Source organism: Poecilia mexicana, unplaced genomic scaffold (assembly GCF_051168715.1).
Source record: "Poecilia mexicana isolate PSO_F unplaced genomic scaffold, ASM5116871v1 scaffold_16, whole genome shotgun sequence".
Classification (NCBI taxonomy): domain Eukaryota; kingdom Metazoa; phylum Chordata; class Actinopteri; order Cyprinodontiformes; family Poeciliidae; genus Poecilia; species Poecilia mexicana.
Genome location: NW_028263385.1, coordinates 4,309,320 through 4,597,677, shown reverse-complemented (window position 1 = coordinate 4,597,677; position 288,358 = coordinate 4,309,320). Strand labels below are relative to the sequence as shown.

The window sequence follows — 288,358 nt, the reverse complement described above, 5'->3', positions numbered from 1 at the left end:
ACACTTTAAATTAGCAGACTGGCATTGTGACAATAGACAAGCGTCTATGTGTGTGTAGACATCTGAATCTGCACTCACACACCTGCAGGGGGCTATAAATGATGTCTGTAATTATGTACACATACTCACACTGCAGAGTTCGACTCCCTGAAAGCGCACAGAGTGACAGAGCAGCCCCAGGCCTGTCTGGACAGTTTAGCGGTCTCATTAGTAGCGAGTGGATGCCAGCAGATAATTAACCAGGAGAGATGAAGAGCGAGAGGGAGGGTGAGTGTCAGCAGTAAAAGGCATGAGAGGGGGAGATGTGTCTTAAAAGATGAATAAAGCAAAAAGAGAAAGCAGGGGGAAAGTTTCTCTAAAATCATAAGAATTCATGTTTCACGAATCATAAAGCCTCAATGTTGCAGATATTTCTCTTCAAGACGTACCAGAACGTTTTTTTTTATGTAGATTAAAAAAAATACATCTCCAGAAACAAGATTAGAACCTGAAATATAAGTGTGCAACATTTTTAGAAAAGAATATTAAAAAAAAAACACTTAGAAAGAAGCTTGACATTTTCACATTGTTTATCAAATGAGTCAGCAGGTAATTGAACTTTTCTTTTTAAAGATGCAGATTGTTTCACAAAAATAACATTATGACATTATCAGAATAATAATTTTCCATGTTATCAGAGTGTTATCTAATTACTCTTATTTCAGAAAAGTTTGTCTACCTTCATAAAGAACAGAAAGCATTGCTTGCTGCAGCTCTCCAATTAATGCTCAATATGATTTTATTGGGCTTTTTTTATCATTTCTTATCCACTTCCAGGTTTTAAGTTAGCTTTTGTGTAGTTTTATGTCTCTCTAAGTGATGCTTAAACTTTACCACTATTCCTTTAGTGTATTTAATGTAATTTTCTTCACCTTTGTTTATTTCTCTGTAAAACACTTTCAATTACCTTGTGAAAGAATGGGACCAAGTAAAGGGTTTCAACGTTAACCAGACATGTTATTGATAACATTTTTTTTAAGCTATTTTAGTATGACGTTTTGGCTTAAGATAAAATATAGGATTAATGCATGTATAATAATATAGTTTGAAAGTGCTTATTGTGCACAACAATAATTATTTTTGACATTTTGTTTTTGGGACCATCTGCTTCATTAGTGTCCTCACTATTAGCTTAACAAATGTAGGATGAGTGTTGGGTGGCACTCCTCTTGTTTTCATCCCTCAGGCATAGATATTCTTTGCATCACTAAAATGCCCAAAAAGCCAAATTTGTCTTTCTTGTAATGAAGGAGAACATGCAGTGGCCTCCTTGTTTCAGACAATTTGGCAGCAGTGCAAAGCAGCAGGACCAGTGGACTAATGTATGCTTGAATTGTGACTTTTTTCTTCATTTTCTTGGATATAAATATTTTAGATATACAAGAAAAAAAATCTGCAAATTTCACAGATACAAAAACAAATACTGAACCGTAAATGAGATCCTCCAGAGCTATATGTGGCTGAAAAGACAGAAACAAAATCAAATTGCTTTCTGTCTGCAATATGTAAAGCTAAATGCTACATTTAATGCATAAAGGTATTCATGTTTGTGTCTCTATAAACGTCTAAGATTGAAAAGCTGTTCGGTAATCCAAGCCTGAAGTATTTAGGCAAAATTTGTACGACCAATCAAAAACAGTTTGATTTTCATCATATTTTTCTAGCATGCAAAGTGTTTGGTGGACTAATCCAATGGCTTGAGCGTCTTGTTTGATACCGATATAGTTGTGTGTCTACAACCTAAATATATTAAATAAAACATATGCATTAAATGGTCACAGAAAGTCGCCCACCTAAAGCAAACAGTCTCATCATCCACGCTCAGCTCTTTAAGTTTTAACAAAACCAGATGCCCATTTAAGCTTGGCCAAGTTTGGGCCAAGTCTCACGAAACAGACTATAAAACCAAGCTGAACGTTGTACTGATGGCAAGAAATCAACACCTGCAATTTAAGATGTGTGGATTGTTTTCCCAGAGACCTCCAAACATAATCATTGAAGCTCATTAACCACTTGACGACTCCGATCACACCATGTGAAAATGTTGCATCTCCTTCCGTCTTTGCAGAAATGGTGAAACACAAATCAGATTTAGCTTAACCTTTTGGTATAATAATGACAGGTTTATAAATTTCAAATTTGAAGCTGAACATGAAGAACAATTTAAATATATATTTTTAAAAGTTAAATTAACATCTTAATGTTAAGTTAGGAATAGCGCTATATCATAACAATTTAGATGTTTTTGGTTATTTTGTTGCATCTTCGGATAGCTCAGAATGAGATGTTGAACTCAGCAGTTGTAGGAAGAGTTTGGTCCAACCAAATTCGTGTGAATGCTGTAAAACCTCCAGAACCAATCACTGGTCAAGATTATATTTTTATTTTGGTGAAATATTACAGTTTTATTAGTATTCTTAAAAAGGTGAACAACTTTCTAGACTGTGATGTAAACTCATCAACACCATCTAAGTCATGATGCATGACGGTACATAACTAAGGCAACTTCAGCAGAACCTGACACCACATCCTCCCCCTCAATGCCCAAAAACAGCATCCCTGTCTCGAAGGCAGTCTTTTAAATGAGAAGGAAGATGGAAATTTAAAAAATGTTAACCTCCAGTGTATATATTTGGTTATTTGGAGAATATATGAAACAGAAAAACAGAAAAAAAAAGAAGCAATCTCTTCTCCTATATCAGGGCTGAAAAACTCCAGTCCTCAAGGGCCACTGCCCTGCAGTTTTTAGATGTGCCACAGGTACAAAAACACTGGAATGGAAAGGCTTAATTACCTCCTTCTTGTGTAGATAAGTTCTCCAGAGCCCTGCTAATGACCTAATTATTAAAAAGTTGCAGGGCAGTGGCCCTCCAGGACTGGAGTGTGACACATGTGTCTTAAAGAGATACTCCTCAAACAAGAAAAGTTCCTTTCGTCCTTTGTGAAATTTCTGAGAGAGGAGTAGTAGTAGCAGTGACCAGATGGAAACATAACCAAATAAAGGAGATCTTGTTCATATTCGTGATTAATATTATGATCCTCCTTTAATGTCTGTTAGCTCCAAGTTTCCACAGTGAAGTTCTACCATGTCTGAGGTTATCCAGCTGGCAGGTGATTGGCTGATGAGTCTTGGGATGACAAGGTGCAGAGGCGTGGCCTCAATCAGTGGGCACAGGGACCACACAGATGTGCAGGAAGTTGTCAGGATGGCTCAGGTGTTCGCTGAGCCACTGCAGAGGAGTTTCCAGTAGCGGTTCGATGCCGTGGATCAAGACTTGATAGCGCTTCTGCTCACCTGGAAGGAGAAAGGAAAGGTATTCACGTCGTAAATGCTCAGGCTCATTGATATCTCCAGTGAGAAGTTCACATATTTGCATCATCCACCAATGAACAACATATTAATTTCCAAAAGGAAATTAAATAAGTTTGAATCTGAATTTAATTAAGTGGTGTGGATTGACTGCAGGTGGTAGCTACTTTTTGTCAGCATAAAACATTTGTTTGACCAAGAGAGAAGAGGATATTCCTTTATTTGGACAGAAGAAAAAAATAAGATGGTAAATGGGTGTCCCATCCAACACTGACACAACTGTCAAGCATACTAAACTGCTAATAGGCGATGGTCTTCAACATAAACAGAAAGGAGAAAATGACTAAACTGAAAACACTACAAAACTGGAAGTAAGAAGAGGTAGAAAAATGTAAAAACAGGGAAAGAGCTGGAGAGAAAAACAAATTAAAGAGGGTGAAAATGAATAGTCATGGACGGAGGAGAAAATCAGTAAGTTAAGGAGATGCGAGGGGGAAAGAAGAGTGCAAATAATGGAAGAAGGAAGGATGTGTAAAGGGAAAAAATAAAAGATGGTCTGATTAAAAAAAGATAAAAAGACAAAACTTGAGGAAAGAACTGTGCAGAGAAAAGAAATAGTTACATGAGGTGAGACAGACCACATCAGACACGACAGTAATACCACTTCTGTGGTGGATGAGACAGAGGAAGAAGAGAGAAAGTACCAAAGTGACTATGACTGCGCTTTCAGTTATGAAGAACAGTGAAGTGACAGTTGATTTTTTTTAATGCACTGGCAGCAGGATTTGAATTTCTACCTTTCATTCTGACAATGTGTGGTAAACAAGCATAGGCTTGTGTCCGGATGTGCTGGCCTCCTGTAACTGATACCACCCGCTGCTGAAAGGCCGCGACCGAAAACGTTTGTTACGAGAAACGATTTTACTGAACCCACTGACAATGCGTAATTTGCAGCGACGATATTTGACCATGTAGGGACATTCAGATGTCTGAAAACCTTTATTCTCAAGCTTTTTTTCTTTTCCCCATAGGAAGTTGACCAAATGTAAGAATATAAATATAAACCAAATGCCTTATGCTTCACATATGCACTCTTACTGTGCAGGTAGTAAAAAAAAAAAAAAAAAAAAAACGTGCTGGGAGCAATGTTGTATGAACACTTTGAGCTTTTCCTGTGAAGCCCAGTAATCTCTCACAACCTTTCAACAAATGTTATTCTTCATCACAAGTAGTTGGTAATTAAAAAGCATGAAGACAATAAAAAGTAAAAGGCTTTCAGTCACTGGAGGAATTTGGTGTCAGACAAAAAAATACACAAATCTAGGAAACACGTTTTTTTAATGCGGTCATTTCTAACTTTGGACTTTGTAAGAATTTAAAGATTGTCATTCCATTATATTATTAGCTACTTTTCTGTACTTAAACACACTTCCTTAAAACTTAACTAACTGTACATGATGTAAAACAAATCTTTCACAGCTAAAGAGCTGGTATGATGTAAACAAATAGCAACATCTAAATACAATATAAGTATATGAATATTTTATACTAGAAGGGCTATTAGTGTTCCCAACTTCAGTATCAACATTTTAAAAAATATATTTGAAATAATCTAATGATATTTTTACATATCTTTAGTGAAAATATGCAGGTATGTGGCTCAAGTGATGTCATGCATTTCTTACATGTACTTTGGTTTAAAATTTAAGATGCAAAATTGTTACTTCCCAATAATAAGTAACTAGAAGTATTTGTGATTCAGACCAAATATTTTTGCAGCAAATTGGCTCACAAAAGCAAGTAAAAATTGTTTTACATAGCTGTCAAGCAAGAAAGTATCTCAAAAGGCAAAAATATTTTTTACCTTTATGTGAGATTTTAATTTGAAAGTAATACTTTAAAGTAAATAATTGGATGTGGAACGTGGTGTGGCAGCATCTGGTATAGGTGAAATGCTGCATGTGCGTGACAAGGATGAATAATAAAGGGCCCTTTCCCGTCAACGACTCCTGAACATGCACACACAAATGCACACACACAGACACCAATAAATATAATAACCTATATATACATAAGCACTAGCAGTCAAACCCACCGGTACATGACATTTCAGTTCCACGTAATATCAAGAGGACGGTTGAGGCTGTGTGTTAACTGACGGTCTGAGAAATAGCTCCACCCAACACCTGCTGGGAAACTGGCAAGATGAAATCTGCACAAACCTTGCATCAAATATCCAATACAACCTCTTAGTAGATTTTCCTCTCAGAAAATGAGCTATCAAGTACTCTTGGGTATCAGAAATGCATATTCTGAATGAAACTGCAATTTAAAAAAAAGCAAAAAATCATAATAGTGTTTGCACTATTTGGGATTTTCTTTTAATTTATTACCTCTCAGTATATACTGCATTACAAAGTAACACTGCATTTGTAAGTTTTTCATGCAATATTATGCAATCATACTGCACAGAAAATCTGGTAAATGTAGTAAGGTTACATATGCAATGGAAAGGGGGTAAATTAAAGAATGCCAAACTTAGGCTGGTGAAATGAAAAACTATGTTATGCAGAATTTACTATGTTAATAACGTAACATAATAAAGGTAGCTGATTTTCCCATCCTATATCAATTTTGATAAATCAGAGGCTGAGGAGTACAAAATGTAAAGAAACTGAGCATCTTTGTTGAAAAAAGGATATGCATGAAGAAAATAATTCAACTCTTTAAAGTAAAGAAATTATTTCTGCAGCATGCCTAAACAATAAAAAAAATCATGCAGACAAGAGCTGAGCTGTTGGTGGTAGTGGCAAGACGCTAACCACCAAGCTGCAACCATAAAGATGTTGCAAAACAAAATGGTGGTTCAGTGCGGATGGAGCATCGTGCCAACAGTAAAACTCATTAAGAACATCTTATTTGGAACAAATATTTTTAGCAAAAGTGTAAATTACAACTTGTATGTTAAAACAAAATTATGGATTTGACTTTGTGTCTGCATGATGATAATCCTACTGAAAACAATGGCAGCAGTATTTTCTTTCAATAACCGTCACATGTTAAGATTTTTCCCTTCACCAGAATTGCTTGCTTTTTGCTTTATGGAAACCTTTGTAGCAGTAACACATAAAACTTGGATACTTGAAAATATAAAGTATTTGTGAAATGAGAATATAAGCATAAATGTAAAATGATAAAGGATGTACTGAGTTAAATTAGCTCATTTTAGGCTGCAAGGTGCCACAGCTGGTAGTCATTTTGCCTTGCAGCAAAATGACTACAAGGGTTCCTGGGTTCAAATCCCAGCCAGAGGTCTTTCTGCATGAAGTTCTAATGTTCTCTCCATGCATGTGTACTCTGACTTCGTCCCACAGTAAATACAAACAGACAAAAAAATAATATGACTGTTACATTAACCGGTCTATTTAATCTACCATTGTGAGTGTGAGTATGGTTGTTTGTCCTGTGTGTTTCTGTGTTACTGTGTGATCTGACTAAAAGTGACTGGGATGAAAATATTGTTTAAATTTGATCTAAATTACAAGTATAATTTAGATCAATTGTGTTGATAAGTATTCTACTTATTCACATATAAGTAAAATACAGTGTTTAAGTGGGCTAATGTTACTGAAAAACTTTGTAGACTTGAAAAGAACAGCAAATAAATAAAAATGAGCTCATTAAGGTGAAGAAAAGCTTGTAAAATGAGCAAAACCCTGAGACACTGTGGAGTTAAGGTGGACAGAAAGCACAGAAAGTAAAAGGTGTGATCCGGCTTCACTGAAAAAAGGTGAGAAGACACTTTCTCTGGTTCACACACACACACACACACGCACGCGCGCACACACACACACACACACCGGCTTTCTGGCAGGTGTTTCATACTCTTCACTTGCATTCAGGCCTCGACTAGATGTAGGTGGAGTAGGTGTATTACAGTCTCATTATGAGAAACGGGGGAAATCTACAGTATGCAACACCCACAACATCTTGCACAACATTTTCAGTCAAATATATATTCCTATAGGTCATCCCAATAACCACCTACATATGAATTACTCAGTCTGACACTCACAGTAAAACCACTTTAGACTGTTGTTAAAACATGAATAAAATGTTGGGGGGGAAAAAAAAGATTCATCTAACTTCCAGATTGCAAAATGAACATCTGCACCATCAGGACAGTTGAGACGTGTTCAGTCGTGAATCTAAATATTGGGGAAGGTAAAGGTGACTTTGCTACTGAAGAGTGTTTTTAGTCAAGCAGCCAATAAAGTCACACCAAGAGTTTAAAGCCATTATCACTAGCAAATCAAATAAAATGTTATTTGTATAACACCTTCCAGCAACAATGCATTTCAAAGTGCTTTGTGTTATAGATCAAAGTCAACATTACATTTTGTCATCATTACACATCAGTTTATTGATTAATGTTTCATGATTATGTTCCAAAAGCAACTCTAAACAGGTGGGTTTTTAGTCTGGATTTAAAGGAAATCAGTGTTTTGGCTGATTTTCAGTTTTCTGGTAGTTTGTTACAGATTTGTGGTGCATAGAAGCTGAATGCTGCCTCTCCATGTTTGGTTCTGGTTCTGGGGATGCAGAGCAGACCAGAACCAGAAGACCCAAGAGGTTTGGAAGGTTGCTATGACGACAACAGACCTTTAATGTATTGTGGTGCTAAGCCGTTCAGTGATTTATAAGCCAACAACAGTATTTTATAGTTTATTCTCTGAGCTACAGGGAGCCAGTGCAGGGACTTTAAAACTGGTGTTATGTGCTTTAACTTCCTGGTTTTAGTGAAAACACGAGCAGCAGTGTTCTGGATCAGCTGCAGCTGTCTGACTGATTAGTCAGACCTGTGAAAACACTGTTGCAGTAATCAATGCGACTAAAGATAAACGCATGGACGAGTTTCTCTAGATCTCAATGAGACATAAGTCCCCTAAGCCTGGAGATGTTCTTCAGGTGATAGAAGGCCGACTTTATAACTGTCTTTATGTGGCTTTGAAGGTTCAGGTCAGAGTCCTTCACTACTTCCAGATTTTGGGCCTATGAGTTTAACTCAGCATAAAATATGAATATTTAAATAACTGATCAACTAAGTCTAAAGGAAATGTGCCAACAGCAACTTTCTCAACCTAAAAACATATTTAACCTTTGCAAAAATATTTGCATCAGTTGAGAAATTTTACCTCTTATCCAACTTGTCTAGCTTTCTAGTGTGACCCTGTAATTGTCCCAGAAGCCAGAAACTCTGAAAATTCCCACTAGATCAACCTTTCAACTATGTTTAAAACAAATTACCATCAAGAGTTTTGGTGTTGCAAATGTTTTCAAAAATGATTTTGTTGAAACATTCAGTGCAATGTCTGTCAGAAATGTACATTCCCCCCACCTCACCCAAAAAAAAAAAAAAAAAAAAAGAAATCTATGTCCTTCTGCATGCCTCTGGTCAATTTGTCTGAACAGGTGACTGAACAGGCTATTGTGAAGACAGATACATTTTTTTATTATTTTAGCAAGTACAAAAAATATCCTGAATACCATTTGCTACAATTTAGTTGTTTAAGAGACACTAAAAGCAGCTAAAATTAAATAAAAAAAATTAAATAAAATCACTCACAAAAATCACTGATAGTGCATTTCAAAATCTTTTATATATTGTCTGAGATAAATATTGAGGATATAAACTCAAAACCTAGTAAAAGGGTTGCATTGAATGTTGAGTATTTTTGACAAGCATGTCAAAAATACATGCTACTGTTGATGTGCAGTAAATTTCAGAGACTTCTGTTGCCACATTTACATAACAGTGACAAGTGACTGTATGGAGTAAGATGGTCAAGTAGCTTACAATATGTATATCTGAAACACTTCAGGAGCTACTAGTCGAGTATCTCCTCAGAATGTAAACATAACATGTTGGAAAAAAATTGAAATTCCTTCAGATTGACAGCTAATAACTCATGAGTAGAACTGAGATCATAGCGTAAACAGGAAAACAAGTCTTCTCTGTGTTACATTAAAGGGCAGAAAAAAAATTGCCTGTGATTACAGTAAATACAGAGGCTTTAATTTCCCCTCATGCTGCCGAAAAGTGCAGATGTAACCATGAGGTTAACATGACACAATACAACAGTGAGGAATGTTAAAAATCAGGTGTTTTCCCAGTTTGATAACCACCGTTTTCTCGGAATCTCTGAAGTGGCCATTAACAATAGGAAAAACTTTGCTTGAATCTATTTTAAAAAGTATTTCTAAACTAAATATACATTTAAGTCTATATTTAAGCCATTCTGCATAATTTTGGATTATAAACCTATTTACTTGTTTTGTTTAATACAAACATCCTTACTCTTTTGAGAACAACTTTTTTTAAAAAATAAGTTTTCGTTATGCTATAAATAATGTGAATCTTCTATTACAAATAAACCAAAACAGTTTATCAGGCTTATGAAACCTTGTTCAAGAAGTATAACACATAAGAGGAACCGATGATACACAAGGTTTCTTATTGTTTTGTGAACTACAATACACTCTTTCAAAGGTACCCCCAATTGGTTATTATGACTTGCCAGGAATAAGCTCTGAAAGAAAATCCTGAAAAACTTAAATTCTGATTCTGCATGTTCAGTATTTGGACAAACAAGAAGTTATACAAGTAAAGGTTGCTTTCAGTCAGTCAAGTCCACCAAAACTTCAGCAAGGCAAAAAGGAATAGGCCCTAAATTAGCACAAGGTTTTAATAAAACTGAAAATGAAGGCTACAGCAGTGGTAATGTAATTAGTGGGCTTCCTCCAAGCCATAACAACATTATTGATAACAGTATTTCAATGGAAGGATGCTTATGTATAAAAAAATGGCTTTTAGCTGACACATACACACACCCTGTGGTTAAGTGGTACTCTGCTGTTGGCCAAGACGACATGTTCTTTCAGCTAAGCACAGCCAAATGTCATTTACGAAGACCGCAAGTTTTCACCAAACTGTGTCTGACCGTATAACTGGCAGCAGTTCGGACTCACAGGCTGACATAAGAATCCACTAACTAATGGGTAAATAAACACACATTTATGATGCTGCAAGAAGAAAGTAAATGCTATTTTTTTTTTCATCAACGACCGAATAAGTAAACATACCATTGATGGAGAGCAATACATGAAAATGTATTTCCTCCCCATAAGACTTCTACCGTTCTTTGCTTTTTTTTGACAAACCTTTTCTATATACCACAGAGTGATAATCAGACTAATTGCAAAAGCAGTTTCAAATAGAAGATTGCATTTATTATGTCAAAAAAGCATAGACTTCTGACTAGGTTACTCCAAAATGTAATCTTGTGTGTGTTTTTTTTCTTTGTAGGGTGGGAAGGCAATTAACAGCAAACCCTCCAGTTCTTGAAGAGGCAAAGCAGCCCAAGACCATCAAAGCTCCACCACCATGTTCCAGTACAGCATGTCTTTTTCTGACATTACACATTCCAAAAAGCTCCACTTTTGTCTCATCGCTCCACAGAATATCTTGACAAAAGTCATGGGAATCATAGACATTTAATTGGAAGATATGAAATAGATCTTTGTGCGCTTTTTGGTCAGCAGTGGTTTTCTTTTTGGGACTCACAAATAGATGGCATTTTGCTCAGTGCCTTTTTTTGTTGAATCACAAACCAACATCAAATGAGGCAAAGAGGCATGCAATGCTTTAGATCCTTTTGTGACCTTATGTATAAGTCACTACTGCTCTTTCCAGGTACGTTTGGTAAGTAATTCCTGGTAAGGTTCACACTTTGGTCCCAAAGTCTCAGAAATGGTTGTGCAATCCTTTACAGACTGATATATGTCAGTGACTTTACTTCTTATCTGTTCTGGAATATTTTTAGCACTAGACCTAATGTTTTGCTTTACAAGATCTTTAACACCAGTGTTTTAGATGTTTCCCTGCTTTAAACACATCTGATTCAGATTATTGCAGTTCAGTATAAGCTTGTTAATCAGCCATCAATTGACATAAGGTGGCCTACAGCAGGAAATTACCTAAAACACACAGAGTAGTGTGCCTTAACAGCCAGGAATGGGAAACACTGGAAAACACTAGTTTAGACTACTTTACATAATTGGTTTTATTTAGGTGGTTTCTTCTTTCTGCAGTAATGGCAATAAACAGTAAGTTGTAAAACTGAACCTAAAAAAAGCAAGGAGAATTTAAAAAGGGGGGCAAATATATTTTCACATCCGGCTAAATAATTTCAAACAAATCTTTAAAGGGCAAAAAAATTCAAATTTGGCTGGCAGTGACAATTAAAAAAATCTATTAAGAGTGGAGAAAATAGAAGATTCTGATCCATAACATTTTCACACAAACATGCCACAAAAGAATCTTTCTAAAGATTCTGCAGAAAATTTCACTAAACTAATAAGTGTAGATTATGGTCTCTCTACAGAAGGGTTTCTCAGTCTTGACGGTATTTTGATATGTTTTTCCAATAGTCTAATTGTTTTATTTTTTTTTAGCCACTCTGTTGTGACTAGAGTTAGAAAGCAGAAAGATTAAAGCAGAGCTCATGTCAGTCAACAATAGATAGCGTCATTGAGCAGGCTTTCGAGCCATTCTGAATTCCCCTGTCGCACATCTCAAACGCCTCCACATACGAACCATAACCCACTATCATCTGAATCAAAACAGCCACTGAAACCTGCACTTCCCCCTGCAGCCTCTGAATTGAGACATAGTGTTTGATAAGCACAGCTGTATTGGCTGCCAAGACAGCCTCTGTGAAGGGGCATGAGATTCATGTGTGGGCGGCGCCATACATGGGAATGAGGTGGAGGAACGTGGGTGGGAAACGGTGTGGATTTGTCACCCAGCTGAAAAGGAGGGGCCAAGGTGGAGTTGTGGGGGGATTATGAAAATGTGGGGGTTTCCTTTGATTATTCACAGACAGATATCAATACAGGGTTTTTCAAGACTAGGCACAACTCCAAAAATAATTAAAAAAGACACCTTTAAAGAAAACAGACACCTTGCTTACGAGAATTATCTGTCAGTCATTGAACATGTGGGAAGTACTGCCCCCTAGACTGACTTTTGCAGTAAGCCCAAAGTGTTCTGCCAAAAATCTTGCTCAATAACACACCTGATTTCAGAAAAACAAAATACATGAGACAGTACGAACACACGTCAGAGCTGACCGCTGCTTACGGGAACGCAATGTTTTGAGTTTGGTTCACGCGGCGCGGGGGTAGCCTCATGGCAACACAGACTTTCGTCCATGGCTTTGAAAAGATTTGGGAATCCCCAGTCGTTCCAGCTCTTAATGCAAGCCACCCCTATTTGTTTGCTGCAACTGGTTTCTGGGTCCCAGAGGGGTCAATAGAAATCCTCTCTCAGACATAACAGGGAGGGAGTGTGTTTGAAAGAAAGGGTTGTTATTTTATGTTTGAAAGATCACAGAGATGTAGAGCACCCCAGACTGTTATATGTTAGGGTCTTGGAGATAAAATAATAATAAAAAAAAAAGTTCACTGAACTTATGAACAATACCTGCTAACCACTCCCTTAAAACGCCACCGCTCTACAAAGTCTCTGAACACACTTCCCCGGGTTCTCCAATCCAAACACGCCACCATAATCCTTGGCTATCATCCAACCTATCTACCACCCGAGGAAGAGGAGGAAACCAAACAAACGTCTTTAGACAAAAGGGCCACTTTCACCTTGATCAACCAGGCAGGCTGGCAGACTCCTCTGGAGGGAGGAGAGAAAAGAAAAGCCGAGATTTAAACTCAAAGACATAAAAGGCCTCCACAGCAGACAGAAGATGTTGAAGACTACACCTGAGACAGAGATATAGGATCAAAGAAGAAAAACAAGTTAGATCAAGGTAAAAAAAAAAAAAAAAAGTAGAAAAAAATAGTAAGATGCTCTTTTTCTTTCCAGGAAATATTCACGCTAGATAAAAATTTAGCAATTCAGTCCCAATTAAATATATAAAGAGTAACAGGACTGAAACAAATCAGGGGCTGTAAAACCATCCATCACATGGTTAAAAATATCCTTCAAGAAGATCATAGTGTTTAGCAGATGTTACTGTTTAGAGACCATCTCAAGCGTTGGCTGAATGGTTTGTTGCCTAAAGCCTAAACTAAACAGCTTTTACTACAGACTGGAATCCAAGTCTAAGCATTGTACAATAAAAACTCTTTAGCTGCAAAAAACCCCCCCAAAAAACACTTGTTTCTATGAAAACATTGAAATATGTTACGAGGACATGAATTCTAGTATTGTATCTGTTTCACAAAGGATCTTGAAGTAAATACATTGCTCAAAAATAATGATCTTTACATAACAACCTGTTTAATTTAGCCTTTTATCTAAAAATTCAAGGATCCACACTGTTCCCACAGAGCCAAACAATGACATCCATGGAAACAAATACACTAATATTGGTTGTATACTATTTAGTTTCGTCCTTAACTTACTTTTTGTGTTTATAAACACTGTTGCAAACAGCAATCCCCATTTGTAAATCCTTTTCGCAATGGAAACTGGGGGTTGTTAATCCGGCCTGAATTTATAAATGCCAGTGCAAGTACGGTCTATGAAACCGTCTATGAAATCAAGTTTACTCTCACATCTCCCCTTCAGCATGCCACTCTGTAGATGAGTTGATAGAAAACTTCCATTTTGAAATGCCAGATGTTATAGATTCCACTGCTCCCATTAAACACTCGACTCCAGGTTCCCTGCAAAATCTACAAGAAAAAAACTGAACAAATCACTTAAGACAAAAACCTGCAACTGATATATTCTTCTGTGACATCAATAGCAAAATCACCAATAATCCTGATTACCAAACCCTCCTGTGACTCTAAGATCTGAACTCCACTCTAGCAAGGCAAGGCAAACAACAGCATAATGTTTAATTACATGTCAGTTAAACTCCTCGTCCTGCTGTCTTGATATCCTATCCACAACTTTCCTTAAAGTTTTGTCTATCAATGCATTTGATCTGATTCAAATAATAAACTCATCAGCTGTTTTCACGCAATATTAAAAAAACAACAGTTACCAAGCCACTGATAAAAAAAATAAAAAAAAATCAAATGTGGGGTACTGGAGCCTTGCGGTACTCAAAGGCTCAAGGTACTTGGTGTCAAGCACTACAATCTTTGAACCTAAAGTATCTTTGAAGAATTTCGCAAATATACAAGAGGTTTTGTTTGTTTTTACCGTATTTTATATTTTTATGCAAGGTATTGTATGAATGTTTGTATCTTGTGTTTGTTTTTTGGGACTTTGAATGGAAATGAGCATTTTGTTAAATCTGGTGTATTTACAACATTGTACATTCATTAATATGTGCTGTCCCATTTAAATAAAAAAATAAATAAATAAATTAAAAAAATCTATCAAACTTAAGATATGTAGCAACACTGGGCACAATGTCTTTAGTGACACAAGCTCAAAACACATTTTCTTGCCGCTTTTAAGGAGCGCTTTTGGAACTGGTGCCCTTTTATTCAACAGTAATCTCACATGTAATCTGAGAACTGACAACAAGATGGCTTCATTGATGAGTCCAACTGCTCTACCGACTGAGCCACGCACCTCCTACTTCTAACAAAATCTATTCTGTAGGTATTATTGCTGTATTTTAACCAAATAAAATATTTTCTGGTGATGAGTAGCTGATATATCTGAGTAAAAATCTTACAATCCGGTCAGGGTTTTCAGTTCTGGATATGAAAGTGAGTGTGAGATATAAGCAAAGAGATGCTGGAGGGAGACACAAAGACAGTGGCTATTAGACAGACAGGTAGGCAGACAGACAAGAGAAGGCGGTTTTAATGGTTGTCGCCTCTGTGCAGGTGAGTCTCCTGCGGGTTTGTACTCCCAACATACTATTGTCTCTTTATCTACTTCCCCTCTCTTCTTTTGCAGACACTCTCTGTTTTGACTGCTGCTTGGCCTTTCTCTATCCCTTTCCTCTCATCTCTTCTTTCATCATCAGCTCTGCTCCCTTACAGCTGCAACTCCAAGGTACACCACAAACCCACAGAACTTAAAAGCTCCATCTGCTGTCCGAATATAATTAGAAACCAGGAAACAACAGGTACGGTTCAATTACTACCATTTGTGTGTTTTATGCAGATCAATAAAATTACAGTAAAAACAAATTTATTCAAATCACTCAGGGTAACTGTCTACTGTTTTAATAACTAGATTTAAAACCTTTTTTTTATTTTAAAAACCTGGATAGTTTGTTTGGGAAAAACAAGTTGAACCAAAAGTGAAAAAAAGAGGAATCACTGGATTCAGGTGCTCTAAACAGGTACAAGATGACCAAAGATCTACTAATACTACCAGGTAACGTTCAAGTAAATCTGTTGTATAATAAACACTTTAACATTAGTTTGATCATATCCATTCTGATTAATATATTTTGGTTCAGAGACAATCAATTTAATTTATGGTTGTGGTTGCCTGTAGTTTTTATTTCCATTTATCGTTTTTGGTTGTTGTGTTTTATTTTGGATATATTTGTAGTGTTCTTCACAGAATACAAGTTGGTTTTTGAGAGAAGGAACTTGCATTACTATTATCACAGTATTACATTTCAAAATAATTTGTGAAACAGTTCATCACTCAGCAAAACATATCATGACAAGCCTACGTGTTGGTACTTAATTTTTTATGCTACGTATTAAAGGGGTTTCATGAGATTACAAAGCATGTGATATTAATACATCATCATATTTCTCTTAAAGGTTGCGTCTCTCTCAAACCACTATCTACCTTCTGTTGTGTGACCTCATCTGGTAAAATAAAATTAAGATTGAGGTGGAAAGGAAAGTAGTTTAAGTATGACTCCCTATATTTAATGTGCTAATGTGCTACGCTAACTCTGGTTTCCAACAACGTGTTACAGCAGTTGGACGGTCTTCCTTATGTTTGCACCTGAAATAAATTGTATAAACCAGTGTGCTAAAGCTCAAGGAGAATGAGAGAAGGCTGAGGAAAATGTGATGCATTCAAATTTCCTCAGATTATTCAACAATGATACTTCTCTTGAACTCGGTATTGACATGTAAATTTAATATATTGCTGCACCCCAGCAGCATATCAGATAAAACAAAGCAGCCATTGTCTGGCATGTGAACTAACTGAAAAGATACACACAATTATAAAAAAAGAGGAATGTGTTGTATTTGACTCCACGTTGCTTTCATATTTTCAGTGAAGTTATTGTTAGATTTTCATCCACATCAACGCTCTTCAACTCTGAATGTTGAGCCATTTATTTATGGAATAGAAATTTTTCTTTTTACCAACTCAGTTTCATAGTTGGTTGTCTATAAAGTCGATTTGAGCTGCACTTTTAGTGGACGTCACCCGAAGTGTTTTGACACAAGCAGTTTGGTCTAGATCCCTAATATTTTGTAAACTTCACATCTAACTTAAATGTATTTTGGGCTGTCATCTGAGTGAGTGTAGGTGGAAGCTTTGTTGTAAAAATAAATGGCACACTTAGACATCCTTGATAGCTACGTGTGTTAGATGTCTGGTGGAAAACTCAAAATTCTTGTCATATCTAAGCTTTCCTCTCACTCCCTCCTTTCACTTTCATTGCGTTTGCCCACATCTTTATTCAATGCAAATGCTATTAACCCTCATCTTTGTCCTCCAGTAGTTTTATCAGAAAATGTGGATCTCAAAAATTCCTTCACAAGCAGAACAAATAAAATAACCTTGAGGACAGTCCTTTCCTTTTTCTTTATCAAGAGTAACACAGCTTATATTTAATTAAACAATCAGGCAAAAAATTGTCTGGACTTAGTGGTTAAGCTGGTAATGCTTGAAATCGCTGCTTGATTGCTTACCATCATTTGTCAAAGCATCTGGATACATCTCCTTCAGCAGGTCGCCAAGTGTGTGTGCATTGCAGTCGGGCGAAACAGGGCGAAACAGTTTCTGGATGAATGGCCTGTCGCTCAGCGTCTGCAATTAAAGCACAGCAAATTAAACTAGTACACATTAATAAAATGATTCTAACCTGTCAAATGCCAAGTATTTACTCTACAGACTCAATAGGACATTGTCAAACTTAAGAGTTTACATCTGTGCTGTTATTTACATTTTTTTCATTTTTGATGTTTTTTTTGACATGCAAAGTTATTCAGATTTTTTTAAATTACCCAACTAAGTTACATAGTTCTTTTGAATATAATATGTCATTTTTAATAACTGTGCAGCAGTATTTTTCTTATTTTGTAAATTTGCCATTTCTCAGTTTCTTATTCTTATTTTACATATATCTTCTTTGTCTTTGAATATGCATACTTTTATTAACCTGCAACTTGCTGCTGGCACACCTGAATTTCTTAGGTGTGGGATAATAAAGGATTATCTATTCCAACTTCATAGTTCTGTCTGTCTCAAGTTATGTGCAAAATTATTTCTTTATTTAATATTTGAAGAGAGAGAGCTGCTGACAAATTTCATTGAACACCACGTATACTTTCAATAAGTGATTTTCGATACTTATGTGTTCACCAGTGTTTTCTCTGGTCTCTGTTGTCATCAGTTCATTAATGTTCTCTAAAAGCATCTAGTCTTCAAAGAATACCGCTACAGCTATGTGTTAGCTTGTATTTGTGTACCACATAATTTCAAATAAAATACAAAAAGGTTTTAGTTTGTGATTCAAGGGGCATGATTATTATGATAATGTAATACTTAAATTCACATATTGATGCTGAAGGTCCATGTAGAAAAGACATCCAACTAAAGCATTTTCCCCTCAGTCAAAATATAAATTTGACTTAGATAACTTTGGGGCAAAAACAAAATGTCCAGTAAAAGGACTGGCTTTCTGTAAAACACTGTGGGAAATTTCTGATGTGATTAATAGAGGTTAGAAGAGCAGGGAGTGAAAGAATCCACAACAGGATGTACGCAAGATGTCGTGAATGAAAACCTGGCGAAGTGGTGGTTTGATGAGCTTCAATGTTTAGAATGTAATATTAAGCAATCTACATTGATTTCACAGATGTTACGAGATGTTTTATTGTTCAGAATCAGTCTGGATCTCATTATCTGGTACTTTAGTGCGTAGCTAGAAGAAAAATAGATTCCTACTGAGACTAAAAGCTCATCTGGCACTCCAAGCTTTTCAGAGGGAAAAAACAGTATAGTGAATGTGACAGTCTCAATCAGTCCATAAAAGACAAATCCACAAGTTCAATTAAGATTTAAACACATCTATTTAATGTCGTTCACACTGTGACCCACTGGTCTAAATTCCTTGTACTCATCCGTACAGTTTAGCTCCTCTTTGATGAGTGACATGAAGAACCATTAGAAATAATTTTCTAACTGAAATGGTCGGAATATTATAAGAAGCTTAATCTTGGATCACATCTGCTCTATCAGTGTAATCGTTCCTTTTCTGACATTGTATATACTTACAGAATGATACATGTTCTCACTATGATGAGTGTCTGAACTGTGGCCATAGCCTCCCTAAGTTATTTGTCAAGTGATCCAGGAAGTAAAGCTTTTCCTACTTCTGACAACAAAACACAATGCTCTGGGAAGGAGCAACGGCTGAATGTAAACGGAGTAAATCATGACAGAAAAGATAAACAACTTTGAAATATTCTCAGGAATACAGCGTTCCACTGTTTTTGACTCAACCGAGTCACCACAACATTCCATGACTTGGATGTGAAAGAAACCCTGTAAAATTACCAACAGACGCCAGATAAGAGTGTCCACAGTTGTGAGAGCTTTACTCAAGAACTCAAGCTTTGATAATTCTTCAAGTAGAAACTGGTATGGTCTTTGAACTACTTCCATAGAGTCGAGCCTAAAAGGTTTTGGTGGAAAACTAAAAAAAAAAAAAAACTAACTAAACTGGAAGTGGTTAATTTGATTAGTCAACCATTTCCAGAGAAGTTTAAGCTCTTAAGTGAATGTTTAATAGTAAAAGTCTTCGGAACATTGGTGGTCTGTGATACCTTTTTTATTGTTTACTAACCAGAACTTAAATCAAATTTATTAGGGTTCCAATATATCACAAAAAATATTTATTTGGAAATACTATTGTGTAAAATGATATTTAGGATAATTAACCCACATTTTCCAGACACATTTCTTTGCCATTATAGTGAGACTTCCCATCACTCTCAGGAAACTTTAGCATCTCAACTACTAAAGATGTAAAACAGATCTGGGCATTAAGGGAACTGGGGCCAAATATAGTATTGATAAACAAACCAAAAAAGCCTGACATCTAAAAAATAAAAGACTCCAAATAATGCATCCAAACAGTGCTGTGCAATTGTAATATTGCAATAAATATTGTGATTTGGTACATTGTGCATCTCTAAGAAATATTAGTAATCAAAGATCAAGAGTATTGTTCAATTTCTAGAGTGAACTACAACTTCTTACAAGTAATTATGCAATACATAGCCAAATAACTCCTGGTGAAATTACTTCAGAAATAATCACTGGTATTCAGTGATGCATCAGGGGTTTCTTCTGCCCCTTTCCTGAGTTTCTGCTCTTAGCTGCCCTCTCACTGCAACTCCTTGTGACCCTCCAAAGACCAGGATGGCTGGTTGGCCGGTTGACTGGGTGGACTTGGCTGGGAACAGGTTTTTGTGAGTTAATTATTCTTTTGGATTTCAAAATTTAGCCCTGAGATGTCCCTAAAACCTATAGTCTGTACTTTTAAACTGATTATTAAAGTCAAATTCAATAAATTAGAAAATCCATCCAGATAAATCTAGTTTGTCAAATTAAAAGTACTCTTTCAAAATAACTGTCAGGGCTAGACTTGCATCATAATTAAAAATTAGTATTTTAAAGAGAAAGTTCTCAACGCAATAAAAATAAAAAGCACTCAGAATAAAGTTAAGTGATTAGCTTTACGTTCAAAAATAAAGTCTGAGTTGATTTTATACAAAAATTAAAATTTAAACATTACTTTTGTGGTAGAAAAACTGTTTCACTTCTCACTTCTTCACTGCAAACAATCAGACCAAAAACAGCAGCTGGCTCTTCTTGTCAATAACACCAGGACTCAGACATGACTAGGAGGAGGAGGCCCTAAACCAAAAAAATAAAATAAAATAAAATAAATAAAAAATACTCAGAGACTCAGGGACTCAGGGATCAGGGACTCAGAGTAGAGCCGCTGCTCCTCCACGTCAAGAGGAGCCAGTTGAGGTGGCTCGGGCATCTGGTCAGGATGCCTCCTGGATGCCTCCCTGGTGAGGTGTTCCAGGTACGTCCCAACGGGAGGAGGCCTCAGGGAAGACCCAGGACATGCTGGAGGGACTATGTCTCTCGGCTGGCCTGGGAACGCCTTGGGGTTCCCTGGAGGAGCTGGAAGAAGTGGCTGGAGAAAGGGAAGTCTGGGCCTCCCTTCTGAATCTGCTGCCCCCGCGACCCGATCGAGGATAAACGGAAGAAAATGGATGGATGGATGGAAAATAAAAAATAGCTCTCCCATTTGTAATCATTAGCATAACTTTGGATCAATAACATCCGTCATTTAGCAAATCCTAATTTAATCTAATACTCAGTAGGCTCCAACAATAACTTTTAAGCTGATATGTTTTTCTTTAAGCTCACGCTTCTGTTTTAAAAAAAAAAGTTTTTTTATTGGTCTGATCTGATACTCATCTTAAAGGTCATGTTTTTATTATTATCAAATGGGTTTTTAAATATATTCTAATATATTGAATGGGTCTGTAAATTTACACTTGGTGAATTTAAATTTCTCACAAAATAATCTCAGATATGTGAAATTTTTGTAAACACACTAGAAGCAAACACCACAGCAAGACAATCCAGTGAAAAGTCTTCCAGGCATGTCATTTTTACGCATGCTTTGAAATGTATGTCTTTCTTTAAATCGGTTTCAGCAGCAGAGCACTTTGTCAATGTCAGTCACTTAAAGCGCAGGTGAATGATTTAGTGGTTGTTACCAAGTGACCCACGTTCTGACATCATTAAAAAAGTGCTCATGGGCTGAGACCATCCAAGAGTTTGTGACAGGTGGCAACAGAGTTGATGCAAGATCAATTACAAAGATTTTATCTCTAAACCAGATGTTACAAATTAATCAAAACTAACGTTCTGATTATTTAAAATAAAATGTTATGTTTGACCATGCCGTTTTTGGTATGGTGTAATACAGTAGAAGTTAAGAATTTCAACATAAATATTTTATCCTTATAAAAGGTTAATTTAATATACGAACCTAAAGAGATCTAGGTTTCATAAAATATTTTAAGTTAAATAAAATTTGATTGTTCAGGTTGACAATGTTTTAATATGATCATCATTTTAGAAACAATTTTGATTTAATCAAGGCCTTAGATTTGATTAATTCATACCTAAAGTAAGGAGCTACAGTCTTCATATAAATAAGAGGTAACAGTACATATAGATGTGCCTGAATGTTTTGTCAATTACAAAACATCCTCAATCTGAACTTTTGAATTTTACTGTTACAAGAAAGCGCTGCTGCCTCGCTTTACCTACAAAGAACTACAGCAGAATAAAAGGACTGTCTTCTCCGAAACAGAGTCATGATGCAGACCGATACCCAACCTGAGGTGTCAAACAGGGAGTTTGACACTCTATAGGGTCTAATCATGGAGCTGAGAAAAGGAAACCAGCAAAGCCTAAGATCAAGTATCCAAATGGTAACTACACACCCCAGAGCCAGGCGAGAACCAGCAAGAGGAAGGTGGCAGTGGAGGCGCGAAGTCGGGGCTCAGGTTACGCAGAAAGACTGAGTCACTGACAGGAAGCAAGGCCTTTCGTGCGGGATCACAATCCAGAGCCAGAGCAGAGAGAGTGTGCTAAGTGACAGCTACTTCATTGCATTTTTAAATAGGTGGTCATGAATTATTGAGCTGGCCAACGTACAAAGACGATCTACTGATCCCCAAGGAGAGAAGCCCGATACTGTTTGGATGAAGACACTTTCTTTTCAGCTGGCCTGACACCTTAGCTGGCACAGCAGCACATGGCAATACAAAGAGAGTGAGGTGTCATTAGGATTTAGGTGAAAAGATATCACCTGCTCTCGCTGATGGAAAAGACCAGCGGAACTCAAGATGTGCCCTAATTGATGCGGGAGACATCAATCTACCTAATTAAAGGTAAAATAATGGACAGAAATAAAGCACTGTCAACCCATGTGCCATTCCAGATGGACAGGGGTGAGTGAAAGCATATCCACTGGAGTCTGAGGTCAGCTGTTGATAAATTAAAATTCCAACTTTTTAATCTGCGAATAGGTGTATTCACAGATTCACCTATTTGTGGGTTTATCTGTGGAACACAAGTCACAACTATTTAAAGAAAATATGTCTGTTCATGGATGGTTTTGTAGATCATATCTAAAATATTCTAAAGAAAATGGAACTGGGAAGCTGAATGCTTAGAATCTGTATTTCAGGACTCTGAAATACCATTCATTACAGAAATAGTAAGCACTTCAGCTGCTTTGCAGCCAATCTAGTAGGACTATTTATTTTCCTCATCATTGATTGGCTGTATGCCCCCTGAAATGTTCTTCAGGTGATAAAAGGTCAACGTTGTACGTCTTTGGAAGTTCAGGACTGAGACAATCACAATACTCAGATATGTTGTGAACTTTCATAAATAAAGCTGAAGAATCAAAATAGACATGGAGAAGAACTCAGCAGGTTAGAAATGAAGCGTGACAAAGTCAGAAAGATAAACAAAGATATATAATTGCTCCCCAAACACTATTCCCTTACTGACACATCTAAATAGTCTACAAATTGTAATAACACATTTACTATATTTCCAAAGATCCAAAGAACTGTGTTTCTCAGCCTTTGTCCTCAGGTCCACAGTCCTGCATGCTGTAGGACAGGGGTGTCAAACTCCAGTCCTCAAGGGCCGCTGTCCTGCAGTGTTTAGATGTGCCACAGGTAAAAAACAGTGGAATGAAATGGCTTAATTACCTCCTCCCTGTGTAGATCGGTTCTCCTGAGCCTTGCTAATGACCTAATTATTCTTTTCAGGTGTGCTGCAGCAGAGGCACATCTAAAAGTTGCAGGACAGCGGCCCTTGAGGACTGGAGTTTGACACCCCTGCTGTAGGAGTTTCCTTCTGGCTTACAACACACTTCTATATTTGACTTCTGCAGAACTTGATGGCATTGATCAGAAGCCTGTGTGCTACATATCAACCACAATTCTGATATTTCCATATTTTAGTCATATTTAGAGTCACCCAGAACAGCTGTATGCATCAGCAGTTTCCTGACAACACAGCTTAGAGTATGCGTGGTCGTTCTTCAGCTGCTTGCCAGAGGAAACTAAATACAAAAATATTTTCCACTGACAGTCATGTTTCAACTAAAGCCATTACTGTAAACGCAGTGAACGCCACTTGCCCAACAAAAGAAGCATGTCACCTGTTGCCTTTAGCAAGTCTTCTCACAACTGTTTCCACCATTCCCATATTTTGTGCCGTCACCACAGCCCCCTCATCTGATTAAGTCATTACAAGATACCTGGAAGGCAATAGGCATGCATTTGTCGAAGCTGGCACCTTCCCGGAGAATGGGTGGCTGGAGGCTATTTGCAAGCTCTTACATTGGGGTTTGGTGAGTAACAATGAGTCATGAAGTGGCAACTGCTACAGTGCAAACACAATGCAAAGCTGTCTCTTTAAAAGACTATTTACTTTCCTCACAGTAAGGGGGTTTGGACCTGCTGCGTTTTTACTGTAAATTGCAGAGTGGCATCATTGTTGGAGCAGGAAGAGAGACTAAAAAAACAAAGTAAATGCATGCACGTAAACACGCAACGATAGAAATAAGAACAAAATAATACTACTAATAGAATGAAAGTGGCAATAAATTGTGGCAATGTGTAGACCTATAGAAATGTGTGAAAGTGTTTAGGCAAAAGTAATGGAAAGGGCTGGGCCATGTTTTATTGAATAATTGAATTTTCTGTTTCTGAAGATATAATTCCTGGAAAATCTGGATTTTTTTTAACTCCTTGGGTTTCCATATTTCAGAGTGACGTCTGCCTCCGCACTCCCTACCATCTTATTTTACAGTTTGTATTTATTTGAACTTTGAATTCAGGTCAAGTTCAAGAGTGGATGACTGAAATAAACGCAGGTTCTGTAAAATAATTTGACATTTTTCATTTTTAGTAAGTCTGAAAAAACAAAAAATGATTAAAATTGGATTTTGTATGAAAATAATCAGATTTTATTTTTAAGACAAAGTGAGAAAAAAATATATAACATGCTCATCATTGCAATTCAGAGACCTTACAATAATTATCACGGAAGAAACAATAGGTTTAAGAGCATCCATATACAGAATTTACTGCATGTTTTGCAATGTGAATTTTGTTCACGTTGCTCTTTTTTAAATTATTGCAACACATAAATAAATAATAAATAAAAAAAAAACACACACACACACATTTGCACACACGTTAATTGCCATCCCTGCCAGATGAGATGCCTTCCACCCCACAGACAACAGGCCAGACGGAAATGAGCCTCTCTGTTATTTAGACTGAATGTTGTCATTAATTCTGTGAGCATCAAACGTGTCACGTTATTTACACTAAATACAACACTTAGACTTTAAAGGAATCCAGGTGTGTGTGTGTGTGTGTGTGTGTGTGTGTGTGTGTGTGTGTGTGTGTGTGTGTGTGTTTGAGAGTAGACTTCATTTTGCTCAAGATATTTTGTCGTTCTATTAATTTTTCTGTCTTTCATTATATTTTATGAAGCTGTATTAAAAAGTATTTTGCTGAGAGAAACTGTGTGAAGCAGTTCTCAATACTAAAAATATTAACAAGAAATGTTAGTAATTATATTTAAAAAAAACCCTCAACCTTAAAATAAATTGAAAAAAATCTAATGAAATTTTATTTGATTGGACATTTCAGCAACAAGGCAGTTCAAAGTGCTTTACATCAGAAAAAATAAGAAATAAACAATTGAAACATAAAATATTTCCAAGTGTTGCCATTTACACATCAAAATGTTTCATTAATTACAATACAAGTATATGTTTTTGTGCATTTAGGTGACCAATTCCCCAAAAACGCAACTGAAAAAAAGTGATGTATATCATAAGCATAACACCATTTGAGGGTAAATTTGATTTCTGCTGGTCTAAGTCATAAAGCTGTTTAGGGAAAGTGGTTGTAGGCATCAAGGTATGAATATAATTGCGATAAATTAACTTTCGTAAATAACTTTTAATACACTAACTTTCAAGTGTCAAAAAGTTTTGTTCTCCTTACTTTTTTCTTCCAGACAGCTTATTTAAAGAGGCCTTGAACATAAAATTCAGTTTTAATTTGCCAGAAAATGCTCTGCAGAGTTGCATCACCATACATTTGACTAATAAAATATTTATTCATTTTGGCAATTGAACTGAAAAAGTAAAGTCATTGCTAAAGAAGCTGGTTTGTCACAGCACCTTGTCTTTCAAATGACACCTGATCCAAAAATGCAGAAGAGTTAAAGACCACTATTAGAGCACATGTGGCTTCCTTAACACCTCAGCAGAGCTACAGGATAATCAGCTCCATGTCACATTCAGTAGTTCATGCAAAAGGAGCCCCAACTCAGTATCGAGTGCTGTACCATGGACATACTCTTCAGGAGGACTTAATATCTATATTAAAAATCCTATTCTAATTTTCAGAGATAGCAAATACTTGATATTTATTAGCATAAGCAATGAAATCAATCAATATAAATGCTTGAAATATATCACTATGTATGCATAAATCTATTTAGACAAGCTTCACTCTGAAATGAATTGGTGAAATAAACTATTTGTTGATATTTTATTTTAATCAAGATCCCTCAATTATACCACCTCACTATGCTGCCTTTGTTGATTCATACTAACTGAAAACAACACTGATCTTTTGGTTGTTAATCAAGACCAAAACAAAAGCAAAGGATTGTTATGCTACACTTGATTCTTACATAACTTTTAAGCCTCCATTAAGAAATCATCTTCGTAAAGGCAAGAGCAGCATGTTTCAGCATGAAAGGTCCTTATTACACATGAATACACTAATTTGGTGCTGTCACGTCCTACACTTAGAACTTGCGCAAAGATGCATCAACGATGCATCACAATCTAAACTGCACCTTTGTACCTAAAAACAGGATGCAATTAAAGGCCCATCAGGCCCATCTTGAGTTACAAGGACTTTTTTGTGACTTTATGAGAGTGTGAATAAATGGTGGTGAGTAGAAACTGGCACATCAACAAAAGTCTGACAGCCAAAGCTAGCAAAGCAGGACAAACCACATTGGATGTAGAAATTGGTGGCAGCACCTCTCTGTAATGTTGCAATGTACAGATGGATGATATCCCACCAACTCAGTTTAGTTCAAATCAAAGTTTAATCAAAAATGTTACGTGTTCAATGACAGGTACGTTATTGTTAAGAGCTTTACAAAAATGTCCAAGTTAATCCCAATGAATTTAAATAGTTTTTTGATAGAATTGTTCAAATTAAATCATATTAACTATGTGGTCTGATACTTCTTGTTGGATAAGAAGGTGTGTTTACTTTGCATAAATCTGAAAAATAAAAGTGGAAAAAAATTAATGGTAAAATACATTAATAGTACTTTATCTAGAAATAAGATCTGAATCATTGAACCACATAGTTTCTACTGAGACTGATAATTAAACTAATAACATCAAGCTCTTATATAATCCTATAAAAGGCTACATGACTTTTTGATCTTTCAGCGGTCTTGATGTTTTTAATTCTATTACTTTCAAAAGGCAAATGGTTTGGTTTTTTATTTTAAATCTCTCTTTGAAATTTAAGTAAAGGTGGTCACGAACCAATTCAAACACCGAGCAGAAGCTTAGAACAAACCAATGCAAGGATGTGTCATAACTGAAGTTATGCATTAGGCTTGAAAACTGGGTGTAGAGATGAACTCAGGCTTGAACCTTCCGAGACATATAAAGGCAATTGCAAAATCAGAACATTTCCAGAATTAAATAACTAATGTCCCAGCAAGATCTTGAGAAACTCATCCATATCTTTAGTCTCACTGACTACTGCAATAGTGTCTTTACAGGTCTGCCTAAAAAAATTCAGACAGTTTCAGTTGAACCAGAATGCTGCCGCTCGTGTTCTCACAAAAATTAGGAAACTAGAGCACATCACCTCAAATCCTTAAACTGGCACCCTGTAGCTCAAACATTAGACCGTTTATAGATCCCTGAATGGCTTAGCACTGAGATACATTATAGACCTGGTGTTTTACCAACACCAGGTCTTCTGATTCTAGTCTACTTTGCATCCCCAGAACCAAAAATGGAGAAGCAGAATTCAGTTTTTATGCTCCACCCATCTGGAACAAACTTCCAGAAAAAAAGCAAAACTGTCAAAACATTGAGTTCATTTGAATTAAAGCTAAAAACCCACCTTTAACCTTTGATTAATTACTGGAACATTGATCAATACATTATATGTGTATCTTCTTGATTTTGATGGCATTTGACAAAATTTAATATTTATTGCCGTTTCATAATTGGCTACTGAATAATGTTTTTATGGTGTAAAGAACTTTCAGCTGCGTTGGATGCTGAAATGCGCTTTGCAAATAAACTTGACCTAAATTTTAACAGCTTAAGCAGAATGTAAATGTCTAAACTTCAAGATCCGCAATTTTAGAACAACAAGAAAAAGCTTCTGTATTTCAATTACAGGTGTAAAGTTATGGAACAAGTTACAAGAAGATTTAAAACAAAGCAATAGTTTAACACAATTCAAAAGAAAGTACAAAGAGGTAATTTTCAATAGATACACATACGGGTGATAGAAAGCAATAAGGTGTGTATTGCAGATAACTTGGTGTAAGGATTTAGAAAGACAAACCAGCATAAAATGGGAAAATGTATAGGTAAATATTAGTAACTGTTACTTCTGACTGCCACTTTGATTTTGATTTTTTTAATGACAGTAGGACTCTAAAGTTTCAAGTGTTTAGGGGGTAGGAGTTTATAAGTTCTCACTTCTTCCTACCCCATTTTGAGCATGATATGTTAACTGAAACAAAAAAATCTGTATTTTCTCTTCTTTCTTATGCACTTCTTGTTACTGTGCACTATTTTATTTTTATATTTGTATCATGTTCGAATAAAATTTCATTTCATTTCATTTCATTTCATAAACTGGGAGCATGTCTAAACAAAGTCAAATTCCTTGTTTGTGTGAATAGACCTGTCCAATAAAGCTGATTGGCCAGATCGGAAATAGTGAACTGTGGTTTCACAATTCACCATTTCAGTGAAGTGTTCACTATTCACTGATCAACCCAGTTCCTCGAACATTATGAGCATCAACATAGAATAAAACATATAATAATGTTTCTAATATAAAAATTATTAAATGTTATTTTATTATGTGATATTATAGTAGTTGTGTTTTTAAACGTTTTAAACAAACTGAAGAAGGAAATTTTTGTTTTAAAGTTTGTTTTAAACAATAAAATCATGGTATTATGGTATTATTGCTCTCCATGAGCATTTATACTTTATACTGGCCTATTCTGAGCAAAGTATCCTGAAAAAAAAAAAAATATATATATATATATCGCCAAGAGTATTTCTTCTGATCATAATTAACTGATTTTGTTTACATTTTACTCCAGACTTTCCAGACTCTTTGCAGTTGTAAATATTTATCAGTTTGTCGGATTCAAACCACACTCTTTTCTACAACAAGCCAGACTTTTCAGGAATTATGCTTATTTTCTCCAGCGTATTTGGAAATCGCATAGTGAGGCTATAAAAAGGCTTTGATGTTGCAATTGTCATGAAACCATGGCAGCTCATAAATGACCACAGAAACTTTCAATTAAGCCTGAAGCTGGGATGGTCTGGCCTCATTCTCCCCGCCAGCAGCTAGATGGCTTCACAGCAACAGCAAGTGCATGTCTAAGAGGGCGTGTTGCGTTGGTTTGACTGCATGTTTCAGTCGGCCACTTTAAAGAGCTGGTTTTATGACTGAAAGCAAGAATGCTTTTCTCGTAGTGTTAAACAGTTTATGGATATTTCAAAGATGTGAAAGTTAAAGAGAAAAGCGCTTAATTTTTTGCAAAAAAAAAAAAAAAAACATATGATTGTTGCCAGTGACCTAGAGCTGTGCATCCTTCACCCCTCAAATTGTTGTGAAAAATGTAAATGTAGCCATATGTGGAGGTTTTATTAAAACTTGTGCTTTAACTTAACACTGGGAAATTACCAGCTGTCAAAGTAGATATGGTGATGGAAAAACATGCTCGGTAGGAAAGTTAACACAAGTGTCTTATTACTTGGAAGTCCTGTTTTCTTCACACTGAAAACCCTTTTTCTGTTCCATTACATGACAACTTACAGTCATTTAAGGCCAGATTTATTTTTTGATTGGTTTATCCTCCCTCTTTATTTTAGTTTTATTTCAATGGACCCTTTCAAACAGATTGAAAAAGAGATTCCTTTGGTTTTGCTGTAAACCTTTAAACATTTTTTTCATATAAAAATTCCAGACTTTTTCAGATTCAGCTTATCAGAATTCTTAGACCTGATAAAAATTCTGGTACCAAAACCATCTAGAGATTTATGAGACATTTATGATTGGAAACAACAGAAGCAGGAAATAAGAAAAGTATAGACAGAATGAAGGACAAGAAAGAAACGGCACAAAGAAAAAAGAGGCAGGACAAAAGTAAGGAAGGAAGGAATGAGAGAAAGAACAAAGGAAAACAGACATAATAGAGGAAAAAAATGACACGAAGAAGGAAAAACAAAGATACAAAAAGAGGGGAAAGCAGAAAACAGTACAGAAAAGAAAAAAAATGAAATGACGAAAGGAAGGAAGGACACCAGGATGGAAAAAAGAAGGAAACATTTACACTATGGGACATGAAAAGCCTGAAAATATAAAGTTTCCTCCAATCTTCTTTTTCCAATTTTCTATGTAGAGACCTGGAAAATACTGAAAGCAAATTCCAGACTAACTAAGCCATTTTGGAACTGCATGGGGATCCCCTTTAATGTTACAAAAACCTGGAAGTTGCACCATAACTTTCCACACTTTTCTTACCATTCCTGCTCTGCTTCACACTTGACTCAAAGAGCTTTTCTCCCTGGTGTCTGGCCTGCAGCATGCTAATGTTTTCCATCCGAGAATCAGCCTCTTATTCATGCCGCTGTCTTTTTTCTTGTCCTCTAAGGGGACTTTTTACCTGAGTCAGGATAAAGCTAGTGCTCGGTGGAAACACCCGACCTTAGGCTGCCTGTCTGCTTCTGCTTTTTCTTCCCAGACTCAACCCCGAAGCTCGCCTACTGCCTCGACTCGGAGCAACAGAATTGCAGCCAACAATGGTTGTCACAGGTAACAAATGTACGGAAGCAAGCACATTCTTTCAAAAAAAAAAAAAAAAATAGATACCAGTAAATATGTCCGGCCAGCAGGCTTTCCCTATTTAGATGTTGAAAATATCAAAGGTCACAAGGATAAGTAAGGACATGTAAAATATGTTTGATTCCGTTTTCAGAAAGGCTAAAAATTAGCTTTTATAATAAGTAGAGTGTTGTGAATCATGTCATAATTTAAAAAGAAAATGTGAGTAAGTATTCAGAGTTACTCATAATTATGGATTAGAAAACTGACTAAACTAAACTATTCCAATTTACTGGAAGTAGGGATCCAAGAACAGATTTGCACCCGGTGGAAATCTTAAGACTGACAGATGATGAAACATTACATTTCACGATCACTATTCATAAGCTCCGTAGACTGCATAAGGATGGTAACTTTATTAAAAGAGGAAATCTATTTTGCTCCTTTTAACTTGCCGAACAAATTTATTACATGTAGACTGTCTCTGTGAAAATGTAGGTAGATGATGCAGAAAATAACCTTATGAGACAAATGGAGTCAGTTACCAAGTAATTTTGTTTTTGAAACAAAAACAGATTTTAGACAGCCCTCTGGCTCCACCTACAGGCATAAATGGGTACTCGTAATGTAAATCTACATTTCTCAAACTCGGTTGAAAGGTTGTTTTAGAATACATGAATAGTTCGCTTAGGAGTGTGTGTGTTACCTGGTATATCCTGAAGGGGATGTACCTAAAGCCTCCATCTTCTGTGGGATATTCCATCAGCTTCCTGTTCATCGCCCAAAACTGGTCAAACTTATCTGGAGTAACATAAATACACACAAACTGATAATCTATAAAATGACCATGTTATTCAGCAACGTAAAGCAACTAATGTCTGATGGAAACACCAAACCTAAAGCTGCCCAGAAGCTTACACACTGCCTCAACCTAAAAAATGTAGCAAAAAAGAAAAAATAAGGTATTGATTGGGTGGGGACTTCTCTAGTGCTAACTTAGTCGAGCAAAACCATGCTGACTCTACACATTTGTTTATTAGAGAAAGGTTAAGAACTGTCCAGTTGCAATGTTTACATCTATGCTGCAAATTACATCCTTACGTGAAATACTGATGGTGCATTCTGAGGGAACAAAACATCATGCGGATAAGATTTGTGAGTGATGATTTAAAACAAGAAGATACATTAAAACACACAAAAAAAGGATCGAGTCTTCACAAAGCATATGCTAGTTTCAAACCATCCACATAAACATAGCGGTTTTCGTTCTCTTGGATGAAAGTTAAAGATCTCTGTTTCAATTCTCTTATGGACATGAAAGTTTTAGCTTAGATGTAGTTTCATCTCTCACTTTCTTCTGCAAGCCAACTTTTTCTTTTAGGATGATTTAAAACCTTTTGCATATCTCAGTTCAAATAAGTAAAAAAAAACAAAAAAAAAACTGAACAGTACCCTGAACACCTCAGAACACAGTGGTATTAGTCAGCGTTTCCTCAATATGCCATTTTCTTGTACCTTCCTTGTTTTATTGAGATGTGCATGTCACTTCTTGCTCATGGTTTTAGTTTCAGAGAAAAGTGGAAGAGAGAAGAGCAGCTGAAGGGTTGTCGGTTTGAGGCCCTAGGGTTTTTCACAAACACTTTTCACAACGGTTACAGGCTAAAAACACAGCACTGAGAAACTTCAGAAGTTGTTTGCATAATGAAGAGCTGCTTCGGTGGTGATGCAACTCATCTTTGCTCTTGCTAAACCCCTTGAATTATTTATATGGAAAAGTAGTGTTGAGTTAATGTCCCTGTCAGTTTGTCAAGAAAACAAAATGTAAACAGAAAAACACAAACTGAAAAACACAGGTTCACCTGGATTTCCCCTCTGCGGGACATCAACAGGACATTTATAGTATATTCTTATTTGAGTATGTTGTGTACTTATTTTATTATAACTACTTGTCTGTAGTCTGTGCCTTCATTTGTTTGTCAATTTAATGTTAATAGAAATTCATTTTACAACAGAGGGACAAAAAATGGATCATTCTTGACTAAAATAAGTAAACATGAACCTGGTGCATAAAAAAAAAAAAAAAAAAAAAAAAAAAAAACATTTTTACGGTGTAAACAATCATCCATGTAAATATATTCAGCAGCACCCCTGTACAATTTTTGTCTTTCCAGTAACTTTTAGTAATTTTTTCCTGCGTTAACGTATTCTGCTCTAGAAATGAGTATTGTGGGACAGACATCTGTCCATGAAGCTAAAATTTAAATAGATGGCATTAGTTTACGTCATCACTTAGGTTTACTACTTCACTGCTGCCGATACAGGGCCTTTAAAACCATTTTAAAGTTACTCTCAAACATCAGTGTCATAGTGTTTGCTTGTAGCATTAGAGCAGCTAGCATGTGGCATCCATAACAGTTTTCTTTTTACCCATCTGTCTCCTATGAACAACTCTGTTGTGTTTGCCTTGTTAACTGGAGGGGGTGCATATGTTTGTTTCTGGATGTTCTTGCCAAATGTCAGAAGAGTTTAAAGCTTCCAGCAGCAGCTTACTGGGAAGAGGAGAGGTCAAGTGTCTGTTATAGCAGTTTCTAATAAATTCTATTAGTTGGTAACAAGTTAGACAAATCAGACCATTCTTGAATCTGCCTCTTATTAAATGTTGACTGTGTGAATGCAACTAGCAGGTGGAGGCAAATAACATGCATTGTTCTTTGTGTTTGTAGTCTAAACAGAAAAACATTCATGTCTTTGAATGGGAAGCAATGTGAAATGTCACCTGTACCAAAAAAAAAGTCTGTACAAACAATCTGAAGGATACAATGACTGAAAAATGACTGAATCTTTCTCTAACAAACTAGGTGCGTCTCCAAGATGATTTTACACAGATGTGGAAGTATGCATGTAGGTGGATGACTTGCAGAATTACAACATGTGTTGATCTGGGTGTTCATCAGTAAATGTGTGACTGCAGGATTGAATGTCACTTCCCTTGCAGCTGTTTGTGGTCTGGATGTACACACTCATCTTACCGTTCTGCAGGCCCATCCACAGCTGTTTGTGGTCTTTCTTCTGCATGTCATTGACTACTTGGCTCTTGTGCTTGAGGGCGTCCGCCTCCTTGATGCTGGACATGAAGTGAGCCTCAACTATGGAATTTGACGGGCAGTGCAGCAGGTCCTGGTCTGGAAAATTCTGCCAAACATTCACATACAGACTGAATTAGAAGAGTATAAAAAGAAGTAATCCACACAGAAGTGGAAAGTATATTACTCAATAACGGTTTCCACATACTATAAAAATAAAATATTCGATTATATCCAAGAACAGAGTCCGTCACTTATTTTTTTTTACAGATTTGCTTGTAATCTGTATTTATAAATATTTTCCATTACTGTGGTAATATTTTTGACCAATATGAGCTGTCTCAGTAGTCATAATGCTATGACTAATTGGTTAACAGTGCTGCAATGATGAACTTCCCATTTTCTAATAGGAGATGAAATATCAAGTATTTGCTGACAGTCTGATTGGCTCTTACCTTAAAGTGCACAGTGATGTTCCAGGGTAAGACTGTATTAGAGGCATGGAGGTCAAACAGAACTCCAATAGGATAGTGCCTGGAATGCAAAAAAATAAGTAAATAAAACCAGCAGATTTTGTTTAGTTATCTACAATCAGCTCAAAAATACAATATCTAGTTACATTCCAAAGCCAAATTTAGTTCCATTATCAAAACTAAACATATTTTAATGGTTTATACTCGTTTTCTCTGTAACTTGAAATGCTTTATCAAAAACTCATTTTGGGGGGGAAAAATGTAAAAAACATCTGTAGTTTAAAAACACTAGCTTAAAAAAACCCACTATTTTAATAACTATTAAAAAATAAGTATTTTAGTTTGGTTTGAGTTGTTGCCTAATGATTTTAGAGTTTAGAAAAATCCTTCACATTAAATCTAAGAAGTTATTTGTTTCTTCACGTTGGAGGCTTTGAATCAAATTCACTTTTTGTTGTAACGTGTCTTAATAAAATAGTTGTTATGAACTGGTGCTCCATAAATAAAGTGAATGGAATTGCATTTTTCAAATTTAAGAAAAACAAACAAACAAAGAAAAAAATCCAGAAGATTCCCATAATTAAGTTTTCAAAAACCAGAGATCTTGACATTTTAACAGTACAACTGTGGCAACAGTGCCACTTTGTGGCTAAAACTGTCCCTACAATCTGTTATTCTAAAGCAGGAGTGTCTTGGTCCATAACAAGATCATGAATGTCTTCAAAAGGTCAACTCTGGCAGAAAGTAATGATAAAACCCACTAAACTGACTGCATTCAGTGAGTCTAAAGAGCTACAAAAAAACTTATAACAAACTAAAAGCCCTTCTCTAACTCCATGTTTGGGAGAATAGGATCATCAAAATTGATTCAAGAAAGTCTTTCATTAGCAATTAAAGATACCACTAATAATGGAGCTTACTAATTAACACCAGCTAGAGCTACAGGTACTGATATACAGAACATTTAACCCATGAGAATCTGCGCCAAAACCATTTTTCAGGAACAGTTAGAATAAAAGTATATTATTTCCAGGCGCATAACACTAGAATCCATTCATACCATTTGAGCGGCGTTCCTTCATACTCGAACCACATCTCCTCCACATCCTCTGCCCTCATCACTTTGAGGAAGTGTTTCTTCACTTTGTCTGTGACAACAGGCAGGTAGCTCACCCTGGGTAGCAGCAGCTGACAAAGTTAACACGAAAGAGGCATAAAGACATTAACAGTCAGTATAACACTTTATTATCATTATTCTCCCAACTTACTTGCAGCAAGTTGAGAGGAAAAGAAACTAAACAAAAACAAGCACACAACAACATTGGTGAAACAGTAACAAGTCTATTTAGAAGTACCAACAAAAGAAGAAACAACAAAAATCAAACCCGATTACATTGAGAGTTTATCTGAATAACGGCCTAGCTAATACTGGTTCTTGGCTTAGGCTGCCTGAATCAGAGCTGAAGTAATACTTTGAATAACATCTAAAATGCACATCCAAGACTTGAGATCCAACAACTAAACATTTTGTGGCCAAAATCCGATTGCAGTTTTGTTTTTTTTTGTTTTTTTTTGAGGGCATGAACACACAAAAACACAGAATATATTGCAGGTTCCTTAATACAAGTAGAGTATAGAAAACTGAAGTAATCATGAGATTACTCACATTCAGACATCAAAGTACGTGTTAATGATTTAAATAAATATAAACAATAAAATAAAGCACTGTTTTATGAATTTATTTTCAAAATAAATCTTTGCATATATTCCATCCTGTGAAACAAAGTGTCAGCAATGATTTGCATTTCAAAGCATGAAATATATGATAAAGGTGCTACATCCATTATGACAAAGGTAAATAAATCGAAGCCCTTATTGTTTATGTATTTACAAATAAAAAGCTATGACATTGAGAATGACAAATATGTGGACTTCAATCATGAGTGCAACTCTAAAAGAAAAAGAATGCATTGCTAAAATGTAATGGAAAAAAGACTGTAATTTACAAATGACATACACAGGAACTGTATGCATAATTTAAGAGTCAAATTCAAATCCGATTCATTTAGATGTGATTTGTATTTTTATGATCTAAATTAGATTAAACATACGTTTAAGTGTAATTAATTTCATGACTTCAAAAAATCTGCATATTATCACACACAAGCACAGAATTGATCAGTCAAACATGCATCTGAATCTTTACACAAGTTTCCCAGATATCAAGTCTTTTATCATAGAGCATGTTAATACACATAAAACATGTAATGATGAGTTTATCGAGGCACACTGCCCTGCATGTTTTAGATGTTTCCCTGCTTTAACACACCCCCATTTAAATTATTGTAGTTCAGAAAAAAGCTTGTTAATCAGCCATCAATTGAAATCATGTGTGTTGAAGCAGGGAAATACCCAAAACATGTAGGACAGTGTGCCTTGAGGACCAGGGTTGAAAAACACTGTAGTAGAGGAGAGTAACAGTTGTGCTTACATAGTATGCTTCTGCCTCTCTCTCAGTCACCTCATCCGGGTTCAGAGTGAAGCAGGTGGGTATCCGGCCGAACCAAACATCTCTCAATACGTCCTTGTCATCTGCCATGGTGCTGCAGCTGGTCCTCCCAGTAGGACATAAAGTGTAAGCCAAAGCAGAGATGTAGCCCTAAAACTGAACAGCTTCCTGCTGGCATAAACAGAACAGAAAACATTCTACAGATGAAACTTTCAAAACCACATAGCCGTGTGATCATTGCTCGTAATCAAAGCTCTGCACTGTGTTCTAAGACATTGAAATCTTAGGAGTGTTTGCCAATTCATAGAAGATAAAACTTACCTGCTGGGCTTCCAAACTAACTCCACGCCTGTAAAACTACAACCGTGATCCGCCTTATTGACGTTAGCTTCAATGCTAGCTAAGCTAACTTAGCTTGAGTAAACTCAAAAAAGAACGGGTTAGTGAACTAGAGTGATTGCTGTCAAGTCATTATTTTTATTTCCCCGAAACGGGTAGTTAATGTGCTCAAGAAAATACAATGTTATGTGGAAAAAAAGTCTTACTTTTTTGTCGATGTTTGACAGACAATCTGAATGGAAAAACGGGCCCTACAGTGTTGTCTTCCCCCTGCTGTCACCCGGAAGACATCAGTTATAGCAAAACGGCGACACATAGCGGAAGCTCTAATATACATTTTATGTATTTTTATATATTTTAGTCAATTAAATTAATAATTTACTGGTTAAATTTACTTAATATTTAACAGTCAATTAATTTTCTTTAAAAAAAAAACTAAAAATAAATTAGAACTGTAGCGTTACATCATCAATATGTGACGCTACTTGTAACGTAGCTAAAGAGGTTCGGTTTTTGTTGTTATCATCTGTAGCTCAGAGATGGACAAGAAATTGGACACGGACAGCCTCGAAATGCGTCTTCAGGCGTTGGAGAACCGACTATACGGGGAGAGAAGAACCAAAAGTGGAAAACCTGTCAAGGTCTCCTCCATAATATATAGAAATATACAGTAGTTAGCTATTAGCTTAGCACACAAGCCTCGGACTCTTATTGCGAGTATACGCCCTCGTAGAAAATGTTAACTTTATGTTATTCGGTAACAGAAATTTCACACACATTAAGATATGTAACATAACAAAGATGACTTATGTGTGTTGTTTTTTTGTTTTGTTTTGTTTTGTTTTGGAATTCAAACCAAATGTTATTTTTAGTTTTTATTGATAGTTAATATTAAAGTCAAGCTAACCGTTGACCAATTATGAGAACGTCAGTAATAATAATAACATTTCATTTATTAATTGAATAAGAATTGCTCTTTTACATATTTGCACTAAATGCGATCATCATTAAACAAGTCTTGGCTATGTGACCAGCAGGAATGATTTTTGCCATAGGGGTTGTTTTGTAAGCGCATCTTGTGATGTGAAGGAAAAAAAAAACTTACAAAGACTCACTAAAGCTATCCTTGTTTTGCTGAAATGTGTAACAAAGAATGAAAGGCCAAATATGCACTGGCTGGGAAAAAAAAAAACAAAACACTGTATATTATGTTTTAGCCTTTAGTAGCTGAACTTTGGTGCTTATGTTTTCTTTTTATGCTGAGGATAACACAAAGACAACAAGAAGGTCTGTATTTTATTGTATTTCTATAGATTCTTTAAGGTGATATTTTTTGTTTTGTTTTTCCGCAGTGTGCAGAAGCTTTGGTCAGAATTCAAGGAGGTTTGATCAACACGGCCAACAAGAGAGAGAGAGTAAAGATCCTCCACAAGAAGAGTGAGTCTCGCTTTAGTTTGACTAATCAATTAATTCATTTCGCCTTTTTGAAACTCCTTGTACTGTTTCATATCGAAACAGGAGGGAAACAGTGTTATTAAATATTTATTAATTATTATTCATCAGCAAAGTTTTTGTTTCCATGTATTAGCTTGTCCATCATCCAGTCATTGTATTTAAGTTTAGGAATCCTGTAAATGTAAACAATGCTTCAGTGATGTCCATTAAGCACAATAGCAATATTTCAGTTCGAAGACGTTTAATTTTTGTGATGTTATTTCGGCAAATACATTTGCATTTTTAAATCTTACTTATGTTTGCATTGTGCAGTTGAGGACCTGATGAAGTATCTGGACCCCCAGTTCACTGACCACATCACTCTCCCTGATGCCATGAAACTAGAGTTCATCCTTGCAGGTAAGAGCAAAGAGCAGTTTGTAGAAATGTGATTTTTAATGTCTCTCGCCTTTTGCTTTTTGTGCCTAATGATTTACATGATTTGCAGTATACTGAGTATTTCCAAGAATACTTATATAAATTAGGATGTCACAAGGTTGTTTATGAATGTAAGGAGGAAAACACATGTATTTTTGGTATCTTAATCTCTGTAAAATTGTATGTTTTAATGTATTCTATTATGTGAATTTGGAGCATATGTATTCTCACTGTATTTTGAGTCATAAATTGTATGAATTTTAATGCACAGAAATGCCCAACCGGGGACTGGAGTCGCATTAGTTGTGGTTATATACTTTATTTACTCCCTGATGAATAAACTAATAAATGAAATGTATTCTGTGTTATTCCATAGAGGAGGACTCTTTGCTCTCTGAAGCTGCTTTGTTGGAGCAAGTTAAAAATTTACAGCCCCTGTTGGACAGCACCCACATTAGAGGTTTGAAACATGGGAATTATATGCAACTGTGTCAGCACTGTCATGGAATTTAATTAGGTTTTATTGTTGTTTATTATTTATGTTTTACTAACAGTTGAAGAAGACAGAAAAATGCTTGGTATATTGGCTTGATATGTGAATTTCTAATTCATTACCTCTGCAATATAGTGTGTGTTGTATTACTGCAGTACCGTGTCAACTGCTTGTTTTGCAATGTCCACAGATGTACCTGAGCATGCAACCAAGCTGCAGCGTCTTTCACAGATTCACATCAAGCAACAGGTAGCTATACTGCTCTGAATCGTACTACCATATGTGTTGTTAAAAACTCAGTCACAGATATGTTGCTTTCTAATGCGTACTTCATTTTAACCATAATTGTACATTAAACATCTGTTATTGTTATATATTTTAATGTGTTTTTTCTTTATTGCTTTATTTATCTGTCTTTCTTTTTTGCTTTCCTTTTTCTCTTTCTGTTGGTCATTTTTCGGTCTCTCCTTTGCCCTGTCTGTTGTGTATGATGACATTTTACATCTTTTACCATAATAAAGTTGAAAAAAAGCAACAAAAAACCCCCCAGAAAACAAATATGGTGATTTCTTTTTTCAGGACCAAACTGAAGCTCAGTCACAGGAAGTCAAGAAGCTTTTTGAGGAATACAACAAAATGGTACACAACATAGAATAAACTCTTAGTTTTATTACAATAAATCATGGTGCAAAAAAGCCACAAAAAATATATATTTTGACTCTTACAAGTTCATTTCCTACTGTGCCGTAAATGGAAGAATTACAGTTAAGAAACACACAAATACAGTAACTTGGATTTTAGTAATCATTCTGTGTTTTATAATTGATTCATAAAGGAGGTTGGTGTCTCTTTGCTAGATGTTCCTGCTCTCCAAGCAGTTCACCCAGTGGGATGAGACCTTGAGGAAGATGGAGGAGGCCAAAGGAATCCAACCTGTGGAGTAGTTGCTCTGAGAAAAGCTGGGAAGAGGACGACGATGAAGAACACTGCACTACGATTTGAGTTCCTGAATAGACGTGTTACATTATGTAGCTCATGCTACCCCAGTAAGTCAGAGGAAAACATAAAAACATTTCAACACAACTTCTTGTTTACTTTTCTTTTATCGCAATGAAATATTGCTGTTGCCTAAACACTGTCAGTGACTTTTAATGCAAAGTTACAGAGTGAAATAATAAAACAACTGAACTGAGGCTTGTGGATCTTTATGCATTGTGAAGAAGAGCATGCTCCTTTTATATTACCTGCAACAATAAATTTAAGAGACTACTCTTATTTATTGACAGTAGTGCTTTTTAGCTTTTTGTTTTAACTTCAACTTTGTTCCATCTTTCCAAATTATATTTTGCTTTTCTTCTATAGAAGCACATAAACACTCCCTCAGTCACATCTTTAGGCCTTTAATTTTTCCTTTTGATAGCTAAAAAAAATAAATGTTAAATATTGTTTTTAAAATGTTTTTTTCTGTCTATAACATGCGATAAAGCTTGAAAATAATAAAGTAGCTATAAATATTTTCCCATTTGTCTGTTTGAAACTGCAGACTTTGTGTTCTTCAATGCAGATAGTCGCCAAGCTGCTACAGATTACACTCCCTCAGTGTAACCATTATGAAGGTTTAAAAATAGGGTGAAAAACCTCTGTCGGCTGCTGTGCTGGGAGAACCCCAGTAATGGCTCCCTTCTATATGCTGCATTGACGTTTTGCTACAGATTATCATTCCACGTCAACAGTGTCCGTGTTGACGTCTCTGAAACTCTGTCTTCTAAACACAAGCGCATTCATAACAATCTTCTTAATTTTTCTGGTGCAAGGACCATTGTGACTTTTTCCTCAAGTGCGCCAGTAAATGCTTCTTGTCAAACTTGTCATTGCCAAATAAGAGACCCTCACCAGTCATGTTGAACTGTAAATAAAAAATATACACATCATGGTCAGGTCATTACAAAAAAAGGTTTACATTTATAGAGCAGAAATAATTGAATTGGTTTATATATATTTTTTCTATTGTTATGATGACTTTTGCATGTGCTAATATTTTACACTTTGGATGGAGTAGCTTGTCAACAAATAAGCAATTTCCCCTCAATTAAGTATATTCTGATCACAGGGAGAACCTCAGTTGAATTACGGTTTAACTCAAGCATATACAGCACATTATACAGTTACAAGGATTGTGTCTGTACATAGATTTTGAATTGATGCAATTTGAGACAAATGTCCACTGATGGTCATGATGATGATGTTCATTATCATCATTATGAAGGTTTAAAAATAGGGTGAAAAACCTCTGTCGGCTGCTGTGCTGGGAGAACCCCAGTAATGGCTCCCTTCAAGATGCTGCATTGACGTTTTGTTGTAAACTAATATACACAAAGAGCTCAGTCTCTCAATTGAACACCTCAAAAAGTCTTAAAGCCAATTGCTATAGAAAACCCAACAGTTGCTGGCAGTAAAATGGGCACCATCATGGGGAATTTAACTTTAAAATAAGATTTAAAATTATTTTTCTTTACTGCCAATTAAATAATAAAAACAAATGGCAACAAATTAATTAAAACCTCTAGTAATTAATCCAGATAAATGATCAATCTAAATCTGTAAGGTACAGATAAATATCAAATTGCTGAATTTAAGTTTGTTTCCTTGAGGGATTTTTATACAGTATATTGTGAAGACTTTATTCCATTTATCTAATCACTTAAATTCAATGTATATGAACATATTATAATTTTCACACATATAGATCTGTAAGATAACCAACAGATAGCATTAGAAATACATTTAATATTAATCCCTGTACTGTTGATAAGTGAGAAAAGAGGATACCTTTGCTGTTTGTTGGTATATTAAGCCTAAGTTTAGTAGGTAGGTAAAAATAACCGTCATTTTCTTAATCTGAGTCATTGTTCCTTCTTCCTTGTTTCCACTTCTAAGATGCTCGAAAAATGAGTGTAACCTGTTACGTACCTGTACTGCCACCCTGACTCCGTATCGAACGTAGGTAGCAATGTGTTCACAGTTGTTGTGAAGGAAGCCGTATATTGTGCTGCTCTGATACGTTTCAGTGATGCGTTTAATGATGTCCTTGTCGTCTCCTTTACCAAACGTCACTCCTGTTAAGGGGTCTGTATAGTCATCAAGGAAATTGTTCACCTCTGGCTCTTCATTCATTTTCAGTTTAGCAAATTTACATGATTTACCATGATATTTCTCTGTAAGCAAATAACAGATGAGAAATAAGCAGTTCATCAATCTTAATTTATTACTATTGGATTGTTGCTTTCTGATATTTACTTGCTAGTTCATAAATGTTGTGCTCTGCATTTTTCCCACAAATATTTACATCTCCCACATAGACAGCAAAATGTTTGTATGTAATTCCGGCTTTACACTTTGTTTTATAAGAAATTATGTCTCCAAATTGGAACTGTGGATGGAAGAAAATGCATAGTCACATTTAGAGTAAACAGAAAATGATTAAACTAACTGAAACCAAAACATTTGGATATATATATATATATATATATATATATATATATATATATATATATATATATATATATATATATATATATATATATATATATATATTTAAAATGTAGCAGTGATAAAGGAAATTAACTTACTCCACTCATTTCCAGAGTTGTGATCTTTAGCTGAAGGATCACATCCACCAGGGTAGCTTCCTCATTTTTTAAGCAGTCAAGATCTGAGATGGACATGTCAGACTTGTGAAACAATTTTTTAACTAAAGTCATACAACTTCAGAAAGCCATTATCTATCATTTTAAAAAGAAAAATGTATTTCAGACAGATTGTGTCTTATCTTTTAGGAGTTAAACCAGCAAAAGTTGTTTCAAAGGTCTTCACCTGAAACGCATGGAGTTTACTGAATCAAAGGAAACGGCCATTATGAACAACATTTCTGACTTGTCCTGCACCTGTGTCCAGTTCTATCCTTCAACAAACCATGAAAAGACATCTCTTATCAGCTTCTATGTTTGCAGAATGTTTGCATGGCTCTCATAGGACTTTCCCATGAGCAGCACAATTTCCCTCTTCAGCTGTTTTTATTTTGTTCACAACTGACATCTGTCGCCTCTTGGAAGATAACCAACATTTATAGCAGTAAATGTTGGGGATTCAAGTACTAACTTCAAATGTTTCTCTTTGTTATAAAATAGAACACAATGAACCTCAAAAGCTGATTAAAAGTTTTAATGTAGGGAATCTAATTATTTTTTTATGCTAAGAGCCAGTGATGCAGGTGAACACTTTATTATACTTCATGTATGCACACAGTGACTGTAAATGTAAATTATGTAAATTCTTACTTCCATCTGATGCAGTGTCTCTTATGCACTGCCTTGTCAAAGTATTAATATCCATCAAATACACATTTTGTTACATTGTAGCCACAAAGTCAATGTGTCTTATCAAAGTTTAATGAGACCAAAGTGCGAGTGGAAAGAAAGGGATACATGATTTGTAAATAAAACTAAATATTTATTTGGTTTGTCTTCAATGTGCTTTGTGTTGAGAAAAACTGACAATCTGAATATTTTTGGCTATATATTCAAGGTTTTGCTGCTGTTTTGTAGTGAAAGGTGGCTCTACAAAGTATTGACTCAGAGGCTTACAATGTAAATAATTTAGAAAGTTAAAGGCCCGTCAATGCTGCTGCAAGCCACTGTACACCATGCTGCTGATTTTCATAAAAATTAGCTGTTTGACGATTCAGCATTTCTGGTAAGTTTATACTCCTACCTCCAGACCTACCTAGCAACCAGTCATGTTCATTGCTTTTTAAATTATTTATTCTTTAGAAGCTAATGTCTTAAATGAAAGAAGTCCCAGAAAATAAACGAAAAAGCTTGAATTGACAAAGACATCAGTACATTTTAAATTAGACAAAGACATTATATTCTGATTCATTGTGTTGGCACCCTGTTCTCAGTTACTACTTAACACAATCATTTTTGATCCAATAAAGCTCTGAAGAATCTTACCTCCAGTAAAATAGTGGACATCTGCTGAGGAAGTGAAGGAGCTACAATCCACCTGAATAGCCCTGCCACTGTTTCCCAGACTCATTTGAATGAGCCAGCCCTCAGAATGAGATTAACACTCATCGGTTTTACACTTGAGAACATCGGTGCAAGATGGAGAGGGTTTATATATGAGTTCTGTCCTCAAGGTGAGTTATTTTTCAGGTACCACGTTTATTTACGACCGATTTAACTTCCAGTTTATTTTCTAGCTTTATGGAGGTGGTTCTCATTTGCTGCTGCTGTGAGAAGTTTGTCTTTTGAACTGATAGAAAAAAATAATACATTGGATATATATTAACTACTTTTCTATCATTTATTGGCAATATGTTCAAATTTCATGTATATATGATATTTGCATGTAGTTTGTCATACTAATCTGTCTGAGGAAAACCAGTGTGAGATAGCTAAGAGGGATGGATGTAATTCTCTTGCTATTATGCAAAAACTCACTTTATTACAGGTTAATTGAGGTATAGGGTGGCGTGCAAGTCCTTTTTATTATCATGAACGTTTATTCTTATTAAGATTTTGTGGCACTATTGACCGTTATTTGCAGTGTTCAGACAAGAAGTGGGCAGAAAGAAGGGGAGGGGAAGCATGTAGCAAATGTCAGAAGGTCGAGAATTAAACATCAGAATGCTGCATCAAGGAGAATTAACCTCTGTATATGAGGCTCTCCCTCTACACCACACGCTGGCTAAGCTTTCATTCTTCCACAGCAAGCATATCTCTCAAACAAAAATAACATTTTAAGTAATCATGCAAAAACATGAAAAGGTATGAACTTTATACATTCTAATAATAAGCTAAACTGCAATGGATGCAAGGCTTTATTAAAGTGATCCCATATGTTTAAATGAGTTTGAAGTACTTGCACATCAAGTCTGCTGTTTTACTTGCACTCTATAAATTAAACAATGTTTAAAATTTGTCATCTTTTTCTTGATACTAACAAGTTTTGCTTAGCCAGTGTTATCTTTGGTTTTGTGTTGGCATCCCTGGAAACCACCAGTTAGTAGACTGTAGGAGGGAAGTACTAAAAAGAGGACGTGTGTTGGTAAGGCTTATTGAAGGTATATTAAGCACATGCTCAGTGAACCACAGAGGGATTTTTATTGTCTTTATATTTATTTAGCTTCCTTCTATGTAAGACACCACAACATTTTGCAAGTCAATGTAAAATGCAGTGTGATACAGCTTTTTATTAGTAACTGCACACTCTCATAGACAATAAAACAAGGACAGAACTTGCTTGCTCACTTTAATTTTAAATATCTGATAACACCTTAGAGATGGATATTTACAAAACATTTAGCCATGTGGGTCAGAGCTACATGGTTCATTCAAGTGTTTCACCAGAGCTTTTTTATTGATTCTTGGGTTGTTGAAACAATAACCTTGACCAGTCAGGTTAAACTGTCAAAAAAAAAGAAACACAAAGACAAAGTGGTTAGACAAAATACATAAAAGCAAAATAATATTTAGTTTAATAACGACATATAATGCTAAGAGTAATCCTGGAGAAAAATAGTTAATTAAGTATGGAACATTAAAAACACAACATAAGTTTGATGGATCCAGATGTTTTTCATTGTCCTGCTTCAAACTTAGAAACAGCAGCTATTTGTGCAGGCAAAGAGATATATAAATGTGACATCATACATTCTTGCATTAGAAATACACACAAGCGCTAATGACTTCAAGGACTTTAAATATTTTGCAGCATTCCCAAAGCAATTTTATAAAATACTTTATTTTTATACAGCTTTTTTAAGGCGCTTACCTGCATAGCTATCTTATGTCCGTAACGCACATAGGTAGCCTGGTGCTCACAGTTGTTGGAAAATATTTCATAGAGGGAGCACTTATTGTGTGTCTCTATGATACGCGCCCGAATATCTGTATCATTTCCTTTTTCAAATGTTATATGTGTCTTGGGATCTGTATAGCCATCAAGGTAATTGTTTACTTCAGGTTGTTCAGTTAGATTCATCCTTGAAAATACACATCTTGGTGGTATAGAGTATCCCACTGTAACAAACAAAGAGGAATAGTGAGATGTATTAAGTTTTGTAGTTCAAAATAGATACGGTGTAATTTTGCACTGTAGCTAGTCCTCCTGATTACCTCATATAACTCTACATTAACTCTGACACTCTTTTTAGTGATTGCTGTGTCAGATGATTGTTTTTTCTTCTATTCTTTGTTAGTCTTGTTTCTTATTTTACTGCTAAGCATGTTACAGGGATGTTTAATCTATGCAGCTTGTTCCTATCTATAGAGAGCTGATTTATTTCTCTGCTTTTAGGCTTGCATTTGGGTCCTGATTTCAGAATATAGACACATACCTAAAGTGTTTTTGTTTCACATTTTAATTTTTTCTTCCTGGTGTTGCGTTATTTCTGAGTTTGTAGGGTACTTACGTCGCTCATAAATGTCCTCGCTATCGTTTTTGGGTAGGTTATGCTGATTTCCTTCCCCCACATAAACTGCAAAATGCTTGTACCTAAACTTCCCGTTGCACCTCGTTTTAAAAGAAATGATATCTCCAAACTGAAACTGTGAATGGAATGATAGAACACGTGAGAGATGTGTTAGATAAACACTTTTCAGCAGCAAGTTTTTTTAACCCATTGTAAAATAAACTCAAACTCAGTAGACTTAAATGAATTATCCAGCATCTTACTCCATTTGCTTCTAGTGTGGTGACCACCACCAAGAAGATCACTACCACCAAGATCTGACTCCTCATTTTTCCAGCAGTTAAAGGCTAAAAAAACACAAACACAAATTTCCATAAATGCAGTTAAATGAAAAAAAAAGAAAAAAACAATATAAACTTTAGATTTAGTTTTAAAGGGGAGTGAAGATTCATTGCACCTTTAAAAGAATATATCCCAAAAATTCCACATTTTCATTTGTTTAATTTGTTTACTGAAAGCATTATCTGGTCTCCTGCAATTTAGCAAACTGCCTTACTATTTTTCTGTTGATGGTGACAATCTAAAAATAAACTTCTCAGATAAAATTCTTTTTTTTTGGAAAATATGAATTGAAAACATGACCTTACGAAAAAATAATAGTTGACATTGAGTTATGAAACTGCTCATGGCTGCGAACTTTTTGGATTGTTAAAGTTACAACATGGATGTAAAAACCTGAAACATTTTCTTTTGAGTTTTTTTTTCCTTCCAGTATTTAATTGTTTTGCAATTTATTTCACATTATACTTTTATAATTAAATTAAAGAGTAATTAAAATTAAACACTGTGAAAATAAATGATCTAAAATTAGTGCACCGTTCTTACCTTCGTTGTTGAAGATGGACAAGCCTGCTGAAGAAGAGGGTGACATGGCTTTATGTACTCAAGCAAAACAATAGAGTTGAATATTCAAGTAAAAGTTTGCAAGACCATCTCATACTGACTCATTTGAATGAGCGAGGATTGGAACACCCCATTTTATACATTTGCATATCAAATGTTCTTTAGTAAGGCTCACCATTTGATATTTTATTCCTCTAGGATAATGTCTTGCTACATACTAACTTCTAAGGTATTATGAACCATTTTTATTGTCGTTTTTATGTGTGAGTTCATATGAAATCTGAAAGTGAGGAAACAATCATTCTATTTTGACAGCTGAAAACAGTACATGTGGACTCTGAAACACTGAGTGAACTGCATAAAAATCCAATGTAGCCAAGATATCAAACAAACACCTTGGTTCAATGCCTCCTTTCTTGTTCTCTGTTGCAGCAACAATGATGCTTACAATTAGGCCTGTCATGATAACACATTTTGCAGACAGATTGTCTAAAAAATTATTGCGATAAACAATAATATTGTTTCAAGAACTTTTGACACCGATTTAATGGAAATGACTAATAATGCATGTGATTTCCTGCCATAGATACACTTTATTTTCTAAAGAACACATAACACTGGAACTAATAAACTAAATAAACCAACCAAAAACAAAAATAAAATGGATTCCCAGACTCCATTAACAAAAAACGTACTTGAATAAAAGCTAAACAACACAAAGCCAAAGTGGAAATAAATACTGCATTCAACCAAAAGAGTGCAGATATGAAATCTGTATACTATATTGCCCTTCAGATTTAAATAGAGAAGATGGGCACATCCGACTACCTAATGCAGTAGTTCCTACTACACGATTTTTTTTAATTTTTTTTTTTTTGCTCCTATTTTCCCCTTATGACAATCTTAGATCGTTGGCTGCTGGTGATTTCGTAACCGATCATCCTGCAGTGTGTGGTGTGTTACGGTGTCGCTCCGATCTAAATCAGGGATTTCCCGGAAGCGTCAGTGCAGCCAGTTCAATGTGACAGGTCGCCAATCAGAAAGCGCGGATTCTCCTCAGTGCTTTCTGAGGGGGAATTACGGAGGGGAATCCCAAACAGCTGACACGGCGCAACACGAAGTCCAGCGGACATGATATGTGGAAACAACATTAATGTTTATTCAACATTTCGTGCAAAGAATGTAGAAATGACAAGGGGAAGAGTTGGTTTATCAATTGCTACCACAGTTGATAAACCCGGTAGGTTTTCAGCTGTTCTTCGTTAACGTGACATAAATGGGTTATAAATGATTTTCATTCAGTCAGGACTTTACGCTGACTCTAGCCACATGCATCACAGGTAGATTCTAGTAAAGCATTGATTAATGCCTGGTTTTAAAATTAGTTAACTGGACTTGTAGCCATTATTTTGTGCCCATGTGGCTGGACACCACACGGCACAACGAACCCGATCGAACCGTTATTTCTGTCAGGTTTTGAAAATGGGCCGACGGTCCGTCAGCAACTCGTGTAGTGTGCGCTGGACATTACACTGAGGAAGAGCACCGGAGTTGAGCCTTTTTTCATTCAGTGCCATCAACAGAAAGAAAAAAAGACAGGAAGAGACGATAAAGCCGATAATTAAAATGAAGTCGATAGGTTTAATTTATCGTTTATCGCGACAGGCCTACTTACAATACTTACATACTATTTTTCCACCAAGCACAAATGATTCCAATGCAGAAAAATATACTAAAAAACTATACCAAAAAGTATATCTTAGCTGCAAGTGTTGTTTAAAATTCCCAAAGGTTGATGTAGGACAAAAGAATTGGGCCCAACAAAATAAAAGTAATAAAAATAATTTTATACAGTCAAACTGTACATTTGATCTTGAATTTCCTAGCCAACCGTTTTAAGAGATAAGAACATTTGCCTAGTTCTATCTCCCATTTCTTTATTTCTAAGCTTGAAACTGCAGCTGCTTGTTAGTCATTTTCATATCAAAAGGAGATATTCCAGTTTCCCTTTGCATGTACAGTTTAAACTCCTTGTTAGTGTCATTTCTTTAAACAACTTGAAACTGGGTTTTATTAATTTATTTGAATCAAGGCTTGTTCTAAAAATAGAAAAATACTTATCATTAAAATATCCAGAGCTTAGGATTGATACTGAGTATACAATTAATTACCAGTCTTTTCACATTAAATTTTAATAAATATACCATAATTGTTCTTGTTTGGCATGCCAAATTAAAGTTAGTCTTTTTAATTACAGAAACACCATGACTTGAATTCAAACATGCTATTTACTAACTGCATTAAAATGGAAAATTTCCTCTCCACAAAACATGGTGGCTACCACATACAAGGTGTTATATTCATACGCATGTGTTGAGTTCATTTTTTTTTTTAAACCAGGCACATTAATGAATCTTTTATATGGGAGATTTCTTTTGCATTTCTTCACACACCTATTTGATAAAACAAATTTTAAGAATATTAGAGAGGAGGAAAGCTATTTGCCTGGCTGTTATGCAAAATATGTTGTAAAACGTTGCTCAGACGAGTATGCACTCAGCGGACTAATTCATTTTCACGAACATGAACTCTTTTTCACATTTGTCTTTGCTCATGTATGGCTGTTGTCTAGAATGCTGAAAGATATAAAATGATGAAAAGTATATTAAGACTAAGACAGTTACACTCTGATGCACTAGATAGAACATGTGCTTTGTTACTTTATTTCAACCAAGTAGAAATAATGATTACATCTCTCACAGCATGTTTTGCCATGGATTGCACTGGTAGGAAAATCCTAGCCTGTGGCTACATGTCATTTGCTTAGCCATTGTTTTCAGTCAGGTAAAAAAAGAATACGTTTTTCCCCCCAATAAAGCAAAAACATAATTAATATATTTATTGGATATACAAAATTAAATTAAGAACACATCTTCTACTTTGCTTGCAATGCTGCCATGTCATTGGCTGATTCACATTTTGTGTGAACAGGCAACTGAACAGGTCTACGTGAAGTTAATAATAATAATAAAAAAGCCTCAGGATTATTTTGTCGGAATAAAAGTAAATTTTGAAAACATTATTTTAGCAGGTATTACATATACTTTTTAGAAATGACCCTATGAAAAAAAATGTTTGAAGACCTCATCCTGTGTGTAATTAACCCACTGTGATTTACTTTAACTTTTTACTTACATTCCAATTTGTTAAATAAGACTGCATATATATTTTATTCATTTTTCAATGTTTTTCTTTAAGGTGTCACATACATTTTTATTTTACATATTATTTATTTGTTCATTGTGGCGTCTTTGACCCTCAATGGCTTTTAGGATGTACTAGTTAATGGGATGTTTAAATAATTACAGTTCATCATAAATGAGAGCAAATAGTCTCTTTCTGCATAGACGATCTTTGGTTCAGTGTGTGAGCAGCACCAGTAGGAAGGCGCCCGTTGTTAATCAGAGGAGGACGGGACTTTTCGTGCGGCGGGCTGGTGAGCGGCAGCGCAGCGGACCGTCATGGACAGGACGGCCGTGGTGAAGGTCGGAGCCGCAGCCAGCGCTAGTGTCTGTGTCGTGTTCGGCGGCGTGGCGCTGGCCCAATACATCGTAGCAAAGAAGAAGCGAGCTGGGAAGAAAACGAGGATCATAGAGATGGTGAGTTAAAGTACTCTCTAACTGCGCTGTTAAATAGCCAAACGTTGATAAGAAACAGGAAGTGGGAAGTGTGGGTTTCAAAATAAAGCTCTACCACATTTAGATTGGAATATTACCCAGGCTAGATGATTATGACCGGAAAGCAGACCACGAGCTTATTTTTATCTTCACGCATTTGAACTTGGTTGATTCACTGCGCCTGCGCAGCTAAAACGGAATCTGCTATTTAGAGGTCACCAGCCATTTTTTTACCGGGCAGAAGGACCTGCAGACGTTCTTACTTTTACCTCAAAGTCGTAGCACCTGATCTCTTGGTCAGTTCCGCTCTTTACCAACCTCTCATTGCCCTGAAAACAGCTTTGTGCCGCTGTGTTCGCTTGACCGGGCTTTCCTTCTGGTTATGCAAGCTTCTGCAACACAAATTTGCACTGCATTCACATGGAAACCGCATAAACAACCCTGCAATTATTTCAACTTCCGTTAAGCGCTATTTAACTGCGTACAAATATTATTCAACAGAGCCACATGTGAAATAATATTAAATTGAATAAGCTCAAATAGACGCATAATATAAAATAAGAGCAATAACATACACTTAGAAGTATAGCATTTTAACTTAAAAAGGCAGGAAAAAATTAGCAGCATCCTCCTGTCTTATTTTGCATAGAGTACCAACACAGCATAAGTTAAGGTGAAGTGAAAATAAACCATAACACAATACTTTTCCAGCTTTGTAAAATTTTCATTGATATGATCTAACTAGGTTTCTCACATAACACTCTTACTTCTTTTGTCCTAAAAAGTTTTACTTTTATTCAGAAAGCTGGAAGGTTAAAATGGACACAGAATAAAAACCAAATTACAGGTGAACAAGCTTTTCTCTGTTGGGTCTCCTCTCCTACTAATCCAGTCTTCTGGTAAGGAAATTAAACTGGGACGTAGTAGCGACTGGCTGCCTTACGGAGTCAGTTTCCCACTGTGATCCACAGCGTAGAAACTTGCAACCATCTGTTTTTAATGTTTACTGCTGCTGTCAGTAAACAGAAACATCCGGACTGAAACAAGTTTACATATTTAGCACAGCAAAACACACACAAAGACCTGTCAAAGAGGATATGTTTTATATCTGTGGGTATTTTCTTATGTTTGTCTGCTTACCCACAAATTCCACCTCCACAGCTCAAGTTTACTGAAACGAATGTGCTATGGAATTGTTTATAAAAGAAGGATGTAAAAGTTATGTTTAAAAATTAAATTTTAAACATAACCTTTATCAAAAAAGGATATAAACTAATGCATTTCACCAGGGACATGTATTTAAAGTATTTCAATGTATACTTTTCATCACTGATGTGTTGATTTCTCTCCATTCTGCGGAGTGGAGAGAAATCATTGATAATATTGGACCTTCAGACATTTTAATAGCACCTGTTCAATGAAAATTATTTGTAAATCTAACCTACAGGTAGACACGGAAACTGAGAGGTTTCTGCATAAACGTTTTCCTGATGGTTTTCTTGAGATAAGTTAGTCTCGGAAAATTTGGTTTCTGCATTTGGGCTTCTCATTATCTAGAGAAAAAGTAACTCTTTATCTTGAGAAAACCGTATGGAAAAAGTAAATGTGGAAAAAGTCTACTATCGGTTTCCATAGATAGATTATTAAACTTTTGAATATATACTGCTCAAAAAAATAAAGGGAACATTTCACTTTAATTTTGTGTGTGGCTCCAAATCCAGGCCTCCATTGGTTAATAAATTTGATTTCCATTGATGATTTTTTGTGATTTTGTTGTCAGCACATTCAACTTTGTACAGAACAAAGTATTCAATGAGAATATTTCATTCATTCAGATCTAGGATGTGTTATTTGAATGTTCCCTTTATTTTTTTGAGCAGTGTATTTACATTCATTGAGTTGGAACATTTGAACCAAGAGATTGATCTTTTTTTTATTTAATTGTTCATTAACCAAATTATTTATCTGAAGGAAAAAGGCATACTATAAACATTTTTAACTCAGTTATAATATTTTAAGATTTATTGTACTATTTCTCATTTTTCTGCAGTTATGATCTCTTCCAGATGAACAAAATAAATTGAAAAATTATTCATTTTGTTTAGCTGCGCTTACACTTACAGTGTGAGTCAGACCTTGAATTTTGGTCTGACTCACACTGTAAACTTTTATTATGATTAGATTATAGATGAATATAATATAGAATATGTAGAATAATATAATAGAACACCACATTCTGTATGTATCTCTGAATCAAGTTTCAAGATGATCTTTTTAACATTATGATCATGCTGCTGACTTCTCCCTTTTTTAAATACTTTTTTTAAGTCATGTGTTAAAATGCTTACAATAAGCCAGTTCATTCTCAGTCACATCCAGAAACAAACCATGTGAATTGAGTGTATTTGCAACTCAGAGGTTTTTTTTGGCACAAAGCTGAAAACGTAGTTTTTAAAATAAAAGTTCAGTGCATTTACTAAGTCCTCTAATGAATCTGGATTAAGATTCATTTAGGTTGTTTTAATGCTGCTTCCCAAGTGCGTTTTGCTCTGTTGACCTCTGGAGGGCAGAACACAGTAAAATTTCCTTCTTTACATGTTCAAGACCTTTCTGCTTGAAGAAAGATCTTATGTCCATCACTAAGAACTGCGGTTCTTAGTGATGGACACAAACCTTCCCCTGTGTTCTTGGGATTTAGTCTTACTGATTGCACTGTTGTTAATCATAGCATTATGTTTTTCACTCCTACAATGTAGAGGTTATGAGAAGAAACATGCTGTTCTGGTAATAAATACTGATAAAACAATAACTGTAAAACTCAATGTTCTGTAGTTGTCAAAAATAGGCAAGACTGATTTAAAGATTGGTTTGGAAAATGTTTAAAATCAGGAATATTTAAAAATTCAAAATCTCTTTGCTGTTTTTTTTTTCTCCTATTCATCAAAACCTTTCTAATGTCGACACGCGCACAAAAGTCAGATCTGACAGAGAGAATTTGAAAAGTACTTCTTGTTACTTTTGGCAAGCATGATTTAGTTTTCTATGACTTAATCAGGATTCAAGTAATCCTGCTTATTTTTTTTAAATTTTAAGCTTCAAAAGGGGTGGGTATAGTTTTCCTGCAGTTTGCAGTTTCGCCAAAATATTTTCTCCAGAATGCTTTATCATTAGAAACATATGGGTTTCATTATCACAAACGTTGCAGATGCCAATGTGGGCACAGCTAAGCATATTTCATCATAATTGTATATTTACCGGAATGCTGATGTCACACATGCTTGACTGATCAGTTCTGTGGAATATTTATTTAATGTTAATTTTATAACTTGGGCAAGAAAAAGAACGGGGCCAAACATTTAGTTTAGAGTGTTATGGGAACATAACTTGACTGGAAGATAGATGGAGACATAATTAACATTACTGATTAATATTTTTTGTGCTCAAGTAATAATTGAAAATGCAAGACAGTTTTATCAATATGTATTGTTGCAAAAGTTGTATCAGTAGTAGATATAATATAAGGCTGCACCATAACATAAGAAATTGTTATAAAGTGACATCAGTTTCAAGTAAATTGTTTTTTTTTTTCAACCCTTTTGTTTTGACAACTAACCTGTGAGTTATTGTGTTTTGGTCACTCAAATCTATATCAGGTGTATTGATAAAGAGCTGAATGAGTCCAACTGGCTAAAAACAAACCCAATCAATAAATATGAATATTACTGAAAATCCCATTTGCTATAGGAACTTCATAATTAAGTGAAACAGATTATGGAAGCCTTTGTTTCTGTTAATTATGAGGATTTTTCACTTGTAGGTAATGGAAACATGCCATTTAAAATTAGAATATTACATCAGCCCATTAAAAATAATACAGAATTGTGGGCTTAATAAAAAAGTATGCTTAATACCTACATAAAAGTTTTTTATTTTCAAAACTTATCTTTAATCTGACAAACCTTATCTCATCTGAACGCATATTCAAATTTTTTAAATATGACTGTATGTAACTGTTATGCAGTGTGTAAATGCAAGTCACTTAAAATATGTTGTCACAAGTGTTGCTGGCCAAAATCTCTGCAGACCCCACATATTCTGCTTACGAACTGTTTAGACTTTTACCTTTGCAAAAAAACCCGGCTGCCACAGAGTCAGTTTCTTCACTCAGGCTGTCTCCGAGCAAGAGACCTTGTCTTCCTATTTTGTAAAAACATTGCATATGTATGTTTAAAAGAAAGGACAAAAAATGCATCTCTAGACTCAGGGCAGCAATAGAATCCATTTTTAGAGTTTTAAGGTTTTTGTGAGATCACCGCTCTATACTGCGAACAGTAATAAAATGCAGATGCTGCTGCAGCATTATTTGATGATGAAGCGCTTTTAGTAGAAAAAGTGTGGACAGCAAAAATTTGCAGCCCTATCAGCAAACGCACAGTTGTATTTCAAAGGTGGATCTGATTAAAGCCACAGTCCTGAGATTAGTCATCCCTCAGGTTGTGTCCACAGCAGCCTGAGACTCTGTAACCTTTGGTCCAACAGCCATTTATCAGATTTTGTTCCACAACTGGGGTGGCAAGTTTCTTGTTTTTTACAAAAACGGATCAGTCACCTTCAGTGCTTTTGAAGTCATTTCGATTTATAAGCACCATTTTTTTTTTTTTGCTGTGACAGTCAGATTAGTTTTCAAACAAGTTTGGAAAATCCTTTGTTCAGTTAAGCATTGCTTAAACCAATAGACCCATCTCCCATGGTAAGTAATGTTTGAACCTCATTCTATAGGCGTCCTTGTCTTGTGAAGTCACAGGGTTATCGACACCTACAGTGTAACCTTTAGTAATGTTTGTGATGTTGTCTTTGCCAATATCTGAAGGTATGTTTTTGCTTTAAAAGCCAAGCTGATTGAGCAGAAATAATCATACAAAACTCAACTAAATGATTCTTATGAATTCACTAAATTATTTTTGCATAGAAGATCATTTGAATATTTTCTTATAGAAAACTCAACTGTTTTGTTAAACTCACTCTTGATTGTTGATAACTGTAAGACTCTCTAGGTATCATATCAAGAAATTTACAGTGTAAGATTATCATTTTACTTATGCTAGAAAATAAACACTTATGTTGTTGTACCAGTACTAAAGAAAGAACATTTGTTTACTGCTATGTGAATTAATAACAGCTCAATCTATCTGCTCATGTAGTTAGTCTGCAAATGGCTGCTTAGCAGTTGTTCTTCTCATGGGATATCAGTTTACAACAGTCTGAGCTTAATATAATAGATTTTGGTTTCTTTAGTTTTCACACTGACTTCTTTTTGTGGCCATGGTTAAATCTCAAACTATTTACATTTTTCATGCCTTAAAGAGAAGCAAAAGTGTTTTACCCTTGAGATGGCCAGTTAGCTGATTGAAAGACTTTCTTTAACCAGCTGACTGGCAATGTGCAGCAACACTTCATTATTCTGTTTTCTTAGACTCAGAAAGCAACTCTGGTCTCTTTATCTCAAGGACTTCAAACTACAGAGAAAACATTAGTGCTTCAAAAACGTACGTTCTTATACGGCATTTCTTGACACTTGTGACCCCATCCCCTCCACCCCCATGCTGATAGCTAACTGTTTTCTTTCCATAGTCCAGAGAGTCCAAATTGTTGCTGCTGACAGAATTTTGGTGCCAGACAATCGACTATTTTGCAGTCACCTTCATGTTGGCTCTGAGCAAACAGAGGTTGCCGTTTGCTGAGGTGTCACCTTTGCTTAGTTGAACACAAGGAAGAAACAGTGGTTTGTTTTTGGCTGTATTTGAGGTTTGACAGTTTAATTTGTCTGCCAGAGGTGTCAGGATTTCCCTGTAATTCCACATACTGAAAACACTTTTATGCACTTTAGTCACTATTTTGTCCTTCTTATAATTCCACTTTCTATAGTACAAGGTAAACTGTTTTTCAAGACACTGATAGTGGAAAGCGTTCAAGGTTCAAGTTGAAAACTAGCCACATGTTCACAGAAATCTGTAGGATACAATTTTTGGATGAGAAATCAGATAATCTATCATTCAAAAATGCAGAGCTAAACACTTATTTTGTACATTCCTTCAGTCAGGAGATTACAGACCTTTCAGTCTTCAATCAGACATCTGATGTTATTACTTAAAAAGTGACTGAAATATTGTTCGTTCTTTGAACTGAAGAAATGATTACATTTGATAAATGGATGATGAATGTAACTGAACATTATGATCTCATATAAATAAGTAGAACTATTTGTATGATGGACAGGTTTGTAGAAAGTCTTGCTTCATGTTTAATTAGGTTTCCCTCAGAGCCTTTATATACTCTTGTATTGTTGGCTGTTGTTCAACAAGTGTAACTCATTTAAACTTTTGACTTTACCCTTTTTTCCAGAGTTTCTCTCAGAATGTTGGTCACGGGAGCCCTAAAGTGCCATCACTGCCATCATCAGTGTGTGAAAGTGTTCTTAGAGATTTCAATTTGACATGTAAAGAGCATTTTAAATACAGCTGATTATTATTAGTAACATCAAGGGTGCTGAATTTGGCACATGGGCCTTGAGCTTTGTGTCATTATCATGTCAACTGTTCACCATAACCCTGACTGTATCCGAAGTCTTACCAACCAGAAACTACAACATCTCTTTGTTCTTCTACTGATCTGGCGTTTGCCTGTTCTCTCAGCTACTTGAGATAAAACACTTTAACATGTTCAGAGATCTGAGTCTCTCAGACATGTAGAGACTTAACCAGAAATGAACTGACACTGCATCTCTGCATATTAAAGCTGCAATGGAAATACAAAACTCTTTAAAGTATCACAAAAATTCTGTCATAATCTATTTTCACTTGTCAATTTTTTAAATTTGATTTTTATATGATTTAAGCTGAGCAGGGAAAAAAAAACAAAAAAAAAACACTTTGGTCCCTCACACACACAAAAAACTGAATGAAGCTCTAAAAATTACATATAAACAATGAAATGAAATGACTGTACATAAACTATGAACAATTCACTTGCTATGGCCTGAGCTCACAGTCTCACAATTTAGTCCTGGTCTGGATGAATTACACACCTGCTTGTGTTTAATCAAATATCTCAAGGTTTTAATGTTGATTTGGAGGATGGTCATTCTGCTGGGACACTGGAGACTGGAATTTGAAGCACCACTTCAGACAAAGTTTTGAAATCAGGGAACATTTCTTCAGTTGAAATAATCAGGAGTCGGCAATACTCCCTGAACGAGGGGTTTCCTGATCCTGTAGGCCCTTCCTTCAGTGGTAGGAAACCCCGCATGTGCTCCTTCTGGACCAGTGGTTCAAATCCATGCTGCGTGTGCAAAGTTGAAAATGTTGGCAGCAAGTGGTCAGAGAGTTACTTGTGACCTGTCAAAATGACTGATGGCCTTCAGATTTTTATTTCACTGTTTAGACATGGAACATATTTGGTTAATGTGAGCCCTGGTGTGTGTACATGTGTGTGAATGTATGTGAATGAGATTTATCCATGAGTTGACACACATCAGGTGTGACTGACTATTGTCAGAGCAAAAAGCCTGATGCTCATTCTGAAACTTAACCCTTATGGCCTCTAATGTGGCCTCAGGCTATTTATTACGTGTGTGTGTGTGTGTGTGTGTGTGTGTGTGTGTGTGTGTGTGTGTGTGTGTGTGGAGTAGATTGTGTGTTAGAAATATGAGTATTCAGCAGGCGTACTTCTGAAAGCAAGGTTTCTCCCTCTAATTGAATTTAAAGGTTAGAGGTCAAACTACTGGAACAAGTCTGGATTGCAAACAGCACTCTAACACTGCTGGCCCGTTACCACATCTGTTTGTCGTCCTCTGCATTTGTGGACTTTATGTGTCTGTGAACTAGAAGTGTCAGTATGTTTGTGTGTTTGAGCCTGTAGGGTGGGGAGGGGTTACATTGTCTAATCAGTTTTGGTCAACATTCCCCACCCCTATTTTCTCCCCGCCTGTTTCTGTGGGTATATAAACCCTGCGCAGACACACAATCCTTTCTTCACTCTTGTTCCTGTGACAACAGACCAGAGGTAAGCTTGTATCTGCCTGTATGCAGCTGGTTTGCATACTGAAATGCCTGTGCTTGTTTCTTGGAGTACTGATACTGGTATCAAGAAAATTCAAAGGGAGTCATTATTTTGGTAATCTACATAGCTAAAATCCGATGTTGCATAGAAGATAATATTTACAAAATGCAGAGAAATGTGTATAATATCAAACATTTTGCAAAATAATGGCAATTTGTCTGTAAGTACTGTTGTCATGTTTCCAGAAGCGATGCTTTGAACTCTATCCAACAGCAAAGCCTTTCCTCTAAAGAAGTTTTTAAACTATAATTTTTAGGAGGCTGTAAACAAACATAAAATTAGATGCGTTGTATTGCAAATGCACTTGACTCTCAGCAAAAAATAACTTTTTGTAGTTTTTTTGACTCTCCGCTTGTTTTGCTTCTCTACGTGACATCTTAGTTGGGGGGAAAAAAAAAACACTTAATGGTTATTTATAGCTTATGTTCTGAGTATCATGTGTCTGAAGGATCAGAGTGATATATGAGGTGTTAGAAAGTCTAGTTCTGATTGCATAAGTTGAAGCTTGTTGTTTTGGGTGTATCTGCAGTCTTAACTAAATAATTAAGAGTTACATTGCAACCAAATCTAAGTTTGCCAACAAGCACTTATTATTTTGAGAAATAAATTAGCTTGGAGTGGATATCTGGTCTCAAACTAAACTGAGACCAACAGGATTTCTTTTGCTCATTTCTGCATCCACAGTCACAAGGTTTCTGTTAGAAAGCCAAGAACCCCATTGTACTTATTCTGGTGTCGTGTCTAAAATGAGGAACATGATGTTCATTTCCTGCAGCCTGCATATAAAAATTCAAAAATTGGTATACAAAATGAAAACATGTAGTCTCTATGCCATCTGCCGCTCCTCTTAAAGCAAATGTAGGTCACAGTTAATGACCTACATTTGTCATTAATTACAATTATTTTAATCAATTTTTATTATGTTTTTTGATTTTATTTTTGGTGATTTTTTTTTTTCAACTGCTCTTTTATTTAACAAAGGTCTTTGCTCTGTTAAATTTTATTCCCATTTCTGCCTTTTTTTCTGTGTTTAACTCCAGATGCCTCAGTTTGAGAAACCCACGGTGCACATGAGAGACCCTGAGAGGGTGGAGCAGATCATCTGTGGCCTCATTAAAGGAGGAGCTTCCAAACTCCAGGTACATCATCAAATCCTGATATTTGCTCCAACTTACCTACCCCTTCTCCTTTAAAACATTGCTGAATTGTTCCTAGAGTCTTTGAATAGACACGGTTTTCTCATACCTGTTTTATCAAACTCCTCTCCGAACTTCTGACAAGTAAAATGATTTTTGGACATTTTAGGTCATCACAGACTTTGACATGACAATAAGCAAATTTTCTGTCAATGGGAAACGCTGTCCGACTTTGCACAGTAAGTATTACATTTTGAGATAATACATACACCTACATTGGAATCAGGCTGGAAACAGATATTATCGATTTTTATCTTTTCTCTGCATAGATGTTATTGATAACTGCAAACTAGTGACAGAGGAGTGCAAGCAGAAGCTGCTGCAGCTGAGGCATAAATATTATCCCATTGAGATTGATCCTCACCTGAGTATGGAAGAGAAGTACCCTTTTATGGTGGAATGGTAATTCAGGCGCCTGCAAATCATGTGACTTGTGGCCTTCATAGCTCCTACAGTTGTACTTACCTAACAATGTGTTTGTTTCCAGGTATTTTAAGTCCCACTCGCTGCTTGTTGAGCAGCGGTTAGAGAAGCACAAACTGCCGGAGGTAGTGAGGGAGTCTGACCTCGTCCTCAGGTAACTCCAGAGGATCAGATGGAGTGAATGTGTGAGACCTCTATGTGGATTTGTTTACTTAGTCAGACAGCAGGATAAACTAATTGCTTGTTTTGTTGCAGAGAAGGACATGAGCAGTTCTTTCATCGCCTGCATCAGCACAACGTGCCTGTCTTCATTTTCTCTGCGGGTCTGGGGGATGTGCTGGAGGAAGTCATCAGCCAGGCTGGGGTTTACCACCCCAATATCAAGGTCGTCTCTAACTTCATGGACTTTGATGACAATGTAAGTTATCTTTTTCTGCGTTACTGGCACATTAAACAGCTAAACATAAGAAGAAATACACCAGTCCCAGATTTATAAACTTAGACTTACTTTGTCATTCCACATTTGGTAATAAAAAGTTGTTGCTTGGCTACCAGAGTATACAGAAATATCTATATTTATATATACGTGTGTATATCCAAGAAAATATTGACTTTTGCAGTAATGCTGGGCTTTACAAAATGCTGCCAACGTTTCCAATTTCATCAATTTCCAAAGTGAGAGAAGTTGAAAGTTCAAAAGGGTGGAAAACAGAAACTCTGCTGTCATATATTCTTTCTGGTGGTACTGAAATTTACTCGGAATGAATTCATGCCCTATTATTTCAACAAAATGTCTCCAATATGGGTGTGAATTGATGTTTTGTGAAAGGCCTCTCCTCATTAAATACAAAACTGCTTTGAGAAAAAAGGTGAAATATGCGGCACCTGCCAAAATTTAGCTCTCTGTTGCAATCTGAATGAACAGCTGATGTACTGAAACAGCTTGATGCATTCACCATTCAGAAATCATCTGATTTCTGTCAACTCTGAATTCAAGTGATGTTTGTCCTGCAGGGGGTGCTAAAGGGATTCAAAGGTGAGCTGATCCATGTGTACAACAAACACGACGGTGCACTGCGGAACACTGACTACTTCAAGCAGCTTAGGGATTACAGTAACATCATCCTGCTGGGAGACTCAATGGGAGACCTCACCATGGCCGACGGTGTTCCCAATGTGGAGAACATGCTCAAGGTCGGCTTCCTCAATGACAAGGTAAAGCCATTAATCCTTCAAATATTCAGGTCTCCTAGTCTCCTATGTTTTTTTTTTTTTTAAGAAATTATTTTTCCCTATAATTCTGTACATGTTTTATGTGGCAAAAAACTTGTGCTGAGACAATATCTGTCTTTCCTAGACCAGTAAATAGTTAATGTGCACTCTTGGAAAGTCTGTGAAAGTACAATATTATACTTTTATCACTTTTACAAGTCTTGTGTTGTGTAGAAAAAACTGTTTGAAAAACATTTGATTTGCCAGGAATTTATTCTCTTCTCCATTTTGTCAGAAAAAAAGTTAAAATAAAGTAGATTTATTTCCTCCATTGCTTTATATTGTAATGACCTTATTTGTCTTTGATTGTTCACATTACACTTTTTAAACAATTTTAAAATTGACACTTTGTTTTTCACCTTTTATATAGTTTTAAATCAGGGTTTTTAGTCTTTGGTTCTTATTGTTATTTATTCATTTTTTAACCATTTTTATAGTGGAAGAAAGAAACCAAAGATGTAAAGTATCTGTATTTAATGTGGGATAATCCAATCCTGATCTGACAAGATTTGCTTTTGAAATAGAGCTGTCTCAAATTTGCCAGAAAAGCTTTGAAATGGTCGTTTGTGCTTTGTGTTGATCGAGCAATGTGCTTTATTTACAAGTTTTTTGCTATTTCTGCAGGTAGAAGAGCACCTTGACAAATACATGGACTGTTATGACATTGTCCTTGTGAAGGACGAGACACTGGAAGTGCCCAATGCTATTCTCCAGAAGGTTCTATAATTCCATTATGCAATTCGCCCCTGAATCCACAGCCCCATTCTCTGCTCTCTCATACCCACTGCAGCCAGACTCCTGACGTCTCTCTAATTCCTCCACTACTCTAATTTTCGGCCCGCTTCCTTCAAACAAATCTCCTACAGCATTTTAAAGAGACATTTCACATCATCTGGTATTTATAAAATCTTCACAGCTGCAACAATTTGCCTCTGGATTTTTTCTTTAGCTGAAATAACTTCTCATGTTGATTCCCCAATGTTGTTTTCTGATAAAAAGAGATATGAGGAAAAGTACAGTTACAACATCCTCATGACTTACACATTATGGCTGGTTTTTTTTTTTTTTTTGATGTTGTAAGATTTGCCCTTGATAAAGCAGGTTCAAGCAGGGAGGCATAATGTTACCAGGCTGTGTCATATTGACCTTTTTGTTTCCACTCATGTCTGCCAAAGTTAGTATTTTAAAAGTACAGGAAACTATTTAGCATCTAAACGACCTTGAAAACTATTTCCTGAAAAGCAAGTTGAATGTCTTGCTCTGTGGCAGTAGCAACATAATGACAACAGCATTTCTAAAGAAAAATGAAGAATTTAGGTCATACATATGAAACTGACAGGATCACAACAACAACTGGGAAATGCACTTTAAATTCTTTTATACAAAAAAAAATAGATGTGGCTATAGCTTTGATTTGTTGACATTGCAAACAGTCTTGTACAAAAACGAAGTATGCTTACATATTTATTTAATTCTAATGTACTAATTTGATATACTTTTAATCCACAAAGGAGGAATATAATAAAGATTTTCATTCTACAAATGAAATATTCATGATGTTCTCAGCATAGCTCATTCACCCAAATACACTGTTGCTGAATGTTAGAGATGATGTATAAACCTGAAACTGACCTCTTGTGGCTGCTACAATGAATTGCAACAGTATAAACAGGTTGACGCCTTTCAGATTTGCTTGTAAATAAATATTCTTATATGGATTATATCTAAGGTGTTTCAGGAAAAAGGGGTAAAAATAATGTTCCTTGTTCTGTAAAACCCAGTATAACACCTGTTCAAGTGTTGTTTTTTTTTTTTTGTTTTTTTATCACTTTTTTAAATTCAGTGGTTAAAGTTGAGCACTGCCTCTGACATTTTGTTTCTGGAGTTTCAAAGCTAAATGATCTCCGTTTGTTTCAGCATGGTGTTCCCTTTTGATTTGTTTCTGTTTTAAATGTGCTGCTATCGCCTGCATGTTGCCTTTTCTTACCATAGTGTTTATGTCTGAGAAATGGGAGAATAAAAACATATTTATCGTTTAAATGGGGAATACTGTCACACTGTGTATGTGGGAAATTATATGGAAATGTATATTGTTTTATTGCTTATAATATATTTTCTGACTGGTGTGTTTTATTTTTATAAGCTGATGGTTTTCTTTGATGCTGTGAATAAAACATGCAATAAATTTCATGAAGCCAAGACTGGATCACAGAACAGAATAGCAAAAGTTTGTGTCTTATTTCAATCTACATCTATTGAATAAAAGAAGCTGCTCTTTTTTTTTTTTATCTGATGTATTTGCGGGCAATCTGCCTTCATTTTCAAGATCTTAAAATTTAGCAATACAACATAAAACATAAAATTATATAAAATGCAGCATATTTGTCTGGAATTTTGGTATAACGATTTTATTACAAATAACTTAATGGTTATTTTTAATAAATTTCAAGCATGAGATTACTATGCAATTGGCAAGTTTAATTAAGGACTTTTTACATGTCTATAACAATAAGTAGCGTTGTGGTCGGGGGGTTTAACTTGTAAAATTTTCTTTTAAATCTATTAAAACTGTTTAGTTTTTTGATAGATTTTCTTTTTTTGTGTAAAAGCTTGTGTACATACAAGCCTATAACAATACTGTTTTACTGTTTACACAATGCAACAAGCTTTTATACCTAAATAAATGAGTTGAACACAGAATTGGGGGGAAAAATAAAATAAAAGCAAGGCTTTTGATTCAAACCAAGAACATGGATATGAAAATCTGTCTCAAGTCTTGAAATGTTAGATTTTTTTAAAATGAAACTACGTAAATTCTGTCTGTATTGCTTCCATTAAAATAATCTAAAATGAGTCACTAATAGTTACATGGATCTAGAGTGTTTATTATTATTATTATTTTATTTTAAAAGGACAAATGTGTTATTTATCTACAAGCCATGTAATATGACGTCTCAAGTGGCATTTACATTCGGACATTATGCTATGTTAAAGACATGGAATAAAATATTATACAAATATAATGTGTTGAATGTATAATTTATAAAAAAAAAAAAAAAAAGCCAGACATCTATGTAATCTTTATTCAAATGGTTATAGCCATAGACATAATATAAGCTTATATTATGTCTATGGTTATAGCAAAACTTCCTTTCCCATGGACCCCGTGGTTTCCGTTCTTGCGCACTAACTCAGCTTCTCCGTTTGGCGTCACTGTCATGACAACAAGGCGATGGCTCCAAGCGAGAAGATGAGAAATGTGATGTTTGCGTGAAGAAGGAATAACAAACGAGGAGTAACGCTTCTGTAAAGGTTAGAAAATTGTGAAACAACCCCGAATGCTTGTTTTCCATGACGGTAAATGCCGTTTATATTGGGATACTCCTCCTGACCTACTAGCTTATAGGCAGGGAACTTGGATAGAGAGCTAATTAGCCGCGGCTAAGCTAAAGTTAAATCAGTCGGCTTGACGATAGCTCCCGTTCAGTTGTACTGTCTCATGCTTAGTATTAAAGCGGACCCTGCATGTGTGTCATTAATTCTTTTTATTGTTACAAGACAAAAATTATGTTTCCCAAGCAAGAAACTGTGAATGAAACCAAATACCCTCAGGTGCGTTGGGCTTCCCCAGAGAGTATTCCAGAGTTGTTCTGAATTGTTTGAAGTTGACCTTTTAACAATATTGTGCTGTTAATTTTGGCCATTAACTACACATACAATAGTGTTGTCATGGTTCCTTACAGTTCATTGAGACCCATATAAACAAAAGCTGATTGTTTAGGGTTATAAATTTCACGACATAAGACATTAATGTTGCGCATATATTGTTTCCTTTGGATAACAATAACTTTTGTTTTTATATCTGAATTGCTAAATAAATAGTTACATAACTAGATTTTTGTTTTCAAATACACTTTAGAAAAACAAGCATTTTTATGCTCCATGTAAATGGTCCTAACTTCCAGTTATTATAAAACAAATGCTTCACTCATTTACTATTTGTCTTTATGAAGTCTGTGGTTGCAAGCAGTTGAAATTAAGTGTAGTTGTTAAAATTGTAATAAAAGAAAAAAAGGTATTTGTAGCTAATTTGCTTTAAAAGCCACTCAGGCTTTAAGGTCAGTGTGCTGAAGATAGGAGGGATTCTCTCTCTCTCTCTGGATTAACCGCCTGTTCCACCTGCTCAGCACTTATCAAGTAGAAAAGCTGCTTGCCCCCACCTAGTTGCTTCTTCATTCTCCTTCATGCTCAATGTTTGGGTCATGTGACTAGCCGCTGTTGTTCCCTTAGTTGTGAGCAAAGATCCAAAGCTAAATCCAAAAGGGCTGACTCTGCATTGCTGATTCAAAATATTCCATTTCATTTGCTTAATCCTAAATGTCATATGTCCTCGATAATTGTGTGAACTTTTTTTTCTTTTTTTTAAATTAGATACATTTTTCTCTGCAGTGTAAAGACAGATGCTTGTTTCTCATATGCATTGATCCAGATTGCCCCCTCTGCTTTTCCCTCTGTCCAGTTGGAGGCGCCATGTCTCTTTTCAAAGCCCGTGACTGGTGGTCAGCTGCTCTCGGTGAGGGAGAGGAATTTGACCAGGGATGCCTGTGTGTCGGAGATGTGGACAACAGTGGTACAGGACATGGTCAGTTTGTCATGATGATCTTATCTTTGCAACATGCTGACCTGAATGTATACTTCTGTTGAGGTCATGAACAGTAAAATGTCTCTGGATTTCCCCCATCAACAAATTTTCAAAGTTGCATCCGTGTACATTTTGGTATCTACAAAAGTATATTGCAAAAGTATTCACAGCCCCTGAACTTTTCCATATTTTATTACTTTACATCCATTGACTTCTATGAATTTCATTGGAGCTTTATATGATAGATGTACAGTATGTGCAGATTAATGCATAATAATAAAGTTAAAAAATGATACATGGTTTGCAAAATCTTTTAAAATAAAACTTTTATTCACCCTGAGTCAAGATTTGTAGAACCACTTGCAATAACATCTGCAAGTGGTCTGGGTTGTAGCTCTACCAGCTTCACATTGTCAGAGACTGAAATTCCTGAGACTGAAACTTTGAAAAAGGACAGAGACAGAGAGCATCTTTTGAAAAGCAAATGACAGAGAGCATCTTTAAAAAGCAAATGATCTCATTTGTTTTTCAACTGGATTTTGACCTGGACTCTGTCATTCTAACCCATGAATATAATTTGATGATAATCTTTCTAATGTTGCTATGGCTGTATCTGGAGGTCACTGTACCAAGTCTTTCGCATGTTTTCTTCCAGTATTGCTATCCAATAAGCTGTCGCTGTTAAAGAAAAGTGTATTCAAATCAGGGTTCTGCCATGTTTCAGAGTCAGAGTGGTGTGTTCAGGGGGATATTTCTGCAGTTCCTCCAGAATCACCTTATAAAAGCCTGCATAAATATAGTGAGTAGTAATTTCTGTTTCCCTTCTGTCTTATTAACTGTCTTACAGACAAGATTGTTGTGGGCAGTTACATGGGGATGCTGCGGATTTTCTCCCCAAATGCCAATAAGCTGAGCGATGGCGGCATGGCCGATGCACAGCTCCTTGAAGTTCAACTTCAAAATGCCATTATTCAGGTGGAAGTTGGGAAGTTCGTCTCGTAAGTATTTACCCTGAACCCACATCAAGTAGTAAAAAGGAACATGGGGTGATGCATTGTGTAGAATGTTTGCCTCATTTGGAGTATTTTCTGTGTCGTTTGAGGGCAAACTTGAGGTTTCAGGAGATTTATTTCGTAACTCGCATATCCAACTTCCAACATTGTTGTGTCTAATTTGGGTGAATCACAGTGATTAATGTATGCATTTGCTAACTGAATAAATGAGAGCGGTGCATCACTGGATGCTGGTCTTCTCACTCATTTCTCTCTGCAATGAAGTCACAGGCATGGTTGAAAAATTTTTAAACTGTCAGAAATGTTGTTTTTCACAAGCTTTACTGCTAGCAGTAAAACTTTGCTCTCTGGGGCTTTAAATATTACCATACCTGTATGTCATTGTTGTTTTAATATTAATATTTTAAATATTGTGATTATTGGTTTTCTCTCTGTGCTTACTTTGATCATCGTGTATTGCCTAATGGTTTTATGCATGTTAATGTCTGCAAAACACTTTGTTGTGTTACACTTAGCTGTATGTAAAGTGCTCAGATAAAGTTTGATTTACTGCTTGATACATATTAGTGGGCATGAGACGCTTTTCCATATTTTCATACTTTTTGTACAAAACACTCAATTGTATTTTCATCTGACTGTGGTCATTTCTATGTGAAATGTCTTTTACCTCCCTTGCAGCTTGCTCAATGTGCGTAGTTGGAATATAATCTTTAGTTTTCATCCACCCCTATTATCAGACTTCCAGAAGTTGTAAACTTTGAAGCTGTTGCTCTGACTATAGATAGGTGTAAGTTTAAGATAAAAGCTATTTTATTTTTGCGGTTATGAAAATCAACTTGCATATGCTTAATAGCTTGTTGTCATGTCTTGGTAAAAAATGGGCCTTTATGTCACATTTCTTGTTATTTGATTCAAATACTGTGCTGCTCCTGGAATGTAAGCATACACTTTCTAACAATATATCTTGGCTAAAAGTAAATACAGTTGCTGCTTGTTACACTTCAGAGTTGTATGGAGTTGTAAATACTTTGGATTTTTACAAGAAATTTATCAATATGTTGGCCTCAGACACAACTGTCAGATTTGCTTCCCTGTTTTGCCTTTATTTTTGGTACTACTACCTCACATGGCGTTTTTGTGGCTATGCAGGAACAGCCATTTCTTGGAAAAGCTGTGGTTTATATCGAAGCCTTCCCACATCATCACATTGGGGGCAAAATCCAACTAAATCAGTCTGTTTGGAACATGTTATGTTTTTTCAACATGTGGCTTTTTTTGAGACAACACTCTTCAGAGGCTGCAGGGCGTTTTGGAGGTTGTCGTTGAGGAATGCTGTGGAAGTCAGGCCGAGGTGGGCAGATGGTAAAATGTTTTGTTTCAGCACTGACAAGGTCAATTTTCAAGGGTTGGAATCCAATTTTTACTTCCTTGTTGCCCCCACATGCAAGACAAATAAAGAGAAATAAAGAGTTATTGAAAGTTAGAAAAGCTGCTTTTGCTTTGCTGAGTTCAAAAAGAGGACTTCTCTGTGGTTTTGTGGTGAACTATATAAAAAACTAGGATTAACTTCACTGGAATATCACCTACCACATAACTGTAAGCAGTGTTTAAAACAAAATGGACCAGCTGTTAAAGTAATTATTTTACAAGTGAATGTTAAAATAAGTCTGGATTCCATCCTGAGGCTGAAAACATGAGTTTTACCACAGAGGCAGGAAGCATCTGCCTTTCTGGAATATCTGAGGACAGAACTGCTGGGCCTGCATGTCTGTGCCTATTGTTAGAGACCTCTTATCCAACTCACAACTAACTGGATCTGTTTTGTTTGAATCTATCCCCCTAGACAAATGTCTTTTAAGATTTGAGCTTCTAAAGATCAAAACATTGATCAATAACCACATATTTCAGTTTTTATTTTTTATTCAAAAGTCAGTATTTATGTAACTGCAATGGTATTTTTCAATAAAATTTCTTTTAGGTGTTCAGACCTCCTTCATCTGGCTGTTCTTCACCCAAGAAAGCTGTCAGTTTACTCTGTGACAGGTAACAGACACCTTCACATAGCTACTAATCATATAATTTTCACCATCCATGCTTAGTAAGCACATATTGTTTTTGTGATCCTTGTTGCTCAGGTACTTCAGGTAATGTGGAACATGGAGATCAGTACCAGCTGAAGTTAGTGTATGAGCATAACCTGCAAAGAACAGCCTGCAACATGACGTATGGCACGTTTGGAGGAGTTACAGGTAGTCACATGATCTGCTTTGTATCCTTCTGGGTTGTAGTTGCCTGCTGAAGAAATGTCGGCACAACTTTTTGCTGTAGATTTTAACTCCAACGTTTTTCTGGTAGAGACTAAAAGGGCGTGTCTTTATATTTACTGAGTACTTTCTCTGAAAATTTCCACTTCTACTTTTATTAAAACAGGGCAAATATGGATGTGTGTCTGGGAGTGGAAACATTAAATTTTTACTGCAAAAACAATCTTTGAAAATACAATATGATTAATTTTGTAATTGACAGGGCCCCGATTTTTTTTAAAATTATTTCTATGAACAAAAAATAAATACATTATATAGGGTTAGGGTCAGAGCCCTGTTGGTCAGGGCCTCTACAATTGTCATCATTTTTCCCCCCTATACCGCGCCCCTGATCACGCCGTGGGAACGCTTTTCTTCAGCCAAAACGAGGAAGCTGTTCGGAGTTGATTGGGACATGGATGAAAATAAACACAGGGTGATACACAGAAAACAGAACGGGCTCAGTCGGGAAGGGCTCAGTCAAAGTCCAGAGTAAATGCATAAAAAAAAAATAAAAAAAAAAAAGTGGAAAAACTGAGGCTCTCAATTCAATTTGACTGAGTTTGAGATGTTTTGTGGAAAAAAAAGGGGTAAAACTTTTAACCTCTCGATGTGCAAAGTAAGTATACAGGTGCTGGTCATAAAATTAGAATATTGTGATAAAGTTATAACACTCTGCAAACAGCCGATTCGTTCAGAAATTTCTTTCTGTTTCTCACCCTCTTGCTTGAGGATGTCAGTGATGGCCTTCTGGACAGCAGTCAGGTCAGCAGTCTGACCCATGATTGCGGTTTTGAGTAATGAACCAGGCTGGGAGTTTTTAAAGGCCTCAGGAATCTTTTTCAGGTGTTTAGAGTTACTTTGTTGATTCAGATGATTATTTTTATTGCTCGTTCAGAGAACCTTTTCATAATATTCTAATTTTTTGAGACAGGGATTTTGGGTTTTCATGAGCTGTTTGCCAAAATCATCAAAATTAAAACAATAAAAGACCTGAAATATTTCAGTTGGTGTGCAATGAATCTAAAATATATGACAATTTAATTTTTATCATGACATTATGGAAAATAATGAACTTTATCACAATATTCTAATTTTATGACCAGCACCTGTACATGCTGAATGTCCCGTATACTTTCCTTTATTGGAATAAATGTGCATGAGTGTGTGATGTGTGTGTTTCTATAAAAGGGGTGGTGGCAGCACCTGACAAATACATGAAAGTTTTAAGCTGTGTGCAAGGAGCAAAGGAGAGTGAGAGGGCACATACAACTTCTACATCTTTAGTTCACCGGACTCTTGGAAAAACCAAGTAGGGGAAAGCCCTCAGTTAGTCAGTGCCCAAGGAAAACACACACACAGACACTCACGTGCACACAGACGCACAGGGAACCCCCTTTAAAGTACAGAAAATGACCTTTTGAAATAAAGGCTTTATTGTCGAGGTGTGTGTGTGTGTGTGTGTGTGTGTGTGTGTGTGTGTGTGTGTGTGTGTGTGTGTGTGTGTGTGTGTGTGTGTGTGTGTGTGTGTGTGTGTGTGTGTTCTGTGTGTGTGTGTGAGAGTGAAGAGAGCTGCTGCCAGACACTGTGGCCTGGCATGATGAGCCTGTCATTCACTTTGTGTTTAGAGAGCCTGGGTGTGTGCGTGTGCATGTGTGGAAGTGTGTATTTGATTGATAGAAAGAGCAGCCTGGGCTCATTAAAACCAATACCTCAGCATTTACTCAAATCACGTGCGGCGTGCATGCCACAAACCAATGAATGTGACTTTGTCTGTATGGACTTTCTGGTATTACAACACTGTGGAGCAGGTCTTGGATATGTCAACCGAGGTCTCGCACAAAATCAAGCTTTTATATGTATGAAGTGCATTTTCCTGTCCAGGCATGAAGCCCAGATTTCAAGCACTTTAAACCCAAGTAAATTAATCTAAATTGTATTTTCAAATAAACCCCATTAAAGTAATAATTTTGAGTCTGAAATTCAGGCATAAGCTCAGAAACTATACATTTATTTTGATAGTTATTTAAAGCAAAATCGATCAACAAAAAAATACACTGCCCCTTTCATAATTAAAACCCTCCTCTTCTTTCCTGTTGTGTGTTATTTCTCCACTAGATGGCACTGAAACTTCAGAGGTTCAGTCTCTAATGAATGTTGTATGACTTGAATGAATGGGATGTTGTATTGCTTCTTGAAGGGGGATTCCCTTTTTTCTCCCCCACCACTGCATAGAGCTCATAGTTAAGCTGGAGAATAATCTTACATTAGCAGAAGTTTAACTTCTGTAATTTAAAATTCAAAACTCCACAAACATAATTTTACATGTCTTCTTAGCGTTATTATTATATTTTTTTTCTTCTGTTGATCATAGTAGTTTGCAAAATTCTTAACAGAAATTCAGAAATGGAGCAAAGACATTGCATGTACAAGTATACAAGAACTGGTTGAATAACTATTTGTTGTTGCTAACATTGGTTAAATTAGGCTGCACAGTGGTACAGTTGGCAGCACTGTTGCCTTGGTTTATTTTCTACATTCATGAGTTCTCTCTGGGTACTGCGGATTCCTCATGCTGTCCAAATTAGGTTAATATCTCTCTAATTATAACTATAAATGGGCATAGGCAATGGATGTTAAAATTACAAACACATTCAGTGACTAACAGACACTGTTGGGTTTCCTTTGATAGGTTACTGAACAGGAAAAGGTGCACAGAGCAACCAGAAAAACCTGGTGCCTATAAATTTAATTTGTGTGACATTGTGTTCAAACTGTGTGCCTTAATACGCTGAAGTTGGTGTGCATGGGAATGTTTTTACAAGACGTGTCTGCTGCTACACGTGAGTGTGTCAGTGTGTGTGTGGTGGTCTATAGTAGCAGCCATTTAGCAGTGCTGTAGGCGCTGTAATAGCAGCTCTGCACTGATACAGCTCTAATGACTGAACTGCCTCTGGGTTTGGGTCATATTCAGGCCACACACACACACAAACCCCAAAGTACGGACCGGTCTTTTCAAGCTTAGGTGAATGCACACACACATATATTCACGTGCACAAACATTCATGCACAAAAATAAAAAAGCATGGGCACACACTCTGACATATACAGACAGTGTGTTTCTCTCACACTCTCATGTTCTCACACAGAGGTGAGGCGCTGCCCTCTGCAGCGTGCAGCCAGCCTCTGTTCTTTGTTGGCGGCTCATTTTAACATTTCTTTTCAATCATACTAATAATACAGGCCTGTTTCCTCTACTGTGTCTGAGTTCTGGTGCCCTCATGCTACGTACATGAGCACACTTGATATTATGGCAATAAGTTCTACCATTTCTCTTATTGAAAAATAGGGCTGTGTCAAGCGGAGTACATGTTGTTCTTTCGCTGTTTGCTGTTTTTTATCAGTAGACACCTTATAAATCAGTAAGGTTCTTGTCTTGAAGGAAGATCTAATTCTCTTCCAGCTCAGGTCCTTATGACCTTTTCTGGTTTGTTGCTCACATCTGGTGTTTTTTAAAAAGACCCTGAAGTAATGTAGATTTTTTTTAAAACCCTAGTAACATTTAATTTTAAGCTTTTGGTATTTCCTCTTTTGGATATCATATTCAGCATTATCCCATTATGTTCTTAGTTTATATTTAAACCAGATCAATTAAATAAAATGTATCAGAATTAAAGCATGTAGATTATCAGTTGCTAACTGTTGGGCGTACTATTTAGTAAGGTAATATATTTCAGGCAGCATGAATTCAAACTTTGTTTGCCAGTAAGATATCTAATTCGTTAAATAGTTAGTTTTCTATTGTGATTTATTGACAATAAAAGTAATATGTGTTCGCTACAAAGATGATAAAGCTTGGTTAATAAGCTTTGTGCTGATTGAAAAGTAAGAGCAAAGCGGAGAAAATGTGGGTTAAAGATACAATCAATATTGTTGAGCCCTAGTTTAAAGAGAATATTTGATGAGAATTTACAACATGTCACACATTATTCTGTATTTGAGTTTGAGTATTCATTTGCAGGTTTGTGTATATTATTTGTCCTCTGCAACTCAAAAAATCGATCTAAATACACATCAAACACCAAGTTTATTTTATGAAATGTTTTATTTAAATGCTTTTCTCTAGAGATAACAAAATATTAATAACTTTCAATACGCAATTAGTACATTTCCAAACAAATTGTACTGTATATTTTTTAATGTGTAAAGTTTCATAAGACATTAAGAAAGAAATAGTATGAACTGAATATTAGCAATGCCACATATTAGAGCTTAAATACTGTATGTAATTTAGAGGTTTTTATTTATGCTGTTTCTTGGTATTAAGTGTTTTTTTTTTGTTTTTTTTTACATTTTCAATCCCAAGAATAGAATGCGTCAAAACTCCAATGCCGTTAAAAAAATAGCTTTTACTGATTTAAGAGGTGGGTGGCTTTTGCTTTTATTCAAATAAATCTGATTTTATGTAAGAGGCTACAATTACAGTCGGAATATGATTAGAAATAACACACAAACCCAGTGATGACAGACACTGTCAGCGCTACAGTTAACTCAGGCCTGCGTGTTTCCAATATTTTTCCACATTTGGAGTAGTCACCCAGCAGTTATTTGAGACAGACATTTCATGCTCTTTTCTTCATGTATTTATTTTGTAAATGTTTCAAATATGCACACAATACACCCTCTAATACACCAATATTCAAGCATGCATGCCTTCCTCCTATATCTGCTGTTGTGGTCATGCGGTGCGGTTTCAAGGCCATGTCCTTGTGTGTGTTAACGGCCACCCTGAAAGACAACTCATCACTAACGCACTCTCACTTGTTTACATGGGTTAGGTGTGTAAGTGTGTGTGGAACTTTCTTCTGTCTAAATCCTTGGTGATGGATATTAAGTGTGTGTGTGTGTAGGTGTTGCGCTGTAGGAAGTTGTCTTCCTGACCTGTAGTTGATGGCAGTAAGACTTTTAATAGCGCATTGAGGCCTAATTATAGTTCTGTGGCTCACGTAGCTCCACTGCTTTATGGCCATGCACGTGTCGGTGTGTTTTGTGAGTTAGGGCTTTGTAAATTCAACATCCTGCCATTCCTATTGAACACACACATATGTGTGCACGTTTACACTTAAACTCAGGTGTGTTTGCGTGTGTGCGTGGATGTGGAGGTGTTAATCGAGATATCAGATTCAGCCAAGGGGGGGAGCACACCTTACAGAACAAAATGAGAACAGGACTGAAATAAAACAGAACAACTCCAGTCATCCAGGGTTTGTGTCAGCTGCTGCAATACAGAATATAAATCTAAACATTATTTTCTCTCATCTCACAATTGTTTTTTCTGCAAAGTTAACTCCTGAAGGCAGTTGTTAGCACTGGATTTTACTGTGGTATCATAATAAAGGAAGATAAATACTTGGGGTGCACCGATTGGAGTTTTCTGACCGGTCTCCAATTACCAATCTTTTAAAAGCTTAACTTGCTGATTCCAGTTTTGGCCGATGCAGTTTTTTTTTTTTTTTTTTTCTGAAATGTTGCTGAATATTGCAAAAAAGTCGCTGAGTTAGCAACAGTGAGGGGACTATTATTAACTGCAAATGTGTAGACCTTACACATGTGAGTATCAGCCAATTAGCGATCTCCCAAAAATAATCAGGTCCAATTTATCGGCTGTCCGATTTATCATGTAACCCTACTAAGTGCAGATGCACTCCATACTTTTCAGACTTTCATTTGTAAAAAAAATGAAAAATCAAGTATTGTTCCTTACAATTTATCATAATAAATACTTTGTGTTGGTCTATCACAGTACAGTGAAGTTTGTGTTTGTAATGTTACACAGTGTGAAAAGTTTAATGTATATGAATCCTGTTGCCATGTTTGGAAAATGCTCCTACATAGATACAGATATTTCAGAGGAATTTGACAAGTTAAACTTTTTAAATTCAAAATAGGAAGTAAAAAAAATCAATAAAAAAAAAATCCTAATTTTGTAAATCAATAAGAATCTGAATAATTCCTTTCAATGATAACGTTGGCAGTGAAAGCAAAATGTTCCTTTGAGTTTATGTACAGGATAGAGAAAAGTGTTGCTTTTGACCTGGTGATATATTCCGGGTAGAAGTTATTTACAGTAAAAGTTTGGACTAAACAGCCTTTTTGATACTTTTCAAAAGTTAGTCTTTGAATTTTATGTTGCTTTTTTTTCCTGTAGTAGGGGTTTAAGCTGTCTTCTGTGCGTTGTTCCCTCCTCTCTCCATCAGGTCACCATTCCTTGTGCATCCAGTCTATGGATGGGATGTTGATGTTCTTTGAGCAGGACAGCTACTCTTTTGGCAGGTTCCTTCCTGGCTTTCTGCTGCCCGGTCCGCTGGTCTACAATCCCAGAACTGACAGCTTCCTCACCGTGTCTTCTGCACGCCAGCTTGAAGGCTACAAGTAGGTTTATTCTAAAAAACAACTGTGATGCATCTGCTGGCAACAGTTTTTTTCTGGAAATCTAATTAGTGAATAAATCCACCTCTTTATATACAGAAATGACCTGTAACTGACAAATATTTGCCATCTTAAACATTGAGGTTAAACAATTTCATAACTACTCAAATATTCTTGTAATAGAGAACGTCATGGCTAATATTATAAGCTTTGCCTTCCGTGAAGTCATTTATTTTTACTGTAAAACATCACTGAGCAGATCAGAACAGAAACATACACAAACCTGTATTTGTAAGCACACAAGCTTAGTTTACTTGCTGGTTTAAGACATAAAATCCCAAATTAAACCTGATCCCACTGAATAAAAATACATACTGCTATAGATGAACACAGTTTTTTCTCTCCACTGCATTTCAAATGAGCTTTAAAAGACTTAAACCATAATAAGTGAAACACTGACCAACAGTTTGGCATATAATGATGGCACTTCATAAAATGTAAAGTTTACTGATTTTCTAAATTGTTGAATGGGTAGTGTCTAATATGACTTTGTATTTTTGTATTTTTATAATGTAAAGCACTTTGAATTGCCTTGTTGCAAATGTGCTATACAAATAAACTTGACTGATTGATTATGAAAAATAATGGCACTATAGTGGAATAAAGCTAATGGCTATTAGATTGCAAATAAATTGATTTTGAAGTCAAATTATCATTTAATAAAATCAAAGTGGACTAAGCTGAGGAAATTACCAGTCTCTATATGTATCAAACAAGTATTCATGTTTAGTGTTATGCGGAATATAATTCAGTCACTCATACAGTGGTATGCCTGTGAATTCACTAAGTCTTTCTGTAAACATCTAGAATGCCTGCCCTGACACATTTTATATATTTTAGATTTTTTTTTCTCCAAGTAGTGCTCACAGCATGTTGAAAATGTTTCTTTACTGGCAGTCATCCATAAAGCTCATTAGTTTCCTGCTGGTCGTTGCAGAGGCTAAGCAGAGGCCGCTACTGAATGGATGAGTAGAAACAATAAATCATGTGTTTTACTGCAAAAATCTAACTTTAGGATTTCTTTTTTTATTACATTTGACCCTTGTGAAAAAGGAATAAAGTTTTATACATGTTTCTCAATGTGTTTTTCTAAAATCCAGTTATAAAATTTGATTATCAAGGAACTTGTGGATACTGTTGAAACATTGATCCAGTTTGGTTCGAGAGAAATACAGGTTCCTCCTGACCACAAATACTGGTCATAAATTCAGAGTGAACTTTTGTATTTATGCTTTCACTTTGATGAGAAAAAACTGTCAGCATTGGAGGCAGCATTGGAATTTTGTTGTAATTTTTGTTGTATGGGAGAACTCTCAGTGTTATCTTGTAATATTGTCATAAAATCCTTATGATATTACGATATGCTCATAATATCACTAAAATAAAAAAATAAATAAAACATGCAGAGCCCATGAGGTGATGCACTGGATGCCTTTATAGAGCAAGACTGCTGTTATATAAGATGGGTTTTAAACCTGTCTCCTTCGATTAATACCAGTTTTATGGTCCAAAGATATTTTTCAGTATGATAACACAGAGTGGCTGGGTCAGCAGGTATTTAGTGTTTGGTCTGTGGTTCGGAGTCATACTGGGTTACGTTTAGAGCGCTGTTCATTCACGTGTCGGTGAAGAAAGATATATTCCCGCCAAGCTGCTTCGTCTGCCAGCCTCTTACTGGAAAACGGCTAACACTACAAATGCCAAAGTCAACTGACCACAGATCAGCTTGACCACTTAATTTTTTGCCAGGTGTATACTGTTCACTGACTAAAACTGATTGACTGCCATTTCCTGAAAAAGGTGGGTCATTACAGTGTTGACTGATTTAAGAGAGGCTGTGAAGAAGGGGGAAATATTTTTTAAACATGCTTTATGATATTTAACATTTGAATATTAACCAACAATGAAAGGAGAATGTTAGCTGGAATTAAAATCCAAGTTAAAAGTAGGAAAGCAAAGCTACAATAAAAGGTAAAACTGAAAATTTAAATGCAGTGCTGGATAACCTGTGTTGATTTTACGATATTATGATTAAAATGTTAGATTGATACAAAAGAGCAGCTGAGAAAAACAGAAAATCACTCTGACAGTACTTGAACAGGATTTTAGAAATAGTATCACCATTTCTGTCAGTAACTGTTTGTTTCATTTTGACTCTCAGGTATGAGACTCTGGCCGTTGCTACAGATGCAGAGAGTCGACAGGATTCTGATTTACTCCCTAAAACTGGGGGCAAGAGGCTGACGGTGAGTCTTAAATTCAGATACAGATAGACAGAAGTCCAGGGTGAGCTTGGTTGATTGTCAACACATATGAATAACAACATTTTTGAGTCTCTGCTAAAAAAAACCCAAAAAATTAACCTTAAATGCATTTTCTGCACATTTGATATGTAAATAGAAAGTTTTATACACTTTGCTTAACAGAATTGTTCATTGTAGCAGTCTGCATCTTAACAATGTAGAGTAAAAAGGTATCTATATCTTCTCATATGTCCACTGAACATGATATGTTTAGCATAAATATACCCAAGTGCAATTGATCTGCTATCCTGGTTTTTGTTGCTCTTTAAATTTGACCATTATATCCTCGATTTCTTTAATTGTTGAAGTTGATGACAGCTTTATCTGTTATTACCTCTTGATTGCTTAACTATTAACCACATGCATTTGATTAAAAGTATATGTAGTGCAGAAGTATGTGAAATTATGCTTCAGTCATATAGATCCTGTGTAAGTTATCTTGTTTGTGTCTCATAGTCGCAATATGTAACACAAATGATGCAAGTCGTTCAAGCTTTTTGAAGGCTTGTTCAAGTAGTGATTATTCATAATTTACAGTAATTTAAAGTTGAAGAATAGTACAATATTAATTCTAATGGTCTGCTTTAATTTTGTGTGTCTCTCTGCAGCCTGACTGGACATTTGTCCTGGGAGAACAGGCCCTGGACATATCAGTACCCTCATTCTCCCATTCCTCGTCCTCCATCCTTGTGCTGGGCGAGAGGAACCTCTTCTGTCTTCGTGATAACGGACAGATACGCTTCATGAAGAAACTAGAATTTAATCCCAGCTGTTTCCTACCCTATATCTCAGGTAAGCTGGAGAGAAATTGGCACAGAAACTACAGCTTTTCTCTTCCGAACAGAAGAGTTTCATTGCCAGACTCTTTGTTTGCTTTTACCTCACAAGATGCTTTGGGCTGTGATATTTATTGACTTTGTTGGGAAGATTTCCACATGGCTGGAGTTTGTATTGTCAACAATAACTCGATTAAATATTTTCAGCAGGTGGATATTAACAGTGTGACTACTTGAGCTGCCACCAAATATTCAGTAGCAAATCAAACAGTCACACTGTCTTAAACATTTGCTCATAGTTTTTGTGTTGTGTAAGGAGTGTAGACAACAGCGATCTGTTGCAGATTCTTTTTAATGCTTTCCTTCTGGCCTCTGGCCTCACATCTGCCTCAGCTGGATCAAATCTCTTACCCTTATCAACTGTCCCCCTCCATCCATCTTTCTTTCTGTCCGTCTGTTTCTGTCTTCCTTTCTTTCTTTTATTTTGTAATTGTTTTGGCCTCATTTCCAATATGAGATTTCTTCACCTCTATGATAAATAATGGTGACTTCTAACTGTAAGAATGCAATAAACAGATGACAGATCTATTCAAATACAAGCATTATTATTTGGTCATTTTATTGTTATGAAATGATGTAAGTCATCTGCAGCGGCCTTCAGTTTTCATTTAAGCTAAATCACTTTGGGGAAATTTGTAACTGATGTGTTTGACAAACCTTGACCGCATCAAAAATTATTTTGAATTAATGGGTGGAGTTCCAGAGGGAATAACTTTAATTTGTCACTAAACACTATGTGCATGCAAACCTGTAATCATGCCAAGGAAAGTAGTGAGATCATATTTCTATCATTCAGAAAAATATATGTATTAAACAAAGAATTTTTATAACCTTTTGCATTCCCCTTTCTATAGCTGAACATTGTGTTTTAATGGCTTGAGCATTCTACCCTTTTGCTCATCATTTCCTTATATCCTTATTCTTCATCAGGTTTATAAAATGTCAAGTAGGACTGCAACGATTAATCAGATTAATCATTATAAATCTATTATTCAAAAATTCCACTAATTTAGTAATTTATTAATTGTTAACTGCAGCATATAGACCATTTTCTAAAAGAAGGACAATTTTCGCATGTTGATGTTAGAAGTATTATTTGCAGATGCATCAAATAACCAGCATGTACACTACAGTAATGCTACATTTTTGCATTTTAGGCAATAAAATGTTTATTTTCTTATTCAAAAAGAAAGTGAATTGCTTATTTGCATCTTATAATGTATGCCTACTTGTATAAAAAAGACTTAAATGAAACATCTGCAAAATGTGCAATTTTTTTTTCATCTGACTAATCGTCAAATTAATCGAAAGAATAACCAAATACTAAAGTAACTGTTAGTTCCAGCCCTAATGTCAAGCAGTAAAGTAATTATATATACATAGATTGAGAAGAAAATTAGCTCAGAAACATGTTGCAACAATGAAAATCAAGCAGCAACAATGAAAATCTACTGGCTTTACTATGGAGACAATGGAGAAGACAGGATTGAACAAAAGGTTAAAAACACCATAATTCACACTCCTCCTTCTATAATTAAACTGTCATTTTTAGGAGTCTGCTGAGATATAAGGTGTGTTTGCTTTGATGTGGCATCAACATACACTCTATCATTTTGACCCCAGCACTGTAATACCCTGCTGACCGCTGTTACTATATTATAACTTCTGTGAGCTTTGTTTTGCGTGTGGCCGTCACCTCAGATCTCACTAGGTGGTAACTGCACCATCGGTGGGTTGACTGGATGGTGCCTGAGTTGATACACAGGCAGTATTTATATTTCATGTTTCTAGCCTTGGTTCACAAGAGAAAGTGCCTAAGCTTTATTTACAGTACACCTATAAGAACAGAGTTTGTGTCTGAATGAAAGATCTTGATGACAGCATCTCTTATTCAAACCATATGTGAAGTGTAAAGAGATGATTTTCCTGTTACGGAGAGTTCAAGCTGCACTCATCCTGAAGGGCAGTGCCACCCACCACAGGAATTTGTTATTTTTGTCCATGGTTGTTAGATTTGTGAATATGTGCCACTGTTTCATGTAACTAAGAATGAGAGACAAAAACCTCAAATTTGTGCTCCTATGAAACTGATGCTGACTTTTTAACCACAAGACACCAAAGTGAATAAATGCACCAAAGAGATAGTTTTTTTTTTTTAACTTACAGAAAAAATATCTACTTAATTGACTTAAGAATTTGTGTTATGCAGCAACTTTTTTGTTGCTGCAAAATGTTTGAAAGTGACAGATTTTCTGCCTAATCTCCTTTGTCTGTTATTATTATTTAGTGAAAGATGGCACCACAAACCTGCTGCTTGGTAACCACAACAACATGCTGCTGGTCTACCAGGACGTCACGCTGAAGTGGGCAGCCCAGCTTCCCCTTGTCCCCGTGGCTGTTCGTGTCGCCAATCTCCCGTGAGTTCCCCCTCCAGTAAAACAGCACATCTGGGACATCTCTGATGCACAGAGCAATACTCATCCATGTAGACCATATCTTGTATTCTACAATTGTGCGACTCATGTTACCTTAGTTGGAGTTGCTGTATGTTACCTTAGATTTGTTCTTTTAGTTGACTTTTGTTCGTAATATTTTGGCAACGTGTCGTTGATGCTGTGTAGGTGGAATAATTTTTGCTCAAATGTTTAAATTTTTTGGCAAGTCTTATGATGTGACTGTGGCAATAAGGTATTATTTTTACATCTTGGAGAAGCTGATTAGGATCTCAAGCGCTCAAATATTATGACCCCAAATCTCAGTAGTTTAAAAAGAAGCCAAAAAGAGGTTTAAAGAGTAGTAGCCAAAGTAAATTAGGTGAATTAGCAGTTTTGGCCAAAAACTGATGGAGTCATTCAGGACATGTTTATGGGGAATATCATTCCTACTAATTGGAAATTGAACTGTTGGCATGTATTCATGAGATTGCCATACATCAACAGTCTTTAGTCACAGTCAATTGACCCTTTGCGGTCAAAGGGAAATTGACCGCATTCAATGTCCCTTTGGGATAAATGAAGTATTTTTGAATTTTTATTTGATTTAAATCTTATTGTCATCTAGTAAATAGTACTGTCACACACAGGTAAAAATCCCTGAAGTAAATTGATCTTTTATCACAGTAGGATAATATTATACAGAAAAATTGGTAAAAGTTGAATGAAATCATATCATGATTTCATTCAAATCATAATTTGAATGAAAGTTTAGTTCTTAAGCTGAATGTTTAGGAATTTTGAATCATTGCACTACACGAATTCTACATTTTTGCATTTTAGGCAATAAAATGTTTATTTTATTGTCTGAATGACAAAGAGACCCATTCCTCTGAGCCACTATTCAAAATAGGAAAGACAAAACAACCTGTCATCCAATAGAGTTTTGGGTTTTAATTTTGTGAGTCTGAAAATTGTTAATGGAAACAACTCCTGGACTAAACATTTCCATACATTTCCATTTCTTCTGTCAGATAAATACAAATAAAAAGTTGTTCATATTTTCAGATAAACAAGACTAAATTTGTAAGTTTATCTTGCCACCATATGTAACAAAGAAGATCTCAAGGGAGGTAAAAATCAGTTTAGTTTTAAATAAATGAGCAAAAAATGGAATCTAAAGTCTACCAAATCTCCTTAAAATTGAAGGATTATTTCTATACAAAGTGTATGCATTTTTCTGGATGTAGCCGTAAATATTCACGAGCACTAATAAACATGCAACAGGTACGCTGATTCAGTTATCAGCTTGTAAAATCCAGTGTCAGACATTTGGCAGGAAATAACCCTGCAATGTGTTCCAGCTGGCCAATCATAGCATAGTGAGGAGGGACCAGTCAGAGCCAATCCTTTGTCTTTTTCCAAACAACTACAATCAAGCTGCAATTTGATACAATTACAACGTAAAGCGCAAACACAGTTGAAAAATGATGTGGTCTCTGATCCAGTGTTTGCGCATGTGTGGTTTAGATGTAGGAGATAGTGTGTGTCTGGGTAGCTGTTTGGTTTAGTTTGAGGCTGTGTTGTTTTTAAGCTTTTGATAGTCATCGGGTCGTTCGGTGTGTCTGTGGGACATGGAGGAGTGTGGGAGAGTTACACAAATACACAGCAAACCATGCAAAACAAACACACACCCCAGCAGCTCACCGTAGATTTACTGTAGGGTTCCAAAATTTCTTCTTGCTTTGCTTCAGGGACACACTGAAGCAAAGCAAGTCTCCCGATTGGTCTCGTTTTTTCCATTCTAAACTGTCCACAGACATTCACTTTAGCAAATCTAACAACATACCTAACAATTCATAAAATGTCCCTCAGAGAATAACAACTTATCATGATCATTAATTTCTTTGACACTACACTTCTAGGTTAGGGTTTTTTAGCTAGGAAAGGGCTACCAAACACACTATTAGACAGCTGGTCATAATATTATGCCTGACAGTTGTGTACCACTAAGTTATGTCTGATGATTTATTTTCCATAAATTCAAATTGCAATAGCATAAAACTTTTACATCTCCTTTCTGCAAAAACCTAAAACAAAAATAAAACGGGTTTGTTTAAAAATTAAAGAAAAAAAATTCTGAAGAAGAAATTGATCAGCGATTTCAGGTAGTCTTCTTTTTTGTGTGTGATTTTTTTAAGGTCATGTAACATTTGCAACTCTAAAGTTTTACTTAGTGGGACTGAACACAAACATGGCTCTTAGGATTATAAAGGTTTCAGACCCCTGCTGGCTTATGAGAACCTATGAGTATGAAACTTCTGCCAAATAAGTAAAATAGGTTCTCCTCATGATAACATTTTGATGTCCAGATTCAGGATCAGAGCAGTGACGGTGACCACAGAGCTGGATCAAACTAGAATATTAGTGAATAGTAATATTAGGTTGTACTAAATGCTGAGGCTGTTTAATTTGCAGATCATAGTGCTGAATCTGCAAGTCTGGCACACAGTGGCTTGACACCACTCCACCAGTCATTGTGAACCATCAACATAATGAGGGCGATTCTTTATGCCATAATCTGTAAAAATTAACTTAATCTTTTCAGTATGAAAAATGTTCTGTTGACAAATGGCCTGTATCCTGGCAGTTGTCTTGATTTCTTTTTCATGTGTCCATTTATGCAGGATCCACAGTTATTTTCATACAAATAGCAAAAACAATGTTTTAAAAAATTGTTGTGTCTACTGCATTTTTCTTATTTTAGTAAAAATGAAGGCTCTTGGAGATCTGTGTTTTTGCAAATCTTTGTCCTGCCTCTGTAAACATCAATTCCTTCCTGCGGCAGTTAAAGTGAAAGCTTAGTGCTCCCTCAGACACTGTGCAGGTGTGCAGCCGGCTGTCTTGTGTGTGTTTATGTGTATTTGTCTGCGGATGAATGTGTTACCTCCTCACTGAACTGCACCAGAAATCACATAAACACATCTGCAACAAGTTACTTCACCATTTAAGCATTATTGGATCACTCTGCATTTCTTCATACTCTCCATCCTATCATGTATTTCCACATTAAAAAGCCGGCACTGAGCTTCCCCTTCTGTTGTCCTTAAGGAATAGAGTTGAACTACAAAGAACATGTGAAGCACAGGTTCTCAGCAGATGGCAGCAGTTACAGAGTTAACCCTGTCCTCTTTTTTTTTCCTCAGGGAGCTTAAGGGTGTTGTGGTCAGTCTGAGTTCAGACGGACATCTTTTGTGCTCTTACATGGGTACAGACCCCTCCTTTTTCTCAACTCCAAAAGTAGATGCAAGGGAGGCTGATTATGAGCAGATTGATGCTGAGATGAAGAAACTGCAGAAGTTCATCCGAGAGGCTACAAGGACTCAAGGTGAGAGGATACTAGAAAAAGAGCTCTGAAATGCTGAAGCCACTTCCTGACGAAACTGGAGTCTCAATTTCATGGATTCTACTGTACAATAACTAGGATTAAACCACTTTAAAGTTTGGCCCACATAGCAGTTTCATTCATTTTCCTCTTCCTTCAACTGTCTTCAAATTCATTTCTTCAGAAGTTTATATATACTAACATTACTATGTCAGTGGTTTTTAATCTTTTTTATGCAAAGTACCACTGGAGTAAATATAAAGATTTCCAAGTACTGCCATTCTGAAAGACATTTTTAGATCCCTACTACCACAGGACTTGGACTTTATACGTTTCTTGTGTTATGTCATAAAAACAAAGAACCGAAAAAAATCTTTTGAACGGTGACAATAGAATGGTTAGGTTTATGTGTGGAAACAATTAACAGAAAGTGGGATTTTAATGTGGAAATTTTAGGTTTTTCACCAATCGCAAAAGCCAACCTGCACAGTCTGGAGGCTTCCATAATTTGTGAAACTACTAAATAAGTGTTGCTCAGCATTTCTCTTAAGACTGCAGGTAGTCGCTTCTGTACTGTTTTTCTTACATGTGTTTTCCTTTCACTCAGCATTTCTTTTGTATGCTTACGATACTCTGAACAACCGACTTTTACACTTTGTGTTTATTTTTAAACAGTGTATGTAAATATCTGGTTTCACCCGAAACTGCCAATGTTTTCTCACAAAAATATTTCTCTTTCTTAATTTAATACCTTGCATTTTTGCAAATGCAAGGTATTTAGTGTTTAAACAAACACTAAAACAAGTGTTTATTTAAGACACTTTTTCCAGCTTTTTAAATACATGCCTTTTTTCATAGATATACTCCCCAAATCTGATGCTGTGGATGATCTGTCTGTCAAGGCGACTGTGTCTTCATGCCTCGACACACCATCGGTAAACACACAAGCTCAGATGTTCTTCATGAACTGATTGGCAGATATTTAGATCATAAAGATTTACATGCAGAAGCTTAAATGTATTAATTCTTTCTTTTACAGCAAGCTCTAATCCAAGACATTGATGGTCTGCCTGTACCCTCAGTTACTGTACAGGTAAATTATTTTTTTGTTTCTTTGTCTACATACTGTCATAAAGACAAAGTGTCTAATTAGTCTCTGCACATATCTCTTACGGTCCCATCACAGTGCCTTAAATTGGGTTGAGATTTGGACTTTGACTATGCCATTGCAAAACTTTGATGCTTTTCTTTTTCAGCTGTTCCATGGTAGATTTGCTGCTGTGTTTTGGATCATTGTATTGTTGGTTGAATATCTGATTTTCAGCCAAGCTTTTAGTGTCTGACTGGTGATGTCAGAGGAGTATGTATACCTTAATTAAGAGTTTATGGTTGACTCATCAACTATTTAAGGTGCACAAACCCTAATAATTATCCCCTTATCCCTCTGCCAACAGGTAATCTGAAATATTTGTGCTGATTTGTCGTATTTGGTTTGTTGCAGCAAATAGCTGCAGAGTTATTTAAGACCAACCTTTAAAACATTCAAACACAGATGGAGAAAGAAAAAAGATTTAGCATAATGATTTCTTAATGATTGCTTTAAGACACCTCCAGCCTGCTGGCATCAGAAAAAATAAAACATGTCTTTCTAGGTTAAGCTTTTGATATTGTCTTTCTGCAGGTGAAGGTGAAGGCCAACTCTGTCCTACAGTCTGCTAAGCTGTCCATTTGTGTCCAGCCCCCCCTGGCTGTCACTCAGGACCAGTTTGTTTTGGAACCAATGGGTTAGTAAACTGCTTATTTTTGTTTGTGTGTGAATGCATGTGTGTGTTTGTGTGTGTTTGTGCAGGATTTATGGCTGTCTTTGCTAGGGTGACTTGCTCAAATATATGTGATGAATGGTTGATTTCTGATTAATTTTCATTAATTTCCTGTGTATTTGTTCTGCCTGTTTCTTATTTCCTCAGATTTAGCTGGAGTTTAAGGGTGTGATAAATAATACATGGATATTGCAGAAAAAAGTAAACTTTTAACAGATGAATGATTTTAAATAAAAGCAACACACATTTCAGCTGTTTGGATGTTTCTTGTTAATGCTGCTTGTGGAGTTCTTTGAACTGAGGAAACTTCAAATAATACTCTGTTTGGATTTAAGGAACTATACAATACAGTACTGTGCACTTTCTTCTTTTTTAGGGAAATAATCCACAGCTTTATGCATCTGGTTTTGTGCAAGATCTTTCTTCATCTGTCGTCAATCACTTATGCTCTTCCATGGGTCCTCTCAGGCTCTGCTTCATGTGTTTTATGTATTGAACATCTCGTCCTACTTCACATTTTGCTCCACACACACCCGCCTGTGTGAATGAGAGGAGTGTGCTAACTTTTATTTGTCTGGCTCTTATCAGTGTTTACACCATGTCTTCTACTGCTGGTCTCTTCCAGGCAGCACTAATGTTGAAGTGAATCTCCCAGACTATTTATGCACTCAACCTTTTAACCCTAAACACCAGTACTGTCAGCTCATTAAAACAACATTAGCGATGTCGTAACACAGTGATTGGAGTCTGCTTTAACTGCATCTCATTGCCATTTTTCTTTACATTTTTATATGTGTAATTGCGGAAGCTATTCTAGCTTTTTGTAATGTAGTCCTTATAAGAAAATCTAATTCTAAATCGTTTCTACCTTAGCAGCTATAAACATGTTCCACATCATGAAAGTCTAGGGGAGCATTTTCTGCTCCAAGGAGGTACTCAGCATACACTGGGAGCAGCTTCAGATGATGCACACATTTTACAATTGTTGGTTTCTTTGTTGTTGTTGGTGTTTCCACATGTTGAATGCTGATATGCAAAATATTCAACACTTTTCGGAGGTCTTAATTAGCAAATACAACATGTTCATGCGAACAGTTAATACTTACAGTGTTGACCTTTTTCTGAACCTTTATTCTCTGGTCTACCATTTTACTGTAGACTTAAATTTCTGGACAAATCATGACTGATAGTAACTCATTTATGATTTATTGTACCTTGGAGCTGATCAGTTTTCTTGGTTCTCAATGAACCCTATGGATTTAGCATAGGATTTGGGTCAAAAACGTGTTCTGATTTATTTATTTTTTATCCACTTATTACTTTTGCCTTAAAGCACACAGATCACCTACACATACTACCTGGAAGATGTTGCTCTTGGAGAATGTTTCAATCTTTATTCAGTGCACAGTCCTTGTCAGAACTGGTCGTAAGCCCACTCTCTTGGAAGAGACGCACACCCAACACATGGATTGCATCACAATGCTTCACTGTTTCCACAAACGTCTTTAATGCTCACCTTTCCTTCACCAAGTGATTTTCCAGATCTCCCAAACAATCAAAAGATTAATAGGACAATCTTCTGCAGTTAAAACTTGGACTTCCTGTAAAATTTCTGTCTGTTCCTGATATTTTTTTTATTTTTTGTGGTCAGAAGTGAACATTGTACAAAAGCATTTCCGTCAATGTCACCCACCTGCTGCAAACTCGGAGCTAGTCCTGGACTGATGACCGTACAATCCTGAAAAGTCCTGGTGGATTCTAGCCTGTATTTCCATTGATCATATAAATGAGCAAATTGGAATTACAAAAATCAATTAGCTTATTGAAAACACTGTAAATTTGAAAAACCTGTGGTTTTTTGGCCGTATCAAAATGAGTGAAGTTGGCAAAACTGCAATGGAAACATCTTTATTGCACCACACAAGTCATGTGGTCAACAACCAGACGTTACTGTTGGTGGAAAAGACAAAGATGACAGGAAGTGGTCAGAGGATTATGGATGTTTTTTAATGACTTTTTGCATGAACAAACGTATTCACCTGCAATTTTAGTTGCGATTCTTATTTAAAGGAAACTCTACAATTGCGAAGTTGGTTTTTTCTGACATTAGCAGAAGATTGACAAAGTTTTATGCACATTTCTAATGGAAACATAGTTCTAGACACTATTGGACACCCTGAACCATTATTTACTGCAATTAAACCATTCTGTAAAACCATGTGATAATTTGGAGTACTTGGTGCAAACAATTAACTTTGATGTCTTGCCGTCATTAAAATTAAATGTTACTTTATGTAACAACTAACAAAAGGCCATTTCTTCAACTATTGTTCTAATTTAATTCATAAAGTAATGTAATTTGACTCCTTCTCAGCTCATTTGTACATTTGACTATTCTGAAATGAACTTTGCACCTGATTTCATGGTTTCACAAAAATTGTATAGTTTCAGTAATTCTGATTGTCTTTGCAATAAATGATTATGAAGCTGGAGCTGCTTGCTTTTTAATGAGTCAGACCCAAGCCTCACTGCTACTAATAAACACCTCTATAAACTATAGAAAAACCCTGTAATTTGTCTTCAGTCATATTTTTAAATCTTGAATTAACTCAGTAGAACATTGTTTTTATGGCAGTGCATCAATAAAACCTATATAAGGAGAATCATCTTTCCATGGAGAGAAAGATATGTCATAAGTGATGACATACTGGTGCTCTGTGTGTCAGGAGGTTTTGTTGTCTGTTAAAACAAATTTACACCAGTGACTCCTCCTAAGAAATAATAAACCAAATGTAGCAACTCCCTAAAATAGGAAAAAGCCGCCAAGCATGAATAATCTGCTCCTTGCTTGGTTTGTACAAACACATCCCGGCCACAGTAGATTTATCTGGACTGAAGCTTTGAATAAAATGGTGTTACCTTATCGATCTTAGCTTGTTCTCTTTTAATCTGCACACTTGTCATAATGAAAGAGTAAATCTCACTCAAGATTATGAGGTCACATGTCAAGTGAAAGTCCACAGGTTATACTAACACAGTGAACCATGTTGGCAGCTATTTTGTGAAGTCCTGTACTCAGGCATAAAAGCTGGATTACTAACAGAAAATTCCCCTTTTATTGTAATTCCAAAACTGCTCCTGACGTGCGCTGAAACCCTCATCCATCACAGAGGAGTAGACACCAAGCTCTTTGAGAAGGACCAGAGTGGATTGTGAATTTATGATTTCAAGATGTGAGAAGCATTCGCAGCCGGTTGGAGGACCATCCATTTATTCTAAGTCCTGACTCAAAGTGACCACTGCTTACCTATGATTCATGATCCATGCATTCAGAAATGAAAAGCATCTTACCACAGTCGATTCTTATCTGTGCATATGCTGTACATGACCTCTCCAGCTGTTAATGCAAGCATGATGCTCCGGCTGCACAGCATGGTACATTCCCCATGAATTTTAGTTTTTTTTTTTTTTTTTTTTCCATTTACATGTATTCCTTTAACATACTTAATTTGTAATGTGATTTTTTTCCTTTTTTTATTTTATTCACATATTCTCTTTTTTTACAGTAGGCAGATGAGAAATTAAGAATTTTAAGAGCTTTGAGAAAACCTACATAAAACATAGAAACAGTAACAATGTGTAGAGCAAGTGGAAGAGATGTTTGCTGCCACAAAAATATAATCCGCAACCTAAAGTAAAACTTGGTTTCTTTGTTAGAGTAAACAATTAAAGATCTGCCAGCAAAACTCAAAGTAAGTCAAAAATAAATTCCCCCCAAAAAACATTCCATGAAGGGAAAACTGGTGGATGTTTCTGGTGGGTTTAGTTGCTCTAAGCTTTTCTGTTTTGGCACCAGCTCTTCAAGTTTCACTGTTTATATGGAAGATCAGAGGGTACGAGTCATTATCCCGTCACATTTACACCACCAAAGAGATGCTTTGTTTATATGAGTTTAGGTAGCATTCAAGCTGGTCAAACCCAGAAGCCTCTGAAAGGCATACATTCAAGGAAGAACAATTACACACACAAGCACTCACAGGGATATCGAATTTTTTGCAGATGCTTATCCATGGCTGCTTAAATGCATTCACATGACACGTGTCATTACAGCGAGCTAAGAAAATGTCGAATATCTACAGTAAAATAGTGTTGCTTGTTTTTGTCGTGCTTTTTTATTTTTACTAACAGAAATCAACCATTGAAATGCTTCTGGCCATAGAACATAATTCACAAACACATTCAGGTATAGCATTGCAGAAAGTTTTCCATCGACTTTTATCCACTTTGGAGACTTTGTTCATCCCTAAGCACTAATTCTGCTTGCCCAACATTAATACCATCAGACAAATGAAATACAGCCCTGTTTTAATCCAGTGGTAGTCTAAATCTATCAGTGCATTAAGAATTAGTGCACCCATTTATCACATGCCTATTTGCACAGAAGGAAACCACTTTAATTCATTTTCTGGTGGAAGATCAAAGCAGCAGCACTGTCTACCAGAACTGGTTGATGTTAGGACTGAAATGAAAATCCCAATTTATCTTAAGTATTAACAGTTTCCAATGTTTTGGACTGTTTGTTCTTTAAAGAAGAACATTGGGATTTGTAGATAATCTTTTTAGTTTAGATCTCCGACATAGAAATATTCTTTCCATTTCAGTTTTTTTTATTTTTTTTATTTTGTTCAGAACTAGATAGTCAAGCCCAACCTTATTCATACCCCTGGCAGATTTACTTTTAAAGTAAATTTTAATTTCACCAACTTTTGATTTCAAGTAGTCCAGTCAGAGTCCAGACATAAATCTAATTGAGGAAGGAGCTACATATTAGGGTGATTGCGTGGAGGTCTTCCAACCTCAAAGGTTTGATCCTTATTATGTAAGAAGCTGCTCAGTGATTAAAGGAAATGTTTAGTTGTTGTAATACCAGTGGAGATTATTGAGTAATGAGAACTCTGTTAAAAATGTAAGTGATAAAATATATATTTTTAAAATACACCGTTTACATTATTTTATATAGGTGACTACCTAATTTCTCATCAGATTAAAGTAAAAATAATTTTTAATCTAGGTGGGGAATGAATAATACTTGTTTTATTTATTTATTTTTGTCTTTGTTAGAACCTTAGTGTGTACTATAAAACATCAGTGTGCCAATAATTGTACAAAAGGGCAACATTAATAAAAATGTTTGTCAGGGTCTTTGTGGCTCATTACAAAACACACGTGATCATGACTAAAAACTATGCATAGGTTTTTTGAGTGTTTTATTAGCTTCTGGTTGCAGAAAGTGCAACGCCATATTGAGAACTGATTTTATTTTTTTTATGATGTTTTTCAAGCTATAATCTCCAAAAAATACCAATTTGTCTTTTCAAACAGAGACACTTTACCTTTGACCTCAGTAAATAAATCCTTAAGACTAGGGCTGCACCCATGGGCTGTTAAGTGCCCAGGTCTGCTATAAAAGAATCACATTTCTATTTACTGTTGAATCTAAAACTGCTAGTGAAATATTATACAACAATAACTTATTCATTTTTCTCGTAATCCTTTTACTTTTTTTTAATTCTGCCTTGGATACTGTCAAACTGAATCTGTTCCAGGAGGTAAAACTGTTTCTAAGTTTTAATGCACGTTCCTCATTGGATAGCTTTTGCTGGACACTAGTTATCGAAGTAGTTGTGACAAAGTAATGGATGTTGTGTGAAAATCTGTTGGCAATTTAGAGAAACACCAGCCAGCAACAAGCAATATTATAACAGTGCTGCTGTGACACCTTCTCAGTCTGGTTTTCATTAGTTTTTTTTTTTCTTTTACAGTCTCTCTTTCTCTCCGTTGATCATTTTCCTGTTTAAAGGAATGCAGTTTTTGATAAAGATTTCCTCCAAACATATAAACACACAAGCTACTTGAGTAAAATCAAGGGTCAGTGTAACTCTGTTCTCTTTTCGTAGAGCTGTTGGCTGTGTGAACATACTTTGTGTTTAATTCCTCTGGTTAGAATCTGTCCACATGTTTACAAACCTTCATAATAGGTGTGAATTTGAGTTACCAAAATGAATAAAACGTAACAAAAAAAAGGTAAAACGTCATTGATACATGTGTGAGCACAAACCTACATGTGGTGAACGATGTGTGTAAAGAGTAGGGGAAGTAGCGCCCTCTGACTTTTATTGTTATTCCAGTTTTTATTCGTCTCAGATGGCAGCTCAATCCCCTGTTCAACACACTACCTCCTTTGTTCTGCCTCCCGTTCCCACTCGTAAGTCCTGCTCCCTCCTTCTCTTCACTTATTTTCTCGCCATTTCATTTAATCTTTTCCTTTTGCAGATTATTTCTTTCATTCATTCCTTAAAATGTCTTTAATTTTTCCTGCTCTAATGACCCTTTTGTTATTTCTCTCATCGTCTTCCTGTATTTCCATTTACAACACTGGAATGACACATACTTTAATTGTCTGAAGAAATAAAAGGTTAATTGAAACAATGAAGATAGAAGAGCATAATAAAGTTTCATTAAATATATGTCTACAACAACCACAGCAGTTGTCAAATGTCTGAAACGCTTCAAACAAATAAATGTGTTATCACAGCAACGTCACTATACAATAACAATTTTCAAAAACCCAACCTTTAATTTAGCTTAATTTGTTCAGAAATAAGTGTTTTCAACAAAATCATAGATGCTAAAGGTATTTACGCCATTATATTAAACAAATATATATTGTGCTTTATTATTTTTAGGTTGATGGCAATATCTAGGTACTTTTAATTCGTAATCCATGACTTGAGTTATACATGTGAATTGACAAAAAGCTGTGTTTCTCCTGGCTATTGTTGACAATGGGAATAACTAAATAACATGCGTTACTTATTGATCTTTCTGAAGTTTCAGGAATATATAGCTACTCTCCTGTGACCAGTAAGTTAAATAGGACTTATGTATATATTGGTACAACACAAACCAAGAACGATCTGTGGCTTAACCATTTCTATAGCAACATGTTATTTTACGGACTTTGTCCACATCTTTCCTCAAGATGCAAATAATTTTGAAGGCAACCATATTTCTCCAGTCAGCCAGAACATTTTCTTGTAGTTTATTGTCACAAATTCTGCTCTGTTATCCAGTTTAGTTTGGTACCTACATGTCAGCATGCTAGCATGATAGCAATATTAATGCGTTTATGATTTTCAACAGGCACATTTTATGTGACCTGACATAATCCTCGCCTACAAAGACTATGTGGTCATTGTTTAACATCTCACACTTAGATCATACACACACTGTAATTCCACGGTAAGAGCCAAAATATTATTATTAATATTTGTTTTCCTGTCATTTGTTTTAGTTTTGATATTATCTGCATATGGGGAGAACTGGAAAGAGAAACACACTCATGGCTCTTGCTCCTTGTGTGGTATTGATCCCCATCTTCACCCCTCATTACCTCTAACCTTTTCATCAAAGTCCGTCATCAGTTTAACCTGAGCCGTCAAGTACTTTAACCTGAACCCTGACAGAGAGAGTGAGCTGCCCCTGGCATGAACACACAGTACGACTCTCTGAACAGTGTCAAGATCACTCTCAGCAGTAGTGAGGCACCTTCTGTGATTAGATTTTGGCCGGATTACAAACCGTAACAGTGAACACAAATTTAGCAGAAACGCCAGCAGGTGAAGTAGAAGTTTTCCGTTCCTTTATTTACTTTTATTACAGACAAACATGGTTAGAATGAATCACGTAATATTTATTTGATTAGAAAGGCTGTTGAAGGCTCTTTCGGCTTATCCTTAAGTATGACGTTTTGTATAAGATTTTAAAGGGCAATGCACAAAAAAGATGGATAAAAATGTTTTGACAATGGAGTTCTGTAAAGCTTATTTTTTCTTATCTCAGATAACTGTCTCTTGGTATGTATATTTATGTTAAGTTTTTAAATATATTAGCCTTCATTCCCTTAAGAATACACGAAGAGACAAGTATATCATCAAATAAGACAATATAAAGGGATGAGGTGGCATAAAGCTAAGATCCCCAAGCAAACTAGTGGATAAGTAAAACGTTAAAGCGGAAAAGAAATGGAAAAAGGTGAAAGTTAGGGATTGGAAAAGGAAGAGAAAGGTACAGTAGTAAAGCAGGGGATTTCAGTCTCCTTTAGGCAGTTTGTTTTTCTTGGATGGGGTGCTAATGGCTTAATGTGCCTGAGAACACTGGGGCCAGTCTGAACAGTCTCACCGGGTCAGACACAGAGGTCAGTCAGGCGCATAACCTGGTGCTCACAGATTTGATGCCCACGGCTCTTGTTCTGGCCTGTCTGAATGTGCTTCAATGTATGATGAAGAGCTAAAGGGAAATGAAAGAAAAGAGAGGAAGAGGGATTACTTTGTGTCTCCTTTGGTGGTGTTTGTTGGTCTTAACGGGACTGAAAACACTTAAAGCACTTAAGCCAGTCTGACCAGGGTGACCTTCAGGGCACGGAGGTTAAAAGCCTTCAGTTGACAGACTGACTGACAAGCATGGAGGGAACTAACCGTATGCTTAAACAAGACATAAAAATAAGCTACTGGAATAAAAAAAGCAGTGTTACTGGTTTGTGGTACAAGATTGTATTTTCCATTTAGGCTTATCTTCTCATTGGTTTTTCAGTTTTAGAAATGGTCTTGCATAATTATTTAAAAAGTGAAAAATCAGGCCTTTATATTTAAATTTAGTTCTTTATTGTCTATTTTTTTCCATCTGTTTAGCCTCAGGTTGATCTGTCTGTTCTCCCCAGGAAGGCCTTGCATCACTATCAGCGCGGCATGTTTGTGTGCATGCATGGTTAAACACATCAAGGTTTTTTTACCGTTCCATCTTAAACCTACTAACCTCAGTGATATACAGATTCAGAAACGTTCACACACTCTTTACTCTTAACTTTGAGAAATTACACAGACTTTTATGCTTTTCCATTTGGACACATGCACATACACTCGGGATTCAGTCACCTGTAACAGACTGGGCCCAAAAACATCACGCCCCATTTCACCAACATACCGCCCTGTATGCGTGTGTGTGTGTCTGACTGCATGGAGCCATTAGCTGTAATATATCCTTTCCTCTCCAGCCGTATTTGATCCCTGCTCTTTCTCCCCAGCTCTCTTTCCCCCTCTACTTTCTGTTGGTTTTCAGGCGTTTTAAAGGAAGCTACAAGTCATCACCCATCTCTCATGGTACATATAATTTCAGTCTTGGGTTCACCCCCACATATACTTACACGCACACACAGAGTAGAGTTCCAGTTGAAGCTTTTATTTTATGTCTTCACCTCGCATAGTGATGCTGAACGTAAGCAGTGCTTTAGCAGTTCTGTGTGTGTGTAGGTGTGTGTGTGCGTGTGTGCGTGTGTGTGTGTATACACATAAAAGGATCTGGTTAGTATTGAGCACACAGTGTCCAGTTATGTCACCAACTTCAAAAAACTGACTGCGTGTTTGTGTTTGCTTGTCTGGTTGACACACCAACTTCCATTTTTATCATTCAGTGTCCTTTTAGTTAAAAAGCTGAACTGATAGCAGTTAAGAATATCTATTATAACTTTATTTTCACATCCAAATTAATGTAGCATTGAGTTTTGCAAACTGACAGATTTTAAAATAATTCCAACATCAAGGCAATAAGTTACTCTCTCTTGATCTGGTTTCTGTAGGAGAGCTCTTATGTTAATGTACCTTCAGGGGATCATCTATTAAAATGCTTCTACTTACTGCTGGCCATTTTGTAAAACTTTCTGCTGCCATTTTTTTGCATTATGCTAAAGTCCAAGCCTAAACTCTAGTCCAGTCCAACGGAACTAGATCTGCTCCTTTACAAATATTGTGTGTTTGTTTTTGTCACATACGAGGGGGGCAAAAATTCATTCACAGCAATGAAAATGACTTAACCTATTTTTGATACAGGTGTTGCTGCCAAGGTTTGTAAAATCAGCTGTTTAGGGGAGATTGTTTTCCGCATACTGTGAGGCAAGTTGATTGGAATAGCTTTTTCTTTGCTTATTAAATGAAATAACTTCAAAATGCATTTTATCTTTACTCATGTCATATTTGTCTGAATCTGTTTTTTACTCTTTATTACTAGTCCTCTCATTTCTATTAACTTTAGGTATGAAATTCAAGATTATAGTGTTTGTTGAAAAACCCACTTTCACACTGCAGTGCCAACAATGTGCAAGAAGTGATGATATACTGTCATAGTTTGCCTTGTTTAAGTTGCAACTAATATAAACTTATTTTTTTAGAGATGTAATATTTTATAGTTGTTATTCTTCCCAATAACAATTCTTATTAGTATGTTAAGGTAACTGTTTGCTGAAAACAAATCATTTTGATACTTTTTGCTTAATTTTTAATATTTACACTGGTGGAGCTACACAAAATAAAGCTGTTCCTTATCTGGTTGTTAAAAAAAAATATGTTTTTTTTTTTTCCCCCAGGTGTTGGTTCAACCAAAGAAGTGGCTTTTTCAGCTTTCCTCAATGGCCAATACCCCCCTGCTGATCTGACCGGAGATATTGTCATGTCCTATAGTGCGCCAACAGGTAAAAGGACTCTTGTGACATGTGTTTGGTTTTTATTAGCATGTCAGATGTTTATCTTAGATGGAATAAAATGTAGACATTTTGTTGTTCATTCTTTGTTTGCAAATGAAGCTTCTTTGGCTAAAGCAAGGAATTTGACTTTGGTTTTACTAGCATAAAAAATATAATAAAAATAATAGGATAAAATAAACAGTGTGTATGTGCAGTCATTTTTGCATAAAAAACAAAAAAAGAAAAGCTGGTTTTACTGCAAATATGATTATTTTATATTACACTAGAGTAGCTGAGGCTGTACAATGTTTATTGTTTTCATCAGAGAGGCAGCCTGGGGGGAGAAACTGTCTCTGTGGCAGCTGGTTTTTGCAAATAGCGGTTGACCTGGAGGCAAAAGCTTAAACAGTTTGTGTCCAGGATGTGTGAGGTCTGCAGAGATGTTAGTGCCCTTTTCCTGACCCTTGACTTGTACAAGGGGGGAAGACAAGCCCTGATGATCCTCTCTGTGGACCTAATTGTTTCATGCAGTCTAGTCCTGTTTTATGGATGAGCCAAACCACACATAAAAGACTGACTAAAAACAGTGTAGTAGCAGTAGTAGTAGTTGTAGAAGATTTTACTTCATGAGTTGCCATTGAAATTACAGTTTCTGCTGGGCCTTCATGCAAACAGTGTCTATGTCTGAGGACCATCTTTGATCCTGAGAAAGGGTGACTCCTAGGAACCATAAATGTTGCACAGCAGGTACAGTGTTGTTGAGGATGGTTAGTGGAGGCATTTTTTTGTAATGACTTTTACATTGCATTAGTTTTTTTTTTTTTTTTTTTTTCAATTAAAAACTCATGTGCTGAAGCTCTGTCGTGATGTTTTTTTGTACAGTTGCAGTGACACATATTTTGTTTGAACCATCAGGCTCACCTCTGTAGCTTTTATAAAATTGTCAGATTAGCTATCAATATGCAGTGAATGGAAGCTCCTTTCTCAAAATTTCATTTCTAACTGTGCACATATTTATGAAATGTTTAATTTTGTTTATTTGTAAAGTTGTAAGGAGCTAATACCAGTTACAATAGTCATTGTGGTAAATGCACATTTGATTTTAGTTTAAGATAGTTTTTATATAGAAGATATGTATAAAACTTACCATTATAGTAGATGTAAAATGTTCTTCAATACCTGGAGCATTAGCACCAAAAACCTTATGAAGTTAGCAGGTGTCTGGTCTGTAACATCAAAACTAGGGTTGTGTGACAGGGCTGAACACCATCTGCTAACAGAGAACTGGAATGGTGTAATGACATTTGGGCTCTTTCCAGATGAGCGCAGTTTATCCCCTTGCTGCCTCCAGGCATCTGTTTCCAGGTTTTGCAATATTTCTGGAAGATATAACTTTCCAAAGCAACAGAACCACTCTTTATTTTTAAATGTCACAGACCTCCTTAAAAAAAAAAAAAAAAAAAAAGATCTGCATTTGTTCGGAAATCAGGTCATGAAAAAAGGCTTATGTTTTGTGCTATTGTTTCCCTTGGATTACATTTGCTTTGGCAGACCTCTGTTGGTGGAACAGTTTTTCCTCCCCAGAAGCACACTTAATGTGAAATGTCTGGAAATATTGGGAAGTGTTTCTTTCTTGTTAAGGGTTATTGTGATGCTATAAATAGTTGAAAATAAGAAGTCTGGAGTATTTCAATAGGCCTTAAAAGCAAAGCAGCTTGTTGGAAAGTGATTTTGAGTTTTGGAAGGCACTTGTTGGGCGTTAGGCATTAGAAAAGTCTGATTTAAGGTGGAAAGAAAAGAGACATAGGTTAATTTCCCAACACAGCAGGTACTAAGCTATACTCAGGTGAAAAGATGTCTGAATAAACAGAAAAGATAAGGGTAGAATAAGACACTGTACCAGTCAGAAGAAGAGTTGGGAAGCAGGATATCGCCCTAGCCCTGGGAATATAAAGAAACAACACAATGGCAGTATGTTATGAGTGGAGCAAGGAAAATTTGACAATGGGTTATAAGAGATTAAAGTTTCTTGCAGCTAATTTCTCAACTGCCTACTAAGCCTTAAAATTGTCTATAGAGCCTTTTATTACCTGAAGAAATCAATTCAGCTGGGGCGAATATGCCGCAATATTTGTTGTCGAAGTAAAAACTGTCCTAGCTGCATGCCTATTAGCATGACTTATGAATAATTAAAATAAATCTAAACAATTTTAAAAGCTCTGGAGAAGGTCCTGAGTGCTTTAAGCTTGGCACCCTGGACAATGGATAAACTAATTATTGAACACATCAGTGCTGCAAAGCAGAGATGGTCAGGAAGTGTAGATATTCAGCTTGTAGTTTAGCCACTCTAGCTTATGAATGGTGATACATTGAAAGGTGGCACTCTTTTAGTTTCTATGCCAGGATCATCATTTTCTTTAGCCACTGAAAATATTTCCACAAATCCAAAAGCGTGCAAAAAAAAAGCTGTAGCATAGATGCTAACAATTCCAGATAGGTAAAGAGGTATTGTATTACTCTTTTTTCTGACTTTATGTGCTGTGCTGTTTTTATCCTGACACTTCAACATAATTCATAATCTTTTTCCTAACCGACACATGTTTTACAACCTAAACCTAATTGAACCACATCATTGTCGCGTCATGCCAACTGCTTTTTTTTAACACTTGACACCAGAGTGTAGGTTAGCATGCCGATAGAATATTGTTGCCAGGCCCAACACTGTTTTAATAAAGGGTTGGTTTTGCTCTGAAACTCTGTGTCCACTGCAGTAAGCCATCTTGTGGTGAGATGCCAAGTGGTTCTCTCCAGGAGCATTTCTGTAGCGATGTGGTAGAGTTTGGTTGTAATTTTCTGTGTTTCTTCAGTGCTAATCTGCAGTAGTGCCTCATCACTTCTTATCCCCAAAATGCTGTTCTGGCTTGGAAGGAATGCAACACTTTGTATTCTCTGCCACCCAGGGCTGATGATTACGCCTCCACACCACCCTACTCCGCATAACACAATCCCACCCTTAGGCTACTGTGTCCATCTTTAAGCTGTACAAAGGCTTTGACATTTAAGAAGACTGTTGACTTCTTAAAACCTTCAAAGAAGGCCTGATGATGGCAAGAGCTGTTACAATCTAGAAAGAATTTCATTAGTGCCCCTCTGTGATTTTCCTAAAACCCTGAGAGTGGGATTTGCACAAACACACTTGAATGGGATCAAGTGGTCAGGCTGGCATTTACAGTGCATTGTTAGCTTGCATACATACTGATTATTTTCATGTGAGTGACGAATAGTTGCATGCGGATGATACTTTCCATAAAACATGGCCAGCCATGATTCATTGGTTACCACAGCAACTGAAAACCAAAGGTTCAAGCTAACTGTCTATGTTTTCTCCTGTTTTACTGAGTTTTGGAGCATGACCAACATCTCCACATACCCATGTCTCCAGGAGCTGCATCAGTTTGTTGGAACACCATGTTTGAAATCCATTTCCAGTGATTTTTTTGTTGGCATTTCTTATCCCTTGTGCCAAGTAGTTTATGTTTTTAGCTGTCTATATTAGTGAGTATCATACAAAAGCTTAGTAGCAGATTTTGGAGGTAGCATGTAACTCGGCATTGCTTCTTCATCCTTATCTTTCATTCTCTTACATTTTATATTAGAAACTTATTTGTAGCTTTTGATTTCTTTGAGAGGCTTAGTTTTCACCAAATGTAGCTTGGAAATGTTCATTGTCAAAAATGTAATTCTTTGTTGCACTGATAGACTCAAAAAGGTTGCTAAGTATGCTGGTCCTTGACATTATGAAGAGTAGTTGAAGTAATTCAGTCTGCTTGGATGCCTGAAGGGTTTCTTAACTTTCTAACTCCTCCCAGCTGATGTTTTAAGTGTATTTATTTTTGTGATGCCAAAACCTCCGTTTCCCTGCAATGACAAAACTGCAATCGATCCTTCATTGTCCAATAAAATCATCTGATAAAACAAATGGATTAAAAAGATAAAACTATACAAATTTATTTAGCTTGTATCCGAGTCACCTATCATTTCCAAAATGTTATATTGGTAGAAATTCTATATAAACGCTATGCTGTGTATCATTCTGTACAGCAACAGTTAAAATGTTGGGTAACACTTTATTTGAATGAGGGTGAATAAGACTGACATGACGCTGTCATAAACATGGCATAACACCTGTCATGAACATGAAAAAGCCTTCATGAATATTTGACTGTTGACATAAAGCATCATTTGGTAAATTATGACACTTTTAATACAAAGTTGACATTCAAAATGTCTTTGTTATGACAACTTGACATTAACCAATAACTCATTACTGTTATAAATTTGTTATAAAATATTACTGATTGCACTTTAAAAAATAGATAACTTTATGTTATTAAAGGTAAAGTTTAAACAGTAATGATTTCTTGGTTAATGTCAAGTTGTCATAACAAAGACATTTTGAATAATGTCAACTTTGTATTAAAAGTGTCATAATTTACCGAATGACGCTTTATGACAACAGTCATAAATATTCATGAAGGCTTATTCATGTTCTTGACAGGTGTTATGTCATGTTTATGACAGTGTCATGACAGTCTTATTCACCTCCCTTCAAATAAAGTGTTACCAAATGTTGCAACAGACAAAAATATTACAGGGACAATTTGACATGTTAGTTTTAAATTACAATAGTTAACAGCTAGGTTTCCTCCTTATAGGTGCTGATAGACTAAATATGCAACAATAACACTGCTTCCTGAATGAATTCAAAATTGAAGTTATAACCAGACCACTTGGATTTTGTGTTAGTGACGTGTCATTTTCTGCCCTGCAACAGCAGAAAACACAGGAAGTGTCCATGAGGAGTCTTGGATTTAGTCACACTTAATGATCTCCTTGGCTGTGTAAAGTATTAAATGTTTTTTTAGAGTACCACAAAGGAGGCATTTCACCGATTTTTGACTGCTAATAACTTGGCAAAAGCTGAAGATGTTTCTGAACCAGTTAAGAAAAAAAAAAAAATCCTATTAAGTTTAAATGAGGCTATGACACGAGAGACGGTGAGAAAGCCAGAGTTTTTACAGTAAACAGAGACACCCATATGAAAGCGTGACTTTCATCAATTTTGCCAGGGGAACTTTTTCACTCTGCACCTCCTTCCCATTTCTATTGGCTTGCAACTCATCCATCTGCTTCCCATTCACCTTCCAAGGAAATCCTCTTTAACCAATCAAATCAGATCTTAATCTTCCTGGCTTCTATTGCTGTGGCTTAAAGGTTAGAGAAGCAGCAGACAGACTTTTCAAATCCCAGAGCAGCTGGTAAAACATAGCCCTGAGGAGCAGGGATAGAGATGCTCAGTCTTGTGTGTTTTCTTTTTAAGCATCTCATATGTTGTTTGGCAGGTGTCCTCAGTGTGACATGGCATACAGCGGTTTATATTTACACTCCATAGTTTGTGCTGCATACATACTTACTTGTACGCATTTTATTTGGCTATTTCTCTCAGTCCAGCTTGTAATAAACTTTTTCTAATTTTTGAGGATGTCTCCTCATATTCAGTGTCAGCTTGGCTCACTTGCAACATCCTGCTTTAGCTGCACTGTTTGATTTTGACTTGGCAGGAGAAACCATTTCATAAGATGTCTTAAATTTCTCTACATTCACATATTGATGGGATAGGTTTGATTCAATATAGACAAATATAGACAGTAGACAGTTACCTGCGTTGTTGATTTTAGAGTGATTCCTCATACTGATCATGCATGGAGCGACAGTGCAGAGAAACACCCAGCAGAACCTGGCTGCCATGACTGACTGGGGTTTGAGGAGACAGATGAAATAAAAATAAAAAAAAATAAACTAATGCAGGAGTATTTTTATGTTAAAGAAAAACAAAAAGTAGACAACAGGAGAGGGAGATCGCTTCTAGCTGTTGGCAGCATTATCTGGTAACCATGATACACAGATGAGCCTTTTAATTTAAGAAACATAACTCCAATTTTAAATGTGAACTATTAACTGTAATCTATAATCAACAAAATCAATCATTTTAAGGCTAGATTAAAACTAGGAGCTGGTTCCACAAGCGTAGAGAGGGTCCTGAACACTAAAGGATCTGCTTCCCATTAAAGTCCTCTTACTCTTTTATGTATTACTGGATTGCAATTGTGCAGTTTCATTTTTCTGAGCTCTCAGAATTTATTTTTTATTTTTACTTCTTCTCTTTCTACTTTCTGCAGAGCTTAATCCAAAAGGTAAGTGTTTTGCTTGCAGCCCTAGATAGACTAGAACAAGTAGTCGTTAAAAAGACAGACAGACAGACAGACAGACAGACATGTCTGCCCGACGCATACTTAGCCTCTGTATGCTGAATTTGAAAATATATTTTTTCTGTTAAAAATGTACTAATCATTTCAAACATGCACACTACTATATGTGCAGGAAAAGACGGCTGTCGAGTGTTTATGTTCCTGTTATGTGATACTTAGAAAAAGTCTCTGACCCGTACACACATTTCCTCACTCAGAAAAATGTAAATATGCATTTTTATAAATTTTTCCTTTCATACGCTATGGAGTTTACACAGTAATATCATATTTCTTGCATGCATCATTTGACAGAGACTCACAAGCTTTTATTTTTAAGCACACACTTTGTCAGCATCATGACTGTCTTAGTACAGTAGTGTAAGAGAAATGATTTCCCTGATATGTTGTTCCAATTTTACCCTAAAAAGTAACTGACCCAAATCCATACCTACCCAGACTCCCTTCACTACAGTAGTTTTACCTGGACATTTCAGCTCTAGTTTCCCTAGATACACATTAGTGTTTGTTTTAGTCAGTTTTAGTTTGATGGAAACAAGTTATCTGTCATAACCTTTTGAGGTTTTGCATTATAACACTCCCACAAACGCTGACTGAACATTGTTTCTTTTATAGATTATTTATATAGCATCAATTTACAATGAATATCATCCTGAGGCACATCCCATTCTGTGTGACACGCTGTCCTAATTCAGTTTAATAAAATTCCATTCAAAAATACTGTATTTGTCCAAAAGACAAAGGTTATCATAGCTCATATCATCCATGTATCTTCAAAGAGTCGTTGTGGCGATGCTGTAGGGAGGAAGGAACTCTGATAGCAGTCGGTCTTACAGCAAATCTGAGGAGGCCTCTGACTGAATATTGTTGGTGTATGATGGTCTCATGAATGTCGTAAAAAGCTAACAGCTCAATATTGAGGCAACAGAGATAATATTCCACATTAACATGTCATGGTTGATACCATCAGTTGATGGCAAACATTGATAATCCATCTCATTTGCTTTTGCCACATTGACAATCCACCTCATTTGCTTTTGCCACTCCTCTTTAGATCTGAGATCTGAGCTGGGCTTTAATTCAGGTATTATTTGAGCTTTTGAGATGCAACTCAGCTGCTCCCAGTTGTAAAAACAAGTTCTTGTTGTCATAACAACTTTCTAAAATTAAAAACACAAGAGCAAAAATCATTCCAGTTGCACATCATCCAAAACCAGAGGGAATAATTGTCCAAAGATGCACAACTGGTGACAAACCAGGTCTAATGTATCTGAGCTACTCCAACATGCAGCCAATATGAGCAGCTCATGTTGGCGGCATGTTGCAATTTGTCATATTTTAGTTCAGTTTAAATTATAATCCAATGCAGTTTTTTATACTGATCGATTTTAATCACAGTAGAAAATGTCTGGGAGACAATTTCTATGGAAACAAAAACAGAGAACTAATGGCAGCATGACTTGCAAATTATACATATAAGGAGAATAGTTGAATAAAATCTGAATTAATATTTAACATTCTGTCTTATTACTATTACTTATGCGTTTGTTTTTACAGGCATTAGGTGGGGTATGGTATACATTGTCATTGATTAAATGACAACAGTAGTTTTACCTGGACATTCCAGTTCACAGATTAAAAGATGTGAGGCTTCACATTTTCTTATTTTAGGTCATTTAAAAAAATGACTGAATGTGGTTTTAATTGTGTCCACATCAAACTAAAGCATGCAGAACTTATGGAAGTGAAGTAGGTAATGCATAACAGCTGCATGTGAACAAAGCTTTTGAGGAGTGGAATGTGCAGGGTTTGTTTCTTTTTTATTGTTTTCCCTGTGGCCCACACAAAAACCCAAAGAGCATGTGCAGATTACATCCAGTTTCCACACGTATCTTTTATACCCACACAGACACATCAGAGGTGACATCACTGCAGCTGTGGATCGAACCTGATCCGGCACATGGGGTTGTCTTCTCAAATTTCTGTTCTTGCTTTTTTAGTCAGTTTACCTGATGCAGAGACATGCAAATATGAGCATATTTAAGCTAAATTCAATCCAATAATAATAAAAACCTTTATTTATTGAAAAGAGAAATGAAATGTTGTAACTCATACCATCCCAGTACCTTAAACGATGAAACACATCTGAAGACTTTTGCTGTTTGACAATCTCATGACTGCCATGACATGCTAATAGTGCAATTTCTTGTAAGTTTTTTAACTTCAGTGTGCAGAAGATGTATATTTTTTGAAAGCCAAAGCAAAAAAAAACACACACAAAAAAAACAACATTTTTGCATTAATTGGGTGGATTTTAATTAATGTCTGTCAGACATGCTAACAAATTTTGATTCATCATTTAGTCAGGCATAATTTAAAATAGGATTTGAAGCAACTTGTGCCTCAATTATTTTTTATTCCTTTGCCTAGCATGGATGAAAATCTGATTGTTTTATCTTTCTCCTAAAAGATATAAGGGTTAGAAGAAAAGTTTGACTTAGAGCTAGTCCTGAATGCAAAGTTCTACAGCAGTCTGTCTCCAAGTATCCACACTCCACATACAGAGAAGTGTGTAATTTGTCCCAATATCAACCACTTTCTCTAGCATGGAGCAGTTTATTTATACTATAAAACTGGTTTTTGGGTGTGTAGTGAAAGAAAACTGTAAACTGTTGAAAAGATGGTTCCTCTAAGACTTGTCAGTTCCCAGACAGTATGATTTATGAAGGATATATAGAAATAAATTTTAGCAAGACCTTGTAAGATGGTTGTGGCGCTCATGCTGAAATAAAGTCTCCATGCTGGTAAATTTCAGTGTTCAGAGTACATTCTGTAATGACAACTTGGGGAGTACTTTGGAGGTAGGATGGAAAAAGGACATTTTAGACTTTCCTCCAGTTACACACATGTGAAGAACAGTCTCTTCTTCTCTATCCAGGTGTGCACTAATTTAAAATATAAAAACATCTCTGTATAAATGTAAATTAGAAACTTGTAACAGTTGATTCATTTGTACAACCCTGTTACTAAAAGGTGCTTTGAAAGTGTTGCTCTTTCACCTCCCATCTAACAGAGTTTCTCCATAATCACAGTGACAACTTGTTTATATGACCCTTTTTGTGTTTGCCTAATGTAATTTGCTGCTTAACTATCCAGCCATCCAGAACGAAGGTTAACGACTAAATTAGGCATGAAAAAATTGAAGAAACTGGACCACAGTTTGACTTTCTATTTTTAAATATTTTTTTTTCAAGATCTGTTATTTTTGGCTTTACCACTTTCCTTTTTCTTGATGCCTTTCGGTCCTTGTATTTAAATCAAATTGAATTATTAAAATGATTACATAATAATTGCTTTTCTGGAATGAAAAGGTGCACAGTAGTTGTAGGTAATTGTTACTATTTGAAATAAGCAGGGACTTTCCATAGTTAAACCTCCGTCCAAACCCAGCTGTCAATTCCAGTTATTTCTGCTTCAGTCGCCCTGATGCTGTTTTATTTCCAGTTTCTTTCCTCGGTTCAGGTTTTCTCCTCTCGCCTGGTTACTTTACTTCATCTCTTCTTAACAACTCTTTTCCTCCACCTTTCTTGTACTTGCTCACTCTGTTATTTTTACTAAGTCTTGATTTCTGCCAAACTCAGCACTGCTTAAGATCACAACATAGTTGTCATTGGACATACTTATCCTTCTCTGTTTTTTTTGTTGTTGTTTTTTTTCTGCTGAAAACTTAGTTTTTACAAAACTTCTCTTTCGGATCTTCGACAGACACACCTTCACAGTTGGTGTTGATATTAAGTCTCTGGGCACTCAGGTAATCTGAACACCAGAAGTGCTTACTGTGCTAACAGATGTTGACCTCTTGGCTGTTTGGAGAGAAAGGCTCGGAGGTGATGTAGTGACCTTGTTTAGTTTCACAACAATCTACCTGAAGAGGAAGTCGGCTTCAAATTAGAGGATGTTTATCAAGAATAGACCGTCAAGGGACAAAGACTGCAGATTAACCCAACATTATTACAAGATAATATGTTTGTAGTAGCTGCAGTGGTAATTATAGTTTAATGGAAAATATATTTTAACTTCGAAGTATTTACTTTTCATTAGGGGTTCCCAGGGTTCTCCAGTCCAGGTTCAGTCTTCCTCTGGCTCTGGTGTGTGTACCTTCATCTCCAGCCAAAAACACCAAGTTTAAGATCACTGTGGACACCAACCAGCCACCAGTTGACCTCAGCTCTATCTTCAGAGGTAATTATTAATACTTTGCATGAAAATGGTATGGTAATTTCTGTTTAAAACTGAAAGCTTTATCAGTTTGTCTTAGAAATTTATAAACATTCAGAAGTAAATGTCTCTGTAGCGTTGATTGTTTGAAATTAGATTGAAACTAAGGTCCCTAAAATTAAAGTTTGCAGGTTCCTGTTGAAAAACAAAATACCTAAAACAACATAAACTGTATCCTTAAATTCATCTTATTTTGCTATTAGGTTATTTGACATTGGCAGATACAATATTTAATTTGAATTAGTGCTGGGAAATAAATCGATAATATCAGCAGGTAATACACAATAATTTCACTGAACTCCGATCCAGAACGCCCAGCATTTTTGGGAGACGTAGGGTTTAACTGCTCAACCTCGCCCGCACAGCTAAGCAAATTTGGTGGCATCAACTAACGCACAACCTATTGAGTAAATTGCGCAGCAGCAGTTTACCATTTCATAGTTGTTTAAAAATAAAAAAAAACAAAGTTGTGTAATTAAGGGAGAAAATGAGAAAACAGCTCTTGAGGAAATTGTCAATGAATCAAGTGAAGGTCATGTCATCAGTTTGGCACTATTTCAGTGATTTTAAAACAAAACAACAACAAAAAACCCGCATCAGTAATTATTGACATGGACTGATATAAAACCCCTGTGTTGTGATATGTTTTTTAATCATATCATTCAGCCTTAATTTAGGCTGATTTAATTTAATTAATTAGGAATTCCAAAAATTATGCTTTGCAAATAATTATTTATTTTCTCTACTTAATAAATATACTCACATTGAAGCCTAAGTTGCTAAAAGATTTTAATGTGACATCTTTTTGCACAACTGTTTGGGAAGAACACAAAATACAATAAATATGAAACAAAATGTTAATTTTAAAACACATGAAGGAACCTTTCTTCTTGAAAATCACACTCAGTGTTACAAACCATCTTACTGTCATCCATTCAGGGAGTTTGCTGTCTCCAGACTTCCCTCCAAGGGCAAAAACAACAACAACAATCCCTGCAATCACTGGAGAGAAATTAAAGACATTTGTAGATGTCAGATTGTCTTTACATTCATACATGTAGCCTAATGTTTGAGTGTAGTTGTGTGTTTACATGAATTTGTTATGCATGAGTATTTGCTATTTCACCACTGGGAACATCTAGTAGTTGGGTACATTCAGCGGTTTGCCATGTAAACACAAACTCAGTAGTGCTACTGATTGTGTTTTTCTTTCACGAGGGATTTGTGTAAGCTTTCATTGTGTTTGGGAAGAGTGTGACTGTATTTTGTTCACCTTTGTTGGCGTCTTGCATCATGATTAGACTGTCATATCTGTCTCATCATGCTGTTTTCTTTCTCTCTGTTTTCCTCTGCAGAGTTTTCAACAAAAACAGAAGATAAGGATGGGAACAGTTTGGCTTTTCAGTTTCTATCAGGAGCCAAAGTCACTGTGCTGGCCTCTAAGACCTCCCGTGAGTCTTAGTATGAAGCCACATACAGGAGGTGGTGCTGGTTAACCACCATTGACGCTAGTTACAACATGGGATTAAAAAAAGAGTTCCCTTTCCAAATTATATCCACAGCTACTGATGGTATTTTTGGTGCCTTTTGTAGCATTTTGCACCAAAATTAGCAAGAAGAAAATACTGATTGGCTCTTTTCTGTTATTACAACCAGAAGCATTTGCAGTTCACTTTCTTCCAGGATGTGATTCACTTTATTTGTGATGATTATAATGTTGAAAAAAATAAAAAATAAAAATTTGCACGTCTCCCTTCTTCACAGAGCGTTACCGCATTCAGAGTGACAGTTTTGAGGACATGTGGCTGGTGGTGAAGGAACTCGTTCAAAGGTTTGATCAACATTTCTCCAAATTGGGAATCAAAGACTTCAAGAAAAGCTTTAGTGGTCCTATGCCACTTCAAGAATACTTCCTGTCTGTAGACAATCACTTTCAGGTAGATATAACTCAGACATGTCATGTTTAGGAGTTATTAAAAAAAATTAAGAAGTGAAACGTTTGGTATTTCGTTTTGGTTTATCTTAGCTGCGTGTCAGTGCTCAGCAGTATCAGGATCTGCTGTCAGAGCGAGCTGTCCAGTTCAGAGCTATCCAGAGGCGACTGCTGACCCGATTCAAAGACAAGACCCCGGCACCTCTCCAGAACCTGGACAAACTGCTGGACGCCACTTACAACCAGGTCAGAGACAGGAACAGGATGCATGCCCACACTCTGTAATGTCATTTCATTTCTAATTCAGGAACTGAAAGTTATGACCACAATTAGATGGGCTGGCCACCAGCTACCAAACCTCAGATAAAAATTAATAAAAAAAAGAAAATCATCACATGACAGATTAAAATTCACATGGCAATGATGAGGATTGCACACTCCACATCATAATGAATGCCATATTACATTTTGGTTTATATTTATGCATATAAACTTTATCTTTGGTGGGGAGACATGAACAAACAATTTGAATGCATTTATAAAGTAAGAATTGTGGATTTTCTGTAATCACACAGGTTTAAATATATCCATAAAACCCCACTAATCTGTTGCTTAAGGCTCATAAGAAAATGCATCATGATCGGACATGATTCACTCTGGATATCTGACAACTCTTTTTACTTTGAGAAATTGTAGGCCTCATTTAAGTGGTTTATTTCTTGGCATGAACTCAATAGTATAATAATTTTGTATGGAGATTAAGGATAGGCCAAGACACAAGGAAAATACATCTGAATTATTCTTTCTAAGCCAGTTTTGATGTGTGCTTCAGCCTACAGTCCTGTTGAAATATCAAATTATGTCAGACATTTCAACCATCTAAAAGCTGAATTCAGATGAGTTATAGGAACTTGGGGGGAATTTATGTTTTCACATCCACCTGAATAATGTGTAGTTGCGCCACTGCCTTACAGTTGGTTGAATGCTTGACTCCTCCTATCAATGTTCCTGTGATTTTGCTCAACAATTCCCAATCTGTGTCTCCTTTGAGCATAGAATGTTTTCCAGAATGCAATCAACTTGTCAATCAACATGCGAGCAGCTGCAAATGTCAGTTGGCCTGGAGATTTTTTATTGGTTGGATCCATCTCGATCCAATTCCCAATGGTGAATTTTAAGATAACAAAGGTCCCAAACACAAATCAAAGTGGTTTGGAATAAATGGAGCTTAACGTTAGAGCTTACAGCGACCCTGTTGAAAACATATGTCTAAAAGCTGGATCCATACCATGAATGCAACTAAACTTGCTAAAAAAGAAAGCAAAGAAAAATGAGCTTTTTCTGCAGATTTATGTAGGTCAAGTTTTTGTGATTTATTTATTTATTTTTTACTAATTTTGTATTTGAATCGCCACAATTACACACAAACCACTAATAAACCATTAACGGCGTAGAGTGTGAAAGAGAGAGGTGTGGTAAAATTGTATCAGTAGTAAGCAGCACCTCTTTAAGCTTCTCTCTCTGCATTTGCATGCATGTGTGTGTGTGTGTGTGTGTGTGTGAAAGTGAGTGTGATCTCACAGCTAATCGCCTAAACAGAGGAAGTCCATAAACCACCAGACCACAAACTTCACGCTGTAAATTCACACTAACACATCATCACGTTGTGCCTGCATGTACATCTATGATTCAAAAGACCAATTTCAGTTTCTAGGTCTTCTGAGGCTGGACGTTAGTGGAGCCTGTGAGGATATCTTGGACAGTCCATACATTGTGACACCTAAAAGCCATGTCGGAGGGTCAGAAACTGAAGCACTGATGTAAATATGGGTTTGGAGTTTAATATGCTTTCTATTCTTTTCAGTTTATCTATATGGCACCAATTCACAACTTCTCATTAGTTGAAAAAACAATTTATTCAGGCCAATCACACATATTTCAGGTAAAGTATACATAGAGAATGGTTACCAAACAATGTATGGACAGGTTCAGTTTATTGTTTAGGTTGTTAAAAAGTTTTCCATCTAAAGAAACCCAGCAGATTGTTTTGAGTCACTGACTTGCAGCATTTCCTCCTCCTGCGTGATGAAGAGAAAAAAAATAACAAAGTTAAGAGCTGAAATAACAGAAGATGATGCAAAATTGGAGAGTAGTAGGAGAATTTAACAGTGTGAGGCAAGTCTTCATTATTTCTTTAGCAGCCTAAGCCTATAGCAGTATAACTACAGATATAGATATGGATAACCAAGGCCGCTCTGATTATAAGTACATTTGGGATCTGGCATCTAATGTGATGGTTAAAGTTAGCCCAATACGCTCACTGACTGTGAGCGGGCATATATCCATGTGTGTGGACAGTAAAGCTGAGGTCAATGTAAAAGAGATTTTAAATTAAAGCATCTGTCCAGCTTTTTTTGCTCTCCCGTTGCTGAGTCTTAGAGCAGGGCGGGACCACAAGTTTCTGAGTGAGATAAAGTGATGGTTGCTTGCCTGTGCTGTTTACTCTAGAGGCTGACTTGGCGGTCATCTTTTCCACTTTTCATTAGCTTCTTGTTAACTGAGCAGGGCAGGGTGACATCATCTCTTCATTTGCTGCTAAAGCTGTCAGCATTTTACTGTTTAGCAGAGCTGTGCTGCATCCAACCCTGTTCTTCGATACCTCAGTCATTTCAGGTAAAGTGATTCTCGGGATTCTTAGGCTTTAGTTGGAGCCTAATGAGAGAAAATAAATTAGGTTGTTGAATTACTAACGCCATTTAAGCTAAAATAAACAGAGTTCACCTTAAGCTGGCTACTAGCCCCCATCTAAATAAATCCACTTTTAAGTGTTTTTATACCAACTCTGTTTGATGTCTTCACCCTAAACACTTTAGTCAATTGTAATTGTATTTGTGGTGTTAAAATGAAGCAGGTATTTTATGTTAAAAGTCTCAATACTAGGAAACTGAGCTTCTGGGTGTTTTCCTTTTTTTGCTATGATCCACAGTTGTAACTTTGCTTTAGCTGTTTATATGGAGAATAAGCTGACTCAGCATTCCAAACACTAAATAATCCCTAGAATAAGGCTCCAAATCTACAGAGGTGTCAAAAACAGACAAGGGAAGTATGTCATTTTAAGCTAGTGATATTATGAGTTAAATATGTGGTTGCATATTCCAGACACCAGCTTCTCTTTACACAAAGCTCAGACAAGGAAAAGCTGAGCCAAAGGCTGGACAATATAGCTGAAAACGTATCACAATATAAACGTTTCATGTCAGTCACACGTCGGTAACCTAATATTTACTGATTAGGTTTTTGTTTCAAATATCCAAAATAGTGCCAAACTGGTGACTTAAACTTTCCTCTTTTGTCTACAATATTCTCCCAAGCTGTTGAGCTCATTTTCTCTTTTCACTCTTTGGTGTTTATTTATTTATTTATTTATTTATTTATTTATTTATTTATTTAAGCAGTTATGAGGCATGGTGGCAAAACATGCTGCGCAAGTTACTCAACAAGTTTGTGCTAAGTACCCTACATGCCCCAAAAAAATGTACAGTTGGGGATTGGAGTTCAGTGAAATGATCAATATTCTACATATTTTCTATTAATATTGATCATGTGTCTACTGCTGGACACGATTGTTGTTTTATTCTCCAGCCCTACTTCTGACAACTTTTTATTAAGTATGAATAGATAACACAGAAGCAGAGAAAAGGACATCCTGAGTTGCGAGAATAAATTATGCAACAAATTTAATAACAAATTATGCAACCACAGATATTTTGTTGTGAAGATGTAGATTTCTACACCGAAACTACTATAAAAAAGCTGTCATTGTGTCCATTATTTTATAGTAGGCCCCTGTAGTGAAATGCCCAGGTTCCTTACAAAATTTGCATCACTTGTAAAGTCTGAGCGACCTTGTAACTCACACTGCTGACCTTTTAAATCCATAAGTGTCTAACCTTTCAAAATGCCACTGTCTCATGTCGTTCAGGTTGATTTCTAGCTGCAAAATCGTGACTCTCATCCTCAAAGTAATGCTTTCTGCTGTCGCTCTTGTCCATCATTCTTACTTTCTCTCAGTCTTCCTCTCTCTGTTTCCTTCTCTTCCCGCCATCCAGCAGCTCGCATGCGGGAAGTTTCTGACACATTATACACTCTGTAATGTATACACATCGCCATAATGGAGGCTATTGATGGCTGGTCGGAAGAGTGATGAATGCGTCAAATTAATAATTCATGTCAGGATTAAGAGTCATGCTTCCGAGGACAAACTCAGCAGTTTGGCTCCAGATTTTTTATAGATATGTGAAACACGGCTTTCTGGTGTTTTATTGGGGTTTAATAAGTGGAAATTAAATATGTCCTCCTTCAAACTATTCTATTGAAAGTTTTTACATTTTGATAATTATCTTTGTAGTATTTCAGTTCAATATTATTTCTGTTTTTCTCTTGATCACATTTTTATTTCTTGTTGGATATTTTGACATGCAAGTTATAGCCAAATCATTTTACAATCATCAGGTAGTCCTTTTATTATTATTATTATTTTGAGTGTTAACAATTCAAACACCACCTCACACATTTGATCTAAAGTGAGAAGTTGATGTTTTTTTTTAATCTTTAGCAAAGGGTTAAAATCTGAGTTTTTGTAGTATAAATCCTTCACCAGGTGAAACCTGGTTTGAAAGTGGAACTTTTATGAAAGTTTACCTCACGAAGCCATGGCTCCATGCCTGCAATCACACCGTCGTCAGACTCGTAAAGGAATGTGTGGCCAATCAGGAATGTTGGTGAACCAGGCACCTCTTTCATTTGGATTCAGAGGAATGTCTGCCGGGTAAATTTTCTGCATCAATCTTGGATGATTGTGGGGGGAAGAATTTCCCCCACCTCGTTAGCAGTGTGTGTCTCCACATGCAGCGGCCAGTCATCGCTGACGACCCGTCAGAGATAAGAGGAACGGGCTCCCTGTGAGAATACTCTGTGGTCGAGTATACATTTATGCAGTGGAGGATAATATTTCCATTGTTCATGCTGCCTTTGTAGGTCTATATTTTATTCATGAACTCCTGAGATCTAGCAGGCCACATCTTACTTTAAATGTGTGTACGTTTGAATGCAAAAACTTTCATCTGCCGCCTAAAGTGGCTGAAATCCAAAATATACCCAATCTGTCAAACAGCCGCTTATGATTTATGAGTTTCAGGATAAAGAACGACTTATGAGTGATGGCTTGTGATGTGTTAGTGTAGCTAACTTTAAGAAGACAAACTAGCTATGAGTCTTAATCACCAGCTTGTTTGGAGGCAATTTCTGAAGATTTCTCAATGTTGGGGATAATCTCTCCTTTAACTTCTATGTCACTGCTTAAAATCCACCAGTCTCTATGGCCTTTATATTGTCCACTTCAGCTGTTTTGTAAGTACTCTTCAGATGGTGCATACCATTAGTGTTCTTCTTTCTAAATACCGTGCTAACCTTTTTAACTCCAAACTAACGCAGAGCTGTCACTCAATGGAATAAAAACTAAAAGCCCTGAATGAGTCTGTGCAAGATGAATGAAGAAAAGCCCAAAGGGGGATGAAGAGGGAGAGAGTCTTTTCAGTTTCCATAAATATTTTTCTCAGCGCCGTTTCCTCTTGAGGCGAAACGCTCGTTGTTTGTTAGTATTAGCATTAGCGCAGGGCTAGCAGGAGCTGCTCTCTGGGAGGTGGTGGGGGACCTCGGGAGCCATTCTGGGCCAAACCAAGCGGAGTCTCCCTGTAATTATGAGTTCAAACGCTGGAAGAGGGTGGCTCGCTGACTGACGGGGTGACTGACAGGCCATCCAGGGGCTTCGCTGGGCCCCTAATGGAGGCTTCTGGTAGACAGCCACTTGATTTATCTGGCCCCAAATGGTGCTCTAAACACGGTTAAACACAGATCCCACTGTGGAGAGCAGTCAGATCTCTCAACTCTGATATCTTTTTATAGAGAAAAAAATAAAATAAAATGCTTATTTGAAACTTCAATAGGCTATAATTTTATTTTTATCTGAGTAAGCCATTGATATTTTTTTTTGCATAATATGCACTGTTGTGTTTCATATTTTAATTGGGATTGTGCTATAATTTGTCAGATTCTGGGAAACTGACATCTTTAAGGGATTGCTTGGAGTTTTTGAAATTAGGTTCTGTGATTGTTTTATCAGTAGATCCTGTATGTTTAGTGAGTTTATCTAAAGGTTCACATGTTCAGCTTGATATAGTCTCTGTGCTTGGATCCTATGTGTGACAAGAGCACAGTTTCAGTGTCCATTTTCCAGCATATGGAAAATGGACACTGAAAGAATCAAGCAAGAAAAAATGGAAAAACCAGGAGAGTAAATACTGAGGCAGTGGTGGAAAAAGATAAAGAAAATGGGTGAGCTAATCAGAGGGGATGTGAAACAGCTGGAGGGAGGGAGATTAATTAATACTAAAGAAGCTGAGCTAAGACTCAAAGGAATCCATAAGCAAAAATGGAAACAGCCAGAAACTAACATATGAAAATAAACCAAAACATACAGATAAAGAAACACAAGCAAGAGCAGAAAAAAATCTCAACAAAGGGACGGTAACTGATATGCCAAGCTATATTAGCAGTAATAAATAACTGCATATGGCAAAACCTTTTCTGATAATAATAAATCCAGATATAATTAGAAAATGACACAAAACAAAACCATGTTGGGGACAAACTTAACCGTCTCTTACAAAAATGTGCTTCACAGTATCTTCCTTCAAAACATCTGAGTTATCTGATGTATCTGCAGGTACAATGCATTGTCATTGGCAACACTCATTTTATGTAGGAACAGTAAAGAGTCCGAACCAAAGTAGCACATTTACAAAGAGAAACACATGCACTGGTTGTTCACAATTAGTTGATATATGTGAACATGATAAGAAAGCTCGAAACAGTTCATACAGAGAAGGATAAATGTACAAGAACCTGGTCCACATCTGTAGATGTAATATGACTGTAAACCACCCAGCTCATGTTCTCATTTAACACAGAAGCCAGTGAATTACAATGTTGCATCAAATGTTTACTGTTTGAACATGAGTTTTAAAAGTTGTAAAGAACTAAATGGTACTTGTGGTTCAGACACTTTATTGTATGTCTTATAATTATGAAAGAGAATTTTGAACACACAGAGTTCTTAAGATGTATATTTATTTCATCTGTTCTCTTGAGTGTACTTTATTTTCTGTGGACCGTTGAATTGCTATCTCATTATCAAGTGTGTATTTATTAAAACAGGCAGAACATGAGGGTTTATCTGTGGTGAATGGCTCCCCCTCAGGAGCCACGTGTGTTTGATATTCGGATTAAAGGACTTATGGGAGCATAGAAACTTCCTCTCACAGTCTTTTCCCCTCAGGGGACATTTTACCCTGAGAACAAACACATTTGCATTCGGGTTTTCGCTGTCTCGCCATCACACACACTGAGACCCTTCTTGAGGTTGAATGAAGCACAGAAAAGCAGTGGTGGTCCAGTTTGTTTTCCTTTATGGTCTGTTTATTTGACTGTCTTATCAATGAATGGCTGTCTTCCATTCAAATGGCTGACGGTCAGCATTCTCTTCATGGGGCTGTATGGAGAGTGTCCACTGTGGTTGGCTGTCTCCATGATGATAGATTTTCTCTCTTTATCTTTTAATGAGGAACCCCTGTTAAATCAAATATACTCTACAGACTGAGTCTTTCTTTAGACACGCACGCACGCACACACGCACGCACCTGTGCAATGTCTTGCTTATGGATTCATAGAACCAGGTATCTAGATGCATGGAAATGCTTCTCTGATGATCATTTGAAACTAGATCATCTGTTTGTAACAACCACCTTTGGTTTGGTTTGGTTAAGTTTGCTTTGGAAGCAGTATTTAGTGAGCTGTTCCATTCCAAATGACATGCTTTCATGGTTTCCATACAAATAATGGATTTGGTTGTTTTGGGAGGACTTTCACTGCTTTAATAGCAACACCTGATACAGAATTTAGATGCTGAAACGCTTAAGCTGAGGGAGAACTTTGAGGACATATTATGATGCAACGCTGTTATCCATTGAATCACCATGCAATTAGCAGGGCAGTCTGAAAGCATGATGTGATTTCATGTGTTTTTTGATCCGCATCAGATTTTTTCTCTGTTCAGCCATGAACAAGCAAATTAGATCATGTCCGCCTTTTTAAATTGTTGTGGATTTTAATTGGTCTCCTATTTCCTTCCAAGTTGCATCAGGTCATTAATTTGCTAGAATTAAAATGTATCAAGTTTGACACTGTACTACTTTGTTATATCAGCAAGATCAGGTGCATTAGCTTTGCTTTTCAGCATGAATAAAATCTGTATTTTTTTTTTTTTTTCTTTGACCACCAGATAGATTTGAGCCAAGTATGGCTCCTTTTTCTTTTAATTTCCTCAGGCTTGATAATATCAAGTGCCATCTTTTTCATTTTTTTTCCTCAGATTATAATCAGGTTGAAGAATATTGAGTGCTGCTGCAGCTGTGGCTGGAATACTTCACAATCCATACCGGTCTCTTACTAGGGTCAAGCCGCATCTTCAGGGCTCAGAATGTACTTCAGTATGATCACCATGTTAAAAAACATAGAGGAATGAGGAGAGAAGTGAGGATGAAGCATCTGTGCTGCTCTTTATCAGACAGGCATAGATGACCTGCCAGAGGATTTCCTCATAGATGTGGTGGAGCTGGAGGAGGCTTTATTATTAACATGTGGTGTGGTCAGCAGTGGGAGGGGTTGGAAAATGTTAAGGAAGGGATCAGAGGGGAACATTCTGAGAAAGATAGAAGAGATGGAGGGATGAAAAGGCAGAGACTAGAAAGACAGACATACAAAGAGTGAACATTGTGTGTATACACCGAATGTGAGGACATGTGAAAGAAGAAAGATGAGGAGGTGGATTGAGGGAGTTTAAAGGAACTTGAAAGAGTGAGATTTGGAAAAAGAAAAGATTAAAGCAATTTTTGCACATGCACTGCAGGCCTTAAATTAAAAAAAAAAAAAAAAAAAATCTTCCAGAGGGTCTTCATACAGGAACGCAGATGTCCTCGGCATTCAGTCCAGACATTCAAAGCTTATTCACCCAGGTACCAAAACACTAGCTCTATTTCATCGGCTCCTTTCCAAAGCGGTTCAATTTAGAGGAGATGTCGCCTCGGAGTCCTTTCAGTTTTGTATTTTCATTTTTTTATTTATTTTTTTCATTTTCTTGTCACTTTTCTGCACACTGTACATGTGTTATAGATGCCAACATAAAAACAGTCCTCAGTGAACCTCATCAGACATTCTTGACATGCACAGAATAAAACAACATATTTTTCACTTTAGGCCCTTTGCTCTTTACCCAGATGCCACATTGTAGTATTTCCAGCTGGAATGTTTCAGTTTAAACACACATAGAGGGTTAAAATCGTATTATAAGCATATTCTCCAAAGTTTGAGAACAGCTAAACTGAACTGTTTGATGAAAAAACAAACAAAAAGGGACTCATTTGCAAAATGGGGAAAATGCAACACAGATTAGAGTATCACATGTTTACAGAAGTAGCAGAAAAAGAGCATAAAATGATACAGAAGAGTATTAATTCATGTCCATTTATCTAACTCTTCCTATTTCATCTGCTTTCATTTATTTGCCGTCTGCGCTGCATGTAACATATCTTCATCACAAAACAAAGGGACAGTAAAGGCATAAGAAAAATAACAGAAAACAGAGGAAGTTTATTTCTTGTGAAGAGAAGATGATATGCAAAGAACAAGACAGCTTAACTAAAGTCATTACAGAAAGCTTTTAAAGGAGATGATCTGTAGCAAATAGAAAATAATGAAGTACTTTTTTTCAAAAGTTTCAACAGTCCACCTAGCACAAAAAGGAACAAATTGTGTTATTTAAAGCAACAATCCTGTAGTCAAAACTTTCAGTAATACAATTAGTTACATTCTGTAGAGACTCGTTATTAGATTATTCAGTAAAATTATGAAATTTTTACCAATTTGGATTACAACAAGAACAAGTATCCCACCCTGCTAATGACATCATTGTTTGCTGTTGTTGAGCACCAAGCAGAAGATTTAAGAAGTCCTCTGTGTTGGAAAGCGATTACGCTGGAAGGAGATTAGAGAAGGAGAGATTTCAAATCCTTTTATTCTTCAGCTTTAATTAAACGTTCGTATAGATTAGTGCCAGCAGACCAGATTTGATTTTACACTTACTTTGACTTATTAGGACTGGCGGCGACAACTGAATGACGCTTGACTGTGTTCGGAGTCAGAGGTCAGTTTTGACTCTGTCACCGTTTCAAACCTTCCACCTCCCCGTTTTTCTGGCACACGAGTTTCAACTGAAGCACTGAAAACCACAGCAGGGTGCTGTTTACATCCTGCGCTGGTTGTGGGAAGCCTTTGTTTAGCCGTGGTGTAAATGAAACCAACTTTGCAACTTACAAGATGATATGTGTAGTTTCATGCTGTTGACCAAAAACTGTAAACATATATGATTTCTTTGACATTGTATGTCAGGAGACCACATTGAAGTGGTGACTGAAAAGCTCCATTTCTGGTCTGGGCTTTTCAATAAAGGCTGTGAATTTCCAATACAATGAGATTATACATGAGAGTTGGCTTATAAAAGTCAGACATACCACAATATTTGACAAATGAAAACTAATAATCGAAAAGTAGTATAATGTAACAAAAATAAAGAAAATGCAAGATGTGTCTTTATTTAGACAAATGTATCTTGAAGTCTGTGTTAAATGCACAGAGTCAAAAACAACAAACATATCCTGTGACAAAAATACACAAATACGCCATGAGAAGAAATTGAAATAAGGAATACAAGTTTGTGGCAAATAATGTTTCTAAGCAATATTATTAAAAATGATATAAATTCACAGCAATTTCCAAATGAATGGAAAAAAAAGTAAAATAATAAAACAGAAGATTTGTATTTAAAACATCATGCTTGATTTGGTCAATATTTTAGGATGGAGAAGCATGACTTTTTGTCTAGTTATGTTAACAATTTCAATACATGAAAAATAAATTTTAAAGAAAATTAAAATTCATTTTTTAAATCATTCAGCTAAATTCAAACAGTTTAAACCAAATAAACTGCTAGTATGAGCTAATAGTGTTGTGTTTAATGTTTGATTTTGCTTAAGCTCGTTTTATTCCAGTCAGGAAGTCTTTGTCTGCTGCTCTGTATATGACTCCCCCATTAAAGGAATTTAACCACTCCAGTGAATATGAGCCAACTTTAAAATACACACCATCCCCTCATAAAAGAAATCCCGCCATATGCCTGTGATTTTTGATTAAATGCATTCCTGTTTGTTAGAGAAGTACTGCTGCCACAATGATCCCTGTGTGTTGGGTTATTCCATTATTTAATTAGCTCTAAATATAACTTTACAAAGTATGTCATGTGGTTGGAGTGTATGGAAATCATACACATAATGATTTCCAGTCTGTTGAACTATATTACACTGAAATAATGTACACATCTGCATTCCAAAATGGAGCTAATGGATGCTGAAAAGTTTCTGGAAAACATTTGCGTTCATTGTAGGTAGCAAATGCTGTAACATCTATTACATAAAATCACATTTGACATGTTCGGTCTTAGTTTAGAAGTCTTGTGACATTAACAAATATTGGGAAAACAAACATAAATCAACACATTGCTATACAAAGTTTGGTTTGTTTAATGCAATTAGTTTGTACTTTTTTAGTTATTCTTATGAAACTTATCTTACAGTGGAAACTGGATTTAGATGAATGATTAGTTGGTCTAATCAACAGATGATTTACTGATTATCTGGGGTTTATCTGGGTTATTAACTTTTCCACTACAATTCCCATAAAAAAAAAAAGAAAAGAAAAATAATGTAATTTTTTTTCTTTCGGTTTATGTGAAATTTAAACTTGGAAATAGATATTTGTAAATCTGGCTTTGTTCCTTTGTTTTATGATCCTGCTTACCTTATTGTTCAGTTAGCTTGTGTGTTGTAAATGAGTTGCAATGTGCCCTGTATCTCCTTTTCTCAAGCAGACTGTTTTTTATCAAAGTTTGGATCAGTACATGTATTGTGCAGCCAGAGATCTTCATAAGGATTTCTTTGCAAGTCAAATCCCTGAGGATTGAAGGAAATATTCTAACTTTGGATGCTGTCTCGTCTGTCATTTGCCTAAACCTTCACCCTTTTTTATTAGAACATTTAACATGTTTTATCTCTTAACAGTTTTGTCTTCATTTTTATATTCCTCGAAGACCTGGACATAGAAAAATATTGAAAAACTGCAATCTTTTAGGTTTTTGTGGGAGAGCTTTGGAGATGTTTTTATTTTTGCAAGGTCTCATGAAAATGTTTTAGCATGCTCTATGTTGCATTGTCTATGCATGCAATTAAACCCAAAGCAGAGGGACATTCGCACAATTTTGATAATCAATTAATAAATTCTTAAGAATACTGTATTTCCAAACATATTTAAAATGAAAATATTTATATTTTTATTGTGAACACTTAACAACATGGGTATAGAACATCATTTTTAACTTATTGTATTTTAAACATGAAGAGGCTGTTATAAACCATTAATAGCCTGCATTCTGTGAATCTCACTGGTTTATGAATCAAGTTCACCCTTCAGAAGGAGAATATGCCCATTTTCTGATGGAGGTGTAGCTTTCGGACTAAGATGTCTGCTTAATGATGGTAATAAATAAAAATAGAGCAGTTTGGACTGCCATTAACCTCCTACTTCTGGCTTCTACTGTCAAGCCCATAAATGCTGTATGTACGGTTATACAACCAGGTGCCAATGTTAATATTTGGTTCAAAGAGCTACTCTTTAAGGGATTATGTTCACATCTTTGAATGTGAACATAATCACATTATGTTCACTTGACTTACGTCCAAGTCACGTTTTGAATCTTTAGAATGGAAATCAAGTTTGAAGTTTTCATTTTAACAGCTTTTATAATCTACTTATTAGGATAAAATACAGAATTTCTCTGAAACTCCAAATTCTGTTCCTACCCATATGCCGGAGAGTTTTGTAAGAACACTGTATAACCATAATTTCCAGGCTTTTAATTAGTCTGCAGTAAGCAAAAAATGTTCAGCTCTAAATTTTGGGCACATTTTCCACTTATGTAGTTTCGTTTAAAGTTTCCCCAAACTGCTTGTATAAGTGTAACAAATTGAAGTTTTTTTTTTTTTTTGTGGGGATTAAGGCTTTGTTAAACTATGAGCTTGTTGCTCCAGTACTCAGAATTTGAAACACAGATACTTGGTTGAAGATTTATGGTAATAAATTGTCAACAAAACATTTGCGTCTTTAATCTGTATTGACACTGAAACATGTGTGTATGAACCTGTGTGAATGATCACCTCCATCAGTTCACTTTCTGCAGAGTCACCATTTCTGTCTCTGGTTGATGTCTGGCTGTTTCTTCATCTCAAAAACAATGGCTGATTCATAAGATTACGCATATTTATTCTGTAATCAGCGTCTGTGTCCGCGTGTGCGTTTGTGTGTAACCGAGAGTGTGGCGGCCATGCGACGTCAAGCCAAGGATATTTATCTTGTTTTTGTGAATTCCCAGAGTTCTCCTCATTTTTTTCCTTCTCTCTCTTTTTTTCTCACTCACTAACTCACATCTCCCTCTTTTTTCCCTCTCCTGGCTCCTTCAAAAGAGACTATTGAGAGAAATGCAAACACATATGGTGGGGGCATACTTTCACACACTCCTCCACACACATACAGACACACATGTCCTGCCACAGGTATGTTTGTGGGGAAAATGTATTTAGTGTGGTTTTAAAGTTTGAGCAGTCTGTGTACTTGTGTGTGTGCGTGTGTGTGTGTGTGTGTTTGTGATTACTGATATTGTGTGTGCATGTATCTGTGTGTTCTTCACATATATGGAGGTCAGGTTACAAAGCTAACTGTGTGTTTGATCCCATTAGAAGTGTAAGTGAACATAGAAGGTGTTATCTGTGCTAGCATCACAGTAGCTTCCACAGTGACCTCTTGTTCTTAACATTATCATTGCTGGCATTTAGCGCTCTGTTGCAAGATGATGGAATTTCGCTTGCCAAAGCTCCTTAGCTCTAAATTAGTGTCGTTTTCACTGGGACCACAACCAAAACCATCACCTCAGACCTGGCGGAGTGTGTGCGTGTGGGTGTGTGTTGTTGGCTTCTCAGGTCTCTTTCGTCTGGACTGCATCAAGTGTGTGGTTCAGCTTGGACCGTGGAACTCTGTGTGTTTGTATAAAGAAGATCTGTGTGATTATGTGTCTCAGACTGTAAGTATAGAAGATTTTTGACTTTTTTTCTGTCAGAAGGAAACAGTTATCCTTATATCAAGCTGCCTTTTATGATCAAGATAAACAACTGCAAACAACAACCTGGCTGTTGAGGCAGCAGTAGTTACTCTAAAAGTTTTCATTAGGATCCTCAGAAAACTGTTTCAGTTGATTAATTTCATTGACAAAACACTTGTTGAAGAAGTGTGTTTTTAATAATATTCAAACTGCTATTTTGTTCCTGTTCCTGTAAATATGTATATATATATATATATATATATATATATATATATATATATATATATATATATATATATATATATATATATATATATATATATATATATATATATATGTATGTATATGTATGTATATACATATATACAGGGCTGCAGGGCTTCAGGTGTGGATGAGATTCAACCTGAGATGCTGATGAAGGCTCTGGACATTATGGGCCTGACATCCTTCACATGTCTCTTTATTGTTGCATGGAGGACTAGGACAACATTGTTGGAGTAGTAGACTGGGGAGGTTGTAGAGAAAGGTACCTTTCATTCTGGTTGTAGAATGGTGGACTAGGTATTTACCCTCATAAAATTGCTGACGCTCATAGGAATAAGTATCTTTGGTTTGCTACGTGTGTGCTTGTTTTCCCATGAGATATTTTGCGGAAAGTTCCAGGTGGCTATTAAGGAGTATCTGATCCTTCTCTGCCCAAAGCAACAGCTGTTTCCGCTTTCATGAATCCAGCTTGTTCATCTTGGACTTTGCTAGGCCTTCTCCTTGTAACCGATCTTGTTTGAGGAGTTCATGGACAGGATTTCTATGCACAGTCAGGATGATGACTGGTTTGGGAACCTCTAGATCTTTTTATTGTTGTAGACGATGTGGTTCTGTTGGCTTATTCAGGCCATGACTTCCAGTGTGCCCTGAAACTGTTTGTGGCTGAGCGTGAAGGAGGAGAGATGTGTGTGCTTCTCTGGTCTGTTGTAGTGACTAAAGAGCTAAACCAAAAAGCAAACCTCTTGAATTTCTCATGGTGTATCTACTGGCATGAGATATGGATCAATAGAACAGGATCTCAGATACAAGAAGCCAAAATTAGCTTCATCTGAAGGGTGGTTGTACTCAGATTTAAAGATTGGGAGAGGAGTTCATGATGTCTTCGGGCTCCTGACTTTGTACTGTTGAGAGAAGACTCTCAGGCTGACTCAGAACTTACTGAAGGGAAGATATATCTCATCTTCCCTGGGACTCCTTGGGATCACCTGGAAGAGGGATGTCTGGGTTTACCTTTTGGTATTGGTATCCTCACAACCCGATATCACATGTACAGAAGACAATGTATGGGTGGATAACCACAATGTAACAGGGTTTTACCACAATGAGGAAACAAAGAATTGATTGTGGACTAAAATTTAATAATTTGATGATAAAGTGAATTCCCAGAGTTTTTTGTAGTGATCTTACAGCAATGTCTGAGGATATTCAATCAAGTTTTTCTAAGTTTACATATTTATTATCTCCTCAACACTGACTGCAAGAAGATAGCAGGACAAAAGAAAACACAAACCAGAGACGACAGGCTAAAATTTAGTGGTTAGAAGAACAAGGGGGAAAGGAAATGACAAGTGAAAAGGAGAAAGCGACTGGGCATGTGTGTGGTGTCTCTGTGTGTGGTGGTAATTTGTAGTCTCTGTCTCTTTTGTCTGCTAAGATTAGACTGCCTTGTTTTGGTCTCTGACCACAAACAGACAAAGCATAATCTACAGTCACACAGAGTTCTGTTTCACTCTTTTTGAAGTATGTTAAGTCCAGTATCATATGATGAACTCAAACTCTAACCCCATCTCAAGTTGACACTAATTTACTTAAATCTTAGGAATTTGCTTGTCAAATGTCATTTTTAATCTTTGACTCTACAACATGCATGTTCCAGAAGTAAATACAAAAACACATTGTCCAAAACCAACATCAATAACACTGTTGATGTCCAGCCGCCAGTGGTCATAATCTGTTGCTTTAGAAAGGATGGCTGAACCTACATGTTTGAACAGAGCAGGTATTCCCCTGTGGTATGCTAACCAACTCGGGGAAATTATCTTTAATGTTCCATCATTTACAGTCCTGTAACTGAGCCTTTTCAGGGATTCTTAGTGGGAGTCTATAAATCACGACCTTAACAAGCAACCAAAACAACCATGTGGTTACTCCCTGTTGTGTCTCTGTTGGAGGCAGATGGTTTGGTATGTCGGCCTTAGAGTCATGGTTGCATAATACATTTGTCAATGAATCCTGTGTTCTGGAAAGAATGTTAAATGTATTAATGACTTTGGATTAGAGTCAGAAATCCTTCACACTATATGGACTGTGTGAGTTTATTTTACGACAATCTGATCTAGGATTGCTTGTGTCATTAGGCACCGCATCATAAACATCCAAAACTGAAAACTCGTGTTTTGTCTGGTGTATAACTACATCAACAACCAGCACATAGTCTTTCTGAGTTCAAGAAAATTAAATAAAAACTAAAGGCAAAATGTTTGGATTTATAGACTGGGGATAATCTTAATAGATTTTATATTTATAAGTAAAGATAAACATCAACTATAACTATTAGGTTTTAGTATGATTAGTAGGATTAGCATGCCAAATCAGTTTCTGTGTGTATTTCTCAAATAATTCAGAATGCAAACAAATATCTCAATCCGACATTTACCATAAGATACAGTGGATAAACTATGTGCTAAAAGTCTTGCTCTCTCTCCCTCTTTTGCAGGCTAAATGAAATGCAGATATTCCTCAACATGTAGATTATACACTTAACTTTTAAAATGTCCTCTTTCACCTCTGTGCCTTCTTTGACTGTGTTTTAAAATCATTCCTTCAGCAACAGTAACACACTGAAGAGTTCTGTTGTATCCTCAACCAAGTGCTTGCTACATTGTGTGTATCGATCAGAAAATAACCAAATGTGTGAGTTTCCAGTCTGGTTTGATCAAGATAACAAAAACCTGTTTCAATCACCAACTAATCTCTGTGATCAATGCTATCTTCTGTAAATATAACTTTCTTTATGAAGCTGCTTTTTTTTCCCAATATTTGTGTTGTTATTCAATGTTTAGACATGATTATTTATTATTTCTTCTTGTTTTATTCCATGTCTGACTTAATTTTAATGAGTCAAATAATATCAGAGGCATGATCAGACATGTTCACTTCACTGCTGGACAAACAAGCTGAGTCTCACTTTTTTCTATATGACTTTATGAATATTTTGCATCGTGTTTGCATGCACGCACTGCATTTTTGTTCATCCTAACAAATGTGTTTGTGCATTTTCATGCTTGCCTAATTATGTGTGTTTGCATCCAAACAACTCGCCATATTTGGTTTTCAGCTATAACATTTGTACATGCACAGCTTGGGAGGTTGGTGTGAACTGTTAATGACAGGCCATGAAGTGTGCGTGCGTATGCGTGTGTGTATGCGTGTGTGCGTGTGTGTGTGTGTGTGTAATGAGTAGAGAGAAAGGCCCTGTGTGATTATAGGCCTCTTCGTAGGACCAGAGAGACTAAATATGGCTTCAGACTAAACACTGTCCCCCCCACAAACACACATGCTCACACAGCACACCACAGACCGCATACACATTGGCAACATACAGCTCATATAAGAAGACTCTGAAAATAACTCGAAGATATTTTTATGAATAGACAAACTGAAGTTATCTTCTTGTGTGTGTATGTGTGAAAAATAAAACTAAGACAATTACACTTTAACTCATATAAAAGTTGTATATTTGAAGAAGGTTTTATCATTTAAAAGTACAGCCTCATATTTTTAATTTTTATCTTTTCCATTTAAAAATCTTCCAAACTTAAGAGGAAATGCCAGATATACTTGTTGGCAGCCCCTGACTCAGAATGAAGTCTTACAACTAAGCTGACATGAGAAATATTTTGGTTTATATGCATTTTTATTGGTCTTGACAATTTTTTTAGACCCAGGCCATACTTACAACTTGCATTTAACAGCCTGCTGATAACAACAAAAAATATAAATTGCAGTAAAGTGTTTTGACAGATAAAAAGTGTGATGAAATCAAGTTATTTAATATAGACTCATCATCTAATCTTTCATTTCTACATGTATAAAAATCTATAAAACTGCAGAGTCTAATAATAATAAAGTTAGAATTAAACCCTTACCTGTTGATGCACTATTTGACTATAAAATGTCTCATAGAAAGTGGACAGACCAGCCAGGTGTCTCATATGTGAAGACTGATTACAGTTTTAGTTGTAGGTGAGCTTTGAGTCACTCTGCATGTGATAAGAAGAAGAAATATAGGACTAATGGCAAAAATAAAACTCTGCCTTTCTTATGCAAACCAAACTACATGAATCTTAAATGTCATGCTTTCAAATTGTCAGAAAAAAATATTTTAAAGTTCCTTTGACATGAACAAATTTATGAACAAAGAGAACATTGAATAGAGATTAACCTTTTCAGGAGTGGCCAGCCTCACACATTTATTCCAAGAGTGGTTTGGCACAACTGAACCTTGCTTCACCAAAGGCCAGAACATAAAAAATGCATTTGTGTAAACTTTGCTTCAAGTAAACAAATAAATGAAACAAATAATGATAGTTTTCTGTTTGGGTAAATTTAATAAACTAGAAAAAATATTTTTCATAATTTGATTTGCACATCACTGCTTTAAGACGTTAAGAGGAAAATTGGCTCATTTAGTTTCCTCCAGAACCCCTGAGAACAATTACATAAGAAGATATATGTTGCAGGTGTGTCAGTGAGTTTTCTTACACCTATGAACTCTCAAGCAGGCCAAAAACGTTCATGTACATTTTGACCATTAATGAAGGCATAACCCAAAAACACACACATGGACACACAATGAACTTGCAGCTGTTGCTGTGAAAAAGGCCCTTGGGTTAAAACACATCACATGGTATTAATACTCACTTGCTAAGTGTGTGAGTCGCATGTGTTCGTGTAGAGTCTCTTTGGGAGGTTGTCCGAGGGTGTTTGTGTCAAGAGCATGTGTGTTTCAGCCTGATTTGATTTAAATGCCTTGCCTTGGGGCATAAGTGTGTCAGTGTATCTATTTGACCTTTGACCTGAACCACACTTCTAAACGTGTCTATCTCTTAATGATGTGTTTATGTGTGTATGTACTTGTGTTTGTGTATATGTTTAAGACTCATATCCCCCACCTCCTCCCTTTACGTTCCTTTCACCTGGTCAGACATCCAGATGTTTAACTTTCCCTACGTGAAATTTTCTGATGTAAATATGTCTAGACTTTATTACATCAGTCAGCATTTCTTACGTATTTTGTTCTATATCCGTTTTACTTAAACTCATAACACTGAGGAAAATGTGACAGGTTCCGTACAGTTTTTTAAAGTAGATAATTGATCAAGCTGTTTACTCCACTGTTTGTTACATGTAGATCCTTGGCACTGTAATCAGGAACATATTTGTGAATCCTTTGAGGAATATTTTATGAATACACCTGAACAAACTCCTGTCCTTTTAGTTCAACTGGAGTGCAAAACTTGCAAAGTCAAATAATTTCTATTTCACACATATGGTTTTCATTTCTAACCGTTTCTTAGACATGAGAACTGGTAAATTTGATATGTATTTTTGTAACGATACCCTTCTTATGTCTGCTAGGGATTTGCACGTTGTAGCACATAAAAACATTTCAACACATCCTTCTTTGTGTCTTTGTTTAATGAAAAGTCATTTTGACACCTGTGATAATTCAAGAGCTACAGGAGCAGAAGTCAGGATGTTGGATCTTACGAAATGCTGTTGCATTGCATAAGTAATTTTTAGGTAAAAAGGGAAATGCTCATGCTCTTGTAGTTCCAGTCTGCTGCCAGGTGTGAACAATAACCTGTCTCAGATTTATGTTTTGAGAAAATCTGGATATTTCAGGAAACCAGATAAGCAGTCTAATCATAGCTGAAATCTCCAGTTCAACCACAGTCCAGCTGGATCAGCAAAACCCCCTTATTATTTAAGTCCTGGGTGGGCCCTAACTAGCACATGTACTTAGTGTTCAAGGTCACCTCTGAACCTGCTGAGGTCAGCTCACACAGCTCGGGGCTACCGGCGGCCTAGGACTCAGCCCCAGTGTTAATCCCAGGTTTGGGTGACACTGCGGTGGGTCATGCTCTGTAATTTGGTCCCCTGGTCCTTCTAGGGCCTCTGGGCCCTCGGGACCACCCAGCACATTGATGGAACTGTGCATGAGTTTTTGATAGAAGATGAGCTAGTGTAGCAGTTCTGATGCATTTGTTTTCATATGTTGTGTTGAACTGTTGTGTTCATTCTTTTTAACCCAGGATTTCATTGAGTTTGTCTAAGGATACAAGACAATCAAGCTTTGAATAGAAAATATCTCTCAAAATGTCTTCTTGTAAGATTCTTCGAATTTGCCCTTAATACATAAACTGAACTGAATTAAATTGAAAATAAGATTATGGACTATGAACAAAAAATAATTTTAAAAAATCTTTATGATAATAAAGAGAGTTTAGCAATGTTTTGGCAAAAGTAAGAATTAACCTTTTTCTCAGTGATAGAAGTATCAATCGCAAACTGTTTTAAAGATTCTTTAATCTCTCCTGTCGTTTTAAGGTGAAAAAAGTATTTTCTCTTTGTCTGTTTGCAAATAGAAAAATAGTCCCAGAATTTCAACCTGTGTATTAAATAATATGCTCAGTATAAAATAGTCCAGATCAAGTTTCATCAAATAAGAATGACATTTTAACTAGTGAGGGACAAAAGCAGTCCAGACTTATTTAAAAATTAGGAAGTAGTTATCTGTATTCTCAAAGTATCCTAGTGATCTGAAAAACACATTTCAATCTGAGGAAATAAAGTGGATTTTGTTCAACATTAAGAATTTACAATATCATACTTTATTATGACTGATGACGTAACTTTTCCTGTGATGTCATTTTGTTGATTTTTTTATAAACGAAATCACAAATAATTGATGCTTTTCAATTAACTGTGACACCTTCCATCGTCTGGTTTATCGCTTTTGTAATTTACTGTTTGGGAGCCTTTCGCGACGACCGCTTGGTTTTCCTTAAACAGAAAGCTTTTTACCAATAGGCATAATAAACAAAATGTGGTTGCATTGTTTTGTACAAAAATTTTATATGTGCACTTGACTTTGAAAATAAATTAGCTAAACTGAACTGAGTAAATAAAATTGTGTATGGTTTTTATATGACGTCATGTCTTTCAGTGTCATTGCAATGAAACACTGATATGCAGACCTTTGAGCCATCCTTATTAGGCAGTCAAAGAATTAATTTTTAATATGAAAAAAAAAACGTTTATATCCAGACCTTACAATAAAGTTTCAGTCCCACTTCACCAGATGAAGTCAGTCAGTTTGTAGCACTTCCTGAGACAGACTTTGCTTTTCCAAGAACTATTGTGGCAATCATGTGAGATCCCACAACACTCTCTTGTTTTTTTTTCTCAATTAAATAATCTTTTCTTCAGTTACTTAAAATCCAGCTAATTGTTTCTCTACCTAAGGATCTTGGTTTCCTTAGACTCAAGTGTTGTACTGGTTTGTCTGTGTGTTTTGGGGGATTTCACCCAGGCAGTGAGCTAGTGTTTTCGTCTGCCTATATTTTAAACTGACTGATGAAAAAAACCCAGCCCTTTTCATAACTGACAGAGGAAGAGGAGGATGAAGAGTGATGGCAGGTTTGCACAGCCAATCTTTTACTTCAGAAAAGCTCTGTGTGACTTTGTGCTAAAGAAAAGCAGAGAGCCTCTGTCTCTCTTTTTCTCTCCACCTTGCTGTTCAAGAAAACACAAGAGGCCTGTCGACTCTTTGACGGAGAAGGACAGCCTCATAAATCAAACCCCAATGTTTCAGCAGCCAAAAGAAACTAATTTATTATTTCAGTTTCTTCACATTGAGATATCATTTCTGTTACAGCCATGTAGATCACCTTTAAATAACTGGAACACTTAAAACATAATGGTCACTTGATCTGCAGCACTTATTCTGCTCAGGAAGTCTTTGCAGTGTGATGTAATTTAATAGCTACGTTCAATAGGCAAAATCATATTTTCTCTCCTTCTCTCTTTTTTTTACTGCCTTTTGCTATAAATTATTTGAAGTGAACAGGTAGTTGCCTGATCTATGGTATTCTTTTTATAGCCTGTTCTTATTGAATAATCTCTGCTTACATGTGTATGTACCGTTCACCTGTTTGATGACAATATGTGGTCACATCTAAAGCCCTTTTTTTAAAATATTATCAACTGCCCTTAATAAGCTCAACGTTGCACGAAAAAAGCCACTCTTGAGGCAGTTTTAGTATATATTTATATATTAGAGTATATATTATAGCAGAGTTGCATCTAGGTATCTCAGCCCAAGCTGCATTTTCTTTTGATTATCTTAAATATGCTCTACAAAGAGATCTCCAAATGTATTAGTTGCTATCAAACTCTTTGTATCCACCGACGGATGTCCACTCACTTCAACATGCTGAATGCTTGAGTGGCTGACACAGCAGTGGATAGCCATGTCTTCTGATGAATTTGACTAATAATCACTTAACTATTTTGTACATAGATCAAACTTAGAGCGCAAGATGGTGAAATGGGTAGTACAGTAACTATGGGGGGAAAAAACAAACAAACAAACAAAAAAACGTTTATGTAAGCAACATAGGCGCCTTTTGTAACACACCTGAAATGTTCAACAGTCAGTGGTTGAGCTGCCAGATTTAATTGCACAAGCCCTTTTTTTTTTCTTTAACTCCAAAACAAGACAAAAATCTTTCGGACAGATTCTCTGTCTTCCACTCTTTTTCTACTCATCTTTATTTGCTTTTCTCTCTCACTCTGTCTATTTCTTTTTCTTATCTCATGACATGTTATCGTTGGGAGTGTAGACAGACAGTATTGTATGCCTGTGTTTGCTTTGACCTCAGACAATAGTGGTTACTGTCTGTCTGCTTATCAGGCATAGAGACAAAAGAGATGCTAATCAGTCCACTGACTACCTGTAAGATAGCTCTGTCTCCTGCGTGTGTCTTTCTTTTTTTGTTTTTCTTCTTTACTGTTTCCATTTACACTTTTACGTCATGTCACGGTTTAATTTTACAAGAAAAAAATTGTGTAATATTTTCTTGATTTTTGTTCAAATTAAAAAAAAACTACAAAGTTAGTTTAGGTAATGTTTCCATCCATTCATGTTTATTTTTAAGCAGTAACTAATAATAAAAGGAAAAGAGAATTCACTTTTCAGTTTGGACATAAACTGAACAAACATTTAAGACTTCCCGATATTCGCAGAAAACGTATAGCGAGACTATTGATGAACATTGTAATAAGATCAATGTTTTTGCAATGATGATGAACTCAGATTTTTGTGACCATTTTCCATCACACCTTGAGCACCATTTTCGGTGAACTGTAGCAACTCAGCCACTAAAATTATTGACATGCAAAGTCTAAAGAAATGACACGAGAAATATCAATGTTGCAGATTTTGATATTGTAACCTTTGTGATTCAGTGTATTGATTTTTGTTCAACTGTGGGAAAAGGTACAATTGGACTTTCTACCCTCAATAAACAATCCAATAGTTGCCCCAGACTGGATAGCTCTATTGAGTTTTATGCCCCCTGAACACGGGAACGATGAGGTTCGTTTAAATCTCTCCTTGTAGTTCTTCTCTTTGTACACTTTGTGTCTCCACAATGATTTCCTGCGTGTCTATACAGGTGCTTAGCAGCACACATTAGACTTTAAAATAATAAATAGGCTCATATTGAACAAATTCAGATATTTGGCCCTTGTAACTTCAACATTTGATTAAGTGCAACCATGAATCTGTAACTTGGCTTAAATTACACAGGGAATGTGGTCTTATGTATGTGAAAGCACTTCTGTCACTATGGGAGTTGAGCACATGTTAATGAGAGAGTGTTGGTAAGTGTCTTTAATTTCTCCAGATTCTGTGCTTATGCCTGCATATGTAACTGTATCCGTATGAGAGTGTGCATTACTCATGGTGCAAAAGGAAATGGATTGTGTGTTTCCAACTGTCGTTAAACCGAGATACTAATTGGCTCTTTAATTAAGAAAAGGAAACAGAGCCTCAATGCACAGATGTATACATCCAGCCACCTCTGGTACTGTCATTTGACCCTGGTGTGAATTTCTCCCAAGGTTTACGGTTCTTTTCTTTCTTTCTAGCAAATGAAATTAGAATTATCCTAGGTATCAGATAATATGTTTTAATAAATGTTTTAGTATAAATAAGTGATCAGTAGCGTCACCAGTCGTAACATGTAAAATAACAGAACACTAAACATTAAATTCATACATTTAAGGTATATGAAGAACCACTGAGAACTTATTATTGATGTAATCAAGAACACAGTGGACCCCTGAAATTCTTGGTGGTTAGGGACAGCAGTTGTCTTAGAGTAGCAAAAACCAGTGAATACTTGAAACTCCCTCTGAAAACACTTATAATTGCCTACTTTAATTGTTCAAACAGCAAATATATTTAAATATTGTCAGTCCTTGATGCTCTTTTTGTCACAGCATTCTCTGTAAATCAGAGCAAAGGTTCCAGTAGATCAGAGTGTGAATTACTCTGACCAGCCCATCTGGCATTCACAACCATTCCACAATAAAAGTTACTTTAATCCTCTTTCTTGCTTACTCTGATCCTCTGTTTGTGCTTCAGTAAGTCATCTTTACCACATCTACATAAATAAATGCATTGATTTGCCGTGTGATTGGCTGACTTGCTATCTATGTGGACAAGCAATCGAGCAACTCTCTCTAGTAAATTGGCCAACCAGTGTTAATCTGTATGTGTGTGGAGTTCATGCTGTTTGCTGCGGCTGACTGAGCAGGAAACATCTAATATCCCAGCTCAGTGGGGGATGCACTCAAACAGAATGGTGCACTGAAAAACACTCAGCGTTGTTTTCCCATTCATTCTGCATGTAGCTAAAACTCTAGCAACAACCTGATGTTTTATGTTCCTCCCCTTGCAGTCATTTTGACTTTTACTAACCGCTAATGATGTCTTACAGGAGCACATTTATGTTGCTGGCCTATTATTTAGAGTTGCTGATATCATGATATGCTCCATATGTGTTTTAGCCCCATTATTCTTTCTCACTAAAACTTCTTTATCATCATCCTTTTATGTTTATTGAACGAAACTAAGAAGAAAAGGATTCAGGATCCATTCTTCCAAACAATATAAGCAATACCTTAAAATAGAAAACAATTGGTTTAAGAATTTCTTTTATGATTTTTTTTTTCAATATAAGTTCTCTGAGGTATATGTTTATAAGTTTCCTAGGTTTTGATCTTGCAATTCGGTACGGCTCAGTAAAAAAATTATAATATCTATGAGAGAATGTTCTATAATGTTACTGAACTTTGATCCAGAACCACAACACATTCTGGTGGATGCAGGCAAAGGAAAGGCTTTTTCTGTTTAAACTCTCACAATCATCAATTAACTCATTCACTCTTTGGTTACCTGGCAACAACTTGCTGAGTAACTTGCACAGCAGCGGTTTCAGGTTTCACCACCGTTCCTCACATTCACTTAAAAATAAAAAAACAAGGTAGAAAATGAGTACAACAGTTTGAGAGGAAACTGTGGATAAAACAGGAAAAGTCACATCTCCAGTTTGGCAGTAACATAAAATAAACCTAATCAATAACTATTTATATAAATTGACGTGAATCCCTTAAATCGTGGCTCATTTTTTCCACCATATTGTCCAGCACTGTAAACCAGCACCGTTTGCTGTGAGGCAACAGCGCACCAACTGTGCCACTGTGCAGCCTTCATCTCACAGAGTCACCCTTTTTTGGTGTTTTTTTTTAACCCAGCCACATCGTTTGTATATGTTTACTTATGTTTGTGCTCTAAATCATGCATTCCCGTAGATAAGGGGTACCCATGATTTTCTGTTTGTGTTTTTCACTACATTTCTTGTGGCTACAGTTACATGCGTGTGCATATCTTAGTGCAATGATGTGTGAATATACAAACTTGGCTGCTTGTGTGACTTTCTGTATGTGGTTTGTTGCTCCTTAGAGCGGGAAGTAAAACAAAATGCAAGGATAGATCAAATCTGAAAGATTGAATTTTTCCATTCCCTCCTTTTTTCAGATTGCATTTAAAATTTCAGGGTTGTGTTGGTACTGGTCCTAAAGAAAACACTCCCACAAAGTTGCTCCATGTCACTGAGATTTTAACCAGGTTTAAGCACCTAAGATGAAGCAGAATGTCCCTTTTATGTGCGTTGAATAGACTCCAGACTTTTTCACAAACACATTAGAAGGTCTTGACCTCAGCAGCTTCAACTGCAGGTTGTTTAAGGTCACCAGTAGTTCAGCTGTTAACATACGGCTACTGTGTACCACTGTCTGTCTCTTTGCCTCAAAGAAAAGTGTTGAAAACATCTTGGGTGTCACTTTTTTGTTTATATCTATGCTGTGTGTATTTAAGCAAGTATATGTGTATTTGTGCCGATTCATATGTAGCTTTTAGGCTCACATGTGTATTCCTTAATCTCTAGTTGTGTGTGTCTGAGTGTGTCCAGGCTAAATGTACCTTTGTGTTCTCTCAGCTGGCATCAATCAGAGTGTGTGTGGAGCCCAGTAGCTGCCAACAATGAAGTCCTTCAGCGGACCAGGAGCCTTTTATCAATACACCCACACTTTCAGAAAGCCCCCCTGAGCAGGGTGGTTTGGGACATGTTTGTGTATGTCTTCAGAGTGATGAAGATGTGTTTTTGGCTGTTGAATAGAAGAAGGAATGCTACAAAATCAAAAAAAATATTGTTTAAATGGCTCTGGATAGTAGGATTTTATAACTCTAAGGCATATTGAATGGTTACAAAAACAAGAACATTGCCACAAAGTGATGTAAAAACAGCACATTTAAGAAAGGTGGGCATATGGATGTTTTTTTGTTTTGAAAAGTTGAGGTTTAGCCTCAGAAACTGTTTGAATTTAACTCCCTCACAATCTAACAAATGAAGGAATTTGTGGTGAAACCATGAAGCTGTGAAAGCATTCTGCTCCTGAGGCTGGCAGCTTTGCTAAGCTTAAACATGGCAGTCAAAATAGTCTTATTTTATCCACTAAAAGCTCCCTCATAATGGGAGAGCTATTTCACAAGATTTGGCTTGAGAATTTAATATTTCAAAAATCTGCTAAAAACCAACTGTTAATGACTCTTATGAAACCTACTGTACTTTGTTTGAAGATGCAGAAATATTATTTTTGAGCTGTTAAAGTACTGACCCTGCTTACCAGAGCTGGACTGGTTATTAAGTAAGAATTAGACTGTTGGTAACTTAACTTATTAAGATTGTTTTTCATAATGCATGTAAATTTTAAATGTACATAATATCCTAAATGCTCTTAGATTTCATAGCTTTAATTTTCTGAAACTTGCAGAAACTCGTTTTTGTAATGATCGTGCTACCAAGTTCAGAAGTTTAAAGCTTTGGCTCAGACCGTTCCCAGATAGTTTCCATTGCACTATAAATGGACACATTTTTAGTGAACATATGATTCCATCTTTTTCAGTTATGATTATATATTTTGACGTTTTTTTATGTATTTTGTTTTATGACTAATAGGAGGGCCTTGTTGGCCATGTCTTTGCTCTGTCTGCTGGTATTTTATTTTAAAAGGTTCTTTAAGGATAAAGGTAAAACCATGCATTTGAAAGCTCTTGAGGGTTTGGCGAGATAGCCTGTAAACATATACAAATTCCTGAAACATGTCAGCCTTCTTTAGGCTTTTATATTCTTTGTTGGGTGTATTTTTATGGGTTATGTGGAAGGTGTGAGTGACACAGCACCTATGGATGACCCCAGCCACAGGGACTTTCTGAGGTTACCACAGGAACCAAGGGGAAGTGAACTGGTGTTTTAACCTGTGTTTGTAGCTTAGTATTACGTAAATAGAAACGGCTTACTTTGGCAATTACTTCTCCATCCTGGTACACAGACACATGCACAGACACACACACACATTCACACACAAGCATTACCTCTTTAAGTCTTTGCTTTCTGTTTTCCTAGGATCAAATGCCAGGTTCTGAATCCATTTGTCAAACAAACGGCTGGTGTACGTTGGCACTTTGGCCTGCACATCACTAATTTCTCTGAACACACAGTCGTCCATTAGTCCCAGATCTGCTTTCACCTCTTCTTTTTCACTCTCTGTCTGTTCATCTCTCTCATCCTCCTCCCTCATCTCCCATTTCCCTCTTTCTCTTTGTCCAACCTGTCCTTTCTTGTTGCCTTGGTTTTCATACGTCTTGCTCTGTCATCACTTGTCCTTTCCACTCCACTCATCTCCACCTCTTTGTTGTTGCAGTGATGGAGGGAAAGAGGGATTGACCCCCCGCTATAGGTCAGATTCAGTTGCTCCCACAACGCCTAATTAATGCATTCATTTGTTATTTACCACAGTGTTCTGGAATTTAATCAAATTTAGAAGCTTTAGTTTTTTTCTCCCTGTATGTGTATCTTAACCTTGCTTCTCTCTTCACTACGCAGTAACTTCATAGAAATGTGACTGTTTTTGCATAGCCAACTTAATGCAAACACAAATCACCATGGTTGAAAAGGTGGAGACATATTTGTGCATCTGAAAAATGAATTCACCAACATTGGAATTGGATTCTCAGTTCTCAGAAAATTGAGGGTAAAAATTGGATAGTTACGTTTCTTTCCATAGATAAATCTTTTGTCATTAACCAGATGGCAACATATGCCATTATATCATTATAATGAAATTATGCATCTACTGATAGCTTTAATCACATCATTAGTATTATTTGAATTTCACAAATCACATTTTCAGTCAAAAAAGTTTCAGTAACCAGCATAAATATCTTTCAGCTAAGTACATTATCATAATTAAGTTTGCTGATTAAGTTTTTCAGATTTCCAAAATCCCCATGTTCTTCTTTCCATAAGCATACTTCAATATATTGGTTGAGGGAAAACATTCTTCTTTGTGTGATTTACATGTGTAATCAAGTGGAAACTACTAGCAGCTGTATCTAAGATTTCATATTAATCCCTACTTTCTGTTTTGATATATATTCCATCTTATGAACCTCCAGAACTCCCAATTTTATAGTTTTGGATTTTGAAGAGAAAAATAATTTATGAGGTTTGAAAGTTTTACCAATGAATATACTGTGTTTAATTTGGGGATGTGGTGAGTGGCTGTTAAGAAATGGAATGCTGTGATGAAGTCATTTAGGATGAATTTAAGCAAACATCAACAGGAGTAAATCAGCCACCTGAGGGAGCAACCGGTGACAGTAATGAAGGAGCTGCAGCCTTGATGCTCATAAATCTGTTTGCACAGACTGTGCAGTCAACATTTCGAGCTTTTGGGGATAAATGTAAATGTTGTACCGAAAGTCACATTGACTTTGATTTATAGTTGTTTAGGAGAAAAAGTTGGAATTTATTTATTTATGCGTTTCTCTTTTTTGTAACAACAAATCTTCGGTTGATGATTTGAAAAAAAAAGTTGATGTCCATTCATCCTCCTACTTGCTGAAGAAAATATGGAAATAAAAATGCTAAAAATTATGTTTTTTGGTATAAATAGTGCCCTACAATATATTTTCAACATGAACATCCCTCTGGAGAACAAGATTGTGTATTTTAGTATTACACGTCAAGAAATTAAAAAAAAAGAAACAAATATCTTATGACCATTATTTTTAACAGCAAGTAAAATGAGCGGTACAAGACAGGACAAACTGACCCTACATGACTGTAAATATATAACATTTGATGCATGTAAAATGGAGAAAAAAATAACAGCCTTTCTCAATCACAATCACAAGACCACATAATTTAGTTTCTGGTGGCAAAATTGGTAAGCATAAGTCAAACTCTGAAGACCCACTTTTATTTTTACAAGCTAAGATTGGTAAAACCATACTGTTATTATGCAGTTACCTAAAATATAAGTGATCGTTTTCTATCATAATCTTTACCGTTGTCACAATATTACCACAGAATTTCACTATAAAATTCTGTTTCTGTATTGGCCTCCCCTTCTTGTATGTGACTTATAAAATTGGCTTCCTTAAGAATCAATAAAGATAAAATAAAGCTAAAAAAAATAAATATTTCAGACAGGTCCTTACACCTCTCCGTCTCCTCCAGGTCATTGCTTTGGCCGAGGCTGCAGAGGAGAACCGGGCGCTACTGGAGCAGGCTTTCGTCCGACTGCGGAGCTCCACTCACCTGCTGGTGCTGCTGCTGTCCCTGTGGCAGGGCCTGACCCCCGACCAGACTGCCATTCTGGAGGCCACCTTGCTGCCGCTGCTGCAGGACACACCGCAGCTGGTACACACACACACACACACACACACACACCTACAGGAGGCAATTAACATGTCAGTGTCCTTCCATCCATCTGTATCCTGCTCGGTAAACACAACCCCCAGCTTAAACACACACTCAAAACTTTTAAAATGTATTAAGTACCTCTGGTCTCTGAGGATTTCACACACACTCAATCACACACTAACGTGACTTCTCTCAACACTCACCTGTCAGCTCCACGCTGTGAATGTTTTCTGTGCTACCTTTTTCTGAGTTCAGCATTAAATCTGTTTGAGTGTGGTTTCAAGACAAATATGATGGAGTTTAGCTTGTTAATAAGAGTCAGAGTCTGAGTTTTGCTGTGGCAGCTTCTAGCTGTGATGAGTGTGTATTATGCATGTTACAAGAGACTTGCCTCTATAAACAGCTTTGTTGACAGAGCTCCAGCATTTATTGCAACCACACTGCCAAGGACCTCTTTTCCAATAGAAGCTGTGTATGTTTTTATTTTTATTGGAATCATTTCCATTAGATTAACCACTTTTTTCAGTCCAGTAGCACTAATTGGAACAGGGATCATTGGGATCAAAGTTTTCATCCTAATGAACCATAATATCATGTTAAAGGTTTAATTGTGGTTGGTTTAGAAATTAAATTAAAGTGGTTAGGATTCTTTTTGTGATTCTCAGGCATGTAAGAGAACATACCTGAGAAAGTAGCTAGATGCCTGTAAAAGAAGCTATAAAACCTCTTTTACAATTACCAAACAATCTTAGTAAATTTTTGTGCAGTGTTCTAATTTTTATAACTGCCCATCTTTGGTTCGTGTCAGTGTGTTAAATTTTCCATGACTCTGATCAGTTCCCTGGAGCTTTCATTACCAGTAAGTCTATTTCCAGAACTGTCTGTCTGTCTGTCCCAGCATTACACAGTCACATCAAAACAGCTGCATGTAAAGCGTCTTACAAAACTAACAAAGGACGAGAGAGAATGATAAATTGTGGACAAAAATAAGTTAAGAAGGACAACTGATAAGCCTCGATGGACTTTGAAAGTGTGTCTGTTTTTTTAACTTGGATTATTGGCATTAAGTGAATTAGTAATAATTAGGGTCACGTCAAGAACATTACGGCAAACAGGTGGACTGACGAGCTATTTTCAGACAACACGGCACACTGTGATGTGACTGTGTGCATAAAAATGTGATGATGTAATGATCATCATATATTTTGGCTTAAAATAGCTCTGAACTTTTAGCACTTTGGTTTATAATAACACAGGAAGCACCAAAATAAAAATGCATCAAATTATACACTGGACTTAAAGTGGAGGTTTCAAAATAATGAACAATGAGTTTATAAATGAATGTGTTAAAGTGTATCAAATGCATGTACACAAGCTGTAAATGGCAGGAGTTTGTAGTGGAAATGTGTCTTATCTAACATGGAATGACTATATGTTTTATCTGTTATTAATACAGCTACAAAAAATGCAGTTAATCTTTTCTTGTTAGTCTTATTAGAAAATAAAGAATCTTCTGGATTTTTAGGGAATTATTTAGGTGCCAGTGCCCACTCTTGACTTTTGACCTTTTCTGTGACCCTGCAGGTGAGGTCAATGCAACTGAGTGCAAGTACGGGATTTCTTTAAGAGGGATAAATCCCTGGAATGTCACAAACATGAATAAAGTCAGAGAAGAGGATAGACGGCTAAAGTGCTGGATTAACAGAAAACAAAGAGGCGTGGAAGAGATAATGAGGAGGAGGAGAGAGACAAAAGAGAGGAGAGTTGAAGGAAAAGAAAAGACTTAGTTTGCTTCTAGACTTCCAACAAGTTTTACAAGAAATTATTCCAACTTAAACTGTTACTGCAGTTGCAAATGTTATCATTTTTGTCATAGATGAGGCCTGACATAGAGAAAATAATATTAGCTATCCGTCTTTTCTCTAGTCAGATTTGGTTCACAGCTCATGGGCTGTTACCCTGAAAACAAAGATCTTGTCTCCTTAAGGGGAAGAAGTAAAAAAAAAATAATAAAAAAACATAATCTGAGTCTGTTTTGCAGCTAACTAAACAGACAAGAAGAAAAGCTGCTCTTTTCATAATTTCTCTTGCTTCAGTTTTTCACATCTGTGCTTGTCCTGCTTGTCTCTCTCTGTTCTTCATCCTCTTCCATCACTTCAAGTACCTTTTTCCTTCTCCCCACATCTTATTTCAATTATACCTTTTGCTGACATTTTAGATTTGTACCACATTTCTGTTTCCCCTATATCATTTAATCTTTGATATTCTCCATCCATTTCCCATGCCTTAATTCAGATCCATCTGTTCTCACCCTCATTTCTGTTTTCTTAATGTCTTTGCTGTTATTTATGATGTTTCTTTTATGTTATTCTCTTCCTTCCTTATGCAGTTTACATTTTTCATGCAGTTAGTGTTTATATAAATATCTTTCTTGTTTTCCAGTCTTGCAAAAAACTATGATTGGAGTAGCAGATTTAAGTAGAAGGATATGAGCATCATTTCTTTAATCTTAGAGCTGCGTGCAGACTTTAGCAGATGCTGCCAGGTACTGGTTTTATAAAAATTAAGAATTGCATTTATTTACTTATTTTTATGATCAATGTCCTTTCATATTACCATATTGGACACTTTGGCATCTAAATCCATTCAGACTGACACTGGCAAACCTTGTGGTCAGCCTTTTGTTACGCACACGTTTCCGTTGTTTATTTTTCAATCTCTGTGATTTTAGACAAATATTTGCTGCTGTGATGACTTTCCAAAGTTGTAAAATTCTTTCTATGAGTGTTTAAAACCACTATACAATGTTTTGGCAACTGTAAAGCTTTTAAATCCCTTAATCTCTTGCACAGGGTTTCTATGAATGCTTAAATTCTTCCAGGCTGGATCAGAATGACTGTAAATTATAACAAGAATAAAGCACTAACACATATACTATAACAATAAAAACAATTTTTAGACATCCAATATATGATCCATAAGTGACACTTTCTCTAATTTTGTTCTTGGTAAATTGGACCTGTAATTCAGAACAAGGTTTATTTCTAAGCTTGTAATGTTACAATCACTTTTGCTCAAAGTCCCAATTTTCCTCACAGCTGAATTCAGTCCCTTGTCATTTTTTCCCTTGAGAGCTCCCATCCTGCAACTTTCTCTAATTTCTCCTAAATTTCTAGATTTATTTGTTCGGTGCGGGTTTCCCCGCCTAGTTGAAGCTATGCGCTCTTCTGCTACAATTCCTAAAGAGGTTTGGATCTAAAGATTTGACCATGCAATTATTGTTTTGCAGCATGACATCTTGCCAACTATGATGATGGTCTGACTGTAGATTGAGACCATCATAGTTGTCCTTGTAAGTAAAACCACAGGGCAATCAAACAATTCATTCTGCTGCCAATCAATTCGCTTGAAAAATACCTGGCTATGTCGGGCTTGTACCACCTCATCAGGTGGTTCCAAAAAACAGGAACCAGCTCCATACGCAGGATCTGCATATGAAGATGAATCTGACCGGGACTTACTGGAGACAAACCACAGCTGTGGAATTTCTATTCTGTTCTCCTCCGCCTGGAAACCTGAGATGTGCAGGATATGTTTCCTCTTTCTAATGTCTTAAATCATGTCATATTGTTGTTTGTTTGTATTATAATATTGTCTATGGTTTTATGCTTTTATGTGATGCATCTCGTCTTTTTTAAGTTTTTCTTTTATTCTCAGTTCATTAGATATTTTTTTCTGTAAAACACTTCTCATGAATACTGCTATATATAAATAATCTTGTCTCATCCTAAAATTTTATTTTATCAACAATCAGTGAACGAGCTACGTAATACCAAATCCTGTTTTGGTGTTACATAACCAAAACAAGCTATTTGATTGTCGATAAAATTTCCTCTTATCGACAATGAATGAAGCAATTATGTAATACCAAATCCTGTTTTTAAACATTCTTTCAGATAAAGGATTCCCCTCATTTAGTTAAAGTGAATGATGTTTCCCCTGGAAACAGACTGGATACATTGTTGTCATAGAAGCGTAACTCCGGTCTCCAGAATGACTTTCCCAGTCTTGATGGGGATGTCAGAACTGGGATATCACTTTCTGAACCTTTACCTGTCTATTTGGGAGCATTTCAGGGTTGTTGCTATCCATACCAGTTCAGCGACATTGCTGTCCCACCCAGGATTTTCCTCTGTGAGACGTGGTGTCCTGTATGTTTTTGGAATGCTTTTAGGTTTAGCAAATGTTTGAAAAGTAGAAAGTGGCATGATCAGGCCAGATGGGCAGTTGTTGTTTTTTTGGTGCATGAAACCAATATGTCAACATGTTTGACTTTTTTCCTTGGTAACACAATAAATGTCTCCAATGGGCACTGAATGGGCACTTCAGAGGAAAATCTGCACTGACTCCTAAAGGACAGTTTTGGTCATAGAGAGTTAATGAACCTAACATGCATATTCAAAGCTCCCAGTAAAGTGTGCTTGCTGTGATTCAATAACAGGCTAAATTAAATCACAATTTTCCAGCAGTAATGAAAAATTAAATAAAATATAATCAAGGATTAACCACCAAGTCCTACTATTTCAAATGAAATCTCAGAAGAAGTTGTTTTTATAGCTGCTTTTATTTATAGTTTGCTCATAAAATGGTGATTTCTTATAAACATTTCATCCAATACTTGTTAAAATGAATGTGCATTACCTTCTGTATAGTCTACAAGTTAAGACAATTTGTCTTCATTTCTCGTCCTACCCCTCAGTCCAAACCTGTTCTGCTTTGTTTGCTTCCTCTCCCTCTCAGCGACGAATCCCAGCACTTCAGGCTTAAATATATTAAATATTGTTCAACAGTATGTGAAATGTCTGTGTCAGTGGGTGTGTGCTTCAGCCTGCCAAGTTTCCACAGAAACCTGCAGTTATTTTGTTTTAAGTATTTGATAATCTGGTGAGGTATTGTGATACAAACAGGTCACCCAACTCCCATCTGTCCTCCTCCTCCCCTTTCATTTCTCTCTCAAGATTTTTCCCGTCTACTGTCCTCGTTATTATCTCTGATCGTTCTTCACCTCAGTCTCTAATATATCTTACCATCTCATCTCCTAGGCCTTTTACAACCATCTCTTTATGTCTGCTGCCCTTCATTTCTTTTTTTTCTTTCTTTCTCTCTGTCAGTATCACTCTGTCACCATTATTACGGAGCTGATTACCTGTCATTATGGCTCATTACAGGTCAATCATTGTGGCGGCAGGCAGGGGAAGGAAGGAATGGAGGGTTTAGAAGGGGGAAGGGTACCTGTCAACACACCCTTTCCCCTCTAATACCTACATGCAACAAACACACACATTTTGCCTCGTACTTAAGATGAAAATGAACTTTTGAAAGTTGTTTTCTGTTTGACTCATAATGAGTTTTTTCTAATGTCTCACAATTCAAGACTTTCCAGGAGGACAATGGGTGCAAATGCAGTAGTATATAGTCAAACTTGTCTAATTTTACTCATTCTTCTGTTGTTCTTTGCACATCTAAATTTGTGTTGTTAAGGTAACAGCCTCATAAACTTAAACTGAGCAATCTGTTTTCACAAAGACACTTATAAGCTTGTTGGAGGATCCCAAGGCATTTACAAGTGAAAAAGGAATATCTGGACCTTGGAGGGAATATTGAGTCTCCATGTGCAAGGAGATCTTTAAAGGAATGTGTCCAGAGTTGAGCCTCATCAAATATCCAAACCACCTCCACTGACTCCTTTTGCTTAGGAGGAGCAGCAGCTCCCTTCTGAACCCCAACCAGATGAACCTCCTCTGAACCTTCACCCTGTCAATAAGGCCTAACCCTACAGAGGAAGTTCGTTTCAGACTCTTGTATCCAGGATTTGTTTGTGATGTGATCCATCTCACTATCATACTGTATATGAAGGTCCAACCTGTCTATCATAGTAAAGGAAGAACACCTCAGTCCAGCAATCCTCTGAATAAAGCTCATTTTGGCCACTTGTATCTGGGAGTTAGTTAGTTTATTTATTTTTTTCTTTTTTGAGTCATAATCCATATCTCATGACTGTAAATGAGGGTTGGAATGTACAACAACCGATAAATTGAGAGTGTTTTTTTTTTTTGGCTCTCCTTTTTGTTCACCAAAACAAATTGGAGCAGCACTCACTTTACTGCAGACAAAACCCCAATCCTTCTGTCCATCTCCCCTTTCCATCCTACCAACACTCATGAAAGCAACATGGAGATCCTCACTGGTCTGACTTCCTTCATCACTGATGTTTGGAAACTTGTTTTACTTTATTGTACTTTTTTCTTTTATTATAATTTTTAAAACATAAACATCATAAAATCCAGGTAAAGGTTACATTAGTCGCAGATAGTCATTTAGACCATCATGTTACTCTTATATTTGTTGCAGTGCTAACACACACACATTATCTCTCTCTGTGATCCATGTTAAATTGTCCTCCTGTTTCATCAGGGCTGGGAGGAGAGCTGTGATGCGGCTGTCTCTCACCTTCTCCGGAGCTGCTTGTCGCGAAGCCCCAAGGACCAGGCCACTTCTCTGGCCCAGGCAGGCGGCCCCGTGCTGGGCCTTCCCCAAGACACCACCCGCCTCAAGAAACACATAGCCCTGCTCTGTGATCGCATCGGGAAGGGAGGCCGGCTCACCCTGGCCTCTGAAGCTAATGTCCAGATCCCTGCACAGATTCAGAATCTTGCTGCTCCAGGTGAGTAAGAAGGGGAAGATAAAGAGGAGGATGAAATGAAATTAGATGGGCAGCTAAAGCAGATACAGTGACTGTAAACTTTGATGTTGACGATAGTTAATCATTCCAGGTTTTCTGTTGTAAAAATGTGAATTTGTGGAATTTTTTTCTTGGTAGTGAAACATATTTTGCACATTTAGGTGTACCAGCAGCAAAGTGAAAGGCATGCATGTTTACACAACATTAATTATGACAACAAAGACAAAAGAGACTTTACAGTAACTGCAAATTTACAACATTGGAAAAACATTATTAGAATTGATATATACAAATTCAAGAAATGTGCAACTGGGTTGGACAATTTTCTAGATTTTCTAAGTTTGTAGTCTAAGTAATGACTTAAAAATGTTTACAAAATATGCTTAAATATGTTGTTGTTTTGTATGTGCAAAACAACCAAATGCAAAATTTTAAGAACCCTATAATTTATTACTTGGTGGGCTTATTTATAAGACATATCTCATAAATAATTAAAATTACGTGCCCTGCACTCTTATTACAACTCTAGCATAAATTCCTGTTGCTTTTTTCAAAAATACCGTTAAATAATAGATTAAAAATTACAGTATTTGCATGTATGAAAGGAGTGACTGAGTGTTTTTTTTGTTTTTTTTAATCATGGAGTCTTGGACTTCATTTTGGGCTTCTACCAAACTTCACACACACATACACACACGGAGCGCAGCAGTAAACAGGCTTCTCAGATCTTGCTTTCTCACCCGCCTGTAAACATACACACTTGTTTGCTTTTCCAACAACACTTACGGAAATCGTTTCCCCTCTCCAAGACCACAACCACACAAAAAGAGACATGTACACACTGGGGATACAACACATGAAGTTGCACTTCACTGGCAGGAAGTGTGTGTGTCGGTGTTAATGTGTTTCTGGTAGTTTCCTGGAAATAAAAACCGCCTGAACAGAACCGCCTCATGCAACAAAATCATCAGCAGTATGTTTAAAATGAGCCAGTATCAGCTGGAAGCTTTTGTTCTTAAGTGCTGTAATTAACACAGATGAACAGAATTAATTCATCCAAGAAACATTCCCATTATCGTAATTGTATGTTTTAAATCAACTATTTATCAATGGATTAGTACAAATCAACTTCCATAAGTTGGTTTAACTATTAATTTACTAATGTTAAAGGAATATTAATAAAAAAAACAACTTTTTTTATTAGTTTGACTGCGTAATTCTTTTCAGAAAACAAACTTAGTATATCATTTTAGCAGAACTTTAGATTAACTTTTTTTTTTTTCATTCTCCCTGAGGCACTAAAACTTATGCAATGGATCAGATGTCTTACACAGCTCTAGAGCAAAGTTCAAACATTTAATTTCCAGAAGAGGTAGTGAAGAATACATCCCTTCAAAACTGGTTGGAAATTACACCCCAAAAATGTCACTTTATGCCTATAATTACTTACTAAGAGGCTCAAATATTCAAAAAATAAAGAAGGAACACATAGAGCTATAATATATATCTATCTCCTTAAGTTGTTGTTTTCTGAGGTGATACAATAAAGTTAGACTGATTGCTCCTTGTTTGGATGTGACATTCAGTTTGTAGCTTATTTTCTTTGAGGCTCCAATTATTTGTGTGTGGACAAAAACCTGTTTTTCTATTTCACCAGGGTGTAACAAGATCTTGACTTCCAAGATCTCTCAATTTTAAAACATATTTTGTCTCATGACCACTAGCTGGTTGCAGTCAGCCTGGCTTCACCTGATGAAGTTTTGATAGAAGATATCCTAAATACTCTTAAATCCTTTGTTTGCCAGCTTATGTTTCCAACGGGAGTAACAGACAACATGCAAACAACATGTGAGGGCAGCCAAACTGTTTAGATGCTGAAGGAGGCAGAAGGAATCGCTATAACAACCAGTGGCTGTTCGTCTAGTGGTTTGTTGAGCTACATCACAATCGCAGCTCATGCTGAAAGATGTTCCACTGTAGACCATACATACCGTTCATAGTGAAACACTGTTCCTATGATGAAGAGATAAAAGGAAATGTTGAGTTTGTGGCAAAAATCAATAAAAATTGCAGAACGTAGGAAGGGCTTTTTGCAGCATAAACTTGATTTAGTAACATTAAAATCCCGTCTCATTCTTGTTAACTCGGTGTCGTGTTTCGACTTGTTTTGTGAGTTTTAGGTATCGTCACACCCCTTACCGCTGCATACTGCTAAACAAGGCACTTGTCTTTGAAATACTATAATTATTATTGGTTGGCGTTGTAGCAGCATACTGCACTGTGATTGGTTCTTTCCCACACAACTGTTGGTCCGTCTTCTGTTGGCAGCATCAAAAAAATAAGGTAGACTGGGACCACCTTCACTCGCCATTCGATTCTCACTTGGATTGTAATCTCGATTTTCAGAATCTATGCTCCAGAGTGTCTTTTGCTTGAGTATTAATAACTAATATTTTCTGAAAAACAGTAAAATATCTCATTTCTGGAGATAATCACAAAGCAACGAGCACGTAAAAAACATACTCCTTACTTCTGTGGTGTAGTAAATGCAGTTGGGAGGAGATAAAGATAGGGTGGCTTTTTATCTTTTTTTTCTACCCGAAGCCAGAGAAGTCACACACTTTCCCCTGTCAGTCTGAATCACTGACTGAATTAAGATATTTTCCATCTCTAGGGGGCCGGCAGCAAAATGACAGGGTTGTGTTTTTTTGTCTGAGTTTTTCAGTTATTTCAGGCGGTTCTCATTTTCCTTTTCTGTTACATTCGCGCCCAAACCAAAAGCATAAAGCTTACTAATGTAATTTTAAAATTATTAGTCAACTTATTGTCAGTATTAATTACAGTGAGCATTTTTATTCCACCTCGATGACACATTGCCCTCCTCTGATCTTTTAAGTGTATTTTCTCATGTCGTGCCTTTTGAATGTAATACTTTTTTAAACTTTATTTCAAGGGTTTTTCCCCCAGTTAATAAAGTCACAGTCCATTTGAAGCGAGCACGCACATTTTCTCCTATCCACACAGGCTATTTTCACTTTCTTCCACTGGTAGCTGTGGTTTGGGTCCAGCATCTATTTCAGAATTAAAGAGAGGGGAGAAGATGGGCAACGTTTATGCGTCCTTCAGTATTTGCATACACATACATGTATCTGTGCATGGATACGTGAGGGTCGGCACAGGAAACTACATGTAATGTGTTTAAGTGTAGGTCATGTTATGTGTGTAATTCTGAGCAGCTGTCTGTGTTCTGTCTGTGTGGGGTTTCCAAATTGTAGAGTTCTCCTCCACATCGCTATATATAAATCAGCAGGGTGCTATTTTAGGGGAGAATTTGCCACTACCTGAGGTTCATCATTCAACAAATCCAACCAATGTCACCATAAATGTCAGTAACCTGCTTAGAGAATATTAGACAATATTCAGCCCATGATATATCCATATCCTGTGTGTGAGATACGATTTACAGCTACACACTTCCTAAATTTTGATCTGTGCCTTCAAAAGCAGATTAGAGCGGGTACGGCACATGAGTCGACGTGTGGACACGTGGGTGTATGAACATGTGTGCCTTGAGGGGGGACTGAAAAAGCGTAAAGCCCACAGCCAAATTGCCGGTAACCACAGTAGCACAGTGTCACCCCCATCTTCAAACCACAGCCCAGAATAAAGCTGGAATGCTCTGGTGTGTCCGCATTTCAGACCAAAACAGACCCGTCTTTTGGAAGCAGCTTAACCCCTGAAACAGCCTGTCCAGAGTTGCTCTAAAACTGTCTCAAAGTTGTCACGCATTGGTTTATGCAACTTGTAATGTTCCGAACGATCAAACATGGATCACGGCTTTTGATGTGACCGTAACTGTGCTTCGTAGATATCATTTAAAGCAATTAAAATCTATTGGGATGGATATTGTGATGGAAATAGCTACTCATAAAACATCTAATGATTTATCATTTTCTTTTACTCCTTCTCTTGCAACTTATTCAAATATGGGAGACTTTGTGATTTAATCAACATTGTTCTTGTCACAAAGAATATTTGAATTAATTTTATACAGCAGAACCGAATAAAGACTTGAATATGTTTATAGGTTTTCTATGATCTATTGGTTAAGTAGGGTGGAAGTCTCCAGGGAAGACATTTGCATTTTGCAACCCACAGGCCACATCAAGCAAGTCTTTAGAAGTTATAACGTTCCATATGAAAATTGGATTTTAAATTTTGTTGTGTTAAAGTGTTAAATTTATATTCAAATATTCTACATATTCTACTTTTAATTAAAAAATTAACAGTTTTTCTTTTTCAGTCTTTAATTTCCTGGATTCCATATTTGAATGTGCACTCTTGTGTGCAGTGCAGTGTTGTAAGTTGGCTCCACACCAGTACACAAACAACGATGCTCATTTGTCTGAGAAAAGTAATGTTATGCTTAAAACATGAGCCTTGACCTAAAAAACTGCCTGGACAGGAATCAGGGTGGCAGCAACTTTTTTAACCTGTTAAACTTTGATACTTTTGTCATTTGATGTAATTTCTTACAAAAATTATTTTTATACCTGTACTAATATGAGAAATTAAAATCTATCTATATATATCTTGTTTGTGATGCTAGTATAACAACTACTTGTAGTTTTGTTTTAAATTCTAATAATAATTACTGTGATGGAAGCAATTACTGCCACTACATCTCCTAACAATAATTGTACTGTGTAAAGCTGCTAATAACCTGTCTACAGTGGAATATAGACATTAGACCTGCCAAAAGAAATATAGAAATGCACTAAACTGACCAGATGACAAAATACCTGCTATTTACAGGAAGCAAAAGAGTCGGAGGAATGTGTGTGAGGTTAGCCGTAGGATAAGGCTTATATGCGATGTGATTTTACAATTTTTTTTTCAGCATAAGCTGCTCCAGAGGTGACTAATTTCCTTACCTGATGTTGATGTTAAACCTTGGTTAAAACAGACACCCTCATATGTACCATTGAACTGTACGACAGTGTTAAAAAAAACAACTTGCCCTGGAAAAACACCTGCCCAATTAGGAGTGAGGCCTATCCCGTTTCAAACAACTGACGTTGAGTGTGTGGCTGTGTGTGTGTGAAGCCACAGGCTGTGGTCTCACCAAAGGGAACAAGATTGGCTTTAAAAAAGGCCAGGATAAATATTAGAGAGGGCTTACCATAATCTTAACACACACAAATGTAGACGCAGAGGGGGAGATGGAGACACACACACATTCTCAGACACCTTAAGGTAGACTTGATGGCAGACACACATGCACGCTCTGTCTCGTAAATGCACACATACACAATGGCACAGTGTGTGCTGTGCACGTTAACTGAAAATACCCTGAAACTGGACACAATCCTAAGGGATCAGAGGAAATCAGGGAAAGGGTGGGATAAGACGGGGAGAGAAGGAGGGACTGAAGAAATGTGAGAAAAAGCACAAGAGCCAGGTTAAAAGAATAAAAGAGGATAGATGACGAAGTAGAACGAGAGAGTTGAGATATAGATTGAGAAGCAGGTAGAGAAAAAGTCTCAAAGTGTTGAAAGACACAAGCAGAAGAAGTAAGGATGGGAGGCAGCAGGAGACAGAGAGATGAGGGGAGGAGGAGACTGTAAGATGGGGTAGAGAGGGCGAGACAAGGCGTCCAATTCATCGGCCTCAGGAGCTCCTTAAATCCAGACTGATCCAGGGGATTCTGCTGGGGATTTTTATCTCACACATACACAAAATCACACAATCACAACGTCACACATCCTAGTTCACACACACACGCACACACACACACACCACATGTCCATCCAAACACTTGTTCAGAGCTACGCTTATATTCTTCTGAAATTGGATCTAATCTTTACGTTATCTTTATGTATTCTTTTAGAAATATACAAACAGTGCAGAGAAAACATGTGAGTGTTTAAAATCAGTTTTAAGGAAAAAAATGATTCACAAAAAAGGCAGATGTCAAGTTCTGAATCAAGTCCTTGTAGGAACTTTATAAAAAACATGAAGCTTTTTTATGTGTCAATTGTTGGTATGTTTATTTATTTATTAAATAATTAAACTAATTTGTTATTATATGTTGTTTCCGTCATATAGACATTGCTGCTTATATGGCATTAAATAAACCCAAACTTTTACAACTACTGGTTAAGACACATTGTAAAACATTGAAACAAAAATAGACTGGATAAAAACAAAGGGTAAATAGCAACTTGAATCATCCCAATTAAAGTTTAGCTCTGAACCAAGGAGAAAAGAAATTTATCTCAGGACTTTTAACTTCTCCTTTGTCTGTGTAATCAGAAAGCAAACAGTCTGAATTTTAGAGTGTAATTGTTCATGTCTGGAAAATAAATTACTTATTTTGATAAATTACGCGTTTTGTCTAGAGAACAACTGATTAGGCTATGTGAATCTTAAAGCAGGCGTTGAAAAGTTTTAAAAGGCCTTTAAAAACCTTTGGGGTTTTTTTTCTTATGTACCCACAATTAAAATAACTGTTTTAAAATTGCTTCTTACTTTGAGGCACTTTTTTCTACCAACCTAATTATTTTAGCAGCTTAGGGGATAACATTTGCAGTCTAAGTGTAATTTTAGTTTTACAATATACCCACTTGAAAAGATTTTCTAAATGTTTTGGATTTTGCAACATCAGCTTGTTGGTAGAAGGTTGATGAGCTGCTGAAAACCTGGTAAAACAAGAAAACAAAGATCTTGTGGTGCCTGTCTTCTGTGAAGATGCTCCACTTCTTTCAGCTATGTCATTAAGACATGTACCTATTATATCATAGTATGTAAGTATTATTGTTTATGTTTTACTCACAGGAGGTGTTGAGCCAATAGCAGAGGTTTCTGGTGATGGGGAGGAGCTGGAACCTGCACAAGAAATGACCAAATTCATCAAGAAGAAACCATCGAAGAAAGTCAAGAAAGGTAGGAACATGTAGTCCTCTGTAAGTTGATTTTCTACTTTTCTTTGCAGTTAAATACTTACATTTTTCTCCATTTATAGGTCATCCTATCAAACCAAATAATATTAAAATTCATCAGAACTTCATACCTAACAGATGACAATAAATCCTGCCCAGAGCCTTGACGCTACCTGTTCAGTGTCTGTACAATGTTATATCATGTTCCTCATTGTACCAGACAGTGTTATACCTCTCACTGCTGTCAATCAAATTCGGCAAAAACCTTATATGACTGAACCTTATATGAATCAGCTGATCTAAAGTTTATGCTTAAAGAAATGTTTAAATGAATTAGCTTGTGTTGAGTCGCTGAGATTGATTACTAACATGTTCCTTTTCATTTTAGCCGTTTTTTTACCCTTGAGTTAAAATTTAATCATCGAGAGAAACACCTGTGTACTGTAAAACAAATGAAAAAAAGTTTCATATTTAAAATCATGTAAGTACAAAATCCATATAAAGAAGGATGGAGCATACATTTTAGACACTGTAAAATTTTAAATGGTTCAAAAGAAAGGAAGGCGCAAGTTTAATTTAAGTACCTCATGTGGATATAAAGCAGAGATAACTGCTTGGATTTTTATTATTGTCTTGTTTTTTGTTTTGTTTTTTTTTTCCAGTGGAACAATTGTGACTGCCAAAAACAACCTGCAAATGACCACATTAGGTCAACTGCGTTTCCATGACAATAAACATCACAAAGCTGGAGAGATGCATCTGGAACATTCATTATGAAATATTACAAGTGTTGTGCCTAACACAGAGCCTTGAGGGATGCTTTTTCAATAAGAGGGGTTTTCTTTTTCTCATATAAACACGTTACTTACCACCTGTAAGATTCTCTGCCATTCTTGATAATGAGCCTTTTTGTTGTTGTTGTTGTTTTTCATCATGGTCAAAGTCTGTAGTTACAGGGAGGTCTCTGAAAGTATTTGTTATGCTTTTATGGCAGAATTGTGATACATCTGGTTAAACATTATTAATTTACACCACTTTTTATTAGTTAGCATCTATTGTTTTGTTTGCAGTTGTACAAACCTTTTGAGTAAAATGTTTTTAAAAAACAGTTTTATGGACAGGATATTTCTGAAATCATTTGAAGAAAAGAAAAACTGTCTTCACTTTTACAGGCATATACTAAGCAGGTCTGTTCCCACTGGCGTTTGTTTAAATTGGATCACACTCACATCCTCAGTTGGATTTCTGTGGCCTGTGATTGCCACTTGTATATTTTCATCCATACTCTTCTTTCAGTCTGCTCTTCCATCTGTCAGTTTGATTGAATCACATTAGATCAGAAAGGCTGATATCTTGGTCTGTGTTCAATTCTTAAGTGAGTTTTCTTCTCATATTTATTTCCATTTCCGTCTCTGATTTTTGTCTTCTTTTGTAGGGCTTAATCTCTTTTAGTGTATTACTAGTTTATATAATCCTGAAAACAATAACCAGATGTCGTAGATATACACAGGATTCTAAAAGCATAAACATATGTAAAACAAAGTAGATCTTCTTTGCTGGCTCCTGCCTCTAAGACTCACACACACAGAAACACACTACTACCACAAAGGGGCTTCTAGTGTTTTATGATGGTTTGTCTTGCCTTAACACGAGCACAGATTCTCTTTGATGGGCTCTACTTTCATTAGTGCCTGGTTTGTCTGTGTGTGCTAGATGTGCACATGTGTGTGGTTAATCCACTCAGGCGTCACCGCTAATGAGAAGGGGAGGTGTGGGAGACACTGAGAAGGCGACAGGAGGATCATTAGATACACACAAATATACAAAGTGTACGTCGAGGCAGCACATCAGTGTGCGGAGTAAGTTCTCAGATTTCACATGTGTATCTTTCACTGTGCTTCCATTTGCTGTGCTGTTACCTTTTTGATATGTCACCAACCACACATATTGATTTAACTTTAATAATATTAATCAATTGACTGTTTTTAGGACACAATGTTTAAAAAAATTCTAAAAGCTGATTTGATGTCTGTCACCATTAGCAGGGATCACTTTTATGTATTAATGAATTTATTTCTTTATCACAACCAAAATACATCCACAAAAACAGCAAGACAAACATCACATGGTTAAGATGGAACCACAGAATAAAAGTCGTCTGGAATAAACTATTTTTGGTTCATCAAACAGAATCCCTCAAAATACTCAACCATCTCTAACCCTCTGGCCTTACAAGCATTTTTAATACTTTCACTCATTTATTCATGCCACAGTCAATTCTAGAACAACAGATTCTGACCAAATCAGAATCAGTTGAAACATGAAATTAAGATACAGTAAAAAGAGCAAAGAAAATGTGGTCTGCTTTGGAAAACAACACTGTGCTGCTTTATTTGTAGATTTCTCCAAGGCGTTTGTCTCAGTCAGCTGTCATCAGCCTCATTTTCCCCTTCATTTGAAGAAAACAACAATCAAATGTCGAACCACATACATTCTTATTAGATATTATGATCTAATAAAAGAAATGGTGTTAAGCAAAGTTTAAAATGTTGGTACTGTTTACATAGTGCGTCAATGAAAGATAGCCTATTCCACAGATTTGAGACAGCTGCTGAAGCACATTGTTTTTTATTCAAGTTGTGAAACAACCATGAAAAAACCGGCTGTTGGACTGCCGTTCTCCTGCAGAGTTTCACCTAAGTATTACAGAAGTACATCTCTTAGAGCCTTAAAAACCGCAGCATTTGAAATAAATTCAGGAGCTAAGAGGAAGCCGGTTGTTAGATTACAAGTCTGGAGTCATTTCTTCATGGTGTTTTGGTGCCAGTTAAAAGATGTACCGCTGCATTTTCAACAGAGTTTAAACAATGCAGAGAGAATTGATCTAGACAGACTTAAAGAGCATTAGAGAAGTCTTGACATTACATTAGGAAAGCATGGAGAAGTTTTTCCAGGCCTTTAAGGGGGAGGCATGGCTTCAACTTCGTAAAGGTTTCCTTCTGGTAAAAAACTGATTTCACAAAAGCATTTAACTGCTCTTCTAATTTATCAACTTCATGTTATGTGACAGTTACCTAGAAGTAAATGAATGTATTTATTTTTTTGGAAAATCTCATGATTACAGTTTATTACAATGCGAAGAAATCCTCATGAAGAACACTTTAAAGAATGTAGCTACATCTGGTGGCTCAGCCTCAATCAGTAGCTACAGTAACTCACTCTGGTATTAAAGAAGTTGTGGCTTGTTTCAAGTTGAGTCAGGAGCAATAGTTATGAAATGGAAATGTAGCAGGAGAAGATTCATCAAGATTACTTAAGCTGTCACTGGAATTGGTGGGCAGGTATTTGCAGGAGATGCAAGTTATACTAGGTTTGGATTCATACAAGATTTCTTCAACAAAAAAGACAATGGAGATCCAGTGTGTTTGTGTTTCCTGTGTGTTTGTGTTTTTGCAAAGTTTTGTAGAAAGTACTTTTTTTCTCATAGTGTAAATACTGATGGATATTTAGACTCTAGATTTACCTGGGTACAAGAAATACTTGACAGTATGCACAAGGATGGTTTTATTAATTAAGATGATGTTTCATAGAGATTGATGATGCTCTGATTAGCATCCCTGTTCCTTTAAGACCAGAACTGTCCTTGTAGAGTTATCATAGGTTGACAATATTAAAATCAATCATTTATGTTGTACATGTTTCATTTCCTGTCACAGTCTCATAAGAATATCTACAACAACAAAGAGAAAACGCCGATAAATCATTTTAACTTCATTATACAGTTTATTATCAGAATTGCATTGTACAAATTTGTTTTATTAGGCCAATGTAAACTTTAAAACCCTATTTTCATGCATTGATGCAATCTCCTCCATTACATGCTGTACCCATTGAACTTTGCTGTGTCCTCAGAACAGGAAAACATCAGGTAGCTCACATGGGGCATTGCATATTACAGCTGCTAGTCTACATCTGGCTTTGAAAACACCACAAGACTGGTGATATTACTTTTTCATCTGCTGTAAGCTCAGTACAAAGACACTGCATAAGAACAGTGCTTCAGACCTAAGTTTGTTCCCATTTGGGCTTTATGTCTGTGTTTGTGTATGGTGAACTAAGGCTTAATATCAAAACAGAGACTTAACACGTTTTTCCTTTTGTGACTATTTCTCTCATTTGCTTTCTCTCTCTCTCTCTCTCTCTCTCTCTCTCTCTCTCTCTCTCTCTCTCTCTCTCTCTCTCTCTCTCTCTCTCTCTCTCAACCCCCCCATCCCCCCCCCACACACACACACCAATAGACGCCATTATTACAGGGCAGAACTACAAATAAAAATCTGTAATTAGTATTGTTTGCCAGGGAAAGCTCCTGATCATGTCTGTGGTTTGTGCTTAAAAGAAAACCAGGAAGGAGTTTAAGGGGAAATGATTCGGGAAGTAGCAAAATGAATGAGCATAACATCATTTCCTGACGTGTTCTGATAGAAAGACAGAAAGAAATTGAGCATACTTGCACACACAGTTGGGACTTTTATTAAGCATATTTAAAAACAATAATTGCGGCTGACCAAAGTACTGTACAATAAAGCAGCATGCAAATAAAGCTTGAGTAAAGCAAAAAAAGAAAAAATAAATAACAGGATTGCGATAAAATCACAAGCAACTAAGACAGTGTAATAGTAAAAGAGGGTTAAATGGGAATTAAAAACAGTGAGACGTAGAGCCTGCCTAACACTCATCAGGAGCTTTTGCCACAACTTTGAACAACAACTGATAAGACTGTCCCCTCTGGTTTTGGAGGAGGTTTTGGGGAGAATCAAAAATATTTGGTCAGCTGGCTTAGAACATGATGGGACATGGCACGCGTCTGCAACTTCTGTCCTCAAGTGCCACGACCTTGCAATGTTTGGATGATTCCCAAACATTGCAAATTTAATCAAAGGAATGCTTAATGGCCTTTTTAAAACTAACTGACAAGCCAAGAAAGTAATTTAACCTTTGAATCAGGTGTTGTAGGACGGATGCATAAGTTTGAAGTCTGTACTTCCAGACAGACTTTGTTTTGGCCATTTGCCACAGGTAAAAAAAAAAAGCAGGATTTGATAGCTGAATTGACATAAATCAAGTTTGAGGCAATTTTGATCCTAGATAGGTGAAGAGAGATCAACAGTAGTAGAGCCAAGATCATGAGGATTAAAATATATCACATCAATCTTCCTTTCATTAACCTTTAAGCTAACTGCTATTTAAGGTCAATTCAGATGAATAATGAAGTCGACAAAGCCTGAACTCTGTTATTTACTAAATCTCATCACAGTTTAACAAAAATAACTACATATTATACAAACACTGTTGTGTTTTCTAAGCAGGGTTTAGACTCGACTCTTCTGTAGAGTATATGCTCTATCCTATCTGATGGTGGCAAAGTGCCAGAAAATCCTTCAGATCCACTGGCCTGCTTACAGCTCCCATAAAAACCAGGAACAAGGTAACAGAGAACAAATCAGTTCAAAGCTCATATTTTCTTACACAAAGAAATACTCACATACACCTTCCGCCTACCTGTCTAAGACTTAAAAGTAATTAGGCCTCATGCCAAATCCTGCACGCACAGATCTTTCTGTTAGGGTACCTGGCAACCGGAAAGCTCATCTGGTCGACTTGAAAGGCATCAAACGATGTCTGAGAATTGGACACAGGGAGAGAGAAGGGTAGAGCACACTCCTTGTTTTTCCTCTTGAAACAGAGGGCTAAGAGAAAGATGAAAGGGAGAAGGGAGAGTGTCTTCCTTCTATTTCCTGCCGCTGCATCTCTTTTTGTTGTTGTGCTCCTCCCCTGCAGCCCACCTGGGATCACAGACATGATCCAGACCACAGATTCACACATGCAACCATACGCAGTCATACATGCGAAAACAGGAAAGAACACGTTCATGTCTTGTTTTGTTCCTAGCACATTGGGATTAGACATCAATATAAATACATTTTAACAGTTTATTGTAAATTTTAAGATTATTTTTGCCTTATTTTCTTTGAAGTTAATTTGAACTTGGACCTAACTGGTGTCTTACTTGATCTTATATTTGAGTCTGTAGAGGTCTTATCAAAGGCAATGTCAGATCCCTGCCTGTGGTCTGCTTTGGTTGCTTAGAAATCCTCCCATAGCTACTATCCTTCAGGCCAGAGCCTGAAGGATAGTAGCTATGTGATGACATTATCCTAATGTCACAACTTCCTTCCATTTTAGACCTAAACGAACTGCAAGTACATTATTGAAAATTATAATAAATTGCAATGCTGGTAAAAAGTATCTTCAATAGTCATGCAGACGACTCATTTTATCACTGAAAAAAATTGGGTATAAACGACCAAATCACTAAAACAGCTAAGACTTCATATTATCGTCACACTCCACCTCGTACACACTCTACATCTAAATATTACTCTGACAGTTTCTGTTGCTAATTTGCAGCAGCCTTTCAAGCACATTAGTGTTGCCCCTCAACGTTTACCATTAGCTGCTGTGCTATTCTTCACCCATTAGCAATGTTCTTTATGCATTAGCATGTTGTTAAGATCTATCCATTAAGCAATGAATCCAGATAAAAGCTGTTGCTCATTATTGTCCTCTTGGAAAGCTTCTCAAAATACAGATAAGGACAAGGATATGAGTCAGACTCTGAAAAAATAGATTGACACAAAGCATTTTTTGAAATATTATTTCAGGAAAATGAAACATACTCATAATCTGTTTCCAAGCACTTATGATTTGATAGTGAATTTGGTAGATTTTCTTGATTATTCACCAAGTGTCTCCACAGCAAAAAGGGACATTCAATAGAAAGATTTGGAAATCTTCTGCCTTATCTGTAATTTAAGATTGGGTATTCTTGGTACAAATGTGCACCAATACTCGATGAATCTTTTTTAATGTGATGCATTTTCCTTCTGAACAGTAAATTAACAACATTAGATAACTTTTGATGTCCTGTAGACATCTAAAGTAATTGGTAATTAATTAATTGCTTTTTTAATCTCTGCAACAGGAATCTGGAAGAATATTATACTGTGCTGTGGACACTTTTGGAAATTTATGAACTGGTACTCAGTCAGCTGAGTAGATTGATACACATCAGATGAACCATCCATTCTTAGAGGGAATACAGCCACATCTACAAAATAAAAGACTGAGGAAAAAGTTGGAAATGCCTGCGCTTCATGATGATTTGAGAGGATGCTCTGCTACCCTGAAAACAATTGCACTGTAACCCTAACTCATAGTAATAATTACACAAATTTGACATCAAAATACTCATAAATTATGGGATAATAGATATCAACTAAATTACAGTGTGCCTACTGGTAGATTTGTGTCTTCAGTATCTGCTTTTAGGAAGTTTATTATAATAACTGTTTGCTAATCATGAGTTTTGAATTTGTCTAATATGAAGTCACATCCTCCAGCTTTTAATGTGCAGAAGGAAATCTGTGTAAATTATCACTATTTACTGCAGCCAAATCCTCTCATTTCCAGGTTAGTTATAAGGTCAGTAGCAGAGAGAAGCTTCACAGGTAAAGATACTTGTAATAACTCATTAAGGAGCCAGAGGAGACTTATATCAGCATAGATAAATCACACAGTCCTGAAACGGTACCACAGTGAACAGAGCTACTGATTTTACTGTGGCACACTGTGGCTGGTGGTTACATCCAGCTTCTGCACTCGTACATGAACATGTCGTGCCCAGCAGGCAGGTTTCCTCATCCCTAACAGCATCATCTGGGGCTAAGGCCTTGAGTTTCTGACCCATGAGTCTCTCTTCTATGTGTGTGTTTGTGGTTTTTGATGGGTGTGACAGATAGAGGTCTCTCTATTCAAGGCTCACCCCCCATGAATAAAAACACAGACAGAGAATGAGCTCTTGTTTGGCCATCCACAAACCCTCACCCACATTTACACAGACATTCTGAGGTTAAGTGTCCTTCCAGATGGGGAATAAAATGTGGCTTATTAAACTAAGCCTGAATGCTAGATGTGTGTGCACATAATAGCGAGTGTGTAAATGTTTAATGACGTTTTGAGTCTATAAAAGTGGGTGTGAACATTACACAATGTGTAGAGTGGTCTAGCATAATAAGGTGAAGGTGTCAGTATGTTTAATTTAATGTAAGATGCTTTCTTGTCATATGAAAATAAAAATAAATTAAAAATATAAAGATATTTTCAAAATCCTAAGTTTGAAAATTTAAAGAACAAATGCTCATATTTTGTTGGCAACTACTAGCCCAGCAGTTTCTTTTCATGTATTCTTTCCAGAATGTCTGTGCCTTAAGAGACCGACAGATTTCTATAACAGCTGTGAACATTTACAAATCCAGTATGCTCAATGATGGGGATTAAAAGCTCAAAAGGAGTTAAGGAGCAACTTTACTGTATTCTGTTAGCCTTCCTGTTATCTGCTGAATATTTTTTGCTCTCTCCAGCTTTCTTAAAGGCCAACTTATCTCCACATGTAGATAAACAGGCCTCCTTTTTAAAAGCATTTTCTTTGGCTTTATATTTTAAACACATTGTTGATATGGGATATGGTGCATGTCATCCCCCTTAAAATTGAATAAAGACCATGAGTTCCTCAAAAATTTAGAACATAAAAATGCAAGGACAGAGTTATAATGGTCGTTATTTGTTTAAATACTTGCTTACTTACTTGCTACCCCAGATAAAATACAGACAAATATTGCCCCTGAACCTAATGAGTCTATTCATGAAAGCAGAGTAAGATCTGACAAGAACTTGTGAGAAAAAAAAAAAAAAAAAAAACATAATGCCACAAGTTTTTATAGGACGCATGAACAATTTAATGTTCTTCCAAATAAACCTAACAAATTAGAAAATAAGAAATGTAAAACACAACCCTGCTGTGAAAGTTGAATGATTCTCAGTCAACAAGAAGAGAACAAGTTTAGAAATGAGAGGGATAAAACCTGATGGGTTATGTCAGAGTTGAGAGACTGAAGAAAAAGTGAATACTTACCTTTCTTTAAAAAGCAGACTTAGAAATAAATTTGAGAACGTCATCATTTTAATTACCTGTCAAATTTCAAACTCTGAGATCTCAGCTTATCAACATCAGTAGCAGTACTTTCCTTTGTTCTTGAACTCCAAAGCTTGTGAACACCAACTGAATCCCAAGTACACGGCTATCGCTTCATCTGGTGAACAGTCTTTTTTGGCTCTGGTTGTGTTGTCGGAGCAATGATAGGATGCTTGGCTGTTTAATGTGTGTGTAATGTTCCACTAATGTCTTTGCAGTAGTATTATCTGATCAGCTATTCTTAGTCGGAGGCTAATGCTCGCTGTGATTACAGATAGAGAAGAGAATGGCACTCCAAATATTTGTCGACCAGTCTGGTACCAAGGTAGACCACTGCATTATATAGACTTGTTGAACCACGCAATGGAAAATGTAAGATTTTTAACCTTTGCAACAGCTACTCAGACATGTCATATTAGTATTGCTCATTTATGTAGCATTTGTCTTTGATGGATCATTTATTTGAGAATGTGTTGGAGTCTATCAGAAAAGGATTTACATAAATGACCTTGTTGTTCTTATCTATTATAGAACTCATTAATCTGGATCAGTTTATCTTGTTCCAGGATCCATGGAGAACCACTAGATTTCACCATCACAAATCATGTCATCGCTTCCAATTTGTTTGACAAGCAGTCAGTTGAAATTTCGGCCATAAATAGAAGCAGAATAATACAGGTGGGGTGAGCCAAGATGGGAGTAATAAAACATCTATTTTTATAAAAGGTACAGTTGTGTTGACACAGAGAGATAAAAAAAATGACGATGTGTTGGAACATCAGGAGTGTTGTGGATTACATAGTGAACAATGTTCACATCTTCACTGAACCAGTGAGTATCCATTGTTAATCCCAGGGCTTCACAATATATATTGTGCAACATGTCCTCACTGACCTGGTCTATCCTTCTCTGGACCTCAGAAGCCACTGATGAGGTTTATCAGGCAAACACTGTGGTTGATTCAACTTTAAGAGTTGTTTAGTTTGGGACATATGGGTATTTTTAGGATGTACCCTCTCCTCAAAATATCATCTTTGTCTGTTATCTAAAAAACAGCTCCTGAAGTGACTTTCACTTTATTTGTTCAATGTTAAAAACCTACTAAGATCAAACCATCCTCTGCAGTGGTACACAGCCTAGTGGGAAAGGGAGAAAAATAAGAGCTGTTAATCCTCTGCATCAAAATTAGACATTTAAGGCGGTGCAGACTATGTAGTTCCTGGATACCCCCATCTTTAATTTTAAAGGGGACCTATTATACTTCATTGAACAGGTTAGGGTAGGTCTATCTGCTCTACAAAACATGTTCATTACATTTTTTGCACAAAATCATTCTAAGATAATAGGATTTTAGTCTGCTCAGTTTTGAACTCCTTTCATAATGAGCTGTTTTAGGGCCTCTTGTCACTTAAATCCAAATATGTTGCTGCTGTCATATGGTTACTCCCCACCAACTCAACTTTTACACTCATATGAAAGTGGCTGGAAACTGTTGTGCAATTATTCAAACGTATATCTTTGACCTCAAATCTGACACAAAAGCAGAAGAAGTAGAGCCTCCTCCACAACCAACAATGATGTGGCAAGTAATTCTGGGATGTTAAGTATACAATAAAACACTCTTTTCCAGCAGCCGTTGTTCAGTGGTAAAACCAGGTGACCATCACTTGGGTTACAATGTAATGGTGCAGTGCCTGTCAATTGTGACTTAACAATTGGGAGGTTATTGAAATGTCTTACTTTCGAGACACTGTAAAACATTATCATATTACCTGAAAAAATCTGAGTGGTTTTCTAAAGCGCTTGGGCTATTTTTAGAAACAGTTGAGACCTAATTGGAAGTACAAAAATGTGCAAAATATGATTTTGCATAATAGGTCCCCCTTAACATGCACACCACATTTCACTTGGAAAAACCCCTGATGAAGACTTAGATGTATTAGGAATGACTGTATGTCCCTTCTGGTCTGGGAACCACTTGGGTTCCTCCAGGTAGGGGATATGGAGTGGAGCACAACTCCTAGATTGAGAAGAACTGAATGTCTACTATGTAGGGCATGGTCTGTGCTATAGCATTAGCTTGAAGTAAGCAGAGCAAACTAAAAGAAAAATGTAAAAAGCTCAATTTAAAACACAAAAAAACACAGTGGCAAACTGAACATCCATCCCTACATCAGGAATAGGAAACAATAGATTTGCCTTGATTGGTTGACCTTAGTGACCTTAATAAAAGCATAAGATTTTTTTATTATTTTTTTAAAGTACCCATTTATTCTACAATGGTTTTTTTTACATTAAGTTTTAGTCAAGTTTGTTACAACATGTACCTTCTGGATGATGTTGTTTAAATCATAAAGCACTGAACTGTCTACAGTCGTGAAAACTGAAAGTAACATACAGAACAGATGTTGAGACAGGAAATCTGTACTGATGTATTTACACAAACTCACTCTGTGTTTCCCCCATCTTTTCACATATGCCTCAGTGTGTTCAAACTTCAAAGATATAATTTACACAATCTTTGCACAATCAAGAATGTTGAGTTTCTCTTATTTACCACAAGGGCTAAACAAAATATTTGAATTGAACAACAGCAACTACTTTGGGAAAAATGTATATGTTTATGTAGCCAGGATGATGCAACAGGGAGTTTCGTCCATGCAGTTTGATTTATCAAAGGCGTGTTGATAAGTTCTGTAAATTATGGATAAGAGGGAGTAGGAGACAGAAGAGGGATGGGAAAAGAAACAGATTTAGGGATAGTGAGGGGAGGTATAAAGAGGCAAAAAAGGGAGAGGCAGGAACCGTTCGCACTACGATAACCATCAACAAACCAGACAGTCTTTGAGAGCTGGAAACCCAGATGTGTATTTGTGTGTTCCCCTCAGGTCATGTAACATGTGGTAGGGAGCCGGTGTTTATGCAGTAGTGTCCATTCAGACCCTGGCTCCTGAGGGAACCTTACAGAAGGAATGAAAGCTCTTCCTCTGGGAGGCCCATGTAGGAAATGCAGCTTCCATCTTGGTGAAACCAGCCTTTACACCTCCTGCTGCTTTTCACATTAGGCCTACAGCAGCTATTTTCAGCTGAATAGCCATTAATCTAATACATTTTATGGGTGCTAATAGTTCACTTTGTACATTTCATGGGTCATTTAAACCATACATGGTATGACTCCTGTAAATTTCCATAATGGAGTTAACTTAATTTTTTAAATTTATAAATAAGCACATAGCAAAATGTGTTTTTATACTTTGATACACATTTTATGAAAATAAATTACTCACTAATTACTCCTAAACTCATGTCGATATGCAGTCTTTTTAACATGCCTTTGAGACTTGACTTGTACTTTCCTTACATGGTTATTTACTTATTATAAACAGTGCTTGTAATCAAAATAGTGTAAGCATTCTGCTAAAGAGACCATTTTACAAATTCAGTGATCTTGAAAAATTAGGTAAATTTATTTATTTATTTATTTATTTGTCCTGCATTTTTCTGCAGAATCTGCAGAAATCTAATTTGGAAATTATGCTAACATTGATGGATTTAGAATTGTTTTCTATTCAGCTAAGATCCTTTTTTTATAAATAGAGACCCATTATCCACACTAGCAAACATAAAGTGATATGATTATGTTAATGGATAACCTGACTCTGATGAAATGATGTACTAATAGTCAGTAAAATATGCAACACCACATTAGAAAACATACGTTTTTGTACATTTAAGATAGTTTACCTCAATAGATTTTATAGAAAATAGGTGAAGCACGCCACCATGTAAATTTGCACATTTTGTACTGCATTACTAAGCTTTTTAATGATATCAAAAATGTTTGCATAATGTACTTTATTCTTTCTGAATAAATTTATTCTGTCCCAGAAAAATGTGATTACACACTTAAAGATGTACCAAAGTCAATAAGCTAAAAATGCTGAAAACCTGTTTCACAATGTTAAAACTCTGCTCTGAGTATAAATTTGCTCCTATAGACAGAAGCATAGCAGTTTTTGTGGTGATCATAGAATGTTTTTCTTTGTAATAAAAGCTCTTTTTTGTTGCTCCCCCCTTGAATTCCCTCAACCTCACCCCTACCCCCATTTTTTTTTAAACAAGGGACCTTTAATTTGGCGTGAAGGAAGCAATGAATTGTAGAGTGTACTTTTCCACCGGCTGCCTGGGAAGTGTAGGCCTCTTTCCCTATCCTCTGCCCTGTGCAAAACCCAATAGGTAACATGTGTTTTATTAGAGCCCCTACTGAACTCCTCGCCCTGTCTCGTCCTCTGTATGCCTTTACCTGTTTGACTTTTCTACTTTTATTCACTTTTGTAAAATGTGCTGATTTGTAATTTAGGCACTACATAATTTACATAAAAAGCACTATTTTCTTTTAATATTGATCTTTCTTGAATGACAGATTGCAGTAATGCATTGTGTTATTTCAAGGGGAGCTTCTGTGTGTGTTTTTAGAGGATGTGCAGATAGTTTATCAGAGGAGACGTGTCAATTAGCTTGGGGGCTACAGACGGTAGAGCAAGAGTTTAAGGGTCAAAGCGGGGGGAGGATTCGTCAGCTGCCACTATTTATAAAAACGTACTGTGTCCTTGTGCATATGTGTATGTGCTACGCTCAGGGCTTCATTGTGGGTGAGTAGACACTGAGCAGACAGAGAGCAGACACATCTCTCTGTGTGTGGCGACACATACCACTTCAACAAGACTGACAGGACAAAATTCAAATTGTTGTCGCAGAAACATGTTGCCCTATGTTGTGTTTCTTCTAACGTGTATTTTCACTTGACTTAAATTCAAAGCAAATAGACTTGCAAACTTGCAAAAAGTTAACATATGTACCACACATATATTATTACTATACATCATAAAACATTCATATTGTAAATTATGTTAGGAATCTGTTAAAATTGTTTATGGACGGCTTTGCCTGTAGTCCTGTTAAAGTTAAACTGATGAAAAAGAAACACTGCTTGAAACAGACAGCATCAACGAGGAGCTCAATCACAGCTATGTCCTGAATTTGATCCTAAATTATAAACAGCTATTTGATATATCTGAGAAAGTGAGTGTAACCTTCTGGAAAAAACTGTTGGCTTGTTTGTATTTCCTCTAATTATAATTCTCTCGTCATCTTCCTGATGTTGATTGAACTCATTATTTTTGGGATATTTGGTGTAATCAGTGTAAATACCCAGATTTCATTAATCCTTCATGATCCTTAAAAAAAAAGAAGAATATATTACACTCTAAAAAGAAAAAAGTTGAACCAACTTAATTGAATTGCTTCTGTAGGTAACAAGCAATTCAATTAAGTTTATCCAACTAAATTTATTAAGTTTAACCAATTCAATATATTATAATCATCCAACTCAATTTGTTAAGTCAGTCTTACTCAAATCATTTAGTTTACTTCAAAAATGGTAAATAAACTTTTGACCACTGAAAGCACATATTCACACATTTATTTAATGCTCAGATGCTAGGCAACTTGGCATTAAGTACCCAGGGGACACATTAACATACGGCAGGAGGAAGCTGGAATCAAACTGACAACCTTCCAATTACAAGGCGACTACTCTATCCACAGAGCCACAGTCACTTACTGGGAATGTGTCCCTGTAAACTTGAGTCATTTTGTCAGACATGGGACACAAACTGAATTATTTCAAGTAAAGTCAAAGTGAAAAAAGGTTATTTAAGGAAAAGATTTGTGTATTTAGATGACACTGTAAAAAGATCATTTAAATTTAGTTTGGAACTTCTTAAAAGTTTGAGTTGACTTTCTGTAGAATTAAATCAAAGAGATTTAAAATGTTTATTAGAACAAAATAAATGATTTGAGTAAGAATGACTTAAATTTGTCATGTTAAACCCCCTTATGAATTAAGTTATAAAAACTTAGCAAATTGAGTTGGAAGAACTTAGTAAATTGAGTTGGATGATCATAATAAATTGAGTTGGTCAGACTTAGGATACAAAACTGGCGTTGAACTCAATTGTTTTAAGTAAAGTCAAAGTGAAAAGTTCCTTCAGGTTAAAGATTTGTAAGTTTTGAGTTGAATGAACACAAAAAAGTAAGTTGTCATAGCAAAAGCAAAAGAATTAAGTTAAATTAATGTAAATAAGTCCATAAGATGAACTACAGCCCAAAAACACTTTTTAGAGTGTAGAGGTGAATAAACAAATAAAGGGAACGTTCATTCTGACTGAGATGACTCTAAGGTAGTTATGTTGTTTTCCAATTTCCCCAGAACATCTTAAGAATCTTGAAATCACCTTTTCCTTTGAGAGCGTTAATGTTTTCCCTAGCAGAGTGAGAAGTGATCGGTGTCAGTAGAAAGAGTCGGTTTGGTCTTTCTTGTCTTGGCTTTGACTCAAAACAAAGTACAGGCTTCAGACCGCAGACAGAAGTATTACGGGTACATAATGGGTTCTTTCCTCTCCATCCCCTTTGGTGTAGCTCACACCCTTTTATTCTTGCCCCATCTTCGTCCCTTCCTTCACTCACACACCAGTCACACTGCTAGTGTGTGCTCAGTAATAAAAAGTGTGTGTGTGTGTGATTGCAGTGGACATGATTAGTTTCCTTCATTAGGCTAAATGCCGGGATTTTCTCCATGGCAAATATTGAGCCATGGAAATGAGACATATGCGCGCACACTCTGAAACGACATACCTCTAAAACCAATCTAATGCGTGCTCAGAGTCCCAGACAGGACATTCCTCATTTATTCAGCAAATAGTCATTTACCCACATGTTCCCACAAATACACATGCATACATTCTGCCTAAACTCTCATCTATCTCCATGAAAATGGACACAAAATCACACACATGTGCAAGCTGGTACAGATTTTGGCTCTGCCCTGTTTTGGGGCTCTTAATTAATCCCAATTATTAATGAGACATGATCAATCCCAGACTGCGCTGAGCCTACAGTCGCCACATGTGTGTGCTAGTCGTCTCTCAGCAACACAAAGTTTAGCTAACAGTTAGGAAATGGTACAAAAAGAATGAATTAAGCTGTCAAAAGCAGATTTTTGGCTAACCATGATCAACAATGTGTTGATGTTCTGAAACGCGTAGGTAGCTGCGCCAACTCACTGAAGAAAAAAGACGGGCGAGGCACTTTACCCCTAAAGATCTGTGCATCAGTGTATGAATGTGTGCACATTTGTGAGTGTGATTGGGTGAATTTGGTTCTAGTGTAAAGTGTTCTTAGTAGTTGGTACTACTCAAAAAGTACTGTACAAGGTTACGTGTCTTAGTTAATCTGGCAACAGATCCCTGGGATGAGGTTCAACATAAGCTTCACAAAGAAAATAGATCTTCACATGTGGAGATTAGGAAGACTGTATGGAAACCATTTCAAAGCAAAAATATGAAGATTTTTTATTCAGTGAACTGCCAACTTTCACAGTTCAGTATTCGCTTATTCCCCTATTCATGGATTTTCCTGTGGAATGTGACTTCAAATTATTCACGGAAAATGTGCCTATTTTCTGTTTTTCCAAAGCAAATGCAGCTTGGTAAGCTGAAATACCTAAGCCAATGCTGCTTGACATGCTATTGGCTGACGACAGCAAAGCACTCAATTCAGTAGCACCATTATTTGTCTGTGTCGCTGATTGTCTGTAACCCCAAATGCAAAAATAAGGAAACCTGTAGATATTAGCTTCTGCAGTTGTGTTAAGACAGTTTCCAATGTGTACATTGAATCATACTGAGGTGTATTTGTGTTTTGAACAATTAAAACAAGTATTTATATATTTTCCAAGAGGGTATCAGGCATCTGCAGATTTTAGCTCTTCGTGGGCAGCTGTGGTCCCCAACCTCTGTAATTATGGGGGGTCTTCTGTAATTTCATTTGTGCTCAAGTTCAAGCATTTAAGTCAAGTCAAAGACTCAAATGTAACACAACTCTATCCATTTATTTTATGCCATATTTCATATTTATAGATGAAAGCCCTTCTTTATATCTGATGTGACTTAAATGCATTGTTAGTTTATTTACTGCAGGTAAGCCACTAATAATGTTTTCAAGAGAAAACCCCAGCTATATAGCTATATAGAAGCCTGGATGTTGTGTGGTAATAATCCAGTTCACAGTTTGGAATATTGATTGCTTTGTGTTATTCTGCTAAATGCTGCGTGTTTGGTTTGGATGTTGCTGTGAACTTTCAGAGTGCGTGCCGCAGGTTGCTCTTTAAAGATCAGCACTAATACGTTCTAAATCAGGTACACATGGACATGTATATTTATCAGAACAGGAATGTCAAAATCCCAGCCTCTGTTCAAACACCTATATGATCGCATTTAAAAACATACATCCACTGACATGTGCGTAATCCGAAACCACTGATTGGCCATGGAGTCACTATCTGATTTCCCAGCACAAACAGAGGGGCAGCTATGTGCTGAGCTGGTGCTGCGCTAGCTGCTGGGTGAGGAAGAGGATTTAGCTCAAACAAAAGCAGCAGAGCCCCGACCAGAGCAAGAGGCTGTTGAGTTTGATGACCTTTCCACTACGTGTGTGTTCATATTTGTGTGTGTATGAAAAGAGAAGAAATCTACATGCAAACAGTGTCAAGGTGATATGTGTGCATGAGGTCATTTCAACACTTAACCGTCTCCCATCTCCCACACTCTGATGCATAGTGAGTGTGAAATTTTAGGGGAACTCCCTTAGATGGAGGTACTGATTAACTCTGGCTTTATACATGCTGAGAGCATTTTTTTTGTCTTTTGCGGTGTATGGAGTTATGGCCCAGTGTTTATGGCACAGTACATCTCTCTGCAAAGATACTGAGCGGTGTTTATGTGTATTTGTCAGATTATGTGTATGGGTGTGGAAGTGTGAGAGGAGGAATGAACAGTTTTCTTGGAAGCATGGGCTTTGACATTTGTCTGAGCTTGTGGTATATGTGTTTATATCTAGCTCAGTTTATGTGTTAGGCTGTTTATCGCTGTATCTTTTAGAGAAATGTTTATGCAGTCAAACTGGTCTTCTCTTCTAAAACACTGATTCAGATGTAGTTACTTAGAGGATCTTGCTCTGCTGCTCTGTTTGTCTTCTTGTTTTCCATCAGCCAACATCAATTCAAATCAGTGGGTATTTACATTAAAGCAGCGCTTGGCCCTTATTTTCCCTGGTTGTCTATTTTTGTCTTGGTCTTCAGTTCCGGGTTTTATTTTAGATGCTTAATCGGCTTCTGATTAGACTGGTACTCCTTCTAAAAACCATCCGTTACTCCCAAATTACCCCTTTACTCTGTCTTGTAATCATCCTAAAAATTTCTCGGAGTAAACTGAGAATTTAAGCGTAACAATCAGAATCGTTTTGCATTAGTTAAGAGTAGTACATTAAAAAGAACTCAAAAGTGAATCACAGGATTCGGCTTGATTTGGTTAGCAGTGTTTGTATTTGATATTTACAGAATGTCAGAACGTGGATAAAATTTTCACAAGAACATCTGTTTTATTTGACACCCAGTTTATGTCAAAATACAGTTAAATCTGCCTTGAACTTATATTTTAATAGTGAACATATTCAGTTTTTCCTCATGCTACCTGCTGTCCCTACCCCTCTTGTTGCTGTCCACTGATGATCAGCTGGCTACACTTTTACCTTCCTTACAAAAAAAAATTAATTCAAAACTTTTTTCTTAAAGCTACAGTGGACAAATTCAGAGGGAAGTGTTTTTAGAAGTCAACAGGCTGGCTATTTAAACAGATAGCCAAACTAACAACGGGCTTAAAATCTAACACTAAATATTAATTTAGACGGAATACAGTGTTTATTTGGTGATTAAAGTAACATAATGTTGTAGCTGCACTAAGAATAGTTGTAGCTGTTTTGTTTTCAGTTACAATCAAATGGAAAGTTATTTTTAACTGGCATAACTGGTTCTGTTATGCCAGAGAGTCAAGAGCAAAGTTTATGAATTGTTCTTGGAGGTTTAATGTGCATATGGGTTGCCAGTTTATTGAGTCAAATGAGTAAATTAGTCTGTTTTTATGCATAGTTTGTCATTCCCAGTCTTTAGTAATACTGTTACTCTCTGTCCTCCACACATTAAAGCTGCAGTCTGTTAGAGTGGTGTAGGTATTATGTGGTCTCGGGTGTGGTTTTTCTTCACAGATTCTTCAAAAGAAAAAAAAACGTAATTGTTTGTGGATTTCTATAATGGCTAGAAGGATTTATTTTGCAGCTGCTAAACCTCATACCAAACAACATTAGGGGAGTTTACAGAGTATCTGTTTGACTCAACTAAATGTGGAAGGATAGCCTCACTGGCCAGAAAACACAACAAAATGAAACCTAAGAAAGATGTTCAAACACCCAAACCAGAGTCGTTTTGCTCACGGGATGGTTCCGTTTCACAGTTTCCATGTCGGTTCATGCTGCTTTGGAAGTGGCTCAGACAAATTTTTGGAATCCCTGAGGTTAAGATAGCTGAGGTATAATTATATGTGGTTCTTTGTCAAATCACCAAACTGAGCATTCCTGCACAGTACTTTTTAAGGTCAGCCACTCACACAGATTTATATTCTTTAGAATATTCTGTCACTTTTTTAGCATAATTTATGTTGGTTTGTTTTCCGTCAAGAATGGACACCTCAAAGCACGTAGAGTCTCTGAGTAATATCACATTTTCTTTAAACCAGATTACTAATGCAGTTTACATTTAATGTGACCCTTAGGTATCCTGTGACTTAGATTTGCATAACAAATATTACATCTTATACCCACACTCTAACATGCATGCCTTGAAAGGCATACAAAGATCAGGAGTTTTAAATAAGTAAAACTCCTGATCTTTCTTTGAAATTTCCTTTCCATGTATCCGTTACTATTGAGTTTACAAATAAGTTTGTGAGCGAAGCCACAAATTAAATATGAACAATTCCATGAGCCTCTCAAAAAGAGATGCTATATAGTGATGCATATAGGCACCAAATATCACACCAATGCCCCAAAAATACCATGGCAGGAATTATGCTATGCTATGCAGATGCTCTATTTGCACAGATTTCTCAAATCACCTTACAAAATGCTTGAAGTGGCCCTATTTGAGGGCAGCCTTTCTTATAATCTGATTAATTCAGTGAATAACATTTAATAAATGTGTATGGAACAATGAGCAATCATCCTAGATGGTCAGGTGATCATTAAATATTTAAAACAAAGAAAAATGAATAAACAAATGGAGGAGACATTATATTATAGACCCTTTGTGCTTCTTTTTTTCAAATTTAGATTCCCATTTAGAAGATGTAGCCTTTTAAATTCACCAAAACACTTGACAAATTACAAAACAGTAGCTTGTAAGAGTATAGAGACAGACCACAAATAACTGGGCCCATCCCAGTGAGACCAGTATTGACGGAGTCCAGCAATGAAATGCTTTTTTCCCCAACCAAAGTTCCAGTTTTGGGGTTGTTTTATGATTTCCAATGTAACTTACTAAACTAAACGGCATACAAATCGAATTGTGAGAAACCAAGTCATTCAAACCGTTTTCCATTAAATTGCTCCTTTTTTCCTGTGTGTTCATGTAAAAATCTCTTCATGCACACACATGTTTGTGTGAGAGAAAGAAATGGGGACAGAGGATATGAAGGAGTTAAGCAGGGAAGTGCTGGAGCCAGAGAGATTGACCCAGACATGACCTGCATATGAGAACATGGTTTAACCCTGGTCTCCCATTTGCACTCACACATGCACACACTGAGCAGCTCATCCTGAAATGATGAAGAGATAAAAGTGTGATTGCTTGGCTTGTTTTTATTGCTGGATTTGTAATATAATGTGCAATAATCCCTTGTTATGTTATTTTACGACATGAACACCCCAACCTATTTTTGTACCCTGGAATGTTTTGGAGACAAGTGGGCAAAAACATGTAAAGAAAATAGCTTTAAAAAGCTTGTTCCATTTTAATAATATGTATTTTTAATACAGTTAAATTCTTTACATTTTCTTAGGAATATAACTATGAACTTTTTAACCTCTCTGAAGTAATAATTATAATTTTGGCCTTTGCAGCCTGTTTCTATTCCAGTGCTGCTTTTCTCTTGACCTCCGTCTCACTTCCTGGCAGTTAACCAATCAGATACAAACTCTCTGCTGGTTTAGGAGCACATTGGCTGTGAACAGGGCCTATTCATCATCATTATCCTCACCAACCATTACTTGTGATTGTGTTTAAGATTGTGAGCTAGTAGCAGGGTGGGTGGCTGAGTAAAAACATGCCAGTGATTATAGACATTTGTGTTGTTGTTACATCCATTTTAATAAATCATTTCAGTAATACAGCCTTTATTTTTTGTGAAAATCATAGCGATTTGTTGGGGTTAAATAATTTTCTGCTATTTGTCTTTTTAGGTTTATTTGTAGTTGTAACATTTTAACAATGCTGTGAAGCATATTTAATAGAAGGTTTTACACCCCTTGAACTTCTTAACATTAATCACATTATTCCCATGAATATTAATGTTTTTATGGATTTTATGTGAAGGGTCAACATAAAGCAGGGCATAATTATGAAGTGGAAGTAAAAGGATAGAAGTTAGACATTTTTGGACTAATAATCGGAAACGTATGTTGAAAGAAAGAAAGTCTTTGAAGTTTGGACTTCATAAATGAATGAAGGTGAGCTGTGGTCTAATTATAGAACAGTACTTGTGGTGAAAAACCAATCCTGCGCATCGCCGTAAACACATCATCCCCACAGTGAAACATATTAGTGGTGGCACCATTCTAGGGGATGCATTTCTTCAACAGAAACAGAATTCAGTTTGGAGTAGATGAGATGCCGCAGTAAGCCAGATTCTGGTTCTACTGCTGGTTAAATGGTGCTAATGGGGAGTTTTCCTTTCCGCTGTCACTACATGCATGCTCAGTATGAGGGATTGCTGTAAAGGCAATGGCGAAATGCAATTGATTGTCTACTTCTGATATATGCTAATCCAGGGAGAGAGAATGCTACAAATCAATGAGTTGATGCAATCGCCTAGGTTTCCTTAGATAGAAAACATTTTAAACAGTTTGAATAATAAGACATTTATTTTCTTGATAAGGCCAAAATGAAAATGAGTTTTACACCGCTTGTTTAGACCGAAGAAAATCTGTATTTGAAGACAAAAAGTAGTCCATATCATTTAGAAAAATAAAAAGTACAAGATAAAATATCAAGTAAAAAAGGACATATCCATCACAAAGCAGATAAACAACTATTCTAATATTTAAAAAAGCTACACCTATGTCTAATATTGCTATATGTTGCAGTTGTCAGAGCTCTTGTTATTAAGTTGTTTGATACATCCAAGTGGCACATAAATTTATAGATGAAATTCCTCAGCAAAGCATGAAAAGTTGGTATGTTACTCATTGCAAACATTTGACTCGCAGATGTCCATCGTGGAAGTCTGAGGAGGATCTAAATGAATCCTAATAAGCTACTGGCAGTTTCTTCCTTGTAGTTTTACTGTTGTTACTGCACAGATGAACAATATAAAAATAAGTGTAAAAAAGATAAAAGCATAATTTTATGTTATAATGGGACAATATTGTTGGTGACATGCTACAGCCGTCCAATTAGAGTCTGATCTAAATTATGCCAGTAAAAATCCCTGCATGGTGACGTTGAGTGCCTCAGTTAGTGGAGGTAGTGCTCTCCGAAAAAATCTATAAATAGGCAAATTTACTGTGAATAGTTTGGAGTCATGTTCCAAAGATCATCATTCATTTTTCTGATGTTTAGTAAAATACACTGTTGCTGAAAATCATGTGCTACTCACATAAACTATTGTTAACAACTTGCATCTCCTATCTCTTTATCTTTCTGTCCCCAGATTCTGTATTCTTGCTGATTTTCTCCACATTTTTCCTCTTCTGTTTTTCACTCTAATTGCCCTTTTCCATCAAACAGCTGACACTGAGCAGAGGACATTTTACTGCATGCAGAACGTAAACCTGTCATCATGCAGCGTCATTACTTTGTATTCCTGAGCAGCGACAGTCTCTCTCAAGCATGTTGTCTTTTTCTTGTCATCCATCTGTTTTCACTTCACTTCCTTCCTCTCCTTTTTTCCTCTCTTTCCCTCCATCCATTGATCTTTTTCTGGGATCTCCCTTGCCTCATTTTTTTCTGTCTTGTTTTATAACATCATTTATTTCTAAAGGTCGATGTTCTCTTTCTCTCACGCACGTACACTATCTTCTTTCTTTCACTCTCCTCCCGTTGATTCCTTGGCCAACATTCTCAAACTGCCTTGCACATGTTAAACTTGGCGCTGAGCTCAGGAAGCTGGAACAAACCTGCTCAGTGCATGCGTGCTTGTATGAGTCCAAGAATTGATTTACATAAATAAGCACTACCGTATTTAAGGAGTTGTTCCGGGCTGTGTAAGATGTAATACTTTTATTTGGTTTTATTGGCATAAATCTAAATAAACCCTCTCATTACTTCAGAGAGAAGTCATGTTTTATGTCTTTTTTTCCTTCTTCTCTGAATTTTAGTTGATTATTTTTCCCATTTTCTTTGACATGTTGATTCTCTTGCACCTTTTTCGCAGTGCCTTGCAAAAGGTATCAATACTCCTTTTACATTTTGCCACATTATAACAAACTTTGTTGTATCCATCAATTTGATGGAAATAATCAGTATTTTCATCCAGTTACAAGTGAAAACTCTTAATGCAGGAGTCTTCAAATCCAGGCCTCGAGGACTGGTGTCATGAAACACATTTAAATGTGTCCCTGCTTCAAAAAAACACTGATCAATTTTTTTCACTTCTAATTGCGATACAGATATCTGAGTTTTGGATCAGCCAATACAATCCAATACAGAAAAACGTTGCTGAATTGACTTCAAACCATTTTTTAGCACACTTAAATACACCAATAGATTTACACGTTTCGTCAAACGTAATACCAACAAAACTTTAATTTATTCAGTCAATGCAATTAGGATTATAATAGCAAATCCAAAATAAACAATAAAGAAACTAAAACTGACTAAATCAAGAGGCTGACTACCTTGGTCAAACATGTAAAAAATAAACTGCAACAAACTTTCCTTCATATGGTTCAGACAATGCAATTAGGAATTGTAAGTGTAACGGAAAATAAACAATAAAGCATAAAGTCGCTAAGGGCACAAAGCATTGAATTAGACTATATCGATGTGCCCATATGGATCGAGCACACTGTCACCGAGACTCAATCTAGAGTTCTGTAGTTCAACATTTGCCAACTTAACATTTTCACTACAACTTTCAGACAAAAAAATCAGCATTCAGCCAAAACTGGAATCAGTAGTTTGGCGTTCAGCCAGAAAAATGCAATCAGTGCACCACTAATGAATAACTTAGCAAGACACCATTTTTACTCCCTTCCTCTTATCTCTCCCTTTATCCAGCTCTTTGTCCCACAGTGTGTGATCTTTGTGAATGTGGTGTCCACAGTAACTTCCTCAACAATGTGTCCTCATGACACTCTTGCCTCCACAGACAGCTTTTAATTATCCAGTCAGCAGGTAGTTGTCCATCTCTCCATCCTTCTTACATCCCTCAATCTCTCCCACACAAATCAGAGTTCATCCCTGCTTTCTGATTTTCTGGAAAACACACAGAGCCCTGCTGATGTTCCCACTCCGACAGCCAAGTGTCCCGCCGTTAGAAATACTAAAACATTCACTGCACTCCAAGATTTTGAAGAGATCAGAATAACAAAGCCCTCATACAATGGTCACCCCTTTTTCATTGTTATTGGAGAAACACAGGTGACAGTTGATGTCTCTGAGAGTTTTAACCAGAAGATGAGGTCATCTAGCCCTTTGTTCCTCCTCTTTTTCTCCCCTCCCTTTCCACCATAAATAACCACAGACGTGAGTAAGTGTCCGCAGAGTTGAAACAGCTGAAATGATTATAGAGAGAATTGGAAGAATAGAGAGCTGATAAGAGAGGGGGCGTCACTCATCTCAGCCCACATTAAACGAGTGAGGACGAGGAGATGTGGAAAGTGGCTGAGGTCATTTTCTCGTAACTCATTTCAGGTCATCATCTGCTCTACCCTCATTTTACGGGAGCCCAGAACTCGTTCTGCTTCTATCATGTTCAAAGCCCGTGTTGTACTGCAACTTTCACATGAAGCCAAACTGATTATTCTTTATTTTCTGTGAAAAGTTTTTTCCATGACAGGTCAAGAGTCAGACTCACCCACAGAACAGCACCTCTGTTCAAAGCCACTTCAGCTGGGTACTAGGGTTAAGCCAAGGTCTCCTGAAAAACAGTCTTCATTGTCTGTCCCTACATGGCATTTCCTTTGTTGGAAGACAGAGAGCTTTTATATTCATTTACTATCCATTTAAGCCGTGCTTTTCTTCACCACATAGACATTTAATTTTGCTGCTGTGAATGACATTTCCAACAAATTCTTTCCTTTTCTGACCCTGAATAACATAAAAACACCAACCCTTAAAATGTAGCAATGAAGTCACTTTCCCGTTGGAATAAAAACACCAGCAGTAAATAGAGTGACACTGATTCAACAGATCCAGATTTTGTTTCAGCTAGTTTTCATATTTTTCCATAACAACCATGCAAAATGATGCCTGAACTAATATGACATATTTACAACAGAATGAAAAAAAACTAAATGTACAAATAGACACATGTATGTTAATGAAATGTCCTTGTAAGAATCTGAGAAACTTGTCAATAATTATCAAATGTGTATTTATTACTAATATTTGTTACAGATTAATAGATCGTCAATATTTATGCTTAACTACCTTCATTTTGTTTAGATTATTATTATTAATGAACAACTAAAGGTGACAGTCTCTTTAGGATTTGAACAATTCTAGGCTCGGGAAAAGGGCAGCTAACATTTCTGCAGACCCCACACATATTGGACACAAACTGTTGAAACTTTACTTTCGGGTCAGTGCTACAGAGTGCTGTTTAGAAAGAAAACAGAGAGTTTATTTCTCTAGTATGTCTTTGGGGAACACTATAAACCTGCTGTTTTTTCTTCCTTTGTAATTGATGGCTGCAAATACATGCACACATTGCTCCTTTATCCTTTTTTATCCCCTCTAAAGTTTGTGTATTTATATTTATGTCTCTATGCTGTAAGAGATTAAAAACTAAGTCAAATGCCTTGTTTGTGCACAAAATATTCACCAGTAATAATTCTGGTTTACCCGCTAATATCAAATTACAAATTTATTGACAACATGCTTCTAATTTTTAAGTATAATATACAGCTGTTTCATGTAAAGAAATCCACTTTTTTTTACGCAAATACAGTACTGCAGTGGCTCTACAAATTGGACTCCTTAGAAAAATCAATTAATGTCCCTGTTATTATTTCAGCAGTTTAAGGTGTTGTCTTTATTAATATGTTTTTTTTTTTCTTTTTTTTATTATTACACAACTAAAGTGTGATTAGTAAAACTGTTGATGTTTTTTTCTTGCCATCCTTTTGAGTTGGTTTGGATTGCTTTGGTACTGGATTTTCTTAATCTGGTTATCGTGTACTAACTGTTTTAAGAAAATAGAATATCCCAGTTGTGGTGAACTCAATACACACTGCAAGATGCACCTGTAGATGTGTGTGTGATTGTGTGGGTCAGGTCACTGGATGAATAGTGTTGGTATACTCTATCAAATATATGGGACATGAGATTAAAAAAATGCCTTTCCTTTTCTTGGGATATGTTTATTTTTTCTGTCTTTGCGGTTTTGTGCAAATACACTTTATTAGTCATCACCACAAAAGATAAAGCACAGTCAATAGCACACGCTCCTTTTCTTTCACATGTAAAAGATTCACCAGCATATACTGATATTCAAACAAAACATGTGTGAAGTTTGCACACACATAAACATACCAACATCCGTTCACACAAGCCTTTAACAAACAGCGTCACACCACAAGCACATAAATAACACGTTCTGCCTAGGTGTGTGTGGCTGTTCAGGTGTTACTCATGTTGTAGGGCTGCAGGGTTTTTAATCCAACTCATTTGCCTTTCAACTCATGTTTATTGAAACTTGATTTAGAAGAAGAGTTTTTACATCCTGGCCAGGGAAAGGTTAGTATGACTGAAGTTCCTTGTGTCTGACTTTATGGGTGTGTTTCTGCTGCATCAACATGATATGTAGTGGTAGTTGTGTTCTGGCTGGAAAACCAGTGGGTTTGTCCTATCAGGATTAGCCTGGAATGTACACATTTCCTCCCACAATCTGTCTCTCCTTCTTTCTGTCTCCCTCCTCTGCTCTGCAGATGCATTCAGTAAGATGTTCTCGAGGATTAGTTCACTTCTTGTTTCAATTCAATTAAGTTGATTTATGCAGCACCAATTGGCAGCAAACATCATCTCAAGGCTCTTTACATGAAAAACTTGTCTAATTTATATTGTGCAACCACAGATATATAACCAAAGCAATCCAGGCATATAAAGTTTTACATTTAATCATATACAGACCAGCTCAGTTTGTAATAATATTGCTGTCAGATTCACTCCACATTGCCACTTTGTATAAAGTGAATTGCCTAAGGAAGCCCCGCAACTTACATTGTGTCCCACTGAGCAACCATGTGACAACAGTGGAGTTACAAAATAACCCAAATAATTCTGAATCCCTGTTTTTTTGTTGATAAATACTCTCCAGGCCCAAATATTCTTTATCTTTTTGATCCAAACTTTTGAGTTGTTTTACTTTTATTTTCTCAGTTGCCTGAATAAACATAAGCCGTCTATAACCGTTTCTGCATACAGGTTTTTTTGGGGGGGTTTTCAGCAAAAATAAAACAAATCTCTGACTGACGATGTGACCACAGGGAACATAACCTCTTCCTCTCAGTGTGATTTGGTTTATGTAAAGGTATGTGTCTCATGGAGAGCTCCATAAAGACTGCAGGGATGATTTCCCTTCCTCTATAAGCACAGCTTCTCTCCCATGACCACCTATGGTAACTGAACAACTTTGCCTTTTTACTTGTTTGCAGCTCAGAATTTGTGTTTTTCCACTTTAAAAAAGAAAATCAAAATCTTTCCTGCCTTTTCCTCTCCATCTGCCATCTGGAAATTATCTTGTCAGCTACAGAGCCCATCTGGGACAAACCAGTCAGTTGTCATATCCTCTTATAATGCTTATGGGGGTCAGTAACAATGTCATCAGAAATTATGGAGAAGACTGTTGGTTACAAATTAAAACACGCCCTCTACACAATGTTTAGGCGTTTTAGTGTGTTTGGCTCTACCTCATGCACATGATCATGGCCATTCATCACATTCATGAATGGAGCATTTAGAAATGGCACTGAGAGACAGATGGACTGAGTGAGACGGGCAAAGTGAGTGTGTAACGAAACCTGCAAAAATCAAATTTGAAAAAATAGATTCAGAATATTTTGCTGCAATCACTGAGGTAATCATAACTTTGTGCTCTGTTGATGTGATGGTTATGCATCAGCACGTACTGTAAACCCCTGCAGCTGCATTGGTCATGTTTGAACAGTTGATAATGTACTTTTATACACACATTCCAGACGGTTATCCAGGGGAAACACATCGCTCTCGTTGTCTGTAAGGGCTGGGCAGTTTGATTCCTTCACAGCGGTTCTGTCCAAAAAAAACTTCTGAATGTGCACACATGACATCATCAGAAGAGAGTGAGGAAGTAAACAAAGTTTTTTTGATGTTTGAGTGTTTGGCATAGCAACGGCGGAACCTAAACCTTGAAGGAAATATTTAACCTGGACAAATGTTTATTTTGGGTTTTTTCCCCTCATTAAGAGGCTGAAAACTTTGGCTGGGCTTTCACTTTTGCAGATTAGCAAGTTAGATTTCACATTAACAGCCTGTCAATGGTTTGCATCAGCTGTCCTGAACAAATGAAAGAAACCAAACATGAAATACACAAGGAAAACATTGAAAAAATACTTCTAAACCTACTGTAAACGATAAACATTTGCTACAAATATAATTTAAGGTTTTTAAGAACAAATACTCCTGCTCTGTGTTGATACAGTTTAGATGTTGATTAGTTTTTAACTCCTTAAAATCTTCCTTTTTCAAGGTGCTTTAAGGCTGAGTTATAGTCATCCTTTCAGAGGCGCACATTGAGCAACTGGGATAAAGGTAATTTAGAGAGAACAGTTAAAGTAACAGTCGTGCTTTTGGACTGTGGGAGGAAGCCAGAGTAGATTAGCAATCACTTGGTGGATCTGTGCATCTGCTGAGCTCATCATACCAACTTTTTCTCAGTGCACCGCTCCTATGAACGCTGTTAAAGGCTTGATGGAGGAACATTGTTGTTATGAAGTGCTTAAGATGGAATGTCAGATAGAGGAGCAGCTTCTTAAAGAGAAACAGGCCCGACTTCAAGGCGTTAAATTGCCAATTCAAATGTCTTTGATATATACAGCAATTTTTTTTACAACTGAAGGTAACACAGTTACTTGGCTGTTCTATAAAATGTCACCGTGTGCCTTGAAAATACAAAAGTATTTGCATGTAAAATGTTGTTTAACTGGGCAGCAAAGAGGAAATAACATTTATATAAACTGACCCTTGTTCACATAAACCAAAGAGTAATATATGGGATTTATTAAACGGGGGATCAGCTTCCAAGCCAAGTCAGAGCGCAAAATATATTCATCTCAATCTCAGAATTAGATGTTTTTATAAATACTCTGGACACCACATTCATCTGCCTGCATTTGCTTTTATACATTTATCTGCAAATGTGATCAAACCAAACAGGAGCTTGGCCACAATCCTCTTTAAATTAAGGTGGATGATTTTTATTTGATTTTGTTTTTCAGTTTTCACACATTATTACAGGAGATAAGTAAATGTCAGAGTTTTTTATTTGCTATCGGTTTTGTTAATGTTACATAGTTTATAAAAACACTGCCAGTAAAGTATAAGAATTTGATGGAAGTGATGTTCTGTTTACATTTTGGAGTGGAGTTGCGCAAACAGTGGCTCATTGCAGCAACTCTAACCATAAAATGTTTATCTTTGAGAATTTTCCTTTCAGTTTTTTCCTTTGTTTTTTAAACATTTAGAGATTTTTTTTTTAAAGTAGGTTGGAAACTTTGCTTGACTGAGTTTTGCTGATAATACACTTTGTAAACATCTATTGTGATGAATAACCATGTCGCTGATATTGTGTCTAACCAGAGAGGTTGATTATGCTCATAGAAGCAAAATAAGAAACCAAATACAAACAGTTATTGTTAAGTTCTGGATTAAACACAAGCAAAAACAATTAGTATTTTAAACATTTTTTATATTGTCTTCTTTTACCCAGCAGTTAGATATTTATTTCCTAACTGCTGCACAAGCTACCACTTAGTGACATGTTGTGCACATCCATAGGGTTAATCGGCCAGACAGTTTGATTTTAGGTTCTTTTTTTCTCCTGCATTTAGAGACAAGTTGTGTCTCATCTTCTCTTCCTCTTTTGATGAGCTAATGTTGCAGCATTGTGTGACTTTGAGGGAGATAATGAGGGGAAAGAACATAAAAACAGCACCTGTCTTTATCACACACACATTTTATACGCTCTGTGATCACACAACTGGTCCCAGTGTTCCTTTGTTAATTGAAGAACAGAAAGTAACTGATGAAAAGGGCGACCTATAGATTTGTGTCCATGCAACACATGCATCAGCCATTAAGTTGCTAACACTATTATGCAGCATAATGTTTTGCAGGTGTGTTAAAATCAGTGTTATTTGCAAAAGTTACTTGTATGTTTTTTTTTCTGCCAAATAACAGAACTTTTTTTCCCACTGGAGTAAGATATCTCTGCTTATTGTTTCAGATGCCTGTTCACTTTTTATTTTCACTCCTTCACACAGAGGCAGTGGCAGGCCTCTAAATTGATAGAGCAAGAACAAACAGAGAGCTGTTTGCTTTAGAAAAGTGTCACAACCTTCATTCATCTTAACAACCCACAACACACACTCAGTTCATTTTTACCTCTGTTGAGGCACTGCTTGTTTTCTTAAAGTTCCCACACAGACAAACATTCACTGCAACGACCCATAAGTCTTATTCTGCACACACACTCACACACACACACACGCACGCACACGCATGCACACGCATGCATGCACTCACAAAGAGTAGCATTATCTCTCACATTCACACGCACCCATAACTTAAAATCTCCTCACACGTGTGGACATGACGGTGAACTTTTTGCTGGCGACACTCTCATGTTGGCACACATGCTCAACTTAGCACATGGTCAATAAGCCGAGTCTGTTTTATGCTTTATTACAATGTCTTTAACATCTCAGTATTCAGCAGTTTCCATTCTTTCTGATACCCCTAAAAAAGTCTAGTTAATAAAGTCCAAAGTTGTGTAATTTAATCTCAGTATAAATACAGCAGTTCTTTAAAGGCCTCAGAGCTTTCTTTGTGCGAGAAAATGAGTGAGCAAACAGCATTATGACAAGTAAAATCAGGAATAAAGTTGTTTAAAGCAGGGCCTCTCACAGAGCACTGCTCTGTCCATCTGAAAATCTGAACGAATAACTGCAAACCTACCAAGATGTGAGTTCCATCTAAAGGATTGGCAAAAAGAGAAATAATCATATAAGCAGCCAAAAGGCTAATGGGAGTTCTGGTGGAGTGATGCAGGTGACATAGCAACCGTGTGGAGAAATGTGCTCTGATCCAAACACACCATCTACGTAACAGTTAATGGGAGGATGGATGAAACTAAATGCAGCATAATCCCGAAAGATATAGCTAGATGGTGCAAAAGATTTGAAACTGTTGTGGATGTTTACCTTCCAGCAAGGCAATGACTCTAAATTATAGCCAGATCTGCAATGCAAGATCAAAGCATTTTCATGTATCATAATGGACCTAATCCCAGACCTCAACCCAACTGAGGATTTCTTTGCAGAATTGAGAATCACTGCTAAAAATACATTTTCCTTCCCATCTCACTGAGCTTGAAATATTTTGAAAAGAAAAATAGAGCAAAAATTCAGCCCCCAGATAAAGCAGCCAATTTAGGGGTCATTTTATGGTCTGTTACAAGACTAAACATTAGCTTTATTGATATTGCTAAGACAGTTTCCACTGTGCATATTAATTCATAGTAAGGTACATTTGTTTTTTTGAAATATTAAAACAGGCACTTGTGAGTGTTTTTAAAGGAGGCTCTCAAGTATTTGCAAATGTTAGTTATTCACAGGTGACTGTAGTTCTTATCCTCTGAGGATATCGGGAGCTAAATTCAGATGCACACCACACTTTTCAGATTAAAAAAATCCATGTGTCCTTTTCATTTAATTATTTTTGCTCCACTTTGCATTGGTGTATTGGTCTTAAAACTAAATACAGCTTGTTGTCAAAAAGGAGAATTTTTTTGGCTATACATGCTTCTATGAAGCACAATGCGAGTCTTTTTAACTATAAAGAAAAACTATTTGATAGCAAACAGTATGCAGTTGTACAATGTCCTATAGTCAGGTGACGTAATAAACCCTTTGCAATGCTACTATCCAAATAGGTGAAATGTGAAAGACACTGTTGTATTCTTTGCAATGAGGTAAATGATGGAGTGTTTCATCTCCAGCTTGTGTTATACGTTGGATATAGAAAATCTCCCAGTTTTGCAGTAATTGACATAGAGGCAAGCCTGATTAATTTGGATCGTGCGGCCACGTTTGAGCTTGTCATGGACTTTCTTTTCCTTTTTTCACTGCTGGTCTCAGAGCTGTTAGATGTAGACTGAGACAATACATTTACTGGTAAACAGAAGGGGTAGTTATGGTATGTTAGCAATTTTAATCCATTCAGAAATTACTCTGAGTTTGTAGTCAATGTGCTACCAAGATAAAAGACAAACATTAGCGCTGGATTTGCTGTACATGCTACCAAAGTGGCTTTGAAAATCAAAATACTCTTTTATCTGTGAAAGGTTGGGGTAAAACTGTATGTGTTAGTTCCCACAGGCCCACACATTTCCTGTTTACTGTTTAGCCCCTTGTCTTATCTCAAGCTATAAATTTAGGTTGTTTGATTGTGTGTATTTTTGGGTTTTCCTTGCCTGATTAGATAAGGTATGATGTAATAAATTGGACAGCCAAAACATCCCGAGCAATGAGGTCATTTTGGTTCTGGGTTGTTGTCTTGAAGACATTTCTTTCCTACTTATCTTAGGTTGTGTATGTTCATATACATCTAAGAAAATTTTCGGGTAAAATTATAAGATGCGCCACTCTTAATGATGATTATGAAGCGTACACTTCCCCCTGCAATTAGGCTATACTGACCACAACATGCGCATATACACACACTCTAAACACACACCCGACATATGGCATGTTACTATTTGGAAAAGATCACTCACAGTATAAAATTCATTGCAGTCAAAAGAATAGAAGCATATCTACAGTCAGATTATTCAGAAAATAAAAGGTATTTTTATTTACTGTCAGTTTCATCTTTTAAGGGAGAAAGTCGTGAAATGACTCTTGATTTGTAGTTGGCCGTAGTGTTAACCGTCTCTTACTTCCGTAATCAGAGCATTTATTAATATCAAAGGAAGAAAACAGGGTCAGGATTTTTAAACTTTCTGACGTGTCGCTTAAATAAAATAGGACTTCCTGACGTAAAACTGACAGGAGGAAATGGATGTCTGCAGTGAATGGCATGATCACATGTTGGGTAAGATTTAAGATGTGTAGGATTCCCATGAGAAAACAGGAAGGTTAGCTAACAGAAATGTTGCTGATGGTACTCATGACAGAGCTAGATAATAATATACTTGTAGTGTTTGCGTTTAAAAGGAGGTTTCAGCTCTAAACATGAGTGGAGTTTCATGTCCATGGAAAAAGTGGGCTTAATTAAAATGATGTATGATATTGTTTAAAGGTTATTTTCAAGATTGCAAATGAGCCTCATCGGAACGCATATTTTAATTTATTGAATATGAATGTATTTAGAAATGTTGGATTGCTGAAATAATTTGGGAACAATTTAGAAGATATGAAGAGCGCTTCTGTTATGGTTTACTGTTATGTTAGCAATGCTAACAATACTAGTTTCTAATAAAAGCTGCTAAAAAGAGAGATTACCTAGCTCTTTCAACAACTAAGGTTTTTGTCATTGTCATTTGTTGCATTAGTAAATTTACATAAAAACAAAACAATTGCAATAAAAACTCGTGAATACTTTTTTAAAAATTCTGTATTGTTCATTGGGTTTATTGACAGGCTTGAGCCAGATGGTGGCGCTCATCTCAGTACTCTGGTTTTGTTTTATCTATATTCTCCCCATTTTTCTGGCAGGACACCCAACATGTATGTCCTTATGCTCTGCATCAGAGCAGGAAGTAACTATGGAACTAACCCACTTCATTTATCTTATTTGAGATAACTAAGATCTGAATGTTAGAAAATTGCCTTTTCCAGCCTGGGACTGGCCCTTGCTTGAAACTGCACTCCCTGCTCTGATGTTCCTAATAAATGTCTGGAGAGGAATCAGCTGACGCACGTCTCCGTAGTCAGAAAGGAACACAAAGTTTTTAATACTTTAACACTATATACACTTACGTAGCTTTAGAAGTCCCCGCAATATCAGCAAAATGGCTAATGGAAGTGGAGAGACACTTTCTTCCAGAGCCATCAAAGAGGATATTTTTGAAGCGCAGGCAGAAACTGCAGCCTGGAGACAATGACATGAGTCCTGCTAGCGTATCTAAAGGCAGTAACGTGTCAGATGTCAGTTCTGTTAAAAATGTGTGTGTTTGTTGATCAGGTCCATGCAAAATAGGTGGATGTCTTACAGAAAGTGTTTTCTATACTTTCACCATTTCTTGTTATGGCACAATTTTACCATACAATGCCTCCAGCAATGGTATTATATTTAATTATTTCCTCTAATATTCTCAAAATATTTTCATGGAAAAAATGTTTTTCCCATAAAAATATCAGAGGTTGTACTTTATTGATTTTCAGTGTTACCTTAGCTCAGCTGTGATTAACAGGTAGATCCAGATAGATGTTTATACTTGTATTCACAGTTGCATACTTTTTGTGTGCATGCATTTTTCTGTAGCTGGATGCATGTGTGGGTCTGACTGTGTGAACTGTGTTAAAGATTGTCTGATTAGTGTGTACAAAGTGAGTGTATGTGTGTGTGGAATGCAGGCTGCCACCAGAGTCTGGATTTACTGGCGGAAACACACTGCCAAAGAACAGGAGTGGTCAGATTAATCACTTTTGTGTGAATGCGTGTATGTGTGTGTGTGTGTGTGTGTGTGTGTGTGTGTGTGTGTGTGTGTGTGTGTTTGTGTGTGTGTGTGTCTGCAGAGCACAGAGGGGAAATGTGTGTGTGCGTGGGTTTGTGTGTGTGTATTTAAAGTTGTAAAATATAGAGGGTGTGCACAGATTGATAACTTTAGTTTGATCTAAATAGTTTCAGCATATTAAAAATGTTTCTTATAAATGTCTAAAGGTCAACTTAGAATCAGCTTGACTTTATCAACATGTCAAAATATTATGTATAATGCTGACTAATGTAGAATTAGCACCTCTGTCTAAAATGAATCTTCTATCCAGATTGTTTGGTGGTAACTTGCATGTAACATGGCTGCATGTAGACAAATAAATTTTGTATTAGGCAAAACCTTTTTTAGTCTTGCCATATCATCAGTGAGATTTTTTATTTCCTTCCAATTGAAGGAAGAAAAACAGTTTTTATTTTCATGATGTTTAAATCTGCATAATAGACACAGTGCAGAACCCTGTTGTGAGAGAAATCGTTTCGGTCAAATAAAATTAATTTCTCCAGATGTTTCCAGATGTACAGTAGATGGAGAAAACACGGGACAGCAGCTCGAGAAGCCAGAGGTCCAAAACTCAAAGTGTATGTCTGTGGTATGTGGGTGTGGTTGACTGGCTCTGAACGTGTAAGTAAACTCAAAGTGAGCAGTTATCCATTCACCCCAGTCCTGCCTGTATGTGTGCTGTATGTGTGAGTGTGCATGTGCGCTGATGAGCGGTATAATTTGTCAGATCTCTTAAATTTCAAATGCGTGTTTATTCCGCCCACATTCACACCTGTGTTAACATGAAATGTGATGATTCTGCTAAAGATGACCCACCCTCTCACACATGTTCAGTATTTCTCATGTGTTTTCATCTGATGTCTGTTTCCTTTTGGATTTTTTCCCTCTTCACCTCTCTGCATGAAGCTCCTGTCCATACAAAGCCTGGTGTTTGAGAGCTGAGTTTCTTGAAATCTAAACTTTTAGCAGCTGTGAGCATTTTTTTTATGAAAAACAGACCTATGCTGGAGTTAATATCCAAGTACCAGGCACAGCATTCAGTAAAAACTTGATTTGTACTACATCTATTTTAAGTGCAAATCAAAGTAAATCTGATAATTATCTCACATATTTAAAGTGGGTGCAGGCAAATTAAGCTTAGCATTGTTTTAAAGGGATTTTCATATACACCAAAGTGATGTGCAACTCATTTAAAACAAAGCTGCTTGCTACTCCATCTTGACTCCTTGTGAGAAAAATAATCCTAACACTCCCAAGAAAGTATATAATTACCTTCAAAAGTTCTTCATTAAAATGTTAGGCTCATGCATGTGTTTACAGCCTGGCTTGGGCTCACAGCAGAAGGAATCTTCACGGCTTTTTGGAGCTGTGATTAAAGAACTGCAGCAATAATTCACATGCAATTGAGACTTTACTGGTGTGTGTGAGGGAATACTAGGGAAACAGAGACAGAAGAAGAAGACTGAAAATGAAGCATCTCAAGTGAAAGTATTTTTCTTGCAAATTATCAATTAGCACAGTTATCAGAGATAGCTGTGAAAGAAAATCAGAATATATATAGATCTTATATATTCCATGGCATTTGAAGGTTGAAAGCTTTATAACTAACTTATTCTTTGCAATGCAGATACTTTTCCTGTTGATTCTTAGCAGCAAAACTTGGTAAAAGGTGCAGAATTTAACTGCTCCTCAGTTCCATTTTCAAGTATCATTTCTGTGTCAAACAAAAATCAAACAAAGTTTCGTTTCATTTTCGTTTCGTTGTTTTGAAATATTTGCATCAAAAATAACGAACAGTTTTCCCCCTGACAGCACTAAAATATATCTGGTTGGAATGGTTGATGGATTGGTGGCCTTAACTTGATCTAATACCGATGTTGAATCAAATGGATCTTCTAAGTTGGTACAGGCACGGAAGTTAGTGACGCAGTAAATTGCCTTTCATACTTAATCTAATTGAGGTCAGTACAGCAATATTAAATTGTGAAGAACTTGTCGACAGTCTGCCAAATCAAAGAAATCTTGGAGTTGTTTATGAAGCAGATTCTGTCCAGAGTTGATATTTGCTCGCTAAATGCATCAGTTTCCTGCTTTTCTTTCCACTTTATTAAGTACCTATTATGTGGGGGGAATGAAACATTTTCAGATTTTTTGATTACCAGAGAAACCTGATACCATTTAGTTGGTAGAGCTGTTTTAAAATTAAATCACTTTTCAAGTACTATAATTGAAACATTTTTTTTTGTCTTCCATCAATTCCAACATCAGAGATGCCTTGCCACAGATGCAAGCAGGAGGCAATGAAAGTGAAATGTGAATATTTAAAACTGATGTTAGCAGCATTGCAGAAGCAGCAACTGATGTTACCAGGAGTTAAATTAATCTTGCTATGGACTCTGTAATGATAATATATATTTTTTCTTTTCTTTTCTCAATTGAAGCAGGAGGAAATAAGATGAGTACTTTAGTGTCTCCAGTAGCTAGTTGCTCCCTCATCATTCTGAAGACAGCATTAATCCAACTCTTAGCAGAATGAATGCTAACATCAGCATTAATTGCTTAAGTCAACTATTAGCAGAATTAATTCTGTCTTCAGAATGGTGGTATTTTGCCAATTAACTTATTATCAGCTTACTAGATTTATTTATCAAACTAATCAGATCAACATTCTGTCAAAAGCTCCACTTTCCTTTGTGACTAAAAGTAGAATATTCCAGTTTTTGCTTGAAGCAGTTAGAAGAGCAGTTAGAAATGAACTTCCAAAAGTCCACTTCCATCCTTCCATCAAGGCAGCATAACAAATGCAAACGTTCACAGTGAAAGACTTTAGAGTTATATGAACTTTGAACAATACATTTTCTAAAGCTAATCAAGATATCTTACAGTATCCTCAGCTTGTAAAACCACAGCAGTCTGAATTCTGTTTTCAGGCTGCAAATTAAAAGATCTAATGTAATATAGAAAACAGCTTTATAACTTGTTCTGAAGTTGAACATATTATACCTGGGATGAAGTTGCATTTGTCAATCGTGACAAATTTTTCAACAGTTATGTCCCTAAAATGTTAATGCACCAGCTGCAAGTTAGACAAATTGCACTGATTAAAATCTATTCAGAAAACTTCTCTTGGCTTCAATGCTTCAATTTTACTGTTAAAAAAATCATGAGAAGATGATTTTTCCATCCCTAGGACAGGAGTAGGTCTGCTGCTGCAGTCTGTAAAATATGAAAGTGCACATATTCAACAGCTGTGAGAGAAGCAACTCAATATGTCTGTTCGTTGTTATTAATTCCCCAAATGCCTGCCATTAAAAAAAGAGTTTACCGTGAAGCCACTGACAGAACTGTTCTGTGAAACCACAAATAGTACTTAAGGGATTATCTTGCTGCAGAGGAAGAAAGGAGGCTAAGGAAGTGTCAGTCAGTTCTAGGAAGGAAGGTGAGTTGTGTGACTGCAGCTTGGTGAAAATGTTTGATTAACGAGGAAGCTTTTCCCCCCAGGCGAACATGTGTGTGTGTGTGTGTCTTAGGTAAAATCTCATTAAAATAACTGAGTCATTCCAAAATCATATTAAGCGTTACTTGAAGGCTGTTTGTTGAATCAATTTGGTATGTTTGTGTTTGTCAAAAGGCTCCATGTGTTTCTAGTCACAGCAGTTCTGCCTGTTAATTTGGTGGAATAAAGTGTGTTTGCTGTAAATTTGCTGTGCATGTGTGTGTGTGTGTGCATGCGCGTGTGTGTGGCTTATTAATTGCAGGCACAGTTGATGGATTTGAATCTGGCAACCGTAGCACCACAAACAGGCGGTGTGAAGGATGGTCAGACAACCTGCACTAATATTATGTCACCATGCTGTCAGCTTGTCATTAATGGTGTTTTGATTTGTTTTAGAAACAGAAAAACGTAAAGTAAAAAGGGAAAAAAATATTTTTTTGAACTCATAGCTCTTTAATTGCCTTTTTATTATAGTTCTACAAACACAGTATCTTTTATTATGCTAGTTGTATAAAATACATTGTATGCCTTATCTTTTAAACACTTTGTGTTTATAGTTCCAATAAGCAATTGCAGAAGCTAAACCCCAATTCGCCTGTTTATCAATCAGTAACCTGATTTTGTGTCCTCATGTTGACATTTTGTCCATATCTGCTTTTGTCATATCTGTAAAACAAGTATCTTCTATCATTTTACTTAACTAATTGCACATTGTTTTATTTTTCTTTGTAAATACACTAATTAATAATTTAAACAGTGATGAAAACATCTAATTTAATTTAATTTAGTATGTACATTACAGCCTATTTCAGGTTGTATTTCTTTTGATCTCCTTCTGAGCCAGCTGACTGATTTAATGATATAATTCCTCAAAAAAGCAGAATATTTCAAAATGACCTCCTGCTTTGAGACATAATTCATTGCAGTAATCTAAGCATATTCTGTTACACTATGAGTAGATATGAAAAATAAGTTTGAACTGTCAGTCTTCAAAGCAGATGTGAAATATTACCCTGGTAGGTATGAACTTACAGTTATAGTTGGTATCAAACTTATATGGGTACAAAATAATCAAAGCTCCATGTATGAAAATGAGCAGTACCCATTTCCAACCCCTCGTTTGCGTTTTTTATTCTTGTCCAATTGTAACTTCTCATAATAATAAAACAGTTGAAAATAATTCCTTTATATTTTTCATAAATCTTTGTTTGTATAATTATACAGTTCTAGATTGATGAGTCTAAGTATGTATAAGTGAAGATGATCTAATGCTGTCTAAGCTCAATAAAAAGTATGAAAAACAAATTTTGCTGAGCACCAATAGGAAGCTACGTAGCAAAAACAAACTTCAGCTTTATTAGCAGCTAACAGTTAGCTAATAACAGATTTTTCTTCTCTGTCACTGTTTTTAGCTTGCTGCCATACAGGCACTTTAAAGTGGTGAAAGCTTCTTCAGTACTTTTGTAGCAAAGTTTTGTCTGCCACTCCAACAACAAGCCAACTTCATAAACATAAAGGGCATTTCATAATGTACCCTGTTTGTGGCTGTAAAATAAGACTCCTAAACAACAGGGCATCATTTTAAAACACATCATTTCATGGCATTTCCTTCACCTGTTGAAGTCCTGTTTTGATGGTTTCTGGATTATATTTGGAATTTCATTTTCACTTGAAATACAGTATTGTTGAACTTTTATATCACATAGATCTTGTTACACTGCTAGCTTTTTTTTTTTGTTTGTTTTTTTACACTGAATACAACTTAAACATTTCTTTTAATGGACCAGACAGATTTAAAGAGGAGCAACAAAAGCAAATGAGGTGAACCAGCACCTGATGGTGCCATCCAGGACAGGTTACTGTGAAACACCACCTTTACTTTCCAGATATTGAGCTGTTAACATGCCATGACAGTCTAATCATGATCAGTCTTCACTTTTATTGCTGACTGCTGCTACCAGAGGTCCATCCTGTCCACAGCATCATCATTCACAAAAACGTCTTGAATATATTTGGAAGATGAGTCTCAACATTTAATTTTCCTTTGGGATAAAGTATGTCCAGAATTGTGAAGTCAGGTTTCAGATTTATAACTGAAAGTTATTTTCTAAATTGAATGATTCATAAGTATTTATGAGAAAATGAAATACAAATAATAGATGAGAGATTTTATTCACAGATTATATGGAATTCATGGATGTGGGAAATGCAGAAAAATGAAATGACTCCTTCATGCAAGTACAATGTCTCCTCTGTTTTCACCCTGCAGGGGTCAGAAGGCTTAAATTCTGGTTCCTTCCCTCCTTTCGCCCCTTATTCCTTCCTGGCAATAGGAAGTGTATCTTTGGCAGAGGTAGTGGCGCGGAGGAGACGGAGGAAGAATGGTGGCTTACCACAGTACAATTAAAAAACACATGCAGAGCCACAGCTGCTGTTTCCTACAATGAACTTGAACAGGTGCCCATTTAGAAATATAAGAAGAGATAGAATAAATGTACATATAGAAAGGAAAAGTGTGAGAGTAGTGTAAAAGAGGTAAATTGTTATGAAGTCAAAGGTGGTAAACTTGGTTTATAAGAAGAGAGAAAAGAGAAAAAAAGCAAAGTGAATGGAAACTGGCACAGGGAACAAGTACATGAGTGAAAGAAAACAGATGAAAGGAGCAGGTGAAAAAGAACATTTGTTGATTTTTTGGGAGGAAAGGAATTGCATTTTTACCATTCAGATATCCTACTTTGGTGTTTCCTACATATTAACAGGGTTAAGGATTTCACAGTCTACCTCTTTAAACCTTTAGGGGTATTAACTCTCTGTTACTGTGTTATGATTTACTTCTCGAGGTGTGTGTGATTTGGTTCTCTTGTTGTCCATTTAGAAAACTGTATAAACCCCTTGGTGTCCATCAGGTCCTCTGGGGTCTTTCAGACGGGTTTTACGTTTGGGGAGAAGGGAGGTCTGTGTGCAGGGTATTTCCCCATCAGGGTGCTTCATTTGTGGCAGCCTGGGTGTTTCCCCTTCCTCTCTTTGCTCTGCATGAGCAACAAGAAAAACACATAGTACAGTGAAATATAATAAGATCTGAAAATATCTGGAAATATTTTTATAATTAGCTTCATGAAGAGTAAAAGCCACAAGCCTGCTGGTTCTGCCTTGTCCATTTATATTTCACATGGTGGGAGTTTTATTGACGCTGTCATTCAGGAAGCATTAGGCCGGTAGCAGGGCGGGTTGTAAATTCAAAATTCTGGAGCTTATATCTGATAAATGATTCAAACTGATCCAGATACGTAAATCCAGATAACTTACTATTTGACTAAATGTTTACGAGAGATGCTGATTACTCAATGTGTTGAAGTTTCTACAGGACACAGAGTGGGACCTCTGCTACCTCACATGGGAAAAAGTCAGTTGATGTGGTTTACATATCTGATCAGCAAGCCTCCCTTTGAAGGCATTTTGGGTTTCTGCCACTGGGAAAAGACTCTGGGGCAGATCGAATTCTTTGGGGGACAATATCTTCTTCCTCTTCAGGGGACACCAAAATATCCTGCCTTAAGGTTTGGCACTGAGGAGGGGGATATGTGAGACTTCTGTCAGGGCCAACTACTTCCACAAGTTTACAAGTGCCAAGACTGCAGTTTTACTGAAATCTTCATTCCTCAAACACACATCTGAAGTGATGGATAGAGCTATTTTTTTTAACTAGTCACACCTGGTGTAAATGTTTTCCTCTTCTGAGAGCAGAAGAGGAAAACGGTTATACAGATGTCATTGCATAGCAGTTTTGAAATTACAATTTAACATATTAATCTCAACAATCATAATCTCCAAACCATCAAATTACCAAAAGAGTCACACCTGCTGATGATCGTTATACAAGAGATGGATTAGAAATTTGGCTGGTGCCTGTACTATTATATTATATGGGGAACAACAGGATTTAAGCACTACATCAGGGACTACTTCTACTTTTTTAGCCAAGTTTTTATCTCAGTACTTAATCATTGTAATATATCAAGTGCACTCATACATGCATCTGGCCTGTATGAATGCAGGCCTGATTTAAAAAAAAATCTGTTTTGTAGCAAGTCCCTGTCCTTCATAACATAATAAAAAACTTACAGAGATATCCAACATCACATCGCATTAATAGATTGGAAGTTAATTGGGAACTTTAGAACTGTAGGAGGATGTACTTAATGTGCCATAAAAAAACAAATACTCTGTCCTAATATTGAAACATTTAAATCTAAATATGCCAAGGTATAAATAACTCTGGGCTTAATTAAATGTTTTGTCTGTCTTAGTTTATGATGTCAGATAGCACACACAATCAGGATGCAAAGATCTACTCTGATTTTCTTTTCCTTACGCTTAGAGACTTTGGGTGTCTGTTTAAAACTGTGTGTTGGTGTTGTCATGGCGGTGGATTGTTAAAACACTTTCCAGGGATGGACTGTTGTCTCAGACCAGAACAACAGGCCAACCACAACAGAAGCCAACTGAACAAACACACATACCCAAACTAGATTTAGCATCCTACATCTAAGGTACAGTATGTAAGTATCTGTTCACATGTGTAAATCATCATTCAGTTTTTATTGCATGGTGTGTGTTTTCATTTTAGAGTTATGTATATGCTATACGTATTGAGTAAAATTTACAGTTTATGTGTGTGTATGTATGCATGCGAGTGTGTAACTCACCCAGCGTTGTAAACGTTGACTCTGATGTGGTTGGCTGTATTTAGACAGAGAGCAGAGAGTGCGGAGGAAGTAGACAGAGGCATGTATGCGTGCATTTGTGCATGTTTTTGTGCATCGGTGTGTGATTGTGAGAGACAAATACAGAAGTTTTATGTCACTACCAGACCTGGAAAGCTTTGTGTTCTTTTGTATCGTTGGTTCTTTGGACTAGCCACCATATATTTTTCTGTACATTATGTGTGTGCCGGTATGTGTGTGTCTGCATGTTGGTTAGTTGCAGGGCGTAGCTGAGCAGAGAAAAAATATCTTGGCCGACCACGGGAATGAACCCACCCACTATACCACACCCATAGAGAGAGAGAGAGAGAGAGAACCTACGCAATGGTCTCAGCCTCTCTCTGTCTTTAGGTTTTTGCATTTCTCAACTTTGTTGCCTCATCTGAAAACATAAGTCAGTATTTTTCACTTTTTCTTTGTTCATTTATCCAAATTTAAATGTTGATTGCATTTTGTTTTTTTTCCAAAGTCCTTAAATCTTATCAGACCTATCTCTTTTGTATTTTCAAATGTCCAAAATAAAGGATGAGAAAGCCTGCTGCTGTATACAAGCAGAAGGCTTTACATTCTACTGCCACTATTTGTACAAACAAGTTGTTTTAGAGTGAGAGTTAAAGTTCAGGAATCAAGTTCCTACAGCAAGAGGGTTTAGATACTAAACAAACTTGCCAGTTTTGTTTTTTCAGTCTACTTGAAAAACATGTTTTAAGCCTTTAAAGTTATTTTCTAAAGACTAAAAGTTTTTTTTTAATGCTTGAATCACTAATATTGTGCAAAAAGCTGAATTAACAAAGGTTTTGCACCTTCATCTCAACTTCAGATACGCTCGTGCAACCATGCTTATCAGGTTCAGAAGACGTGAGCAGTTAGCACTCCGTTTGCCGAATTGATCCTCCCTTCACAATCTATTCATGATTTTCTGACAAAACACTTATTGATTTTAATGCCCAGCAAAAGATTGTAAATAATGATTAAATTATTCACTAGGTTGACCTAAAAATAAAAGGCATTGGAAGAAGTTATTCAGCCTGTCAGCTTTCTCCTTGTTTAAATAGTGTGTGTTGTAGTTCGCTCCCTTGTCGTTTCCCATCGACTACACAGATTCAGTTTTTTGACTCCACATAATTCTATCTAAGATTTGCAGCACAAAAGCACATGGGATCTCAACATAAACACTCACAAATTTCACAATCTCCAAACATGCACTTTGGTACAGACGCAATCAGATTCAGTTCTTAACAGATTCTGTCTTTCTGTCACACACATGAACATGGTGGATTCTGTAAATCAGCAAGTCTTCAGCTTCAGCGTCCGGCATGCTGACGGCACTGTGATGCGGGCGATCTGTGCGGCCTCCTCTATTTTGACTACGCCTCCCTGCAGATGAATGCAATGCTATGATCCACTGCTAACACATGAATCCAGGCAGAACATGTGGGCTTTGAACAGACCACAGATAGCGTCGTTCTCTTTATCTTTTGGACACGCTGACCTTTGTTGCTGTGGTTTTTGTTTCTGTGTCACTAGGAACAAACAAGTGTTTACAACTAGACTCTCTTACAGAATAAAGAAACCAGACACCTGTCATTTAAAGGATCGCACACGCTGCACCACTCATCTATTTGGTATATGCAAGGTTTTCCCATTCACCTTTTGTGGACACATGATGAGATACACATGTTTAGATGTATTTGAACATAAATAGTGAGTTCATTGAGATCCAATTGCCTCAAGAGCAGCTATGGGATCTGGTGAAATACAAGATTTACATCATTTACAAATTTGAAGCAAATGTGTGGCGCTGCCATGGCAATATGGACCAAAATCTCTGAGAAAGGATTCCGACACCTTGTTGAATCTGAGCCACAAATAATTAATGGAGTTATAAGGGGGAAAGTAGTCAATGAAATAAAAAAACTAACATTTGTGAAGCACTTTCAATCAATTTTATGGATAGAAAATGAAGACATTTTGTAAAGCTGCACAGAGAATTGAAAATAACAGAGGATCACTCAAATCTAATAAAAAAATTATATCAATGAAAATAACACAATACTGTTGTATTTATTCATCAATGCAAAGCAACCACCTCTTTTGAAACCACCTCCAGTAAGTTATGCCCACACTTTCTTTAGAAAATGGCCAGTGATGTCAAACTCATTCAGAAAAAAACTCTCAACTATTTGAATTAAAGTTATATGATGGATAATAAAACTAAAATACGTTCTTAAATATTTCATTGAGATGCTTTGTATTCATAACTACACTTAAATCCTAAAATCTGTAAGGAAATCATCCCATGAACCTTTTCTGTTGTCCTGAATTTCCGATTGTGATATTTTCTCGCCAGACGATTTCCTCCACAAAGTCTCCTTTAAATTGGTTCCTAAAATGACATCATTTATTTTTTCCATTCAAAGTTTGTACTGGGAGTATGATTGAAACCATAAAGTCAAAGGGAAGTAATATCTATAAATTTTAGACCCCTGATCAAGAACTAAGAAACTATTTTTGTTTAAACTTAAATCTTTTTTAGAAACCCAAACTAAGGCGGGAGAAGACGTGCAACAAAATCAGAAACACAGAATCTACGTGCAAGCCACTAAGTGCCCAAGGCCAGTAATGTCATTAGAGCCAGTCAGTACATAAATAATGTGACAGCCTTTTTTCCTTATCCGTTATGCCGACAAACATGCTTCTTAAAATGAAACACCTCCTCACTCATTCCAGAGAACAATATCATAATGGGTTTATTCTCCTAAGAAGCACTCACTATATCTAATAACATGCTGTTTGATGACATAAATTATCCATAGTTTAGTTTCCTGTTGAACAGATCTACATTGGACCCAGCTGGGTCAGTTTCATATTGAATTCAAAAACTCTAGGCTGTTTTAACTTTTCCAGCTAGCTGCTGTCCCACGTGAAAAGAGGTTAAAGTCACGTTGATCCCTTCATATCAGGATGGCGTGGCACACACAGCTCTGCACTGTTTGGTCTACACACTTCAACTTTGTTAGTTTGTTGAAGTAACAGACTGACATGACGTGACCTGACCCCTTTAGGCTTCCATACAAGAAGGAAGCTACCATCTTGTCTTACAACATCAATGTTTATCGACTCATTGCTACCACTCCCTGAAGGACCTGACCCTCGCACACAGTTTTATTTCATACTTTGGAAGTAAAAGCAAAACGTTTGACACTTTGGTCTCCCTGGGTGATTGTGAATGTTCCTGACCTACAAGCATGTGGAAAGTTTTCGCAGATCTGCTCATTTGACTTTTATAATGTTACGCTACAGGATATAAGGCCAAGCATGAGAGTGTCCTCTGTCCTTACTGTCAGACGTCAGATTAGCCGTGACTTCTTTTTCATCAACATTTTAGGAAGGGGTACCTCCTGGCGATTGCAAAAACACTGACAGATTTAATCACATACCTTTTACAAGAAAAGTCCTTCAGGTTCAACATGGAACATATTCAGCAGTGAAAGACAGAAACAGGCAAAAGCTAGTAAAAGATTGCAAACACTAACAATCGTTTGATCATAATTATTGCAACAAACTAGATGATTTACACACACATCTTTTAAGGAACTGTCCTTTCAGCACCACAAAATTAAGATGCATGCTAACAACTATTTTTTTATCATCAGAACACAGAGAGTTCATTGAGTTTTGTATTCATTGATGTTTTATATTGCTCAAACATCATGTAATAAATATAATTAGTGGAATTTGAAAAGTGAAAAGTGAGATTCAGTTTTGTGCACATAATTGTGCTTGACGGGGTTTATTAACAGTCTGGACAAGACTGGATATTTATGGAAAAAGAAAATATTTGCATTTCAGGACTTAATTTCCTGTCTCATTTTCTAAACATTCCCTCTATCCCTCAATTTATCCACTTCTCTTTCATTCTTCATCCTTCCATTCTTCTGTCCTTCTCTAACTTTCCCAGGTTTCAAAGTTAGCCTGTTCATTGTAGAAATATGTTCCATAACCTCATTATCAACTTCTGTTTTTATATCTCTAAAATGCACTAAAAGAACTAAAAAGTCTTAAAAACTGAGTGGTAAAAGTTTTGAATTGTGACATAAAAATGTTCCACAGCTCAACAAACAATTTCTATAAAATTGTTGCCCCCTGCCTCTGGATGTCATTAAGACAGATGGAGTTTGTTGTGTTTGTACTGAAAAAAAATATGGACAGAAAAAGTAAAACATTTATCTCAGAAAGGTATTGGTCATGTTTGTGAAGCAGACTGGCTGTCATTTGGCTGTTTGTTGTTCTTTAAAGAAAAAGAGAACATCTAACTTGAGTTTTGTTAGTTCACATTTATTTTTTATTTGTGCTGAAAAAACAAGCCAAGGAGGTGAGGGCCATTGACCTTTGACACCCAGCCGATGAGGGGTTGACCCCTGCCTACAATGATGATTACTGACCTCCATCAGTGCAGAGTTCCTCTAAAGCCACAGATTTATCATCAACATTAACCTGAAAGGATCGTTTTAATCCCACTTTCACTATCAGGATTATTTTAGATTACCTGGTCGTTTATATTGATAGTCAAATTTGATATTCAGATCATACTTTCATTTGTTTAATCCTTTATTAGACAATATAATACAAAAACAAAATGTTCTGCAATGTTTATTGTGTTTCTTTGCACTCAAACCTTCTGATGAACTTTTTACCTCAGATATTAAAAATTGTATTAAGTCAGTATTACACATATGACCTTTGTGAAACAAAGCCATCAAACAACAGAGCACAGTAAGCCATCATAATGATTAGATTAAACTGACATCTGTAAACCAATAAAACGCCAAAATACGATCAGATCAATCTCTCAGTATCTGTGGATACATAACCAGGCTGCTGTTAATCAGTTCATAACCCATTAAACGCATCAGTTAGGCTCAGGCTGAATGTTTGACTGTTAAATTAAGATATTAAATTAAACAGCTCTATTCCTCTAATCTGATGTGACAGTCACTTTTATCTTTCACGCCAACCAAAAAAACAAGCGCTGTAATACTTTAGAAAAGCATGCAGTGTTTTAATCTTTTACTGTTGTTTTTTTATGAGTGTGGATGTACAAAGCAATAAATAAAATAGTCTGAAGTTTAATGTCTTAAAGTTGCATCTTAGAAACGTTTTTGCTTGTTTGATTTGACCCGTGTGAAGCCAGAGAAGACAAAGTGTTGATGTTGACGTGTTACTGCGATTCCTCTGAGCCAACAAGGACGGTAGACACAGAACCGTTTTGGTGAGTATGTGTGAAGTGGAGTGCAACAGAAATAACACCTTGTTATAACCAGTGTGACTCCTGTTGATGGCTCATTTCAACATCACACAGACGTGCTCGCTCTTCAGCTTTAACCATTCATCCGTCTGGAACTTTTACTATAGGTCTGAAATGATTATTTCAATTTAACTAACATATTTCTTCAGTTTTGGGGATGCCAATCTAAATCTGTAGAGAATCAGTGAAGGGAGCTGTCCTAAAATTAGGGTTATAGTAAGGAGGCCTTCCAACCTATCTTACCACCAAATATAAATCTAAGTAAAAGTTAATCAAGCACCCATCTACTAATCATTTCACAGAACAAAACGAAGATAAAGCATGTAAAAATACATATTTTGGAAAAACATACACATTTTATTTAATCAACTGAATATTTAAAAAAAAAAGAAAAGTAAAAAAAAATCAATGCTACATCTTTCTCTTACTTTGCAGTTAAGGATAATTTCAGCACTAAATCTGTCTTTTCCAATGGGCCCAGTAGGTGACCTGGATATAAGGAGCCAGTCTGAGTTCAGATTAGTTCGATTAACATTTTATTTTGGTTTGACAGTTTTATATTTATATATATGTGTGTGTGTGTGTGTGTGTGTGTGTGTGTGTGCGTGTGTGTGTGTGTGTATATATATATATATATTTTTTTTTTTTTTTTTTTTTAAGGAGAGCTAGGAAAGCAGAGAACCAGCACTTAGTAACTTTGTATCAAAGCAGAAGGGACATTAAAACGTCTAACCTCTAGGAACCTATTTGGTTGCTTCACATGTTTCTTATTGGTATTGTGTTGAGTCAGTGTGGACTCGCTGATATGAACTCACACAGACTCATGGTGTTTGTTGGCTCAGCTGCTCAGGGGTGATGTGTCTTCTGTGTGAAGTTGTAACCAGACAGTAAGCATCAAGTCTGGATTAGCCTGTCGCTATGGGATTAACCCACCCAGAGCCACTGATGAAATGCTCTTGATTCACATAAAATACACATTTTCTTGAGGTTTTTTTGGCAGCACTTGTAAAAAAAAAAAAAAAAAAAAAACAGGAATGTGTTTGCAGACACTTTCACCATGACAATTTGTTTCTTTACAACTTCACTATCCTGACAGAGACACCCACGTCCCATGTGTCTTTTAGTCTGATCGTAAAAGTTCTGAGAACAAAGGGAGCGGTACAGTAATTTGCATGTTGCTATTATTGTATTCTTTAAAAGTTTTAATTATAGTTTAATTTGGTGGATTAGGTGTAAATTTGCATATAAACGTGTGTTTTCTTGTCTATACATATATGCCTCTCTTGTGTTTGTAGTTTTGTGGTTTTATGGTCGGGTGGGGAGACAAGTGGCTTTTGGCGGTGAAACATAGGCGGTTTAATGAGCCATCGCAATTAAGTTGTTACACTATGAGTCGGTACATTTTGTTGTTGCAGACTGATTTTATCATCTTTCATTTTTCTTCTTATGTGAAAGGAATTATAAAAAATTAGTCGTACAAGAAATCAGCTTTAGTTTCTTCAAATTCAAATTGTTTTGAATTGTTTTGAGGACAGAACGAACGTTCAGCAGCAGTGGGTAGAGTACTCAAAAAGTGTTGACAAGAAAGGGTTAAAAGTAGCCATTTAAGAAATTACTTAAGAATAAAAAGGTATTTGTAAAAAGGCTGCTCGAGTGCTGAGTAGCTGATCAAAACATCAGTCATTTAATATTTAACATCATAAGACAGAACAAAACATAAAGTTATGTGAACGTTTTTGTTTTTTAAAGACCAAAATGAAAATAATATGTAATGATACGTGTGTTTTTTTTTGTTTTGTTTTGTTTTTTAATGTATCTTCAAGAATCATTGACTTAAAACAAGCTTCCCCGTGTCTTGCTGAAAAGTTACTTTTAAATAAGTAAGTTTAGGCTTATTTCAAATGTACTAAGATATTTGCACTAGAAACTGGACAAAAATACTTGGTAAGATTTTGTGTTTTTGCAGTGTAGAGTATCCAGAGATGTTACTGAAGAATAGTGACACTTCATAGTAAAATCACTCAAGTAAAAGTACATAGTACAAAGTGTAGCGTGAGTAAAAGTAGTCCTAAAAGTAAATATGACTGAGTAAATATAACTCATTACTACCCAACTCTGCTGTGTTTACGGCACCCTGCTGCCACACGGCACTCGAGTCTGTCTGTAAAGCCGTAGACGATGGGCCGTCTGATTAGCTTCTTTCTGGAGTCTGCGAGCAGATTGAGAGGACAGCCGGTTGTCTCCATCACGTACATCCGAGGACACACAGACACATTCAGATACCTTTAGAGCCGGTTGTTGTAACGCAGTCTCCACTCAGAGCGAGATACCAGGCTGTCGTCTGCGGTCTCTAAACCCTCTCCGTTCTCATGGAGATAAGAAGTGCGTCTCATTGTTGGCAGACAACAGTCCTGTTATCATCTTATCAGAGTGCCAGTTCCAGCTGGAGGAGGCGGAGCTGAAGACTGTGTGTATTCATGTGTGTGTCTTTACAAGGGATGGGGGATGTTAGATTAGGAGGAGTTTCTTTGTCACTTAATTTGTTCTCACATTAAACGTGTGTTTACATCAGTCTGTTGCAAACATTAACTAATCTTCATTCTAGGGCAATTAAATAACAACAGAGCCAAATCTCTTCTTTGTTGCATCAATCAGTTCTCTGCCCAGAAATGCTCCTTGACACAAAATTTTTCACATCTCTCAAAAGCATTTGTCATGTTACAAGGGCTATTTCCCATGTTGTAGGTGAAATGATTTACCAATGGAACTAGTAGCTCTCCATTTACATTAACCAATTATTGATTTAAAACAAGCTCCTGCATCTTGCTGAAAAGTTACTTGTAAGTTTGATCTTATTTCAGAAGCTAGACTAAAAATACTCAGTAAGATTTAGCGCTTTTGCAGTTTAATTTCCCTCCTTCCTCTTCAAGCTAAACCTGTATTTTCCTCGTAATCAAAAAATAACTGCCTTTTTTGTATGTCTTGTTTTTCCTGATTTAGAAAAAGAGAAGAAAGAAGTTTCCAGAGAGCCATCTGAGGCAGATGTGAAAGAGGAAGCAGGGGTTCCAGAGGAGACCCTCAAGGAGGTGAAAAAGGAGAAAAAGGAGTCATCAAAAGACAAAAAAGAGTCAAAGAAGGATTCCAGCAAAGAGCCCAAGGATGACACGAAGAAGAAAGAGTCATCTTCTTCCAAGGAAAAAAAAGAGAAGAAGGAGAAGGACAAAGAGAAAGAAGGAAAGGAGTCTGGGGACAAAAAAGTGTCCAGGAAGTCCTCTTTAAAAGTAAAAGAGAAGAAGAAAGACCCGGAAGCCGCAGAGGGCTGATGGAAGCAATGCAATATGTTACCTTTATATGCATTTAAAAATATAAAGTTCATCTTCCACACATATACTGTTTACATGTCAACATAAACAGGGTAATCTAACAGGAATATGTCCATTTATACGGTTTACATATGCATTTAATTGTAAATATTCTCTGTTAGGGTTACATTTGTCAGTGGCAAAACCATTTCCTCCCAGATGTTTTTACACAACCGCGCTGATCCGCTGCTCTTCTGCTGAATCCGCAACATATAGCCGTTCAGCGAGTGTGTTTTCCAACTGTGGTGAGCTCTGAGCCGACGAGGGGTGAGGATGAACGCAACCTCCTCCTCCTTCTCGTCGTTGTCTTCGTCTTGCCTCAGCAGCATTTGAACCCGCAGCACTAATTTCAGCTAGGGCCCCAAACCAGCTCACACCCACACACACTTCGAGGGTTCACCGGAGCCCTCGCCGCCTTTCCACCAGGAATAAAAATCGCCTGGCTCGTCCAGCCACCCCACTGCTTCCGGGTAAATCAAGGCTACATCCCACAGCTGCCGCTGCTGCAGCCACCCCCGTCTGACCTTCACCGCTTTTTTAAGTTTGGTTCACTCAAGAAGGACGTGTGCTGGCGTATGGACACGCACTTATCCCCTGGGAGTTCCAACCTTTGCTCGTCTGTGGTTTAAACAGCTTCGTTAATGTCAGTTTAAAGAGAATAAAGAGAAGAAATAGGAGTGAAACGAGAAAACTAGACATTTTTTAGAAGCAAAAATTGCTGTGTTGTAAGTCCTGTGGAAAAAAAAAACTCAGATTAGTACAACAAAACATAAACACTTTTGCAGATTTTATTTCATTTCAGGGCCAATTAGACAGACAGTTTGAAAGTTTCCTTAAAGGATTCAAAGACTACATTTAAGAAACACCTTTCATAAAAGACAATTGTATCTTGTCTGTTTGGTGATGATTTTCACATTATTATGAAATTAAAACACATTCTAATTATGTCTGCATGTCCACACAACCTTGGATGCAAGTTTTCGAAAAACTACTTTTTTTCCCATTTTGATGCATGCTCACACACACATTTCTACATTTTTTGTCATCCAAGTGGATTTTAAGATTTTAAGAATTTTAGGTGTATTTCTGTTAGAATTAACATTTGTAGACTCCTGCCATTGTTGCTGTGCCAGCAGCTCTGCGTTACTCTCTAAGTCCACATTAAGCATGTCTGTGGGTCCAGTTTAAGCTGTTTTCTTGTCCGGGATACTTATTCTTATTTTTAGCTTGTATTGTGAAACAGATGGCTGTTTGAAATGTTGGTCTCAGCCTCTGTTGTCTGAGCAAAAACCTCATGCCCTCCTGTTTGAATATAGTTTCCCCTCCATTTTTTAAATTTTTTTTAAATGTAGATATTTGATTATTTCACACATGTTTAAGTGTAAAAGTTGAAATAGCGCCATCTTGTCTTTGCCAAGAAAGACTTAGAAATCTTGGTGATTTTGTAAAGTATCCACTGGATACCATGCACTATAAGTTCCAGTTTCACATCAGTCTGGACGTGTGAAATGTTTGAAATGTGGAGCAGGTTTTGGTTCACATCCATCAGGCTCCTCCTTTGAGTCTGCTTTTATAGCCATTGTTTATCCCAGAAGACATTTCTGTAAAAACTTTGCTAACTGTGAAGCCTGTAGTTAAAGTCCCCAAACATGAGAATAAAGTAAGCTTATTTATGATTATTTAGTAATAAAAGTGTCTTACTTTAGGCAGTTACTGCCTTCTAATTGTGGTTGTGATTGTGCAATATTCCTCCTTTTGTTCTGCTGGTGGGGAGTAAATTACCTTCATTGAATGTGATAAGTTTTCATCTTTTGCCAGTTAAAACGTCATCCACATTGAAGTACATCTTAAATATATATTAACTCTGAGCAGTCATTCCCCATGGCCTCCAGCTGCACTGGTTCAAGAGCTGTAAGTATATTTTTGTCTGAATTTATTTTGTATGCTGGCGAAACAAGACGGGGTTATTTTATTAACTTGATAGTTATCTTTTTAGCCTTCAACCTCATCTTGTGACATGTTTCATGATTCATTAAAGAAAAGTTTAGAATTTAAATTTACGTCAAAAGTTCATTTTGGATCTGACCTTTTAACTGAAGCACATGTTCGATTTCCCAGTTTTCCATCGTCTCTCATAGGTAGCGGGAACTTTTTATTCAAGCAACTCTCCTGAGAATTTTTTTAGCCATCTCAGCCATCATCAACCTGATGAACACGGCTGTCTGCAGACTTTTAATGTTACTTTTTTTTTTTCTTTTTGGCTATAAAAGCAGTATCAGCTACAGGTCGTAGGTGCTAAAAGGTGCTAAAACAAAGTCATTTCTGTTTAATTTGGAGGCCACCAACAGACGGTGCGCATTGAAGAGTCCTGCAGATGAAGTTACACTCCCCTGATTTTAGTTTTTCTTTCTCTTTTTTGGTAAATGTTTTTATTTCTGTCTCAGCCCATATTATCTCACTATCAAACAAAACCCTTTCTTCACTGTGTTTAACGCTGCTAAATTTCTTCCATTTATATATCCATTTCATCCATCTCATACCCTGAAGTTCTGTTGTTTTTTCTTGTCTTTTTGTTCCTTTTGGATTTTCTGCTTTCTTTTCATCTTTCATCCTCAGTCCACTTCTTGTTTTGACAGTTTTTTAAACTTTAGATTTTCATTTCCTCCCCGCGACCTTAAAAATTGCTTTCTGATGACTTCTGTTATCTTCTTTCATCGTCTTTGTTAGCTTTATACATTTGCTTCCTTTCTTTCTGCACCACTCCATCCATCAACCTTCACAAAACTGCCATCTTTGTTTTGGTTTTTTTATACATATTTCAACTCTCTTTAGATCTTTCTTCACTGACAGAAACTTATTCTTGGATGTTGAACTTTTTTAAAGGTCTGCCTAGTAAGACACAAATCTATACAAATCTGTCATCCTTCAAGCAGTTTTTTGGAAATCTTAGTTCATTAGCTGAACTGAAAGTTATTCAGTTCAGCTAAAAGTTGTTCAAGCTTAAAATGATTCAAAAACATCTGGTTTGCCTCAGAACTCTTGGCAAACCAGATTTCTTTAAGTCACTTAAAGAACTCAAATGCATCAGCTCCAATTTGTGTAAATAATTTAATCAATTAAATTTATCTTAAAATCCACACATTTCCCTCAGACTGTCTCTTGAATGTCTTTTGTAGTTTATGGGTTTTATGCAACAAAAACATATGATCAACCCTATAGTGTGAGTAAAGCATCCTAAAATAAAAATTTGAATAAAATGAGTCTGGCTCCCTCAACCCTGAATCAATTAGAGGCATTCAAGTGTCTTGGTGTTAAGTGTGATGATGGATAAATTATAAAGACGGATGCATGGATTGGGTCTTCAGTCATTTGTTACAGTTCTGGTCTGTTGAGGTACAGAGAGTACAGCAATAAAGCCAACTTTCTATTTTTTTGGTTCAGTTGCATTAAAAGCCAAAGAAGAAACTCTTGTACGTTCATGAAATATGGATGAAAACCAAAAACTGAGACACAAATGAGCTTCTGCTGAAGGGAGGCAGGACTTAGTCCTCAGGTGTTTTCACAACTGATAGTCTGGTAAACTTGGTTCAGTTGCTGGTGTGGTTCACTTTCACACTACACTGCGTCAAACAAACCAAACTCTTTCATCAACCTGGTCCCACCCTCGCCTGTGGGAGCACTGCCCTAAGAACTACTGAAGGAAACATCACAAAACCCCTGTGAAGATGTGCTGAGTGAAGAACACACTGAGCACATCTTCCTTCATCGTAAAGTGTACACAAAAATGGAGTTGAATCAGATTTTATTAGTTGTAGGATTTATTTTATGTCTTTGGAAAAAAAAAACACTAGCCATTTCTCCTGCTAGCGATAGACTCACATGTTTGTTTTGGTTGTATTTACCCAGAATGCCCTGTGCTGTTGTCCACTTCCTCCTTTTGGAGCAGTCTCCAGTTCTCTTGGCATTCACATGCATTCGAACCGCACCAGTTCACTTCAACCAAACAGAGTCCGGGGTTTATAGGAGGACCAGAGTTCGCTTTTTGGTTTGCATCAGAGTTCAATTATGTATTCACACCTCATCAAAAGAACTGGACTTTCTAGTCAAACAAACAAAAGTTCAATTGAAGTGGGCTAAACAGGGCTGGAGTGTGTCTCTGGGTAGGAGGACATCATTGTTCCTTCCTTGGAAATGCTACAAAATATTTTTTCTAAAACCAACTTTTTCTGCTCTGCCCAGTGACTGAGGATATTCTCAGTGAAGTCTTGTTTGCTGCAAAAATATTGAAGTAGCTTAAGAGATTAAACATTCAGTGTTTTGTTTTTTTACTCAATTTACTTCTTTATGTTTTTTGGTTGCTTCAATTTCTTCCTCTTGTTTTGTCTTTGATGTCTGTTTTGAATGTTTGTCTTTTAGATTCATCAACTTCTCCCAGGTTTCACACTTGTGTCCATTAAATCACCTCAACCTCAGGACCAGGCTGCACACACCCAGCTGTTACGAGAACATCAAACAAGATGTCAACAATCAGAAAGCTGCAGATCCTCAGCAGCAGCCTGGATAAGCAGCGGCTGGATTTAGAGGCGTACATGTCATTCTCTGGGTTTTATTTCGCAGCTTATACTCGCCTCACCGGGTTTAAGGTGTAAACATGATGGATTAGATAATTGTGGCACTGTGCTTCTCTTGCTTCAGATTTGATGCAGGTTCAGGAGTTTTTAATTTTAAAAGATGAATAGATTCTCCTTCCTTTTTCGTTTGTGTGAATGATGCTGATCCCATGTTTCGAGAAAATTACCTAGTTTTCTCAGTAGCATTACAAAGTTATGCTTTTATTCCAGTAAACAGCATCAACATTTTTATCTTTCTGCAATATATATTTTTTTTTGCCTATGATGTCATCATCCCTATCTAATGGTTCATTTGATTAGGATGATTTGTTAAATATTGGTTTAGGTATTTACCATAGAAACCCTTATATCTAAGTATTTATCAAGTTAGATTTACCAATTTAGGACATTTAGAAGGCAGCTTCTGAGACACATTTTGTCCAGGATCTAATTTAATCTATGCTCAAGGATAAATTCATATTTACATAATTACACTTTTTGCTTTCCTTTTAAGGTTATTTCTTCTTATTGAAAAGACTTGTATGACATCATCTGCTGTTCATTGCCCTTCTTATTGATGGATTTTATTGAAATATGTACGTCGTTCCGATGCACCTTGGGAAGATTTGGAACTGCAACTTATTTTTCAAAAATATCATCAAAATGGAATATTTTCATTTTCAGTCTTTATTCCCTACCACATTCTTTAAAAATGAATTCTGTCCTCCGTCCATCCATCCGTTCTTCCATCTGTCCATCCATGCAACCATCAGTCTTCTCTTCCTTCCTTTCTCTCTCTTTTTACAGTGTTTTGCTCCACATTTCCGTAAGTTTTGTTGCAACATCTTATTGCTCTCTGTGTCTCTCCTTATCACTTTCAAAGCTGTAAAAACTGAAGGCTCATACTTTAACAGTGGGAAGTATGAATGGAGATTATCTCTGGATGTAAATTTCAAATACAGATCGGGTCAATAAAAGATTAAAAGATTACCGGATGAAGCAGTCTTCAGATCAGACTGGTTCAAACCGGCTGGGTGGATGTCTGGGCTACTGCTTCACAGACATTTATCCTGACTTCCTGTTCCTTGTAGGACAAACTGTCCATAATGTTTTATCATATGTGAAGATAAATTTTCTCCTCCATTACTTTCTGACCTTCCAACTGTTGTGAATCACAGCTTGGCTCCGTCAGAGACAGTATAAATGTTTGGGTGGTTCTTCGACTGCAGCATGTTAATTGCCTGATTGGATGCAGCTGTGAAGGCGTTAAAGGAAGCTGAAGTTCACAGTTCAATCTGTTGTTGCCTTAAATACAGCCTGAGGTAGGGGTGTGCCTTTCCAGGTCGATTTATTCTTTATTTTACATGTTGTCGACTCAGTTCTTTATTAGTGCTTTGCGGTTACACTCCTGAGAGATTTGCAAAAGTGAGGTTATCATCTGAAGAAGTTTTTCGGCTTATCAAATCACTAGTTATCAAATTATTGTTATGGCCCTGAATGGATCAATAGTCTGAATGTGTTTTCCGTGTTCATTCAATGTAAGGAGGACATGGCTTGTGAGACACTTTGCCCACTTTCCAGTCTCGGTCCAGAGCTGGAGGTAACGATCTGAAAACTGAGCTTTCTCAAAATCACAGAGGGAAACCCCCTCTCTCTTCCCCTCTGCAGCAATTTAACTGTTTTTCTTTTTCTTACTTGAGCTGAGGTTTTAAAAAGTCAGTTATGTGCTGTATGACTTTCATGACCTCTGGGTCCATGAAACCTGAAAGAAAAGCATTCCTGGCTTCCTTCCTGTGAACCGTCCTTTCCTGCAAATACGTGGCTTCTGTCCGACTGCAGGGAGACGGGCCAAAAGATTAAGTCTGGGGCCGTGCTCCTGCAAAAAGCTTGTAAAGCCCGCAGCATGATAGATCCCAAAGGTTCTACATTAATTTGAAAACATTTTGACGTGCCCTCTGATAGAAGCAGAAAAATCAGCACGGTTACACGCTCAAAGCGTCTGAGCTTCTGCGAAGCTCATTTACACTTTATATCCAGTTTCCAGGGTGGTGGTGTGTGTTGTGAAAACAAGAGGTCATTCATAAAAAGCTCCATAAACATCTTGAATATCTACAATTTTCTCACTTACAGCGATGTAAACTGTGAACAGTTAAATGATGCAATTTGTTTTTATTGCGTAGCTCCACCCAACTCTGTCTGTCTGAGGATGTTCACCCAGTCAGACATATTACTCAACTAATTGAGATAACTAACATTTGTCCTGAAGTGGAATTAGTTTACAATGTGGAAACTGGCCAAAAGCACTAATATAACACATGAGAAAGCTACAAATACATTGTTGACGTGTTTGCAGAATTTCCATAGAAATAGCAACATGCAATCAGCTGATCAAATGCAAAACGGCATTTCTTTGTGTGTTAATAGATTTATGCAGTTACATATTTAATAGACAGGCAGGTGGATGTCTATTAAATATGAATGTAGAGCACAGAGAGAGTTGCTGCTTTATAGCCAATTTTTATGTATTTTTGTGCATTTTTATTGTTCTCTGGCAAATATTTGTTTCTAAATGCATCTTCCTTTCACAGTCATACTTTCCATCTCCACCTAAAGAAATTCATTTTAAAGCTACATTTAGTGTTTTTATTTTTTTAAATCTTATTTAAGAGCCTTCTATTTATTCTTTACTCTAATATAAAATGACAAATGATGCCCTAGTGGCAACTGTCTGCATACTGTGAGTTCACATGAAGCTTTTATTTAAAGTGTAGCAGCCAAGTTTGTGTTGGATGAGTCAACTCTGAGCTTTATGTTCACTCTTTGTGGGAAAGTGCTTCACTTACACTGTGGACTTTTCTGATGCCAGAAGCCATGACTAGAAATTCAATTTAAACTCGCGTTCGAACGTTTAAAGAGCCAGTCCAACTTCTCCCCCCTACAGCGTCCCACCGGCTGCAGGGGGCTTTAACCTCAGAGCCGTTGGGAGCTCCAGCTCCCGTCTGTAGACAGTAGAAACATTACAAAGTGTCATGACCTCAGGTAATTCCCACATGATTAAGACAACCCAAAAAGGAACATTCCCAACAAATCTATAGTCTTAAAATCTCCACTTCTCAAATGTAATTTCCTTTAAATGTGCTTCCTTGAACAGGTTAGGAAAGGTCTGTGGCCTACAGAACACGTTTCAGACTTTTTGCACAAAATCATTCTTAGATCATGAGATTTGAGTCGACTCACTTCTGCCTATTTTGAGCTCTTTTCCAAATGAGCTGTTTTAGGGTCTCTTGTCACTTTTACTCTAAATAAGCTACTAATGACTCAACTCAGCATTTACACTCGTGTGTGAAAATGGTTGCAAACAGGAGCACAATTATACAACTGTACATCTTTGAAAAGCACAAGAATGCAGCAAGTGGTTGCTGAATGATAGGTCAACAACAAAACACGTGTCTTTCCCGTTGTACAGCAGCCATTGTACAGCGCCTGCAGTAGTAAAACCAGCTGACCAGCTGAGCTCAGCTGGGGATGCTAGGTGATCTCACAGTTCTCATCGAATGTGGCTTAACAATCTAAAGGTTTTTGAAATGGCTCGTTTTCCCGACACAAAAAACAGTAATGTATTTTTAAAAAAATGGCTGGGTGTGTCTTTTAAGAACTTGGGTTGTTTTAGAAACAGTTGGCACCAAATAGAAGTAATCTTTTTGGATGGCTTATCTCAGAAAGTTTAGTCATATTTTAAATAACTGTGAAATCTCCATTTCAAGAGACAAGTGTTTTTCTGCCACACATATTTACACATTTATGTCACTGACCCCAGAATCCACAGGCATGGATTTAGTGTCACTCTTCTTTCATCCTTCCACGTTTATGTGACCATGTGTGAAAGTTTTCTTGCTGCATAGCATGTGGGAAGCTTGTGGTCAGATCAGGTCAAATCCCCCAACCTTTCTCTGTTGCCATCTAGTGGTTAATATTCCTATAACCAAACCTTACCCATTTGCCATAAGGCATGGCGCTTTTCTTATGTTTTCTTTCTTAACATTGTCTCTTTCTTCTTAAAACGTAAGCTTTCATTTTCTTCTCTCTACATCACAGAGCCAGTTTCCTTTGAGCCTCCCTGTAGCCGTCTCTTCTTCACACACTCACACCTCAGCCAGCCCTGTGGTGCTTCCAGCGTGCAGCAACTGACACTCAGTTAAAAGCTGCTGGGTGGGTCCTAATTATTTCTTTGAAGACTCGCTTTTCCTCCCCGTCTGAGCTTCTGATGGGCTTCACTTTAAAGAGGCCAGACGCACACAAACACGGCAGCAGAGTCAGGCAGCCTGCCTTGTGTGTCAGAAACAACTTAAATGTTGTCTCCAGCCTGCTGATTTATAAAAACACGGTGCTTAAATTTGCATTGTGAAACAGCAGGTTGAGTTTGGAGAAGCCTCTTGCTTTGTCAGCCAATCAGTGTCGCTCTATCTCCTCTCCATGCCATGTTTTTGCCTTTGTAACATTGCCTTTCTCATATTTTGCTGCGACATGACCATTGAGGCAGATCAATTTCATAACATTAATATAGTGAACTTTGCCAAAAATAGTATTAGTAACAGGAGCTTCTCATTCCTTAAACAACCACAGCAGAATAATATGCATTTTTATTGCATAGCAAAGACACAACTCAGTTTCAGAAACACTGAGTTTATTTGTATCTAAGGAAGAAAAGCAACTAAGACTGAAACAGGCAGAAGTTTTGTTAAAAATTATTCAACCAATTGTTAAAATCAAAGAAAAATAATGAATCATTGGAATCAATTATTTCTTTGGGGGGGCGGTACAATGGTGTATGACCATACGGAGGAAAGGGGAGTAAATTTCCACCAAACAAGATTAAACAAAGACATTTTCTAAAAAAAAAATAAATAAATAAATCTGAACCTTGGAATTGGAGACTTGGAGAAACTTGGATTTTCAAAAGTCAAACATGTTTGACTTTTGAAACTCAGAAATGTTTAAGCATTTTCTTGAAAATTTCTGAGACTAATGTGAAACTTTCTGAGTTTCTGGCAAAAATGTACTCCTGTTCTATCTACCACGGCCCTAGTATGTGTTGTAGATTAGTACTACTGAAAACACTGTTTAGTTAGAATAGAAAGAGGAGCATGGTTTACAATCTGTGATCAAACAAAAAAGATTAAAAATGTCAATTGGGCTAAAAATGAGACTTTGGTTTCTTGGGAAATCTAGATTCTAAATTAATAAATGACTAAACTGATGGGTAGAGGTGGGTAAAATGAGCTTCCTCAGGATGGCTGGACTCAGCCTTGGAGGAAAGGTGAGGAGCTCCATCATCCGGAGCGAAACCAAAGTAAAGCCTGTGCTTCTCCACATCAAAAGGAGTCAGTTGACTAAACTAGCTAAATCAATTCCAGTGAAATTGAAACATGTCCATAGTTCAGATTTTATGATTCAGGATGATTGGTGCAACATCTGTCCATTCTTTCTTCCACTGTTCAATGACACAGAAACTCTGACTTCCCTTTCTGACACTGTAGCTCAAAAGAGAAAAATAGTCCAAACGACAGTTTCTCTGAGTGGGATCAGATTCTTGGACCACCTAGGCGGCTTGCTGTTGGTGCAGAGAAGCAGCAGCTCTACTTAAGCTCCTTCATCACACCAATAGACATCGATCATGAGCAACTAAACAGGATGTTGGATGCAAACTAAAAAATAAAATTGGTGCAACATGTTGAGAAGGCGATAAAGGACTGTCAGCCATCATTTCAGTGGCTACCCACAAGAAAGACGCATAAATCTGCTTTGGTTGATCAGGTCTTGATTTTCTGACATACATTTTCAAGAAACATATGACACCCATTATTAAGGTAATGTATATGTTTTTTCCATGTCAAATGCAGAAACAACACAAGAACATATAGAGCTTAGTGCATTTTATTCTATGAAATGTAAAAACTCTACAAAACAAATATTCTAAAAGCTGTTTTGTTTTCAAATTTCCACATATATTCTTTATTTCACATAAAATCTAGCCCCTCTCACCTCCCTCACTGTTATGAACAACATGCTTAATATCTTTACACTCTTAGGAACTTCAAACACAAATTAGATGATTTTAAACAAAGCTGAAATAAAATTTCAAAATAATAGGACCATAGAAGCATAAACACGACTTTGAAAACACGTGGAGGTCTAAGAACAGGTGGCCAACCCAAATGGGAATAAATCAAACTTTTTCAACTGGAACAGCAGCCAGTGTGTGGAGGATAAAACCATGAAATGAGACAGGAGAGTTGTTGGTAAGGTTAAAAGCATATCATTATCAAATCATATGATTATTTCTACCTTATCATTAAAATTCTTTGAACAAAGCAACAACCTGTTCATGAATATTTGAAATGAAGTCAGAAATACATGCTCTTAGTAAATAGCTTGTTGGAAGTGGGTTTGCACATTTCCTTTTTCAGGGGCCCCACAAAGTTTGGTAAAGGCTGGCCGGCTGGGGCCACAAAAAATTTGGGCTAGTATAACAAATCCAAAAATCGTATTGGAGTTTCAGGAGTTTTAATAAGTATGCTGCTATTAGAGCTGATAAAAAATAATTCTAATGATAAAAAAAAAGCTTTAAAAGAAAAAAAAAACCTTTAAGTTAATATTTTTACAAGAATATGGGTAAAGCACTTTTTTTTGTCCTTACTAACTTCAAACCACACTAAACTTTTGCTGTTCTAAGTCTGCTATAAAAATGATTTCTATTTTCTAAATGCCAGAATGAGTAAGAGCATTTTCAATTTTAGTGTCATTAGATCACATGACTTCCCCCCATCAATGAAGCTCTTCCTTCATGTCACATTTCCACACTGTATTCCAGACTTCGCTTTTGCAATACTGACTTCTTCTTCAGTGAGCGGCCTTTCAGCCCATGTAAGAGCAGGACTAGTTTTAATGTGGAATGACACGTCCAGCTCCAACCACAAGGTTCCTAAGGTCTTTTACATTTGTTTGTGGGACAGATTACCACTTTTCTTCCTGAAGATTATGATGGCTGGAAGAGATTTGCAGCAGAAAATTGCTTGAATAATTAACTGTAGCTCTTTCAGAAATCTGAAGGTACTTGAACATTTGACTTGTCTGCATTTTTCCCATGCCATCATGGGAAAAATGTCGTTATTTTTTCCCATGATGGCACACAAGGAAGTGGTGAATTGGTTCCTTTATTTAAATGAAATTTTGTAAACTAACCTTTCAGAAGCTTACAAAACCATGACGTCAGTATCAGGGCACATTAATCTAAGTGCCTCTAAGATTCTGACTTAGTAATACAAAAAAATCAAATTCTTATTCTGGCATAGCTGAGGAAATAATTAGGGTAATCATAATTTACATAAAAATTCTGAAATAAATATATCCCTATAATACTGAAATACTGTCCCTTTTTGCAAAATTGACCAACTTATCAAGTTTTACTTTGCTGTTGTATATAACTCATTAAATAAATATTGCAAGTCAAAATATGTAAATGTATATTAATCAAAACACTAAATATTTATAGGGGAGACTTTGTTTATTTCTGGAAGCCATAAGGTTTTTTTTTTTTTTGTTTCTCTTAGCGCAGAGGTTCAGTAGCTGGCAAACAGAAGCGGGTCCGCTGTCATTATTAAAAACTCGGCGGCAGTAACAAACTGAGGCGTGGAGCTGCAGATCTGAAGCAGCGGACCACAGACTGCGTCTGACGGAGGTTCGCAGAGGTCTGGAAGCCAGAGGGAGGGAGGGAGGTCCCGGGCTGCGGAGAGGAGGCAGGACTTTCTGGCTCCGTGGTGCGCTCCGACACCAGAGGTCCGCTTTAATGTCAGAGGAGGAGTGGAAGCAGGTCGGCTTTTAACACCGCGCAGACACGGAGGCTGCGTGCAGTCCTGAACAGACAAACATCGAGCATCAGTGCGTAAAACGGAATTTTTGATTGATGCCTCAGATTTAAGAATTTCCCCCCCCCACTATTACTATTTTTAAGGCTCAGTGCGCTCCACGGCTTCTCTGTGGACACTCATTAACTGGATTTGTGGCTGTTCTTTTCCTCATAAATGACTTTAAGCTCACAATGGACTCAGTTTCGCCTGCAGAACCTGTGCAGACGCGCTGTCTCCTGCCTGCAGGCGCGTCTTTGTCATTTTAATGTCGCTGTCATTACCGCGCGTCTGTCTGATTGTCGCTCCGCATTTCAGAGCAAGCGAACAAACTGGAGAGTCTCTCTGCTGGTTGCAAGACAGACTTTTGTTGCGGACTTCTGATCTTTAGTTTTTTTTTTTTTTTTTTTTTTTTTTTTTTTATAATTGGAATATTTTTGTGTATCCAAACTTTTTGGTCCTGTTTTCCTGGAGCAAACCGATGATGTCGCCCCGCTGCTTGAACCCTTCCTCCCGGTCCACCTGTAGGTTTTTCCTCTGCTTTTTGTGGCTTCTACAAACGCCCCGCTCTTCCTCTCCGCTAATTACAGGTAAGATTAAAGGGATCAAATGGCTTCATAATAACACATCACAACACCCACTGAGCGTAAGAAAATCTCCTGCAAACCGCTGGTTATTTAGTCTGCTGCCGCGGCTCTGCGCTCCTGCAGCCTTCAGCGCACCAACCCTGGAGCCGCGCTGCAGCCTCTGTGTTTTTCATCAGCGGTAATTTAGCGGCGAAGTTCTGGGTACGATCCCTCGGCATTCGCCTGCAGGTCGGCGCATGATCACCATGGGAATCAACAAATAAACAAGATCCTGGTTAAACACGTTTATTTATGACAGAGAGTCACATGCGTTTTGATTCGGTACAGCCAATTTGTTGCCTTAATCTTTAAGTATGAATCACAATTTTCCACTAAGGTAATTGAAGTCTTAGAACTTCACAGAGAATCAGGAACGATGACACCAAAATCATCCCCTCTGCGTCCTGGGGAAGGAATGAAGTTTGTGTTTTATTTCACTCTTCCATCGCGCGATAATTAATATTTCTGTACTACTTACTTACTTAATAACTTTTTTAAAAACACAAACAAAAAACGACTCAATAATTTCAATGTTCAGGATAAAAGGTCCCTGTTAACTTGTGATCTTTGCTGAAATTATAGTTTGTGCCACTTGGAGAGTTATAATTACATCGTTTTTTAGTTAAAAACAGGCTGTGAAGATTGAACCGCTTTTCTGTCCTTCCTCCTCAAGACTTTCCTGCGTCTCTGTGTCTGTTGAACGCTTGCTCTTCGTCTGACATTCACTTTTTTGCAGCACTGCAGAGGTTTTAGAGAGGGAGATGCAGAGTGGATGAAAAATTGATGAAGTGTTGCGGGATTCTTGACAGCTTCACTGATAGGACTTTCGCGTCTCTGCGGCTTTTAATGGTCTGAAAATCCTGCAGATTCATTTAGTTATTTTTCTTCTGGTTTCCAAAACTCAATTTGGCTTAATAGATGTGTTTTAATCCCAGGGATATAAAGACCAGAAGCTGTCGGGACCAACTTAGGGCTTCCGAGATCCAAACTCGATAATAGTTTTTATGTGTCCTCCACATTTTGGCAGTTATCCCTCTGTCTGACTCCAACACATGAAGATGAGAGTAAAATATGTATGAGATGGGCTTTCGTTGGCAAACCTAACAGTCTATCTGAATCAGATGAACAGATTCCTTCTTCTTCCATCTCAAATATGTCTGTATTATCAGCAGAAATCCTCATGGAAGGCAGGAGAGGAAGTTTTTGTTTAGCACCATTCATACAGAGACCATTAAAAGTCAAGTAATAAAAAAAGGGGAAAAAAGAATTATGAAACATATAAACAAAGCAAAACAATTAAAATTTGGGCAGATAAATAAAAATGTGATTTAAAGCAGCCAGCATTTTCTGCACACATCAGGTTTTCTGGTTCCAAGACTGAGGAGTTTTAGTTCTGGTCCTGGGAACCCTGAATGAATATCACTCAGATGACCTGAAGGGTCAAAATTAATCATACTTGACCAACATCTCTGAATTATATTTAGGCCCAAGTCATTTCAGCAACCTCAAGATCATTAAAATCATTTTAAAATCTATCATTTCATGAACAGGAAACCAGTTCTTTAGGATCCATTTTCCTAATGTTGGCCAGGGATTCATGAGCTGCACCTGCCTCATTAACTTCTTATACTATTTATACTATTTATTATTTTTACAATTAATTGTTAGAGACATCTTCATAAAAATATAACTTGCCAAACACAGAATTAAGCACAAGTTTTTTGCATCCTGTGCTGACAGAAAATCTTTGAGATTTTATGTGATTGTTAGAATTCAAGTTTGAGTCCGTAATGACACCAAGGTTTTTATATTTTGTGTTTTTTTTGTTTGTTTTTTTTTAGCATCACTGATACCTGTGTTTCTTATATTTTTGGGCAGAAAAACAATACCTTCTGTGTTTTCATAAAGCTGGAGGGATTCCTTGCCCATTCACCCCTTGATTATGTAGACAGACTGGTTCAGAGACTGTAAGGTACAGCGGTCATACGCAGTGTCAAAAATATCAATTTGTGTCTCATCAGCATAGAAATGCAGCAAGATAAACATAATCTGAGCAATGGATGTTAAGTAAAAGTAGTCTAAGAATAGAGCCCTGAGGAACCTCAGAGTTCTCTATTGTTTGCTGAGATTTACAGTTAACAAATGACAAAAAGTAGACCCGACCTCGGCCCAATGAGACCTGGAGCAGTTAATCATGGTACACTTAAACAGCGTGGCAGTGCAGCAGGTGGAAATGAAGGTCATTCTGTTCTCTGCAGGATTCTGTCAGTGATCAAAAGTACAACATTTCTGGTCTAAATGCACTTCACAACAAAGCACCTGAATGAATAATTTAAATCAAACTGTTTGCACAACTAAATAGGTGAAATTTACCCCAAAGCCTCGAATAAAGTTTAAAAGATTATGTATGCATTAATCTGTTAAAAATCAACAACTTTGAGTTATTTGGAGTTCAACACTATTGTATGAAAGCATCCTGAAACCAGAGATTGACCAGAAAATGTAATGTTTGACTTGTGCAATGAAACATCAAAATGCTGGAGATTCTAAATAGAACTGTACAAATTTTAATCCTTTATTTGTAAGTCTCAAAAGCAGCAAACCAAAGTTTAGTCACAAAACTGTTTTTCTTCATATGTGTTGAAAAAAGCAGTGCATATCTATATGTTAACTGAGGTGATGGCCTCTTGTTCTCATTATTCTTTCCTTACAACTGTCTGAATTCTTCCCCTTCAAAAATATGTTTTTATGTGGTTTTCTTTACCCTCCAGAACTTAACTGTAGGGTTAAATTCTTCCACCTGTAGTTCATTTAGTTGGCTCAGTGGATTCCTTTTTCAGATTCGCTTCTTTAACAAGTTCAAGCTCCTCAGTGGGATGTAGAAAAAAGGAGCAGTTGAAATAAGATCAACACCTCCTGTTAGAGCAACCACTGAAGAAAGGTTGTATTTTTAAATAATTAGCATTATCCCATTATTTTCTGCCATCTTTGGTTCTTTTTTCTGTTCTGCTCGAGGTAGTTTCAGTTTAATGTAAGAAGGAGATTTTAATCTTTATTGATGTCCTGGTTAAATAAAGGTCAGAGAATGTAAATAATTTGCTCAGCTTGATGAGTGTATAGGTCTGAGGTAAAATCAACATAACCTTTAAAGAAATCTGTGAGAAAAAGACAAACACAACAGCTGAATAACAAGACGTTAAGAGTTTTCGGGTCCCAGACGGATCCCCAGTGCCTCCCCGCCCTCGTTTACCTCCCCCTAACACTTACAACCCTGCAATTTTAATTACGCTCGAAGGTTGTAAATTTTACAGTGGTGGTGGAGTCGGCAGGGTTTGTCTGCTCTGCCCGAATCCACAGGCTGGATTTTACTGCCGAAGTCAGACAGCACGACTCGTTACTACAGGAATCCCTCCACTACGGATGATAGAAAACACGTACAGCTGTTACGTAAGGTCCAGTTTTTAATCAGTATTGTTAATGTGAACAGACCACATCGTCTGATTGGCATACAGATCAGTGAATGACCTGAAAATCTCCCCTTTAAATGCTGAATATTGGTCCGACTCAAACTATGTACACATTGCTTTAGTTTGGGATGTGGGTTCAAGAAATGGTTAACTCCTGATCTATCATAATTTCCTCAAACTGAAGAGATGTCAGGTCAGAGGTTACAGCACAAAGATAAAAAGAATTGACCCGGTGTTGCTCAAAATGTTTTAACCTTTACAGTGTCTATGTAGCAGCATGACTTCCTGGAGAATATTGTGATTTTCATCACTCTATAAGTAGATCTCAGATCAACTGTAAGTTTTCTTGATGGGGACGCTGTTAATCCCCTACGTAAGAAGCAGTGATGCAAACTGAAGTCATTCGTTTCGAGCTGGGAATGAAGGTTTTACTTCAGGGAGTCAAAGTGATGGAAGCCTCTTGAAAACGCGACAGTTTGATTGCATCGGCTGCGTGATTCAGAATCAGATGTTTACATGAGTCATAATGGGAATTATTGACTTTTATTCTACATAGATTCCCCAGAGAGGACAATTTGGTCAGAACTGCCACTAAAGTTAAACATCATTTACAGCAACTTCCACTCTTGTTGATCTCACGGGTAAAAGATGTATAAAAATCTTTAAAATACTAAATATTTTATTGAAGTAGCATGATTTCACACTGGAAAAGTAGGGAACATCAACTTTTATTTTGAGAGAATATGTTTAGTGGAGGGGGGGGGCTGAATTTAAGTAAATAATGGTTTTCACCAGAATTAGTGGTGCCACACTCAATGGCACCCCTGCTGTTAAAACTTTGTACAGCCCTCTCTTTCCTCATTTCGAGAGGACTTTGTGTTCTCCTATAACATTTCACAAGGCTTTGGCTACTTCTCTTGAGACAATCTGATCGTGGGTGTCCAACTCCAGTTTTCAAAAACTACTGTCCTGCCACTTTTGGACGTATTCCTTCTCCAACAAACTTTTATTGAGTGATTGAATTACCTCATCTGTCATTCACCTCTGCAGAGGACTGGTAGTGAGTCATTCTTTTGATTCAGGTGCTTTGGAGCAGGGATGCATCTAATAGTTGCAGGATGACAGCTGTTGGGGAATAGAGCTGGACATTCCTGTTTTAAAAAATTTTCAGTCGGGAACTGAGGTGACCATAGAAAATTGTACATTTTGTGTCTGGTGAACCATTTGTGTTTATTTGACCACAAGATTTTGATTATTTTCCTGCTTATAGATCCAGTGGTAACCCATTTTTTATTTAATTGTTATTACTGTAAATGCCTCCAGATTTTTGTTTTAAAATGTTCTGGTATTTAAAGAAAAAAAACTCTCTTTGTGGAAAACAAGGAAGGGTTAATAATTGAAAGCTACTAAGCAATCTGCTTTAGGTATATGCATTTTATGGGATGAATATGAGTATATTTAATAAGACACAGGCGATTTTTCATTTTACATAGATTATTGTCATGTCTGGGGAAAACATGAAAACACATTTTTTTCAACATTATTTTTACCAAGTGTGCCAATAAATCTGTCAAGTGTTTTAAGAAGTTATGTCATCCGTGCCAATGTCAAACATCAAATTGATCAATTCAAGTACTAAGATTTAAATATGAGCTTTGAACAAATGTGCTGCATTTTCTAGTTGCTGCACATTGTATGTATGTCAAACTGTTCAGAAAGTTTCAATCAGCACCAGGGACGACCTGAGTGACAGCATGACTACAAATGGATATGCAAGTGAATAGAAGCAGAAAAATAAATACATATGCAGTCTATGCATTTATTGCATGCAATCATCCAACTATATAAATCACCTCCATCCAGTTGCAGTTTTATTTAGTGGATGGCTTTTAATTATCAGTAAGTTGTGATTCAGCAGTCAACCAGATCTGTTCAGCTGATTTCTTTGAGTAGTCTCTGCAACAAATTGGCCTCTCATCGTTCGGTTCAGATGCTGTATAATCTTTCCCTGGAAACCTTGGCTTAACAAGAACAAAGTTGCAACCACATCTTTATATCACTTCCACATCTGTGGTTATGCATCATCTCATTTCCATCCAATAATATTTTTCCCCTCTCTGTCACCGTGGGGGTGTGGGGTGTTGGTCTGAATAAAGCAGATCAGACACATGAGTAAACATCAGAGCAGTCAGTCTGGAGCAGATTTCTTCCTGCATGAACCGCTGCGCTCTGAGACGTTGACATCTGTATGCTTCAACCCATAAACCCATGTGTTTGGAGTCGTTTCTCCTCGTTGGTTCAGGTTACATCTGCACTCGTAACAAAGTGACTGAGTTGTGCTTTTAAGACCTGGGTTCAAATGTCACTCCTTTTACCTGGACAGATGAACGAATACAATGGAGGAAAGTTGAACAAATTTACACAGAGTTTTTAAAACAGTTCTGGGATGATAATGTCACATTCTCTTGGCACTATGGATAGATTCTTATCTGGATAAGTGAAGAAATAGAAATTATAGAACAATCTCCATGTTGTTAGAAGTGAGGAGCATTTCTAACGCTTGAATTAGGAATGCTCCTCACTATTCTGTCCTTCACAGGCACTGAAGCCAGCTGTGACAATGAAGGAGAAGTCCTGCACATCCCCAACATCACAGACAACCCCTGCATCACCTGCGTCTGCCTGGTAGGAACCCGTTTTCTTCTCTGCTCTGCTCACATTAATGAATGCCAAGTTATCAATCCTCCTTTGTTTGTTCTGGTCTCTTTAATGTATAACTTGGTGTTTCCGTTCCGGCTGAGTGAATGACATGAACTCCTTTTGCACTGATAGGGATATTTGCAGAGTCGATCATTTTATCGGAAGGTTGCAACAGTAGCAGGACCGTTTCAGCTGGTCTTTCGTGACAGATCAGCGCTTGCTTTGAATGATTTGATTAGATGGTAAACTCTGGCATCAAATTGCATCAGTAAGCAGTTTGTAATTTAAAACAAAATCAAATGTCATGATGAAGCTTTTCCATGCAGTGAAACACAAAGTGGGTATTGTTTCTTTTTTCTAGGCGTGCCCATTATCCTGCCTTGGTGCAGTTGTTAAAACAGACCAACAAAATGTTGGGAGACAACTCTTTCCCGGAACATGTGCTCTTTGACCCCACATCCCCCATTACTGCTGTAGAGCTCTTTGTTTCCGAGGATGAGAATGGACCAGAGAGGCTTTTCTGGTCACTGCTTTATTTTTGGCTGAATGAAAAGTTTTGGCTTTTAAATGCCATTACCTGACCTGAGTTTATCCTGCAGGAAGTGAGGAGGTGTGATGCTGAGGGGTGTGTTTAATGAATCCCCAATCCATTTCCAGATCTGAGCTCTGACTTCCACAACAAGTTAAGATGTTTTCACACCTGATAATCCGATAGACTCAGTTCAATTGGGAACCAAAATTGCACCATTTGTTTCATTTTCAGCTGGTGCTGTTTGCTTTCTCACTGCACTCTGTCAAACAAACTAAACAATTTGAAAAAGCTGTTCACCCCCTCAAATGTGATGGTACTGCATCTATAATTACTGAAGGAAACAACATGAAGGAGACACTGAGTGCAACTCCCTTCTTCATAAACAAAAAATGGAGAGGAGTCAGATTTTAGCAGTTGTAGGATTTCTTTTTTGAAAAAGACCACAAGCCATTTCTCCCACTAACAGTAGACTCTTGCGTTTGTGTTGGTTGTATTTACCCAGAATGTCCTGCACTATGATCTGGTTCTTGGATCCATTGGAATTGGGTCATGACAGTGACAGTGAGATGATTGTAGCTTTGTGACATGATGTATTATCCTGGTGAAAGTAACCCTCAGAAGAAGAATGTACATATGATCAGAAACAACAACCAAGTAGCTGTGGAGTTTAAATAAAACTTACTTTATCTAAAAGATCCAAAAGATGCCAAGAAAATGCACCAGATTTGGTTTTCTGCTACTGTAGCTCATCTGCTTTCAGGTTCAGCATCTTATTCATTCAGAGATGGGATTTCTCATTGTAAGGAGTTGTGAAAAATTAGCATTTCAGCTATTATTGCCTTTATTACCTCTGACATTAACCAGAAGTATCTTCATCCAATGAACTGCAGCTCACCAGATATTTTGTCCTTTAACCAGAGAGATCTCAGTAGATCAAATCAATCCATCTGGCAACTAAATATCTGGTTTTTGTCTATTCTGATATCAGGTTGGATTCTCCACAGATAGAGACCTAAATAAATTGGGTTGCTGCCATGTGGTTGGCCAATTGAACAGGTGTATCTAGTTAATTGAGTGGGGAGGTTGTGTGGACATATGACTTTGTTTAGCTCATAGCTGCTGTCTGAATGCAGCCGAAATAAAGACGGTGACAGTCAGTTTTGGCTAGCTTGTTGAATTTGCTCAAAATGAACAAAGCCAACAATTTTTATCCAGATTCAGACACCAGTAAACATCTTTTCACTTTTTACTTTTCAGCAGTCTTCTTCTGACACACAGCAGCAGAAATATTCATCCACTGCTGTCTCTAGTCAAAATGTGCAGATATTTACTTATGTGCTAATAAACAAACTGAACAGAGACATAATGACATGACAAACAACCTCAGCGATCTTTAAGAAAACATGCCTCAGGCAACAATTTTTAATCTGTGATTATTTCTCCCATCATCTCTCGCACATTGTGTCTGACAAGCAACAGCTGGGTCCGGACCTAAATTTCGGGAACCGCTAAATTAACAGTTTGAGCCGCATTTTTCTCAGCTGACAGTGGAAATGTTACCACAGCTTTGTTTGACAGCTTCCATACAAATCAGGAGGAGAAAGTTGCTGTTTACTTTGAGAATCTGCATGTTTAGTTATCATCTAAGTGCATTCAGCTGACGGAGTCACACGCCGGCCAAGCCAACAGATTGTCCAGAAGACGTGTAAGAAACTGAGTTCTGCACAGATTGTGTCAGATGTAAAACAGTCCTGTGCAGACTTGGCATTTGAAGGCTATGCTACGGTTGTGACAGTCACACTGGAAACATGACACTTCTGTTGCGTTAATATTTTAAGTCACAGCATCATAAATTAATCCAGATTACCTGGTATCTTTTATAAAGTGCCATTGTAAATTTGTAGACCCCTGGAATTTCTTTCTTTTTTTTTTTTTTTTTTCTTACATTATGTCGCATCTCACCCAGAGACTTCAGCATGTTTAATTTCAGACCTTGTATACACTTGTCTTCAGTTCAACTGAGCGAATACTTGGGAAAACCACCTTTCCCTGCATTTACGCACTTTGAGGTATGTTTCTATTACCTTTACTCAGAATGAAATATTTGTCTATTCCTCTTTGTAAAATTGTTGAGGCTTTTAGATTTACCTCTTAACTTTGACTAGTCCTTTTTACCATTTGGATAAGATCCCCAGTGGAAGGTGAGTCTCTGTAACAGATTTAAGCATTCTGCAGCCTCAAACAGGTTTTCTTCTGGGATTACCCTGTTAATCTCCATTAACGTTTGTTCACCAGGTTCACTGACCCTGCTGAAGAAAAGCATCTCTGCAGCATGATGCTACCACCACCTTTCTAACCTCCTTCTAGGTTAGCAGTGCTAATTTTCTATCACACATGTGGTTTTGTTTTTGAAGGCTGGAATCATGGATTTTGGTATCATCATCATTTTGCTGGTTTCCCTACATATCTCATCTTACTTCTTATGGCTTTCATTCAGTTGTGGCTTTCTTTTTGACATATATCCATAAAGTCAATGATTAATAGTTTTCCTGTTAAAAGATTCTCCCACTTGATTTGTGGAGTTCTGCAGTTTTTTCAGTTACCATGGGCTACTTGGCTGCTTCTCTGATCAATACTCTTCTTGTCTGATCGTTGTTTTAAGTGGAGGTCCATATCTTTCTAAGTTTGCTGCTGTTGTTGGTTTGTTTTATAGCCTAGCCCTGCTTTAAACCTCTCTGCAGTTTTATCCCTGCTGTTGTTTGTCTTCCCTAGTAAATCTCCAAAGCCTTCAAAGAACAGCTGCATTTATGGTAAAATTAATCCATTCACAGATAAACTCTATATTAATTAATTTAGTGACTTCTTAAGGAAACTGGTTGCATAGGATTTTATTTAAAAGCTAGAAGTGTGCAATGCTGCATATTTTGGTATCGATCTGATCTCCAGGAGCCTTTAGGTGTTTTTGTATTTTTTTTCTTTTCATCATTTGTCCAGACGTATGACAGAATTTGGACAGAGTTTATATGTGTCTACAAAATACTTTAGTGAGATATTAACATGACATCCATGCATTTTTACTACACAGACAAAGCGCAATGAGATTATCATTTGAAAGCAAATCAAAACTATATCATTTTTGAGGAAGAGTTGAAAAACTACAATACAAAATTTAAACAACATTTCAAGCTGTAGAACTAAAGCATCAATCCAATACTGATGCTGACATGGTATCAATATTATTGATATTTTGGATCAATTGCCCATCTCTATTAAATGCAGCTGAATTATTTTGGAATACAAATGCACACCATTCTTCAGATTTTCTTTTTTTTTTTTTTTAATTGACATTAGGGCTGAAACGATTCCTCGAATGATTCGAGTACCTCGATTACTAAAATTCCTCGAGGAAAATTTACCTGCCTCGAAGCTTCGTTAATTTATGTTTTATTAGTTAGCGCACCGTGTTCTGGCCGGGACTTCATTTGCGTTGCGCGGAGCTCTCACTTCCGCCTCTGAGTTGTTGACAAAAGCTAAGTCTCAGCGGCATAAAGTCCAATCTTCAAGATTGGCCCGTGGGGATTTTATTGATTGATGATAATGCCCGACTTTTTATCGTTTTTTGGGGAACCAATAAGCATCCTTAAAATGACTGGGGAATGCCTGGAGTACGGCAGCATTTCTCCTCCGGGGCTGCTGGTTGAAAGCGAACGGCGGGAAGAGCGCTGAGGTGAGCGGATAGCCTGAACAGGGCGGGCGGCTGAGTAGCTGATGCTTACCGTGTAAATGTAGCTTTACCGACGAACCGCACAATACATTTCATATCCCGGTCTGAAGGAACGGGTGGCGGAGCGCATCGTACATGGCTGGTAGATGAGTTTCTGAGTGTGACCAGTGAAGGTGTCGTAAATATCCCGTATTGCTTCCCCCCGTGTTCGTCCCCCGGTCTAACGGTTCGTCAGTCCGCTGGTCTATTTCCTCCCCTCCACCCATCTTACGTTCGTTCATTCGCCCTCTCCTCCCACTCCAGGCGGCATTTCCCGTATTTTCAAACCCAAAGCGTGACAGGTTAGGTGGCAAGGTGAGTTTAATTAATCTATTAAACTCACTGAAGATGAATACATAAACTAAAAGCTGGATTGTAGACATTTTTTATAAGCATATTTGTGAGCCTGCCTCTTTGTTATTAAATTCAATATAATTTCAGATTTTTCTATAACTTTTCTTCTAGTTAACTTAGAAAGTGAGCTATTATTGTTACAGGTTAGTTTTCCAAACTACAAAAAAGCAACTGTTAGGGATGCTCAAATATGAAAAATTGGACTGATATTGATATCTGATAGTAACACCGGTATTATGCCAGATTTACCAATATTTCATTTTATTATTATTTTTTTTATCCGATTACTCGATTAATCGTAAGAATAATCGATAGATTACTCGATTACTAAAATATTCGTTTACAACAGCCCTAATTGACATGAATGTTCCACTTGATAATTCTGTTATCTGTACTTTTCAAGGCAACATCCGTCTTTACATTTAGAAAGCTCACAGAATAACAACCCAAATTCACCTTTTTACTCCAACCTCTGATACTTCATGTGTATCATAAACCTCGGCTACTGTTTGGCTCCTGGCTGGTTGCGGGAGGTTCTCCTGTCCTCTGTGTTATCAGGCAGACATCAGCAAAGTCCTGCTGAATGATATCAGTCATCAGCAGGCAATGGCTGCCCTTTCATCTCTACTTTAACCCCTCCGCTCCACACGCTTACATATCAGCCCCCCACTCTCTCCTTTTCCTCTACACACATAGAGACTATATTCCCTCATAACCTTACACACACCCTGGTCAGGCTTTTTTCTAAAGTTTAACCTATTTTCATCTGCTAGATTTTGGGTTTCTCCTTTTGTTCTGCTTTCTCAGGTAAAATGCTTCTGTTTTTATTTTGGCTTTTTTTTCAACACGACTGACTTGGACTTGCTGCTGTTTGTCGTCCCTCATCTTCACTTTCTGTTCACTATCCCAAACGTTTGGATCATTTTTGTTCCAATTTTTTATGAATAATTGCGACTTGATGGAAGATTAAGTTCAGTTTTCCAAACTGTGTGGAAAAAAAGTTAAATTCAGAGAGTTACATGACCGACACACTCATTTCTGCACTTCCAAAAAGGGTCCCATGTCACCATAAAGTCCCTTTGGGGGGTAACAAGCCACTGGGTCTCCAGTGTCACTTATACATGGGTCAGAGGAGGAGGAGATGGGGGGTCTGCTCACTGAGTCCAGAGTATGGACACACACGTATGGACACACAGAGGGTCCATTGTGTGTGTCCAGGCTGAGGCAGACCAGAGAGTGGATGTGGCTGACAGACTGATTGACAGACGGGTCGCCATGGCGATCTGTTATCTTGGAAGGAGTCAGTCCATCTCCGTCACACTCTTCATCATCCTCGTCTATCTGTCTGTCCATCTGCATGTCTTTTTCCACTCTCTCATCGGTTCTTCCTCTGCTCCTTCACCCCCAGATCGGCTCTTTGTTTCCCCTTCACATCCCATCATGTAGATGCAGTTCTTTCAGAACGTCTTGGACCTACACGGACGCCTGTTTGTGTCCCTCCATTGAGTCAGAACAGTTAGACCTAGCTTTTAGGTCAGGAAATGTTATTTCTGACTAACAATTTAGCAACAACAAATACAATTCAAAATGGTGGATGAGCATCAGTTTTAAAGTTTACAGAACCCCTTTCTGTAAAGCTGGACTTATACATCCCTGTCAGGAAAAGGAACAACTAAAGTTCAGGTTTATCTTGTGTAAAATAAATGTAAATAAAACTGTGAAACATAGTTTCTGCAGTTTCCACCATCTCAAATTTAATACATTTTAATCCCTTTTTAAGACCAGTATGAATGGAATTTAATATTTAACTTGTACATGAATGAATGTAGCATGATTTGGGTTGGCAACAGAAGTGAGCCAGTGACAAAGATGAACATTGTCCAGCAGACTGATGATAAATTTACGCTTACCAGTGATCAACTAGTTCGAGGTAGCCACAGCATGCAATGAAGATGCTCTCATGTAACTGAAACATAAACTACATAGAATATACAAGATGAGAAAGTCCTCCCGCCTCAAAACACAAGGCCTCTCATTAACAGATGAAAGGCCAACTGGCATTTTTTCTAATGGATTTAAGACATTTCAAGGCCTTCAGACTCTTTAAGGATGTGTGGAAACCCTGCGTAACAAGGAAGTTTAAATCTAATGTCACTCTTTATGTGCTTTAGTGAAGCAATGATGCACCCAACAGGAGGTGAAAGATTAACAGATGCAGATAACCATTATGACTTGACTCACCAGTTGATTTCATGCCTAAACAGCACAAGGCCAAAGTAAATTTCCTATTTGCAGGTGCAACATATTTGTTGCTGTTCCTGCTCATTTTTCATTAGGACATCCCTCTGTTCCCTTTGCCCACTTAGTTCCTGCAGGGTGGTTTGAGAGATGGGTGGTCAGGAGTCAACAAGTGAAAGGTGGGATTCATCCAGTTCATCACAGGACTCCATGGAGACAGACAAAACATCTCTGCAAACCCATACAATACAATAGAAAAAACAAAAAAAACGAACATTTTGGGACGGCAGGAGGAAGCTTTGTTATTTGTGTGTGACGAGATGGAAATAAAGCTGTGCCTAAGTGTAGCCTATCAGAACAACTACATATTTACGAACAGCATCATCTATTCTGTCCTCTTGACACTATGCAACACAGTTTATTAGCATCAACATATCAATGAAAAAGTCAGATTGAGGTTGTTTTATTTTATTCTAACTTATTCCAATTTTTATTTATTTATTTGATAATTAAGGGATATACAATCTAGGAACACTGGAACAGTTGGTAGCACCCTTACTTTGCAGTAAGAAAGTCTGGGTTCAAACCCAAAATGGAATCTTTCCTCATGGCATTTGGGTTTCATCTCTCCAGGTTCTCTGGCTTCCTCCTACAGACCAGAAACATGGGCGTTGGGTTTATTGATTACTCTAACTTCTCCTCTACACCGCCTGTTATCCACTGGAGATAGGCAGCAGCTCCCTGCCACCTTGTGAGGAACAACTGATAAAGACTATTGATGGACAGGATATGAAATAAAATCAAGTTAAAAGTGTTTTATATAATTTATTTGACAAATCAAAAGAAAAAAAAAGACTCAAGGTTTGACTGTGACTGAAAATCCAATTCTGTTTCTGTTGACACAAAAAAGGTTGAAAAACCTCAAACAAAGCAAAAAAGACATTCAAGGAGATGAGAAAAAGAGTAAAATAAATATATTTGTGCCGTTTACAGTTTAGTCTCTCAGATATATTGTCACGAAGAAAATGATGATATTCAGTACACTTGGTTAATTGCATTCCTGATGAAAAGCATTGACAGCTGAGCAAACAAGCTGCTGTGACAAGAACTACAATTAGAAACAAAATAGCTTCTAAAACTTTACCTCGCAGCAGTCTAGCACATTTTTTCCACTTGAATCCTTCAAATGGAAGGATAAATCAACCAAACAAACCTTTGGTTGATTTATTTTGTTTGCAGTTTGTTGGACTCGTTATTAAAATTTCAATTATCTTTGTTCTTTTTGTAATATGAAAAATGGTTTTATGTGTGCTGTTTTGCTGTCAAGAAATAAGGTTGAACTTTGAAACGTTGAAATAAAATGATCTTTCCAGGTTAAATAAAGTATTTAAAAAACAAAGTAAATGATTTGAGAATAACAAGAATCAGAATTTTTCAATGTTTAAAACATTTCTCAACTATAAAACAAACATTTTGTCATTCGTTAACTAATACCTCTGTTGTACAGTGTAATTAATATATACATTTCGCCAACATATTTTGCATGTTTGACATAAATATCAAAGTAAACAATGTTTCCGAATACTGTTCTACATTTCCAAAACAATTCGTTCTAGATTTGTTTGAGCAGGGTTTTTAAATCACTCCATGCCCCATCTCTTCACATGGCAGCATTCATGACTAAAATAAATATCCGTATGACCCAAATCAGAGCCGGAATATGAGACTCTGTATATTTGTGCTGTAGATGCTGATTAGAGGTTGTTTTGTGAGAAAGAGAAAAGAAATCTCAAATGAAACCTCTGTGTAAATACTGGATTATTTAATAGACGGATGTTGACGGGAAACACAATATAATGAAATGTGTAAAGCAGGGAGCTTTGATCAGTCGAGTTGTTTTTCACTTGGAAGTGACGCTGAATCAAACAAGCTTTTTCCCAGCTCATCTTGTTATGAGCATTTTCTATGTATAGCAGAACAAGTCTGCATTATTTCATCCTTGGAGACAACAAGAGCCGACGCTGAAGGGCTCAAAGCCCCTGCTGACCCCTGTTAATTGATCAAACAAACATTTCAGTCAAGCTCTGTGAGGAAGTTTTTACAGCCGGTAGCAGGGATCGATCTGTGAGGAAGGTCAAAGGTTGTTCAACCTAAAGAGTAGATGATCAATACAGGAAGGAGGTTTACCTGATAGACAGCTGATAAGAAAACAGCAGCTCTGTTATCTGTTGCCTTCTTTTACTATAATGTTAATGCTAATAAATGTGGATAAATGCCATGTTTAGCTTTTGCTACAAAATAGAAACACATTCTAACCTGTTGTCTTCTGCTCATAATGAGTGTGTGTTATTTGCTTTAATGAAATATCTTCTGGAAAAACTGTTGGAATTCAGTTATTTAAACGACCTTATAGCTTTAGTGTGGCATGAGAAACAAGGTTGACTCCCTGTGGATCAATAAAATTATTTTAAAAGTCTATCAACAGAAATTCATCAGCAGCAACATAACTTAATTCATCATGTTCCTACAAGGAATACTTTACGCCTTTTTGTTTTTGGTTTTGGATTGTACTTATCCAAAACCCAAAAAATGATGCCCAAAAATTGTTAATAACACAAATATTTATCAAAGCATATGATGCACTTTGCTACTTTCAAATACTGAGAGCATCCATTGGAAGAAACAAGGTGTTTGTGATGTGCTACCCTTTTTTAGATTTAGTTTTGTTGTCATAAAAGTTAAATATTGTAATAAAAATTATAAAATTCTGCAGAAATTCCAAATTCCAAAATGTAAAATTATTTTTTTAAGCTTTTGCACAATGCACCAATGGCTTGTGAAATACACAAAGCATTTCACTTTTCAAATCGCGTGGAAGAAAAAACGTGATTTCATTTTAATTGGAACCACCTGTTTAGAGTTGACCTTGATTAGCAGTAACTGGAACACTGATCAACATGTTTGATGTGTATTTGCTTGATGATTTTGATGACAGCATGTGACAAAATGTAATGTTTATTGCGTTTTTCATAATTGATGACTGTATGATGTTTTAATGACTTTGAAATGCCTTGTTGCTGACATGTGCTAAACAAATAAACCTGACTTGACATGTAGACAATGTCACAGTTAATGAGATTTTTCTGACATATTCCAGTGAAAAATTGAGTGAGAATTACGTGTCTGAACAATCAAGTTTTCTAACTTTTGCAGAACAGAAAATGCAGTGTGATTTGAAGTGAAATTTGCCTTCTTCATATGTCCCTGTTGATTGTGAAGTGATAATGGTTTGGAGATCTAAAGTTAGAACTTCTTAAACTATTTCATTGTTGATTTATGCTGAACAACCGACAACATGTATTTTTTTACCCTTATGTTACTACTTTAAAAAAGTTAATAGAAGATCTCTCTTCTCTCTGCCAGTGAAAAATGATAACATGTAAATACAATTTAGCTGAATGAGCCATTGATGTCTTGGAGTAAGCTTAGAAGTGAATCTTAGATTTGGCTTTGTAACTATTTCAAGACTGATAGAGAGTTTGTTTCGCATCTGTTCTTAACTTCCTTGTTAAATGTGCTTTCTTAAAACTGACAGGTCTTTTTTCATGTATTATGGCCTTTTTTAATCCAACCCATACTACTGATATTCATTTCAAGATAAATGAATTATCTTACTTGTTGAAAAACAAAACAAGAGATAGCTACATTTGTCTCCTTGGAGTGCTGCTTTTCCCTTTTATGTTTTGGGCGTGAGGTGAAAGGTCACATTTAGAAAAGGCCGTTAAGGTTTGAGAGGCTGGGAGGTGTTACGGTCCATGGACGTAAATGGGGTTTTAATTTAAGGGCTGATGGTGATGAGGTGACACCGCCTTATCTCTCCATCCCTTTACCAGACCTGAAAACATAAAAAGGAAAAGGATTCTTGCAAGATGAAAGCTTTAGATCTTTCTTTCTTCTGCACAGCAGCTTTCTTTGAAGCACATTTAAGTAGGAAAGGTGTGACTTGAATTAAACAGTAGTCTGTATGAAAAATCACTTGTTTTGATGAATCAATAATAGATAATGTTTCATTTAGTTTTAGGCCGGTTTAGGTAGAAAACTATAACCAGGAACTGATGTAAAAGGAAACCAGGATAAAGTGGATGGACAGTTTTAAAAAGGAAAGGTGAAAATAAAGATGGAAAAAAAAAATTAAGAAACACAATGAGGTGAAGCGATGAACACTGTCGCCTCCGAGTGGCAGAGCTACCCTAATTTTAACATTCAAGAAATGATGTTGATAAAATATTGTTTATTAACTCAGATGTACAGCATTTTATGTTTTAGTGATTTTATAAGAACTTTGGTCCCAAATTGCATTATGAAACATTTTGTTTTTCAATAGTAAACAACATTAAAACAGATTACAGGATTAGCTACATCATGTAAACCACAGATAGAATCACTTAATCATATCTTGTCGATTAAAGTTTTTGTAAATTTGACCCATTCCATCAAAAGGTCAGACTCAATGTTTTGCAGAAATGTGGTGTCTTAAAAAAATACCCAACTACCCGGCATAATCTAACCTTTAATCTAACCCCTGCTTCTTTTTTTAAATATAATTTTATAATATCCACCCTGAGTTTAATATTTTCATCATTCCCAATTAGAGACTTTTCCTCGAGCCAGTCTGAATATGTGGTGTTGTAGATGAGCAGCTAACAGCAAAAGGCTTTTGCTCAGTTAGGTTATAGACGTTGACCTTTTACATTCAATAAACACATTAGTAAATTATTCAATTTCACTGATTGAGTTAAAAGAATCTGATTACTTCTGCAGTTTCTTGTTCTTGGTTAAATCCGGTGTCTTAGCAGCTCAAATTGTTTGTGATTGATTGTTTTAACCAATTAACTAAAGTTCAGCTGTGAGTTTGGGTTACAGTTTAAGTAGATTACTGTGAAGAAAAGTAAAAGTTGTAAATTCAGGCAGTCGAACAAAACCACATCTGCATTTGTAGAACCACAGACCATTCCTCTTGCATCACTGTCCCTTTGACACAAACCCACTTATAAGCATACCAGTGCCTTATCCCTCTTAATGTCTGCGTGTATTGTGGGGGTGGGGTCTCAGTCTGCCACAGACAGTCAAGCAGCCTTGGTGCCGTGGTGGTATTTCAAGTGTTTATAAGGCGAGGTGACCCGGTGTGACCACTGACCCCGGCGCAACGAGGGTAGCAGGGGAGTTGTTCACATGTACCACCAATACTCTGCTAATGGATAATAGTGCAGAGACAAAGGAGGACATGACCTTCCTGATGCTGATTTTCAGAATTTAAAGGCACATTCACAAGATTTTACTATTTAAAAATTGTTTTAAATGCAACACAAACATTTATTATCCCTAAAGCTACTCTGCATTGCAAAACTAATCATGTTCTTTCCACTGTGGGACATCCACAAACTGAAATGACATTTTAACAAAAAACATGGAATGTGGTGTTGCTTCTTATTCAGAACTGCCACTAGTCTGGAGGAGCTTTCTGTCTAGACGCCTATACGAAAGGAACTAAAACATTTACATTACAGCTAAACACAAGGTAGGTGTTTGGTCGACTTCAAATTTAGATACATTTATTTAGAATATCAAAATGTAGGGTTGGTCGTGCTGTTTTACTGTCCTTATATTTGAGCATTCAACACCGTTTTGTGTGGAGGTTGCATGTTCCTGTGAACGATTAGGTTTTTTCCAGGTTTCTTCCCACAGTTATGAAAACATTCATATTAATTGATTAGCTAATTGGCTACCCAGTTTTCCTTAGGTTTCAGTGTGTCATTGTTTGCCAGGTTATGGACAAACATGTACCTAACTTTTACCCATAAAGCACCTCTAATAGATAAGCCCCTCATTGGTATACTGTATAATAAAGGATATTTAGAAAACAGATAAGTCAATTTAAAAAAAATACTGTAGATATATAAGAACAGATCTCAGGACTGGGCCTATCACAATAACAAATGTTGCTGAAATTGTCCCAGAAAATCTTGAGGTAAACAATAATGTTGTTTTGAGACCATTTTCAAGTAATATAATGGTAAAGGGATAATAATACAAGAACATAAACTTTAAATTTTAATAAACATTTAACACAGGAACTTGAAGACATTTTAAAAATCCAAAATAAATAAGCACAATAACAGAAATAACAAATAAAATGAATTATAAAGTCTCTGTAAACAAAAATATCCTTCAAAAACTGGGCTAGTTGAGACCTAAGCACCAGACTGAAGACCTCTGTCATCCAATCTTTGGTAGAAAGAGAGAGAGAAAAGAAAAGAGTTGTGCAAATGGGAATCATTGATCTTGTTTTAATTTATCATGCGATTAATTGATTTACTGCTTACTGCGACAGGCAGACTCAGGACCGAGACTCAGAAGCTTCCTGTTGCTTTACTTATAGCAGCAAATTCACCGCATGTCTACAGTCAGCTTCAACAGTCTATGGGAAAGTTTCACAAACTCAACTACAGCTGTCTTCCATGATAGATGATTACGGTTTAAATATATATAGAAATCTTTTGCCTTGCAGTTCCTTGTATTCTCACTGTGTAGCTTTCCTAATTTATCCACGGCTTCCCTTTAAAATTACAGGCTGAGCCCGGGGCTACGCTTATAAAACAGCAGTGGTCTGAGGAACCACCTCATCAGCAATTGATAATATGGTGTTCTAGTTGTTTTGCACTTTGACTTGTCACATTTCCACCATTTAGTTGGTCTACATCCACGGCCAATCTTTCTTTCCAGTAGTGCAGTTATTCCAAAATGCTGCAGTGAACAGAAATTTAGAAGAAAAAAGAAAATCTCTTGGCTTGAAGAAGATTACAGCATGTCTAAGATTAACAACATGTAAATGCCATGTTGCATTAGTAACACTTTGGCCTAAGGTGCATTAATATTTAACACATTTTGTCAGTTACATGGAAAAAGGTGCCTATGAAAAATGTGTGAGTGCAGCAGAAGATAGAAAGTGACGGAAGTCTTGTTCTTTTGTTAGACAAGTTTATAAATTAGCAGTAATTGACACTAAATTAGAATCCTGTTTGACTGTCTTCTAGGTTTTGCATAGTTACCTTCTCTTATTGAAAGACTGTATCGACAACTAAGCACTTTTTTTTGTTTAAATTTAGGTATTCATTATGATATTTTCCTTGTTTTCTTTATTTCACTATGTTTTGATTGTGTTCTGAAAGTGATGCCTGTTTCTGGACATAAAATGAGACCCTGATGAGTACTTTCACTTTTGGCATCAATTATAGTGAAACTGATTACCCAGATAAATAAATACATTAATACTACATCATTCTCCTAAAAAGAGGACATTAGATATAACCGGATGTAAAGCTCAGCTGTCCTTGTGGGATTTTCTTCTGGTTTGCATCCTGTAGCTAAAGCCAGAAAAACGTCATTTCTTCTGGCTTTTTATATTTACTAAATGTTCTGAAACCTTTTATTGGTAATATTTTATGCTATTATGCCATGGTTAATGTTAGCATCCTGTAAATTATAAGTATCTTTGCCAGTTTAAATTCTTCAATCCCTTTGCTTCAGGGTAAGAATTGACATTAATCAAGTCATTTAATTATTTCGCATGCATATTGCTACTCATTAACCTATAAGTGACTTGTATTTTGACATAATTTATCCCTGTTGTCTGGAATAAAATTAGATTTAGAGTTTGATGACCAGGTATTAAAAAATTTAAGATTTGCAGAGTAACCTTCAACAATCCAGAATCTCATCCTGAGTTTGTCACTTTCATTTAGTTGTCATCTTCCCTCTGACCTGTTGCACTTCATCATTTGCTCCTTTCCATCTTGGTTCCTCTCCTCCCTCCTCTTGTGTCATGACATCATCTGACCTCGGTGTGGTTGGGGTTTATTCGGAGAGCTGCAGCTATATAAAACTGGCCGGGTTTATTTTCGCACTCGTTTGATCCGTCTTTGTTGGAGCCTCCTGCCGCAGGGCCGCAGGACCTGCCAGCCTCCACTTTATAAACCCTCATAGTTTGTAAAGTAAAACACACTCAGAGTGGGCAAGAAAACGGCAGTAAAGACTGGGTGTGAAACTTGAGAGCATTAAGCGACGCCAGTTCTGACCGGTCCCACGGTGCGTGTAGCAGCGCTGACGGACACAGTGCGTAGTGTTTCTGGAGGCGACAGGAGGTTTGTTGTGCTGGTGTGAAAATTCACAGCTGAAGCGTCAAGGCTGAGCCATACTTTATTTCTCAGACTGCAAAATTCAAACCAAGTTGTGAATTTGCAAAAAAACATAGATTAGGTACAGTAATTCTGTTTAATTTGATCTTCGTCATTCATACCTGCACATTTGGTGGTGCTGCTCTGTCTGCTCAGACAGAGCTAAATGTTACACTGCAAAAACACAAATTCAAGTATTTTGATCCAGTTTCTAGTGCAAATATCCCAATATACTTGAAATAAGTCAAAATTAACGTACAGGTACATTTTCAGAAGCTTAATTTAAGTCGATAATCCCTTGACTAAAATATACTAGTTCCACTAGCAGATTATTTCACTTAAGACATAGGAAAATGTCTTGTTATAGGTTAAATAGTTTGCCAGTGGAACTAGTACTTTTTAATCAGTAGTAAGGAATTATTGACTTTAAACAATCATTGTTATATCTTGCTGAAGATGTAGATCTTCACCAAGAGTATTATATCTTGCTGAATTTTTAGAAGATGTGACAAAAATGATTTTCACCACATCAGGCTATAAATTTAGAAAAAGTGTCATCAGGTCACAAATATTGATTCTTAAAGGGCTTTTTGATAAATATGAAGGAAAAAAATATAAATAATTGAAATCTTATGTAGTGCTCGTGCTTCAAATCAAAACCCCAAGGTTGGTCATGTCAGAGTAATAAAACCTGAATATTAAATAATTACATTTGGGATGATTACCTTGAACAATGTGCCTCATGAGGCCTGAATGTTTGCTTTACCAGAAAATTTTAAAGCATCTTTATGAGGTGGTATCTTGGTCATGATAGCTGGTTTTAAACATTTAGAAGTAAAAAAAACAAAAAAAACACTAAAACTGGAGCTTTTATAGTCAATAGTGATAAAACATGATGGAAATAATGGACAAGATAAAATGAGAATGTGATATTAAAATAGTTAGACTAAAGTCAGAGTTTTGACAGTTGGACAAATATAAAAAATAACAGAGCAGTGCTCTCTTCCTGTCTCCCTCCTGCAGGACGGGAAAGCAGACTGTAAACAGGAGAAATGTCCGCCGGTCTCTGATGACTGTGCTCTGGTGGTGAAACAGACTGGCGCCTGCTGTGAACGGTGCAAAGGTAAGACAGATGAACAGATCCAGAGTAAGACGAGCACGGCTCTTCTGAGCCTGATATGACGGTGAATAAACAGCGATGATGATAATAATGAACTTGGGAGCTTTTATTGTCCTGCTGTGGTATCTGCAGCTGCAGGACTTTAATAGGGAGAACTGCTATAACGCAGAAACATAAAGCTCATACAGACTGACCAAACCTTCAGAGACCACTTTACTGCAGTGTATGCAAACAGCCAGGCCTCAATGCAACCTGTGGGAGTAAATCTGGATGCCTTTTCACCTCATATGAAGCCACATACACACAGCCATAGCATGTGGAGACAGTTTGGCTGCTGAATGGGTTCACTGTCAGGTTTACAAGCAACAGAAATATAGTTACTTTTATGAGTCTGAAATCATCCAAGAGGATTTATTTGTTTATTCATCCACATGGGCAACATCATTCTGATCCTTGTCTTAATGATCAGAGGATCAGATTATGAGGACAATCATCTGTGTATTTAAATCTTCTGCTGAATTGTCTTTTAATTTACAACATAAGAGCTTAACACAAAATTAATAAACAGTTGAATCTGTAAATGTTGGTATTGGATGCTAAATATACATAGCATGTGTGTGGAAATGTGTACCTCATTTAAAGTTTTCTTAAGAGCCCCTTAAAATATAACAGCTTCAACGGCAGCAATGTGATATACGGGCAAAAAGTAAAGAAATCCAACACAACATGACGAGCTAATAAAAAAGCACAAAATCTATCAATAGGTAAGGGAATTCCCAAATTATCAAATAAAAAATGGTATATAATACTCAACCAAACTCCTGTGTAAAGAGAAGATTTTTTAATAGGATATGGTTCTGGGGAGATCTAATTTGAGATGGGAGGCTATTCCAGAATGTATTTCCTCAACTTTTATGTAACTATTGAACCAGAGACTCCAGAGCAACAATATGCTAAAATTACTGTTTGGTGTTTTTTTCCACAACGTTTTACTTTTATGTATTTTCACATTTATGTCTAAGGTAACTTTTGTTTATCACTGAAATAAATCAGAATCAGTTGGATGGAAATTCAATTCAGACAAAGCAAAAATTAATAAAGTTACCTACAGTAAGATAAAGCAGCCATGTTTGTGATGCTTCAAAACAGTGCCAACAAAAATAACCAAATATTTCTTCTGATTTCTTCAGAAGAAATATGTTTTTCAGGAACTAAGCTGTAAAAGTTTTTATGTTTACTTGTGCATTACGTTTATTGCTGTAGAGCAGTGGTCCCCAAACTACCGCCGCCTCCACATTTGGTCCGGCCCCCTGAACAATACCAGAGATCATTTCGATTTTTTTTCATATACCGTATTTTCTGGACTATAAGCTACTACTTTTTTCCTAAGCTTTGAACCATGCGGCTTATATGTGGATTTTTCTTCAACCACCAGGGGGCTCTTTAGCAGGAAGTGAATCATTGGAAATTAAAATTGGAAATAAAAGAAGAAAGCGCCTATTAAAACGGAATTAGTTTTTAATAGGGAATTGAAATTTGAGAATGTTGTTGATCAGTTAAATAGCATTAAGGGGAAAAAGAAGATTTTTCGTTTTCATTATGAAAATTTGAGGTATAGATATGAGGATCCAATAGATGGCAGTAGTGCAACAATAATGGATGCAAGCTGCCTTTGAAATCTAAAGAAGCAGATGAAGAAGAAAGCGCCTATTTTCATTTAGCACATTCTAGTAGCAGACACGAAGGATCAGCACTTTTACTGTTACAGTTCAGTTAAATCCAAACTTGGCAACTTTTTCTTTTTCAACCGTAATAAATAGAATATTCAATTTTCCTGTTATGACTCAAATTTTGGGTGTCCGCCCCCCTCTGCTGCTACTGCTGCATCGTTGTGGAAAACCTGGAGCGGCAGAGATATCTGCGGCTTATATGTGCATGTTTACTGCTTTTTTACAAAAACTTTGGGGTTGCGGCTTGTAGTGCGGAAAATGTGGTATTTATTCCATAAATAGTGTTATTCCTGGATTTTTTCTGTGAAGAACCCAGAGAGGGTTATTTGATTGTGCTTTCTGGAAAACAATACATGTTTACATTTAGGCACTCATGCAATCATCACACTTTGTCTGTTACAAACTGACTCCGGCCCCCAACCAGAGAAGAGAAAAGTTATGTGGCCCTCACAGGAAAAAGTTTAGGGACCCCTGCTGTAGAGCTTCCAGAAGCTCTGTCCTTGTTAGCTACTGGCAACCAAACTTAACCTTTAAATAATAAACAAACTTCCAAAATGATCTTATTGCTTGAAAATATGTTTGATGAAGAAGCCATGTGACTCCATGGAAATATAAAAACACTCACACTTACCTCTCGCTCTCTGCGGGGCTGCAACCTTTTTGTTTGCAGCTTTCTGTTTTATGACTCAGCACTTCATTAATAGAAGTGGAGAAAATCGCTGCATCGTCTCTGCGGCCAGATTCCCTTCTTATTGGGACTGACTGATGAACTCTGTGTTGCTGTGTTTTCACGTCTTAATAAAATCATTCTCACAATTGATGAGAATCCCAGTCAGGCTACGTCACTTTATTACAAAGACTGTGGTCTAAACTTGCTTTTGAAAACAAGTTTATATATGCCGCAATGGAGAAATAATGAATAAAGCAATTACTAGAAATGTGTCAGTTCAACAAATCCTCTGAATGAGGGTACAGAATGTTATTGTTAGCTGTTTTAAGTACATTTAATGTTTAAGCCATCAACAAGATATTGCTTTTAGAGGCCAAAAAGTCTTGAAGAAGTTTATTTATTTATTTATTTTTACTTGATTAAAGAGAATAAGATTTATTGGAAATGTTATAGTGAATTTTCACAAATAAATCAGAAATAGTTTGAGTCAAAATTGTTACTTTAAATTACAGTAACTTGATTAAAAGTTGATTTCTCTTGATTCTGAGAAAACACCTGTGCAAGATTGAGAAAGGCATCATAATACACTGATTGATGCCCTGATGGTTGTGACTCTGCCTTTTTTACACTACAAGCCAAACTGTTTTAGTGTAGCACTACCTGTTGCAAAAGTGTTCTAGGTTATCACTTACAGTCTCAAAGAAGTGCAGAAAAGACACATTTTCTCTCAAATTGAGTGCACAGTACTTTAGTAGAAAGCTTATTTTTGCTATCGTGTTACTTATCTATCTTCAGACTGCTGGTTTTAACATGCGAGGTTCAGATTTTGTTACCTGAACTCAACCTTGATGTATTATATACTCTGCTTGAAAGTCCTAAGAAGCCGCAAATCTTTCTAACATATGCTGCTTTACACTGATAAAATATAAAAAGCAGCCAGGAAGATATTGTGACTGTGCCTTGCAAATGTAGTCACACCCCTTGAACACAAAGTGTACATTGTCAGCATTTAACTGACAGACCAATCTGTAGCAAGACTATCTCCGTCCAATCTGACTGAGCTGACGTTGTTCTGCAAAGAATAGGAAAACATTCCAGTCTCTGCAAAACTGGTAGAGACATTAGACTGACTTTTCATCTAAAATCACAAGAAAATACATAAAAGTTTGAGGTTGTATAAGGACAACATGTGGGGAAAGTTCATAATGCATGAATGTTTTTTCAAGGCACTGCGTTGTTCTTTAACAGTAGGATTTTGTTACCTGAACTCAACCTTTTTTCTAAATTACTGCAAATCTTCCTGCAGCAGTGATATTGCATCACCAGACTTATTTTACAAAGCAGAAAGTAGATCAATGGCTCTGATTAGGTTTCAGTGTATGAAAAGTTAAACATTGATCTGAGACCGCTTACTGTAAAAGGGATGAAATGAATAGGCCTGGGTGACAGTAGACCGGTCATAATGTAAAGAGTAGCTGTTGCATCTAAATGCTTTGCTCTGAGGCTGGATTTGTGCAGGAGTGGCAGAGGACAAGAGTTTCATATGTACATTTTTCTTTTTCCATATTTAGAGTTAATATAGAGTCTGGATAAGGCAGATTGTTTGGTAAACTAACTCTGAGTTAAACTTCTCCACAACCACATCCTTGATCCATCTGGTGTATTCCTTGGTCTTCAGGATGCTGTTTATAATAATAATAATAATAATAAATAAATAATAATTATTATTTACCATTGTTCTACAATAAACAAATCACACACACAGATTGTTTTACTAATACGTGGTCTTTTAAATAATTATCTGTTTAAAATTTGTGAGGTTAGATGGGACTGAATACAATAATTCTAAAGATATCAGATTTGTATTTAAATAAAAAAAAAAGTAGAAAAGAAAAAAGCTAAAATCCTAATAAAATGCATATACAATAAATGTGTGACTGCAACATGACAAAATGTGGGAAAATTGAAACGGTATGATTACTTTTTCCAAAGCCTGTATATTATCATCACAAAATATTTTTATTAGGTCCTCCAAAAATAAGGATTTATTACCAAGAGATGTGAGTTTATTACAGGAAAAGTTGAAGCGGCCTTGTAGCTAATATTTCAGAATTGTTAAAATCCAGATTTCATAGAGTTTGGGATTGGAACTTTTTATGTCCCTATAAAAAGTGGTGATAAACAGATTAACTTTTTTAGAACATATTGTTTGCAGCTTTAGTATTGTTTTACTTTGAGAAATATTTTTATTAACTTTGACATCAGAAAAAGTATTATTTTTTTTTCATGAAGGGATTTTAAATAGTTAAATTAGAAAAGAAAGTTGGGTGGGAAAAATATGTAGTTTGAAGAAATTATAAGAATCAAACATCAATTTGTGTTTTTGCAACACATGTTCTAGTGAGACAACATGCACTGATGCTGGCTGTCACTTTAAAGCCAGTAAGCCTACAGTTGCATATCATATGTAGCTCCTGACATAAGAGAAGTAAAACTATCTTGAGAAATAATGGGTTATCTGATCACACTACTTACAGTTTAGAAGCATCTTCCAGTTTCATTGCTGCCTTTTATGTTAATCATGAAGTTCATGAATCACAATTTTACCTTTGCAGATTTTCTTCTTGGTGAACCTGCAGTTTGTAAATGATCTGAGAAAAAAAGATTTTTCAGCATTTGCAGAAAACGAGGGGTAATATTTGAGATTTACATCTGGGAAGATGAAGTGGTTATGTTTTTGTCCTGTGATGAGTTCATGCACTAAATCACACTTTAATTCTCAGCTATAAAGCAGTTACTTTATGTGTGTTGTTCTAGGGATATTGTTCCATTGCTGCTTTCTCTCTCAGACCTGTTTAAGCATTCAGGTGTTCATGGTTCAACCTGAAACAAACAATGCCACTGTTTTGTCTAATAGAAGACATTTCCAGAACAGAAAAAAGTATTTTCCAACCAAAAGATATGCATCTTCTGAATATGCCGTATGTGCCACAGCTGGTTAATTTCTAAATGTTAAGAATGTAAAGAGAATTTAAAAGAATAAATCTAACCATTAACTCTCTGTCTCTGCTTCAGGCTGCTTGTTAGATGGACGGTCTTATAACAGCTCTGTATCCTGGATGACCTCCACCAAACCCTGCATAACAAGACGCTGTCAGGTGATTCTCTGAGATATACGGGACTGGTAGCAGATAGAAGTGGGAATTATGAAGTGGGAAGACTGGAGAAAGTCTAGAGGACAGATAAACTCATGGATGGATAAAAATAACATGATTGTCATGCAATAATCAATGAGGATTGAAATAAGAGAGAAGATCCAAACTGTGTCATAGCAGATAAAGGTTGGAAAATAAAAAAAAAGGTGTTATAAAAGGTGATATATTTTAGATGTGAAGCTGAAGGAATTATTTTCTTCTTGTTCAGGAAGGAGTGATCACAGAGGCGGAGGTTCAGTGTGTCATTCACTGCAAAAACCCAAAAATCCACCCAAAAAAGTGCTGTCCGACCTGCCCAGGTGAGTACTGGTTTTAATGTAAAAACAGATAAAACTTTTCATATGTACTTATTCTACTCATATTCATTTAGAGGGAACTCAAGAAGTTTATTTAAAAACATATCAACAGCAGCGTTTTTAATCATTTTAGTTGCTTTGTACTCAAAATAATTTGGCATTTGTTTTTATTTTATTTTATTACCCGATTTACAAATTTTTAGACTTTTAAGTATCTATTTATTGTAGTATTTCTGATTGTTATTCAGACATTGGTATTATTTTCACCGTAAAACACTAGATTCAAGATGTGTTTATGTTTTCAACTGGTGTTTCTGTGTTTTTCATCTGTTTTAATGCAGTGAATCATTTTCAAAACAAATATTGTTAATGAGTTTAACAAAACATGCTTTAATAAACTGAATAGACTTCTAAATAAAATATGCTTACATCTTTTGCTGCAGGTTGCATCTTTGAGGGTCTCCTTTATAAAGAGAAGGAAGAGTTCAGTCCTGAAGGCAAACCATGCATCAAGTGCATGTGCACTGTGAGTACACATTCAGCATAAATTCACCTTTCCAACAGGATCTCTGTCCTGCAAATGAGTTAGCTTTGGAGTCTCTCAGGAGTCACAAATTTCTGGTTGGAACAACATCTGCCTCTGCTTTCCCCATTTTAATTCCTCCCATGTTCCTGCTTCCCTCCAGCATCTCCCCTTAGACAAACAAACCCTTCAGGCAGGTCCATAAACACATGAAAGTATTAATGTGTTGACACCCAATAAGGACAACCTCGAGGATTTTTAAACAAATGCTCATGCAAGCTTGTTATCATACTTTCCCTTGTTTATTTACAAAGTTAACAGAGCTCCTTATGATGCTGAATGATTTTACTGTATCTGTCTGACATTTAAAATGCTGTGTCAAGATGTATCTATGAAAACTTGTTATGGAAAAATATTGTTCTTCATGTATTTATCTTTTGTTTTAAGCAGAGGTTGAGCAATAAAATAGGCCAGAGGTGCACAGAGTGTGGCTGGGGAGCCATTTTTTGGCCATACACATGATTGTGTATGGCCCCTATCCCCAGTTAAAAAATAATGCTAATTTAATCTGTCTGTTGATTTTGTTAAAGAAAGAAACTGCATGCATTACTTTAAAAAAGGCACAGGAGAAAAACCTTTTTTAATTCTTCTGGAACGACATGATTCAGGGATCTAATTTCTTCAACAATTGTGCTTTGTTGTGTATTTCATTAAAATATTGGAAAATTTAGGTAAAGAAAAAAATAATCAATGAATTTGCATTTGAACTTTTATTAAAAATAATCTGATGTTTGTGATGCTTGATTACTTTCAGCTTGACAATTTTGGCCTACATGGCAAAACATTTGGCTTATGTGCAAATCACATTTACACTGACATCTATGACAGAGTGTCATAGATGCTAATGTGATATACAAACATGAAACCACACTAATGCATGTTGGTAATTAGGATTTATGTTTTTTTTTATTTTAGGGAGGACGGACTCTATGCATGAAGGAAGTGTGCCCTGTGCTGTCGTGTCCTGCTCACCTGAGCCACACCCTTCCTGGACAGTGCTGTCCCAGGTGTATAGGTATGTCTGAGCTTCAGCTCTTTTGTAAAGCTCTCACTGTTTATGTGATTTTCTTCATACGTGATTTTCTTTCTCCTCCAGGTCAGCGGAAGGTGTTTGATCTCTCTTTAGGAAGTTGTCTTTTCCACAGCGATGTCTATGAGAATGGTACTTCCTTTATGCTCAACAACTGTACCACCTGCACATGCAAGGTACTTTCTCAGAGATTCATTTTTATTACAACATATTTAACTGTTTAACTTATTTTACTACTCTTTTCTTGACAATAATATGAAATGTGAATATTCTTTGTTTAGAACTTGGAACTTATTTTACAATTTTTTTTCCACTTTCTGACTTTAACTCAGACCAAAAAATGTCTTCCATTTCAGAAGTATACATCTATTTTCTAAGTGTTTGGGTACAATTACATTTTATGTTGTGTCCTTAACACATTTCTCAAAGTAATTTGAAGAAATAGAATAATTTCAGAAAGCCCAGATAATATTTTTTGGCTTTCTAAGCCTCTGATTGGTAAATAAATACTATTATGAAAACCACGAGGAAACACATGAATGACCGGACATGTTTTATCTGATTTACTGTCAGATAGTGCAGAAAAATTATTCTATATCTTTTTATGCAGTGTGCTAGGATCAAGAGTGATTAACTCTCTGTTTCTTGTCCCTTAAGGATTCAACAGTGGTGTGCAAAAAGCGGTGCTCACGTCCAGGCAGCTGCCAGGGCAGTCAGTGCTGTGATGAGTGTTTGTCTTATGTGAAGGTGGAGGAGGTGAAGTACTGCAGAGTGAGGAACAAAATCTACAGGGTGAGGACAAGAAGGAATGGATTATTGATGGACAGATTAGTCACTTTCTGATAAAGATTAAAAAACGGACGGATGGATGGGATGAATAGATTGATAAATAAATAGGATGATGAATGAGATAATGGACTGGAGAGCTCCCCTTGTGGTGAATGATCATTATAGCATCTAAGCTAAACTAGCTTAGACGCTTAGACAAACCAACAAACATTGTTTTAGTTGCATCGGATTTTTATGTATAGATTTGTTCCATCTAGTCAAATTGCAGTAGATTAAAGCAATTGTTACAGACCATTGCTTTAATATTGGTGCTTCAAACATTACCAAATTAGCAAGCAGAAAAGCAATGCAGATGTTGGGTTTACGACATGCTGTCTGAATGTAATGTGCAGGTTTATATATGATCTCTAATTCTGTGACCCTGTTGTGTCCGTAGGAAGGAGACATGTGGTCGTCAGTGAACTGCACTCTTTGTGCCTGTGTTAAAGGCAACGTCGAGTGTCGGCCCAAACAGTGTGTGCCGATCACTAGCTGCCCCTCGGTGAGTGATGGAGATTCACTTCTACTTGTAGACGTACATCTGGATTTTCCGTTTATTAGATTTGCAACTCGTACGTTATTTTGTCTTTTCCCAAACAACCTGTATATCTTACAGGTGCATGGTATGGTTCAAGACTTTCTGTCATTTCCAAAGTCATAAATGCCCCAAAATGTCGACACAATCTATTAGCCTGATCTAAAAATTATTTTCCCGTATCTTTTCACAAAAAAGAAAATATTCTTACATTGTTATTTCACTGTCTGTTGATTTATGTGTAGGAATTGCCACCCTTTAATGGTGAATAGAATAAAACAATATTTACTTGAACAAGATCTTAATATTTTAGATTTCCTAAGCTTGCGCAATTTCCTTCTGGTCAATACTTAGTATTAACCATAGATTAATAATAATAATAATAATAAAAAAACTGGTAATTGGTTTTAGGTATTTTTCTACAACAGTTAAATGGCAGCAGCATGCTGACTTTAAAAGAGGTTTGTGCTGCGTTCACCTGTCGCAGAAGTCGCTCCGAAGTCATCTGTCGGTCTGCGGGTGATGGAGTGGATTCCTGACATACCGCCGACCGGTACCGGTCATGCAGTCAGAGCTGGTGTCAGTGTTAGTCCAAGTTCACACGCTTCCAGTGGTTACAACAAGCCCTCACCTGTTGTTCGCGGTCAGAGCTGGAGACTGCAGAATGATGTTGGTGGTCTGTGTTGTCATTTCTCTCCAATGAACATGATTTGTCATGTCAGATTAAATTTCATCATTATTATTCTTTATGAGGTGGGAATTGTTTATAATTTTGTTTAAGACAACTGGATTTTTTAAATGTATCTATTTATTACTATTATTTATGGACATTCTTGTTGTTTGGAATGGGAGAAAACCATGTTAAGGGCTGTGTCATTTACATACAGAAATTATACTTTGGGAAATAAAACCATCAAATTATAACTCACCCACTCTCATGCCACCAGTGTTTGTGAAGATTCGGAGTGAAAAGGACTGCAAGAAGTGAAAAAAAGTGCTATAAATTGAACAAAACCTGTGATAATTTGCTTACTGCTTCACATTATGTTCTGAATCACTATTAAACTGTTTCAGACCTCTGAAGTGCTTCACAAGGCCCAAAATGGAAGCATTTTATTAAAGAAATCCACCAAATGATGTAGTTTATTTGTTAAAGATTTGCAATAATGAAGGAGCAACATGGCCGATATTGAAATGTGACCTTTTAGTGCTTATGCATGGTGCATTGTTCATTGATTAGAAAAGTTGTTTAACTTTCCAGTGGGTTGAGCAAGATGGAAAACATTCTGGTCTCTTGGTACATCACCAAAACAAACATGAAAACAGGAAGAAGAAAAAAACAGCTGCTATGAAGGTGACATCACTTATTGAACAACAATGAAGTAATAAAGATAATTTGGTTGTGTCCAGGATCAGCTGATGTCAAGAGATGCACTACCTCTCGCATCTACTATGAATCCAAACTTTGAAAACATGTTCAAAACACTTCTTTCTAAAACAGAGCTGGATGTAAGGAGAACTGAGAGAACCACATCTTGGCTCAGTTCTGGATTAATTTGTGACGGTAATCTGGTCGTTTACAGCACACAAACTGCTCCACCTGTCCTTAGTGGTCACAACTGTGACTCTTCACTGACACAACACACTCTCTAAGCTCACATGGACACACACAATCTCTCCCAGGCCGTCCTCCTGCGGTCAGCAGCAGGTCAGCCGAGTGTCTGGGTCCCCTTTGGAGACAGCGTGTCTCCGAACAGCCTTTTGTCTGTATTATGTTTGAGTGACAGCAGAGAAGAGGTTCCCTATATTTAGGCCCTTGAAAACTAATCTGTCACTGTGTGTGCATTTTGAAAGGGAGTGTGTATTCCTCTATGTGTGTGTGTGTGTGTGCGTGTGTGTGTGTGTGCGTGCACTCTTCAAAGACTGAGAGTGGCCTTTGTGTGGAGGATAGAACTGAAGCGTATGCTGGGAGTACAGAGAACGTCTACGAGCGATGACAGATGAGTGGCGTGCGCATGAAAAAGACAGGGGAGGAAAAGGACTTTAGAGCTGGTCTGTCCAGGCTTTCAAAGGAGAGTCAGAGTTAAAACGGGGGTTGCTGCTTGAGCTTCAGAATTAAGGCTTAAAGTTCAGAAAAACATTACATCAGTGAGGGTCGTCGTTTAGAAGGAGGTGCAAACGAAGAGCGACCCTCAGGCAACAGAAACTGCGTGTAAAAGAGTTCTCTGATCTGCTCTTCTGATGGAGGTTGAAACATACACACACATACTCACCCACACATAGACAGAGGTTCCTGTTACACAGACAAAGTCCATTACTCGCAGTTGGAGTGTTATATTTGTGGCATCCCTGATTTGACTATAAACTTGTTAAAACACAAACCATTTCTTTTGAGGATTGGTGGGTACCACCAACTAAAATGTTAGTTATTTTAATCCCAAAACAATAATCATAAACATTAGCTCTGCTAATACTAAAGCGCTACAAAACACAGTATTTTGTGGAAGCTATGCTGAAGCATTGACTTCAGTTCAAATTATATTTTTCGTTGCAAGACTACAAAGATTATATTTTGTAGTTAAGTTTAGATATTGTTCTCTAATATTTATATTTTATTGTGTTCCTGTATATATTTTGTTTGGGCAAAACAAAATATTGGGAAGAAAAAAGTGAATGTGAGGAGAGGAAACGGATCTGCTGCGTAAACAGTCTTCACCCCTTCAAAATTAGAAGAGACCAACACCAACGCTAACACTCTTAACAACCGATAACCAAAACTTCAATACAGATGTTTAACTTTGATCAACTGAAAATTTGCAAAGCAGCCAAGTAATTTACAACTTTAGAATTTACCTCAAAAAAATAATTTAGGGAAGTTAGCAAAGCGCAATACAAGCAATTAGCTCTGCTAATTAGCAGAAGTGTGTCCATTTTAGAAGTAATGAAAAACTACAAAAATTTAGAAAAACACAATCCATGTTTTTACTAAACATTCAGTCCAAAGTTTGATGATCTTGTGAATGTAAATTAGCTTTTCACATGCAACTTTGTCAGCTTTTCTGAAAGGAATCAAAGTTTAAAGAATCTAAAATAATAAATTAATTTTTAATTTCACTCAATATGTTGTGTACTGATAACAGTGACTCAAACATTGATTTTGATTCAATACTTTATGATTATGAAGGGATATGAACAAATTCACCCATTGGATAATTCGTCCTTGAATGGTTCTGACTGGTATTTTGCAGGCCAATAACTGGAAACTCTGTTTATTCCAGTCCTACCATTAATTAAGTGGATCTGTTATAAATGTTATCACTTTTAGCCAGATATTCTTCCGTCTTTTTTTTTCTTTTTGTTGATAAGAATGAATAATGCCTCCACCTCATTCCTTACAGAACAAGATCCTGAACAGAACCGGCTGCTGTCCAGTTTGCACTGAAAGTGAGTAAGTCCAACTAATTGGAGTATTAAATAAACTTTGGTCCAGACTGTGGTTTGTCCTCAGGTCATTTTTCCTCAGCAGAAATCCCCCAGCATGGTCTATTTCAGTAATACAAATACCCTCTAAACCTCATTTGCACATAAAATAAAATGTAGTTTTATTTGGGCAAGGCAGACTTTTTACCACACCACATGTACTGGTTTCACTTCTGAGCAAGGCAGATTAGAGCCACATATTTCTGTATTTCTCATAAATTCCGTTTCTGGAGTTGGATTTCAGGTTTTTCAGATTCATTCGTTTAAAGCTTGTGATGTTTCGTGGTCTGCTGCTCTTCCACTGCAGTTATTTATAGTTACTCAGATTTAAACAGCACGAGTATCTTTTCCATGTTTTTTTTTTCAATCATTCCCTTTTTATGTCTTTTTTTCTGTACAGAACCTGGGGTATGCACAGTCTTTGGTGACCCTCACTACAACACCTTTGATGGCAGGACCTTTAACTTTCAGGGAACTTGTCAATATGTGCTGACACGTGAATGTGGTGGGACCCAATCTGGAATGCCAGGAAACAGCATCAACAGCTTCACGGTAGGTAAATAGGTAAACAGAGGTTGTGGAAATTTGCTTATCCCAAGTTAGATGAAAAATAGAAGGAAAAAAAACTCACCTCAGCTCAATATGGAAACTTTTCCACTGTGGAAGGAAAATAAAACATACTTAAAAAAATATATATGATTAACAATCTGAAATGTGTGACTTGTGTTTGTAATTTGCCACTTTTACTCTTTACCCCTAAATCCAGTGCAGCCTTCAGACGTCACCTACATGATAAAATCCACTTCCTTTAATCTCAAATCGTTCTGACACCACCAAACTTACAGCCAGAGATACAATCGGATAGACTGGACCAAATCATCTTTATGTGTTAGAATGGACTGAACCTAAATTGGAGTCTGAGGCAATAATTGAAAAAGATTTCCACAGACACTTTCCATCCATTTCTACAGATGTTAAGCTATTCTGCAGAGAAGAATGAAATGGACAAAAATAAACCCAATCCACCTCAAATGATTTTGACTTATTTGCTGGGAATGAATACAAATGAGTGGTGCACATTTCTAAAATCAACCTTTTCCAAAACAGCTGCCTGTTAAAAAACTTGAAATGGTTGATAGACTTAAATTCACATCAAGATCTTAAGCTTAAATATTAGCGTAGTAAGTCAAATTTGTCTTAATTGTAGGTGTTGGTGAAGAACGATGCTCGGCGAACTCGTTCGTTCTCCTGGACTCAGTTTGTTGAAATTCGACTCGGCGCTTTGAGTCTCAGTCTGCATCAGCACCTCACAGTTCGAAGGAATGGGACTCGCATTGCACTGCCGTACCACGGCCCTGGGGTGCACATCGATTTGGATGGATACCTGCTTAAACTCACCACCATTGCAGGTTGGGACACATTAAGACTCACAGTATATTTGGATATTGTTGGGCAACTGAAAATTTAGCCCTTATTTACTTTTTTCAATAGTAAATCCACAGTCCCTAAGCTGTGTTTTTCACACTACAGGTCTAGAAATAACCTGGGATGGCGACAGTTTTGTAGAAGTGGTTGCTGCTCCGCACCTACGCGGTCGCCTTTGCGGCCTCTGTGGGAACTACAACGGTCAGAAGCGAGACGACACCATTGGGGGTGACGGCTTGTTGAAGTTCGACGTGGACGAGTTTGCTGAGTCATGGCGAGTCGATGGAAATGATGTTTGCTCCCAGCAGCATCCACCTCGCAGGTCGACGTCCCACCTGTGCCCCGGCACAGTCAAAGTCAAGCTCCGGGCCCACCGAGAATGTCAGAAGTTAAAGTCGTGGGATTTTCAGAAGTGCCACCGTGTGGTTGATTTTGGGCCGTTCTACAGGTAGAAACAAGATTGTTTTTTTTTGTGGAATTGACTGTTTAGTCCACAAGCCCTTTGTCACTGATTAAGCATGTGATAAGAGTCTTTGTCCTTTTGTGCTACTCTTTCATAAATCAATCAGTGTGTTTGAGGTGTGTCTTGATGTAACAAAAAGTGTAAACCAACCTGTTAGAAGCTTACAAAGCAATGACAGTCATCTGGTCATTCCCAAATTCTTTGAAGATATAGGAATCTTAATTGTATTTAAAAATCTTACTTTAAAGAATATCTGACAAAATTCAGACTTAATGTTGTGAAAGTGAAGCCGTTCTACACTAAATGATATTGTGCTCTTTGCAGGTCGTGTGTGACAGACATGTGTGAGTGTCCGGTCCATAAAAACTGCTACTGTGAGTCTTTCATTGCCTACAGCAGAGCCTGTGAGAGGGAAGGAGTGCCAGTACAGTGGAAGCCTGACAACGTCTGCATGGGTTAGTGTTTGTGACTCATCACCAGTCCCATAGACTAATACATAGCAGAGGAAACACAATAGAGATGCCTTGAGATCTAAATACTGGCCTTTCTGATTTACTTTCACCTTAAGGGTGTTGCATAGTTTATGTGTTTACAGTAGATGTATCCTCAAAGTGAGAGAAAAATAGCAAGTTTGGTCTATCCCAAATAATATTTATGCATCTTATCATAAAACTAGTATAAAGAATTTGGCATTTAACTGTATGGATTTGCTAACAAAACAACCTGGTTTATATTTTGCTTTTTACGTACCGAATGTGTTTGTGCTTAAAAATAAAGCATGAGGCTAAGAGACATTTGTTACATCTAGTTTTCATGCTTTAAGTCCTGATGTTCTCTTTTTTTTCAACTTCTTTCTCCCAGCCACCCAGTGTAAACATGATGCAGTCTATGACACCTGCGGTCCTGGATGTATTAAAACCTGCGACAACTGGAATGAGATCGGACCATGCCATAAACCCTGCGTGGCCGGCTGCCACTGCCCCGCCAATCTGGTGCTGTTCCAGGGACGCTGCATCAAACCCACGTCCTGCCCTGGACGGTGACCCTTGTTAACCTCTGACTGAGTGGGAGGGGCTAATTTAGGGAGACTCGTCTGTAGTGTCCAAACTAGAGGACCAAGCTAACAAAAACACGCTAAGGACGCTAATGGGTTCAGGCCTACCAATCTAAGGCACCATGGTACTCAGGGTCCATAATGTTGCAAAGAAACGTGCTGCAGTGACTTTCAACTCAAGAGAAACAAAAAACGGGGGACAGACTGACACATCTCAGATGTTCTTGTGCCTCTTCTGATGCCAAGTACTGTGACATTTTTAGAAGAAAAACTAAATATCAAGAAAAAACTCAGGGCACCATCTGAGGACCGTTCAGGTTTGGGCCTTTGAGAAGCTGCTTGGGCCAGAGGATTCGTCTCAGAGCCAATCAGGTGCCTCCTTGCAGAGACTTAAGTTGGAGACACTGGGTATACGGATTTGTGCATTACTGAGAAACTTTCTGATGCATCATATCAAACTGCCCGGCTGATCTCTATTCCATCAGTGCATACTGTAAGCTTACCAGATTCATATAAAAGACAAAACAGCTTTTATATTATTATTGCTCTAATTATTATGTGTTGTTGATGTTAATTTATATATCCTTCATTGACATGTTGTAGCAAGAGCCAGAACCAAGAAATCTAATTGTTTTGTTTGATTCAAAGGGAAACAAAAAGCTATTTATGTATTTGTTGTGTACTTTTGTGTTACTGTTTGAAGAAAAATGCCCAAATGTGACTCATTTATTGCACCATCGCAGGGAATAAGTACTGTATTGTATTAAAGCTCCGTGTACAGTTTGTTGTGGATAGTATAAAACCTGAAGGTGTTCATGTAAACATATGTTTCACTTGACGATAATTATTTAAGACCAGCAATATATCCTTTGTTTCGAAGTTCCTTTTTGACTACTGTCTCTGCTCTTTATAGTAAATGAATATTGAAGTATATTTCTATATTTAAACGGGGAAGAATTAGATTGATGTTGGAAATGTTTATACTACAAAAAGTAAAACTGGAATCAAATATACAAGAAAATTACAATACTAGGAGCAACATTATAGGGAGTGACAAAGGAGTCAAAAATAAAAACCAAATCAATCTGTTAAAAAATGTAGCTGAATATAGATAAAGAAGTAGAGGTAAAAATGAACAAATTAGAAGCATAAAAAGTGCAAAATGTTATTTTCAAATATTGTGAGAATTTAATTGTTTTTTGTAGATATTTAAATATATTTTTTTCTATATTTTGTTTTGTCTGCTGCTTCTGCACCTAATACAGAAATAGCAAAAAGCAACAAAGAAAGAACAAATATTAGATAAATTGTATTTTCGTACCTTTATATATAAACCTGCCTAAATTATTAAATATATACAAAATAATATGTGGAAAGTTAGTTTTTATTTACAGAAATGTATCTAATTATTAATTGTATGGATGTTATTCTTAAGATATTTTTATGCTGTCCAATCGATTCTGGATTAATGTGATATACACAGCGCCGTGAAAAAGGTGTTGCCCCTTTAAAGATGTCTTGTTTTTTTTTTTTTTTTGCTTTAAATGGTTCAGATTAAACATTTAAATTTCAGAGCAAAGAAACAAATATTGAAATTTTAAAAAAGTAAATTTAAAATGATTTTCTCATTATTAAGCAGAAAAATACATTCAATACCAACTTGGTCCTAAGTGTAAAAGTAAATGCGTCCTAAAAGTAACAACTGACTTCAGGTATCAGTGATAACTGAAAATGAGTTGTTTCCCTTGTAGAGGAATTTTGGCCCACTCTTCTTCTCGTCCTTGAAGGATTGTTTTAACTCAGCCAGTGAAGAATCTTTTAAACATGAAAAGCCTGTTTAAAGTTATGCCACAGCATCTCTCTTTTATGTTTAGGGTTTCAGTTTTGGACTTGCTGGAGGGTTTGACTCACTTATTTTAATCTTAAACATTTGTCTAGTCAGTCAACAACTTTTTTTCAGAAACATTTAGATCATCAAGATGTTTTTTGTACATGTGAAACTTTGATCTCAGCAGTGGTTTGTAATTTTGACTTCTCTGATTGATGCAGCCCTTCAGATGCTCTGGGCTCTTCTGCAACCTCCTAGATGAGTCACTGAAGCTCTCTCGGAGTAGTTTGAGTTTGCTGGCCTCTTCTGGGAAGGTTCAACATTGGTCTTTTTTTTTTTTTTTCCCATATGGAAAATGATTCCCAACGTGACTAACTGGAGTTCTAAAACGTTAGAAATTGCTTGGTAACCTTTTCCTGACTGATTTCATTAACTATTTGTCATCTACTGCTTTCTTTTAGCCTACTTCATGTTGTCAAACAGGTGCTGTTTAAGTCATTTCTTTATTCTACACATCTGAGAGTAATCAGGCCTGGATGAGGCTAGTGAAATTAAACTCAGCCTTCCAAATAATGTGTTTAATCAAAGTTAATTCATGATTTATCAGGGAGAACAATTACTTTTTCCCACAAGGCCATACTGGTTTGAATAATATTTCCTGTAATAAATTATATCAAAATGATATGAAAATTGCTTTTTGCATTTGCTCAGGTTATGTTTGTGTTGTTTTAAAAGGTGTTTTATGATCTAAAACATTTCAGTGTGACAAAAAAGAAATAGAAGAAATTTGGGTAACACTTTATTTGAAGTGGGTGAATAAGACTGACATGACACTTTCATTAACATGACATAACACCTGTCATGAACATGAATAAGCCTTCATGAATATTTATGACTGTTGTCATAAAGCGTCATTCGGTAAATGATATAAATTTGTTATAAAATATTACTGATTGCACTTTAAAAATTAGATAACTTTATGCTATTAAAGGTAAAGTTTAAACAGTAATGATTTCTTAGTTAATGTCAAGATGTCATAACAAAGACATTTTGAATAATGTCAACTTTGTATTAAAAGTGTCATAATTTACCAAATGACGCTTTATAACAACAGTCATAAATGTTCATGAAGGCTTATTCATGTTCATGACATGTGTTTATGACAGTGTCATGACAGTCTTATTAAACTCCCTTCAAATAAAGGGTTACCGAAATTTGTAAGGGGGGAAATACATCAGTACACACACTGACACAAAGTCAAAACAGAATTCTCACTGTGAATGTGGGAAACTATTTTACTGAAATTTGCAAACTTAATACAATCCAAATTTCACATAAATACATTTCTAAGACACACAAAAAACTAAAATAACAAATACAACACAGCAAGTAAAACAACTGCACACTTTTACAGTTTCTATGGGAAACAACAGAATAAAAAAAATATGTGTTGGTTTCTTTTTGGAGTTCATTAAATCAACAATCGATCCTTACACATTTACCAGATGCCTAAAAATAAACTAAGCAACACTAACATTTCCTTGGATATTAGAAAGTTGACAAATTAGTTTGTTTAGTTACTTTAGCTAGGTAGGTTATTTGCTTTCTCTTTGCACTCCGAAGTTGGATTTTCTAAGTCCGTGGTGGAAAACGGAAGAATGTGCGTTTAAGCTGGAAGTCATTATTTACAGGCTACATTCGGCATAGAGCTGTAAACGTGTTCCTTTTGTGTTTTCATGCATAAAATGGAGAGAAACATATAGTTATAGGCTTGTATTGCGCATAGTACTGAGCACCAAAACAAATAGCTAAGCCTCTCATTTTCCAGCTCAGAATGAGCTCTACATATTTATGATTATTCCCAGCCTCGGCTTCAGACAGAAAATAAATGCAGCATATGTCCAGTTAGCTTGCAGTTACTTAAAACTGGATCTATAAACACATTCACCCATATTTGATGATGATATGTTTCACATGGACACAGAACAAAATTCATTATTTAAATTCAATTTTTGATCTTCGAAATGCTAGCCTTGTTGAAGGTGACATGAGTTTATCTTCTAAAAAGCTTGTTTAAGTTTTAATGCTTTGAACAAATGAGATCATCCACCTGCTTAGACATCTAATTCAAACATACTTAATTTCTCTTTCTGCCTTCTGTCACTTTAGATGTTCAAAGTAAACACAAAATGATCCCAGTTGCTACCAGGTTCCGCTAAATAACTTGTATCGCAACTGAACCATATGAATGAGCATTAAGCCATTGTGAATTAAAGAGAAAAAAAAAGTGTAAAATTTCAGGCATAATTTTACACATTTGCAAAAAAAATTTGATATTCTACAATATTGAAATGTCATAAATTTGCAACAAAAAACATCATTAAGGACATACATTAATGATTTTAAAACTAACATACTTTCTGACATCATAATGTTAGAAAATAAACTCAAAACTTTACTGAGATTATAAAGTCAGACATTTGCAACAAAATGGGGCACATCCAGGCTCATACTGCATCAGAACAATCAATAAATTTGACTTTACAACATCTTAGTTTTGTAAATATATTCCATTAATCATGGATTTAGTTTTTTTGTTGCAAATTTACAACATAATGCCTGGGCTTTTTTTTGTAAATGTGGGAAATTAAACTCAAAAGAGATTTATTTTAGCAAACTTTTTATATACAACTCTGGCTGTGGTTTTACCAAAACTGAATTTACTCCTAAGGATCACACGTAAAAAAGGTTGATTTAAAAACAGTGAATGTAAGTAAAATCTCCATAGAGGACAAATTAGAGAAATAAATCTAGCTTATATATCCAAGCCCAAGTTGAGAGAAAAAAAAAAAGTGGAATAATCCTTTAACTTACTGAACTGGGATTGTTTTGTGATTCACGAAGAAGAAAGACAAAACCCCGGGTTGCAAATTAGAGGATACACTATATTTTATCACCGCCAGCAAAAAACACCTTCCAGCTTCTTTTAAATAAAAGGGAAGACGCCAATTTATTGTAATTTACTGCTACAGCATGCATTTGCAATGATTCTGCAACTAATGTAGACAAATTGGAGCATAAAACAGTAAAAAAAGAGAGATGAAATCTGACATTATGAACCTTAATGATGTAAAAGTATATTCACTCAAATTTCTGTTAGCTGTACTTCTCTAGTCTGGTGTTTACTTTAAGTGTGGGGCCAACAGGCTGGGAGTGTATGTCTGGATGCTGTTTTGCTCCCAATAATACAGGTCAGAACTGGAGCAGTGGAGCATTCATTTTCACAAGAACAGAATAAAGTCAGTTTTTGACAAGTGTAAAACAGTCTATTTTGTATGTAAAGTCATTTTAAATGTGATCTAAAACTTTCTACAACTTTCCAAATGTAATTATTAGTCACTCTGTAATAAAAAAAAAAGTTTTGTTCTCTATGACATCTTTTACAAAAACTATTTTATATTTAGGCCTAGTTATTTTAATACTGAAACTTTTCTTTATTAGTAACTCTAAATAATAATACCAAACACAAAAATGTTTGCAGTTAAGTTAAAAAACCAACAAAGTAACCAATTATACTGTTTGCACAGAGAGACTGTAAAACTGTAAACTGAACACAATCAACAATCCTCAATGTCTTTCTCTAGGCGAGTTCTATTCTTTGGCATTTTCTGAGTATAATACATTTACCTTTGTTACTAAACTAAAATTCTGTAAAGCATTTAAAGGTCCTGTGGCCTGGTTTATTTCTGGGTCAAACAAACAACACATGTCTGAAACAAATAAAAGTTATCCTATGAGCTTTTTTTGGTTTCAAGTCTCCTATAATGTAGAGCCTTTATATAGTTTTAAATAACTGCCTCAATGATTGGCTCAGGAGGGCTGACTAATAAAGTCAAATCTCTGAAACACAGAGATGATGCTTTAAGTACCTGACATTAAGACCAAAAATAATATATAAAATCAAACATTAATGAGAAAATCGGTATGTGTCTGTAAGCTGAAGGGTAGACACAGTACACGCGGCTCTCAGATAGTAACACTGTCTGCAATCAACAAAAGAGCTGCGCTGCGACTGAACTGGAAATTGTAACATTTTCCTCTTTCATTTCTTCTTTTGGTTATCCAGTTTCAAATACACAGTGGTTGACTTTCTTCATTTTCTAACCTACATCTGTTGCTATTTGAGAAAGATGAACATGAGTAACAGTTGGGGTAAATAAAGGTCCAGCACAAACAAACCATAACATTACCTTCCAGAGAAACCAAACCAAGTTTGAAAGAACCCATTTTTTTGGTATTACAAATAAACCTACTCAGTGAATGTCCTTCATTGAGCAGGTTTCTGTTTTAATTTTGAATCTTGTCTGCCATCTTGTGGCGGGGGAAAAGAACATCATCCAAGATGTTACTCATCTATTATCATAAGGATCTTGTATGAGCAGCTTTTATACCAATTGTTAACATCCTCACTTTCTATATAATTAATGAAAAGTCATTAGAATATTTTTTTGAAAAATAGGGCAGGTAAAATTCAGTTTTCTCTTGTTTTATGTAGTGCTAAATAGCCACTAAAGAATCAAATGTGAAATAGCTAAAAGGTTATTGATACTGTTTTTGCAGTACAGTATTTTTAGTATTTAAAGAAAGAGAATGCATATGAATGTAAGTTTGATTCATGCTTAAAGAAGTGCTAATAACAACAACGTAAAGAGAGGATGTCCACAGCTTTGTCTGACATACGGGGGGAACATGTGGGTGGTTCCGACTGAAACCTTCATCTTGTTAATTTTAAGATACAAACAAAACTTAATAAAAATAGAAGTATTTGGCTGATAAAACTAGCTTCTTTTAGTACTTAAAATATGCATGGATGCTCTAGATATAATCTTCCATCACTCTCAGGTAAAACTCTTCCAAAGCAAAATATACATCTAATAAAAATAAACTCCTAATGTGTCTGGGTGGCCATCTTTAAGAAAATACCAAAATAAAACTTTTAAAATACAGTCACACTGCAACATAAGGATGGAGTCAGTTATCACAGCAAAGAAACAAATGAATCAGGCAGAAAAGAGGAAGATGAGGAGGAGGAGCGTGAGGGAGGCGAGGCTGACCCGGAGAGTTCAGTCGTCGTCGCTGTCGCTCCCTGACTCGCTGAGCTGAAGATCGTTTCCTGCAGAGAAAACAGATGAGAAACTGTTTCCTGGAGACGCTTCGAAGCTAACGGTAATCAGAAACTCACGGAGTGTGTTCATGAGCTGGTTGTTGCCCTGCTGCCGGTCGACTCCTCCGTTGGCCACAGGGAGGCGGCTGGGGGAGGTCTGGCTGAGCGGCCGCGGTGCGTCGTTCTCGCCGTCACTGCTGCTGCTGTCGTCGCCGCTCCCCGAGGCGCTGGCTGAGTCCGAGGAGCTGCTGCTGCCGCTGCTGCTCATCTGCTCTATAACCTCCACCTCCGCTCTCAGCTCTGTCGGAATGGAGTCAGCGTGCTTACGGTTCCTTCCCCCTTCAAACTGATCCATGTCAAACCTTCTAAAGCTCATCTTTAGCCTCTTAAAGGAGCAGTATTATGTAAAATTACCTTCTTTGAGCTTCACGTCACATCAAAAACCTACCTGGAGTGTTGAGTTGATTCTTTGGTACATGTTTGAGAAATCATTTAATTTCCATGGCAACCATTCAGTTGTGCAAAACGCCTCGATTAACCTAGCGCCGCCTCTGAGCTGCAGTTTACAAGCTTCCAAGCTTCCACTCAATGTCAAATGTTAAATTACAAAGTCAAATTTCTTCTAAGGTATATTTAATATATATAGCATTTTTATAACAACTGAAGGTAACTTGGTTACTTGGTTGTGCTATGACATGGATGACATGGCACTTTGTACCTGGAAAATACATAATACTGCCCCTTTAATGTTTAGCGCTCAGGTAAGTTTGATGTGAGCGGCTGATCCTCCTCACCTCTCTTGATGTCATCGAGCTGCGGCTCAGGAGAGGGGTTGTCCTTAGTTTGGGAGGGCGAGGTTTTGATCCCAGTTCCGGGTTTGGTTGGGGCCCGGAACTGAGAGCTAGGCTGGCTGGAGCGAACTGACTGCTGCTCAATTCGGGCCTGGATCTTACTGCTCCCCTCTGCCCTGCAGCATAAACAAACAGCAGATATACTTAATATTAGACCTTTAAGATTGTTTTGAGAAAAACTGTGTTTAGTTTGTCTTGAAGTCTAAAGCATTTTCCACTCACCTTGTTTTCTTCACCTGGATGCTGCTGCTGAGCTTCTCCAGGACGAATTCACCCGTGTCATGGTTAATGATGAGAACGCAGTCCTTCTGATATGGTCGCTTGTTTCCCTTAAATACTGTCATAGGAGGCGTGGAGCCCTGGAAGACAAGTTTGATTTTAACTTTCTGTTATTTTTTTTTTCCCTAACTACATATTTATTAGTAAAAGTATTTTTAGAGATATGTAACAGACAGATGGATCTCAATGACTATTTTTCAACTAATAAGGAAACTGCTGACCAGTATCTCCCATTTTAACCAAATCAGAAACACTTTACTTATTTATATAGTAAAGTTGCCACATAATTAACAGATAAACTGTAACGACTGACATTACTCATTACTCAATATGTCAAACTGGAGTTTTAGGGATTGTCAAGCTGGATTAACTGGCAATGTAAAAGTTGCTTTGTGCCACACCCTCCTCTGAGAGTCTTACTGGAATGTGAGGTAGTGTAATGGTAACTTCATCTCCTTTCCCAACTTGCAGCTCTCCTTCACAACTCGTGTCAATAGATGCTGGTTTGAAGTCATCTGAAAAAGAAATCGAGGCATTAATCACGGGTCTGGCGAGTTCTTAATATGTATGTTTATAAAAATCTTTAGGTTGTGTAGGTAATGTACTGGTGTCTCTAAAAGCTTTCATGCCAAATTATATCATTTAAAAATATTATGCTTAATTATACAGATGACCTGGTTGTTTTCAGTATATGCAAGACTGGTTAACAGAAACTCCTCAATATTTGCACTGACTAGAGTCAGAAACATGAAATTAAACTTTATCCCATTAAACGTGGTATATGTAGAAGCAACCAAGCCAAACGGCATGGCATTACTGTGCTTAACTCCACAATACTTATGAGATCTCAGTTATTTAATTACATCTCAAATAAATTAATGAATGAATGCTTTATCTTTCCATGTGTTTATGAACTGAAGTAAGTTAATAAAACTTGATTGATTTGCTTCAAATACTGGGTTACAGACTGCTGAGGTAGTCTCTAGTTCATTCCACTTACACGTTAATGCTACATAGGATTATAACATTGAGAAAATGGTTGAATAAATACACAATTACAACAAAAGAGGCAACAAAATGTTCTCAAAATTATTATTATTATTTTTCTTAAAGGGAGCAAGAAATGTTTACTGTTACTTTAGCGTCTTTATATATTGTTACACCCTTAAATTTGAATTTGAAATAAAATTTAAAGTGTTATTATAATGTATAAAATGACATTTCATCCCTCCACTGTAACACCATCTTGGCATATCAGCCATGCCTTTTTAAATGATAAAAATCTAAAATCCTGAATGTTCTATTTTTAAAAAAACATTCTGGGATTTTCATAAATATAAAAGTTTAGGTTTCCAGGTCTAAGTAATAGTAACAGCCCACACCTGACACAGGTGAGAGGGCCTAAGATTAAGTCACAGAGATTGCTGAAAGTACATTAAAGTGAGCAACTATGGAAACTGATATCGTCATTGTAGTTTTTACCAATAATATTATCACGTCTGTGGCTTTGTTTGTGGTTCTTCGGGCAAAATGTACAACTCTTTGGAAGTAGATAGAGAAGTAAACATAGCTACTGTATGCCTATCCTGAGTACAAAAACGTAGAATAAAGAATAATAAAGTCTTCAAATACAAATGTCTTATTGTTTAGTAATTTTACTCTGTTTTCCTATGCCTAGTCTTTATTAACCTTTGATTGTCGATGACTAAGAACCTCTGACTCAGATAAAATTAAGAATTTTAAACTCTACAAACATTTCCAAGTACTACTTTGGAATGAATTTAAAGTATATCCATATTGTCCCAATCGAATTTTAAGATACTTGTAACAAAAACAATGACACTGTTGTAATTATTTAGAAATAACACTCACATCTGATGGTGTGAAAAGAAGATTTTGGCCTCTTCTCGAAGCTTTCTCCGAGCTTCAAAACATGCTCCTCTTTATCCAGCAGCGGATTGGTACTCCCATTCATGGTCGACGGTGTCTTTGAAATGATTAAAAACTTACATTTGCGTCAAATCCTCTGAAGTGCCGACGTAAATCTGGCTGTTTCAATTGGGTTAAACAGAGAATCCAAATAAAGAAAAAGTTAGCCTGCGGATGCTAACTATTAGCAAAACAACAACGCACTTCCGCTTTTGGTTCCACTGTAAAATACTTCCGAAAATTGGTTGTAAGTAATTTTTTTAATGAACAAACGTGAATCTCAACGTAATAATTTATTAAAGTTATCTCACATTTTATTTAATGTTTACTGAGAAGTTGTATCTATGTCAAGACAGTGGTGCCAATGAAATGGACAAGGAATTACTATTTTTGACTCCACACGGTAGAGTTAAAATAACGAACAAGATGGCGTCGAACGGTGGAAAAGTTTAGCAAATTATATTCTAGTTTTAAATGGCTAGATGTTAGCTTTTTACATTTTTTGTTACTTGTTGACAAGGCACCCAATCATTTTTAATGTATCATGTCACTTACAGCAGTTGAAAAGAGCGAAGTTGACCTTACACAAAGCGTGAAATTGGAATCCAAAGATGACACGTTTCCATGCGGACAAACAACATCCACAGCCAGACATTTAAGCCAGGAGGAGCTGGACAGACTGAGCAGCGAGCGGTCTCTGGTGTCCGACTTCAAACAGATGAAACTTGAAAAAGAAGCTCAAAAAAACTGGGACTTGTTTTACAAAAGAAATACGACGAATTTCTTCAAAGACAGACACTGGACCACCAGAGAGTTTGAGGAGCTCCAAGCATGTAGAGAGGTTAGCAGACCGAGACAATTCTCCAAAAGTACTCAAATAAACTTGATCAACTGATTACAATCAAATGCGACTTACTGTAAAACCAGGAATTTGGCAGCTTGAGAGCATTCGGTAATGTGGTACAACACAATGCCAGGGTGTAAAGACGTAAGCAGTAAGCAGCCATCAGCATGTTAAGTGATAGGTATTGTATGTTTGAAAGATTTTTTGAGGGAAATCTTTACATCTAGAAAATTGATGGGACCAAAAATTTGTGTGGCTCATTCATGTGAGCCACACAAATTTTTCTGTCCCTGTAATTTTTATCTGGATTTTTACTTACTTACATTTATATAATAATGCTCCCCACTACTATAAATACATTTTTGAAGAAACGGTAGAAACAACAAACTCCACAGCATCGTCAAAGTTGGATTTTTGGAGTTGTCTCAGTTTTTGTATTTATCATAATTTGAACTTATATCAACACACTGACAGTCTTCTGTAATTTTTCTGACGTCTTTTCAGTTTGAGTCTCAGAAGCTGGTTCTGCTGGAGGCTGGCTGTGGAGTCGGAAACTGCATCTTCCCTCTGCTGGAGGAAGACCTCAGCATCTTTGTTTATGCGTGTGATTTCTCACCCCGAGCTGTTGAATTTGTCAAAGTAAGATTTCAACCTGTGAATCTTTGAATTACTTTTGATTAATTACAGAAGCCCAATTCTACATTTAACAGTTTAGTTGTTTTTTCAATGCACAATAACTAAAAATTGACAAACATGATTCAAGATTTAGTGAAAGCAGACTGATTGTTGATGTCAAAAAATCTGAATTAATTACAATCAGCAGCTCTGATCAGTAGAGTGTAGTTTAGTTTTGAAAGCTTGTCCTTGAGAGTAATTAAAACCAAGCATCAGTTGAAGGTTGTGTATGTAATATGTTTTGTGTTGTTGAAACAGAAAAATCCTCTGTACCGCCCCGAGCGCTGCTGTGCGTTCCAGTGTGATTTAACGAAAGACCATCTGACGGAAAATGTTCCAGAGGCCAGCGTCGACGTTGTCACTCTCATCTTTGTCCTGTCGGCCGTTCATCCTGACAAGATGAAGGTGGCTTTAGAGAACATTGCCAAGGTAAAAACAGAGATGGACAAGCAAAACGTATTGATGGTTTCATAGTGACACAAATAGGTTTTCTAGTTTAAGATGTTGTGTTTGTACTATTGATGGGGCATTGGATTTGTAATAATTAATAATGATTAATAGCATTTTTATAAGGGCAAATTTTGAAGCAATTAGCAAAGTTTTTCAATTCAGAATCTTTGACTTCTTTAAACACTAGGTTAGACGGCACATCTGTTTACATTCCTCTCTGTAATTAATTGCATTCAATGTTTTTTATGTTTTTTTTTCTGTTATTAATCCATTAAGATTAACAAGTTAAAGTCCCAGGCTAGTTTGTACAACATTCATTTAAGTGCACATTTTTCCTTTCTGTACTTTGCTTACAGCATGCCAACATTTTTGGAAACATCATTTGACTTTCTGGTGGAATTCTCTCTGTGTGCTTTTGGTCAACATGGACCTGTCTAATACGATCTGAATCTTACTTGCAGGTCCTGAAGCCTGGCGGTGTCGTCCTGTTCAGGGATTACGGCCTCTATGATCATGCTATGCTCCGGTTTAAATCTGGCAGCAAGCTGGGGGACAACTTCTATGTCCGTCAAGATGGAACAAGGTCCTACTTCTTCTCTAAAGGTCAGTAAAGTTCAATTTAGGTATTTTCTTCAACACAGCCTATTAAGAGACATAAAATGTATTTAATTTTCTTATTTATAAATTGAATAAATACACAGCTGTTTATTTTGATGTCTGCTTTGCCTATATTCTTGTGATTAACCAACAGTTCCTTACTTCTTTTTTTTCTCCATTGCCCTTAAGCTTTAGCATCTTGGACTCTAAAGTAAATCTGAAGTGTGACATCAACATTAAAAATTCTTCTAATTGACCAAATACAATGTGAATATGTAGTGTTTGAATGCATATCCATTAAACTATGGATATGCATAGTTATACGCTTCTCAAATATAGCGTATAACAAGCAGTCCTTTGTGATCGATTTCTCTTAAAGTCACAATCTGTTTTCCTTAACTGTTTTCAGAGTTCCTGGCTAAGCTGTTTGAAGAGGCGGGCTTCCAGTCTGTGGTTAATGAATATGTCCTGAGAGAGACAGTCAATAAGAAAGAGGGGCTTTGTGTTCCCAGAGTTTTCCTTCAGAGCAAGTTTATCAAACCAACACATTCCCAACAAGGTTCTGGACTTTTATCTCACAATTCTTCCAAGGAGAGCAAACAAGAAGATTGAAATGTGGACAGTAAAACAATTTATATCTGCTGAAAGAAATGAAATGGGAAACTACAATAAGGGACTTGGATTTCCTGCCATGTTTGCTCTTTGAACAAGGAGGTATTTCAATTTTTTGTACAACAAAAATTCTCAGTTCATTAGTGTGCAAATAAAGAACCAGGTGAGGATTTTTTTGACATACTTTTTTGTTTCTACCCTTTTTAAATATTTTTGTAACCATCTTTGTCATTTTATCCATTGAAGATGATCTGTAAACCAAGATTGGGTCATTTCAGTTTGGTCCTTTCAAATAGTAATTTATTCTTTAAAATACATTTGTTTATGTATTGATAGTATGTTTACCTGATGAGTGTGCTGGTGTTAATCAGCCTCTACTGCAAAGTAAAGCAAAGAAAAACATACTGGCCTAGATACCTTGGTCTAAAATATCCACAAACTGTTTTCTGGGATGAGATGTTTTCAAGAATGTCCCACTGTATTTCTTTTAATTTAATTTATTATCCAAAAAGATAAAAACAATTAAACAGCTAATTAACATACAAATATTTACTTCCATAAATGTTTTTAATAAGAGAGCACTAGCAGAAGCTGTGTGGGCTCTCTGTGAAGCAGTTTTTAAACCTGAACATAATGTGGTTTCCTGTCCAGGATGAGAAGAGCAACTGCAAAGTTTCCAGTAGCACCAAACACATGCACGCTTTTTTTTATGTGACTAGGTATTTACAAAACAAAAAAAGACATCTAGATACAGTATAACAAAAAATATATATTTAAAATGCAGAGATGACATCCATGCATTGAAAATAAAATGTTACATTCTTAAACTTAGATTTTGAAACTACTATAAAAACTTATTTCTGTAAAACTCATTGCAGGTAATACCTTCAGACATGTTTCTTACCGGTTTTAGTCAGCTAATTCTGTAATTATCTTCACACCAAAAAACATGCTGCTTTTTTGTTCTCTGTGATGAAAATGAGAAAACATACCCACAGGTACAATGTGCACCCACTTCCTGAAAGGCTTGCATATAAGACTCAAACCACAGAACCTTTTGTGGAGATGACCATGCTCACCAATATAGACAATGTTTTGTCTAAGATATTCATTTCTAAAAGTTCCTTAACACTTTGAAAATAGCTTTTTAAAACAGTTTGCATGTTTGGTGCAAGGACACACAGTATAATCTCTGTGGATTATACTTTCAAGTGGACTCCACAACGATACCCAGCAGGCCAGGGAGTTTCCCGTTAGTGGTTTGACTCGTTGGCCTTCCACAATCACATTGCTCACTAACTGAGAGAACAATGTGGTGGATATCAAATCTGCAGTATGTTCTTGAAAGAAGTGAACAACCACAGTAAATGCACTTTAAATGTGCTGAAAGTAAAGACGGTTTAAAAAGTATTTCTGTTTTGAAAAAGAGTTTCTCTACCATCAAAGACAAACAGCATAGATTGACTCATAAAAACGTTTTCAAAATGTTGCAGCATATTTTTTTTGCGTAACAGTGGTTCATTTCAAGCTCTCTTACTCACTATTATGTTAGATCTTCACAGTTTCAGTTTCCTGACTGTAGATAGCAGCTATTTCCTTGTAGCCATTTTCTGACTTACAAAGATTATCAGACCTCTGCTCACTTAAATTACATTCAAGTAAAGACAGTTAAAATTTACAGAATGGCTAAGAGAAATAATTTTCTTTATCGAATCATGTATTCATATCATGGAGACGGGATGTCATGAATTACGAAGTAAAGTATTGTGAACATTAATATCTCACATTCGACCTACTTTTCTCCATCTTCCTTCAAAATCTCTTAACACATTCAGCATCCTCATGACCATTTATTTTGTTATGTGCAAAGAAACTTGACATTATCCCTGCTGATACATTTCCAAGTAATCATTTGATTGATCTTATTTTGCTTATTTTTTAAAATTCTTTAAAACTTTGATGATTGATGGAGTTATTCAGTGGAATAATCAGATCTATATTTTTAATGGTAACATCTCGAGATGAATTGACTTTTTAAAATTTTAATTAGTGAGATGTTTTTCAGTCAACAGAAAGCTAAAAATCTACCCAGAAGGATTTCCCCAACCAGGTCAGACAGGACTGAGAGTTGGTAATCATATATATTATTGTGTGCTACTATTTTTGTTTAAAATTCCTAAAAAAAATTGCTTGATTTTTCTTCCACTCCAGACTTGTGCTCAGTCCGTAAGTACTTACTTTCCTTATATGTCAGTAACCAGGAGTGAGCCAAAGATTGTAACCACGCAACTGTAAAGAAATCTCAGAAAACTGACCAAGAAGCAAATTTTATTACGTCCATCTTATTAAAAACTTTTCAGTAGAAAACAATCACAAAGACTTAAGCATGAATTCCACATAAATTACTAGAGCTATTCAATAAAATGCAACGTAGTTCAACATGATTGTTTTGACCAAATGTTTTTAATGACTCTGCTGGTTTCACTTACACACAAGCACATTAAAGGTTAGGAAGACAGAAACAGTGACATTACCTAATGAAGTACAACAGAAAAAAGGTTAATCTGCACAGAAATATAGTTTGACCTAATTGGATAACTTAAGACAAAAAATTATGTTTCGGAGGCGCATACTTTGACCCATGATCATTTTATCTTCTGATTTTGGAAAAAATCAGCTCAGGGATATGGTCTACCTGCAAGAAAATATGACAGAGAGCAAAACAAGGCGTTAGACTGGACAGAAAGTGTAAAATGTCTTACTTCAGGTCAACAGTAATGATTTAAACTCTTTTAGCCAGTTATCTTAATCTAATTAAAGCAATTTTCTGATCCACCTACTTATGACCTTGATGGTAATGAAATGTCCCATTGCTTGCACTCCACTCTCACATGTAGCTTTACACTGATAACGACCGTCGTCCCTTCTTGCCACACTCATAATCTCCGTCACGACTTCTCTGCGTCTCCAGTTGTAATCACTGATCGTCTCATTGACTGTGGTTAGGTACTGGTCAGGATCAGTCAGCTCATTGCTTTTTTCTTGCTCTTCTACTTTGTGCCACACCACATGTACCACTCCACACTTTATAAAGTCATAATTTGCCTCACAAGATAGTTTGGCTGAGGATCCTCTATAAGGTTCGATGGTCCTTTGAGGGTAACGAACCACCAAGTACTCTGCAACATGAGAAAAGAAAGAATGAATTATAAGGTTTGCACTTGATTTTAGACTTATAATGAGTTCTGTTTATTGCCTTTGCAAAAGCAAAGTATGGGAGTTAGTGCCTATCTGTACACTTATCACAATAAACAATAAATCAATTAATCACAAGGTAAACAAGATCTTAACCAACTGGAACATCGTAGCCAGAACAACCAGTCCTCTCTCCTTCCAGGAGTCAATCCGCTGCTCTGTTTGGATTTATGCAGGAACTGAGTGACAGTTCCCTGAGGGCTCAGCTTTACCAGAACAATAAGGCTTGTTCTGGTAAAACTGTTGATCTAGTAGATAGATCTACAAAAACAAGAGTTGAAGCTCATTGTTCTAAACCTGAAGATCTGAAATGTGATTCCTGTACCGACGCAAAGGAAAAAACCCACGGTGTGCTCCGCCTTCAGCCTCACTATGACTCTCCACGACTACGACTCTGTTTTTTTAAAGTAAAATTTAGTTTTAATAAAACTATTTTTTTATTAAAATTTAGTTTTAATAAAAACAGATATCAGAAGTTTCATCAGGCATTACCTACTTTGTGTGCTCTAAGTCCATTAAAGCTCTTAAAGAACAAGTTTTAAAGAACATTTTCACAGTGTTGAGAAATTTCTGTGATGCTGAAAACGTTTCAAAACCTGATAAACTAATAAACAGCATATAAACAAACAAAACAAAAATCAAGTACTTATATTGAACATTTATGTTTAAACTCTATGCTAAAATACCCTGAACAAAATTCAGAAACAGATGATTTAATGTGGCCAGTGTAAAATATGAAAATTTCTTTAGAGACATTCACACAGGACAAAAGAAGTGAGGACCTTTACAGCACACAGCTCAAAAAACAAACTCAGTCACTGGTACATTAATGTAGATTTCTACGTGCTAATTTAGTTTTGGTGTTAACCCACACCTTAAACCAAGATTTAAAAGGAAACACAACTTGAGTTGGTTTGCTAACCCAGCCCCACGTCAAATGTGGTGTAAAAATTTATCTCATTATTACCTTTGGTAAAAAATACCACATATTTATGTTATTTTATCTTCAGTTATTAATGGTTATTGCTTAAATTTGATTCCCAGACTTAAAAGATAATTTAGGACCAAAGTCAGTGGTAGTTTTTGAAAAATAACAATAAATAAAATAAAGTTAACTCTTTCTTTCATTGCTGTCAATTTTTAAAACTATTTCAAAGCTTTTTACTCACTGGTCTAAAAACCCAGCTGAGACTTGATTTTACTCTGCTGTTATTGGTTTGCAGTAGGTTTGATCTGTTTTATTGTTGTGTTTTATCATGTTTTGCATTTAATTGTAATTATTTTACATTGTTTTGTGTTTAGTTTTGTCCTTATATTTGATGTTTTCTTTCACCTGATTTTCAGCGCTTTGATTCAGCTGTGGCTGCTGTTCAGGTGCTTCATAAATTAAGCTGATGATTAATTTATTTTGTTCAAATTGGATCACAAGTTTTTTGGTCTAATTTAGTTAAAACTTCACAATTTCTCCAACCAAACACAAGATTTTGGTTAAATAAATAAATAAAACAGCAGCTTTATTTTAATGGAACGTTCTGTGGATTAAGAAAATTCATTTTTATTAAGGAAATAAATGATTTTACCACACTGAAACCAACTACAGCTGATTTAAAAAGAAAATCCTAACTCCACAGCACAGAAGGTTGGTAATTTATAGGGAATATGAAAAGCTGAAAACACAACAAATAGGGTACAGAAAGTGTTGAGTGAGAAAAATCTTTGTTAAAACTTTAAGTGGATCATAAAAAAGATTAAACTCAACAGTCTTATGACTGCAAATTCACAAAGTGTTCAAGGCAGGAAATACAAACTTCTTATGGTGGGCTACTAAAATATATTAAAATATGTATTGGTTTTGTCTGTCCCAAGTTAAGAGCAGGGTTATAGATTCACCTTCTAATTCACGTTGCAGCTTACTAAGGTATTCTTATTTGTTTAGCGATGTCCTTTTTTCTAGAGCCAAAAATGTTGACCTACTTGGTTTATGCTTCACATTATTTCCACCTGTTAGTTTTGCAGTGACATTTGGTCACACATTAATTAAACTTGTATGCAAAATCAATAAAATCCTTGTAAGAATGATTAAGATTTAAAAAGTTATGGAGTGGTTTACGTTCATTATCGTGGTTTAATTTTAAATGTCTGAGTATATTTTGTCAGATACAATTAACAATTTTACCTCCTTTTAATATGTTGTTAATCTTTTATTTTACTGTGCTACAATTTCCATACCCTTCCTAAAGCATGTGGTGCTACCTATAAATGCATGAAACAATTTTTTTTTAAATATTTAGTATCAACAGATCTTCCTGGTAATTTTTAAAATGTGACTTTTCACTGAAACTTTTATTTTAAAAACTGTATATTCTTCTTCAACAGCTACTTTTAGATTACTTGTCTTATAATTCGGACACTAGTTGTCTTGAATCAGCAATATAGTGTGAGATGAATTTTGAGTAAAAAACTGTTTACTGACCTGTTTCGTCAGCAGACAACAGACTCAAAGTCACCAACAGCAGCAGTGTAGGTCCAGTAAAGACAACCATTTTCTGCACGGAAGATCAAATGAGCGTCAGGTTGAAAAGCAAAGGTTAAAAATAGTGAGCTGTGAACTTTCTGAGTGGAACTGGGTCTGGCTGTATGTGGGTGGGTGTTGAGCAACACTCTGCTGTCTGAGAGCAAAGCTTCTGCATCCGCTCTGACCAACAAAGAGTCTGCTCTATCTTCAAATCGATACTGTTTCCATTTTGCTGCTCCATTTGAAAGTCGCTTTTGCTGAAATACATTTACTGTCTACTGGGTTTTTTTTTATGTTTAACAGATTAAATTATAATAGCATATTTTAGGTAGCTGCTCCATAAATAACTAAAATGAGAGAATAAAGTATATAAATATGTTTTTTTTTAAATTAATTACCTCAGATGTTTGGTTTGTGATTGCTTGCAATCATGGGAAGTGTCGAGAAAAAGTCGAGCTCAGCCCACTTCCCCATGCTGGAGATTTTAGTTTAATAATAACAATAAATAAAGTTATCTTTAAAACTGATTACACAGGTGACATCAAGACCCAACAGTAGAGTCAGACGGTAATAAAATTAATCTGGTTGTGTGTGTTGTTATTGTGTCCTGCTTTAATTCTACTTTTTTCTATTTAATCATAAAAAATCATAGTCAGGCAGAAAGAGAGTTATGCAACAGGGAGAGCAGCATCTCCCTCCTCTCAGAAAGGGAAGTAGAGAGAGAGGGGGGGGGGAGGTGTTGCGCAACAACAAACATGGCGCCCAACGTGGGGCCACGCCCCTTGAGAAGGGGTAGAGCCCTAGAAAACTAAGCTGGTGAAACAGGAGGAGAGTTCTGGATAGCTCGCTTAGAGTAGTAGCTCTTAAGAAATAGAGTTAGTGGTGACTGATAGGCCATCAGTCACAACCCTTGCAGTAACTGTATGGCATACAGGTGAGGGAAAGCTTCTACTGAGGATAGGCTCGAGTATCCGGACGTGAAGCCAGTAGCCAATAGCCTAGACCCATCCCTGCTCAATAGCTTAAGAGAGGCTTTGGGGGATAGGCAACTCGAAGACAAAGACAATCATGAATGAAGGAAAAGAAGAAGAAGAAGAATCAAAGCTCCAGCAAACATCAAAAGTGGGGCAGGAGAGAAGATGAAGATCGATCCCTGTCTAGATCCCTGTTCCAGTCAGCCCCAGTGAGAGTGATTCTGTATGGGGAGAGATTTGAGACATGGACTCGAGTGAATCAAAGGAAGGTTGTCTTTGTTGGAATCGAGAAGTGGGACAGTTCTCCCAAGAGAAGGGAGGTCCCAGAAGAGCACGTGTATGAGGTCGTGCGAGGCGTGCATGAGGCCCTAGAACATGCAGGCGTACGGTCTACACGTGAGGAACTGGTGGAACAAGACCTTTGGACGTCCCTTCAGACCATCCGATGCAGCTGTGGGACTGTGAGTATGTGGTCCATACGCAGGGCTCTCAGGGCAGCGGATGGAAGGGTTGTTCATCAAAGAGCACATTACCTAGAGGGTTCAGTCTGCATGGATGTAGCAGGCCCCATGGATAACAGAAAAGAGAGGTCAGGAGTACCTCTTGGTGCTGATGGACATGGTGTAACAGTGACAGCTGTAAAAGAGCAGGTCTTCCCCTGCAGGGAAACTCCGTTCACGTCACGGAAAGCAGGGAGGTGAAGGCGCTTCTCCTTTTTGCCCAGGAAGGGAAAGGGGAAGTTGCAGTTTGCAGTGTCATTGAAAACAGGGCAGAAAGTTTGGATTAAAGCTCAAGATTGGCCTGTAGTCACGGTGATCAAGCTGAAATTCAATGGAATTAATTTTGTGAAGCAAGTACTGCACTGCAAAACAGTACTTCTAATGAAGAAAGGGGTCCACAAGGTCGGTGCTCAAGCCAGTTCTTAGCTAAAGCGAACCAGAACATTGCAAGAATCAAGCAACATGCCATCCTGTGTTAGACTTGCCACTATTACAGGATGATTGCCATTCAAAGAACAACTTCAAGGCTTTGACTGGGAGGGCCCTGAAAAATTGGATTATGCTAAAGCAGAACTCCTGTCACAAACGGATGGATCAAACTGGAAAAGGGACTGAAGTTGTGAGGAAGGAGTGGCGTCATAGACAACCACCAAGATCAATCCTGCAACAAAGCATTGAACACCTGGAAGGGGAAGGGTCAACAGTTTCCTCCCAGGACCTGGACAACTTCTGATGCCTCCGACAACTCCAGTACCCCTTAATGACCTCCAGCGACGGAAAAGGATTACGATTGTGGATAAACATCATGCTGCTTATGCTTTTTGTGTTGTTCTGCTGAACTCCCAGATTTTTTTTTTGGAGGTTTCTGCCTCAGCCCATCGGCCCATCAACATGTTCCTAAGGAATCTTCCACAACCTGAAGAACCGACAGTTCATCCAGCTGAGGATTTTTTGTCACTGTAAAAGGATCAGAGCGACCTGGGTTCTCTTCGACATTCGTCACTTCCTGGGAGACATCAAAACTCCAAGGAGGGGGTGTCAAAGAGCAGTGGAGTTTTGAGAATCTGCATCATCACATCGGCTGCTGTGGCCTTGGTGACGACTGAGGATCTGCATCCTTCACATCCCAGAGGACCATCTTCTCTTTCCAGAGGATGAGGACGCAGACCTGCAGGAGGGTGTTGGGTTCCCAGCACATGAAAGGCCTGACCTCGAGGAGGGGGTGTCGAGAAAAAGTCGAGCTCAGCCCACTTCCCCATGCTGGAGATTTTAGTTTAATAATAACAATAAATAAAGTTATCTTTAAAACTGATTACACAGGTGACATCAAGACCCAACAGTAGAGTCAGACGGTAATAAAATTAATCTGGTTGTGTGTGTTGTTATTGTGTCCTGCTTTAATTCTACTTTTTTCTATTTAATCATAAAAAATCATAGTCAGGCAGAAAGAGTTATGCAACAGGGAGAGCAGCATCTCCCTCCTCTCAGAAAGGGAAGTAGAGAGAGAGAGAGGGGGGGAGGTGTTGTGCAACAACAAACAGAAGAAACACTTGAAGTGAAACTTGATATAGACGATAATCATCAATTAAGAACACTTTTCAAGTCTTTTTTGCCACTCGGAGTACTTAATTTTTCAAACTATTAATCCACACATACTTATGCAATTTCCTGTCTCTCATTTTATATATTCAGTCTTATAATAAGAATTAAACTGGCTGAGTTTAATTTGTATTTTTGTTTCCTTGAAACCCATCTTCACCCAACCTAAATATTTATATGCCAATCAAATTTCAGTTACAAATTTATTTAGTTAAATGTCTCATTGAAAGTAAAATATTATTTTCATGAACAACCATGGCACAGCGGCAGAGACATATAAAACAAATAAAACCCATAATAATTGGTATGACACTAATCCAACTGATCTTTAGCAATAGCAAGCTAACAATAAAATAGAATAGCAGGAATAACCTTAACCAAGCAAACATTCCTCTTGATGCAAAACTTTTATAGACTATTACCAAAAAAAAAAAATAATAATTAAATTTTGTAAATGATTCCATTAAACAGCAAGTTCTATTCTGACTGGAGAATACCTTAAGAGAAGAGGCTTTATGGGTGTGGTACACATTTAAGCACACAGGGAAAGGTGGCAACAGCACAGTTAGAGAATTGTATTGAAAAAAAAATGCAACAGGAAAATCTTCATAATATCAGAGCAGCATGTGAACAGTTCTGATTGCCAAATGGACCTTCATGAAGCACCGAGTCTTTCCAGCTGAGGGGTTTATTTCTGGATGCTTCATGTGAGCGCTGATCCCCCTGCTGGTCAGAGGGGGTTTAACAGGTATAGATCATTTTATTGACAAGTGAAACACATGGAAATGACTCAAATCAGTTCAACTCAACAATGACAACTTACCTCTAACTGATTGAATAAATGAACAATACATTATTATTATTATTATTATTATTATTATTATTATTATTATTATTATTATTATTATTATTATTATTATTATTATTATCATTATTATTATTATTATTGTTGTTGTATTTTGTGTATTGTTCATCTATTCATTTCTGTAGAACTTAAAATTGCAGTAATGAAATCTGATACTGTCAAATAAATAATTTGTTTAAGTTTTAGATTTCATTAACAGTTCCTATTACAAACAAAACACATTATAGAAAGGGTAATTGACTTAATGAGAAAAATCACAAGTTTTTAGCAAATTTAGTTTAACTTTGCCATGATTTAATGAGGTACGATAAGAATCTGATTCCTCCTACTATTAAATCTCACTTAAATAGTTTATATCCTCATTTTAAGCTAGCTTGTTTGTCTCAGATTTTTTCATGGAAGTCCTGGTTTCAGTCATTGAAATTAACAATAGTGTAGAATCAGCAGAGAAAATCACTATGCCTGAATTTGTGTTGTGAGGCAGAAGAGACAAAACCTCATTCTGAGAATTACCAAAAGCCTTTTTCACCTACCTGGTACACAAAACTAACATTCACAACAGAGGACCTGGCTCCAAGAGACCAGGCTTTTCTCCATCCCAGGTCCCCAGCATAATGACAAAACAGGAAGACTGCAGCTTCCACAATAATGTGTAATCGGAGCATTTTGGGATTTAGAAACTGAAATCATAAAGTTTATAGTGTTAAACAAAGGAGAGCAACGTTATAAAACGAGGTGTGGAAAATTACTGCATATTCTGTATGATGACATGCCAGCACTTACTTCATCACTATCTGACACCAAAATGCCCAAACGGCTTGCCTCTACCGCAGAGTTTTATTAGATCTACAAAAAGCAGTTGTAGATCTAATAAACTCCACCAAGCCTGAACAGCTCAACAATATCATACAGCAATAAAATTTTACATGACAAAGGGCAGATATAGTTATAATTTAACAAATACTCCCTTCTATATCAGATTTAATGTATTTAAAGCTTACGCATATTTGTTCTTTGTCTTCTAATGATGTACATTTGGCTGTCTGCTATGTTTTTAGTGATTTTACTTAATGTACCTTTGATGCACTGTATTGTAATAGATTAAGAGTTTAAGACTGAAAGACTTTTACACCACTAGTGATAGAAAATAAAGCAACCCATAATAACAGAGGTTCAGGATATGAAGTCATAAGGGAAGTATATGTGCACGTCTGTGTGGTACAGGATGTGTTTTTTGTAGGTGCAATGAATACACTTTATGTCTCTACGTTGCCATGAAACAGTACACTCACTGCTAACGTTGTTTGCAGCGAAATTGTTGAAAATTCTGCTAATTAAGATTACACCCAGGTTCCCTTTGAGAATAGCCTGCAACTTATCATCAAAAATGTGTTTCTAATCAAAAACTAAAGATTAAACATGTAGTATTTTTCTACTTATTCAAAGATCCTCAACCTGAAAAAGTTGCTCGTATAGAAACCGCAGCCTACCTCCATGTTTCTAAAGAAAGTTTAAGGTGTTTGGTGAATTCCCTGTCAGTGAACCACATTTTATTTCCATAGTATATTTTTAAGATCAGCCATATATTACTTTGCAACATGTGACCTAGTTTTTTCCACTGCACTGTAACCAGCTGGCTTAAAAAAAGGCGAGTGATAGTTGCATCACTGGACACTCAGGCAGAACTTCTTCTAGCCACTGAACCAAGACCATCAGAAGATGGAGGGTCATGAATACATGAATTCACTATCCAACAGATCAATGGAGAGACGGAGATGTTCTTTAGGTGAGAATTTCTTAAATATGTCTCATTACAATTTCTAATTCTAAGATGATGCAGGATACAGCAGAATTTAACATTTGACTTGCAATCACATAACAAGCTGCACACAGGATTCATCACGCCATATATTAATCATTGTGTATTTGTTCCTTTTTGACTTTTTCTGCCTAACATATACACAATGTAGGAATGTTTTCTTTAACTCAAATCAATATTTGATTTTTACTAAATATATGTTTTGTTTTGTTTTGTTTTTTTGTTTAATATGGCTCCAGTTCCAAACACACCTAAAGGAAAATTATTGAAAGTGGTTGGCTTATTAGAATACCTGGGAAGTTGAAAAAAAAAAAACACAGTTTCTAATGTTTTGGCTGAGGTTTGTGCAATTAATAAGACTATTTAATCATATTCTTGTTTCAAAAATCTCAGGAATCTGAATGTAATTAGCAACCTTGTTGCTTTGATTAATTATATCTCAATGTTTGAGACCAAACTAATGTTATTATTAGACAAAGAATATTTGAGTAAATACAAAATATAAATTTCAAATAATAATTTTATTTATTTAAGGAAAAATGTTTCCAAACCACATTTGAATCTGCTTTTTGTCATACTCAGGTTACTCTGAGTGTATCTCTGAGTATCAGAAGAATAATCTTCTGAATTAAAGATTTTTGTTTGGTGATTTGAAATGTTCAAATGTGACAAAAAAGCAAAAAATTGATTAAGTCTGAAAGGGGACAAATACATTTTCATGGAACTGTATGTAAGTGTGTAAATATGGAAATTTATTTATGTGTTTTATGGATGACCTTTATTTATTTACTCAGTAGGATGAGTATTTATCTTGCAATCCCAGAGTTGTTGATGCAATTGTAGCTTCCTCCAGAGCTACATTAATATACCCGTAAGTAACGCAGTTGGTAGAAAAATATTTTGGAATAAAATCATTAAACTTCTGAGCGTTCACATCTATTCTACGGCTCCTCAGTCTGTCAACTGTACTAACCAAAACCTAACATGTAGAAACAACTAAAAGTGCAACTGTAGTTCTCATCAGATGTATGTATCTAATACATGTGCTTCTTGTGTTTCTTATAGGACGATCAAAAGTCTACCAGCTGATTGGAGTCAGCTTTGTCCTGTTGTGCATCATACAATCAGCTCTCAACGTTTACCTTTGGTATCAATCCGGTGAGAAGGCGAACACACTCTAACCTGACACCTGGCATCATACATTGATATTTTCGTAGCAGTAACCTCTAGTTGCTGTTAGGATCCGTTGTTCTTTTCTCTGTTTTCCACCAGTTTTATTCTCTTCTGTGTTGTATGTGAGGGTGGATCCTCTGTGTATCTCTGTAGCTGTGTCTCCATTACAAATTTGAGCAAAACTTGTCTATTCTGCTAATGCTGATAAAAAAAACACAATTATGTGTAATAATGATAATGATAATAATTCATGGGATAAGTCATTAAAAATCATCATCCTCTTACCACTTCCTATCGTCTTCTTCAACTTTGAAAGTACAATCCACATTATTTTGGAAAAAAGGGTAACGGCTGTAAAACGACTGAGATGACTGCAAAGATGAAAACCCAATAAGAATAGCAACAATAATAAAACAAGAAATTTTGTGTTTTTAGGTAGAATGTGGAAAGGTTAAGGTGTCTTAACCTTTTGAAGCATATTGCACACTATAGAGTTGTGTTCATGAATGAATAAAGCAAAAATGTTCGTAAGAACACAATTAAATTTATTGTAAAGAGCAGATTTGTACTATGTGGTCTTTTAATGGAAAAGCAGCTTATGCAACTCCAGCAATCACTAATCAGTAACAACAGACAAGGCTATACATCAATAAAGTAAAAAAAAAAAAACTGCCTTATTGTTGAAACCAAAGGCTGGGGACCATGAGGGATGGAAAGAAGTTAAAATGGAAATAACATGGTTTGTTTACAGAAGCTGTTCTTCCATATCAGACATGATATTGTTAATATCTTCACTTTATTCATAGCAAAACCAGATTTTATAAATATAATTTCCAAATTATCTTAGCTTTTCTTCAGTGGTACCAGATACAGTACAATAAATCTATTCTCTTTACATTTCCAGTTGGAATTTCAAAAAGTATGAATGTCTCAGCATGCAATGTCACCTTGCTGGAAGAATTTCCAGCTCTTCCTTCAGAGAGAGAACAATTTCTTGAAAAAAATGACCAACATCTCAAACAAATAGACAAACTGCTTCAGGAGAAAAATGAGCTGCTTGAGAAGAACAAACAACTTCATCAGGATCGAGTCAGTCTGAATGGGAAAAACAAGCTACTGGAACAAGAAAAAGATCAGCTGTTCAATGAGAAAAGAGAACTGCTTCAAAATAAAGACAAACTGGAAAATGAAACAAAAAAATTGCTGCAGGAGAACAAACTACTAAATGAAGAAAAAATCAAAGTGAATCTAAAGAAGAATCAACTTCGCCAACGGTATAAGCAACTAAAACAACAAAAAGACGAGCTGGATAAAGAAAAAAACGAACTGCTTCAAAACAAACTTGAACTGGAAAAGAAGAAAAATGAGCTACTTCAGGAGAACAAGCAACTAATACAAGAAAAATGCAATCTGCATCAAGAGAAATTGAAATTACAGGAAGAGAAGGATTTACTAGAAAGAAAAAACAGAGAACTGGAAGATAAAATAGTGGGAAAAGAAAATCAGATATCAGAACTGCTAAGTATGATCCTTTATTGAACATTTTTTAAATGAGACATGCATTTATTTTTTTCACAAAAAATATACATCTTCTACCATCTTGAATTAGAACCTGGTTTAAAGATATTTTTCTGTAAATTACAAAAAAATACAATTTACTTGATTTGTTTCCTACAGTTTTTCATGCTGTACTTTGACTACTTATTAATTAATGTTAAAGCACTTTAATACCTTATTTTGTCCTAATTTTGACATTGATTTCATAGGGAAGGTCAATAAGCCAAAGTGTCCGCCAGGATGGCAGAGGTTCATGTCGAGTTGCTACCAGCTTTCTACTGAGGCAAACACCTGGATGTACGCCAAGCAAAACTGTGAGAGCAAAGGAGCTCAACTCATGATGCTGAATGACGAAACAGAACAGGTATCTGTTCAAATATGCAGAAGTTAAAACTGATTCTGTTTGCTTACTTAGTTCAGTCGATGTGTATTTTTTATAATACAGTTGTTCATTTTGAAGAAAATGTTCCCACAGTAAATTGAACAGTGACTCTGAGTGTTTATGGTTGATATTTCTGCGTTACATAAACATCATAGTTTGGTGTTTCATCCATGATTCTTCCCAACAGAGGCCTTTCATTGGAGGAGTGTTAAAAATCTGGATCGGCCTGTATGGTCAAATACAGAATAATACCTTCATTTGGTATCTGATGGGGATAGATGGAAGACTGCTGAAATCAGGGTAAACTCTTCCTCTGTGTCTGTCATCCATAATATGTCTCTCCATTTTATGCTTTAAAACTCTGTGACTCATTAAATGAGATGGATTTAATGCATTTGAAACTAACTCAAGTTAGATGGATTTTGAGATTTGGATTAATGAAAAAAACTCAGTAAATAAGTAAAATTAACAGACTGACACTTTCATGTTTATGTCTTGAATGCTGAACACCTTTATCATGACACATTCAATAATTCACATCAAGTCACTCATTTAAAATATGTTGATTAATTGATTTCCTTATGAAAAATCATTCCACTTATTTTTGTTGTCTCTGTTTCCAGTGGACCAAACAATCCAAAGCCACAATTCTGGACTAGCTTCTCCCAAAGTTGTGTTTACATCGATCAGAGTCTTCCATGCATGAAGACTTGGTCGATGGGCAGCTGTATGGAAAAATTCTATTGGATCTGTGAAACACCAATGGTTGTAGATCTACTGGAGATGTGAAGAAATCGATCATTTCTAAACAACCCAGCCAAACTTTTATTTTAAACACATTGTATTTACTTCCTGTCATTGTTGGCTGAACAGACCAAACTCAGCCCAGATACTCATTATTACCAATACTTCTTTATTTATTTTTTTCTTAGTGGATACTATTGCCTCAGTTACTATGTTTTTGACCTTGTGTCCTTTGGGACACTAACTGCCTGATACCCCCCTTTAAGGTTTGTAATATAAAGTTCACAATGGTAAAAAAAAAAATTACTCTTACTGGTTGATTTCCCAAGAGCAAATGTTTCATCATTTGAGGTGTTTGGTAAATTTCCTGCCAGTCAACTGATAGCTACTTCCTGTCAATATATTTTTATGTGTTTTTCTTTTTCTTTTCCTGTTTCTGGTAACAAAAATGTAATTTTTGTGCAACAGCAAATAAGACATGATGACTTTTCTGACCCCACACTAATATCAGGGAGACTTCAACTGCTAGAGCAGTCAAAGCAGAACCTTTCCTAGGGCGTAAGAGTATCAGTGCTATAGGAATGGAAGTAGGAAACTATGCAAATGTACCAGTCAACAGAGGGATGGACGAGGTTAGAGGTCAGGATATTTTGTTTTCTTTGTGTGTTGTAATTATTTACATTCTTGTTGGTTTTATAAAATAAATAGAAAGTTGTTTTTTTTCTTGGCTCTTGGTCTAAGAAGTAAGAAATCAAGAAATATATATATATATATATATATATATATATATATATATATATATATATATATAATAACTGTTTTTTTTTTTGTTGTTATTGTGTTTTATCAATCCTGTCATTAATCCAAGCAGACTTGTGTGAGAATTTGTGACATCATGTATTTGACAAATGTTGATATGAACTATGTGACGTGTGCTTAGACCTACAATAGTCAAATATCACACATTTAACCAATACAATATATACAAATTTGGCGAGCTGAGTTCGTTT

The 288,358-nt window shown here is 36.5% G+C and overlaps 11 protein-coding genes across 16 annotated transcripts; 6 read left to right on the top strand and 5 right to left on the bottom strand.

Moving 5' to 3' along the window:
- Positions 1-2,406: 2,406 nt before the first annotated feature.
- atg5 (ATG5 autophagy related 5 homolog (S. cerevisiae)) lies at positions 2,407-37,517 on the bottom strand. Of its 4 annotated transcripts, none has more exons than XM_014975521.2 (8): positions 37,431-37,517; positions 36,868-37,053; positions 35,437-35,564; positions 34,359-34,437; positions 33,850-34,012; positions 31,527-31,621; positions 17,234-17,351; positions 2,407-3,334 (listed from the first exon to the last, which is right to left on the bottom strand). In XM_014975521.2, exons 2-8 carry the CDS (start codon positions 36,973-36,975, stop codon positions 3,198-3,200), a joined length of 828 nt encoding a protein of 275 aa, XP_014831007.1. In that variant the 5' UTR covers positions 36,976-37,053; positions 37,431-37,517; the 3' UTR covers positions 2,407-3,197. The 4 variants fall into 4 exon arrangements, with proteins under 4 accessions (XP_014831007.1, XP_014831005.1, XP_014831004.1 ...); XM_014975519.2 differs by having other exon boundaries at positions 36,868-37,056; positions 37,431-37,511; XM_014975518.2 differs by having other exon boundaries at positions 36,868-37,056; positions 37,207-37,483.
- A 100-nt stretch (positions 37,518-37,617) lies between these two features.
- dctn3 (dynactin 3 (p22)) lies at positions 37,618-41,105 on the top strand. The gene is made up of 7 exons (XM_014975522.2): positions 37,618-37,865; positions 38,577-38,661; positions 38,992-39,078; positions 39,473-39,556; positions 39,780-39,838; positions 40,169-40,228; positions 40,447-41,105. The coding sequence occupies exons 1-7, from the start codon at positions 37,764-37,766 to the stop codon at positions 40,531-40,533; spliced, it is 564 nt and encodes a 187-aa protein (XP_014831008.1). The 5' UTR covers positions 37,618-37,763; the 3' UTR covers positions 40,534-41,105.
- A 279-nt stretch (positions 41,106-41,384) lies between these two features.
- LOC148154954 (lecithin retinol acyltransferase-like) lies at positions 41,385-43,314 on the bottom strand. Its single transcript, XM_088013952.1, has 4 exons — positions 43,219-43,314; positions 42,887-43,019; positions 42,560-42,804; positions 41,385-41,495 (listed from the first exon to the last, which is right to left on the bottom strand). The coding sequence occupies exons 1-4, from the start codon at positions 43,312-43,314 to the stop codon at positions 41,385-41,387; spliced, it is 585 nt and encodes a 194-aa protein (XP_087870078.1).
- Positions 43,315-45,825: 2,511 nt separating this feature from the next.
- LOC148154953 (uncharacterized) lies at positions 45,826-48,171 on the bottom strand. Of its 2 annotated transcripts, XM_088014303.1 has the most exons (5): positions 47,952-48,171; positions 47,330-47,413; positions 47,067-47,202; positions 46,427-46,674; positions 45,826-46,059 (listed from the first exon to the last, which is right to left on the bottom strand). In XM_088014303.1, the coding sequence occupies exons 2-5, from the start codon at positions 47,393-47,395 to the stop codon at positions 45,955-45,957; spliced, it is 555 nt and encodes a 184-aa protein (XP_087870429.1). In that variant the 5' UTR covers positions 47,396-47,413; positions 47,952-48,171; the 3' UTR covers positions 45,826-45,954. The 2 variants fall into 2 exon arrangements, with proteins under 2 accessions (XP_087870429.1, XP_087870430.1); XM_088014304.1 differs by lacking the exon at positions 47,952-48,171 and having other exon boundaries at positions 47,330-47,649.
- Positions 48,172-51,291: 3,120 nt separating this feature from the next.
- Positions 51,292-64,882, top strand: nt5c3a (5'-nucleotidase, cytosolic IIIA). 2 transcript variants are annotated; one of them, XM_088014192.1, is made up of 8 exons: positions 51,292-51,628; positions 60,805-60,903; positions 61,070-61,139; positions 61,230-61,362; positions 61,448-61,537; positions 61,639-61,801; positions 62,398-62,598; positions 63,280-64,882. In XM_088014192.1, exons 1-8 carry the CDS (start codon positions 51,491-51,493, stop codon positions 63,379-63,381), a joined length of 996 nt encoding a protein of 331 aa, XP_087870318.1. In that variant the 5' UTR covers positions 51,292-51,490; the 3' UTR covers positions 63,382-64,882. The 2 variants fall into 2 exon arrangements, with proteins under 2 accessions (XP_087870318.1, XP_014868938.1); XM_015013452.2 differs by lacking the exon at positions 51,292-51,628 and adding an exon at positions 59,677-59,707.
- A 153-nt stretch (positions 64,883-65,035) lies between these two features.
- Positions 65,036-209,558, top strand: bbs9 (Bardet-Biedl syndrome 9). The gene is made up of 22 exons (XM_088014191.1): positions 65,036-65,967; positions 67,175-67,297; positions 68,145-68,295; positions 70,289-70,353; positions 70,446-70,559; positions 76,871-77,045; positions 79,264-79,348; positions 80,014-80,197; positions 82,529-82,658; positions 85,880-86,061; positions 86,917-86,993; positions 87,098-87,151; positions 87,740-87,842; positions 98,356-98,460; positions 108,879-109,019; positions 110,411-110,506; positions 110,820-110,992; positions 111,082-111,234; positions 141,628-141,810; positions 148,288-148,537; positions 155,393-155,500; positions 207,518-209,558. The coding sequence occupies exons 2-22, from the start codon at positions 67,186-67,188 to the stop codon at positions 207,838-207,840; spliced, it is 2,964 nt and encodes a 987-aa protein (XP_087870317.1). The 5' UTR covers positions 65,036-65,967; positions 67,175-67,185; the 3' UTR covers positions 207,841-209,558.
- Positions 209,559-219,895: 10,337 nt separating this feature from the next.
- On the top strand, positions 219,896-261,254 carry bmper (BMP binding endothelial regulator). Its single transcript, XM_015001179.2, has 16 exons — positions 219,896-220,983; positions 227,086-227,171; positions 243,331-243,430; positions 248,903-248,985; positions 249,251-249,341; positions 249,782-249,864; positions 250,837-250,936; positions 251,018-251,127; positions 251,609-251,743; positions 252,177-252,281; positions 255,713-255,758; positions 256,195-256,346; positions 257,002-257,203; positions 257,325-257,667; positions 258,007-258,137; positions 258,544-261,254. Exons 1-16 carry the CDS (start codon positions 220,875-220,877, stop codon positions 258,723-258,725), a joined length of 2,058 nt encoding a protein of 685 aa, XP_014856665.1. The 5' UTR covers positions 219,896-220,874; the 3' UTR covers positions 258,726-261,254.
- A 585-nt stretch (positions 261,255-261,839) lies between these two features.
- Positions 261,840-268,978, bottom strand: eaf1 (ELL associated factor 1). Its single transcript, XM_015001178.2, has 6 exons — positions 268,731-268,978; positions 267,279-267,373; positions 266,802-266,938; positions 266,523-266,695; positions 265,807-266,028; positions 261,840-265,737 (listed from the first exon to the last, which is right to left on the bottom strand). Exons 1-6 carry the CDS (start codon positions 268,831-268,833, stop codon positions 265,688-265,690), a joined length of 780 nt encoding a protein of 259 aa, XP_014856664.1. The 5' UTR covers positions 268,834-268,978; the 3' UTR covers positions 261,840-265,687.
- Positions 268,979-269,172: 194 nt separating this feature from the next.
- On the top strand, positions 269,173-272,135 carry mettl6 (methyltransferase 6, methylcytidine). The gene is made up of 5 exons (XM_015001176.2): positions 269,173-269,628; positions 270,136-270,270; positions 270,565-270,735; positions 271,218-271,359; positions 271,763-272,135. The coding sequence occupies exons 1-5, from the start codon at positions 269,332-269,334 to the stop codon at positions 271,963-271,965; spliced, it is 948 nt and encodes a 315-aa protein (XP_014856662.2). The 5' UTR covers positions 269,173-269,331; the 3' UTR covers positions 271,966-272,135.
- Positions 272,136-274,276: 2,141 nt separating this feature from the next.
- Positions 274,277-277,862, bottom strand: LOC148154952 (uncharacterized). The gene is made up of 3 exons (XM_088013592.1): positions 277,694-277,862; positions 274,806-275,144; positions 274,277-274,660 (listed from the first exon to the last, which is right to left on the bottom strand). Exons 1-3 carry the CDS (start codon positions 277,761-277,763, stop codon positions 274,644-274,646), a joined length of 426 nt encoding a protein of 141 aa, XP_087869718.1. The 5' UTR covers positions 277,764-277,862; the 3' UTR covers positions 274,277-274,643.
- A 6,932-nt stretch (positions 277,863-284,794) lies between these two features.
- Positions 284,795-288,098, top strand: LOC106926333 (uncharacterized). Its single transcript, XM_015001173.2, has 4 exons — positions 284,795-286,192; positions 286,419-286,586; positions 286,792-286,904; positions 287,228-288,098. Exons 1-4 carry the CDS (start codon positions 285,587-285,589, stop codon positions 287,391-287,393), a joined length of 1,053 nt encoding a protein of 350 aa, XP_014856659.2. The 5' UTR covers positions 284,795-285,586; the 3' UTR covers positions 287,394-288,098.
- The last annotated feature ends 260 nt before the right edge of the window (positions 288,099-288,358 follow it).

What these genes read in the sequence shown, in the direction of transcription:
- atg5 (XM_014975521.2), bottom strand. Translation starts at nt 36,975, where the DNA reads ATGGCAGATGACAAGGACGTATTGAGAGATGTTTGGTTCGGCCGGATA. An exon ending in ACATCACTGTGCACTTTAAG is followed by an intron (nt 34,013 to 34,358) that starts GTAAGAGCCAAT and finishes AATGTTTGGCAG; the next exon opens with AATTTTCCAGACCAGGACCT. An exon ending in TCCCCTTCAGGATATACCAG is followed by an intron (nt 17,352 to 31,526) that starts GTAACACACACA and finishes CTTTAATTGCAG; the next exon opens with ACGCTGAGCGACAGGCCATT.
- dctn3 (XM_014975522.2), top strand. Translation starts at nt 37,764, where the DNA reads ATGGACAAGAAATTGGACACGGACAGCCTCGAAATGCGTCTTCAGGCG. An exon ending in ACTAGAGTTCATCCTTGCAG is followed by an intron (nt 39,079 to 39,472) that starts GTAAGAGCAAAG and finishes GTTATTCCATAG; the next exon opens with AGGAGGACTCTTTGCTCTCT. An exon ending in TTGAGGAATACAACAAAATG is followed by an intron (nt 40,229 to 40,446) that starts GTACACAACATA and finishes TCTCTTTGCTAG; the next exon opens with ATGTTCCTGCTCTCCAAGCA.
- LOC148154954 (XM_088013952.1), bottom strand. Translation starts at nt 43,314, where the DNA reads ATGTCCATCTCAGATCTTGACTGCTTAAAAAATGAGGAAGCTACCCTG. An exon ending in CAACTCTGGAAATGAGTGGA is followed by an intron (nt 43,020 to 43,218) that starts GTAAGTTAATTT and finishes TTCCATCCACAG; the next exon opens with TTCCAATTTGGAGACATAAT. An exon ending in CAACATTTATGAACTAGCAA is followed by an intron (nt 42,805 to 42,886) that starts GTAAATATCAGA and finishes ATTTGCTTACAG; the next exon opens with AGAAATATCATGGTAAATCA.
- LOC148154953 (XM_088014303.1), bottom strand. Translation starts at nt 47,395, where the DNA reads ATGAGGAGTCAGATCTTGGTGGTAGTGATCTTCTTGGTGGTGGTCACC. An exon ending in CCACACTAGAAGCAAATGGA is followed by an intron (nt 47,203 to 47,329) that starts GTAAGATGCTGG and finishes TTCCATTCACAG; the next exon opens with TTTCAGTTTGGAGATATCAT. An exon ending in CGAGGACATTTATGAGCGAC is followed by an intron (nt 46,675 to 47,066) that starts GTAAGTACCCTA and finishes TGTTTGTTACAG; the next exon opens with TGGGATACTCTATACCACCA.
- nt5c3a (XM_088014192.1), top strand. Translation starts at nt 51,491, where the DNA reads ATGGACAGGACGGCCGTGGTGAAGGTCGGAGCCGCAGCCAGCGCTAGT. An exon ending in GAGTCTGACCTCGTCCTCAG is followed by an intron (nt 61,538 to 61,638) that starts GTAACTCCAGAG and finishes GTTTTGTTGCAG; the next exon opens with AGAAGGACATGAGCAGTTCT. An exon ending in TCATGGACTTTGATGACAAT is followed by an intron (nt 61,802 to 62,397) that starts GTAAGTTATCTT and finishes TTTGTCCTGCAG; the next exon opens with GGGGTGCTAAAGGGATTCAA.
- bbs9 (XM_088014191.1), top strand. Translation starts at nt 67,186, where the DNA reads ATGTCTCTTTTCAAAGCCCGTGACTGGTGGTCAGCTGCTCTCGGTGAG. An exon ending in TACCCTCAGTTACTGTACAG is followed by an intron (nt 87,152 to 87,739) that starts GTAAATTATTTT and finishes GTCTTTCTGCAG; the next exon opens with GTGAAGGTGAAGGCCAACTC. An exon ending in ATCGAAGAAAGTCAAGAAAG is followed by an intron (nt 155,501 to 207,517) that starts GTAGGAACATGT and finishes TTCCTGATTTAG; the next exon opens with AAAAAGAGAAGAAAGAAGTT.
- bmper (XM_015001179.2), top strand. Translation starts at nt 220,875, where the DNA reads ATGATGTCGCCCCGCTGCTTGAACCCTTCCTCCCGGTCCACCTGTAGG. An exon ending in CTGCTGTGAACGGTGCAAAG is followed by an intron (nt 243,431 to 248,902) that starts GTAAGACAGATG and finishes TCTCTGCTTCAG; the next exon opens with GCTGCTTGTTAGATGGACGG. An exon ending in CGATCACTAGCTGCCCCTCG is followed by an intron (nt 252,282 to 255,712) that starts GTGAGTGATGGA and finishes CATTCCTTACAG; the next exon opens with AACAAGATCCTGAACAGAAC.
- eaf1 (XM_015001178.2), bottom strand. Translation starts at nt 268,833, where the DNA reads ATGAATGGGAGTACCAATCCGCTGCTGGATAAAGAGGAGCATGTTTTG. An exon ending in TTACACTACCTCACATTCCA is followed by an intron (nt 266,939 to 267,278) that starts GTAAGACTCTCA and finishes CTTGTCTTCCAG; the next exon opens with GGCTCCACGCCTCCTATGAC. An exon ending in GCTCGATGACATCAAGAGAG is followed by an intron (nt 266,029 to 266,522) that starts GTGAGGAGGATC and finishes CCATTCCGACAG; the next exon opens with AGCTGAGAGCGGAGGTGGAG.
- mettl6 (XM_015001176.2), top strand. Translation starts at nt 269,332, where the DNA reads ATGTCACTTACAGCAGTTGAAAAGAGCGAAGTTGACCTTACACAAAGC. An exon ending in AGCTCCAAGCATGTAGAGAG is followed by an intron (nt 269,629 to 270,135) that starts GTTAGCAGACCG and finishes ACGTCTTTTCAG; the next exon opens with TTTGAGTCTCAGAAGCTGGT. An exon ending in GAGCTGTTGAATTTGTCAAA is followed by an intron (nt 270,271 to 270,564) that starts GTAAGATTTCAA and finishes TTGTTGAAACAG; the next exon opens with AAAAATCCTCTGTACCGCCC.
- LOC148154952 (XM_088013592.1), bottom strand. Translation starts at nt 277,763, where the DNA reads ATGGTTGTCTTTACTGGACCTACACTGCTGCTGTTGGTGACTTTGAGT. An exon ending in GTTGTCTGCTGACGAAACAG is followed by an intron (nt 275,145 to 277,693) that starts GTCAGTAAACAG and finishes CTCATGTTGCAG; the next exon opens with AGTACTTGGTGGTTCGTTAC.
- LOC106926333 (XM_015001173.2), top strand. Translation starts at nt 285,587, where the DNA reads ATGAATGTCTCAGCATGCAATGTCACCTTGCTGGAAGAATTTCCAGCT. An exon ending in TGAATGACGAAACAGAACAG is followed by an intron (nt 286,587 to 286,791) that starts GTATCTGTTCAA and finishes TCTTCCCAACAG; the next exon opens with AGGCCTTTCATTGGAGGAGT. An exon ending in GGAAGACTGCTGAAATCAGG is followed by an intron (nt 286,905 to 287,227) that starts GTAAACTCTTCC and finishes CTCTGTTTCCAG; the next exon opens with TGGACCAAACAATCCAAAGC.